This window comes from Microcaecilia unicolor, chromosome 5 (assembly GCF_901765095.1).
Source record: "Microcaecilia unicolor chromosome 5, aMicUni1.1, whole genome shotgun sequence".
In the NCBI taxonomy this organism is placed as follows: domain Eukaryota; kingdom Metazoa; phylum Chordata; class Amphibia; order Gymnophiona; family Siphonopidae; genus Microcaecilia; species Microcaecilia unicolor.
In genome coordinates, this window is record NC_044035.1 from 18519453 (window position 1) to 18755038 (window position 235586).

General features: G+C 44.7%; 1 protein-coding gene across 3 annotated transcripts; it reads right to left on the bottom strand.

Moving 5' to 3' along the window:
• Positions 1-19621: 19621 nt before the first annotated feature.
• Positions 19622-230763, bottom strand: NHLRC2 (NHL repeat containing 2). Of its 3 annotated transcripts, none has more exons than XM_030202702.1 (12): positions 230578-230763; positions 217775-217927; positions 166992-167447; positions 143859-143980; positions 136347-136476; positions 93728-93821; positions 91083-91314; positions 70064-70186; positions 66128-66337; positions 56519-56735; positions 24183-24290; positions 19622-20929 (listed from the first exon to the last, which is right to left on the bottom strand). In XM_030202702.1, the coding sequence occupies exons 1-12, from the start codon at positions 230741-230743 to the stop codon at positions 20673-20675; spliced, it is 2268 nt and encodes a 755-aa protein (XP_030058562.1). In that variant the 5' UTR covers positions 230744-230763; the 3' UTR covers positions 19622-20672. The 3 variants fall into 3 exon arrangements, with proteins under 3 accessions (XP_030058562.1, XP_030058563.1, XP_030058564.1); XM_030202704.1 differs by having other exon boundaries at positions 20772-20929; positions 24196-24290; XM_030202703.1 differs by lacking the exon at positions 24183-24290.
• Between the last annotated feature and the right edge of the window lie 4823 nt (positions 230764-235586).

Below are 235586 nucleotides of genomic sequence, written 5' to 3' on the forward strand. Positions count from 1 at the left end.
GTCGTCCCCCTTCTCCTCCACTGCTAACTCCAGACTTCGTTCCTTTTCCCTCGCGGCACCTTATGCCTGAAATAGACTTCCTGGACCTATACGTTTAGCTCCATCTCTACCTGTTTTCAAATGGTGAAAAATCATCTTTTCACCACTGCTTTTGGCTCCTAGCCACTACTCAATTGCCCTCCCCTTGTTCCTTCTCACCCAGTACTTCCCTCGCCCTTAATTGTCTTGTCTGTCTGTATTTTTTAGATTGTAAGCTCTATTGAGAAGGGACTGTCACTAACTCCCTCCCACCCTAAAAAAAAAAAAATTTTAATATTTTTTTCCAGCCTCTATGTCAGCCTCAAATATCATACCCAGCTCCATGACAGCAGTATGCAGGTCCCTGGAGCAGTTTTAGTGGGTACTGCAGTGCACTTTAGTCCCATCCCCTCCCTACCTATTAAACTTGTGGTGGTAAATGTGAGCCCTCCAAAACCCACCACAAACCCACTGTACCCACATCTAGGTGCCCCCCCCTCCCTTCATCCCTAAGGGCTATGGTAGTGGTGTACAGTTGTGGGGAGTGGGTTTTGGGGGGCTCAGCACACAAGGTAAGGGAGCTATGCACCTGGGAGTTTTTTCTGAAGTCCACTGCAGTGCCCCCTAGGGTGCCCGGTTGGTGTCCTGGCATGTCAGGGGGACCAGTGCACTACGAATGCTGGCTCCTCCCATGACCAAAGGGCTTGGATTTGGTCGTTTCTGAGATGGGTGTCCTTGTTTTCCATTATGGCCGAAATTCGGGGATGACCATCTCTAGGGACGACCATCTCTAAGGTCGACCTAAATGTGGAGATTTGGACGTCCCCGACCGTATTATCGAAACGAAAGATGGCCGCCCATCTTGTTTCGATAATACAGGTTTCCCTGCTCCTTCGTGGGATGTCCTGTGAGGACGCCCTCAGGAAAACTTGGGCGCCCTATTCGATTATGCACCTCCATGAGACCTTGCTACCAGAGGAAACACACAAACATGCACCTGGCTCTTCAGACACAATCATGTGAGCAGCTTTCTAACTCGTCACACTCACGTGACCATCTTCTTGTTCTTCTGGCGGTGCTCTGCTGTCTGCTACTCAAATGCTCACCGAGTGCCCCTCCTCCAACTAGCTCTGCTCATCATCATGTAAAGTTCATGCATTTCCTCAGCCTGTTGCAGCCCACTCACATGTCCCATTCCTACCCTTTCTCGGCACCTTCCCCTCTAGGCCACTCACCGACTCCACCTCTCCAAAGTCAGTCCAGTGTTCCTTGCAGAGCTCAGTCCACCTTCCTCATCCTTCATCCAGAAGCCTTATTAGCAACACACAGAAACATTGGGAGGCAGGGATAGTGCTGGGCAGACTTATACGGTCTGTGCCAGAGCCGGTGGTGGGAGGCGGGACTGGAGGTTGGGAGGCGGGGATAGTGCTGGGCAGACTTATACGGTCTGTGCCAGAGCCGGTGGTGGGAGGCGGGGATAGTGCTGGGCAGACTTATACGGTCTGTGCCAGAGCCGGTGGTGGGAGGCGGGACTGGTGGTTGGGAGGCGGGGATAGTGCTGGGCAGACTTATACGGTCTGTGCCCTGAAAAGGACAGATACAAATCAAGGTAAGGTATACACAAAAAGTAGCACATATGAGTTTATCTTGTTGGGCAGACTGTATGGACCGTGCAGGTCTTTTTCTGCCGTCATCTACTATGTTACTATGTATGTATGTTCCCCCCCCCCCCCCCCCCGGCCGGCTCATTCCCTCCCTTCCTGAGACTAGAGCTGCCTTCCAGTTCTCCCACTCCCCCATGATTTCCCATAAGTTGGATCCTACCCAAATCTCTTCTGTTAGTGACACTAAAATCAGGCAGAGAGGAGGATTCGAGAAATGCAGAGAGAGGTCGAACCTTTGAACACTTTTCAGACGTTGTAGCCGTGCATCCGACTTCCAGAGATTAGTGCAAAAATCTGTAAAGGCCTGAAAGTTTTCAGACAACCCTAGAATCCTGAATCCCGAGCACATCTGTCAGTGCCCCCCTAAATATATGGGCCCTAGGCACGCACCTAGTGTGCCTATGCATTAATCCGGCCCTGTTTGCAGCCAGACTGATTATGGTCTGAGCTCAAACAAAATAAGCAGCTTAAGTGAGTGCAGAAGTTCTGGTTATACAAAGAAAAAAAAATCCCTAAGAAAATAAACAAAATAACTTTTTTTGTACGAAGATAAATGATTGGTTTCACTTATTTATTTATGCAAACATCTGGGCAGAGTGCAATAAAAACATATATAAAAATCATTATCACAAATGCGCAATGCGCAAAGAGGTGAAAAAAACCTCTCAAATACAGAAAAGCTGAAGGATTTAAGGAACTGCCACATGCGGGAAATTGCACGCTCAGAACTTTACACTCAGATCCTATCTGAGCAAACCACACGAACTCTCGTCCATGCTCTCATTACCTCTCACCTTGACTACTGCAACCTACTCCTCACCGGCCTCCCACGTAGCCATCTACCCCCCCCTTCAATCCGTTCAGAACGCTGCCGCACGTCTTATATTCTGCCAGAACCGATATACTCACATCACTCCTCTCCTCAAGTCACTTCACTGGCTTCCGATCAGATACCGCATACAGTTCAAGCTTCTCCTCCTTACCTACAAATGCACCCGGTCTGCGGCTCCTCACTACCTCTCTACCCTCATCTCCCCCTATGTCCCCGCCCGTAACCTCCGCTCACAGGACAAATCCCTCCTGTCAGTTCCCTTCTCCGCCACTGCCAACTCCAGGCTCCGCTCATTCTGCCTTGCCTCACCCTTTGCCTGGAACAATCTTCCTCAACCCCTACGCCAAGCTCCCTCCCTACCCATTTTCAAATCTCTGCTTAAAACTCACCTCTTCAATGCCGCGTTCGGCACCTAACCTCTCATGAAATATAGTATTACCTACCAGACGGACTCTACACTTGTCTTTAGATTGTACACCTGTCTTTTTAGATTGTAAGCTCCTTGAGCAGGGACTGTCCTTCCATGTTAAATTGTACAGCGCTGCGTAACCCTAGTAGCGCTTTAGAAATGTTAAGTAGTAGTAGTAGTAGATCTGAGCCCTAGCGTCTCCCTCGATTTTTTTTGGAAGAACCTATCTACCCTACTCCTTGGATTCTGCCTTGCTGACGCACGTAGGGCCTAAGTGTTCCTCCACTTTGTGTGGTTGTCTCCCCTTTCAAAAAGTTTACATGTTAATATCTTTCAGAAGGAAATGCAAAACTCTCTATCGTTTGTTTGCAGCATGAGTGTAACCTCAGTAGTACACAGTGGTGCACTTGTACCACAGACTCAACACTCTTGTTCTCGGTTACCTGGCAGTAGAAAACAAATTTGGTGCACCAAGAACACGAACAGTCACCCTGTGCCCCAGTTTTGCTGGTATTCCTTCCTTAACAGCCAAATTCTGGGACTGGTTTAGTGAGAACAACCTCTTGACAGGCTGGACATTTTCAAGCATGCAGTGTTCCTTCCTCTGCATTTAACAATTCAATTAACACTGACTAATAGCTCTGGAAGCTCTTACTAAGCTCCGGGCAGTGCCTCCCCAAGCAACAGCATGAAGTCCTTTCCATAAATACCCAACAGCATGTAAAACTACTTCATAAAAGCAGACACTAGAATTTTATTGTTTGTCGGTAATGAATCACAGTTTTGTTTTGTTTTTTTTTGTTAACCTTTATTTCTTGACTGGCTTTCAGAAGCTGACCCGCCCTTCCTGAGGTCCAAACTGAATGGATAAAAGACCCAGGAAATAAGTGAATTCTAAAAAGAATTCCAATGATAAACTGAAGGGGAAAGGTGTGCTGATGTGGGGAGGAGAACGTTGATGTGTTAGTGATGAGAACATAGCAACATGGTTTAGTTGATGTACAGCCAGTCTGCCCAACAAGATAAACTCATAGTATAAGGTATGATGTGATACTACATACTTATACTTGATCTTGATTTGTCCTTGCCATTTTCAGGGCACAGACTGTAGAAGTCTGCCCAGCTCTGTTCTTGTACTAAAAGTTCTGAAGATTCTGGAATCCTAAAGAGTTACGAGATTCCGGAATCCCAATTAGTAGCAACATTCCATGTAGAACCCCAAAGAGTAACATAGTAACATAGCAAATGACAGCAGATAAAGACCTTACGGTCCATCCAGTCTGCCCAACAAGATAAACTCATTTTACATGGTATGCGATACTTTGTACCTGAGTTTGATTTGTCCCTGCCTTTCTCAGGGCACAGACTGTAGAAGTCTGCCTAGCACTCTTCTTGTACTAAGTTCTGAAGCTAATGTTGAAGCCCCTTAAAATTTAAACTTCAGCCCATCCATATCTATTCAGTCAGGATCAGGGCGTAGACCGTAGAAGTCTGCCCAGCTTCCGTTTTATTTCCCAATTACCGGCGTCGCCACCCAATCTCCACTAAGATTCCGCAGAACCATTCCTTCTAAACAGGATTCCTTTGCGTTTACCCCACGCATGTTTGAATTACTGTTTTCATCTCCACCACCTCCCGTGGGAGGGAATTCCACATATCCACCATCCTCTCCTTGCAAAAAATACTTCTTGACATTAGTCCTGAGTCTGCTCCCCTTCAACCTCAATTCATGTCCTTCCTCATAATTAAATACCTCCTTTAAGAATTTATAAAATCTCACTTTAGGAGTAGATGTAATCACTTGTGAAAAATTCAACCATCTCAAATTCAATACTTTAATATAGTCCTCAAAGTTCTTAACCTGACGATAAAGAACCATCTTATCCTGTAACACAGTGACTTGAGTAGTTTTAATCTGCTGTACCTGAAGCTCTAAATTCCCAACCTTAGTATCCAAAGCTGCAGTTTTCTCATCCAAAACCTGGATCTTACCCACACACTTTGTGAGGCCACTGGAAGAATCTTGGCAGAAACGTTGTAGAGGGCCTCCAGAACTAGCCAGAGCGATTCCAGGGTTATTGCTGCTGGCTTGATCAATGGTGGCAAAATCTCCTCTGGAGCTGCAACCTGATCCTCCAGCTTCTCCCCTGCTGACAGGGCATATGACAGTCCTCGTAATGACATTACACCAGGGGGAGTCTCAAAGCATGGCCACTCACGCCTGGAGAGGATGCAGACAACTGAAGCACCCCTCTAGGACCCAGCTGAGAGTCCTTCCCAGGAGGCAGGGGAGTAACAGGTCTCGCATGATTAAGCAAAACCTCGCTCCCATGGCTGGGGCTTTTCTCTTCCATCTGAGCAGCTGGTTCGCCCAAGACACTTGCATATTGTAAGGAGGTTGGAGGGTCTAAGCAGGTGAGGAGGAGATATGAGGCCAGACTACATCTCCCACAAGACCCTGAGAGAAGGAATTGGGATGGTAGGTTCCAAAACCCGTTAGGGACACCACGTGGAAGGGAGGGAGGTAAGGACTGGAAAGAGCAGCTGCTATGGCAGACAAGGGCCAGAAGGGGGAGCCGTGATGACAAAGCTCAATTCCCTTGGGTCAGAAATCAGTACAAGATTCCTCCCACCTGGGAGGACGGGGAAGGCTCTAACCAACAAACTAGCAGAGAGGCAGAGTTAATGGAGTGTTTGGAGGAAGGAGAGTCAGGAGGGCCCAGCACACCAGGTTTGGAGGAACCGATTGACATAGACTGTAATTGTACTCTGGGGCAGAGTTGCAGGGATTGAAGGCAGTGGGTGGTCACAGGAGTTAAGTAGCTGTGTTGTGGGTTGTGTACTGCCATTCTGCGACCCCTCAAGAGGGAAGACTTTTGAAACTGAAACCCAGGAGGCTGGAACTGGGAGAACTTGGATTTAAATGGAGAGTTTTTCTTTTTGCTATGTTTTGGAACTGAATGGGACATTAACCCTTTGAACTGAGTTTTGTGGAGGAGGGGGAATAAACTGGTTTGAACTAAAAGCTGTGTTGTCTGGAAGGACTTTGTTTTGAACTGCTGAAGGGAGCATACCACCGCCCCAGAGGGATTGCTACCGGGATATAGTTATTACAATATGTCGTGATTTCTGCCTGTCGCAACTGGGGAAATTGAGCAGGTGGCTTCCCACGACATTCCGTAACTTGGTATTGGTCTCTTTTTAAGTGAATGTGTCTGTTCTATAAATTTATTGGGGGTTCTTTTCATGAATTTTGATTATGTATTATCTATTTCATCCCAATATGGCCTGTGCCAGGAGTGGCGCTTCATTACGTTTGAAATAAATGTCTTACATTACGTGTTCACAATTTACTAGCCACAGACCCTGCATAACTGTGGCCAGAACACAAGTAACTTACAGTATTCTGTAAATTACACACATAAGGATTCCCGCCCATGCCCTTCATGTGCTATGTAAGTTTATGCACGTCATTGCAGAACAACACATAGGTTCCCCAGTGGCACTTTCACGGGTAAGTCCATAGTTAGAAGCCTAAGTGCTAGTAATTCTACATTTATGTGCAGTGGTGTGCTGGAGCGGGCTCGCGAGAGCCGTTTGTTAAGTTTTTAAGAATTTTGGGAGCCGGTTGTTAAAGTAGGCCTCCCCATGGCTACTTTAACAACTGACTCCCAAAATGTAGGCTTGGGCCCCCTCCTGAATTCTCTTTTACTTTGCTGGCAGTGATGCTGGCCCCACCAGCCAAGTAAATAGACTGCTGCTGCTCCCTGCTCCTTGTTTCTCTGAGCATCAGGCTGGGACTTTTCATGCAAGCGCAAGAAGGTTCCATCATGCAGCTCAGAGCCAGAAACAAGCAGCAGAGAATGGTGGCAATCCATTTATTGGCTGGTGGGGCTCGGCACAAGCGTGCCTGCACAAGGGAGGGGAGAGAGAGGCATGTATTCCCCCCCCCCCAAAAAAAAAAATTTCAGGGCTGGCTATGCCTGGAGAGAGAGAGCCCGTTGTTAAAAATTTACCAGCACACCCCTGTTTATGTGCCCCTTGAATGTGTAAATGTGGGTATCTAGATTACAGAATTGGAGTGGAGTAGCCGCCTAGTGGTTAGTGCAGCGGACTTTGATTCTGGGGAACTGGGTTCGATTCCCACTGCAGCTCCTTGTGACTCTGGGCAAGTCACTTAACCCTCCATTGCCCCAGGTACAAAATAAGTACCTATATATATGTAAACAGGTTTGAATGTAGTTGCAAAATACCACAGAAAGGCAAGTCCCATTTCCCTTTCCCTACAATTTATATACCCATCCCCCACCAAGCAAGGAGTAAATCACAAAAATACATAGATAAATACTGCAGACCAGAGTTTACAGAAGGAAAATACTGCCAACCGTCCATCCATCTGGAATTAGTTATTACACATAGAATCAGGCAGTTGTCTGGCTTAAGCAGAAACCCAGTTAGTCCCAGAGGATGGGGTCCCTCTCAATTTCCAGCAGCCTGTGTGTTCTAGCTACTCAGTGAATACTTGTTAGGGCTGTGTTCTTCAAAACAAAGCCTGTGGGAAATTGGTGGCCCCCCAGCATCGTTTTTTGGGGTTTTTTTGGCATTAGATGAGGCTGTTGGCCTTGCATTGAAGAACACTGCTTTAAGGTCAGGCAAGGCTTGCTCCCTCCCTCTCTCCCGAGTCTGGCATCTCTCTGTACCTTCTCCCTTCACCCCAGCTCATGGAGCTCTGAAATTGCTGTCTTCACTGGCAGCGATTAAACCAGGTTGCCTCTGGAAAGCCAAAGGCCCCCATGCCCAGCTGGAAGTGCCTGTTGGTGAAGACAGAAAGTGTAGAGCTCCATGGGCTGGGGTGGAAGGAGGAGGTATTAATAGATGTTGGAGCTGCAAAGTGGGGGGGGGGGGGGGGGAGACAGGATTGGATCAAACCAAACTGGGGAGTGGGGGATGGAAGAGAGGGGGAGATATGCTGGGTCCCAGGTTTGGTGAAAGGGAAGGGAGAAGGAAGAAGCAGGACACAGAGAGAGGGACAGAGACTCAACAGATATGCTGGATGGGGATAGAGCATAGGGCAGATACGGATGGGCAATGGTGGACAAGGAAGGGGGTACAGGGAGACAGAGGAGCAATGCTGCACATGGATAGAAGGGAAGACAGAGAGAGAGGAGAAGCTGTAAATGGATAGAAGGGAAGAGAGAGAGAGAGAGAGAGAAGATGTAAATGGATAGAAGGGAAGAGAGAGGGAGAAGATGCACATGGATAGAAGGGAAGAGAGAGAGAGAGAAGATGTAAATGGATAGAAGGGAAGAGAGAGGAGAAGATGTAAATGGATAGAAGGGAAGAGAGAGGGACAAGATGCACAAGGATGGAAGGAAAAGGAAGAGAAAAGAGGAGGTATGTGGCAACGCTAATAGGGTTTAGCTATGAGGTGAATATGTCACGTACTGCTATCTATAAACTGCTGCAAATCTTTTAGTATTTGCTTAGTTTATTTATTTTACAAGATCCCTTCTTCAATAGAAAGCAAATGTTGGTGTAGTTATCCTGTGAATGAGGATGCTACCACCAATCCTGTCCTGGAGGCACACCTAGCCAAGTGGATTTTCGGCATTACCACAATGAATATGCAGGAGAGACTGGAGACCTGGCCAGGACAGGGTTGAGAAGCACTATACTGTGAACAGTACTTCATTCAGCCTTTCCTTTGTTCTCTCCCCTCCTCCCTGTACTTTTCCTTTTTAGTATGGTGAGTGACATATTTTCCATGTTGATCACAGGGTGAGTTGGCAGTTTTGTTCAGTCTGTGTTAAGTACTTGAGTTGATGGATTGACCTTTCCTCCTGCCTTTCTGGCAGGAAATATCACATTACAGTGATGTGAAACTTTATATCCAGTGTCATCAGCACACTCCATGTCAGGTGATGACATTTTTGAAGGACACATCTTGCTGAGGTAACCTCCACTGCCCAAAGCAGTGCTTCAGTGCAGCTGGTAAACTGTCCATGCAATAGGTGCACTGCCAGAATCAGGGACGAATCTGAGTTGACAGTAAAAGTCAGCTCTGTTTTGCAGAAGAGTGAGGAAACCCAGGTCATGAGAGTCAGACCGATGGCTATGTGTGGCACCAAGCAGATCTACATTCCATTCCTGAGCCTTCTGCTTCTGGGCCTGTACGTCCTTGCTAGCCCCAGGCAGGCCAAATTCAGCAACAAGGGTAGAACAGACCCAGTGGCATAGTAAGGGAAGATGGTGGCCAGCCTCCCACACTCCAGTGATGAGGAAACTTTTAACTGCACCCATCAGCAAGAAGGGACTCCTACCTGCTGCTCACACCAGCTTCAGCCTTCCCTCTGACGTGACTTCCTGGTACTGCGAACAGGAAGTTACTTCAGAGGGAGGGCTTGGGACCAGCATGGGTAGGGCACTCTGATCTCATCCCATGGTTTTCAGTATCATGTTTATGCTGATGACTCCCAGATCTACCTCTACACACCAGAAAGCTCAGCAGGAATCCAGGCCAAAGTATCAGCCTGCCTGTCTGACATTGCCGCCTGGATGTCTCACCGCCATCTAAAACTAAACATGACCAAGACTGAGCTTCTTATCTTCCCCCATTCTCTATTTCTGTGGATAACACTCTCATCCTCTCTGTCTCATCAGCTCGTAACCTTGGAGTCACCTTTGACTCCTCTCTCTCCTTCTCTGCACACATTCAGTAGACTGCTAAAACCTGTCGTTTCTTTCTCTATAATAGCACCAAAATTCGCCCTTGCCTTTCTGAGCACACTACCAGCACCCTTATCACCTCTCGCTTAAGACTATTGCAACTTGCTTCTCACAGGTCTCCCACTTAGCCATCTCTCTCCTCTTCAATCTGTTCAAAATTCTGCTGCACGACTTATATTCCGCCAGTGTCGCTATGCTCATATTAGCCCTCTCCTCAAGTCACTTCACTGGCTCCCCATCCATTTCCACATACAGTTCAAACTCCTCTTATTGACCTATAAGTGCATTCACTCTGCAGCTCCTCAGTACCTCTCCACTCTCATCTCTCCCTACACTCCTCCTCGGGAACTCCGTTCACTGGGTAAATCTCTCTTATCTGCACCCTTCTCCTCCACCGCTAACTCCAGACTCCATTCCTTTTATCTTGCAGCACCATACGCCTGGAATAGACTTCCTGAGCTGGTACATCACGCTCCATCTCTGGCCATCTTCAAATCTAGGCTAAAAGCCCACCTTTTTGATGCTACTTGTAACTCCTAACCCTTACTCGCTTGTTCAGTACCCTTATTTTGTCATCCCCACTTTAGTAATTCCCTTATCTCTTATTTGTCCTGTTTGTCTGTCCTAATTAGATTGTAAGCTCTGACGAGCAGGGACTGTGTCTCTTCATGTTCAAGTGTACAGCGCTGCGTACGTCTAGTAGCACTATATAAATGATAAGTAGTAGTAGGAGCAAGGTTTGATAACAGGAGATGACATGTCACAAGGCTGAAGCCTGTCTCCACCTACAGAGGTTTTAATTCTCCCCTGTGCAGCTGTGGCCATATTAGTACACCCAAAACAATGACATTGATTGGGTGACAAGTTCCACTTACCGGCTTCAGCCCACATAATGGGCCAGATAGACTTATGCTGTTTCCTGTTATCAAACTTCCTTGGGTAGGAGTCCCTACTCACTGCCGACAAAGAATAGAAGAATTTTAAAAGGTACCAGGAGTGTTGGGGAAACAGATGCTAAGAGTCCTTAGCTGGCAGGGCTTGGGGATTCCCGCCAGCCACATTGCTACTGTGCTGCTGCTGGCACCATATATGGAAGTTAAATCCCACCCAGCGCAGCCCAGGCTATACCGGGTAGGGAGGGATGCCACCATTTTGGGAAGGTCCCAGAAGAGGAGGGAGGGAAGGAGTGCTAGTCCCTCCGTCTGCCAACTAATAGTACCACTACAGAGAGGTAGGCCGCCGGGGGTGGAGGGGGGCAGATAGATAGCGGTCCCATTGGACCATCAGGATGTTTTTGTGCGATGTGTGTGTGTGGGGAGGTGCGAGTGGAAAGCTATTGGTCCCACTGGGCCACCAGGGTTCTTGTGCTTTGGGGGAGGGACCTGGAAGTCCACCGGACCTCCAGGTCTTGTGTTTTGGGGGGGGGGGGGCAGGCTTAGGTTTGACAGGTCCCAGACCTGTCAAACCTCTTCTGCTGTTTGCCAGATCCACGTTTTTGACAGTCCAGACCTGTCAAACAACTTCTTTGGGAGGATTGTGCCTTGGGCACATGCCCAGGCACAATCCTCCCGCAGAAGTATCCCTATGATCAGAGCTAATAGCACACATAAATTTGCATGCTATAAACTTTGATCATAGGGGCATTATAGGCCTGCGCTGTTCCAGCGCTATTTTTAGAGCGCTGATTAAAAGTGTGGGACCTCTGATCATCGGCCCACAAGTGAGTGAGGGTCCAATGGAGTTGGCCCTTCATGGGGGCTCCAGCCAGCTCGGACCCCGGACCCAGAAGTGCCCAGGTAAAGGGGCGTTACAATACCAAGCTTATTTCTGACCCCATTTCCTAGTCTAGCAGCACTACACCATGTGGAGGGACATAATCAAACGGGGCGCCCAAGTTTTTCTGAGGACGTCCTGCGAGGACGAAGGGGCGAGGAAACCCGTATTATCGAAACAAGATGGGCGGCCATCTTTCGTTTCGATTATATGGTCGGGGACGCCCAAATCTCAACATTTAGGTTGACCTTAGAGATGGTCAACCCCGATTTTTGGCGATAATGGAAACCGATGATGCCCATCTCAGAAACAACCAAATCCAAGCCCTTTGGTCGTGGGAGGAGCCAGCATTCGTAGTGCACTGGTCCCCCTCACATGCCAGGACACCAACCGGGCACTCTAGGGGGCACTGCAGTGGACTTCAGAAAAAGCTCCCACATGCATAGCTCCCTTACCTTGTGTGCTGAGCCCCCCAACCCCCCCCCAACCCCCCCTAAAACCCACTCCCCACAACTGTACACCACTACCATAGCCCTTAGGGATGAAGGGGGGCACCTACATGTGGGTACAGTGGGTTTGTGGTGGGTTTTGGAGGGCTCACATTTACCACCACAAGTTTAACAGGTAGGGGGGAATGGGCCTGGGTCTCCCTGTCTGAAGTGCACTGCAGTACCCACTAAAACTGCTCCAGGGACCTGCATACTGCTGTCATGGAGCTGGGTATGATATTTGAGGCTGGCATAGAGGCTAGAAAAAATATTATTATTTTTTTTTTTAGTGTGGGAGGGGGTTAGTGACCACTGGGGGAGTAGGGGGAGGTCATCCCCGATTCACTCCGGTGGTCATCTGATCATTTAGGGAACATTTTTGTGGCTTGGTTGTAAAAAAAAAAAAAGGACCAAGTAAAGTTGGTCAACTGTTCGTCAGGGATGCCCTTCTTTTTTCCATTATCGACCGAGGACGCCCATGTGTTAAGCACGCCCCAGTCCCGCCTTTGCTATGCTTCCGACATGCCCCCGGGAACTTTGGTTCTCCCCACGATGGAAAGCAGTTGACGGCGCACAAAATTGACTTTCGATTATGCCGATTTGGGCGACCCTGGGAGAAGGACGCCCATCTCCTGATTTGTGTTGAAAGATGGGCGCCCTTCTCTTTCGAAAACGAGCCCAATAATGAGCCTTGACGCAGAGGTTTACAAAAGTCTGTTGTATCACATAAACCTTTTGATATGGCTGTTAGCATTTGCCAGCAACCTATTCACAGAAAATCTGAACTGCCAAGATGCGGTCATTCATGTGCCTGCTCCTCCAACCAACATAGCTGTCTGTGGAACCTGCACACTAAATAATAATATTCACTTGTTACAAAACACACATTTAATAGGAAGCAACATATGTAATCTGATTTATAGTGACAAAGCACGGACTCTGCAGGTTATTTTGTCTTGAAATATTAATGGCTTGAGGAAGAAAAGAATTATTTTTGATCTGGCATGAAATCATGTTAATTAAATCAGTGGTTCTCAACCCAAGTCCTCAGGACACATCCTGGATATCCACAATGAATATGCATGAGAGAGATCTGCATACCAAGGAAGCAGTGCATGCAAACCTCTCTCATGTATATTTATTGTGGATATCCTAAAGACCCAGCTGGCTGGTAGCGCCCTGCGGGATGGGTTAAGGATCACTGATTTCTAGAGGGATGTTAACTACCACATATAACAATCACATCTGTAGTCTCTACTTACCAATCAGTTTAAGTTCATAGTTCTTTTTCTTTTCTACTTAATTTCATATCAATGTATTTTAGAGCAAAGAGTTTGAAGAAATATTTATGACAGCTTTGTATTTTTTTTACTGACTCAGTAAGAATTGTGTCACTAAAAATGAAAATAAAGCATTGACCCTCTAGTGGGCAATAATTTTCTTTCTAGTGAAGTCATGATGACGACACCAGCACAGTTTCCCATGTCCTTCGAGCAGATAACCCCGGAGACTCTCCTGTTGTAAAAAAATACATTCCTTTCAGTCAACAGAAATGCAGCCGTCACTGTGCCGTCCCATGAGCAGGATGAACTTTTATGAAGCTCACTATTCGTTCAGATTTGGTTTAATGGACCGTAATTTGAGTGACTGGATGATGGTAGGGAGCGACTGTATTTCTTAAGGAGGCAGCTTCATGGATAATAGGTGTAATGGTACCTATTAAATGTTCTGCTTGACAGCAGAGAAATACACTTAATTGTATAGCAACATGTGGAGGGGCATAATCGAATGGGGCGCCCAAGTTTTCCTGGGGCCGTCCTCGCAGGACGGCTCTGTGAAGGGGCGGGGAAAACCATATTATCGAAACTAGATGGGCGTCCATCTTTCGTTTCGATAATACGGTCGGGGACACCCAAATCTCAACATTTAGGTCATCCTTAGGTCATCTTTAGAGATGGTTGTCCCCGGTTTTTGGCAAAAATGGAAACCGAGGATGCCCATCTCAAAAACGACCAAATCCAATGCATTTGGTTGTGGGAGGAGCCAGCATTCGTAGTGCACTGATCCCCCTCACATGCCAGAACACCAACTGGGCACCCTAGGGAGCACTGCAGTTGACTTCAGAAATTGCTCCCAGGTGCATAGCTCCCTTACCTTGTGTGCTGAGCCCCCCAACGACACTCCCCACAACTGTACACCACTACCATAGCCCTAAGGGGTGCAGGGGGGCACCTACATGTGGGTACAGTGGGTTTCTGGTGGGTTTTGAAGGGCTCACATTTACCACCACAAGTGTAACATGTAGGGGGGGATGGGCCTGGGTCCGCCTGCTTGAAGTGCACTGCACCCACTAAAACTGCTCCAGGGACCTGCATACTGCTGTCACGGAGCTGGGTATGACATTTGAGGCTGGTATAGAGGCTGGCAAAAAATATTTTAAAGTTTGTTTTTTTTTTTAGGGTGGGAGGGGGTTGGTGATCACTGGGGGAGAAAGGGGAGGTCATCCCTGATTCCCTCCAGTGGTCATATGGTCAGTTCAGGCACCTTTTTGAGGCTTGGTCGCAAGAAAAAAAATGGACCAAGTAAAGTCAGCCAAATGCTCGTCAGGGACGCCCTTCTTTTTTCCATTATCGGCCGAGGACGCCCATCTCTTAAGCACGCCCCAGTCCCGCCTTCGCTACGCTGCCAACACGCCCCCGTGAACTTTGGTCATCCCCGCGTCGGAAAGCAGTTGAGGGCGCCCAAAATCGGCTTTCGATTATGCCGATTTGGGCGACCCTGAGAGAAGGACGCCCATCTCCCGATTTGTGTCGGAAGATGGGCGCCCTTCTCTTTGGAAAATAAGCCTGATATTGATTCTGTCTTTTCTGATGAATGAATAGCACTGTAGCAAGAGTATGGATCTGATCACAGCACTTGCTGGATAATACTCTCTCATGTTTTAGCATTACTGGCGAGAGACACGCCAGTTCTAATTATCACATGTCCCTTCAGTTTGCGTTTATGCTCGCACATTGAGTGAACAGGAAAAAAAAAAAGTCACACACTTCCCTGTACTCTAGGATTGTAACCAGCTGGAACAGGCGCTTTCCTACCCTACAAAGTTCATCAGGAAACGTCACCACTTAACTCACCCATTCCTGGCAGGTGGAAGGAATTTGAAGGAGAGAAACATGCATGCATCAGCTACAGCCTTCCTCCAGCCCTGCCATACATAAATACGCCAAAAACCCAGAGCAGAAATAGAGTCAAGTTTATTTCACATGAGAGAGAAAAGACATAAACAACTTCTTTCTTTTTGGTATCAAACTGAAGGTCGGTTGTTACAAGATGTGAGGAGTGCATACAAGCATCAAAACGTGGCAGTGAAGCACTGCTAAAGCTTTTCATACTCCTGTTCTACAGTATTTATGTACGAATCTAAGTCAAAGGCACATTAGAGAAGCAGCACTAGGAATATAATTCATTTGAAACAAACCAAATCTTTACATCCCTCTTTCTGAGCCATGAAATAATTGCTTAAAAGCTTTCTGAAGCTAAACGAGGGCACTGCTAGGATGATTTGTGGCTGAATTCCACAGAATCACACTGATAGCATATGGGCCAACATTTCAAAGGGTCGTAAATGTTTGGCAGCAGCTCCTAAAACATGCAGTTCTACCTGAATTTTCAGGCAACACTATGGGGTAATTCCAGAACCTGGTGTGGATACACCTAACATTTAGATGTCCACAGTCACTCCACACGTAGACCTGCCATAACTGCAGACACCTAAATGTGGCAGGGACTCATATAACTTACATTATTCTGTAAATTACGTGCTTGAGAGCCTCACTCATTGCCTGCTCACGCTGGGCTCGGCCCATGTATATGGATTTATATGCTAAGCCACTTAGATATGCCGTTATAAAATAAGGCTTAACCATCCTGCTAGTACTTCATGGGTAAGTATACTCTAAAGTGTGTACATGCTAGTCTAATATAATAATTCGCACCTCCAACGTTCTTAAGCTGACTCCGTGGCAGCGTGGCAGTGAAGCCGTGTAGTGTTCGTAGGGTCCGTAATCGCACTCACGATCACTGCCCCGCCCACCGGAAGTTCGTTCCCTCCCTCTGAGTTCCAGGGTCGTCGTCCGTCCCCCCTCCCTTCCAATTCCAGGGTCCCCCCTCCCTCCCAGTTCCAGGGTCGTCGTCCCTCCCTCCCTCCCAGTTCCAGGCCCCTTCCCTCTGAATTTTAAAAGTCATCCTGACTTACCATGCGCGGTAAAAGCGTGCAGGCTCGGCACTTACTTCAGTTTTCTCTGTCCCCCTTGCGGAAACAGGAAATGAGGGCGGGACCAGAGCTGAGAGACAGAGAAGGGAAAACTGAAGTGCCAAGCCTGCACGCTTTTTACCGTTGCTGCCGGCCGCCATAACCCTGACGAGGTAAGTCAGGATGACTTTTAAAATTCGGAGGGAGGGGGCCTGGAACTGGGAGGGAGGGAGGGACGATGACCCTGGAACTGGGAGGGAGGGGGAACCCTGGAACTGGGAAGGAGGGAGACCCTGGAACTGGGAAGGAGGGAGGGAGGGAGGGAGGGGGGATGCTGGAACTTCCCTTAAAAACATTAATGGCAGAAGGTGATTACCTTGCTAGCACCCGTTTCATTTCAATGAGAACGGGCTTTTTTTTACTAGTATTCTATAAATTAATGCATGAAAGGGGTACGTTAATGTGGGTGGCTAGTTACAGAATTGCCCTTCACATGGACAGTACCACTGAAACTTCTCTGTACACTATTTGTACAGTGAGGGTACTTTGTCTAGTTTTATGTAGAATGGCAATATTCAGCCACTATCCTTATAGCTAGGACAGAAAGAAAGATGCCTGGAGTTGAATTGCTCAGCTATACGTATAATAACTGAATATCACAGCTGCTGCCATGGCCCCTGCTCACTGCTGGGTTTCAATAGTGATCCAATGGTTTCTCAAAGAAAGGCAGAGAACTCAAGGAATAAAAAAAAAAAAAATCTAAACTTTCAGCCTAAATATAACATGATGTAGCTTCCAAGTGAGGCGGGGAGAAATATTATTAAAGGAACATTTTTCCAAATAAACAATGAAAAACCTAGAAACAAGATCCAACAGCAGAAGCATCTGAACCGAGAAACACGAACGTATAGCATCTGCTACTACTGCTTTAATGGATACTGTTCCAGTTTAGGACATGGTGATGGTAGTAAGTCATATTCAAGCCAGTATTTTATGTTTCTGGTCACTGGGCAGCTTAAATGAAAAGAATTGACTGGAAAAATGAGCCAACCCGTTGCCAAGGGAAATACTATTCAACACCTCTCCCCTCATATGAAGGACTCCTCTTCCACTTCACACACACACAACCTGACTTCATTGGGGAGAGCCAGGGAGTCTTCCACCTGCGACCCAGACCCTCCACAGTCCATCATGTTCTCTGGCCTGCCTGCTGCAGGTACTGTGCAGCAAAGTGACTGGGACCAAGTCCTCTTCTGCCATCAAGGCTACATGTTCTCACTCATCCTCACTGCTTTGTGTAACAACGAAGGAAGATCCATTTTAAAAGGACAACAAAAGAAAGCCTGGAGCCTCTATCAACAACAGCGCTACCCTGGCTAGCTACGGAGCACCAGCAATACTAGCAGCAGGTGGACAGACTGGTCCCACAAAAAGCCCCCTGCTCAATGCTAGGTCACGTCCCTTTTCCATCAGTGCACTCTGGTAACTAGCCTATGCTCCAAGATGCCAGCCTTGCAGTACTGCGTATTCTGCCTGACCGGGCCAGCTGCCTCAGCTATTTTGGTGACCTGCATTGATTTGGTGAACCATATATATTTTGATAAGAACGCTAAATAAGTACTAGTCTGCTCTTGGGTTAAATACAGATTTGGCACTTTATAGCTAACCTTTTCTAGATGGGTCCTGCTGGTGATCGAAATTAGAAAATAATTCACTAGTGGCATACCAAAGTAGATGTGTACTAACATTACTAATTTGTGATTAAGGCACAAAGCTATAAAACCTGGAGACTGGGTTGGCCTTCATACAGGTGGTCCCTAGTGTGAGTCCCCAAGTCTGCTAGAGATGCTCTACAGGCAGTACTCACAGCCCTTGGGGGAGGGGGCAGGGTTCTAGAAAGAGCACTATATAGATAGTCTTTGACCCAGAACTGTACCTACAGTGATCAGACTAGATATACTGCGAAGCCCAAATAAAGGTTTATGGTACCAGTATCCTTGGCCTGGTAAGCAGCCTCAACAGTAACAAAACCCTAGAGACCCAATTCATTACTTCACAACTGATGAAGTTTAGACTGTAATCACTCTAGGGAGAAAGCATTTTTTCTACAGTGATTAATATATTAATGTTAAGAATAGTAAACATTATTATACATAAATGGCTGATAAACATTTCTACAATTTCTAGGAAATCACCATTTCTGGCTACTCCTACCTTGTTTGAATTTACCATGCTCTCTCTCTTTTTATTTTTTAAAGTAACAAAGTGTTAACATATCTGCAAAGAATTCAGAGAGCAAAATGACCTCGTCAGTAAGGCATGACATGGATTCACAGAAAATGTTAAAAATAAAATACAAAGGGGCCCTTTTACTACGCCGTGTAAGCGTCTATGCGCGCCCAACGCAAGCCAAAATGGATTTACTTCCCAACTACCGCATGGCTCTTGTGGTAATTTCATTTTTGGCATGCATCCGATAGGTGCACCTGAAAAATATTTGTTATTTTCGGGCATGCGTAAATGACGCGCGCCAAGTGGCATTTGACATGCATAGGTCATTACCGCCCGGATTCTTTACCACTAGGTCAATGGCTGGCGGTAAGGTCTCAGACCCAAAATGGACGCACGGCAATTTTGATTTTGCCAGACGTCCATTTTCGGCAAAAAAAAAAGGCCTTTATTTACAGGCACGCATAAAAATGGATCGGAATGCACCCCAAACTCTCGCCTACACTATCAAAAGCCATTTTCAGTGCACCTTTGTAAAAGGACCCCAAAGAATTTCTATAAAATTCATAACCTAGAGAAAAATGCCCCATCTTCATATTATGACAGAGGGAAGAAATAAGGATTGCATATACCGTAGTAGAGCTTCATTCACTCCTGCAAATGGAGGCATAGGTAGAAAGCAGCTGGCTGTTGGCGTAAGCAAATACATCAGACACTTAACAGAATGAAGTCCAACCCACTCAAAACGGTGTAAGTTGACTCTCTACTGCACTCTACATGAAGGGGATATAACACAGCTTGCTGACCAACTGTGCCACCCTTCTTGACATTATCCTGTAAAAAGCAGAACTCGATAACGTTCTTTTAAATATTGAATATATATATATATATACACACACACATACAGTGATACCTTTTGCCGATAATCCGTCCGAAAACAATCGGCGAAATCCGAAACCAACAAAAACCGAGGCAATTATTTCCATATGCATCAACACTGGAAAGCAATGGAATTGTTTGCCTAGACGCGCGGGGTGATGCTCACACAACGAGAAATGCCACGCTGAGCAGGAGAACGCGTGAGTCGCCCTTTGTTTTCGCAAAATTAGCAGCGAGGTCATGTGGGCACGCCGACGAAATCCGAGACAAATTTTTTGCAGAACACTGAGATACTACTGTGTATATATATATATATATATATATATATATATATATATATACACACACACACACACACACACAATCTGCCTGATGGTTAAGATGGCCTTGCATTGTTGCATCCTTTGGCATCTTATTATGGTCACTAAAAGGTCCATCCTCAAAAGGGTTGTTTTGACCAACTTTGGGAGACAGTCATACATATTTTTCATTGTTATAATCTGCCTCCCCTTACCAACCAGCTAAAATTTATGTAGACAGTTTGCGGTGCATATAAAGTTTAACATGGATAAAAAGAGGAGGCACTGATGTTTCCCAGGACACAATTTCGCTTTATCTGTTCAGTGTTTATATTTAGTGCAAGCTGGATAAAGTTGACATGGTAATTCCGAGTAGATAAACAGCTGTCCCCCAGTTACTTGGTTAACTGAACGCTGTTCAGGGTATATACAGTACAAATCATACCGACAGGGGTTGAACACCTCAGAAAGTTCATCAGACAAAGCTGTCTACTTAAGTTTCCTGTTCAGCGTCCCTCCACCCCCCAAAACTGACCTTAAATAGTCCAGGAGATGCCCACTGCATTAAATATTTTAATCTAATGAGAGCAGTGGAGAGAATGAGGCCCTGTAGGATCGATGTTGTTCTACGCTTATCGGATACACAGATTTCCCAGAGAGAAAGCTATTGCTATGGTCATTCTTTTCTGCTTAGAGTTGGATTTTCTGACTTGCAAAATGCATTAGAATTCAGTCAATCAATCAGATGACAGGATATCTTGACAGTCACTGCTGTTGACAAATAACCTGGCCATTCTATACTACTCTGCTAAAAGCAAATCTAAGCATTACTACTGTGGCCTCAAAAACGTTACCATCACTGATTCACACAGCAGAAGCAAGATGCTCTACAGACCGCTTCGGGCTGTGGTCACGGCAGTTCTTTTGCCAAAGCAGCACGAATGGAAAACACAGCCTTAAGATTGCTTTCCAACTTACACAGTAAGACGACTGCTTGAACACTGCAAGAGGCCGTGGATGAAGCTCCATCTGTGCCATTCTTTTTCTCCCTCAGTAAAATGCTAAGCAGCGGGTTTTATACAAAAAAAACTGGGCTCTGTGAATTAAAATGCATAGGTGAGCTGCACCTGAGCGGTGCATCGCTGGTTTGTGTGAGCTATCTGTAAAGGCTGGCTGAAGGAGATTCCCTTCATCGTGCAAACACTGCTGTCCTGAGCGCAGTAATAGAGACAGGCGCCCACAGATAGTATGGCTTCTGATGACTGGAAAGTAGATGGGATCACAAGTGCTATCAAGGGCGTTTCAGAGAGGCTCCCAATTCTGCCACACAGATTCTGACCTTGAAGCAGCCATTCATGCCCTGCAAAACAAAAAAAAATGCAGAACGTCACCTTAAAGCCATTGAGGAGGAGCAGATCATTTATTATTAGCATTTGTATAGCGCTACCAGACGCACGCAGCGCTGAACACCTGATACAAAGAGACAGTCCCTGCTCAATAGAGCTTACAATCTAAAAATATATACAGACAGACAAGACAATAAAGGGCAAGGGAAGTACTGGGTGAGAAGGAACAAGGGGAGGGCACTTGAGTAGTGGCTAGGAGCCAAAACATTCCATCTGGAATCTCCAATAGTAGCAACATTCCGTGTAGAATCTCCAACAGTAGCAACATTCCATGTTCCAGTGCACTAACCACTAGGCTACTCCTCCACTAGCAACATTCCATGTAAAAGCCTGCCCTTGCAGATCAGCAACGCGGCAGCGCAGGCTTCTGTTTCTGTGAGTCTGACGTCCTGCACGTATGTGCAGGACGTCAGACTCACAGAAACAGAAGCCTGCGCGGCCGCGTTGCTCATCTGCAAGGGCAGGCTTCTACATGGAATGTTATTATTATTAACATTTGTATAGCGCTACCAGACGCACGCAGCGCTGAACACCTGACACAGAGAGACAGTCCCTGCTCAATAGAGCTTACAATCTAAAAAAAAATACAGACGGACAAGACAATAAGGGCGAGGGAAGTACTGGGTGAGAAGGAACAAGGGGGAGGCAAATGAGTAGTGGCTAGGAGCCAAAAGCAGCAGTGAAAAGGTGGGTTTTCAGCATAGATTTGAAAACAGGTAGAGATGGAGCTAGACGTATAGGTCCAGGAAGTCTATTCCAGGCATAAGGTGCCGCGAGAGAAAAGGAGCGAAGCCTGGAGTTAGCAGTGGAGGAGAAGGAGGACGACAAAGGAGATTTGTCCAGTGAGCGGAGTTCACAGGGAGGAATGTAGGGAGAGATGAGAGCGGAAAGGTAATGGGGGGCTGCAGAGTGGATGCATTTACTCTTTAGGATTCTAGAATGTTGCTACCCTTTGAGATTCCGCATGGAATCTTGTTACTCTTTAGGATTCCAGAATGTTGCCGTTCTTTGAGATTCCACATGGGAATCTAGTTACTCTTTAGGATTCCAGAATGTTGCTACCCTTTGAGATTCCGTGTGGAAGCTTGTTATTATTATTAGCATTTGTATAGCGCTACCAGACGCACGCAGCGCTGAACACCTGATACAAAGAGATAGTCCCTGCTCAAAAGAGCTTACAATCTAAATAATACAGACAGACAAGACAGTTACGGGTGCGGGAAGTAATGGGAGCTAAAAAAACAGCAGTGAAAAGGTGGGTTTTCAGCATAGATTTGAAAACGGGTAGAGATGGAGCTAGACATATAGGCTCAGGAAGTTTATTCCAGGCATAAGGTGACGCGAGAGAAAAGGAACGAAGCCTGGACTTAGCAGTAGAGGAGAAGGGGGACGACAAGAGAGATTTGTCCAGCAAGCGGAGGTCACGGGGAGGAGTGTAGGGAGAGATGAGAGTGGAGAGGTAATGGGGGGGCTGCAGAATGGATGCATTTAAAGACATAATAGGAAAGGGATAGAGAAAGGGGATGGGATTTGATATACCACCTTTCTGTGGTTATAATCAAAGTGGTTTACATATTATATACAGGTACTTTATTTTGTACCTGGGGCAATGGAGGGTTAAGTGACTTGCCTAGAGTCAGAAGGAGCTGCAGTGGGAATTGAACCCAGTTTCCCAGGATCAAAGTCTGCTGCACTAACCACTAGGCTACTCCTCCACTAGCAACATTCCATGTAGACGCCTGCCCTTGCAGATCAGCAACGCGGCCGCGCAGGCTTCTGTTTCTGTGAGTCTGACGTCCTGCACGTACGTGCAGGACGTCAGACTCACAGAAGCAGAAGCCTGCGATGCCACATTGGTGGTCTGCAAGGGCCGACTTCTACATGGAATGTTGCTAGTGGAATAGCAACATTCCATGTAGAATCTCAAATAGTAGCAACAGTGGAGGAGTGGCCTAGTGGTTAGGGTGGTGGACTTTGGTCCTGAGGAACTGAGTTTGATTCCCACTTCAGGCACAGGCAGCTCCTTGTGACTCTGGGCAAGTCACTTAACCCTCCATTGCCCCATGTAAGCCGCATTGAGCCTGCCATGAGTGGGAAAGTGCGGGGTACAAATGTAACAAAAATAAAATAGATACTATTGGAGATTCTACATGGAATGTTGCTACTATTGGAGATTCTACGTGGAATGTTGCTATTCCAGTAGCAACATTCCATGTAGAAGGCTGCGCAGGCTTCTGTTTCTGTGAGTCTGACGTCAGACTCACAGAAGCAGGGTGATCTGCAAGGGCCGACTTCTACATGGAAGAATAGCAACATTCCATGTAGAATCTCAAATAGTAGCAACAGTGGAGGAGTGGCCTAGTGGTTAGGGTGGTGGACTTGGGTCCTGGGGAACTGAGTTCGATTCCCACTTCAGGCACAGGCAGCTCCTTTTGACTCTGGGCAAGTCACTTAACCCTCCATTGCCCCATGTAAGCCGCATTGAGCCTGCCATGAGTGGGAAAGCGCAGGGTACAAATGTAATAAAAAAAATAGATACTATTGGAGATTCTACATGGAATGTTGCTACTATTGGAGATTCTACATGGAATGTTGCTATTCCACTAGCAACATTCCATATAGAAGGCTGCGCAGGCTTCTGTTTCTGTGAGTCTGACGTCCTGCACGTATGTGCAGGACGTCAGACTCACAGAAGCAGAAGCCTGCGCGGCCACATTGGTGATCTGCAAGGGCCGACTTCTACATGGAATGTTGCCTATGGAATAGCAACATTCCATGTAGAATCTCAAATAGTAGCAACAGTGGAGGAGTGGCCTAGTGGTTAGGGTGGTGGACTTGGGTCCTGAGGAACTGAGTTCAATTCCCACTTCAGGCACAGGCAGCTCCTTGTGACTCTGGGCAAGTCACTTAACCCTCCATTGCCCCATGTAAGCCGCATTGAGCCTGCCATGAGTGGGAAAGAGCAGGGTACAAATGTAACAAAAATAAAACAAATGACTCACCCTAAATGAAAAGAAATAAGAATACAGCAGTATGAATAGCAACATTTCAGACTTCCACATCAGACAGAGTGTTTATATCACTTCAAGAATGATTATCTGCAGGCTTCAGCTTATCAGACACTACAAACTTAGCACGCTGTATAGGACCTAAAAAGATATATTTCATATTCTTAAACATAACTTTGCATTTGGCAGGATACTTTACTTCTAAAAGAGACCTCATTGACAAGAAAGATTTCCTCTTCACTTGCGCAGCTTTGGCCGTCCGGAAACAATCTAACTTTGCAGCCCAGAAACGTTTTTTGAAATAGTCCTTTAAAAAAAAAAAAAAGCTTCCATCATAATTCATTATTTATCTGGTTCAAGAACAAACGTGACCAGCAAAGTCCCTGTAGTACAGACCATTTCAAAAGATAATCCCTGCTCTTGTCTGCAAAACAATGCAGTTCTGTTCCAGAGGCAAATTTCTGGACACAGAAAGCTCTTGCAACAGGAGGCAGCTTATCACGAGGAACAGGCAAACACTGTTCCATATAATTAAAAAAAAAAAAAGAAAATTCAATACCAGACACAAGCGATGAGCAGGTAAAATTAACTGCTTGGTTATAAAGTTATTAAAGAGTTTTGGATAAGCTCCAATTTCCCGGCCATCACTGAATTATCTTTAGCCACATCAGCTTTAAAAGCTACACTAGGACACCCTTATTAAAGCTCCATATTTATTTATTTATTTATTGCATTTGTAGCCCACATTTTCCCACCTATTTGCAGGCTCAATGTGGCTTACATAGTATCGGAGAGGTGTTTGCAGACTCCAGTGTAAACAAATACAGATAGCAACATTCCATGCAGAACCTCAAATAGTAGCAACATTCCATGTAGAACCTCAAATAGTAGCAACATTCCATGTAGAATCTCAGATTTATTTATTTGTTACATTTGTATCCCACATTTTCCCACCTTTTTGCAGGCTCAATGTGGCTTACATAGGTCTGTTATGGCATTGCCATTCCAGGGTGTCAGATACAAGTAGTAGTGCAAGGGAATAAGGATGGGGAAGAGGTTCTAAGAGAATGGATATAGAAGGGTGACTTTCAGACTTGGGTGGATTGGTGGTATAGTTGAGCTATAGGTCTTCTTTGTGGGCTTTATTGAAGAGATACGTCTTCGGGGATTTGCGAAAGTTAGTTATTTCGTCGACTGGTAGTGCGTTCCGCAATTGCGTACTCATGTAAGAGAAGGAGGTCGCGTGTATAAGCTTGTATTTGAGTCCTTTACAGCTAGGGAAGCGTAGATTGAGAAATGTTCGGGATGATCTTTTGGCATTTCTGGGAGGCAGGTCTACGAAGTTTAGCATGTAGGTTGGGGCGTCTCCGTGGATGATTTTGTGTACAATCGTGCAGATCTTGAACGTGGTCCGTTCCTTAAGTGGGAGCCAGTGAAGTTTCTCTCTTAAGGGTTTTGCACTTTCGTATTTTGGTTTTCCAAATATGAGTCTGGCCCTAACCCTGCCTTTTGCATCAGAACTTGCACCTCGGTTATAATAACTAGTTTTTAAATCATTAATGGCAAATCATAACATTGGTTGGTGCTTTCATACCGGGAATCACAATTGTGGATGTATACTGGCCCTGAACTCTCAATCCATCTTTCCGCTCTGTGGTTGTATTTCTCTCCTATTGCTAATGGTGGTCACCAGATTCACAACATCCACATGCAGAGCCTTGGTTTCTGCAAGAAGTCGCTTCCATCGCTGTTGCTTGCTCTACACTCACTTGACAGGGGAGTGGAAGCATATGAGCTCTCCAACCCAACCAGCAGCAGCGAGTCCTCTGCTGCAGTGCTCCTCATTGGACTCTCAGCAGCAGGGGGCAGCATTCCTGATTACAAACTGGTATAAGACATACATACATGTCCCAGAGTTGTGAGCAGAATCCTCTGAAGGTGAGACCTTCATAGTAACATAGTAAATGACGGCAGATAAAGACCTGTACGGTCCATCCAGTCTGCCCAGCAAGATAAACTCATTTTACATGGTATGTGATACTTTATACCCGAGTTTCATTTGTCCTTGCCATTCTCAGGCACAGACCGTAGAAGTCTGCCCAGCACTGTTCTTGTACTAAGTTCTGAAGCTAACGTTGAAGCCCCTTAAAATTTACACTCCAGCCCATTCATATCTATTCAGTTACGATCAGGGTGTAGACTGTAGAAGTCTGCCCAGCACTGTTTCTGTACTAAAAGTTCTGAAGATTCTGGAATCCTAAAGAGTTACAAGATTCCGGAATCCCAATTAGTAGCAACATTCCATGTAGAACCCCAAAGAGTAACATAGTAACATTTAGTAACATAGTAAATGACGGCAGATAAAGACCTGAACGGTTCATCCAGTCTGCCCAACAAGATAAACTCATTTTACAATGTATGTGATACTTTATACTCGAGTTTGATTTGTCCTTGCCATTCTCAGGGCATAGACCGTAGAAGTCTGTCCAGCACTCTTCTTGCACTAAGTTCTGACGCTAACGTCGACACCCCTTAAAATTTACACTCCAGCCCATCCCTATTCAGTCACGATCAGGGCGTAGACCGTAGAAATCTTCCCAGCACCGGTTTTGCTTCCCAATTACCGGTGTTGCCACCTAATCTCCGCTAAGATTATGCGGATCCATTCCTTCTAAACAGGATTCCTTTGTGTTTATCCCACGCACATTTGAATTCCGTTACCGTTTTCATCTCCACCACCTCTCGTTGGAGGGCATTCCACATATCCACCACCTTCTCTGTGAAAAAATACTTCCTGACATTATTCCTGAGTCTGCCACCCTTCAACCTCAATTCATGTCCTCTAGTTATACCTCCTTCCCGTCTCCGAAAAAGGTTGTTTTGTGGATTCAGAAACATCTTGTGCTTCAGGGTCGCAGAAATTTAAAAGTGTACTGTGCTTCTATTTCCTCCAGGTGCAGGCATAGGAGGTGGCTCCATCCCCGAAGTGACATCATCAACCATTGTCCAATGGCTTTCCCTTCTACATATATAGCTGCTGCTTTGTCCAATGGTTGACTAGGACTATTTCCATCAACTAACCTGTCATTCTATCTCTTGGCAGTTTGAAGCCTACCAGACTATGTTTCTCCAGGTGCAGGGTAGGAATCAGGCTCCACCCCCAAAGTGACATCATTACCCGCTGCCCAACAGTTCTACTTTATATAGAAAGTTGCCCCCAGTCCTCAGGGCAAACCCAGCCAGTCGGTTTTTAGGATATCCATGATGGATATGTTTTAGATAGATTTGCATAACAAGAAGACAGTGCATGCAAAACTATCTGAAACATTTCCACCGTGGACATCCTGAAAACCCAACTGGTTGGGTATGCCCTGTAGACTAGGGTGAGAAGCACTGCACTAGAATGTTTGATAGACAATCTTGTATTTTATTTATTTAATTGATTTACAGATAGTCTTATTGACAAAACAACTCAAGGAAGTTTACAACGTCATTTAAAATAAAATTATCCCCATAAAATTCTTATAATTACAAATAATATAAAACTTTCCAGTAAAACAATTCCCTAGTCTACTGGTTCTTAACGCAGTCCTCAGGGCACATCCAGCCAGTGGAGTATCAAGAATATCCACAATGAATATGCACGAGTTAGATTGATGTACAAAGGAGGAAATGCATGAAAATTGATCACATGCATAGTCATTGTAGATGTCCTGAAAATTCAGCTACCTGGGTGTGCCCCGAGAACTACATAAGTACGTAAATATCACCATACTGGGACAGACCGAAGGTCCATCAAGCTTAGTATCCTGTTTCCAATAGTGGCCAATCCACGTCATAAACACAAGATCCAAAAAGAGTAAAACAGATTTTATGCTGCATATCCCAGAAATAAGAGTGGATTTTCCCAAATCCATCTTAATAATGGTTTGTGGACTTTTCTTTTAGGAACTTATCCAAACCTTTTTTTAAACCCTGCTACGCTAACCACTTTTACCACATTCTCTGGCAATGAATTCCAAAGCTTAATTACACATTGAGTGAATAAATATTTTCTCTGATTTGTTTAAAATGTACTATTCAGTAGCTTCAGCTTGTTGTGAACCTGGGAGGTGAGCCCTAGGACCTTAGCCAGACACCCAACCACAGAGACAGGTAACTTCCAGAGTAGAAGGCAAGGAGGCAAGACACAAGCTTGGCATAGCAGGAAGCTAGGAGACAAGGCTGAAGCTTGGCAAGGCAGGGACCAAGCTGGAACCAGGAGACAAGCTAACTTGGCCAGCAGGAACCAGTTGCGAAGGTACTTGAGGTGGGGCTGGGCTTGCCAAAAAGCACCCCAGCCCATGACGTTACTCCACCGTGCCCCTCCGTCGTCTCGCCACTAGCCCTATAACAATTGGGCTGCAGCATGCACGACAGCGGGTGTGGAGGATGCTGTCCACAAGCCGCTCTGTGGGTAAGTGCGGAAGGGATGGAGCCGTGACACAGCTAGGTTGGCAATCACTACCCTAACTCTGTAATACTCCCCACAAACACCAAAATGTGCCCCAGTCTTATATTTCTCATACACTTGCTGGAAAAAAAATCACTTCTCGCTTAAATTTGAGGTAATCCTTCACCCCTCTGTTTATCCTGCAAGCTGTTCCACAACAATGAGACCCATTCACAGGAAAATCTGTCTTCTTAATCAATGCCAAATGCACTTGAACATTCTTGTTAATATTTCATCTTTTATTTTTCTTGTGTGTAGGGAGTTATTTTACATATTTTAATTTTTATTTGCAGATATATGTGTTAGATACGCTGAGGTTTGGACGTTTCCTATTCTTGTTCTTACAGGTTATAGATGACATGGGATATGGAAACCTATCAAGAAAGTTGTCCCCATCTCTTCACTTTGTTATATAAGAACCTAAGAATAGCCAAAGTGGGTCAGACCAATGGTCCCTTTAGCCCAGTATCCTGCTTCCAACAGTGGCCAATGCAGGTCACAAGTACCTGGCAGAAATCCAAATAGCAGCAATATTCTGTGCTATCAATCCCAGGGCAAGCAGTGGCTTCCCCATGTCTGTCTCAAAAGCAGACTATAGACTTTTCTTTCAGGAACTTGTCCAAACCTTTTTAAAACCCAGATAGGCTAACTGCTGTTACCAAATCCTCCGGCAAAGAGTTCCAGAGCTTAACTATTCGTTGAGTGAAAAAATATTTCCTCCTATTTGTTTTAAAAGTATTTCCATGTAAGTTCCTCGAGTGTCTCCTAGTCTTTGTACTTTTTGAAAGAGTAAAAAATCAATTCACTTCTGCTCATTCTACAAAACTCAGCATTTTGTAGACCTCAATCATATCTCCCCTCATCCGTCTCTTTTCCATGCTGAACAGTCCTAACCTCTTTAGCCTTTCCTCTTATGAGAGGAGTTCCATCCCCGTTATCAATTTGGTCGCTCTTCTTTGAACCTTTTCTAATTCCGCTATATCTTTTTTGAGATATGGCGATAAGAACTGAACGCAATACTTAAGGTGAGGCAGCACCATGAAGCGATACAGAGGCATTATAATATTCTTGGTCTTATTTACCATCCCTTTCCTAATAATTCCTGTTTGCTTTTTTGGCAGCCATACACTGGGCAGAAGATTTCAGCATATTGTCTACAATGACACCTAGATCTTTTTCTTGAGAGCTGACCCCCAAGGTGGACCCTAGTATTAGGCTGGTGCTGTGACTGCTTTGATGGCATATTTAATTGTTATTTTGGTTAATATCTGGTCCATGCATAAGGGTCCTCTCACTTATGACTTGATTGTTGATCAACACATTGATGCATAGGCAGTGGAAAGGTTGGCCACAGCTCCGCCAACATTTTGCTCACTATAGCATCAGCAACTAGAAACTAGGGGCAGTTAAGTTTGGCCCCTCCAAGCAGCGAGATGTTCCACTGCCCCTGTCCTGATCTGTTATGTGTAACTGAGAGTTTTGGTTACTTTCAGTGACAGTTTTGATATGCGAATCATGTCCTTCCAATTATGACGTTTTTCATGATCCTCGGTATAAAAGCATGGGGGTGATATATTAGTTTTGGTAAAAGAAAAAATAAACATAGTTTTTTTGTTTTACTCAGGTCCACTAGGATGAGATAAGTGATGCTAATGTAATAGTGGATGAAAATCAAAACTTGGGTTTTTGTTTAGTCTCTAGGCCTCCAGATTTTTTGGCAACATTGATTTATCTCCACTGATTAGTGACATCTTGATGTTTACTGGATCTTTCTTAGTTATTATATTAGGTGAGTTTAATCTGCATATAGATCACAAGGTATTCATGATGGGCAGGAGAAATCCCATTCAGCGAGCCATCTCTGGATATTAAGTGGCGCTTAACCACATGGTACCGATAAATATCCCCTCCGACAGCCATAGCACTGAGCGGTAAAGTGCAGGGTGTGGTCTGTGGGTGAAGTCAGGAGCTGCCAGCAGTTATGTGGGCGCCAACCATATTCAGTGCTGGTGCCCGAATAGCTAAGCGGGCAGAAAGAAGCGCACAAAAGGCTGTCCTATCTTTTGCACACTTAGCTATTTATTTATTTGTTATATTTGTTGTACCCCACATTTTCCCACCTATTTGCAGGCTCAATGTGGCTTACATAGCGCCGTGGGGCGAAAGCCTCCTCCGGTGAAGAAACAAATATAGAGTGACTAGTAAAAAAGGCCTGTTTCTGACACAAGCGGGCGCTAGCAAGGTTTTCCTCGGAGTGTGTATGGTTGAGAGAGTGTATGTGAGAGTGACTGTGTGAGAGAGAGAGTGAATGTGCGAGTGTGTGTGTGTGTGTGAGAGAGAGTGAGTCTGGGTGCGAGTGTGTCTGTGAGAGAGAGTGTGTGTGTGTGAGAATGAGAGTGTGTGCAAGTGCGTATGTGAGACACAGTGTGAGAGAGAGTGTGTTTTACACAGATACAGTGTGTGCGAGAGAGAGAGTGTGTATGAGACACAGACTCTCTGTGAGACTGAGTGTATGAGACCAAGAGAGTGTGTGAGTGAATGTGATACAGTGTGAGACATAGAGTGTGTGAGAGACAGTTTGTGAGAGAGAGAAAGACATTGACTGTGAGAAAGAGAGAGTGTGTGTGTGACAGAGATATCTCCCCCCCCTCTCTGGTGTCAGGCCCCCCCTCTCTCTCTGGTGTCTGAGCATTACTGTGCAGAACACTGAGCTCTGGCTGTGCTTAATAGAATGCACTGCCAACATTCTGAAGCCGAGAAACCTCGTGTGGTTGGTCACTTCTGCTTGTGACGAACCCAGAAGTATGTGATGTCAATTCAGGAGATGGATACAGAGAGCAGGAATGCCTCAGCCATGCAGTCGGCTTCAGAATGTTGGAGGTGCGTTTTATTATATAGGATGTTATTTTAAATGAAATAGATATGTACAGACGCATTAGGGAAACATAGAGAGGGAAGTTATATAAAGTTCAAAACGAATTTGGGTTTCTTTGAGTTACTGGATTCAGTTAATTAAGTTGGGTCCTTAGGATATGCCTTTTCGAACAGGTAAGTCTTTAGTAATTTCCGGAAGTTGAGGTGGTCGTACGTATGCAAGTGCTGGCACCAAATACCAGCCAACACACACATAACATACATACAGGACAAAATTTTAAAAAAGGATTGGACCTCATGGAAGAATGGGCAACAACTTTCACACTCAAAGTGAACAGAGACAAAATCAAATTCTTAGTACTATCCAACCCACGCAACCCCACATCCTACCAAAAATTCACACTCAACCAACCAACAAACCACAGCGAAACACAACTTAAAATACTAGGAATCATTCTCGACAAACATCTAACACTGGACAATCAAATATCAACAGTAACATCAAAATGCTTCAAAACACTATGGTAACTGAGAAGACTATTTCCCTAGACAATCTTTCCGGATACTGGCCCAATCAATGATACTATCACAACTAGACTACTACAATGCAGCATACACAGGGTGCAAGGAAAACACACTAAAATCGCTGCAAACAGTCCAAAACATGGCAGCAAGACTGATTTTCAAGAAATCGAAATACGAAAGAGCAACCCCACTGCTTGAAACACTACATTGGCTACTAGTCGAGGCAAGAATATTTTTCAAAGCGAGCACCCTAATCTTCAGGATTCTATTTGGAATGGCACCCAAATATATGAATGCTTAACCAAAAATGCCAGCTCAGTAAACAGAAATTACCTACCCCTACAACTACCCAACTGCAAAAACACCATCTACAAAACTATCTACACAGAAGGGATTTAGCTACCCGGGTTCCAAATGGTGGAACTCGATACCAAAAACCATAAGAAGCATCACAAATCTCCTCCAATTCAGAAAAGAAATGAAAACCTACCTCTTCAAAAAATTCTACAGCTAATCACAAAGATATCGTTGCCTTCCTTTCAAATCTACCTCTTCAAAAACTATATGAAAAAACATCACCAAAACTCTACAATTGAACACAAAAGCTACCACACCTTTTCCTCTTCAAATCTATCGCTTCAAAAGCTCTGTGAATAACCACATGAACTATAGATGCCCTCTCCACATTGCACAACACTATTGTAACTCCACCAAAATGTAAATTGTAAGCCACTTTGAACTGAAATTTGTTTTTGGATAATAGTGGGATACAAGAATGCATCTAATAAATACATAGATAAATAACTGCCAGTGGCAACTGATCCAGATTTTCAAAGCTAATGCCTGGACATAGCCCCGACGATGAACATCTGGATTAGATTTTGCACATAGCAATCAGCGGCTTTAAAACCATTAAGCGCTGCAGGTTGAATATAAGGCAGTCAGAAAATGTTTTACTTTCTCCGTCATCATTGAAGGTATACGCAAGGAGTGGAGGAGTGGCCTAATGGTCAATGCAGCGGGTTGTGGACCTGGAGAACCGGGTTCTAGTCCAGCTGCTGCCTAACGGTCAGCAGTGGGTTGAGATCCTGAGGAGCCAAGTTCAATTCCCTCTGCAGCTCTGTGTGACCCTGGGCAAGTCACTTAGCACTCCATTGCCCCAGGTACAATATACTGCTTAGATTATGAGCCTACTAGGGACAGTGTACCTGCAAAGAAATTGTAAACCATTTAGGTGTAGGCAGTATATAAATACATAATAACTAGTTTTTGAACTATGTGTATGGAGGGTCAGACACTTGATTTGATTTCTGTACCAACAAAACTTATTGACTGGGGAGGTTTGTCTGCTTTGACTATTGTACCAGTTCTGATCACTATTTAGTGTCATTATGCATCAGTTGTGGCTGGGATATTCATCAGAGGAAGCGTAATTTTGTTTCTGGGTAGAGTTATATTGACTGTGATAAAGGGAAAGGGAAATGGGACTTGATATACTGCCTTTCTGTGGTTTTTGCAACTACATTCAAAGCAGTTTACATAGTATATACGGGTCCTTATTTGTACCTGGGGCAATGGGAGGGTTAAGTGACTTGCCCAGAGTCACAAGGAATTGAACCCTGTTCCCCAGGATCAAAGTCTGCTGCACTAACCACTAGGCTACTCCTCCACTAGCAACAGTCCATGTAGAATCTCAAATAGGGAAAGGGAAATGGGACTTGATATACTGCCTTTCTGTGGTTTTTGCAACTACATTCAAAGCGGTTTACATATATTCAGGTACTTATTTTGTACCTGGGGCAATGGAGGGTTAAGTGACTTTCCCACAGTCACAAGGAGCTGCAGTGGGAATCGAATCCAGTTCCCCAGAATCAGAGTCCGCTGCACTAACCACTAGGCTACTCCTCCACTAGCAACATTACATGTAGAAGCCTGCCCTTGCAGATCAGCAATGTGGCCATGCAGGCTTCTGTTTCTCACAGAAACAGAAGCCTGCGCGGCCGCGTTGCTGATCTGCAAGGGCAGGCTTCTACATGGAAAGTTGTAGTGGAATAGCAACATTAACATTCCATGTATAATCTCAAAAAGTAGCAACATTCTATGTAGAATCTCAAATAGGGAAATGGGACTTGATATACTGCCTTTCTGTGGTTTTTGCAACTACATTCAAAGCGGTTTACATAGTATATACAGGTCCTTATTTGTACCTGGGGCAATGGGAGGGTTAAGTGACTGGCCTAGAGTTACAAGGAGCTGCAGTGGGAATTGAACCCAGTTCCCCAGGTTCTCAGGTCACCGCACAAACCATTAGGCTATTCCTCCGCTCAATTGGAACAGACTGTACCTTCCACTGGTTATTTAGGAGAAAAAGCATGTATCACAGAGTTGAATGAAAATGGCAAAAATCACACAATGATCAACAGAAACAAGCTTTCAGAACACAGAGCTAGCTCATATTGGTGCGAAATAAATTGTTAATTTGGAGCCTCAACTTCTCTCTTTGTGAAACAGCCAGATTCTGTAAGACTGAGGCAGCTGATTTGCAAGTCCAAAAAAGGATGTGATGTTAGCTCCTGGTATTTTGCCAAGTTGCTATGATCAGAGCATTGTATTTCATTAGCCAATGTGTGTTTGGTTTGGACCTCTGGGTAGAGGCCTATTTTGTGGTCCAGTTTTCCCATTAATAGAAGAGGATGCAATCTGTAAAACTGTTTGTGCTATGAATATAACAAATGTCAATGCTGAATCTGTGTCCAATTGGCTGAATAAAAATGATTGTTCCAAACCTGCCAAATGTCTTATTCAAATTGTCTGTCTCTTTATTGACTAGGATTTTTTTTCCCTTTTCTTTAAAGTGAGCAAATGTTCATTCAGTACTGAAGATAACTTGAACCCTATGGATTCAAGTTATCGTCATCTGATCTGAACCCTTCAGAGCAAAAGTAGGCCATGTCCACTTTTTGCATTTCACCTGTGCACTCACTCATAGCTTCTTGGGCCTTAAGACTTAGAAGAAAAATTGGCCTATGTCCATACCTAACCAATTCTGCCATCTGGTGAATGATTTCTTATGCACTAGCTACTGTCTTCATAGTCTTTGGAACAAGAATGGGCCCTGTCTATGTGTTGTAAGTCTTGCGGAGTAACAAAGTGGGCTTGGCCTGATTTTATTCTCAGGGGCAGTCTTCCCTTCTTGGAAAAACTGGTTGAGTGTTGTTACAACTACAAGATTATGTTGACGAACACACATGCTTAGATGTACAGGAGTCTGGTTTTTATCAAGGTCATAGTGTAGAGACTCTTTTGGCATTGATATTTGATTGCATACTGCAAGATCTGGATAAATCCAGTATAGCTTATTTGATGAAATTCCTTGACATATCGTCAACATTTGATACCACTGTTCATACAACCATGACTATACTGGATTGGTTTAACTCATACCTGCTGGGTCTAAGAGAGCAGATTAAAACTGGGCAGAAAGAATCTGATTAGTTGCCAGTTCTACCTTATGTCCCGCAGGGTTCATTCCTTTCAGCATTATTATTTTATTTACCTGCAACTATTGTGTAAGGCAATAATGAATCCTGGTGTAGAAAGGCAGTCTAGTGGTTAGAGCAACGTGTTGACAATCGGGGAAGCCTGGCTCAAATCTTGCTGCTGCTGCTACTACTGCTCCTTGTGATCCTGGACACTTAGCCCTACATTGCTTTCGGTACAAACTTAGGGGCCCTCTTACTATAACTTAGCACGCGCTAATGGAAGTAGCTCACACTAAATGCTAAGAAGCCTATTTTATACCTATGCGCAGTTTTTACCCCTTCCACTACTTTTGTTGCTAATAATTTGGATCATAGTTTGGACTTCTGTCATCTCTTCTTTGGTCTGTTCGCATCGATTGTCTCTGTTGTTATGTCCTTTAGATTGTAAGCTCTTTTGAGCAGGGACTGTCTCTCCTCGTGTTTGACTATACAGCGCTGCATAAGTCTACTACTACTACTATTTATCATTTCTATAGCGCTACAAGGCATATTTTAAGAAGTTGTTAAAGACATTCCTCTTTGCTAAGACTTATCCCTCAATTTACCATGTTGATTAAAACATCCCTTGTCCCTTACCCTTAGTTCACTTTGTTAGTTTCTTCCCCCATGTTTACTTCTTTATGCTTGCCTAAGCTGTTAAGTTTGTACTCTTATGTAATTCTCTGTAAGCCACATTGCGCCTGCATGTGTGGGAAAATGTGGGATATAAGTAACAAATAAATAAATAAATAAATAAATAAATATGCAGCGCTGTACACCATACACAAAAAAGAGACAGTCCTTGTTCAAAGAGCTTACAATCTAGATAGTAGCACTTTAGAAATGTTGAGTAGTAGTAGTATCTAGACTGCTACTTTTTTAAAACTTTGGATATAATCCAGAGTGCTATTTATACAAGTGGGTTCCCAGAAGAAGCTACAGCAAAACATGGTCCACGTCGGGATCCTTGAAGACACTTACACAAGTCAAGTCTTTTAAAATATGTAGATGTACTCACTTCGCCAAAGCCACTCTTCTTTTATATGAGCTACATTGGTTACCAATAAAAGACAGAATATCTTTCAAATTATGCATTTTCATTCACCAAATCCTTTTTGGCCAAGCCCCATCATGTATGAATAATCTTACTGAATTACCCCCTCGTAATGCTGTTTCATCATCTTGTAAGAATGTGATATATAAAACAATTCACTCTGCTAATTTCTCCTATCATGGCACCAAAAATTTGGAATTCTCTTCCTAAATCAATCAAGTTTACAGATGATTACCTAAAAACACATATCTTGACATCAATTCTCAACAATCTTCCAAACTCTTATATATGCTAACAAAGTAGACCTTTTCTTAGAATGTAACAAGGTAGCTATCAATTTACTCAAATATTTTTTCTTCTTTAACTTCACCCTCTCAAGAGCCAAGCCATAAGACAAAGCTGAGACATGTCCAGTATGCTGATTGGACCTTGAACCTTGAGTGAGAGATAAAGGATCCTCTACTTTAAGACGCATCAGGTTCCTGTACTAGGGCCTTCTTGACCACTCAGATGCAATTACCCCCCAATGCTTCTCTATCCTTTTAATGACACTGTCTGTAAGTTGTCATGGTAGAGGAGTGGCCTAGTGGTTAGGGTAGTGGACTTTGGTCCTGGGGAACTGAGGAACTGAGTTCAATTCCCACTTCAGGCACAGGCAGCTCCTTGTGACTCTGGGCAAGTCACTTAACCCTCCATTGCCCCAGGCACAAATAAGTACCTGTATACAATATGTAAGCTGCATTGAGCCTGCCATGAGTGGGAAAGCGCGGGATACAAATGTAACAAAAAAATAAAAAATATATATAGAAGACCCAGCAATGGTTGAATTAAGGCATCTATTCCTTTTGACTTTCAATCTTTTCTCTGACTGAAAAAGGCTGGAAACTTTGCATTCTGGCCTGATGCCATCAGGTCCATGATTCAATAACTCTAATGGTGTACCACTTCCAAGAAAGCATCTTTCACTAGACTCTATTCTCCAGGATCCAAGAATTCCTGTTGAAGTAATCTGCCTGGATATTTTCAGTCTGTTACCTGAAGGATAGGGAACGCCTGGGAAGGCTTTCCAACACCAATCAAAAGGGGGTCCTGGAAACCAGAACATAATTTTTGTGCATCATGTGCAGTTAACTAATGCACAACAAATATGGGTAGCCCAACTTTTGTCTTGATTGCCAATTTTACATTCAAAATACAGTTCCATAGGTCCTCTTCACCACTGGAGTCATGATTCTTCTTTGAGCCTTCAGACAGAATTCACAGCAAATGTAGCAGAAGGCGTCAGCATGACTAACACATTTTTACAGCATTTTCAGTTTAATTAATCATCGGATCATGAAATTAACTAGCTATTTATCAACTTCTCCTAGAAGCAATACATAAAATAAGGCTGGAAAACCATACGTTATAGAAACATTTTAATGTCATTTATGTGATTAGCATCCAAAAAAATCTATAAAAAATATCCAATCTCGTTATGGAAACAAAAAGCATGTTGTCAAGTGAGAGCCAGCATCAAAGGCTCTTTGCTGCCTTGATGGTATAGACAGAGCAGAAAGATCACCTTATTTCTGATTAACCAATGTTTTGGGTTTTTCTTCCAAATAGAAAAAAAATCAACATTATTATTATTTATTGCACTTGTATCCCACATTTTCCCACCTGTTTGCAGGCTCAATGTGGCTTACAAATACCTGTAATGGCATTACCATTTCAGGGTACAAAATACAATTGGTGTTACAAAGATGTTAAGAATAACAAGGTTCACGTGTCAATATAATCATAGTTATAGAAAGGAGACAAGTCATAGTCAGGGAGTCGTGGTGGTGTGTTGTGGTTAGTTATGGATTCTCGTGGTAAGCTTTAGTGAAGAGATAGGTTTTTAACGATTTGCGAAAGTTGGTTATTTCATTAATTATTTTTAAGTATTTTGGTAGTGTATTCCACAACTGCGAGCTCATGTAAGAAAAGCTGGATGCATGTATTAGTTTGTATTTTAATCCCTTGCAACTGGGGAAGTGTAGCTGAAGAAAAGTACGGGCAGATCTTTTGGCATTCCTGGGTGGGAGGTCCACTAGGTCGTGCATGTATGACGGGGCGTCTCCGTAAATGATTTTATGAACTATCGTGCAAATCTTGAACGTGATACGTTCTTTAAGAGGTAGCCAATGTAACTTCTCTCTTAGGGGTTTTGCACTTTCATATTTTGTTTTTCCAAATATGAGTCTGGCTGCGGCGTTTTGGGCGGTTTGAAGTTTCTTGATAATCTGTTCTTTACATCCAGCGTAAAGTGCATTGCAGTAGTCCAGGTGACTTAGTACCATCGATTGTACCAGATTTCGGAAAATGGCCCTTGGGAAGAAAGGTTTTATTCTTTTGAGTTTCCACATGGAGTGGAACATTTTCTTAGTTGTATTCTTCACGTAGCTTTCAAGTGTCCTAATCTGCCATTGGCTTTCAGACTAGTACTCTATGATATGATTCTATGTGTACAGCGAAATATACATTTCAGCCAAAGCTTGTGTGATAGAAATATTGCAATGTTATAATCTGATTCAGGGTTGTAAATTTTATCAGTTTAACCCAAATGTATTGAAGAAACAAATATTTTCTGGATATTTCTTCTCTGGATAAACCTCAGCTTTCTCCTCACACTGTTGGCATTTTCCTACTACCTAGATAGATGACCTTTGCGCCCCACAAACAGAACAGCAATGGAGATAAAATCAAGAGCTGGCTCCCCCCCCCCCCCCCCCCCCCAGGACTGCACTGGGTAAATTAAGACCCAAGAAGCAATGTTACAGGCAACTGTTAGTCAAGCTGTCTTTTGAGCAGCAATTAAGTTTGGGTACTCAAGGTCTTCCACCAAGGAAAAGGTCCAAGGCACAAGAAAAACCTAACCCCTTAAGAAAAGGATTGTTCATACTCAGGAAATGAAAATAAAATCCTACCAGACCACAGGAAGATTACCACTTGCAGGAGACTGAGAAATTCTGATTGGCCATGGGGTTGCACAGGGTTCTTAAGTGATGACATCACAGCTCAGTAGTTCTCAGTCTTCACAGCACAAACTTAAACATCTAGACTGGTCTGGTGGGATGATAAGGAAATAATTCTTCCTTTTACATCTGAGGTCATCTATTTGGTTGATTCATATCTAAATGCTCATATTAGGAAAACTGTACAGTCCTGTTTTCAAACTTCATTTATTGGGTCACCTGACACTCTATTTACTATCAGATTTTCATACAATATCCTAGGCTATAATTTTACTATCCTAGACTACTGAAATACAATCTTTGCCGGTCTTCCATTATCATCACTTAAAGCAGTATAACTTTTACAAAATGTGGCTGCTTGAATTACTACAGAAAACAAAGTTGATGGCAGATAAAGGCCATATGACCTATCCAGTCTGCTCATCCATATCATCCCCGATCTCTTCCTCTCCCTCAAGGTACGATCAGTTCACTCCTTACCTGACAGAACTGTATTTTGGCATCCGATTCAGTTTTACATTACATTAAACTGCTGTTAATGTCATCTAAGGTTTTGCATGGCATGTCTTCCTTTTTGCAATCTCTTCTGCATGTTCACCATGCCAGTCAGCCTTTACGTGAATGCCTCCAAATGCTCTTTAGGTTCCTTACTACTGCTACTACTTGACATTTCTAAAGCGCTACTAGGGTTACGCAGCGCTGTACAATTTAACATAGAAGGACAGTCCCTGCTCAAAGGAGCTTACAATCTAAAGGACAAATGTACAGTCAGTCAAGTAGGGGCAGTCTAGATTTCCTGAAAGGTATAAGGTTAGGTGCCGAAAGCAACATTGAAGAGGTGGGCTTTGAGCAAGGATTTAAAGATGGGTAGGGAGGGGGCTTGGCGCAAGGGCTCAGGAAGTTGATTCCAAGCAATCTCCAATAGTAGCAACATTCCATGTAGAATCTCCAATAGAAGCAACATTCCATGTAGAATCTCCAATAGTAGCAACATTCCATGTAGAAGTCGGCCCTTGCAGATCACCAATGTGGCCGCGCAGGCTTCTGCTTCTGTGAGTCTGACGTCCTGCACGTACGTGCAGGACGTCAGACTCACAGAAGCAGAAGCCTGCGCAGCCTTCTACATGGAATGTTGCTAGTGGAATAGCAACATACTACTACTACTACTTGACATTTCTAAAGCGCTACTAGGGTTACGCAGCGCTGTACAATTTAACATAGAAGGACAGTCCCTGCTCAAAGGAGCTTACAATCTAAAGGACAAATGTACAGTCAGTCAAGTAGGGGCAGTCTAGATTTCCTGAAAGGTATAAAGGTTAGGTGCCGAAAGCAACATTGAAGAGGTGGGCTTTGAGCAAGGATTTGAAGATGGGTAGGGAGGGGGCTTGGCGCAAGGGCTCAGGAACTTGATTCCAAGCAATCTCCAGTAGTAGCAACATTCCATGTAGAAGTCGGCCCTTGCAGATCACCAATGTGGCCGCGCAGGCTTCTGCTTCTGTGAGTCTGACGTCCTGCACGTACGTGCAGGACGTCAGACTCACAGAAGCAGAAGCCTGCGCAGCCTTCTACATGGAATGTTGCTAGTGGAATAGCAACATACTACTACTACTACTTGACATTTCTAAAGCGCTACTAGGGTTACGCAGCGCTGTACAATTTAACATAGAAGGACAGTCCCTGCTCAAAGGAGCTCACAATCTAAAGGACAAATGTACAGTCAGTCAAATAGGGGCAGTCTAGATTTCCTGAAAGGTATAAAGGTTAGGTGCCGAAAGCAACAATGAAGAGGTGGGCTTTGAGCAAGGATTTGAAGATGGGTAGGGAGGGGGCTTGGCGCAAGGGCTCAGGAAGTTGATTCCAAGCAATCTCCAGTAGTAGCAACATTCCATGTAGAAGTCGGCCCTTGCAGATCACCAATGTGGCCGTGCAGGCTTCTGCTTCTGTGAGTCTGACGTCCTGCACGTACGTGCAGGACGTCAGACTCACAGAAGCAGAAGCCTGCGCAGCCTTCTACATGGAATGTTGCTAGTGGAATAGCAACATACTACTACTACTTGACATTTCTAAAGCGCTACTAGGGTTACGCAGCGCTGTACAATTTAACATAGAAGGACAGTCCCTGCTCAAAGAGCTTACAATCTAAAGGACAAGTGTACAGTCAGTCAAGTAGGGGCAGTCTAGATTTCCTGAAAGGTATAAGGTTAGGTGCCGAAAGCAACATTGAAGAGGTGGGCTTTGAGCAAGGATTTGAAGATGGGTAGGGAGGGGGCTTGGCGTAAGGGCTCAGGAAGTTGATTCCAAGCAATCTCCAATAGGAGCAACATTCCATGTAGAAGTCGGCCCTTGCAGATCACCAATGTGGCCGCGCAGGCTTCTGCTTCTGTGAGTCTGACGTCCTGCACTTACGTGCAGGACGTCAGACTCACAGAAACAGAAGCCTGCGCAGCCTTCTACATGGAATGTTGCTAGTGGAATAGCAACATACTACTACTACTACTTGACATTTCTAAAGCGCTACTAGGGTTACGCAGCGCTGTACAATTTAACATAGAAGGACAGTCCCTGCTCCAAGAGCTTACAATCTAAAGGACAAGTGTAGTCAGTCAAGTAGGGGCAGTCAAATTGGGCCAGTCTAGATTTCTTGAGAGGTATAAAGGTTAGGTGCCGAAAGCAACATTGAAGAGGTGGGCTTTGAGCAAGGATTTGAAGATGGGTAGGGAGGGGGCTTGGCGTAAGGGCTTAGGAAGTTGATTCCAAGCAATCTCCAGTAGTAGCAACATTCCATGTAGAAGTCGGCCCTTGCAGATCAGCAATGTGGCCGCGCAGGCTTCTGCTTCTGTGAGTCTGACGTCCTGCACGTACGTGCAGGACGTCAGACTCACAGAAACAGAAGCCTGCGCAGCCTTCTACATGGAATGTTGCTAGTGGAATAGCAACATACTACTACTACTACTTGACATTTCTAAAGCGCTACTAGGGTTACGCAGCGCTGTACAATTTAACATAGAAGGACAGTCCCTGCTCAAAGGAGCTTACAATCTAAAGGACAAATGTACAGTCAGTCAAATAGGGGCAGTCTAGATTTCCTGAAAGGTATAAAGGTTAGGTGCCGAAAGCAACATTGAAGAGGTGGGCTTTGAGCAAGGATTTGAAGATGGGTAGGGAGGGGGCTTGGCGCAAGGGCTCAGGAAGTTGATTCCAAGCAATCTCCAATAGTAGCAACATTCCATGTAGAAGTCGGCCCTTGCAGATCACCAATGTGGCCGTGCAGGCTTCTGCTTCTGTGAGTCTGACGTCCTGCACGTACGTGCAGGACGTCAGACTCACAGAAGCAGAAGCCTGCGCAGCCTTCTACATGGAATGTTGCTAGTGGAATAGCAACATACTACTACTACTACTTGACATTTCTAAAGCGCTACTAGGGTTACGCAGCGCTGTACAATTTAACATAGAAGGACAGTCCCTGCTCAAAGAGCTTACAATCTAAAGGACAAGTGTACAGTCAGTCAAGTAGGGGCAGTCTAGATTTCCTGAAAGGTATAAGGTTAGGTGCCGAAAGCAACATTGAAGAGGTGGGCTTTGAGCAAGGATTTGAAGATGGGTAGGGAGGGGGCTTGGCGTAAGGGCTCAGGAAGTTGATTCCAAGCAATCTCCAATAGTAGCAACATTCCATGTAGAAGTCGGCCCTTGCAGATCACCAATGTGGCCGTGCAGGCTTCTGCTTCTGTGAGTCTGACGTCCTGCACGTACGTGCAGGACGTCAGACTCACAGAAGCAGAAGCCTGCGCAGCCTTCTACATGGAATGTTGCTAGTGGAATAGCAACATACTACTACTACTACTTGACATTTCTAAAGCGCTACTAGGGTTACGCAGCGCTGTACAATTTAACATAGAAGGACAGTCCCTGCTCAAAGAGCTTACAATCTAAAGGACAAGTGTACAGTCAGTCAAGTAGGGGCAGTCTAGATTTCCTGAAAGGTATAAGGTTAGGTGCCGAAAGCAACATTGAAGAGGTGGGCTTTGAGCAAGGATTTGAAGATGGGTAGGGAGGGGGCTTGGCGTAAGGGCTTAGGAAGTTGATTCCAAGCAATCTCCAGTAGTAGCAACATTCCATGTAGAAGTCGGCCCTTGCAGATCACCAATGTGGCCGCGCAGGCTTCTGCTTCTGTGAGTCTGACGTCCTGTACGTGCAGGACGTCAGACTCACAGAAACAGAAGCCTGCGCAGCCTTCTACATGGAATGTTGCTAGTGGAATAGCAACATACTACTACTACTTGACATTTCTAAAGCGCTACTAGGGTTACGCAGCGCTGTACAATTTAACATAGAAGGACAGTCCCTGCTCCAAGAGCTTACAATCTAAAGGACAAGTGTAGTCAGTCAAGTAGGGGCAGTCAAATTGGGCCAGTCTAGATTTCTTGAGAGGTATAAAGGTTAGGTGCCGAAAGCAACATTGAAGAGGTGGGCTTTGAGCAAGGATTTGAAGATGGGTAGGGAGGGGGCTTGGCGTAAGGGCTTAGGAAGTTGATTCCAAGCAATCTCCAGTAGTAGCAACATTCCATGTAGAAGTCGGCCCTTGCAGATCAGCAATGTGGCCGCGCAGGCTTCTGCTTCTGTGAGTCTGACGTCCTGCACGTACGTGCAGGACGTCAGACTCACAGAAACAGAAGCCTGCGCAGCCTTCTACATGGAATGTTGCTAGTGGAATAGCAACATACTACTACTACTACTTGACATTTCTAAAGCGCTACTAGGGTTACGCAGCGCTGTACAATTTAACATAGAAGGACAGTCCCTGCTCCAAGAGATTACAATCTAAAGGACAAATGTACAGTCAGTCAAATAGGGGCAGTCTAGATTTCCTGAAAGGTATAAAGGTTAGGTGCCGAAAGCAACATTGAAGAGGTGGGCTTTGAGCAAGGATTTGAAGATGGGTAGGGAGGGGGCTTGGCGCAAGGGCTCAGGAAGTTGATTCCAAGCAATCTCCAGTAGTAGCAACATTCCATGTAGAAGTCGGCCCTTGCAGATCACCAATGTGGCCGCGCAGGCTTCTGCTTCTGTGAGTCTGACGTCCTGCACGTACGTGCAGGACGTCAGACTCACAGAAACAGAAGCCTGCGCAGCCTTCTACATGGAATGTTGCTAGTGGAATAGCAACATACTACTGCTACTACTTGACATTTCTAAAGCGCTACTAGGGTTACGCAGCGCTGTACAATTTAACATAGAAGGACAGTCCCTGCTCAAAGGAGCTTACAATCTAAAGGACAAATGTACAGTCAGTCAAGTAGGGGCAGTCTAGATTTCCTGAAAGGTATAAAGGTTAGGTGCCGAAAGCAACATTGAAGAGGTGGGCTTTGAGCAAGGATTTGAAGATGGGTAGGGAGGGGGCTTGGCGCAAGGGCTCAGGAAGTTGATTCCAAGCAATCTCCAATAGTAGCAACATTCCATGTAGAAGTCGGCCCTTGCAGATCACCAATGTGGCCGCGCAGGCTTCTGCTTCTGTGAGTCTGACGTCCTGCACGTACGTGCAGGACGTCAGACTCACAGAAACAGAAGCCTGCGCAGCCTTCTACATGGAATGTTGCTAGTGGAATAGCAACATACTACTACTACTACTTGACATTTCTAAAGCGCTACTAGGGTTACGCAGCGCTGTACAATTTAACAGAGAAGGACAGTCCCTGCTCAAAGGAGCTTACAATCTAAAGGACAAATGTACAGTCAGTCAAATTGGGGCAGTCTAGATTTCCTGAACGGTATAAAGGTTTGGTGCCGAAAGCAACATTGAAGAGATGGGCTTTGAGTAAGGATTTGAAGATGGGTAGGGAGGGGGCTTGGCGCAAGGGCTCAGGAAGTTGATTCCAAGCAATCTCCAGTAGTAGCAACATTCCATGTAGAAGTCGGCCCTTGCAGATCACCAATGTGGCCGCGCAGGCTTCTACTTCTGTGAGTCTGACGTCCTGCACGTACGTGCAGGACGTCAGACTCACAGAAGCAGAAGCCTGCGCAGCCTTCTACATGGAATGTTGCTAGTGGAATAGCAACATACTACTACTACTACTTGACATTTCTAAAGCGCTACTAGGGTTACGCAGCGCTGTACAATTTAACATAGAAGGACAGTCCCTGCTCCAAGAGCTTACAATCTAAAGGACAAATGTACAGTCAGTCAAATAGGGGCAGTCTAGATTTCCTGAAAGGTATAAAGGTTAGGTGCCGAAAGCAACATTGAAGAGGTGGGCTTTGAGCAAGGATTTGAAGATGGGTAGGGAGGGGGCTTGGCGTAAGGGCTCAGGAAGTTGATTCCAAGCAATCTCCAATAGGAGCAACATTCCATGTAGAAGTCGGCCCTTGCAGATCACCAATGTGGCCGCGCAGGCTTCTGCTTCTGTGAGTCTGACGTCCTGCACTTACGTGCAGGACGTCAGACTCACAGAAACAGAAGCCTGCGCAGCCTTCTACATGGAATGTTGCTAGTGGAATAGCAACATACTACTACTACTACTTGACATTTCTAAAGCGCTACTAGGGTTACGCAGCGCTGTACAATTTAACATAGAAGGACAGTCCCTGCTCAAAGAGCTTACAATCTAAAGGACAAGTGTACAGTCAGTCAAGTAGGGGCAGTCTAGATTTCCTGAAAGGTATAAGGTTAGGTGCCGAAAGCAACATTGAAGAGGTGGGCTTTGAGCAAGGATTTGAAGATGGGTAGGGAGGGGGCTTGGCGTAAGGGCTCAGGAAGTTGATTCCAAGCAATCTCCAATAGGAGCAACATTCCATGTAGAAGTCGGCCCTTGCAGATCACCAATGTGGCCGCGCAGGCTTCTGCTTCTGTGAGTCTGACGTCCTGCACTTACGTGCAGGACGTCAGACTCACAGAAACAGAAGCCTGCGCAGCCTTCTACATGGAATGTTGCTAGTGGAATAGCAACATACTACTACTACTACTTGACATTTCTAAAGCGCTACTAGGGTTACGCAGCGCTGTACAATTTAACATAGAAGGACAGTCCCTGCTCAAAGGAGCTTACAATCTAAAGGACAAATGTACAGTCAGTCAAATTGGGGCAGTCTAGATTTCCTGAAAGGTATAAAGGTTTGGTGCCGAAAGCAACATTGAAGAGATGGGCTTTGAGTAAGGATTTGAAGATGGGTAGGGAGGGGGCTTGGCGTAAGGGCTTAGGAAGTTGATTCCAAGCAATCTCCAGTAGTAGCAACATTCCATGTAGAAGTCGGCCCTTGCAGATCAGCAATGTGGCCGCGCAGGCTTCTGCTTCTGTGAGTCTGACGTCCTGCACGTACGTGCAGGACGTCAGACTCACAGAAACAGAAGCCTGCGCAGCCTTCTACATGGAATGTTGCTAGTGGAATAGCAACATACTACTACTACTACTTGACATTTCTAAAGCGCTACTAGGGTTACGCAGCGCTGTACAATTTAACATAGAAGGACAGTCCCTGCTCAAAGAGCTTACAATCTAAAGGACAAGTGTACAGTCAGTCAAATTGGGGCAGTCTAGATTTCCTGAAAGGTATAAGGTTAGGTGCCGAAAGCAACATTGAAGAGGTGGGCTTTGAGCAAGGATTTGAAGATGGGTAGGGAGGGGGCTTGGCCTAAGGGCTCAGGAAGTTTATTCCAAGCAATCTCCAATAGTAGCAACATTCCATGTAGAATCTCCAATAGAAGCAACATTCCATGTAGAATCTCCAATAGTAGCAACATTCCATGTAGAAGTCGGCCCTTGCAGATCACCAATGTGGCCGCGCAGGCTTCTGCTTCTGTGAGTCTGACGTCCTGCACGTACGTGCAGGACGTCAGACTCACAGAAGCAGAAGCCTGCGCAGCCTTCTACATGGAATGTTGCTAGTGGAATAGCAACATACTACTACTACTACTTGACATTTCTAAAGCGCTACTAGGGTTACGCAGCGCTGTACAATTTAACATAGAAGGACAGTCCCTGCTCAAAGGAGCTTACAATCTAAAGGACAAATGTACAGTCAGTCAAATAGGGGCAGTCTAGATTTCCTGAAAGGTATAAAGGTTAGGTGCCGAAAGCAACATTGAAGAGGTGGGCTTTGAGCAAGGATTTGAAGATGGGTAGGGAGGGGGCTTGGCGCAAGGGCTCAGGAAGTTGATTCCAAGCAATCTCCAGTAGTAGCAACATTCCATGTAGAAGTCGGCCCTTGCAGATCACCAATGTGGCCGCGCAGGCTTCTGCTTCTGTGAGTCTGACGTCCTGCACGTATGTGCAGGACGTCAGACTCACAGAAGCAGAAGCCTGCGCAGCCTTCTACATGGAATGTTGCTAGTGGAATAGCAACATACTACTACTACTACTTGACATTTCTAAAGCGCTACTAGGGTTACGCAGCGCTGTACAATTTAACATAGAAGGACAGTCCCTGCTCAAAGAGCTTACAATCTAAAGGACAAGTGTACAGTCAGTCAAATAGGGGCAGTCTAGATTTCCTGAAAGGTATAAAGGTTAGGTGCCGAAAGCAACATTGAAGAGGTGGGCTTTGAGCAAGGATTTGAAGATGGGTAGGGAGGGGGCTTGGCGCAAGGGCTCAGGAAGTTGATTCCAAGCAATCTCCAGTAGTAGCAACATTCCATGTAGAAGTCGGCCCTTGTAGATCACCAATGTGGCCGCGCAGGCTTCTGCTTCTGTGAGTCTGACGTCCTGCACGTACGTGCAGGACGTCAGACTCACAGAAGCAGAAGCCTGCGCAGCCTTCTACATGGAATGTTGCTAGTGGAATAGCAACATACTACTACTACTACTTGACATTTCTAAAGCGCTACTAGGGTTACGCAGCGCTGTACAATTTAACATAGAAGGACAGTCCCTGCTCAAAGGAGCTTACAATCTAAAGGACAAATGTACAGTCAGTCAAATAGGGGCAGTCTAGATTTCCTGAAAGGTATAAAGGTTAGGTGCCGAAAGCAACATTGAAGAGGTGGGCTTTGAGCAAGGATTTGAAGATGGGTAGGGAGGGGGCTTGGCGCAAGGGCTCAGGAAGTTGATTCCAAGCAATCTCCAGTAGTAGCAACATTCCATGTAGAAGTCGGCCCTTGCAGATCACCAATGTGGCCGCGCAGGCTTCTGCTTCTGTGAGTCTGACGTCCTGCACGTATGTGCAGGACGTCAGACTCACAGAAGCAGAAGCCTGCGCAGCCTTCTACATGGAATGTTGCTAGTGGAATAGCAACATACTACTACTACTACTTGACATTTCTAAAGCGCTACTAGGGTTACGCAGCGCTGTACAATTTAACATAGAAGGACAGTCCCTGCTCAAAGAGCTTACAATCTAAAGGACAAGTGTACAGTCAGTCAAATAGGGGCAGTCTAGATTTCCTGAAAGGTATAAAGGTTAGGTGCCGAAAGCAACATTGAAGAGGTGGGCTTTGAGCAAGGATTTGAAGATGGGTAGGGAGGGGGCTTGGCGCAAGGGCTCAGGAAGTTGATTCCAAGCAATCTCCAGTAGTAGCAACATTCCATGTAGAAGTCGGCCCTTGTAGATCACCAATGTGGCCGCGCAGGCTTCTGCTTCTGTGAGTCTGACGTCCTGCACGTACGTGCAGGACGTCAGACTCACAGAAGCAGAAGCCTGCGCAGCCTTCTACATGGAATGTTGCTAGTGGAATAGCAACATACTACTACTACTACTTGACATTTCTAAAGCGCTACTAGGGTTACGCAGCGCTGTACAATTTAACATAGAAGGACAGTCCCTGCTCAAAGGAGCTTACAATCTAAAGGACAAATGTACAGTCAGTCAAGTAGGGGCAGTCTAGATTTCCTGAAAGGTATAAAGGTTTGGTGCCGAAAGCAACATTGAAGAGGTGGGCTTTGAGTAAGGATTTGAAGATGGGTAGGGAGGGGGCTTGGCGTAAGGGCTTAGGAAGTTGATTCCAAGCATAGGGTGAGGCGAGGCAGAATGAGCTTAGCCTTCTATTAAGTGTTTTTGAAGAGCTACTATACAAGCTAGAATGTTTTCAATAATTGCTCCAAGTCTTTGGAACCAATTGTTAAGTGATTTGCATTAGAATAACCAAAATGATTTCATCAATCTGGTTACTTTATTTCACATCATTGTTATTGAACGTTTTTATCTTGTTCTATTCTTACGCACCTGTTACGAATTATTCACTTTATCCCTCCTATTCATTCGTTACTTAATTTTTGCACCTAATTTCTGTGATAGTTTCATTTATTGTCATTGTAGTACCTATCTGTATTATTACTCTGTTAATGGTGATCACCATTGTGGCATAATGTAAGCCACATTGAGCCTGCAAATAGGTGGGAAAAAGTGGGCTACAAATGCAGCAAATAAATAAATAAATATTAGTTCAGGCTCTTAGAGGGTATTTTTATAACAGAGTATCTAAGTTGAGAGAGTAAGAAGGCACCTATTGCTAACCTATTTCATAAAAAAAAACATATGCCCCTACGTGTCTTTATAAAATATTAAGCACAGACTGGTGGAAATCGCAGCTACGTTAAAGTTGTAAATTTACACTTGTTCAGGAGGAAGTGTAAATATTGGCATGAAAGGAACATGTGTAAACTGCGACTCCGCCACTGAACATACCTAAATGCAAGTCACAAAGGTGCATGCCTTCTTCGCACTGCATATATTTTTATACTCATAACCTGTAGGCTGCTTTTATAAAAGTGGTTTTATGTGCAAAAATTTGTCTCTCTTTTAATCCTAATTTATATTTTAATTGTGGTTGTTTCTTGTAAACCCACTTAGAATTTTAGAAGATTAGGTGGGATAAAAAACAAAGTAAAGTAAGAGAGATATCTAGAGGAAAAGGAAGAGCAACAATCCAGCACTAAATTACTGTGAGAAAAGATCAGCAATATATATATATATATACCGTGTTTCCCCGAAAATAAGACCTACTCCGAAAATAAGGCCTACCGGGGTTTTGCTGCAAATTTGTATTATAAGGCCTCCCCCGAAAGTAAGACCTACCTGAAGCAGTGCCGCCGAGAGCCGGACAAAGGCCGCCGCCGCCCCCCCCCCCTCCACCGCTCCCGGAACTACCAGTACCTGAAACGCCTCCTTTCACCTTCCTTCGCAAGTTCAGAGCAAGCAGCAGCAGGGCAGGCCACTCCTTCCTTCCGTGTTCCGCCCTCGCCTGATGTAACGTAACGTCAGGCAAAGGCGAGGCACAGAAGGAAGGAGTGGCCTGCCCTGCTGCTGCTTGCTCCGAATTTGCGAAGGAAGGTGAAAGGAGGTGTTTCAGGTTGGGAGCAACGGAGGGCGGGTGGAGGGGGGGCCCGGCGACCTTGGTTGGGGGGGGCGACCTTGGGTGGGGGTGGCGACCCCGATGTTTCCCCGAAAAAAAATAAGACCTCCCCTGAAAATAAGACCTAGCGGGTCTTGGGGAGGAAAAATTAATATAAGACAGTGTCTTATATTCGGGGAAACACGGTATATATATATATATATTACAGATGATTAAAACTGAGACTGAGAAGTGTTTTAACGGAACAAATAAAGTACAAGTCATTAATCAGCTAGCAGTTCTCCTGCTTTACTACAGTTTTGGAATTGTTGACTGGTTGGCCTCATAAAAGATCTTGAAAAACTGGATGTACCAACAAAAGTACTTCTCCATGATCACAGGGTAATTTAAAAGAATCAGTGTATGCCAAGGAGGAATGGGTTTCGTAGAAAGAGAGCTACAATCAGAGGCATCCAGGATTGCCTAGCAGCATCAACAGACCCAAATACGCAAAACTATTTGAAGCATGAAGGTAAATGTCCAGAATGGGTCTCCATCCTTAAACTTGGACAACCATTCCAATAAATTGAAGGAATGAGTACGAATAGCCTAGAAAAGTTAGAGAACTCTCTTTGGCACAACGTAAGCCAGGCTTATCTATGAAAAATCTAAATTTTGAAAGCGCAAAACCCCTCCGGGAAAAATTACACTGGCAACCAATCAAAGAACGTATCGCTTTCAAGATTTGTACCTTTGTTCACAAAATAATACATGGTCTAGCTCTGAGCTATATGACTGAACTAATCGACTTACCAATTAGAAACTACTACTACTACTTAGCATTTCTATAGCGCTGCCAGGGTTACGCAGCGCTGTACAAGTTTAAACATGGGGAAGGACAGTCCCTGCTCAAGAGAGCTTACAATCTAAAGGTAATAAGCTATGTAGTCAGTGTAGGTATCATGAATGGGGAAGGTGGTTAGGCGCCAAAAGCAAGGGAGAAGAGATGGGCCTTGAGTAAGGACAATTGAATCAGCCAGAACGTACTTAACTGTTCACTTCCCAAGTTGTAAGGGCCTGAATTATAAATCAACATACAAGTCAAGTTTCTCCTACATATGCACCCAGCTCTGGAATACACTACCAAAATGCCTGAAAACCACAAATAATCATCTAAAATTCCAAAAAAGCCTAAAGACTCACCTTTTCAAAAAGGCATACCCCACAGAACTGACATAAATACCGAATAATGAAACATGGCAATTTAACCAGGAAACGGACAGTACTCAACCCTACACATGTTCCCACCCTAGCATTCTGCTTGGGATGAACCACCCCAACCTATTTACCGATACTTCTTTACTGTATTTGTCAGCACCCCTACACTGTATTTGTTCACACCGGAGTCTGTAACCACCTCTCCGGAACTATGTAAGCCACTTTGAGCCTACTAATAAGTGGGGAAAGGTGGGATACAAATGTAACAAATAAACATTATGGCAAGCCTTAAATGCAAATATGGAGGTTTGGGATTATTATTCCATATATCCTGGCTTAGGAGTCACTGTTCCCTCTAAACTGAGTGGGAATCCTCCAACTGCATTACTGCCAGTAGGGGGTGGAGCTTCAATATTGTGTTTTCAATTGCTAGGGACAGGAAGATTCCCTGCAGTCCTGCAAAGCTTGCCTGACCCTCACTATTGAAAATGATAGTGAAACAGCACCTCCAGATGGCAGGGTCGCAGCTTACAGGGAACATTGTTACGAGTGAGGCTGATTACTTCATGGTATACACAAAACTGACCTGACTGGAGACACTGCCCTACCTTATAGATACTAAATTTCTTCAGCAAGGGTAAGACCCGTGCAAATCAGGTGGCAGCTATCTTGATTTATTTATTAATTAGGATTTATTTACCGCCTTTATGAAGGACTTCACTCAAGGAGGTGTACAGTAAGAATAGAATTTATCTCAACTAAGTCACTGATCCCTTTCTCAGAAGTGAGACCCCTCCATCACGAATGAGCACTGATTAACAAACCCCTTAACTAGTGGGGGGGGGGGGGGGGGGGGGAAGGGTAATTTCAAAGATGCAAAGTTAAGTTACCCAGTTCTAGGCTGGAGATTTTGAGATAGTCCTCGATTTCTGACCATACCATCCTGGTGCATTATGGGACTTACAACACTGATTTCAATGAGCAGGATTAGGATAAAACCAAGACTGACCCAAAACCTCCAGCCCGGAACTGGATAACTTGGCATCTCTGTAACTCTCTATATAAGGTTATAACATTTATGTGCCCAATTTTTTATTTATTTATTTGTTGCATTTCCCACCTATTTGCAGGCTCAATGTGGCTTACGCAGTACCGTCAAAGGCATTTGCCCAGTCGGTTGATAACAAGTTCAAGGTTGAAATGTGATCGTATGAGGTATATGTGGAGGGTTGGGAAGGATGAAGATTGCGTGTTGTCCAGTATGATCAAAGTTATGCTGTGCTGCTGAGTGAAGATGTTTATGTGGGGTCGTTAGGGTAGGCCTTTTTGAAGAGGATGGTTTTTAGTGATTTCCTGAAGTTCTGGTGGTCGTGGATTGTTTTGAGGGCTTTTGGGACACCATTCCATAGTTGTGCGCTTATGTAGGAGAAGCCGAATGCATAAGTTGTTTTGTATTTCAGTCCTTTGCTATTTGGGTAGTGTAGGTTTAAGTAGGATCTTGACAGTCTGACTTTGTTTCTTTTTGGTAGATCAATAAGATCTGTCATGTATCCTGGGACAACGCCGTATATGATTTTGTGGACTAAGGTGCAGATTTTGAAGATGATCCGTTCTTTGATTGGGAGCCAATGCAACTTTTATATACATATAAATGCCAAAAATCTGCTTAAGTGCTCTTCTGTAAATAGCGTATTTAATAGGTGGACATACACATGGGTGGATTCTAGGCAGAGCATGGGCTGGAATCACACTAAGTGCATAACTCACAGAATACTAAGGTACATATCTCCAATATTGAGGTGTGAGCATGTACACCACCTGTGTGGCTGGTATAAGTGCTTATATATAAATTACAGGCACATATTTTACCTGGTACTCTATAAAGGAAATAGGTATAAGCCCATTATTATAGAACTGCACTCCATGTGCATATATTTTTACGTATATTTATCTTGGTTTCAATTTTTGCAGACACATAACTCCATGCTAATAATGCCACACCTTTTAGGAGGCATGAATATGTCTGCACACGCTCAAACACACACACATGTTCTTGGTGAAACGTCTTTGTGGTATCTCAAACCATCTTATCAGCCTGACCTTGTAAAATGAGCCTCATAAGTACTGTCATACTGGGACAGACCAAAGGTCCATCAAGCCCCAGCATCCTGTTTCCAACAGTGGCCAACTCAGGTCACAAGTACCTGGCAAAACAGTACAATACATTTTATACTGCTTAACCTAGAAATAAGCAGTGGATTTTCCCCAAGTCCATTTTAATAATGGTCTATGGACTTTTCCTTTAGGAAGCCATCCAAACCTTTTGTAAACCCCACTGAGCTAGCTACATTCTCTGGCAACAAATTCCAGAGCTTTGAATTCCAGAACAACGAATTCCAATTACACGTTGAGCGAAGAAATATTTTCTCCAATTTGTTTTAAATTTACTACTTTGTAGCTTCATCGCATGGCCCCTAGTCCTAGTATTTTTGGAAAGCGTAAACAGACGCTTCACATCTACCCGTTCAACTCCACTCATTATTTTATAGGCCTCTATCATACCTCCTCTCAAATGCCTTTTCTCCAAGCTGAAGAGCCCTAGCTGCTTTAGCCTTTACTCATATGGAAGTTGTCCCAACCCCTTTATCATTTTCGTCACCCTTCTCTGCAACTTTTCTAATTCCACTATATCTTTTTTGAGATGCGGAGACCAGAATTGAACACAATATTCGAGGTGCGGTCGCACCACGGAGTGATATAACGACATTAAAACGTCCTCATTTTTGTTTTCCATTCCTTTCCTAATAATACCTAACATTCTACTTGCTTTCTTAGCCTCTGCCACACACTGAGCAGAGGGTTTCAATGTATCATCAACGATGACACCTAGATCCCTTGCTGTTGGTACGTGGGAACTCCATCCTTCTTGTATAGATCCACTTCTCCATCTTTACAACAATGTTTTGAACAATGGTCATACTTTTGAAGGACCACTAAAAATACTGAACAAGCTGATATTGGCTTGGAAGGTAAGAGGGCTTTTTATTTTTCAGAGTAACTGATGGCTGCAGTTAGGAGTGATGTATAACCATCAGTGGTCTCAGTTGCAGGTTAAGGATTGGTCTTACATGACATCAGTGGACAGAGAAATCGACAGGAAGCTCCATCCAAACCAATTTTGTTATCACATTACTTTTCCCATGTAAATTACTAGTGGTTGATAGCTAAAAATCAATCTGGTGTAGATTAACCGAACAATTGCTATAGTCTGAAGTTCAAAAACCCTCTTATCGGACTCTGTACACTGCAGTCAGTCCGGGCCATTGCGACATTCTTCAGTTTGTTTGTTTTTTTGAACTCTTAGGGCTATATTTTCAAAAGATTGCACTGAGATTAGATATCTAAAATCTACACTTAAGATGGCTAACGGCAAACGTTAGAGTATTGTTTTTGACTTGACAATTTCTGCTGTTCCTTCATGCTTCTCAGAATTGGCTTCTATCAGGCTGTTCTGCCATGAACCTTCATCTACAACTACAATGGAGATAATTTCCTCCCTTATTTTTAGATCCACCACCCAGCTCAGCCCAGCCATTAAATGATGGTCCAAGGCCGAAGGCCACGAACTATGGCTTCTTCTTGGAAGGTGGCCAACAATAAATAAGAGTAAGTCCCAGTGCTCTCAAGACAAAGGAGTTTCGGGATTTGCTCCCTCCTTGCAGCATCTACTATCATTCATACTTTTCAAAGAGGCCAAAATTATTAATTTCCTTTATGTTGTCCTCTATGGATTATACACAGAATTTTCAACCATATTATGCTTTTTATAAACCTTTGCTTTGTATTACTTTATATGCTAACATATTGGTGCGGGTGGAATCTTCCAGCTCGGCAATTCCTGATAAGCTAGAAAACTTCAGAAAACAAACTGATGCTGATAACGCGCACTTATTGTAAGAAACAAGCAGCATCTATACAAATTATTACTGATGACTTGGTGTTTCGTAAATGTTTGAAAACTTGGTTGTTTAATAAGTGTTTGTCTTAGGTTATTCGCTTGGATTCAATGTAATTATAATTCTTGGATTTATTGTATTCAGGGGTCCTTTTACTAAGGTGCGCTGAAAAATGGCCTGCGGTAGTGTAGACGCGTGTTTTGGGTGCGCTTTGGGCGCGCGCAGTATTATTTTTTAGCACACCTACAAAAAATGCCTTTTTTTTTTTTGGCGAAAACGGACGTGCAGCAAAATGAAAACTGCCGTGCGTTCATTTTGGGTCTGAGGCCTTACCACAAGCCATTGACCTAGCAGTAAGTTCTCACGCCGTAACCGGGCAGTAATGGTCTATGCGCGTCAAATGCCACTTGACGTGTGTAGCTGCTGCGCGCCAGAAAATAAAAAATATTTTTCAGACGCGCGTAGCGGCCACACGCCAAAATTGAAATTACCCCACCGGCCACGTGGTAACCGGGCGGTAACTCCAATTTGGCGCGCGTAGGCGCCTACGCGGCTTAGTAAAAGGGCCCCTCAATCTTTTAAAGGTAGCTACAGAATAACATAACAAGAGCAAATTTAAGCTGAACAAGCCAAAACATTTACCTTCTGCTTGGAGACACCAGAAACTAGAAGCCCCCTCAGTCAGCTTCGATCCCGCAGGAAGAACCAGGCTCAATGAGAACTGCAGATCCTGCCCGGGGCACACACTCAATGAAGGCAGCTGAACACATGGGGTAGATTTAGGCAGCACCGGTACCTTGACTGTCGGTGGCATCCGGTGATCTACTGTATCATACACTTCTGGCTCCAAGATAGGCAACTAAAAAAAAAAGAATTCAAAGCAGAATACAGGTATCTGCTCTTTTACACATGAAAGTCTGTTTGAAGATATTGTGATTTATGATATGTTATGGACATCCATTTGTTGACATGTCTTGCTTTAACCCTCTTTTATGATCTTATCCCTAGATCGTAACTTTATCCTTAAATTGCAATGTAGATGAATGTAACAAATATTATTGCCTGGTTTTCAATACTCAGATTTTCTGGCATTAAAGCTATGAAAACAGTATATGCCAACCCCGATTTTTTTTCTTTCTGCTCTAACACAGAAAAATCTGAGGATTAATATTTAAAGGGATTTATGATGGAGTCAGTCCAGAGGGTGGCTACAATTATAGGGACAGGCTTATGAACCTCAACATGTATAAGCTGGAAGAGAGGAGGGAGAGAGGAGACATGATAGAGACGTTTAAATATCTCAAGGGCATTTATGTACAGGAAGAGAGCCTTTTTCAAATGAAGGAGAGCTCTGGAATGAGGGGGCATATGACAAAGCTAAGAGGAAATAGGCTTAGGAGTAACCTACGGAAGTATTATTTCACAGAAAGGGTGGTGGAAGCGTGGAATGGCCTCCCGGTGGAGGTGGTGGAGTCGAGGACTGTTCCAGAATTTAAAAAGGCATGGGATAAGCACGAGGGATCGCTTAGGAACAGGAAGAATTAGGGGCTACAGAGGATGGGCAGACTGGATGGGTCATATGGCCTTTATCTGCAGTCATGTTTCTATTCCACCGATGCCTAAGAGCCAACCTCATCAGTGATGTCACAATGGCTCAATTGTCCTATTCTTGGCTTACTTTCCCCCCTTAGTGTGAAGAGTTTTAGTCTCTGGTAACCAGAGCTCATATTGTGATGTCATAATGGGAATAGGCTTAGGAGTAACCTAAGGAAGTATTATTTCACAGAAAGGTGGTGGAGGCGTGGAATGGCCTCCCGGTGGAGGTGGTGGAGTCGAGGACTGTTCCAGAATTTTAAAAGGCATGGGATAAGCATGTGGGATCGCTTAGGAACTGGAAGAATTAGGGGTTACAGAGGATGGGCAGACTGGATGGGTCATATGGCCTTTATCTGCAGTCATGTTTCTATTCCACCAATGCCTAAGAGCCAACCTCATCAGTGATGTCACAATGGCTCAATTGTCCTATTCTTGGCTTTACTTTCCCCCCTTAGTGTGTTTCAGTCTCTGTTAACCAGAGCTGATATTGTGATGTCATAATGCCTCATTCCACCAATGCCTAAGAGCCAACCTCATCAGTGATGTCACAATGGCTCAATTGTCCTATTCTTGGCTTACTTTCCCCCCTTAGTGTGAAGAGTTTCAGTCTCTGGTAACCAGAGCTCATATTGTGATGTCATAATGGGAATAGGCTTAGGAGTAACCTAAGAAAGTATTTCACAGAAAGGGTGGTGGAGGTGTGGAATGGCCTCCCGGTGGAGGTGGTGGAGTCGAGGACTGTTTCAGAATTTAAAAGGCATGGGATAAGCATGTGGGTTCGCTTAGGAACAGGAAGAATTAGGGGTTACAGAGGATGGGCAGACTGGATGGGTCATTTGGCCTTTATCTGCCGTCATGTTTCTGAGTTTCTATGTTTGGCAGCAGCCGCTAAGGAGGTAATTCTACACAGGCTGTCCATAGCAGTTTGGGCGCTACGCGCAAATTCTATAACAACAATTTTGTGCATAATTGCCATTATAGAAAAAGTCTGCAGTTATGCACGCAACTTTACGTGCAACCACTTACGCCATTGCTTTATGCCACTGACCATAGTCTAAAAGGTTAGCCTGTAATTGCTGGATATGTCCATGACCCTCTCATGTTCATGCCCTCTTGCAGTTCTGCACTAGAACACCTTAGGTGTGAAGTTATACAATAACACATAAGCGCGGTTAGGTGCGTTAACTGCCGTCTTCCCACCACTTAGTCCTGTAACTACTGTTTTAGTGTGGAAGTTAAGTTGACTAATTGGCGCTGAACATCGGGAGCACTATATAGAATGGGGGAGGGGGAAAATATACAACTCATGAAGTTTCTTCAGCTTGAAGAAAAGACGGCTGCGGGGAGATAAGATAGCAGTTTATAAAATACTCAGTGGAGTGGAACGGGTAGACGTGAATCGCTTGTTTACTCTTTCCAAAAATACTGTGACTAGGGGGCACGCAGTGAAGCTACAAAGCAGTAAATTTAAAATGAATCTGAGAAAATATTTCATCACTCAACATGTAATTAAACTCTGGAATTCATTGCCAGAAAACGTGATAAAAGCAGTTAGCTTAGAAGGTCTAAAAAAGATTTGGACAGCTTCTTAAAAGAAAAGTCTACAGTATAAGCCATTATTAAAATGGACTTGGGGAAAATCCACTGCTTATTCTAGGATAAGCAGCATAAAATGTATTGTTCTGTTTTGGGATCTTGCCAGGTACTTGTAACCTGGACTGGCCACTGTTGGAAATAGGATGCTGGGCTCGATGGACCTTCGGTCTGTCCCAATATGGCAACACTTATATACTTATATAGTGTCACAAAAAATTCTCTGTAAACACTCTGGGGTGAAGTGAGGGTTGGACCATCTAGCTGTATGGATATGGATGATATTCAGCCACTATCCGTATAGTTAAGGGGTATAATTTAGGCTAGAAAAAAAAGAATGTCCTTAACTGTTCAGCTATACTTATACCCCTTAAGTCTAGAAAAGTCACCAAAAACTGTGCATGCAAATCTGAGCACGCACCCAATTTAATTAATGAGCTAATTAGCACCAATCATTGGTTTAACAAGCAATTATTGGCACTAATTAGAATTTTGCACATGAGTTCAAAAAGGAGGTGAGGAAATGGGAGGGTCATGGGCAGAACGGGGGCGTTCCTATCATTTACACACCTTGTTATAAAATAAGGGGGAGGGGACACTCACCCAATTTAGGCGTGCACATTTACACCACGTTTCAGTTGGTTCAAATGGCAGCACCTAAAGTTCAGCGTGACTCCCGGGCATAAGTGCTATTCTATAAGCCGTACCTAACTTTAAGCGCAGCTTAGAGAATGCGCTTTTGTCAGTGTCATATATAGAATTCACCCCATAACGGAAATTCTATAACACGGTGCCGAACTTAGGTGCCCTATTAGAAGGTCTATTTCATAATGGAATATAGGCATCTACTTTCCTTTATACAACACTAGACTAACAGGTCTGAACTGCTTGTATAATTTAGGAACGACTGCTTACATCAGCCATAGAGCTGCTGTAACTGCTCACCCCTAAATGCAGGAGATATATTAGGGTTACCATACGTCCTCTTTTAAAAGGACATGTCCTCCTTTTGGACTTCTTCAGATATGTCCTCCAGGTTTCTTAATTTTTAGGAAAACGTCCTCTTTTTCTCTTATGTGCCTATGACCCACACAATGAGAGAAACCACCTCTGGCCTATTAGTCAGCCTGGACACATGAGGGTACTAAAGAGAGAGAGAGGCATGATCATCTCTTTTTCTCTGCAGGTTGAATCTGTCAAAGGAATTTTGTTCATACAGCACAACTTTAACCATATGTTATGCAAAGATTTTCACACGTGTCTCAGACAGGGCCACCAAGAGACTGGGCCGGGCCTGCCGCCCCCCCCCCCCCCCCCCCCCCGAGGTCGCCGCCACCGCTCCCCCCCTCCATCCGCCACCGAGCCGGGCCCCCTGCATTGAAATCGCAGTCTCACCTCCGTGAAAGCAGCGCTGCAGGCAGCAGAACACCTCCCTTCAGCCCTCCTTCCCTGTTTGTGTCCCGCCCTCGTGGAAGTTACATCAGACGAGGGCGGGACACAGGGAGGGAAGGAGGGCCGAAGTGAGGCGTTCTGCTGCCTGCAGCGCTGTTTTCACGGAGGTGAGACTGCGATTTCAATGCAGGGGGCAGATGGTCGATGACGGAGGGCAGGTAGGACTGCGGCGCCGGGCCCCCCTTGGAGGACCGGGCCTGGGGAATTTTGTCCCCCCTGCCCCCCCCTCTCTCGGCGGCTATGGTCTCAAAAGTCAGTCAAAGTTGTTGAGGTGATACCCGCTCTTCTGATAAGTACACTTGGGCTCAAACTCAAATCTGTAAGTTTTTGAAAAAAATTTTTTTTGTTGTTACATTTGTACCCCCGCGCTTTCCCACTCATGGCAGGCTCAATGCGGCTTACATGGGGCAATGGAGGGTTAAGTGACTTGCCCAGAGTCACAAGGAGCTGCCTGTGCCTGAAGTGGGAATCGAACTCAGTTCCTCAGGACCAAAGTCCACCACCCTAACCACTAGGCCACTCCTCCACTAAAATAGATTATTGTCTACTGCTGACCTGTAAGGCAGTCACTGTTTGATGTGTGCTCATTAACTAAAAGCCATTTACACATTTGCTACAATTATAAAAGCTATTTACACATTTGCTATGATTAAATATTTCTATAGCAAAGGTAGCAACAATTTTAATTTTTTGTGTTCTCTTTTTTGTCTTCGCAAATATAGTAACCCTACCTTATAAGCTGGGCATGAGTGTGAACCATGCCCATGCTCCGCCCACCTGTAAAATATGACATTATTCTAAACCACTTCTACATTTACATGGTGTATCAGTAATTACCCCCATAGGGCCTTATTCTATAAAATTTATGCTCCTAAATTATGCACATACTCTACGCTCCAAAACAAAATATTTTCCAGTCAATATTCAAAAGTATTTTTGCGAGTACTGCGTTTTTTAAAAATCCAGAGCATTTCTGTGTATACTTTTAGCAATTTAAGGCCCTGTTTTCTAAGCCGCGTTATGGGCGCATTAGCATTTTTATATATAACAAAAGAGAGGGAACGAAGTACAAACTAAAGTCCAAACAAAAAAAACAGCACCACGGGCCTTTAAAAATGGAACACAGTTCTTTAATGAATGAGCCTTGACAAAAAGACCCGACACGGGCTGTGTTTCGGTGACTAGCACCTGCGTCAGGGGTCACAGTGATGACGTGGAAAACTCGGGGAATAACTCGAATATATTCCTCTACAATATATTATTCCTTACCCCACGTCTCATATAAGTACATAAGTACATAAGTACATAAGTAGTGCCATACTGGGAAAGACCAAAGGTCCATCTAGCCCAGCATCCTGTCACCGACAGTGGCCAATCCAGGTCAAGGGCACCTGGCACGCTCCCCAAACGTAAAAACATTCCAGACAAGTTATACCTAAAAATGCGGAATTTTTCCAAGTCCATTTAATAGCGGTCTATGGACTTGTCCTTTAGGAATCTATCTAACCCCTTTTTAAACTCCGTCAAGCTAACCGCCCGTACCACGTTCTCCGGCAATGAATTCCAGAGTCTAATTACACGTTGGGTGAAGAAAAATTTTCTCCGATTCGTTTTAAATTTACCACACTGTAGCTTCAACTCATGCCCTCTAGTCCTAGTATTTTTAGATAGCGTGAACAGTCGCTTCACATCCACCCGATCCATTCCACTCATTATTTTATACACTTCTATCATATCTCCCCTCAGCCGTCTCTTCTCCAAGCTGAAAAGCCCTAGCCTTCTCAGCCTCTCTTCATAGGAAAGTCGTCCCATCCCCACTATCATTTTCGTCGCCCTTCGCTGTACCTTTTCCAATTCTACTATATCTTTTTTGAGATACGGAGACCAGTACTGAACACAATACTCCAGGTGCGGTCGCACCATGGAGCGATACAACGGCATTATAACATCCGCACACCTGGACTCCATACCCTTCCTAATAACACCCAACATTCTATTCGCTTTCCTAGCCGAAGCAGCACACTGAGCAGAAGGTTTCAGCGTATCATCGACGACGACACCCAGATCCCTTTCTTGATCCGTAACTCCTAACGCGGAACCTTGCAAGACGTAGCTATAATTCGGGTTCCTCTTACCCACATGCATCACTTTGCACTTGTCAACATTGAACTTCATCTGCCACTTGCACGCCCATTCTCCCAGTCTCGCAAGGTCCTCCTGTAATCGTTCACATTCCTCCTGCGACTTGACGACCCTGAATAATTTTGTGTCATCGGCACCAAGGCACTTTCACTTTCTGTATCCAAGTGGAATAGCAACATTCCATGTAGAATCTCCAATAGTAGCAACATTCCATGTAGAATGTCAAATAGTAGCAACAAAATCTCAATAGTAGCAACATTCCACCTAGAATCTCCAATATTTATTTTTCTTACATTTGTGTCCCGCGCTTTCCCACTCATGGCAGGCTCAATGCAGCTTACATGGGGCAATGGAGGGTTAAGTGACTTGCCCAGAGTCACAAGGAGCTGCCTGTGCCTGAAGTGGGAATTGAACTCAGTTCCTCAGGACCAAAGTCCACCACCCTAACCACTCTAGGCCACTCCTCCACTGTTGCTACTATTTGAGATTCTATTCCACTAGCAACATTCCATGTAGAAGTCGGCCCTTGCAGATCACCAATGTGGCTGCGCAGGCTTCTGCTTCTGTGAGTCTGACGTCCTGCACGTACGTGCAGGACGTCAGACTCACAGAAACAGAAGCCTGCGCAGCCTTCTACATGGAATGTTGCTAGTGGAATAGCAAACAAAAAACACAGCACCACGGGCCTTTAAAAATGGAACACAGTTCTTTAATGAATGAGCCTTGACAAAAAGACCCGACACGGGCCGTGTTTCGGTGACTAGCACCTGCGTCAGGGGTCACAGTGATGACGTGGAAAACTCGGGGAATAACTCGAATATATTCCTCTACAATATATTATTCCTTTCCCCACGTCTCATATAGTAAAAGCTACAAAGCACCAAGGCACTTTCACTTTCTGTACCCCTGACGCAGGTGCTAGTCACCGAAACACGGCCCGTGTCGGGTCTTTTTGTCAAGGCTCATTCATTAAAGAACTGTGTTCCATTTTTAAAGGCCCGAGGTGCTGTTTTTTTTGTTTGCGCATTAGCATTTTTAACATGTGTTAACCACGTATGCGCGGTAACCGTGTATGTGCCTACAGTATCCCTATAGGTGCCTACATGGTTAGCGCACGCGCTAATTGTAGGCGTGTTAAAAACACTAACGCACCTTAGTAAACAGGGCCCTTAATTTGCAAATCAGTCAGTTATATGTTTAAAAGAAGAGGCATGATAAGAGACACGGCAGCAGAGCTGAACTATGTACAACTGGCTCGGGCCTGGTCAGTAGATCCAGGCATCACTATACCCATAGAAAGACTTACAAACCATATACAAAAAATGAGGAGATCCACCAACTTTACTTGGTGCTGGGAAATACAATATAAGGTGGCGTTGAGAATGCATATAGCACCACGGAGAGCTTTCCACAAGGGGTTGTCCCCGGCGGGGGAATGCCCAAAATGTAATGTGGTGGGGGCAACACTAGGACATATGTTTTGGACATGTCCGCGCATAACCCAGTTCTGGAGGATACTGACACGAAGAATTTCCCAGATGTGGTGGTGGTGGGGGGGGGGGGGGGGGGGGTACAGTGGAACCTGGACTGCATGATATTATTTGACCATATAATCACTCCAACACGGTCGCCCAGAGGGTTTAAAGATTTTGCGAGAAGGGCTATAATAGTAGCAAAAAAAGGTGATTTTGTTGGAGTGGCTGTCAAGTCAGGCACCCACGATACCTCAGTGAAGAGCCCAGATGATACACTTAATGCGAAGATTAGAAACAACTAACATGGAAACGACAAGAGGACAACAATTTCAACAGAGATGGTCTGCATTTTGGCAGACTTTAACACCAGCAGCAAGAGGAAATTTACTGAATATTTAAGGTCACAGATGAGGAAAAGGAAAAGTGCTCTTGGAAGGACTGGAATAAGGGCCAAAAGTAAAGGGGGGGGGGGTTGGGGGGGAAGATTATAATACAAAATGACAACTGTACACTGTGAATATACTGCATTGTTATTTGAATTTGAGGAAGCAACATGTTAGATTTAGGATATAAGTTGTGTTCTTGTTATGGTTGTCAATAAAAATGATTGAACGTTAAAAAAGAAGAGGCATGGCTTTGGGCAGTACAGGAGGGAGGAGGGAAAGGCAAAAATCTTATATGGTTAGAACCAAAATTCAGCTGCAGAATGTATGTTATACAGTACCTTCAGGTGGCGACAGGGAAACAGCAGATGGATTTTTTTTCCCAGTTCTACTACTTATATGTTTTATAGTACATAATTATTGCCATACTGGGACAGATCAAAGGTCCATCAAACCCAGCATCCTGTTTCCAACAGTGGTCAATCCAGGTCACAAGTACCTGGCAGAAACCCAAATAGTAGCAACATTCCACGTAGAACCCCAAAGAGTAGCAAGATTCTAGAATTCTAAAGAATAACAAGATTCCATGCAGAATTTCAAAAGTGTAGGAACATTCCATTCAGAATCCCAAGTACATAAGTACATAAGAATTGCCATACTGGGAGAGACCAAAGGTCCAGCAAGCCCAGCATCCTGTTTCCAACAGTGGCCAATCCAGGACACAGATACCCGGCAAGATCCCAAAAATGTACAAAACATTTTATACTGCTTATCCCAGAAATAGTGGATTTTCCCCAAGTCCTTAAAATATGTATAAGACATCTTATCCCTTTTTGATTTTCATAAGATCCTTTCTGATAGTGCAATGGGTATTGGGTTGCAGTGTGGTGTGTGTTATATGTAGGATCTGTTATAATCTGTTGAAGTACTTAGATGGCTGAAGGGTAGCCTGATTGGGTGCATTAGAAGGGGTGTGAAGTGTTTAATGTATTAATTTTGTTTTTTTTTGTCAGCTGCTTTCGATGGCCCTGGAAGCCATAAATGTCCAAATAAATTACATTAATTTCAAATGGATTATCCATATAAAATGATAAAGGCTTTGACAGGATGAGAATCTTTTGCATTCATTTCAAATTAAGCACATAGTCCAGTGGCGTAGCTACTTGGGGCCACGGGGGGGCTGGGCTGCCGTAGATTTGGCCCTGGACCCCCCTGCTGATGACCCTCTCGACCCCCCCTCCCGCCGCCAACCCGCCGTCGCCTACCTTTGCTGGCGGGGAACCCCCAACTGCCGCCAGCCGAGGTCCTCTTCTTCCGGCGCATGGCTTCGTTCTGTTTCTGTGAGTCTGACGTCCTGTTTCTGTGAGGACGTCAGAAACAGAACGAAGCCTTGCGCCGGAAGAAGAGGACCTCGGCTGGCGGCAGTTGGGGGTCCCCCACCAGCAAAGGTAGGTGACAGCGGCGGCGGGGTCGGCAATGGCGGGGGGGTCGACGGTGCCAGGGTGGGGGCTAAAATGTGCCCCTTCACCTCAGGCTCTGGACCCCCCCCTCCCACCGAAGTCTGGCTACACCCATCATTCTGCTCTCTCAAGCACATGATTTTTCCTTACCACGGATACTGTTCTGGAACCCAAATCCAGCACTTTAATTTGATGATTATTTGTATCTGCCACATATAGCAGGTGCCCACCATATCCAACACATAAGCCTCCTGGTTCGTTAAAAGTTGATTGTGAAAATCTTGGCCCAGAGAGGTCACCTGCTTCTCCAGTGCCTGCCAAAGTAGTGCAGCTTTTGGTTTTGGGGTCTATAACTTTAATCTAGGGGCGAGGGAGAGAGAAAAGAGAAATAAAAAGGGAAAAAAATCAATAAAAGATGAAGACAAAAGCCACACATTATATTCAACATTCTTCTACACCAGTGGAAGTGAGGTGATATTTAAGCCAGAGGTATCACCATCATTCCTATTGTAAACCCCCTGGTGGCAGAGCAAGGTATTACAATGATGGTACCAAATATGTCACAGTGTTTCCCCGAAATGACTCGACACCAACCAGGGAGTTTAACAATAAAAAGAAAATATTTTTTTTTATTAGAGAATTATATTTAAATACTAATGAAATCTTATCAACTTGCAAATTCAACATATGTATTTCAATTACAGGTTTGCAACACAAATCAGTTTAGAAACATTGGGAGCATTTAAGTATAAATATTAGGTACATAAATCATTTAAGCACATTCAATTTTACAAAACACTAGATTCTTTAACATTTCTTTTCTCCTGTCTTTCAGACCCCCAGAGACCCCCAAGGATCCCAACATGTAAGTTTTCCTCTACTTTTTTTTTCTTCTTTTAGTTATCTCTCACTTATTGTTCAGGTTTCCTTTACTATTTTCTCTTATGTGCACTTTTTTAAATAGTTTCAGTCACTTAGCTGCTCTCTTTGTTTTCTCTCTCTGGCTCTCTTGAACAGTGGGCGCCTTTTCTTTCAGGTGATGATCTCCAGCATCAACTTTCTTCCAGTCTTATCCTAGTAACATGTTCTCACCAATCGAGCTCTCTCCCAAGTGCCAGCCTGAGCTGTTTGTCACTCTCCTGAGAGTTCCATCAGCATGCGGACCACTCAGCGCATGCACACAGACCACTCAGTTTCACTGCACTGCTCACTGCCTCTACACCCAGTGCATTTTTCCTAGCAAGAAAGGTGCCGGTACTCAAATGCTAGGCCACCCTTCAGGGGTGAGATGATACTGAGGGACCCACCCCACAATAGCCAGGCCCCCTGGAACCAGTCACAGAATCTATGACAAGGCAGAATTTGTGAGCTCTTTCATTAAAACTTGGGGCCCCTGGGTCAATTTTAGCAGACAATGGAAAAGGTGCCGGTACTCAGTACCCCCAAGTACCCCCTCAAAAAAAAGCCCTGTCTACACCAGATCTAGAAGGAGCCAGGTAATCTTTTAACATTTAACCCATAGGGTTACACTAATGACCTTAAACTAACAATTTCCAGTGGCCTTTGCTAGTGAAGTTTCCGGTTGGAGGGGGCTGCCGTGGACGTCACCCATCAGTGAGAAAAAGCAGCCTGCTTGTCCTCGGAGAATTGTAGATATACCATCAGCACTAACATTGTACAGCACCAGAATTCAGAGAATTTCCTATTATTCTTGCTCATGAAGATCAAGGACTTCCAGTCAACAAATATGCTAAACGTTGCTGTCACATGTTATATTCATAGTCAAAATAATACTCATGAATTGATGATTTCTACTGAGTTCACGTGGATTCTCTTTAGATTCCTCCTGGGGGGGGGGGGGGGGGGAACATACCAGTGCAGGTCATTTTTCGGCGCGCCTTAGTAAAAGAGCCCTTTAACCAAGCTAAGTGTTAGTTGGCTACTCAAACCCAGAAACTCAATGCCAGTGCCTGGACATGGCCAGGCATCGAATTTCTGGGTTTAACGCCAGCGGCAGTCAGCAAAATGCTGATCACCACCGGCTGAATATCGGGCCCATTGTTCCTTTTCCATTTTGGACGGTTTTATAATAATAATAATTATTATAAGCAATAATCCAGAGTCAAAACTGTTAACAACCTTTCACGCAAGGTTCTGAACTACTATACATTTTAAAGCATCTTATTGGGATGAGAAGTATATATTCCCCAAATGATTATTTTTATAGTAGCATACTGCAGTGTAGTAAATTTAAAACGAATCGGAGGAAATTTTTCTTCACTCAACGCGTAGTTAGACTCTGGAATTCGTTGCCGGAAAAAGTGGTTAAGGCGGCTGACTTAGTGGACTTTAAAAAATGGTTGGACGGCTTCCTGGACGTGGGAATAATCAACTATTTCTGGGATAGGCGGGACGAAATGCTTGTTCTTTTGGCTGCTGTCGGAGACAGGGTGCTGGGCTCGATGGACCCTTGGTCTGTCCCAGCATGGCGATGCTTATGTACTTATCACTGGTCAGCGCTCACACCAGTGCTATCAGGTGAACTAGAAATAGAGCTTTGTTTAAAAACGGTCACTTTTGAAAAACACAGAAAATGGTTTGTAGCAGATGAACTTAAAGTTCAGGTTAAGGTTTATTGATTTGTATTCTGCCTAGACCTAGGTGTCAGTGTAATTATACAATAAGAACTGAGTGCCGATTTCAGCACCAGGAGTTACGCCTGCTGAAACTAGGTATAATTCCTGGCAACCAATTTGCAGCGCACATCCCCAGTATTCTATAATTCTGTGCACAAATTTTAGAAACAGCCATGACCCACCCATGGACCTCCCATGGCTACACCCTGTTCTCAGTTGTGCGCTATGGGATTTGGGTGCACATTGTTATAGAATAGTGCCTGGCAAGATGTGTGGCCAAATCCAAATTGGTGACAATTAGTGCCATTTAGCACTCAATTATTGGCACCGATTGGCATTTTCGCCAATTAAGTTGGGCACACATCTTGGATCAGCGCTTAATTTTGGGCGCTATATATAGAATCCAGGGGATTAAGTATTTATCTACGGCGAAGTCCCAGGCTACATGACAGACCTCATAGATCTACCAACTAGAAACACAACCGACCATACCTAAACCTCCACTAACCAAACTGCAAAGGACTCCAATACAAAGCAACCTACGCATCCAGCTTACATAAGTAAGTACATAAGTATTGCCATACTAGGAAAGACCAAAAGGTCCATCGAGCCCAGCATCCTGTTTCCAACAGTGGCCAATCCAGGTCACAAATACCTGGCAAGATCCCAAATAAGTACAAAAACCTTTATACTGCTTATCCCAGAAATAGTGGATTTTCCCCAGTCTATAATGGTCTATGGACTTTTCCTTTAGGAAGCCGTCCAAACCTTTTTTTAAACTCCGCTAAGCTAACCACCTTTACCACATTCTCTGGCAATGAATTCTAGAGTTTAATTACATGTTGAGTAAAGAAAACTTTTCTCCGATTCCTTTTAAATTTACTACATTGTAGCTTCATCGCATGCCCCCTAGTCCTAGTATTTTTTGAAAGCTTCTCTTATATAACCACACAACTATGGAACTCACTGCCAAAAGCTGTGAAAACAACCTACGACCATCTAAACTTCAGGAAATCACTAAAAACCAACCTGGTCAAAAAGGCATACCCTACCGACCCAACATAAATGCCTACACTCTGCAACACAGCAAAACCAAAGCTCGTAATAGACACTATTGGGCTCATTTTCAAAGCACTTAGACTTACAAAGTTCCATAGGTTACTATGGAACTTTGTAAGTCTAAGTGCTTTGAAAATGTTCCTCTATATAACCTATCCTCTCTTCGATCCCCATTGTGCCCCATTTCTTTCTCTACCGGATTTGGTGAACGCCTTTACGGTACTATGTAAGCCACATTGAGACTGCAAATAGGTGGGAAAATGTGGGATACAAATGAAACATAAATAAATACAATAAAAACATAGAAATAACATAACCAAATGAATAAAACACAAATTAAAATAACAAGGCTCAAAAATACTTAAGCCGTCATGCTATATTCATAACCTACCTTGTGGTTATAAGAATCTGCCACATACAGTAAGCTTCTTTTCTTGTCCCATGTCACCCCTAGGGGGTGCTGCAGTTTGGCATTTACTCCAGTGCCATCAACATCACCAAAAGCAAATAAGTTCTAAAGAAAAGAGATGATGGTATTCAGCATTTGGAGTGCTACGGCTGACAAACAAACAAACTTTCTCATTTGTTAGCATACAATTCAAATGAGCTTCCCTATAAGTTTTAGACTGTAGGTTGGCTTCATATCCATCTTTATTTGGTCAACTACCAACACAAAAATGGGCTACCGTTAAGACATGTTAATTTTACCATTAGCCCCATTTATTGGTAACTACAATAGGCCTCACTGCATAAAACAGCACAAATTAGTGGTCACACGTGTTGATAGTAGCACCAGTGGCGTAGCCACGTGGGGCCACGGGGGCCTAGGCCCCCGTAGATTTGGCCCTGGACCCTCCTGCCGACAACCCTCTCGACCCCTCCCCCGCTGCCAACCCGCTGCGCAAGGCTTTGTTCTGACTGTTTCTGACGTCCTGCACACATCAGACTCACAGAAGCTTGCTTCGTTCTGTTTCTGTGAGTCTGATGTGCACGTCAGAAACAGTCAGAATGAAGCCTTGCGCGGGAAGAAAAGGACCTCGGCTGGCGGGGGTTGGGGTCCCCCGCCAGCAAAGGTAGGCGGGGGGAGGGGGGGTCAAGAGTGGAGGAGTGGCCTAGTGGTTAAGGTGGTGGACTTTGGTCCTGGGAAACTGAGGAACTGAGTTCGATTCCTGGCACAGGCAGCTCCTTGTGACTCTGGGCAAGTCACTTAACCCTTCATTGCCCGCCACATTGAGCCTGCCATGAGTGGGAAAAAGCACAGGGTACAAAATGTAACAATAAAAAAAAAAAAAAAAAAAGAGGGTCGTCAGCAGGGAGGCGGGTCAAAGTTGTTGTTGGTGGTGGTGGTGGCGGCGGCAATGGCAGGGGATGTCGGCATAGGCGGGGGGAGGGGTCGGTGGTGCTGGGGGGGGGGGCTAAAATTTGCCCCCTCACGTCGGGCTGTGGACCCCCCTACCGCCGAAGTCTGGCTACGCCCCTGAGTAGCACATGGTAATATCTACATCACTTAATTGGTAGGCTTCTTTGTACGCTAAGGGGCCCTTTTACAAAGGCGCGTTAAGGGCCTACATGTTTCCAGTGTGCACCAAATTCAGCTGAAAACACACGGTAGAAAATATTTTCTATTTTCTACCATTGGGCGCCTACCCAGCGGTAAACAGCAGTAGGAACACGCTGCATACTTACCGACCGGGTAGCGCGTGAGACCTTACTGATAAGTCAATGGGTGGCAGTAAGGTCTCAGGCCAAAAATGGACTCGCGCTTGTTTTCAGTTTGCCGCACATCCATTTTCCGGCCCAGTACAAAAATCCCTTTTTTCCCCAGACACAGTACAATAAGGGTTTGGTGCGCACCAAAAATACACACCCACGCTGCCGTAGGCCGGTTTTTGGCACGCCTTTGTAAAAGGGCCACTAAATGTTACACTGTTCATTTCTGGTGTTTATAAATAAATGGTGCAACTACACAGATTTCACTTATGCAGGATTACGTATTGTGCTTGTACGTATTTTATATTTTTATTTATTTAAAACATTTCTGACCTGAACTCTTACAGTTTAAGCTGGGGTACAATACAGATATATAATGTTTTAAAACAATGTCAACATAATACAGTACAATGAGAATCACACAAAATCGTCATTTCATCAGTAACATCAGGACAAAATTTACAAACACCAGAATTGTTTTCAAAATCATCAACAGAACACAAATTCAAAATTTGCATCCATCAATGATATCATTATATTATGATGTTCAGTGTTCAGTTTTGGAGGCCGTATCTTGTTAAGGATGTAAAAAGAATTGAAGCGGTGCAAAGAAAAGCTACGAGAATGGTATGGGATTTGCGTTACAAGACGTACGAGGAGAGACTTGCTGACTTGAACATGTATACCCTGGAGGAAAGGAGGAACAGGGGTGATATGATACAGACGTTCAAATATTTGAAAGGTATTAATCCGCAAACGAACCTTTTCCGGAGATGGGAAGGTGGTAGAACGAGAGGACATGATATGAGAATGAAGGGGGGCAGACTCAAGAAAAATGTCAGGAAGTATTTTTTCACGGAGAGAGTAGTGGATGCTTGGAATGCCCTCCCGCGGGAGGTGGTGGAAATGAAAACGGTAACGGAATTCAAACATGCGTGGGATAAGCATAAAGGAATCCTGTGCCGAAGGAATGGATCCTCAGGAGCTTAGTCAGGATCGGGAGGCAGGGCTGGTGGTTGGGAGGCAGGGATAGTGCTGGACAGACTTGTACGGTCTGTACCAGAGCCGGTGGTTGGGAGGCAGGGCTGATGGTTGGGAGGTGAGGATAGTGCGGGGCAGACTTATAGGGTCTGTGCCCTGAAGAGGACAGGTACAAATCAAAGTAGGGTATACACAAAAAGTAGCACATATGAGTTTTATCTTGTTGGGCAGACTGGATGGACCGTGCAGGTCTTTTTCTGCCGTCATCTACTATGTTACTATGTTATCTACTTAATCACTTCTTCATCAACATAATTTTCGTATGAACCTTAATAGCAATAATTCTGAAATTCTTCTCCGTTAATATGATTGCCATAACCTCACTAAGCCCACTCAATTATTAACACACACCGTCTATAACTACCCTACCAACTCTCTTCCTTCTTCCCTCTCCCCTTCCTTAATCGCTACACACTACTAACTATATCAGATATCCAGTTATGACTATGCTACCAAATCTATGTAAGCCACATTGAGCCTGCAAATAGGTGGGGGAATGTGGGATACAAATGCAATAAAATAAAAAAATAATATTCCTATGCACCTTCTCTGTTATATATACTCTGATTCTTTATTCCATCAATGCAGTGGTGTAGGACGGGGGGGGGGGGGGGGGGGGCGGTGGGGCGGTCCGCCCCGGGTGCACGCCGCTGGGGGGGTGTCGGCTCTGCTGGATCACTGCTCTCTCTGCCCTGGAACAGGTTACTTCCTGTTCCGGGGCAGAGAGAGCGGGGAACCAGCGGAGCCGACGCAGCTCCCAGCAACGTGCAGTCAGGGTGGATCAGCCCTCCCGCCCGTCCCTCGCCACTTTCCAAGGTAAAGGTGTGCTCCCGGGGGGGGGGGGGGGAGGTGTGCCCCGAGGGGGGGGGGTGCCGTGCTGCACCCGGGGGGGGGGGAGGTGCGCAGCGGCAACCCGCCCCGGGTGTCAGCTGCCCTCGCTACGGCACTGCATCAATGTGATTGTAGTTGTATTATATTGTAAGCCACATTGAGCCTCCAAATAGGTGGGAAAATGTGGGATATAAATGCAGCAAAATAAAATAAATAAAAGCCTGAAAAAAACCTTGTCTTTAGATTTTCCTAAATGCACAAAAATTTCCTGCAAGTCTTAGAACAGCAGAATATTCTATTCGAATGGACCACGCAATATAAATAAGTAATGAAAGACATTCTCTACTTTTTACTGATGTTTTGACTGATTTTAGTATTTTTTGGAATACTGGTGGGTTATCAAATACCTAATAAATATAAACACATACATATAAAATTTAAAATGTATGTTTAGAGAAAAACTGAAATCAGGCTACTAAGTTGAACAGCTCCCCCAAATAGGATGAGAGAGTAACCACCACAGAAAGCCAAGCCCCATTTACATGTTTGTTGACATAACTTCCACGCTCACCTTATCCAAAAATCCTATCATATTTATAAATCTAAAAGTTATAAATACTGTAGAAGTTCTCTATTTATAAACCAGTCCATTCAACTTCTATATTGAACCCCTTAGGTATAACTGTGTTCCATGAAAAAATGTAGAGATGTTCTTTCCATATCAACCGTCTGCTTACATCACATCCACACTGTAATTCAAACTATTTCCGATATCGAAAGCTGAAGCTCTGCCAGTTGATGGCATGCTGACATCTACTGCTGCAAGAGTTGGGCATCTATCCACAATGTACAAATAATGTTTAGATATTCTGCAATTCTATGTTTAACTTTCCTCCTAGTATGTCCCGTATAATAATATGCATTCTCTCTATTCCAACGCTCTAAATTAATTTCCTTGTGAAGACACGAATAAACTAATTCATTCAATGATAATGGGATATGCATAAAGGAATCCTATGCAGTAGGAATGGATCCTCAGAAGCTTAGCCAAAATTGGGTGGCGGAGCAGGTGGGGGAAGAGAGGTTGGTGGTTGGGAGGCGAGGATAGTGGAGGGCAGACTTATACGGTCTGTGCCAGAGCCAGTGATGGGAGGTGGGACTGGTGGTTGGGAGGCGGGGAATAGTGCTGGGCAGACTTATACGGTCTGTGCCAGAGCCAGTGATGGGAGGCGGGACTGGTGGTTGGGAGGCGGGGAATAGTGCTGGGCAGACTTATACGGTCTGTGCCAGAGCCAGTGGTGGGAGGCGGGGCTGGTGGTTGGGAGACAGGGATACTGCTGGGCAGACTTGTACAGTCTGTGCCCTGAAAAAGGCAGGTACAAATCAAGGTAAGGTATACACATATGAGTTTATCTTGTTGGGCAGACTGGATGGACCAAGCAGGTCTTTTTCTGCCGTCATCTACTATGTTACTATGTTATATACATTCAAACCCCAGAAGCGACTCTTTTCACATGAGGTACTCTGCCTTGTGATTCGCTTGAATCATCATCGGTCTAATTTTTTTAATTTACCAATATAAGAACATAAGCGTTGCATTAATGGGACCGACCAAAGATCCACCAAGTCCAGTATCCTGTTTCCAACAGTGGCCAATCCAGGTCACAAGTACCTGGCAAGATCCCAAAACAGTGAAACAGATTTTATGCTGCTTATCCTAGAAATAAGCAGTGAATTTTCCCTAGTCTATCTTAATAATGCCTTCTGGACTTTTCTGTTAGAAGACATCCAACCCTAACTGCTTTTACCACATTGTCTAGCAAAGAATTCCAGAGTTTAATTACACGTTGAGTGAAGAAATATTTTCTCTGATTTGTTTTAAATTTACTACTTTGTAGCTTCATTGCGTGCCCCCTATTCCTAGTATTTTTGGAAATAGTAAACAAGCAATTTCACGTTTCCCCTCCACTCATTATTAGACCTCTATCATATCTCCCCTCAGTCATCTTTTCTCCAAGCTGAAGAGCCCTAGCCACTTTAGCCTTTCCTCATAGGGAAGTCATCCCATTCCCTTTATCATTTTTATTGCCCTTCTCTGTACCTTTCCTAATTTCACTATCAGGTTTATTTTCAAAAGAGAAGGGCGCCCATCTTTCAACACAAATCGCAAGATGGGCGTCCTTCTACCAGGGTCGCCCAAATCGGCCTAATCGAAAGCTGATTTTGGGCGTCCTCAACTGCTTTCCGATGACCAAAGTTCACGGGGGCGTGTCAGAAACATAGCAAAGGCGGGACTGGGGCGTGCTTAACACATGGGCGTCCTCGGCCAATAATGGAAAAAGGGCGTCCCTGACGAGCACTTGGCCGACTTTACTTGGTCCATTTTTTCTTGCGATCAAGCTTCAAAAAGGTGCCCGAACTGACCAGATGACCACCGGAGGGAATCGGGGATGACCTCCCCTTACTCCCCCAGTGGTCACCAAACCCCTCCCACCCTCAAAAAAAAACCTTTTAAAATATTTTTTTACAGGCTCTATGCCAGCCTCAAATGTCATACCCAGCTCCTTGACAGCATTATGTAGGTCCCTGGAGCAGTTTTAGTGGGTGCAGTGCACTTCAGGCAGGCGGACCCAGGCCCATCCCCCCTACCTCTTACACTTGTGGTGGTTAATGTTGAGCCCTCCAGAACCCCCCAAAACCCACTGTACCTACATGTAGGTGCCCCCCTTCACCCCTTAGGGCTATGGTAGTGGTGTACAGTTGTGGGGAGTGGGGGGGGGGGGGTTGGGGGCTCTCAACACACAAGGTAAGGGAGCTATGCACCTGGGAGCAATTTCTGAAGTCCACTGCAGTGCCCCCTAGGGTGTCTGGTTGGTGTCCTGGCATGTGAGGGGGACCAGTGCACTACGAATGCTGGCTCCTCCCACGACCAAATGGCTTGGATTTGGTCATTTCTGAGATGGGCGACCTTGGTTTCCATTATCTCTGAAAAACGGGGACGACCATCTCTAAGGACATCCATCTCTAAAGTTGACCTAAATGTTGAGATTTGGGCGTCCCCAACGGTATTACCGAAACAAAAGATGGACACCCATCTTATTTCGATAATACGGGTTTCCCCACCCCTTAGTGAGGATGCTCTCAGGAAAACTTGGGCATTCGATTATGCCCCTCCAAATCTTTTTTGAGATGCGGTGACCAGAACTGCAAACAGTATTCAAGGTGCAGTTGCACCATGGAGCGATACAAAAGCATTATAACATCCTCATTTTTGTTTTCCATTCCTTTCCTAATAATACCCAACATTCTATTTGCTTTCTTAGCTGCCATTGCACACTGAGCATAGGGTTTCAACGTATCGTCAATGATGACACCTAGGTCCTTTTCCTGGTCGGTGACTCCTAATGCGGAACCTTGCATCACGTAACTATAGTTCAGGTTCCACTTTCCCATATACATCACTCTGTACTTGCTCACATTAAACATCATTAATCATTTGGACGCCCAGTCTCGTAAGGTCCTCTTGCAATTTTTCACAATCCTCTTGCGGTTTAACAACTTTGAATAACTTTATGTCATCAGCAAATTTAATTACCTCACTAGTTATTCTAATATGTAGATCACTGACCCCAATATCAACCCTTCTACTACTACTACTACTACTATTTAGCATTTCTATAGCGCTACAAGGCGTTCGCAGCGCTGCACAAACATAGAAGAAAGACAGTCCCTGCTCAAACAGCTTACAATCTAATAGACAAAAAATAAAGTAGCAAATCAAATCAATTAATGTGTACAGGAAGGAGGAGAGGAGGGTAGGTGGAGGCAAGTGGTTACAAGTGGTTATGAGTCAAATTATTAATAATTAATAAATTATTATTAATACATTATAAAAACCTAAACTGCCCAGGGGCTAATCCCAATCAACCCCAAGCTCCCCACAAAAGGCCTCAATCACTGTCTTCCGACTCCATTGAGAATACTGACTATTTAATCCTACTCTCTGTTTTCTATCCTTTAACCAGTTTTTAATCCACAATAGAACATTACCTCCTATCCCATGACTCTCCAATTTCCTCTGGAGTCTTTCATGAGGTACTTTGTCAAATGCCTTTTGAAAATCCAGATATCGACCAGCTCGCCTTAATCCACATGTTTGTTCCCTTGACTAAATCCATGTTGGCTTTGTCTCATTAATCCATTCTTATGTATATGATCTGCAATTTTCTACCATTTTGGCCAGCACCAACATCAGGCTTACCGCTCTGTAATTTCCCGGATCACCTCTGAAATCTTTTTTTTTAATTGGCGTTACATTGGCCACCCTCCAATCTTCTAGTACCATGCTTGATTTTAAAGATAAATTACATATTACTAACAATATTTCTGCAAGTTCATTTTTCACTTCTATCAATATTCTGGGCTGTATACCACCCGGTCCAGGTGATTTGCTACTCTTCAATTTGTCAAATTGCTCCATTACATCTCCCAGGTTTAAAGACATTTGATTCAGTTTCTCTGACTCTTTCATTCCTAAATCTCACATTAAACATTTATTAGGAACTTATCTGCATAATACCAGGCCGACATGGGCCATGTTTCGCATTGTTGTATCAAGGCTGGTCCTCACAACTTTGCTATAACATATCTTTTACTGCTGCATTTTAAAGATTATCATATAATAATATGAACACAGGCATTTAATACAGTTATATAAATTATGAGGTGTTGCCATTAGAAGTATGACTCAATTTTAAAAAATTTACCACTTTCTTATTTTTGTTTATTATGTTGATTTTGGTCCTGGGGAACTGAGGAACTGAGTTTGATTCCCACTTCAGGCACAGGCAGCTCCTTGTGACTCTGGGCAAGTCACTTAACCCTCCATTGTCCCATGTAAGCCGCATTGAGCCTGCCATGAGTGGGAAAGAGTGGGGTACAAATGTAACAAAAATAAAATAGATACTATTGGAGATTCTACATGGAATGTTACTACTATAGGAGATTCTACATGGAATGTTGCTATTCCACTAGCAACATTCCATGTAGAAGGCTGCGCAGGCTTCTGTTTCTGTGAGTCTGACGTCCTGCACGTACGTGCAGGACGTCAGACTCACAGAAGCAGAAGCCTGCGCGGCCACATTGGTGATCTGCAAGGGCCGACTTCTACATGGAATGTTGGAATAGCAACATTCCATGTAGAATCTCAAATAGTAGCAACAGTGGAGGCGTGACCTAGTGGTTAGGGTGGTGGACTTTGGTCCTGAGGAACTGAGCTCGATTCCCACTTCAGGCACAGGCAGCTCCTTGTGACTCTGGGCAAGTCACTTAACCCTCCATTGCCCCATGTAAGCCGCATTGAGCCTGCCATGAGTGGGAAAGCACAGGGTACAAATGTAACAAAAATAAAATAGATACTATTGGAGATTCTACATGGAATGTTGCTACTATTGGAGATTCTACATGGAATGTTACTACTATAGGAGATTCTACATGGAATGTTGCTATTCCACTAGCAACATTCCATGTAGAAGGCTGCGCAGGCTTCTGTTTCTGTGAGTCTGACGTCCTGCACATACGTGCAGGACGTCAGACTCACAGAAGCAGAAGCCTGCGCGGCCACATTGGTGATCTGCAAGGGCCGACTTCTACATGGAATGTTGGAATAGCAACATTCCATGTAGAATCTCAAATAGTAGCAACAGTGGAGGCGTGACCTAGTGGTTAGGGTGGTGGACTTTGGTCCTGGGGAACTGAGGAACTAAGTTCGATTCCCACTTCAGGCACAGGCAGCTCCTTGTGACTCTGGGCAAGTCACTTAACCCTCCATTGCCCCATGTAAGCCACATTGAGCCTTCCATGAGTGGGAAAGTGCGGGGTACAAATGTAATAAAAAAAAAAAAAAAATCATTTTTTAGCAATTTTCTTTGCTTGATCTTCCTTCTTTGTAAGATTCCACCCCCTCCCCCCTTTTCTTTAACTGCCCTTATAGGGGCTACTGGTCAAATATGTTTGAACCCATTCATGCTTGTATTTATGGCTGTACTTTGTAATCATGTGATAAAACATGGCCATATTGTACTTTTGAATTTGCTTTTATGTTTGCTACTTTGCTTGTACAGCTTTTTAAAATTATGTATGCTTATTTGCCAATAGCTTATATTTTTTTTATACATTTACTATTTATTGGCTGTGGCTTTCATACTGTTAGCACTTTTTCTTACTGTAATTCTAGGTACATTTTTGTTAAAAGCATTAATGGATGTGTGTAACATAGTAACATAGTAGATGACGGCAGAAAAAGACCTGCACGGTCCATCCAGTCTGCCCAACAAGATAAACTCACATGTGCCATTTTTTGTGTATACCTTACCTTGATTTGTACCTGTCCTTTTCAGGGCACAGACCGTATAAGTCTGCCCAGCATTATCCTCACCTCCCAACCACCAGCCCCGCCTCCCACCACCGGCTCTGGCATAGACCGTATAAGTCTGCCCAGCACTATCCCCGCCTCCCAACCACCAGCCCCGCCTCCCACCACCGGCTCTGGCACAGACCGTATAAGTCTGCCCAGCACTATCCCCACCTCCCAACCACCAGCCCTGTGATAATGAGTTGCACTAAAAGGTGCCTGACCCTAATGAAAATCCATGTGAATCAGCATCCCCTATAAATTTCCATTCATCTACTCTACAGTACAGTTTGCTTTCATTGAAGTTATATACAGGTTACGTTGTAAGCAATCGACTGGCCACCTTGCCATTCCTAAGACTGCCAGCCTAGAGAAGTGATTTTCAACCTTTTTCATATTGAAGCACACTTACAAGGTGCAAAAATTGTCAAGGCACAACACTGGAATCTAACCCGTCCCCGCTAAGATCCATTCCATTCCTGCAAGTAATCTCCTTCATCCCCACCCATAGATATAATCTTCAGAAGCAGTTATTTCATTTAATTATTCTACTCAAATACATAAGAGAACCAATATACCTGCTACTGGGAAATGGGAGCAGGACAGACTGTTACAGATTCCTACACAGACACCACAGAATCCTTCACCTCAGTCGCAGATGCAAACATGACTCTCACCTGATACAAAATAGGAGGAGTGGCCTAGTGGTTAGGGTGGTGGACTTTGGTCCTGGGGAACTGAGGAACTAACTTCGATTCCCACTTCAGGCACAGGCAGCTCCTTGTGACTCTGGGCAAGTCACTTAACCCTCCATTGCTCCATGTAAGCTGCATTGAGCCTGCCATGAGTGGGAAAGCGCGGGGTACAAATGTAACAAAAATAAAATAGATACTATTGGAGATTCTACATGGAATGTTGCTACTATTGGAGATTCTACATGGAATGTTGCTATTCCACTAGCAACATTCCATGTAGAAGGCTGCGCAGGCTTCTGTTTCTGTGAGTCTGACGTCCTGCACGTGCGTGCAGGACGTCAGACTCACAGAAGCAGAAGCCTGCGCGGCCACATTGGTGATCTGCACATGGAATGTTGCTAGTGGAATAGCAACATTCCATGTAGAATCTCAAATAGTAGCAACAGTGGAGGAGTGGCCTAGTGGTTAGGGTGGTGGACTTTGGTCCTGGGGAACTGAGGAACTAACTTCGATTCCCACTTCAGGCACAGGCAGCTCCTTGTGACTCTGGGCAAGTCACTTAACCCTCCATTGCTCCATGTAAGCCACATTGAGCCTGCCATGAGTGGGAAAGCGCGGGGTACAAATGTAACAAAAAACATGCAGACAAAACTGAAAGCAGAGATACCGGATTCTAAATGTCATGCCACACCAGAAAAATAGAAAGAAAGGAATGTCCTTCTGTACCGTACAAAATAAAGCCGACAGATGTAAATTCTTAACACCCGCATAATTCAATCACTAAACAGAAAATAAAATTATTTTTCCTACCTTTGTAGTCTGGTAATTTTATTATTCCAATCATTTTGTTCCCAGTCTTTGGTTCTACTTTCCTCTTGCCCTATGTCTTTTTGGCACTGAGCTTTCATCAATTTCTCGGTCTCCTTCTCAAATCTATGTTGTTTTTCCTTTCTCTTCCCTTCATATGCAGCCTGTCTCCCCTCTTCCCTTCCTTTCCCTTATGTGCAGCCTGTCTCCCTTCTTCTCTTCCCTTTATGTGCAACACTTCACTCATTTTCCACTGTGGTATTGTCTCTTCACCCAACCCATTGGATCTCTCTCTTCTCTAACTGACCTCCCTGTACTACACCTCTCACTCTCCTTGACCCCGATGAAGCACTGCCCCCCCCCCCTTCCCCTCATGCTGAACCTCTCTCCCTCCTTGACCTCTTGTGTCAGTCTTCAAAATTATTTCCCAGGTTTGCTTTTCTATTTCTTCTCCCCTCAGCATAACTCTCACTCTCTCTCTCTCTCTCCTTCCCCCCATTACTCCAGCCTCTCTCCCATTCTCTTTCTTACTACTTTATCCAATCTCCCTCTTATCTCCAGATCACCTCCCTCTCTCCAGCACCTCTCTCCCTCCCTGCCTCATGCTCAGGCATCTTTGCTTCTTCCCTGACCACCCTCTATACTGCTCTACTCAGCTGATGGACAACATTCTCCTCCTCTCTACCTCCTAAGTTTAGGCATCTTCCAACCGTGCAGACCCCCCCCCCCCCCCCGAACCAGCATCATCTAATCCTTGCCTTTCCCCTCTACTACTACTACTTAACATTTCTAGAGCGTTACCAGGGTTACGCAGCGCTGTACAAATTAACAAAGAAGGACAGTCCCTGCTCCAAGGAGCTTACAATCTAAAGGACGAAATGTCAAGTTGGGGCAGTCTAGATTTCTTGAGTAGAGGTGTAGTGGTTAGGTACCGAAGGCGACATTGAAGAGGTGGGCTTTGAGCAATGATTTGAAGATGGGCAAAGGAGGGGGCCTGGCGTATGGGCTCAGGGAGTTTGTTCCAAGCATGGAGTGAGGCGAGGCAGAAAGGGCGGAGCCTGGAGTTGGCGGTGGTGGAGAAGGGTACTGAAAGGAGGGATTTGTCTTGAGAGCGGAGGTTACGGGTAGGAACGTAAGGGGAGATGAGGGTAGAGAGGTAAGGAGGACATCTCCCCGGTATCTTCCACTCATACAGCACCCCCTCCCAGAACTGGAATCTTCCACCCAAACTCCCCATGAGCCAGCATCTTCCACCCATGCCATGCACCCCCAGAACCAGCATCTTCCACCAGCACTCCCCACCTCCACCCCAAGGTCCAGCAACTATTTTTATGCCTTTCCTCCTCTCCCTGACGCTCTTCCAACCTTTTCATTCAATGCCCGAATTTCATTCAGGAACCCGAATTATAGCTACGTCTTGCAAGGTTCCGTGTTAGGAGTTACGGATCAAGAAAGGGATCTGGGTGTCGTCGTCGATGATACGCTGAAACCTTCTGCTCAGTGTACTGCTGCAGCTAGGAAAGCGAATAGAATGTTGGGTGTTATTAGGAAGGGTATGGAGTCCAGGTGTGCGGATGTTATAATGCCGTTGTATCGCTCCATGGTGCGACCGCACCTGGAGTATTGTGTTCAGTACTGGTCTCCGTATCTCAAAAAAGATATAGTAGAATTGGAAAAGGTACAGCGAAGGGCGACGAAAATGATAGTGGAGATGGGACGACTTTCCTATGAAGAGAGGCTGAGAAGGCTAGGGCTTTTCAGCTTGGAGAAGAGACGGCTGAGGGGAGATATGATAGAAGTGTATAAAATAATGAGTGGAATGGATCGGGTGGATGTGAAGCGACTGTTCACGCTATCCAAAAATACTAGGACTAGAGGGCATGAGTTGAAGCTACAGTGTGGTAAATTTAAAACGAATCGGAGAAAATTTTTCTTCACCCAACGTGTAATTAGACTCTGGAATTCGTTGCCGGAGAACGTGGTACGGGCGGTTAGCTTGACGGAGTTTAAAAAGGGGTTAGATAGATTCCTAAAGGACAAGTCCATAGACCGCTATTAAATGGACTTGGAAAAATTCCGCATTTTTAGGTATAACTTGTCTGGAATGTTTTTACGTTTGGGGAGCGTGCCAGGTGCCCTTGACCTGGATTGGCCACTGTCGGTGACAGGATGCTGGGCTAGATGGACCTTTGGTCTTTCCCAGTATGGCACTACTTATGTACTTATGTACTTATGCCACCAGCACTGGCGATCCAGGCAGGCTGCTCCCTGAAGCTTTTTTCTGCAGCTCCCGCCTATTTGGGGACAGGAAGTTGCATCAGAGGAGGTGGGAGCTGCAGAAAGAAAGCTTCATGATCAGTCTGCCTTGATCGCTGAAATTGCTGGTACTAAACGAGAAGGTTGGAAGAGCATTGGAGGAGGAGGAAAGGAATAAAAAGCTGGCAGACCTCGCTGGGAGGGGAGTGGCAGTTCGGGCAGGCGGCACAGGTGGAATATTTCTGTAGAGGGAATTCTCAAGGGACATCTGTGGCACCCCGTGGCACACCTGGGAAGCAGCCATGGCACATTGGTTGAAAAACACTGGCCTAGAGTACGGAAAGTGGAACCTTAAAGTTCTGTGTCCTTTTTTATTTTTTTGATAACTCAGAATCGTTATGCAGTTAGGACTAGAATCTATATATGGCGCCTGAAAAATCCCCGTGGAAAAAAATACGCGTATTCTTTTAAATTTCCATGTGGTATACAGAATTACGTTGAGAGTCGCTCTCCATGCGACCAAATTTGGTCGCATACATTTACTTGGTGTCAATCCCGAAGCTTAAATTAGGCACAGAGCGGGTGTATTCTATAATAATGTGCACAGACTTTAGAAATGCCCATGCCCCGCCCACAGCCACACACCATTTTCAACTATGCAACTTAGAATTTAAGTGCACCACGTTACAGAATACACTTAGTGAGTTGTGCATGTAAATCTTAATTAATGCCGATTAGTGTTAATTGCTTAACATCCAATTGACAGTGCTGATTAGCTAGTTAACCAATTAAGTTACATGCATTGTTATAGAATACGCTTCGATTTCCGTGCGGAAATTAAGGCACGATATATAGAATTTGGGGGTTACCTTTGGTGTAATATTGTATGTCCACTCTTTAGATCTTGCTTTACTATAATATTTCACTACTAGTAAAAGAGGCCCGTTTCAGAGCAAATGAAACGGGCGCTAGCAAGGGTTTCGTCGCCAACACCCCCCCCCCCCCTCCTTCCCTCCCTGGCCAACCCCTTCGTTGTTCTGCCATTGCTCCGCCCCCAACGTCATGATGTTTGACGCGAGGGCGGGGCCCGGAGCGATTTCCCCCCCCCCCCCCGCCTCCCTCCCTGCCAACCCCTTCGTTGTTCTGCCATTGCTCCGCCCTCAAGGGCGGGGCCCGAAGCGATTTTGGTGGCTTCACCACCACGAACCTTTGAACCTTTTTGAAGGAAGTCAGGGCTTGGCTTCACTGACGTCAGTGTCCTCAGAACGTTGAGGGTGAGTTTTATTATAGTAGATATTACCATAAGCTCTGTTCTGGGAAACCAACTAACTATCACAAGTTATTCCGGAGAAACAGAAATCCCCTTTGATGTTGGAGTTATAAATCCTATCAACACAGAAACCGCACAGTGTATAGATAGAGGCCCATTTTAGGCCAATGTCCATCATCAAGTGCTATCTCACGTCATCTAGAGAATGAATGATTTTAAAAACACACGCTGTGTACATAATAATGAAAGAACTGGCAAGGCAGTTCCCATACTTAAGGTTAAATCATGACTGCCTTTGAGCTGGAGCCAGCTTCTTATCTAACAGAATGGCTTCAATGATTTCCTCTGGGTAACAGCAGTGCTACTTTAAAGAAACGTGGGTGGAAATAGGATTCTGAAGAAAATGAAAGTGACTTCCAGCTAGGAAGGAAAACCATTGTGCCAAGACCTACAGCATGGCTTTGATTTTCTTAAGGGTAATGAAAAATCAGCGCATTCCATATTTTATTTTAGATCATAATGCACATTGGAGAAGTGTACCATAAAAACAGGACGTAATTTTACAGGTACACAGATGATGGCAAATAAAGACAAAGGTGGCTATTCTATAAATTATCGACACAATTTGAGGCACCACAAAGGGTCGCACTTGGTGTCCAGTTCTATAGTGTGTCTAAACCAGTGCTTTTTTTGTGCCGCTACGCGCTGGTACAGCGTACCGGCACCTTTCTTCTGAGGTCCGTTCACCTGCCCGCTCCCTTCCGTTCATGCACCCGTGCTCCCTGCGTTGAAATCTTTTGTTTACCAGAATTCGCGGCAAAACAACAGTGAAAGCAGCAGGCAGGCAGGCTCGCCTCCTCGTCGCTCCCCTTCCCTCTCTCAGCGTCCCGCCTTCCTCTGATGTAATTTCCTTTCCGCGAGGGCGGGACGCGCTGAGAGGGAAGGGAAGCGAAGAGGAGGCAAGCCTGCCTGCCTGCTGCTTCACCCCGACTCGGGTAAACAGAAGATTAATAGACCAATTAAAAATCTCAAGTGCGATTGATTGCGCAACCCAGAAATCCAATCGCGATTAATCGCACGCTTAAACCTTTTAATCGATGTACGGCCTTACTTTATACAAATAATTGAGGCCAGCATGTAAAGCCCTTCGTTCTCGTGGCTACGAATGGTCCAGAAAGGAAGAAATAAGACCTAGAATGAATGACTGGCCCTATTTATTTAGGAGATTCTACATACATTTGTTTTATTTTTCAAATTTAAAAATCACCTTTCCTCAAAGGGCTGCAACGCAGTACACAACAAAAATGAAGCTCTACCAACATCCTACAGCTCAGCCATGACACCGGCCTAAAACATACAAAATTTGTGTACTTTTACTAATGATCAGTGCAAAAAAATAGCATTTTATGCAACGAGCTTTACAGCAGTTACATAAGTACATAAGTAGTGCCATACTGGGAAAGACCAAAGGTCCATCTAGCCCAGCATCCTGTCACCGACAGTGGCCAATCCAGGTCAAGGGCACCTGGCACGCTCCCCAAACGTAAAAACATTCCAGACAAGTTATACCTAAAAATGCGGAATTTTTCCAAGTCCATTTAATAGCGGTCTATGGACTTGTCCTTTAGGAATCTATCTAACCCCTTTTTAAACTCCGTCAAGCTAACCGCCCGTACCACGTTCTCCGGCAACGAATTCCAGAGTCTAATTACACGTTGGGTGAAGAAAAATTTTCTCCGATTCGTTTTAAATTTACCACACTGTAGCTTCAACTCATGCCCTCTAGTCCTAGTATTTTTGGATAGCGTGAACAGTCGCTTCACATCCACCCGATCCATTCCACTCATTATTTTATACACTTCTATCATATCTCCCCTCAGCCGTCTCTTCTCCAAGCTGAAAAGCCCTAGCCTTCTCAGCCTCTCTTCATAGGAAAGTCGTCCCATCCCCACTATCATTTTCGTCGCCCTTCATAAGTACATAAGTACATAAGTAGTGCCATACTGGGAAAGACCAAAGGTCCATCTAGCCCAGCATCCTGTCACCGACAGTGGCCAATCCAGGTCAAGGGCACCTGGCACGCTCCCCAAACGTAAAAACATTCCAGACAAGTTATACCTAAAAATGCGGAATTTTTCCAAGTCCATTTAATAGCGGTCTATGGACTTGTCCTTTAGGAATCTATCTAACCCCTTTTTAAACTCCGTCAAGCTAACCGCCCGTACCACGTTCTCCGGCAACGAATTCCAGAGTCTAATTACACGTTGGGTGAAGAAAAATTTTCTCCGATTCGTTTTAAATTTACCACACTGTAGCTTCAACTCATGCCCTCTAGTCCTAGTATTTTTGGATAGCGTGAACAGTCGCTTCACATCCACCCGATCCATTCCACTCATTATTTTATACACTTCTATCATATCTCCCCTCAGCCGTCTCTTCTCCAAGCTGAAAAGCCCTAGCCTTCTCAGCCTCTCTTCATAGGAAAGTCGTCCCATCCCCACTATCATTTTCGTCGCCCTTCATAAGTACATAAGTACATAAGTAGTGCCATACTGGGAAAGACCAAAGGTCCATCTAGCCCAGCATCCTGTCACCGACAGTGGCCAATCCAGGTCAAGGGCACCTGGCACGCTCCCCAAACGTAAAAACATTCCAGACAAGTTATACCTAAAAATGCGGAATTTTTCCAAGTCCATTTAATAGCGGTCTATGGACTTGTCCTTTAGGAATCTATCTAACCCCTTTTTAAACTCCGTCAAGCTAACCGCCCGTACCACGTTCTCCGGCAACGAATTCCAGAGTCTAATTACACGTTGGGTGAAGAAACATTTTCTCCGATTCGTTTTAAATTTACCACACTGTAGCTTCAACTCATGCCCTCTAGTCCTAGTATTTTTGGATAGCGTGAACAGTCGCTTCACATCCACCCGATCCATTCCACTCATTATTTTATACACTTCTATCATATCTCCCCTCAGCCGTCTCTTCTCCAAGCTGAAAAGCCCTAGCCTTCTCAGCCTCTCTTCATAGGAAAGTCGTCCCATCCCCACTATCATTTTCGTTGCCCTTCATAAGTACATAAGTACATAAGTAGTGCCATACTGGGAAAGACCAAAGGTCCATCTAGCCCAGCATCCTGTCACCGACAGTGGCCAATCCAGGTCAAGGGCACCTGGCACGCTCCCCAAACGTAAAAACATTCCAGACAAGTTATACCTAAAAATGCGGAATTTTTCCAAGTCCATTTAATAGCGGTCTATGGACTTGTCCTTTAGGAATCTATCTAACCCCTTTTTAAACTCCGTCAAGCTAACCGCCCGTACCACGTTCTCCGGCAACGAATTCCAGAGTCTAATTACACGTTGGGTGAAGAAAAATTTTCTCCGATTCGTTTTAAATTTACCACACTGTAGCTTCAACTCATGCCCTCTAGTCCTAGTATTTTTGGATAGCGTGAACAGTCGCTTCACATCCACCCGATCCATTCCACTCATTATTTTATACACTTCTATCATATCTCCCCTCAGCCGTCTCTTCTCCAAGCTGAAAAGCCCTAGCCTTCTCAGCCTCTCTTCATAGGAAAGTCGTCCCATCCCCACTATCATTTTCGTCGCCCTTCATAAGTACATAAGTACATAAGTAGTGCCATACTGGGAAAGACCAAAGGTCCATCTAGCCCAGCATCCTGTCACCGACAGTGGCCAATCCAGGTCAAGGGCACCTGGCACGCTCCCCAAACGTAAAAACATTCCAGACAAGTTATACCTAAAAATGCGGAATTTTTCCAAGTCCATTTAATAGCGGTCTATGGACTTGTCCTTTAGGAATCTATCTAACCCCTTTTTAAACTCCGTCAAGCTAACCGCCCGTACCACGTTCTCCGGCAACGAATTCCAGAGTCTAATTACACGTTGGGTGAAGAAAAATTTTCTCCGATTCGTTTTAAATTTACCACACTGTAGCTTCAACTCATGCCCTCTAGTCCTAGTTGACATATTTATTTTTATTTTAGATCATTTATACCCCGCTTTTTGCCACCTAAAGCAGCCCTAGAGCGGTAAAATATGGTAAAATATCAGAATTGTCCATTAAGCATTAGTACATAGGAACCTTAGGGCCCCTTTTCCCAAACTGCGGTAAAGGGGGCCCTGCAGTGGCGTCAGCGTGTGGATTAGCGGAGATCGGGTGGCAGAGCCGGCGGGGGGCGGGGCTAGTGCTGGGCGGACCTCTACGGTCTGTGCCGTGAAAATGGCGAATACTAATCAAGACACTCTAAATTAAAACAGGGATATTCAAACCGTATTTATATAAATTCCAAATCTTTGAAAAAGGTTTGAAAATAAGGTTTTTCAGATGTCACAGCTTGTACCTCCAGGATCAAACATATACGATCCTTGTCATTATATTTAACAAACAAAGAACCTCAAACACTCCAGATAGGGAAAGCACTGCAAATATTGCTAGATTGTTAAAAGCATTCTGTGGCGTAAAGAACAACACTGGATTCATTTATTACAAACAGTAGAACCGAAGGGTCTAAATCGCAACATTGAATGGAATGCGTATTATTGAATCAACTCAGGCCACTCCCAGGGGTGGGTTCGAATGAACTCATTGGAGCAGTATTATGCCACAGGGTGTGGCTTCTGTAAGAAGTCAGTGACGTGGTCAGGTTTATAAACCCTGGCGGTGTGTAGTTCACTGGCGCCATCTTTTGTGTATTGGGTGAGGATTTTCGGACTGTTTGGCTATTCTTCAAGGTCCGCGAAAGGACTTATCAAAGTGCCCTTCCTGAGGCAGCCTACAATTTGGCGAAACAAGGCGCACTTGTCGAGGGGCGCCACGGATGGTGTTATCAACTATATGCTAAACAGTTTAAGTATTTCCCCGACCAAACTACCAGCAGCCCGATCTTCACAGCTTGCACTGCCTGGAACTTTAAATCTAAACAGGAGATAAGTGAAAAAAGTTTCTGTACATTATTGGACTGGGGTGTTTTCTTTAAAGACTAGCCATTGAGCCCGTTAAAACGGGCTGGTGGGTCGCCGCCCCCCCCCCCCCCCGCCCGTCTCTTCGCTATTCAACTTACATCTCCACAGCAAGCAGAGATCAGCTGAGCTCCTGTCGGCCTTCCTTCTCTGCCTGTGTCCCGCTCTCTTGTGAAGTAACATCAGCGAGGGCGGGACACAGGCAGGGAAGGAAGGCCAACGGCAGCTCAGCTGATCTGCCTGCTGCGGAGATGTAAGTTGAATAGCGAAGAGACGGCCGGGTGGAGGGGTGGCGGCAGTGGCGACTCCGGGGGGGGGGGGGGGTACCAGTGGCAGCGACCTCGGGGGGGGGGGGGGGGGGGGGTAGCGGTGGCGACCTCGGCGGTTCCCTCCCCTTCATGCAGTTTCCCTCTCTGTCCCGCTCCCCCCCCATCATCACGTATTGAAGCGGGGGCGGGACAGACAGGGAAGTCTCTACTGCGCATTTGCGAGTGAGTACGGTCACTCGCCATTTATATGTTTGATTTTGATGTACATAATATTTGGATGTGGGGCAGAAATGTTAGAAATGTTCAAGATTGAGGTTTGACGTAGGTTTATAGGTATGAGGGATTTTTGAGTTGTTCCGGGTTTATTTCCGGTATGGTGGTTTTGAGGTAAGGTGTTTGCAACCTGTATACTCCATTTCAATAGTGAAGGAGAAGGGGAGTTTTTTTATACCACTCGGTTTTCTCATATACTTATGAGTTTTTTTGTATGGTTTTTTCTCTCTTCCTCCTCACTGGAACCTATGATATTATTCTACTCCTTAATGTAATAGCGGATCTAGCAGTATTTGCAGTGTTTCCTCTACTGGAGTGTTTGAGGTTCCTTGTTTGTTAAATATAATGACAAGGATCGTATATGTTTGATCCTGGAGGTACAAGGTGTGACATCTGAAAAACCTTATTTTCAAGATTTGGAATTTAGATACTAATCAAGGTCAGGTATACACAAAAGGTAGCACATATGAGTTACCTTGTTGGGCAGACTGGATGGACCGTGCAGGTCTTTCTCTGCCGTCATCTACTATGTTACAATGCTGCGTTCTGAGGCCACTGTGGTAAGTTAAACACTTGCCATGTGGCCAGTTCCTGAGGGAGCCCTTACTGCCACCTACTTAGGAGGCAGTGAGAGCTCTCACGTTAACCCGGTGGTAAGCTCCCGGCACTAAAAATATAAAAATGTTTTTCAAGCGCCGGAAATGGCGTACGGTTGGGGCAGGAACTATCACCAGGTTCCTGCAATAGCCCGGTGGTAGTGCTGAATTGGCTGGCGGTAGGCTTGCTGCGCCTTTGCAAAAGGGCACCTTAGTGAATTACGAACCAAAGCTTAAAAACGAAACGTTCAATAGTTCTTACCAAAGGATCTCTCTCTCCTCCTACAAGAAGTTTCACTGCTCCATCTTTCAACGAGATGGTCCTCACGGTGCTGCTCTCGCTGTCTGCTACAAACAAACAGTTCCAAGGTTCTTCCAAGGACACAGAGAGACCAGAGGGCTGAGCAAAGCCTGCTTTGTGGGGATACGCATTATTCCGGCTCTCTTCATTCCCGCTACCAGCAAACCGGACACAGGTTCCCTTCAGTAGAGCGCTAGGAGGAAAATAGGAATTCAAAATAAGGAACTACATCTTCTGTTTCACCAACAAAGAAAAGACAATGCATCACTTTCCACTAATTACTGGGAATATGTCACAAGCTACAACAAGATGTCCAGTAATAACCAAACACTGAACAAGTCAAACTAAAAGTACCGAGGAACATACACTGTTTGGAAAAATGTCTCAAACGGAATGGTGGCAATTCTATAACTGGGTGCCTCCAATCAGGCAACTGGAGGGTGTGCGGTTGGACCCTAATCTATCACATTTGTACCCCGCGCTTTCCCACACATGGCAGGCTCAATGCGGCTTACATAGTAACAATATAAAGAATTACAAAGTTGTAATAAGAATATACAGTTTGTAGTAAATGCGAAATTAATGGGGTTAACGGAAGTAAATTAATCACGGGAGAAATTGGGAGCAGAAGGAATTGAGCGTTGGGAGGTAGGTGTAAGAAGATGGAAAGGAAGGGATATGGGGGTAGCAAAAAGGACACTAGTGTAACTGGCTATCCTTGAGTCTAACAATTAGGCTTTCGCATATATGCCAGCCATAGAGCTGGTGTGAGTAAGTATGCCTAAGTATGACAGGGCTGCGTATAACTTACAGTACTCTGTAACAGTGGTGTAGCTACGAGTGGGCCTGGGTGGGAACAGGCCCACCCATTCTTGGCTCAGGCCTACCCAGCAGTGGCACTCCACATCAACATCTCTCTTCCTCTGCAGCGTCCCAGCATCTGCCCACCCGTCGTTGAACCCCATCCCTCTCTGGTGTACCTTACAGGTGATTTAATTACTGCTGTCTGCACCAGCTCCGCAGGCTTCCATCGGCCGGGTCCCGCCCTTGCTTTCATCATTTCCTGTCTGGCGGGACCCGGCCGATGGAAGCCTGCGGAGCTGGCGCAGGCAGCAATAATTAAATTAATGCAGGCACCGGGGACGCTTGTAAGGTACATCAGGGAGAGACGGGGTTCAGCGACGGGCAGGTAGATTCCAGGACGTCGTGGAGGAGGAGAGATGTTGATGTGGGGTAGGTGAAAAAAAAAATCTATTTTTTAATATCTCCGGGGGGGGGGGGGGGAGCTGTGGAGTGCCGTGTCATACGTGCCGTGGAAGGGGCCATCTAAGTTAGCTCTGGGCCCATGAAAATACTGGGTCAGGCTACGTCACTGCTCTGTAAGTCAGTGGCATAGCTACAGGGGCCATGGGGGCCTGGGCCCCCCAAAATTGGCTCTGGGGCCCCCAACTCCCACCAGCTAAAGCGTTTGTCCTGCACTGGTCTCACATTGCCTGGCACCCTGTCCTGTTTTCAATCGCTGTGCACACTCGCAGTGGAGGGGGGGGAGCAGCGGCTGGGGGGGGGGGGCGGAAGCGGCGGCAGGAGGCCAGCGGCAGGGAGCAGTGTTGCCAGGTGGGCAGTTTTACCGCCCAATTGGGCGGTTTTCCGCGACCCGCCGCGGGTAATTTTTGCCCGCGGCGGGTTGCGGTTTTTTGGGCTGCTTTTTGGGCTTCAGGGCGGTTTTTTGGGCGGCTTTTTCGGCCGCGGGGGGCGGGGTTAGTGACGTTTTTGGGCGGGGTTAGTGACGTTTTGGGCGGGGCCGATGACGTGGGAGGCGGGGCCGATGACGGGGGAGGCGGGGCCGGTGACGGGGGAGGCGGGGCCGGTGACGGCGGGGGCGGGGTTGATGACGGCGGGGGCGGGGGTGATGACGCGGGGGTGGGGGTGTCAGGGGCGGGGTTTGAGTTTGGGCGGGTTTTGGGCGGTTTTTATGCTGGATTGGGTGGGAAAAAAATTTTCCACCTGGCAACACTGGGTTGCCAGGTGGGCGGTTTTCCCGCCCAATTGGGCGGGTTTCCGTGAGCGGCTGCGGGAAAATTTTGGCGGCTGCTGGGTGCGGTTTTTTGGGCTGTTTCCCCGCGGCCGCTGTGCAGTTTGGGCGCTTTTTTTCGGGCTTCTATTGGTCCAATAGAAGCTTTTCAGGGGCGGGGTTGATGTTGGGGGTGGGGTTAATGACATCAGGGGCGGGGGGTTGGTGACATCAGGGGCAGGGCCAGTGATGTAAGAGGCGGGCTAGTGATGTGGAGGCGGAGTTAGTGACGTGGAGGCAGAGTTAGTGACATGGGAGGCTGGGTTTGGTGACATGGGAGGCGGAGTTTGACTTTGGGCGGGTTTAGGGCTGGGAAAAATTTTCCCATGTGGCAACTCTGAAGAAGAATCTGTGGACGGCAGAGTTAACATGATAGCACAATAACTCTGCTCTGCACAGGAGCTGGGCGGCCCCCCCCCCCCCCCCCCCCCCGTTGGAGGCCAGGCCCACGGGAATTTTGCCCCCCCTCCCCTCGGCGGCCCTGGTACAACTGCAATACAGCTTCTGAATGAAAATAAACAGAATGACTGCTTACCTTCCTTTCGGCAACTTGGCGTCTTCTAATAGTAGTGCCCAGATTTGATGTGTGCCAGCCATGGCTATCCAGAGAACATCATTCTCATTTGCCCCTGAAAGAGAGACACTAAACATTTAGAATCACAATCCAGCAGCCATTCTAGTTCACTGAAAACTTTTCTTGCTCAATAAAAAAAAGATGAAGGGGACATTGATTTACAAAGTTAGAAAATGTAATGTGGTAAAAACACTGAATTTAGCTTCCTAAAATCTGGGACTCTTTAATTTCCCCAAGATTACTCATATTTTTTCAAGATGTTCCTTCTCTTCAGCATCCTCCCATAACCAATTCTGAGAAATTGTGAAATGCTTAACCTGTAAGTAACTGAAAAGGTTACTAGAAGGGAGTTGATGAGTCCCGAAGTTCAATAAAAGTGCTTAAGTACCCTACATCCAGGAACTGCCGGAAGTGGGTTCAGCCTCCAGCCTTCCACCTAGAGAAAACCCCATTCCCCTCTCCCCACTACAAATGATGGTTCATAGCGAATGGAAGCCAAGAAAGACACAGTGCCAGCTTTCCCAAATTTAGCTCTGACTGTTAACCATATCCTCATCTAGTGTCTCAGGAATGAATTAGAGCTCTTCTTTTACATAGTAACATAGTAAATGACGGCAGATAAAGACCTGTATGGTCCATTCTGCCTGCCCAACAAGATAAACTCATTTTACATGGTATGGGATACTTTATACCCGAGTTTGATTTGTCCTTGCCATTCTCAGGGCACAGACCATAGAAGTCTGCCCAGCACTCTTCTTGTACTAAAAGTTCTGAAGTTAATGTCAAAACTTTTTAAAATTTACACTCCAGTCTATCCATATCTATTCAGTCACGATCAGGGCACAGACCGTAGAAGTCTGCCAAGCACTGGTTTTGCTTCCCAATTTCTGGTGTTGCCACCCAATCTCTGCTAAGATTCTGTGAATCCATTCCTTCTAAACAGGATTCCTTTGTGTTTATCCCAAGCATGTTTGAATTCCGTTACCGTTTTCATCTCCACCACCTCCTGCGGGAGGGCATTCCATGTATCCACCACCCTCTCCATGATAAAATACTTCCTGACATTATTCCTGAGTCTGCCCCCCTTCAACCTCAATTCACGTGCTCTAGTTCTACTGCCTTCCCATCTCCGGAAAAGGTTTATTTGTGGATTAATATCTTTCAAATATTTGAATGTCTGTATCATGTCACCCCTGTTTCTCCTTTTCTCCAAGGTATACATGTTCAGGTCGGCAAGTCTCTCCTCGTACGGTTTGCAACACAAATCCCATACCATTTTTGTAGCTTTTCTTTGCACCACTTCCAGTCTTTTTACATCGTTAGCAAGATAAAGCCTCCAAAACTGAATACAATACTCCAAGTGGGGACTCACCAACAACTTGTAGGCATCAACACCTCCTTTCTGTTGCTGGTTATACCCCTCTCTATGCATCCTTCTGGCCACTGCCTTGTCACATTGTTTCTTCACCTTGAGATCCTCGGACACCATCACCCCAAGGTCTGTCTCCTGAGTCGAGCTTACTAATCTCTCCCCTCCTAACCAGTATCTCTCTTTTGGGTTTCTGCACCCCAAGTGCAACACTCTGCACTTCTTGGCATTAAATCTTAACAGCCGGACCCTCGACCATTCTTCTAGTGTTTGGAGATCCCATCTCATTGTTTCTACTCCCTCCAGGGTAGCCACTCTACTGGCTACCTTAGTGTCATCTGCAAAAAGGCATGCCTTTCCTTCCAACCCTTCTGCAATCTCTCTCACAAATACATTAAACAGAACTGGCCTCAGCACCGACCCCTGAGGAACTCCACTGCTCCATTTACCACCACCCTCTGCCGCCTGCTGCGTGGCAAGTAAGGTGATGGTAAGGGCTCTCGAATTAACCCGGTGATATCCGGACAGTGCGCAGCACTGCCCGATTACCACCGGGTACACTCCAGCACTACAAAAATAAATACATTTTTGTAGCGCTGAAAATGACAGCGCGCTAGGGTGGGAAGTACTGCCGGGCTGCTGCTGTAGCCCAGAAGTACTTCCTGTACAGTGACCGGTAAGGCCGCGTTGGGCTTACCGCTGCTTAGTAAAAGGAGCCCTTAGAGGCTAAAGTTAACTCCTGAACTGTTAGAGTTGACACACTGGATAAATCTGTGGCGGAGATAAAATCTTCTCAATCACTCTTAGTACAAAATAAGTCACATGATGTGGAAAATTGAAAATTTGGAGAACTCTCAAAGAAGTTTGAATTTAAGGCTCTTAAATTTTCCACAATCAAGGCTGACTCCGGCGAGAGATCTTTTTCATAATTTTCTTGCAAACTGTTGAAATTTCCAGAGGCAGCTTTTCCACCTCTTCAGAAAATATTTTATGCGACTTCGCATAATAAAAGAATGACTGAATTCCCGGCTGACTTGACTATCTTTGATATTCTGGAATCTTCGGAATTTGAAATAGCAGCGAGAGCCACTTTATTAGTTTCCCTTGTTTTTCATCAAGACGGAGATTCAGTATGGAGACTGTATTATAAGACTACAGATACCTCTTTTATGGAAGAGAAGGTACAGGTGCTTCCCAATGTGTCTTAGTGGATGCAGTCTAGACAAAAGACGTTTTTGGAATCGTGTTCTGCAGTAAGTTCATTAGGAGCTTCGTTTCATAAGTACATAAGTATTGCCATACTGGGAAAGACCAAAGGTCCATCAAGCCCAGCATCCTGTTTCCAACAGTGGCCAATCCAGGTCACAAATACCCGGCAAGATCCCCAAAAAGTACAAAACATTTTATACACTTAATGCATGGAAACAAACACAAAGAAAATACAAATATGCTATAAGACAAACCAAAAGATCCTACTACAAAACTAAAATAGGACCAGACTACAAAGACCTGAAGAAAATATTTCAACTCGTAAACAAGCTCCTAGATATCACTCCTATCACTACAACCAACACTGATACCCCGTCTGCAGATGATCTTGCCAACCATTTCAAGGAAAAAATAATAAAACTACGCAATACACTTCCTCAACACAACACCGACCTCGAACAATTCTCCAATTTACTGGACTCAAACCATGGAGAATACCCCTCAGACCGAATCTGGTCAAAATTTAGTCTTCTCTCCATCGAATCAGTTACCCAAGCGATTCATAGATTCTCTAATACTCATTGTAAACTGGACACCTGCCCCAGTTACTTACTTAAATCAGCACCAAATCGCTTCATCGAAGACCTTACATCCTACCTAAACTACATGCTCCAACAATGTCTCTTCCCCAAAGAATATGGCAACATACTACTCACCCCACTACCAAAAGACTCAAAGAAAAAAATGAACGACCTTACCAATTACCGCCCAGTCGCATCCATCCCACTGGTAGTCAAATTGATGGAGAGTATGGTGACAAAACAGCTTATGAAATACATGGACAAGTTTCATTATTACATGAATCACAATCAGGATTCCGCCCCTCTCATAGCACAGAAACTGTACTAGTCACTCTCCTGGCCAAATTCAAGCATGAAATTGCCACAGGTAAAAGCATACTCCTCCTCCAATTCAACATGGTAAACCACAACATACTTCTACACCTCCTAGACCATTTCGGGATTGGAGGAAATATTCTTAATTAGATCGAGGAATATTATAGGCGCATACACTGTTAATGCACGTACATGGTTAACACGTGTTTAAAACGCTAATGCGCCTATAACGTGACTTAGTAAACAAGGCCCAAAGAGTGGTAGATAAATGGAATAGACTCCAAGTGGAGATGGTGGAGACAAGGTTATCTGAATTCAAGACAGCTTGGGACAAGCACGTGGGATCTCTTAGGAAGAGGAGGAGATAGTGGATGGTGTGGATGTGCAGACTGGACGGGCCATTTGGCCTTTATCTGCCATCATGTTTCTATAAACTCCGTAAACTTTGTGATTACTTGAAAATGGTACTTTTATAGTACATAGAAGTATGACATAGAGATGGGGGTCTAGAGGGTCCACTTGGGGAGGGTGTTAAATTAAAGTAATTAGTTAATTTTTAATTAGAGGGACTAGGTGGGTGGGGTAGGGAATGTTATTTGTTACTGTCATCTCTTCTTTTCTTTTTTTATATATTTTATATTTTAAAAAACTCCCTTCCAGTGTGACATGGTGATATTTTGGTAGTATGTTCTGTACTAGTTCCTTTTATGTTACCCATGATGTTGGTTTTAACATATTAAGCAAGTGTTCCTACTGTATGAACTGAGAACTGCTCCTACTGTATGAACTGTATGAACATCCTCAATAAATCATTCCTCAAATCACTCAGGTGCATCAAAAACGCCTCTCACAACACCTTTCTAGCACTTTGCATCTAATTCATCTACTTTCAGCTTATGTATTTAAGATCATGTAATGACTGCATCATAACAACACTCTATAAGCCACATTGAGCCTGCAAAAAGGTGGGATAATGTGGGGTACAAATGCAATAAATAAATAAATAATGACAGGAGTGGGTCAGTTTAATGTGGTTATAGATCTTTGTATCATGTTATGTAATGGAACATGTGTTATTTTACTGGTTATGTCATACTAATAAAGTTATTTTAAAAAAAGGAAAGACAAAAGGGGTGCAAGGGGTGAAGGTCATGTGATGCTTGCTAAAAAAAAAAAAAGCAGTGTTGTTGCAGAGCTGCCACTAGCCCTCTTCAATTTTACTATTTTACACTTAACTTTTATTGCACAACCTTTATGCAAACAGTCTTAAGGGTCCTTTTACTATGGTGAGCAGAAAAATGACTTGCGGTAGTGTACGCGTGGGTTTTGGGTGCGTGCCAATCCATTTTCAGTGTGCCTGTAAAAAAGGCCTTTTTTAGAAGTTTTTGCCGAAAATGGACGTGCGGCAAAATCAAAATAGCCACGCATCCATTTTGGTTCTGCGACCTTACCACCAGCCATTGATCTAGCAGTACAGTTTCACGCGGTAACCGGGTGGTAAAGACCTATGCGGGTCAAGTGCCACTTGGCGTGTGTCCGAAAATAAATTTTTCAGCTGCGCGTCAAAAATGAAATTACCGCAAGAGCCACGTGGTAACCAGGCGGTAACTCCATTTTGGCTCACGATGGATGTGCGTAGACACTTACGCAGCTTAGTAAAAGGGCCCCTAAAAAAATTGATAGACAGTCAAATCATAAAATGTGGGCAGATAAAGCTCTTGGAAACAAGAATACGAAGGACCATGCCACTCGAACTGAATGCAGCCCAAAAACTCTTTTATAGGCCCATTGAAGGCACCGCTACCCGATGGAGAGCTCTGGGACTTTGCGATTCATCTGCTGCAGCTACAGTGACTACCTAGCAAATCTTGCGACAGGTCTCAACATATCCAAATGCATTGCGTTAGCACACTGGAAGATTCCCTTACCACATATGTCTGGAAAATCAACCTGTTAGAGCACAAAATGTAAAGCGCTGGATCAGCGGCAAGATCTTTAAAACTGGAACTGCTGGTACAGTCTGTGTGTGGTGGGATTACTGAAACAGGCCAAAGGGAAAAACAAAATAGCACCTGTACCCTTAGACATGGACGAGGAGAAAAATCAATTGAAAACTGATAAAGAGCACTGGGTGCTTGCTCCGACTCCCTGAGCTGAACGGGAAACCTTGAGCGCTCATTATCAGGACAAAAAAATTGGGGGAATAAGAGTAATCAATAGAAATCAAACAAAATATAACATGGAAAAGAAAATAAGATGATACCTTTTTTATTGGGCATAACTTAATACATTTCTTGATTAGCTTTCGAAGGTTGCCCTTCTTCATCAGATCGGAAATAAGCAAATGTGGTAGCTGATAGTATATATATGAGTGAAACATCAAAGCATTTCAGTGACAGTCTAACAGGGTGAGGATGGGTAGGAGGTATGCATGGGAACATCAAAGCATTTCAGAGATAGTCTAATAGGATGGGGGTGGATAGGTGAGAGGAGGGTGATAAACAGAGCAATACAACTTTATGGTTTATAACGGGCTAGAAAACCCAGATCTTTCTTAAGTCCTGTCTGTTGGGTGTCAAATAAGAGTAAACTAAAGTGGGTTGGCATAGAGCAGAACTTTGTTTATAAAAACAGCGAATTTTTATTTCAAGATTCTTCTGTGGCAGTGCAGAAAGCATCAGGGCTTTGCTGAATTAAAACGACTGCTCTGAAAGAAGGGGGTTTTCTAACGCAATGTTTACCCTGCCCACGTGAAACTTCTAAACGCTGGTAAGCTGCACTGTTTGACACCCCAGATGACAGTGTGTTGGTTTATGGAGTTGAGTCCTGCTCCTCCTTCCATGGTGACCTGGATATTTTTTTGTTGCTGTTGTCAGTACATTGATTCTGGAGTTTGACTCGCACCTCATTTTTCTCTTTTTCTTTTCATTGGTTTTGGCTCTGATGTTTACCTCCAGTTTCCATTTCTTTTCTGACTGCTTATTTTTTTTCTTTTTGGACTGGTTAAATCTATTTTGTTTCTCCCTTGGTATTTTCTGCATTGCTTTCCTGCGTCCTATTCTTTGGTCATTATGGTATTCTTTGTATATTTTTTTCTGAGGGAGGAGGGCAACGTACAGCCCGTCATGACTTGGGCTGAGCACCAGTCATCCTATACTCAAGCCATGGATTCCACCGCCACTGGCACGAGACCCAGAACTAGTAGCAACCGTATTTTCCTGGCCATCATTACGCCCAGCTGTGTGCTATAATAGCTGACACATGTTAAACGTTTATTTCCTTTTTGCTTTTTTGTTCTAACTTCCAAGCTGGACTCTAGTCAGCAGGTGTTTCCCACTTGGTCTGGGCACATGCTGTTCTGTAGAAAGATGCTTTGTGCTGATGGGCATTAAGTATGAAAGATATTTCCCTTTGGGATCTTTATTGGCATTTGGGATTTGGGAGGTGTGGGGGGGGGGGGGGGGGGGGGGGAGAGAAGGAAGATTTGGAGAATCCATTTCTATTCCGATGTTGGGAGTTTATTGAAGGTTTTTTTTTGGTGCTGTGATGGGGTTTAGAATCATAAAAATCATTTGGCAGAAAAGGCCATACGTCATCATAGCTGGGTAATTCAGCAGTGGCATTATGCAGTAGCTTACTCAGGGGCCCTTTTACTAAGCAGCTTAGAGGGGCATAATCGAACGGCGACAGCCATCTATATGGGTGACCATCTACATGGCCGGCGCCGCAAAGAGCGGTCCCGAACCGTATTATCGAAAAAGATGGCCGGCCATCTTTCGTTTCGATAATACGATTGGAGCCGGCCAAATGTCAGAGATGGCCGGCATCGGTTTTCGCTGATAATGGAAACCGATGCCGGCCACTTCGAACCCGGCCAAATCCAAGGCATTTGGTCATGGGAGGAGCTAGCATTTGTAGTGCACTGGTCCCCCTCACATGCCAGGACACCAACCGGGCACCCTAGGGGGCACTGCAGTGGACTTCAAAAATTGCTCCCAGGTGCATACCTCCTTTACCTTCTGTGCTGAGCCCCCCAAATCCCCCCCCCCCAAAACCCACTACCCACAACTGTACAACACTACCATAGCCCTAAGGGGTAAAGGGGGGCACCTACATGTGTGTACAGTGAGGTTTTTTTTTTTGGGGGGGGGTGGTTTGGAGGGCTCCCATTTACCACCACAAGTGTAACAGGTAGGGGGAGATGGGCCACCTGCCTGAAGTGCACTGCACCCACTAAAAACTGCTCCAGGGACCTGCATACTGCTGGCATGGAGCTGGGTATGACATTTCAGGCTGGCATAGAGGCTGGCAAAAAAATGATTTTTTTTTGGGTGGGAGGGGGTTGGTGACCACTGGGGGAGTAAGGGGAGATCATCCCCGATTCCCTCCGGTGGTCATCTGCTCAGTTGGGGCACTTTTTTTGAGGCTTGATCCTAAAAATAAATGGACCAAGTGAAGCTGGCGAAGTGCTCATCAGAGCCGGCCTTCTTTTTTCCATTATAGGCTGAAGCCGGCCATCTTATTACCACGCCCCCTTCCCGCCTTCCAAACCCTGCAGAAATGCCCCCTTTAACTTTGGCTGGCTCTGCGATGGAAAGCAATTGGAGCCGGCCAAAATCGGCTTTCGATTATACCAATTAGGCTGGGTTCAGGAGATGGCCGGCCATCTCCCGATTTGTGTCAGAAGATGGCCGGCAATCTCCTTCAAAAATAAGCAGGTAAGGCACCTACGCACACCCAACACGCATCAATTTGGAATTACCACCCGGCTACTGCATGGCCCTGGCAGTAATTTCATATTTTATGCACGTGCACTACATGCGCTAGAAAATAATTTCATTTTTTACACAGGCGGTAATTGGCATTTGAACGTGCGTTGACCATTACCGCCTGGTTAATGTGCGAGACCTTACCACTAAGTGAACGGGCAGCGGTAAGGTCTCGGATCCAAAATGGGCGCATGCCAATTTTGATTTTGCCGCACGTCCATTTTCGATCACCCCCCCCCCCCCCCAAAAGGAATTTTTTACAGGTGAACTGAAAAAATATCATTTTGTGTTTTCTTATTTACATTTTATTTCACTGAACTGTATTTGTCTTTTTTTTTTTTTGACAAAAGCAGAAACAGTCCTTGTGAGGTATATCCACAGCTCATGAACGTCAACCTCATAACTTCTCATAAATATAATGCTCAAAACAAGTGATGTTGGACGATAAGTACTTGATTTGAGTACTATATTTATGAGGAGTTGAGTAAATTCTTGAACTGTGGATATACTGCATTAAGACTTTTTGATATGGACGTTTGTATTTTTGATATATTGAATATCTTGGAGATGTTTGGACCAATGATGATATTTAATTGAAGCATAAGAATAAGCTGGATTGACAGCTATTAAGCTTCTTCAATTTGATGATCTAAACTCTTTGTACAAACATTTTCTTTGCAAACCTGAATTGCTTGTAGGTATTTTGTTTAGTTTTTGTGTTTATAAATATATATTTTTAAATGCCCTGTTCTAAAATTAGCCCCAGAATGTTTACTAATATCTAAACTTATTTCCGAAGAGGGCAGAATTTTCAAAAGCTACCTTGAGAGGGAAGGAACCTTTTGGGCTCATCATCTCTGATAGACACAAGGGACACCCCACATCAGGATACTTTGAGAATTACACAGCCAGCCACCTCCGTTACCTAGTTTCTCTCGCTCGTTCTCTCTGGCTGTTGTCACTCAGTTTCTCTCTCGTCCCCTACCCTGTCATCACCCACTCTCTCTCTCTACCATCCCATAATCTTTCCTCTCCCAATCCAATCAAGTCTTCATCTAGCCAGCCAACTTTATCCTGCCCAGTCAACTGGCCATCTAGCCAGTCACCTCCTTCCAAGAAATCCGGCCACCCTCCAAAGGTAACGGAATTCAAACATGCGTGGGATATGCATAAAGGAATCCTGTGCAGAAGGAATGGATCCTCAAAAGCTTAGCTAAAATTGGGTGGCGGAGCAGGTGGGGGGAAGAGGGGTTGGTGGTTTGGAGGCGAGAATAGGGGAGGGCAGACTTATATGGTCTGTGCCAGAGCCGGTGATGGGAGGCGGGACAGGTGGTTGGGAGGTGGGAAAAACTGCTGGGCAGACTTATACGGTCTGTGCCCTGAGAAAGACAGCTACAAATCAAGGTAAGGTATACACATGAGTTTATCTTGTTGGGCAGACTGGATGGACCATGCAGGTCTTTTTCTGCTGTCATCTACTATGTTAATCCCCTTCTTAGCTAGCCAACCGGCCCCCAAGTCTCCCCATCTAGTCAGTTATACCTCCCAACGAGCCCTATTAACCATATAGTCCCAATATCACATTTAAAATGAAATAGATTTTATTGTTTGCATTTGTATCCCACATTTTCCCACCTCTTTGCGGGCTCAGTGTGGCTTACAATAAGATAAGAATAATGAAAATACATTTGTTACAACTTGGTTATGGGTTATATTGTACAAGTTATGCGAGATAATCGAATTATCATTAGGAAAATCACAATGGGACGTCAACATGAAGCTTAAGGGCAGTGTTAAGACACAAAGGCATATGGTGTACATATTTCTGTGAGTAAGTGTATGAGTAGTGTTGAATTATGGGGGATGGGAGATCATAAGTGGATGTATGATGCATTGATGAACAGTGAGTGTGGACTCTATGTGTTTTGGTTCTTTCTGTAAATTGTTTCAAATAGATGGGTCTTCAGTGATCTGCGGAAGGATGCTTGTTCGTGGGTCGCTCTTAAGTTGCGCGGCAATGTGTTCCAAAGCTGCGTGCTCATGTGAGAAAAGGTTGACGCGTGTAGCGTCTTGTATTTCACGCCCTTGCAAGTAGGGAAATGGAGGTTGAGGTATGTTCGGGAAGATCTCCTAGCATTTCTGGGTGGTAAGTCAATCAACTCGGACATGTAGGCTGGGGCTTCGCCGTGAATGATCTTGTGGACTAGTGTGCATACCTTAAAAGTGATGCGTTCCTTAAGTGGAAGCCAGTGTAGTTTTTCTCGTAGTGGTGTTGCCCTTTCATACTTTGGTTTTCCAAAGATGAGTCTGGCTGCTGTGTTCTGGGCTGTTTGAAGTTTCCTCAGTGTTTGCTCTTTGCAGCCTGCGTATAATGAGTTGCAGTAATCCAGATGGCTGAGGACGAGGGATTGCACTAGGTTACGAAAGACGAATCTTGGGAAGAATGGTCTTATCCTTTTCAGTTTCCACATGCAGTAGAACATCTTCTTAGTTGTGTTGTTTGCATGGGTTTCAAGTGTTATGTGGCAGTCAATAGAGACTCCAAGGATTTTTAGCGTTTTTGAGATTGGAAGGTTTAGGTTTGGTGTATTTATCACTTTGAATTCGTTAGTGTTGTATTGGGAGGTGAGTACCAGGCATTGAGTTTTTTCAGTATTTAATTTCAGATGTGCACAGTGGCCATTTAAGATCTTAACTTTTTCATGGAAAGACAATGTGGAAGCCAGATGATAAATGCAAGCCCCATCTAGTTTGGCTATTCTCCTTTCTTACTGCAATAATGCAGGTGCTACCTGTCCTATGGCTTACACTCACTTCCCTACTGCCTGAGGAGCCTTTGTTCTCATCGCTTGCATTCTTGAATTCTGGTTATTTCTTCTGTCCTTTATTATCCCACTAGGAGGCTATTATATGCAATCACCCCCTTTCTCTGTGAAGAAAATCTTTCACCTGTTACTTCCGAGTTTACGTCTTCTGGATTCGTACCTTGACTCTTCTTGTTAAAGAACTTTTTCTCCTATTAAAAAAACAAAGTTTCTTATGCTTTATACCTTTGAAGTGTTTGAAAATCTCTAGCAAATTCCTTCTCAACTTTCTGTCTTCCAGAGTATAATGCGGGATCCCATCACTTTTGACAAGCACACTGTTAAACCAATCACTGCACTGGGCAGTCCAAGGGAAGTAAATGGTGGGGGGGGGGGCACAGATGGGAGGGTACTCCAAGAAAGTTGCTGTGGCAACATGAAAACAGGTGCTCTTCTCCCTTGACAAGATGTGTTGGCATGCCTCGGACAGTTGCCTCTCTCTCCTGTCCTTCCCAATGGCTTTTAGTAAAAACTTTGCACATCCCAAGAATTACTTCTCTCTTCTCTGCGACTGTTCAGAGATGTGGCTTTTTCCATTGCTTTCTTCAAGAAAAGGCTCGTATCTTGAAGCGGTGGAGATGGACTTATTTGGGACTTTTACAGTGGATTTAAGGAGAGAAAAAAATGCATGTTTACAAAATGGCACGTCTTGCTAAAATGTTTATTTTCATGTTCAGCTCTGTCCCCTCAAAGTAACACAGTGTAATGATGAGATTAATCCTCAGTCCATTAAGTGGTAAATTAACCTATTACAGAAACCAAGTAATTCTTTTAAATTCACCCAAATAAACATCACATACCAATCTATATAGGGAGAATCGTAATCCATTGCAGGCTGTCCATATTTGGCTAAATTTATTCTCATTTCTAATGTTGTTTATGGAATGGCAGCAAGTGCTTTGCTTTGCAAATGAGATCTACTTGTAGAATCATAAATATGCAGTAATAATAAAATACTGTTGCTGATGTGTCAGTATGAAAGCAATCGTCTGCAGAGAGAAAAAAATTACACTATTTTTAAAGTAGTCTAGGATTTGTTTTTTTTAAACCGGATTCCATTACTATGAATTCTAAAAAAGAACAAAGTGTATCTGCTAATGAGGGCTTTCATTTTCTTTCACACTCGTTATCATAATGAACGAACAGAAAAACAAAAATCCCACTTATGCAGGTCCAAACTGCTAAAGAATATGTGAAAAAAGCTGCACAACCTTCCTGGAAATGACATCTTTTTATTCAAGATTGCTTATCCCCCCCACCCCCGGAGTCGCCGCCACCACCACCCCTCCACCCGGCACAGGCCCTCTCTTCGCTACTGAACTTACATCCATTCGCCGGAACGCAGCACGCACATCAGCTGAGCTGCCGTCGGCCTTCCTTCTCTGCCTGTGACCCGCCCTCATGTGACGTAACGTAGCGAGGGCGGGACACAGGAAGGGAAGGAAGGCCGACGGCAGCTCAGCTGATATGCGTGCTGCGTTCCGGCGAATGGATGTAAGTTCAGTAGCGAAGAGCGGGCCCGGGCCGGGTGGAGGGGTGGCGGCGGCGACTCTGGGTGGGGGGAGTGGTAGCGGCAACCTCGGGGGGGGGGGGGGAGCGGTAGCGACCTCGGCGGCTTCGCACAGTTTCCCTCTCTGTCCCGCCCCCGTCATCACGTATTGACGCGGGGGCGGGACAGAGTGGGAAGTCTCTACTGCACATTTGCGAGTGAGTACGGTCACTCGCCGTTTATATGTTTGATAATGCGGGGTATAAATGTACCAAAACAAATAAATAAATAAATGACTTTGTTTAGCATCCACCATAATTCACAGATAAAAAACAGTGGGGCACTTTCACAAAGGTGCACTGAAAAATGGCCTGTGGAAGCATAGACGCGTGTTTTGGGCGCGCGCAGAATCGTTTTTCATCACATCTGTAACAGCCTTTGTAAAATTTCTGCCAAAAATGGATGTGCTGCAAAATGAAAATTGATGCACGTCCATTTTGGGTCTGAGACCTTACCGCCAGCGGTAAAGTCTCACACGGTAATCAGGTGGTAATGGTTTACGCGCAAAAATGCTGATTGCCGCCTGCATGCCAGAAAATAAAAATGTTTTCCAACACACATAGCGGACGTGTGTCAACAATGAAATTACCACAAGGGCCACGAGGTAGCCGGGCAGTAACTCAAAATTGACGTGCATAGGCGCCTACATGGTTTAGTAAAAGGGCCCCAGAACCATTTGACAAAATATTTAAAAAACAGACCTTTATGTGACGTATGGCAAGGCTAACAGTGAAATAAGAGGGTGAAACGTGGCTGCCATTAAGTACACTCCTCCCCGGGAACTCCGCTCACTGGGCAAATCACTCTTATCTGCACCCTTCTCCTCCACTGCTAACTCCAGACTCTGTTCCTTCTATCTTGCTGCACCGTATGCCTGGAATAAACTTCCTGAGCCGGTACGCCAAGCCTCATCTCTGGCCATCTTCAAATCTAGACTAAAAACCCACCTCTTCGATGCTGCTTTTAACTCCTAAACCTAAACCTTCAACTGTCCCCTATCCCTGATATGTCCTGTCTGTCCTAACTCTTATCCCTTACTTGTCCTGTCTGTCATAATTAGATTGTAAGCTCTATTGAGCAGGGACTGTCTCTCCATGTTCAAGTGTGAAGCGCAGCGTACGTCCGGTGGCGCTATAGAAATGATAAGTAGTAGTAGTGTAACCGAAAACAGAATACAAACAAAACTGTTTGCTCTTCTTTAATTAAATGAAACAGGAAATAATGTTCATATTACCTAATTCATTTTAAACACAGCAACAACTCAACTTTGTATCTGCTGCAATTTCAAAGCGAAGGTGCGTGCGTATTTCCACAACAAGAACGTGTGCAAAGCCCATTTATTTTATTTATTAGGATTTATTTACCGCCTTTTTGAAGGAATTCACTCAAGGCGGTGTACAGTAAGAATAGATCAAACATGAGCAGGAGGCAATTACAGCAGTAAAAATATTCGAACAACAATACAAAGTATGGCATGGTCTACTACTTGCAATGACAACACAATATGTACTAGAACATTATAATTGGTAGTGACCACAACCTTTGACTAGATACGGGAGGTATGAGAACTGTCCCTGTTCTCTCATGGACTAGAAAAAAATATCTGTTTACAGGACTTCACAGGAATGGAAGGTGCAAACCCTTGCCAATGGATTCTCCACTTTATACTACCATTGAAACAGCTGGCAGTGTGACACACTGGCTCTGTGCAACTACTGAACATCCTGCTAAGCATTAGAAACTCACACTGAATTCATGGCTGACGTCAGAAGAAAAATAAAACAAATAGAGGCATATTTTCAAAGCACTTAGCCTTCCAAAGTTCCACAGAAACCTATGGAATTTTGGAAGGCTAAGTGCTTTGAAAATATGCCTCATAGCGTGCTTCCTGACACCTATTTGCCATTTATACAGGTTGTGTATTTTAGAAATTACACAGTTTTGTTTTCCAATTTTAAGTATGCGGTTAGCTTGATGGAGTTTAAAAAGGGGTTAGATAGATTCCTAAAGGACAAGTCCATAGACCGCTATTAAATGGACTTGGAAAAATTCCGCATTTTTAGGTATAACTTGTCTGGAATGTTTTTACGTTTGGGGAGCGTGCCAGGTGCCCTTGACCTGGATTGGCCACTGTCGGTGACAGGATGCTGGGCTAGATGGACCTTTGGTCTTTCCCAGTATGGCACTACTTATGTACTTATGTACTTATGAAGGGCGACGAAAATGATAGTGGGGATGGGACGACTTTCCTATGAAGAGAGGCTGAGAAGGCTAGGGCTTTTCAGCTTGGAGAAGAGACGGCTGAGGGGAGATATGATAGAAGTGTATAAAATAATGAGTGGAATGGATCGGGTGGATGTGAAGCGACTGTTCACGCTATCCAAAAATACTAGGACTAGAGGGCATGAGTTGTGTATACAGTTGAAGCTACAGTGTGGTAAATTTAAAACGAATCGGAGAAAATTTTTCTTCACCCAACGTGTAATTAGACTCTGGAATTCGTTGCCCGAGAACGTGGTACGGGCGGTTAGCTTGACGGAGTTTAAAAAGGGGTTAGATAGATTCCTAAAGGACAAGTCCATAGACCGCTATTAAATGGACTTGGAAAAATTCCGCATTTTTAGGTATAACTTGTCTGGAATGTTTTTACGTTTGGGGAGCGTGCCAGGTGCCCTTGACCTGGATTGGCCACTGTCGGTGACAGGATGCTGGGCTAGATGGACCTTTGGTCTTTCCCAGTATGGCACTACTTATGTACTTATGTACTTATGTACTAACTCAAAGACTTATTTTTCCTTAAAAAAAAAATAGAACTATTACATTTTGAGAAAGTATTCTTTTACATGTTAAGTCAAAATCTAAACATATTCTTTTTGTAGTTTGAAAAGGATTTGGAGGTACTGGAATGTAGGGTGAAGGAAGCTACCTACAGGTATTCTCAAGGACTACAATGGGATTTAGGGGAACTTTTAACAAGCTGCGGTAACACTAGCATCATAACTTGTATCCCGCTACCACCTTTCAGTTCTAAGCAGGTCACAACCACCAAGAAAACCAGAATAATCCTCTGGGAATTATATGAAACAGAGAATAACATCAGATCTATAATACATATTTCTTAAATAAAAATGTTTTGACCCTCCTTCTAAATAAAAGATAGGGTTGAGAAAATGAAAATATTCCAGCAATATCCTTCCATAATCTAGCAACTTGAACAGCCAAAGATTTGTCAAAAAGCAATAGTCTCCTTTTACCCTTGACTGAAGGAAAGGTGAAAAAATTAGCAGTATCACATCTTCTTCATAACAATCATGAATTATTCCTCCTAATATGAGCAAGTGAAAGATCCCTTTATGTTGAATATCTTTCCTTTGTGGGTAACTGTGGGGTCCTGTGAAATATTTTGGCATAGTTTGCAACTGGATAAATTACAGGGAAGTGTACCCTTCTGTTCCTTTTCAGTCTGTGATGGAAGTTTACTTCTGATTAGCTTGTGTTTTAAGTTGGGTGGCTGTCGGAAGGCCAGTACTGGTGGGGATGGGAATATCTCTTTCAGTAATTCATCCTCCTGGAGTATAGGTTGTAGATCTCTTATGATTTTCCTCAGTTTTTCCAGCTCTGGATTGTATGTCACTACAAGGGGGATTCTGTCTGTGGATTTTTTCTCCTTGTACTGTAGCAGATTCTCCCTGGGTGTTTTGAGGGAGGAGGCAATATTCTTGGAGATTATTTTGGGGTTGTAGCCTTTCTGTTTGAAGGATGCAGTCAGGCTTTTAAGGTGTCTGTCTCTGTCCCCTGGGTCAGAGCAGATACGGTGGTATCTTGTGGCTTGGCTGTAAATGATGGATCTTTTTGTATGTGAAGGATGCTGCATCTGTCTGTGGGTTTCTTGTATATAGATGTTTGTATACAGCCATCACTGATTGAGACCGTGGTGTCCAAAAAATTGACTTTTTCTGGGGAGTAGTCAATTTTGAATCTGATTGTAGGATGGTATGTATTGAAGGCAGAATAAAATTGTTTCAGAGTTTCTTCACCCTCCGTCCAAATCATAAAAATGTCATCGATGTACCGGTAGTATTTTAGAGGTTTGGTCTGGTGTGTATTCAGAAATGTCTCTTCCAGCTCAGCCATAAAAAGGTTGGCATATTGGGGTGCTGTCCTGGTGCCCATCGCAGTGCCCATTATTTGCAGATAGATATCATTGTTAAAGTGGAAGCAGTTGTGAGTTAAAATGAATTTGATTAATTTTGTAATAGTTTCTGGTGAGTATTGATGGTCCAGTGTGGATTTTTTTTAGGAGTCTTAAACATGCAGCTATGCCATCCGCATGTGGAATGTTGCTGTATAGTGATTCTACATCCATCGTGACCAGAAGGGTGTTAGGTGGTAGTTGCTTGATATTTTTCATCCACAAAGGAAAGATATTCAACATAAAGGGATCTTTCACTTGCTCATCTTCCAATGTGGTATATATCATTCAGTGTAAAAAATGTAACGAAGGTTGCTATATTGGAGAAACAGGCCAGATGCTTAAGACAAGATTTAATTTACATAGACATCATATGAACAATACTGGTGCCAGCAGGGTTCCCACGCCTGTCGGTCAACATTTTACAGGACCAGGACACTGTACCTGTGACTTCACAGTGAGAATCCTGAAAGGTAACTTTAAAACCATACAAGAACGTAAGACCTTTGAAGTCAGAATGATTGAATATTTTAACACCCAACAGAAAGGACTTAACAAGGATCTGGGGTTCCTAGCCCATTATAAACCATAAAGGTGTATGTCTCTGTTGATCACCCTCCCCTCACCTATCCACACCCATCCTGTTAGAATATCAATGATATGCTTTGATGTCCCCATGCATACCTCCGACCCACCCCCATCCTCCCACCCTGTCATAGTAATGCTTGAATGTTTTCACTTATATACACTGTCAGCTAGCACATTTGCTTATTTCCGATCTGAGGAAGAAGGGCAACCTTTGAAAGCTAATCAAGAAATGTATTAAGTTATGTCCAATAAAAAAGGTATCATCTTATTTTCTTTTCCATGTTTTATTTTGTTTGATTTCTATTGATAACCTTAAGAGTGGACTAACACGGCTACCACACTCCTCTACTTAAGGTATTATTAGGAAAGGAATGGAAAACAAAAATGAGGATGTTATAATGCCTTTGTATCACTCCATGGTGTGGACCGCACCTCGAATATTGTGTTCAATTCTGGTTGCCGCATCTCAAAAAAGATATAGTGGAATTAGAAAAGGTGTAGAGAAGGGCGGCGAAAATGATAAAGGGGATGGGACGACTTCCCTATGAGGAAACGCTAAAGCGGCTAGGGCTCTTCAGCTTGGAGAAAAGGAGGCTGAGGGGAGATATGATAGAGGTCTATAAAATAATGAGTGGAGTTGAATGGGTAGATGTGAAGCGTGTGTTCACGCTTTCCAAAAATACTAGGACTAGGGGGCATGCGATGAAGCTACAATGTAGTAAATTTAAAACGAATCAGAGAAAAATTTTCTTCACTCAACATGTAATTAAACTTTGGAATTCGTTGCAAGAGAATGTGGTAAAGGCAGTTAGCTTAGCGGAGTTTTAAAAAGGTTTGGACGGCTTCCTAAAGGAAAAGTCCATAGACCGTCATTGAATGGACTTGGGGAAAATCCACTATATCTGGGATAAGTAGTATAAAATGTTTTGTACTTTTTTGGGATCTTGCCAGGTATATTGTGACCTGGATTGGCCACTGTTGGAAACAGGATGCTGGGCTTAATGGACCTTTGGTCTTTCCCAGTTTGGCAATACTGATGTACTTAAGTAGATTCTATATATGGTGCTTGAAAATTCCACGTGGGGGAGAAAAAAATACGCCTAGGCGTATTCTCTAAAGTACGCCTAAATATTATAGAACAGGCTTAAATTTCCGTGCGGTATATACAATATGCCGAGTGCCAGTCCACGTGACCAAATTTAGTCATGGTCAATTACGCCAATTAAAACCTGGTGTAAATCCCAATGCCTAAATTAGGCATGGAGCGGGTGTATTCTATAACACTACGTTACAGAATACGCTTAGACAATTAATGCCAATTAGTGCTGATAACTGCTTGTTAACATTCAATTATCAGCGCAGATTAGCTTGTTAACTAAGTTATGCGCACTGTTATGGAATATGCTTTGATTTCTGCATGTTAAGCGCAATATATAGAGTCCAGGGGTATGCGACTTAGGCACACTTTTTATAGAATAGTACCTTGCTTTATGCACATAAAGGCCAATTTGTGATGTCATTCACGCGTGTAAGTGCCTCTATTTTATAAATTAGTGTATCGAATTGACACACAAATTTAGGTGTCCTTTATGAGTATATGTATGTGCTGGACAAATCTCTCTTGTCGTCCCCCTCCACTGCCTATTCCAGGCTTCGTTCCTTTTCCCTCGGAGCACCTTATGCTTGGAATAGACTTCCTGAGCCTGTAGTCTAGCTCCACCTCTACCTGTTTCAAATCTATGCTGAAAACCCACCTTTTCACCACTGCTTTTGGCTCCTAACCACTACTCAATTCCCCTATCCTTGCTCCTTCTCACGCAGTACTTTCCTCGCCCTTAATTGTCTTGTCTGTCTGTATTTTTAGATTGTAAGCTCTATCGAGCAGGGACTGTCTCTCTGTGTCAGGTGGTCAGTGCTGAGTGCGTCTGGTAGCGCTATACAAATGTTAATAATAATAACATTCCATGTAGAAGCCTGCCCTTGCAGATGAGCAACGCAGCCGCGCCGGCTTCTGTTTCTGTGAGTCTGACATCCTGCACGTACGAGCAGGACATCAGGCTCACAGAAACAGAAGCCTGCGCGGCCGCGTTGCTGATCTGCAAGGGCAGGCTTCTACATGGAATGTTGCTAGTGGAGGAGTAGCCTAGTGGTTAGTGCAGTGGAACATGGAATGTTGCTACTATTGGAGATTCTACATGGAATGTTGCTACTACTGGAGATTCTAGATGGAATGTTGCTACTATTGGAGATTCTAGATGGAATGTTGCTACTATTGGAGATTCTACACGGAATGTTGCTACTATTGGAGATTCTACACGGAATGTTGCTACTATTGGAGATTCTAGATGGAATGTTTTGGCTCCTAACCACTACTCAATTCCCCTTGTTCCTTTTCACCCATCCTTGTTCCTTCTCACCCAGTACTTTCCTCGCCCTTAATTGTCTTGTCTGTCTGTATTTTTAGATTATAAGCTCTATTGAGCAGGGACTGTCTCTCTGAGTCAAGTATTCAGCACTGTGTGCGTCTGGTAGAGCTATACAAATGTTAATAATAATAATAATAATGTTTCCAAACCCTGCCCTCTTGTAATGCCTCCCGAATATGCAGGTAAAGCTTCATGCATACAGTTTTGTATGCCAGTCATTTTACTCGCACATAGGAAAGCCCACTTTGTCCTCATAAAAGAATGCTTTCATAAAATTGCCCACCCTACTTGCAGAAATGCTATTGATCCCTAAATAGAAAGAGGATGGAATCAAAACATGGAAGTGTTACAATAGGCAGGAGAAGTGCCTTATTTGGCAACTCTAGTCGTTCCGAAGAACGGCCTGTGCCGGACAGACTTCTATGGTTTTTGTCCCATAAATGGCAAAGGACAGACCAGAAAGGCCTAGAATAGGCTAGAAGGCAGCTCCACAAGTTAGCAAGGGCGTAGCCAGACTTCGGCAGGAGGGGGGGGGGGACTGTTTAGCCGTCCCCCCTGCCCGCTGCCGCATCAGGTACCTTGTTTGCTGGCGGGGGTCCCCAATCCCCGCCAGCCGAAGAGTCTTCTTCAGCGCCGGTCGACTCCGGAGCCTTCGTGGTGTGATCATCTGTTCCTGACGCCTTACGTCCTGCACCGTGCATGCAGCCCCACCAGCAAACAAGGTACCTGATGCGGCGGCGGGGCAGGGGGCGGCGGGGGTCAAATGTAGAGGGGGCCAGGGCGTAATCTGTGGGGGCCCATGCCCCCGTGGCCCCACATAGCTACGCCCCTGGTTAGGAAGTAAGGCCGGTGCTGGGCAGACTTCTACGGTCTGTGTCCCCAAAATGGCACAAGACAGATCAAGTCTGCGTATTTTATGTCAGATTAATAATCATGTGCTATGAAGGGCAAGTGCTGTGTACCTCAAGGAGGAAGGGGAAGACGTCTTAAGTTTTAACTTAGCAAGTTAAATGTTCTGAGCAATATTATCTGTTTAAGTGTACCCTGTTTCCCCGAAAGTAAGACATCCTCCGAAAATAAGACCTAGTAGAGGTTTTCCTGAATTGGTAGATATAAGGCCTCCCCCAAAAGTAAGACCTAGCAAATTTTTGTTTGAAAGCAGGGCCGCTGAGAGCCGGACAAGGCCACCCCCGGGCCGCCCCCCCCTCCACCCACCCTCCGTCGCTCCCGGAACTAACCTTAAACGTCTCCTTTCACCTTCGCAGCAAGCAGCAGCAGTGCAGATCTCTCCTTCCTTCCATGCCCCGCCCTCGCGGACGTTACGTCAAGGAGGGCGGGACATGGAAGCAAGGAGTGGCCTGCCCTGCTGCTGCTTGCTGCGAAGGTGAAAGGAGGCATTTAAGGTTAGTTCCGGGAGCGACGGAGGGCGGGCGGGCCAACCCCGATCCAACCCTGATGTTTCCCCGAAAAATAAGACAGCCCCTGAAAATAAGACCTAACGCATTTGGGGGGCAAAAATTAATATAAGACAGTGTCTTATTTTCGGGGAAACACGGTATATTGATAACGAATAAGACTATGCTCAAGCCACTCTTTGGACTTGTGACATACCGTTGTGGTATTGGATGGATCATATGTAACTGCCTATATGTGGTTGGTATGGAGGCAAATTGCCAGCTGCTCTGTTTGCAAAACCAGTGCTTAATCATTAAGGACTATAACCTGGACGGAGTTGGTGGGTGCAGATCTGGCCACCTTCTTGGACAGATTGGATAGATCATGCAGATCTTTTTACTGTTGTCATTCACTATGTTACTAGGAGCCAACGTTTCAAAATTATTGGGGGTGCTAAGCCCAGTGGAAATAACCCCTCCCTGGACACATTCAATGAATATTTTCTACTAGTAAAAAAGCCCCGTTTCTGATGCAAATGAAACGGGGGCTAGCAATGTTTTCTTCTGTGTGCATGTGGGAGTGTGTGTGTCCCTGCCCTCTGGCCTCTCTCCCCTCCCCCCTCTGAGTCCTTCACTGTTACAGAGCCAGCGATTTGATTTCGTGCTCTGCTGTTTTCCTTCACTGACTGTGTTACAGAGAGGGCGGGGCAGACACTCATAGGGAAACCGGATATCTCGCCCCCTTCACACTTCCGGCTGGAGGCTTCATAGAACGTTGGTGTTGCCTTTTATATAGAGAGATATTGGGGGTGCTCAAGCACCCACAGCACCCACAGAGTCGGCTCCTATGGTTACTATGATGAGGAAAAAGCAGAAATACAAAACAAGATGCTTCTGTTCAGTATTCACTGAAGAAAGCACTGGAGAGGAATCACAGTTAAACTAGTAAAAGTACATTATCAAAATCAAGTGGATACCGTACCATTCATGGAAGAGAATGTTTGCGAAGAACTTGTAAAACCGAAAATGGTTCAAAGGCATGGAATGGAATGGATAATAAAGGAAATCAAAGAGGTTCTAGCAGATCCATTGAAGGATCCCTGGAGATGGGAGAGCTTCCAAGTGATTGAAGACAGGTAGATGTGGTCCTTCACAAAAGTCGTAAGAAGTGGGGGAAAGTACAGGCTGATAAGCCTCACTCTGGTGGTGGGAAAAGTAACCGAGATGCTGCTCTATAGTCCAGTGGGTTACAAAGTCCAAAGCAATAGTTTTACTAGAGTCAGGTTGTGTCAAATGAATCTGATGTTTTGACTGGCTGACTAGAAATCTAGTTAGAAGGCTAGATGTGATCTACTTAGGAAAGCCTTTAATATAGTTTATTTATTTATTTATTGCATCTGTATCCCACATTTTCCCACCTCTTTGCAGGCTCAATGTGGCTTACAATACATCATGGATAGTGGACATAATTAGAAGATAGACAATTAGTGATACCGAAGGATCTTGGGTAACATGATAATGATAAAACATGATAGTTGCGGAATCAACAGTGAGAATGGCATATAGTAGAGGGAATAACTTAAAAGAGCTTCTGTATATGCCAAGACCTGAGCCGCAGAGAGACATCAGCTTTAATGGACACAGCAAATGTGGAGAATGTCTGATGTGTTCAATCATGATGGAGGAAAAAGAATTTGTAAACCCTATGTCAGGAAGAAAATATACTTTATATGTGAATACTACTTGTAAATCTAAAGGCGTTGTCTACTGTATTCAGTGCCCATGTAAGACGATTTATGTGGGTCAAACTAGTAGAAAACTGTATGTCCGCCTTATAGAACATAAAAGTGTTATCTCCACTAAGAAGACTACATCGCCGCTGGCAGTACATTGTAATGAAATGTCTCATGATTTTACCACACTTAGATGTGTAGTTTTACAACAAGCAGATTGGCACATGCAGGGGGAAGAAGCCAGTTTATGGCTTTTACGAAAAGAACAACAGTGGATCTTTCGATTAAATTCAATGAGTCCAGGAGGTTTAAATGGAAAGATAGAATGGATGCATTTTCTATGATAAAGCAATGAATGTAAAGAGGTGTTCTCCCTTAAGAAAGTGGGCAGGTTCTTTGTAACCGAAATGCCTAGGATTGGATAGTGATGGGAGCGTGTGACGTCAGAGTGAATACTCATAAGACCGCCATGTTTAGAAAATCTCTGCCCTTCATGCTACCGTCGGCAAGAATGAACGGAGAGTAAGCCAAGGTAGAAGTAAAAAGATTATTTTACTAGAAAGGATTTAAGGATTAACAATGTTTTCTCCTTTTGCATAGGAAATGCCATTAAAGAACCGGGTGAATATTATACGGCTGTGGTCCTGAAGCAGCGAAATGTGAAACGGGACCGTTTACCACAGTTAAACCACGGTCAGAAAGGAGAAAGCCTGTAATTCGCCAAAGTTAAGTTGAACTGTTATATACAGCATATTTGGCACAGTGGCTTTTTTTGAACATTTAGAAAAACTATTTTCAAATAATTTTTTTCATAATAATAAGAGGAGTTGGCTTGATTGAAACGCCCATGATGATGAAGTATAGCCTTTGCCCCATATATAAAAAATTGTTGGGAGGGGCTTTTTCTTGAGGCGATTTCCTCCTCATATTAGATAAACTTTGACTTTTTGGAGAGCTGAGTTCTATATTTATAAGATTTATTGCAAAGATTTGGAACCAGTACCCCTGTGTTTATATGTTTAGTTTGTAAGCATATATTATAAGACATTTCTAACTACGTGTGGAGGATTTATGTATATTCACATTGGTTGATCTTTGTGGTAAGCCTTGCTGAAGAGATGGGTCTTCAGCAGTTTGCGGAAGTTCGTTAGTTCGTAGGTCATTTTTAAGTTGCGCGGCAGTGCGTTCCATAACTGTGTGCTTAAGTAGGTGAAGTTTGATGCGTGCATTACTTTGTATTTTAGACCTTTGCAGTTAGGGAAGTGCAGATCAAGGAATATGCGGGATGATCTTTTGGCATTCCTGGGTGATAAGTCTATCAGGTCTGACATGTAGGCTGGTGCATCTCCATGAATGATTTTGTGAACTTGGGAGCAAATTTTGAATGTGATGCGTTCTTTGAGTGGGAGCCAGTGTAGTTTTTCTCGTAGGGGCTTGGCACTTTCATATTTTGTTTTGCTGAATATGAGTCTAGCTGCAGTGTTCTGGGCTGTCTGAAGTTTCTTGATTATTTGCTCTTTACAGCCAGCGTAGAGTGCGTTGCAGTAATCTAGATGACTGAGCACCATTGATTGTACCAGATTACGGAAAACATTCCTTGGGAAGAAAGGTCTTACTCTTTTTAATTTCCACATTGAGTGGAACATCTTCTTGGTTGTGTTTTTCGCATGGCTTTCGAGTGTTAGGTGTCGATCAATGGTAACTCCAAGAATTTTTAGGGTGTCCGAAATAGGAAGGTTCAGATTTGGTGTGTTAATGGCTGTGAATTTGTTTTTGTTATGTTGAGATGTGTGTATTAGGCATTGGGTTTTTTCTGCATTAAGTTTCAATCTAAAAGCATCCGCCCATGAATGCATGATATGGAGACTTTGGTTGATGTCGTTGGAAATTTCCTTTAAATCTTGTTTAAATGGGATGTAAATCGTTACGTCATCTGCGTATATGTATGGGTTAAGATTTTGGTTTGATAGTAGTTTGGCTAAGGGTATCATCATTAAGTTGAATAGGGTCGGCAATAGAAGTCCTATAAATAAATTATGCAGCCTGGAGGTAGGTCACAGGGTAAAACAACTGGATTAACAATTGGTTGACCAACAGAATGTAGTGGTAAATGGAATTCATTCGGAACAAAGGTAGGTGAGTAGTGGAGTGTTTCAGGAGTCAGTGCTGAGGCTGATTCTGTTCAATCTTTGTGAGTGACATCACTGAAGGATTAAAAAGGAAAATTTGCCTTTTGCTGGTGACATGAAGATCTGCAACAAACATGCCAGAGTGGGCACTGGAGGGAGAAAAAAAAATTAGAAGTGATCTGCAAAAACTAGAAGACTGGTTGCATCTTGGAAGTTAACCTTTAATGCAAATACAATGCATTTCTTATGCAGAAATCCAAAGGTGGTGCACACAATAGGAGGAGAAGAGCTGATGTGCATAGATGAGGACAGACACTTTGAGGTGTCAGTGTCTGAGGATCTCAAGGTAGCAAACAATGTGAAAAAGTGATGCTAGGCTGAATACAGCAGAAAGGAGATGATCATAATGCCCTTGTATCGGTCATTGGTGAGGCCTCACTTGGAGTATTATATAAGTTTTGCAGGTAATATCTCATTAAGGATATATATATAGTCAATCTAGAGAAAAGCAAACAAAATGTTAAGAGGTCTCCATTAGAAAACAGAAGAGACCAAAATATGTGTAATATAGAGGAGAGGACACACAGTGAAGATATAATACAGATAATTAAATATTAGAAAGGTATTACTGAACTAACAAGCTTTTTTCCAAATGGGAGGAAGTTCTAGAACTAGAGAGCATGTTATGAAGCTACAAGGAGATTGAAATCAAAAGCAACATCAGGAAATACTTTTTCACAGAAAGAGTAGTGGATACCTGGAATGCCCTTCCAAAAGGCATGGTGGAAGCAAAAACAGTGCTGGAATTCAGAAAGGAGTGGGATACGCATACTGGATCCTTAAAGAGGAAACAGATGGAAACCAAACACAGAATACTTCAGCATGTCCTCGAGAAATCATGGAGGTAGTAATCTGCACTGCACAACAGGTACAATCCAAATCATCTTACTGGGCAGTCTGGATAGGCCATGTTGGTCTTCACCTGATGTCATCCACTATGTTATCACATAGTAGATGACGGCATAAAAAGACCTGCACGGTCCATCCAGTCTGCCCAACAAGACAACTCATATGTGCTACTTTTTGTGTATACCCTACTTTGATTTGTACCTGTGCTCTTCAGGGCACAGACCGTATAAGTCTGCCCAGCACTGACCCCGCCTCCCAACCACCAGCCCCGCCTCCCAACCACCGGCTCTGGCACAGACCGTATAAGTCTGCCCAGCACTATCCCTGCCTCCCAACCACCAGTCCCACTTCCCACCACCGGCTCTGGCACAGACTGTATAAGTCTGCCCAGCACTATCCCCGCCTCCCAACCACCAGCCCCGCCTCCCACCTCCAACTCTGGCACAGACCGTATAAGTCTGCCCAGCACTATTCCCACCTCCCAACCACCAGCCCCGCCTCCCAACCACCGGCTCTGGCACAGACCGTATAAGTCTGCCCAGCACTATCCCCGCCTCCCAACCACCAGCCCTGCCTCCCACCTCCAACTCTGGCACAGACCGTATAAGTCTGCCCAGCACTATCCCCGCCTCCCAACCACCAGCCCCGCCTCCCACCTCCAACTCTGACACAGACCGTATAAGTCTGCCCAGCACTATTCCCGCCTCCCAACCACCAGCCCCGCCTCCCAACCACCGGCTCTGGCACAGACCGTATAAGTCTGCCCAGCACTATCCCCGCCTCCCAACCACCAGCCCTGCCTCCCACCTCCAACTCTGGCACAGACCGTATAAGTCTGCCCAGCACTATCCCCGCCTCCCAACCACCAGCCCCGCCTCCCACCTCCAACTCTGGCACAGACCGTATAAGTCTGCCCAGCACTATTCCCGCCTCCCAACCACCAGCCCCGCCTCCCAACCACCGGCTCTGGCACAGACCGTATAAGTCTGCCCAGCACTATCCCCGCCTCCCAACCACCAGCCCTGCCTCCCATCTCCAACTCTGGCACAGACCGTATAAGTCTGCCCAGCACTATCCCCACCTCCCAACATATTTTAGCAGGCTGTAGAAATACTGTATTAAGGTTGGATATGAATGTACTGCAGCATCTGCTCATATTTGGTTAATTAAATTGCCAAATAAAACTATGCCACAGCCTCTCCATTTTAACACTCAGTTGAAACTGGAATGTAAAATGCTAACAACATTAAAAATGAGGCCCATTTAGAAGGAAGAGCTCTAACACAAGGAAAAGCAGTATGGGAGAAACTGAATTCACTGGCACCATCCTCAATCCCCTACGCATAAATTTCCTTCCGAGATATAATAAAACAAGGCAGTTTTACGATAGTGTTGCTGTAATAACTGAAAGATAATGTGCCCAAAACATAAATTTTACTGGTGTACTAAATCCTAAGCAACATGGTCATCATTCAGCAGCAGTGACAAAACTGGAACAGGTTTATAGAGCGCTGAATTCTACCTCTAGAAAGCCATAAAACAGTCTAGAGGTGTTCATGTTTTAAGGGGTCAATTAATTTGGTTTAATGGAAAATTATCCAAATGATATTTATTTATTTATTATTTTGGTTACATTTGTACCCTGCGCTTTCCCACTCACGGCAGGCTCAATGCGGCTTACATGGGGCAATGGAGGGTTAAGTGACTTGCCCAGAGTCACAAGGAGCTGCCTGTGCCTGAAGTGGGAATCGAACTCAGTTCCTCAGGACCAAAGTCCACCACCCTAACCACTAGGCCACTCCTCCACTGTTGCTACTATTTGAAGTCGGCCCTTGCAGATCACCAATGTGGCCGTGCAGGCTTCTGCTTCTGTGAGTCTGATGTCCTGCACATACGTGCAGGACGTCAGACTCACAGAAACAGAAGCCTGCACAGCCTTGTACATGGAATGTTGCTAGTGGAATAGCAACATTCCATGTAGAATCTCCAACAGTAGCAACATTCCATGTAGAATCTCCAATAGTATCTATTTATTTTTGTTACATTTGTACCCTGCGCTTTCTCACTCATGGCAGGCTCAATGCGGCTTACATGGGGCAATGGAAGGTTAAGTGACTTGCCCAGAGTCACAAGGAGCTGCCTGTGCCTGAAGTGGGAATCGAACTCAGTTCCTCAGGACCAAAGTCCACCACCCTAACCACTAGGCCACTCCTCCACTGTTGCTACTATTTGAGATTCGACATGGAATGTTGCTATTCCACTAGAAGTCGGCCCTTGCAGATCACCAATGTGGCCGCGCAGGCTTCTGCTTCTGTGAGTCTGACGTCCTGCACGTACGTGCAGGACGTCAGACTCACAGAAACAGAAGCCTCCGCAGCCTTCTACATGGAATGTTGCTAGTGGAATAGCAATATTCCATGTAGAATCTCCAATAGTATCTATTTTATTTTTGTTACATTTGTACCCTGCGCTTTCCCACTCATGGCAGGCTCAATGCGGCTTACATGGGGCAATGGAGGGTTAAGTGACTTGCCCAGAGTCACAAGGAGCTGCCTGTGCCTGAAGTGGGAATCGAACTCGGTTCCTCAGTTCCCCAGGACCAGAGTCCACCACCCTAATCACTAGGCCACTCCTCCACTGTTGCTACTATTTGAAGTCGGCCCTTGCAGATCACCAATGTGGCCGCGCAGGCTTCTGCTTCTGTGAGTCTGATGTCCTGCAGGACGTCAGACTCACAGAAACAGAAGCCTGCACAGCCTTGTACATGGAATGTTGCTAGTGGAATAGCAACATTCCATGTAGAATCTCCAACAGTAGCAACATTCCATGTAGAATCTCCAATAGTATCTATTTTATTTTTGTTACATTTGTACCCTGCGCTTTCTCACTCATGGCAGGCTCAATGCGGCTTACATGGGGCAATGGAAGGTTAAGTGACTTGCCCAGAGTCACAAGGAGCTGCCTGTGCCTGAAGTGGGAATCGAACTCAGTTCCTCAGGACCAAAGTCCACCACCCTAACCACTAGGCCACTCCTCCACTGTTGCTACTATTTGAGATTCGACATGGAATGTTGCTATTCCACTAGAAGTCGGCCCTTGCAGATCACCAATGTGGCCGCGCAGGCTTCTGCTTCTGTGAGTCTGACGTCCTGCACGTACGTGCAGGACGTCAGACTCACAGAAACAGAAGCCTCCGCAGCCTTCTACATGGAATGTTGCTAGTGGAATAGCAATATTCCATGTAGAATCTCCAATAGTATCTATTTTATTTTTGTTACATTTGTACCCTGCGCTTTCCCACTCATGGCAGGCTCAATGCGGCTTACATGGGGCAATGGAGGGTTAATTGCCAACTTAAAAATTACAGCCTTACAAAGAGCGATCCAAGATCTCACAAGAACGAGAAGAAGACCAAAGAAGAATACAACTAGCTCAGTGGTTCCCAAACCTGGTCCCAGCCAGTCAGGTTTTCATGATATAGTCAACGAATATGCATGAGAAAGATTTGAATGCACTGTCTCTACTGTATGCAAATCTCTCTCATGAATATTCTGGGAGCGGATGCAAAATCAAAAGGCAGGACATAATACTGGTCGTGGTGTTTCCCCACCCAAAATCTGAGATACTTGCTGTGACTGGGACATATCTGGATGTAGGTATAAGTATCCTTTAAGTCCAGAGAGCGTAGCCAATCATTTTTTGAATCAAGGGAAGAAAGGTGTTCAGGGAAATCATCCTAAACTTTCCATATATTAATTCAGGTCCCTTAGGTTAAGGATGGGGTAAAATCCCCCTGTTGTTTTTTTTTTTTTGGTTGGGGGGGGGGGGGGGGGGCTCGAGGAAGTACTTCCTCAAGCCCAAGTACTTGGAATAGAATCCCTTCCCTTCTTCCCTAGGTGGAACAGGTCTGACCACATGACTCTTTAGAAGGGAGGAGTTTTCCTCTGCGAGCACTTCCTGGTGCCAAGAGCTGGAAGTTGACACTTTCAGTAGGTAATTTGGAGGAAACTGAAGGAAACTGATGCCAAATGAGGGTGTAACCCACCTAGACTCTTGCCAAACCCACCAACCTGAGATTACAAGGAGCCACCTTTCCTGGAAAAAATTCAGCCTTCCCCCTACCGATAGGTCATCCGGGATGGATACTTTTACTTCAGCTATGCTCTGCTGGAACCAGTCAATATCTTGTCCCTTGCTTAGACTGGGGAGCTGGCTGGGGTTTCTGAGTCCACTGCTGCTGAAGATGGGAGCGCTGTGGCAGGGCCTGCTGCGGAGGATGGGACAAAGGAGTGAACCTACGCCATCAAAGAGTACTCTTTTGACTTCCACCCGAAAATCTCTGAGAAACGGCGGACTGAGACAGGGACTTTGTCAAGGACCTACCATGACTGCTCCTGGTCTACCACACTCCTCTCCTTCTGGGGTCGCTGGTCATGGACCTGACAGGACGCTGAACCCAACCCTGTGGACTCTCATAAGTGGCTTCCTTCTGCACCCATACATGTCCTTCCGCCAATGAGGCACACGTCATGGTTCACTAGATTGGAGCTGACACCAAGAACACTGGAGGAGGGGCGTGCCTGGGTATCAAAGGGGCTGAGCACTATTTAGGGAAGTTCAGCCCCACTTACAGTGCCTTTGCAATGAGCTAACCTTGTTCCTGAAAGCCTTGCTCTCGGTTCCTGCAAAAGCCGAGCCTTGTTCCTGGTTCCTGCGACAGACGAGTATTGTTCCTGGCTCCTGCTCAAGCACAATCCTGTTCCTGGCATGCCAGAGCTGTGTTCCTGGCTCCTACCAGAGCCCCACTCCTGAGTTCCTCACTACCACTCTGCGACCGTGGTCTAAGAGCTCATCACCCTGAAACACAACAGACTTGATGGTATCAGTTCATTTCTGCCACCTCTTCCACCTTGTCTCCAAAAAGATTATCACCTCAGCAAGTGATGTCCACCAACTTTTCCTGAACTGTTAGTTCAAGATCTGAGACATACAGCCATAAGAGTCTGTGCAAGATGATACTTATAGCGGAAAGTCTGGATGCCATATCAAAAGTGGTCTTATACAGGTGTTTTCTGCACTCCTTCTGCTTAATGGCTATCTAGCAAAGGTGTGCGGCCTGCTCCAGCACACTCGCGCAAACTCAAGCACACTGTTCACCAAGTAAATGCTCATGCAGAGCTGATAAGACTGGATGCAGGGGATACGCATCCAGCCCTGAAAAACGTTATTCCTAAAATATTCCAGAGTGTGAGCATCCCTGCCTCGGGGAGCCGAGGCATGGATCCTCAAGCTTTTTGGCTCTTTTCAGAGCAGATTCAACCACCATGGAATGGTGAAAAAGCTGTGGTTTCTTGAACCCGGGAGCCTTCTAGAGTTCAGCTTCTAAGAACAACCTGCACAGAGTGGGGTCTTCCCATTCTTCATCTATGCATCCTTAAGAATGTCGTGAACAGGCTCTGTCACAGCTTCTTTAGGAGGGGAGTCATAGTCAAGGACATCTAATATCCTTGACCTCCATTTCCTTCAAAATATCTACAAAGGAGAGCTACTCCGGCTGAGATTTCCTTCTTTCCTGAGGTGGAGAAGGGGTCTGAAAGTAGGTAAAGGGATCTCTCCTCTGAGTAGTCCTATGGTCTATCTTAGATCTCCAGAAGTGGTCTGACTCAGCCTAAGCAAAATATTTATAGGAGATTTTATTCTGCGCCTGCCTCGGTCTACTGGACGGACAGCCAGGCTCAGGGCGAGAGCACCAAAGGTGCAGGTCCTCTCCTGAATACTGGGGGTAGTTTCTTCCCCGATGGGCTGGAAAGAAGCACCACATCTGTCGGTGCTGGCTCCGATGCCTGGCGAGGAACCAGAATCGATGAACGGCTGACAGGCAGGGCACAGGTCTCCAAGATGAACACCATAATCTGTGCTAGCGCACACGATGTCTCGGCATTGCGCCGATGCAGGATGCACCACAGCTCCTCTTGTAACATGACCTAGAGCTGCTCCTTGAGGGCAGACATTAGTAAAGGTGGGGCCAGGGCTGGTATGGAAAATGCTCAAGACCTGGTTGTTTCTTCAGGCATTGGGGAATTGAAATTGGGAGAAGAGGTTAACTTGATAGTTTGGCAGGTGTGGGGAGGGTGGGAGGAAGGTGAGGAAAAAAGTGCTTGTCATGGAATAGAATTAGCAAGATAACCCTCTATTGCATCTGAGGGTTTTTTTTTTTTTTTGGGGGGGGGGGGGGGGTCAATTTTTGTATTGTTCAAGTTGACATCCTTCTTCATACATCTATACTCAAACCTATTGATTTTACTTTGACATTTTGGTGCAAAAGGTTTATTTCTGACATTTTAATTTATTTATTTATTTTGTTACATTACTACCCCGCACTTTCCCACTCATGGCAGGCTCAATGCGGCAGGCAATGGAGGGTTAAGTGACTTGCCCAGAGTCACAAGGAGCTGCCTGTGCCGGGAATTGAACTCAGTTCCCCAGGACCAAAGTCCACCACCCTAACCACTAGGCCACTCCTCCACTCCATGTATGTGACACTGCTTCATTGTAATCTATGCAGCTGTATGGCACAGGAGAAATACTACCTAAGAGTGCAAAAGAGGTTTCTTGCATTTGTCAGACTGCCGTTCACCCATTTCTTCCTCCTGTTCCTAATTTTAGAAGTTCAATAAATGCTCCCACATGCTGAAGCTCCAAATACCAACAAGTTCAAAGCAGTCTTTTCAAATCCGAGTCACCCAGTTCACAATTAGAAAAAGACTGGAAAGGCAGATCTAATGGAACACACAAAATTTCCAAAGGCATCGAGTTCGGGTTCAATGTGGCTTACATCAAACTTTTAAAGCAAATTAGAATAAGAGAATTATAGATGCAAAATGTGTCCTTCATTGTAAAGAACATCTTAAAGCCAGAGTCCAATGCATGGATATTCTCTGTTGAAATCATTTTTATTGATGATATGGAACAACATGAAATACCAATCAAACAGTAACAGTCATCAAAGTTTTCAAGAAATATCCCACCCCCCACCCCCTTTTCCTGAACAGCTGAAAAGTTGAGTCAGAGTATCTGGGCTCTTATGACCGTCTGAAATTTTAAATCGTTTGGATTGAACAGTGCAATAAAACATCAAATCCGATGCATGGATATTTTTAAGACATCAGACTATGTTCTAATACAGTAAGAAAAAAAAAATTACAGTGATGGAATGTTTAATAATTTGAGGCCTAGGAAGACTTTACCTGGAATCAAGTGGTGAGAAGAGAGAGATTCAAGTCCAAAAACTGAGTTTACGTTGCTTTCACCTTCTATTATATGGAGCAGCCTGATGACAGTAATGTATGCTACAGTATACAAGATGGGCTTATAATTCCCTGGCATGGCTCCCTGGGATGACCATTAGGCCACCTTAGGCGGGGGCCTCAGGTGGCACTCTTCTTCCCTCTATTTAAGCTGCTTATGAAACCCTGAGCTATATTTGCAATTGGGGCAGTTTGTGTTCTTTGTCAACTTGAAACATTTTCTGTCCAATAAATACAATGAAGAGAAATACGATAAAGAATGGATTTGAACATTTCCCACAGCCTCTGTGGTTTTTGGTTCACTTTTTAATCCAAAAATTAGGATATGTCTTAGGATGCATAGAAAGATGTAATCTTTCTAGGTTTTGATTTGTGTAGGAAAGTGGCATCTCCCCTCTTCTGTTCTTTCCCCAACTGCTTTCCTCAAACTTACCTTTTTTGTTTGTTTGTTTTTTAAAAGGTGGTGGCAACAGCGGCAGCAACGATTCCCATAGGCTCCCTTGCCACCAGTCCCAGCCCCTTCTCTCTACTATGGTCCGCCTCCAAGGAAACAGGAAGTTACTTCAGAGAGGCGGGCTGCAGTAGAGAGAAGGGGCCGGGATGGGCGGAAAGGGCAGCCTATGGGATTTGCTGCTGCCGCTGTTGCAGTCGCTGCCTCCTTTAAAAATAAAAAGTTAAGTTCGAGGAATGGGGTTGGAGAAGGAGCAGAAGGGGGCGATGTCAGATCATGGTGGGGGGCGGAAGAGGAGGAGCCGGGGCAGCAGCTCATTGCTCGCCTCAGACAGCAGATTGTCTTGGCCCGCTCCTGACCAGGGCTAGGCATGCTGCACAGGCAATGATCTCAACACTTAAGGAAGACCCAGAATAAGAAGTAAGACTGAAAGATGAAACAGACTAATAAACACGAGAATATTCCAGAGACTCTGGCAGCACTGCTACTTTAAACTGTTCTTCCTCGTCCTGTAACTCCATTGGCACCATGACGTAGGCAGCTCCTGCATCGACCCAGCAGGCAAAGTTGTTTTCAAGTCAGACTTCTGCTACTGAACCCAAGTTGAGCCATTTTACTGCAGCAACTTCAATTGCTACTGATTGCTCATTTGACAAAATATACAGGCTGAAAAAGAATACTGGTAAATTCTTTGATGGCATTATGTAGAAATGACCACAGGAGACAAGATCATCTTCATGCAGCTCTTGTCTAAACTTCCATTCAGACTCCTGTTTTCCTAATGTAGTTCTTCTGAAAGCAGAAACCCTCTAAAATAATGGTCTATGCACTTTTCCTTTAGGAAGGAGTCCAAACCTTTTTTAAACTCCACTAAGCTAACCACTTTCACCACATTCTCTGGCAACAAATTCCAGAGTTTAATTACACATTGAGTGAAGAAAACATTTCTCCGATTCGTTTTAAATTTACTACATTGTAGCTTCATCGCATGCCCCCTAGTCCTAGTATTTTTGGAAAGCATAAACAGATGCTTCACATCTACCCATTCCACTCCACTCATTATTTTATACACCTCTATCATATCTCCCCTCAGCCGCCTTTTCTCCAAGCTGAAGAGTTCTAGCCACTTTAGCCTTTCCTCATATGGAAGTCATCCCATCCCCTTTATCATTTTCGTCGCCCTTCTCTGCACCTTTTCTAATTCCACTATATCTTTTTTGAGATGCGGCAACCAGAATTGAACACAATATTCGAGGTGCGGTCACACCATGGAGCGATACAAAGGCATTATAACATCCTCATTTTTGTTTTCCATTCCTTTCCTAATAATGCCTAACATTCTATTTGCTTTCTTAGCCGCAGCAGCACACTGAGCAGAAGGTTTCAACGTATCATCAACGATGACACCTAGATCCCTTTCTTGGTCCGTGACTCCTAACGTGGAACCTTGCATGACGTAGCTATAATTTGGGTTCCTCTTTCCCACATTAATCACTTTGCACTTGCTCACATTAAATGTCATCTGCCATTTAGACGCCCAGTATTCACTCTGCTGCTCCCCAGTATCTCTCCACACTCGTCCTTCCCTACACCCCTTCCCGTGCACTCCGCTCCATGGATAAATCCTTCTTATCTGTTCCCTTCTCCACTACTGCCAACTCCATACTTCGCGCCTTCTGTCTCGCTGCACCCTACGCCTGGAATAAACTTCCTGAGCCCCTACGTCTTGCCCCATCCTTGGCCACCTTTAAATCTAGACTGAAAGCCCACCTCTTTAACATTGCTTTTGACTCGTAACCACTTGTAACCACTCGCCTCCACCTACCCTCCTCTCTTCCTTCCCGTTCACATTAATTGATTTGATTTGCTTACTTTATTTATTTTTTGTCTATTAGATTGTAAGCTCTTTGAGCAGGGACTGCCTTTCTTCTGTGTTTGTGCAGCGCTGCGTATGCCTTGTAGCGCTATAGAAGTGATAAGTAGTAGTAGTAGTCTCTTGTAACCAGAGCTAATGTTGTGATGTCATAATGCCTCAGGCCACCAATAAGAGCCAACCTCATCAGTGATGTCACAATGGCTTGATTGTCCTATACTTGGCTCACTTTTATTACATAGCTCTTTGAGCAGGGACTGTCTTTCTTCTATGTTTGTGCAGCGCTGCGTATGCCTTGTAGCGCTATAGAAATGCTAAATAGTAGTAGTAGTAGTAATAATGTCCTAAAAAAAGAACAGTAAGCATCCTATGTATTTTGATTTATAATCCACCTGAAATCTTTGTTCTTCTCTCACTCATCTATCATCAATAAGCTCTCCAATCCTCAGCTGGATGCTTTTTGCTCTAAGGCAGAGCTTTCCGAACTGTGGGTCGGTCACAAAATCTACATTTGGGGTCACGACCTGGGTGGGCTCTCCATAGGTACATCATTATTCTGACCCTCCCAGGGGTCACACAATTTTATCAGCCCATTATCACGGGGTCTCGACCACAAAAAGATTGACAAACACTGCTCTAAGGCATGCCGTGTGCCATAGAGGGGCATAATCGAACGGGGCGCCCAAGTTTTCCTGAGGACGTCCTCGCAGGACGTCCCGCAAAGGGGCGGGGAAACCCGTATTATCGAAACAAGATGGGCGTCCATCTCTCGTTTTGATAATATGGTTGGGGACGCCCAAATCTCAACATTTAGGTCAATCTTAGAGATGGTCGTCCTTAGAGATGGTCGTCCCCGATTTTCGGCGATAATGGAAACCGAGGACGCCCATCTCAGAAACGACCAAATCCCCAAGCCCTTTGGTCGTGGGAGGAGCCAGCATTTGTAGTGCACTGGTCCCCCTCACATGCCAGGACACCAACTGGGCATGCTAGGGGACACTGCAGTGGACTTCACAAATTGCTCCCAGGTGCATAGCTCCCTTACCTTGTGTGCTGAGCCCTCCCAGAACCCACTACCCACAACTGTACTCCACTACCATAGCCCTTACAGATGAAGGGAGGCACCTACATGTGGGTACAGTGGGTTTGTGTTGGGTTTTGGAAGGCTCACATTTACCACCACAAGTGTAACGGGGGGGGGGGGGGGGGGGGGGGGGGGAGAAAGCTTGGTCCGCCTGCCTGAAGTGCACTTCACCCAGTAAAACTGCTCCAGGGACCTGCATACTGCTGCGATGGAGCTGGGTATGACATTTGAGGCTGGCAAAAAAATATTTAAAAAGTTTTTTTTTAGGGTGGGAGGGGGTTGGTGACCACTGGGGGAGTAAGGGGAGGTCATCTGGTCAGTTTGGGCACCTTTTTGAGGCTTGGTCGTAACAAAAAATGGACCAAGTAAAGTCGTCCAAGTGCTCATCAGGGACGCCCTTCTTTTTTGCATTATCGGTCGAGGATGCCCATGTGTTAGGCACGCCCCAGTCCCACTTTCGCTACGCTTCCGACACGCCCCCATGAACTTTGGTCGTCCCCGCGACGGAAAGCAGTTGAGGACCCCCAAAATTGGCTTTCGAGTATGCCGATTTGGGCGACCCTGGGAGAAGGACACCCATCTCTTTCAAAAATAAGTCTGATAGTGTCCAGCAATGAAACTGATGTTGTATCTTTTTTTTTCCTTTTAGTATTATTTTATTTGTAAACTGCACAGTAATATTAAGTGCATCGTATATTGAGCCCTTGTAAATAAATAAATAAAACTCTTGGATATTCAGTACCTGATTCTGAAAGACTAAGGCGGTATTAATAGCTATATGGGTTTGAAAAGAACGAGCAATTAAGTGAAATCTCAGTAATCATTTTAACAAGCAAAGCAAAATTGCTTTTCAATATCACATTTCCTGCAAGAAAGATATTAAGGGGTCCTTTTACTAAGGTGCATTTGAAAATGGCCTGCGCTGATGTAGGTGCATGTATTGGACACGCGCAGGTCCATTTTTCAGTGCTCCGGCAAAAAATGCCTTTTTGGCCGAAATTGGATGTGCGGCAAAATTAAAACTGGCTTGCATCCATTTTGGGCCTGAGAACTTACCGCCACCCAATGACTTAGCGGTAAGGTCTTGCGCGTTAACCGGGCGGTAATCGTCAGTGCTTGTACACTGCCGATTACCACCCGGTTAGCACCACGCGGTAGAAAATAAAAAATATTTTCTGCCATGCGTATCGGGCACGCGTAAAAAATGGAATTAGCGCCCGGGGCATGTGGTAGCCAAGCGGTAGTTCGAAGTTGACACGCATTGGCGCCTAAGCGCCTTAGTAAAAGGGCCCCTAAATCCCAAAAGTTGGTAGCTTTGACCTTTTGTTAGAGGCAACATTCTATAAGGTTATGAGCCAATATTAAGACAGACCCAACATGGGCCGTATCGGGTCCTTCTTTACTTATATCAATAAAGACTGTTGGATTCAAGTCTCCAGTGGTGAATCGTCTTTGGTCCTGCTGTGATTCATCATCGTAGAGGATTTCTCTATTTTGTACTTCCCAATATTAAGACAGCCACGTTTGGATAAGTTATTTGGACAATGTTGTTGGGTGAACTTTACCTAGATATTCCACCTAAATATATTTGGGCTGAATATTCCTTCTAAAGATAACCTTAAAAAGATCTATCGTTAATTTTAGGAAAGTTCTTTGGCTGGCCTGAGCTACTCTGGCAACTCTGGCTAGCAAGCACTACATAATAGCACTGACCAGCAGAAGTGACACTATGCCTAGAAAAGGCCCCAGTACCACCTTTTTTCATCAGATACATTTTTGCTGGGCAATAGTTGCCCAGCAAACACAGTTTGCCTGGAGAAAATGTATCCATCAAGCAGGAGAAACATTTTCAGATATTAGGGTCTGTCTGGTTAACTCCAAAAGCTACCTGAACAAACCTTTTGAATTTAGCAGTCAACCTTCTCTTCATTTGAGGAAATCGCTACTTCCAGGTTAGGTCAGAAACACATTGGCAGTCCAGGCTTCCCCAACTGCCCTGCCAGAGCCTGCACTGTAATTGTTCTACGGATAAATGAAAGACTGGGGATTTCCAACATTCTTTAGACAGCACCCTTTACAAACATTACAAAGACTTGACTAAATTGAAAAGTTACAGAAAAAAAAAAAACATTAGGCAAAAGAGAGAGACCAGTCTGCAGTGACGAACATAGTCACACATATCTGTTCAAAATTCTGCTGCAGAACTTATCTTCCACCAATGTCCTTACGCTGAGATCACCCCTCTCCTCAAGTCACTTCATTGGCTTTTTGAAGGAATTCATTCAAGGCAGTGTACAACAAGAATAAGACAAACATAGGAAATGGACAATTACAGCAGTAAAAATATTCAAACAACAATACATTACGATTTCTGAATACAAAAAATGCGGTCTCAAATTATCTAAACCACAGAAACTCCATCAATCTTCAAAAAAAAGTTCCCTATATAATGCTAATGTTTTTGAGAAGGTGGATAGAGTCCAACTCTTAGTTGTATCCAGACTCTTTCTTATCACACCCGTTATCTTCATCACAGTGGCGTTCCTAGGGGGGCTGACACCCGGGGCGGATCGCCAATGCGCCCCGCCCCCCGGGTTCAGCACCTCCCCCCCGGAACAGCGCGACCCCCCCCCCCCCCCCACGGTGAAAGAACCCCCGATCCCCTGGCGAAAGAACCCCCCCCCCCACCGGGTACACGCCGCTGGGTGGGGGGGGGGGGGGGCCACGCGCCTGCCGGCTCTTCGTTTTCATGCTCCCTCTGCCCCGGAACAGGAAGTAACCTGTTCCGGAGCAAAGGGAGCATGAAAACGAAGAGCCGACAGGCGCGCGGCACCCCCCCCCCCCCCAGCGGCGTGCACCTGGGGCGGACCGCCCCCCCCCCCCTTGGTACGCTACTGCTTCATCAGTCCATTTTTCAAAGTACATATAAAATTCTTTACAAATATACTCTCTTGATCTGAAATATACATTCAAGTCATATATTATAATCAAATTTTAACTTATCTTAAAGCTTCTCTTCAGATATTTCTTGCACAGTCTATGGCAAACCGAAATAGATTGAGTTTCTGTCAGACAACGCAAGAAATATCTGAAGAGAAGCATTAAGATAAGATAGAATTTGATTATAATATATGACTTGATCTGAAATATACAAGCAAGAGAGTATATTAGTAAAGAATTTTATATGTACTTTGAAAAATGGACTGATGAAGCAGTAGCGTACCGGGGGGGGGGGGGGGGCGGTGGGGGCAGAGGGAGCATGAAAACGAAGAGCCGGCAGGCGCGCGGCACTCCCCCCCCCCCCAGCGGCGTGTACCCGGGGGGGGTCTTTCGCCAGGGGATCGGGGGTTCTTTCGCCGGGGGGGGGGTATCGCGCTGTTCTGGGGGGGTGCTGCACCCAGGGGGCGGGGCGCATTGGCGATCCGCCCTGGGTGTCAGCCCCCCTAGGAACGCCAATGTGATGAAGATAACGGGTGTGATAAGAAAGAGTCTGGATACAACTAAGAGTTGGACTCTATCCACCTTCTCAAAAACATTAGTATTATAGAAAATAGGGAATATTTTTTTTGAAGATGACATCATAATGTCAACTATCTAATCAGTGCAAGTTATATCAAAACTAAGCTGGATCAATTTAAACATGAAGATATTACAAAATGGAAGGAAAAAAAAGACTTCAGAAGCTCAGAGATCTGTTCTGCTTACAACTCGCTGGACTAGTGGCTGAGCAGGTCCTCAAGAGTATTTAACACCACCTTCTTTCTCTCTTTTAACCATTTTTTAGTTTACAATAAAATTGTTTCGATAATACGGGTTTCCCCCGCCCCTTTGCCGGGACGTCCTGCGAGGACGTCCTCAGGAAAACTTGGGCGCCCCTTTCGATTATGAGTCATTCCGTGTCAAGTGGACCAGGGGTCCCCACCTCACCATCTCAGATTTTGATGAAATTTGGTACATAGTTTCTTTATGATAAAAAAAACTAAGCTGTGCAAAACTTTAGTTCAAAAGACTAAAAATTGGAGGTTCTAGGCATCAAAGATAGCCCAAAATGGGCAAAAATGCTTTTTATACCAACTTTGAACGCTTATAACTTTTCAACCACTTGAAGGAAAGTGCTGCAAATTGGAATGCCTCATTACAGCCGTGCAGTTAGTACACCTACCAAAAATCAACCTGAAAGGCCAACTAGTTTAGAAACTACAGCAGCCTCAACATCGCTGTAAATTGATTTTTGCCGTTTTTTTGGCAAAGGTTGAGCCTAAACCATTCAAAAAGTAAGAGGACTAGGAACATGGGGTTTTGCCAGTTCAATAAGCCCTAAAAGTAGTGCAGGTTCTCCAAATATCCCCCTTGTACTACTAAAACTTCCAGTTTTACAGCTTCTGGAAGTTGGCCCAAAATGTCATTTTTGCTCAGGCGACATTTTGCAACCCTTTACTTGAGGTCCCCTAGAACCTCCAATTTTTAGTCTTTTGAACTAAAATTTTGCACAGCTTAGTTTTTTTTATCATAAAGAAACTATGTACCAAATTTCATCAAAATCTGAGATGGTGAGGTGGGGATGACCTTTAAAATTGGTCCACTTGACACGGAATGACTCTTATGCCCCTCTATGTGTCTACAGTTCAAACTCCTCTTACTGACTTACAAGTCCATTCATTCTGCAGCTCCTCAGTATTTCTCCCTACAGCCTTCCCCAGGAATTCTGATCATCTGGTCCTCCACTGCTAACTCCAGACAGAATCCATCCCTTCCATCATGATGAACTGTATGCCTAGAATAGGCCCCCAGAATCAGTACATCATGCTCCATCTCTGGTCCTATTCAAATCCAGGCTAAAAACTCCTTATTCACCTGTTCAAAACCAATGTTGTTTCGATCATTCCTATAAGCGAAGCTCTCTGATCCCTCATTTGTCCTGTTTGTCTGTCCTGAATAGAATAGTTTTCCGTTTACCGCAAACTGTATAGTCTTCTTATGACTCTGTAATTCTTTATATTGTTACTATGTAAGCCGCACTGAGCCTGCCATGTGTGGGAAAGCGCGGGGTACAAATGTAATCAAACATATAAACGGCGAGTGACCGTACTCACTCGCAAATGCGCAGTAGAGACCTTCTCTGCCCCGCCCCCACGTCAATACGTGATGACGGGGGGGGGGGGGGAGGCGGAACACAGAGGGTCTGTACTGCGCATTGCTGAGGGAGGGACACCCCCACCCGAGTCGCCGCCGCCACCCACCTTCTACCCGGTCGGGCCCTCGCTCCACTATTGAAACAGCGAGGGTCCGGGAACGCAGCACTGAGCTCTGCTGAGCTGCCGACATCGCCCTTCCTTCTTCTTCTCTGCCTCTGTCCCGCCCTCGACGACGTTACGTCACACGAGGGCGGGACAGGCAGAGAAGAAGAACGAAGGCCGACGTCGACAGCTCAGCAGAGCTCAGTGCTGCGTTCCCGGACCCTCGCTGTTTCAATAGCGGAGCGAGGGCCCGGCCGGGTGGAAGGTGGGTGGTGACGGCTCGGTGGGGGGGGGGGGGCGCGAACTCGGAGGGGGAGGGGCAGCGGCGAACTCGGCGGTGGGGGCGGGCCTTTCAACCCCCCCTTCCTATAATAGCCCGTTTTTACGGGCTCAAAGTCTAGTAAATAAATAAATAAATAGGGGCAGTTTCTTACACCTTTGTGTACAGTGCTGTGTATGTCTAGTAGTGCTACAGAAATAAGTAGTAGTAGTAGTAGCAGCGAGTAGTATGGTCCCATCTTCTTTATAGCTCTGTGCAAATAAGAAAAACATAATTGAACTGTGTGTGTGTCTGTAGCATGTTCAAACTTGCTTCTGTTACCTGAACTTCCAAAGACCACATCCCAAGGGGAGCTGATTGGTTGATGATCTCCTATTGCCCCGCCCTCCTTATCGGTGCCTTGCATCCCAATGCCTGCCACAGTGCTCACTTCCTCCGTCTTAAGGTCAATCTAGGACAAGAAAAAAAACAAACAAACAAGAAAAATAACCAGCATATGGTGGTTTCTCTCAGTAAACAGGATGATGGATCCCATCTGTTAGGCACATGGCTAATCAGACACAAGCGCCTTACTATATTAGCAGATTTAAAAAAATCTGTTAAAGGGTGTAATTATCAATGTGGACCACTGTTAAGACGTGCAATTTTACTGTTAACCTCAATTATTAGTAACTAGGTCTCATTGCATAAAATAGCACAAGTTAGTGGTAAAATAACACGCCTGAATGTTAGCCTACACCGATAACGTCCCCTCTAAATGTAATAAACTTGAACTTGAATAACGTTGAAACTATATATCTATAGTCTACTTTCCTACTCACCTGATTAGAAGAGTCTACTATAAAAGCTTTAAATTTTAAAAGAAATGAAAAATGATTAATTAGGGCCTTATTTACTAAGGCGTGCTAGCGTTTTTAGCGTGCGCTAATATTTAGGGTGCATTAAACGTTAGCAATGTCCATATGAATACAGCACAGCACGTAAAAAGCCCCTTAAAAAAATGGCCATGCGGAACGATTACTCGTACCGCATGGCCGTGCAGGGGAGCACATACCGCCACCCACTGAGGTGGCGGTAAGGGCTCTGGCAGTAACCGGGCAGCACGCAGCCATGCCCGTATACCGCCGGCTCAGCGTCACACTATAAAAAATTGTTATTCGGGTGCGCCTGAAATGGAGTGTGATTGAAGTGGAACTACTGCCAGCACCTGTGTTGGGCCAGTGGTAGTTCCAAGAACATGCGGTGAGCCCATACTGGGCTTACCAATGATTTGTAAAAGGGCCCCTTAACCCTTAAGCTATACATCCAAGCACTGTCGCCAAGAGGTCCTTTTACTAAGGAGTGCTGAAAAATGGCTTGCAGTAGTGTAGGCGCGCACCAATCCATTTTTCAGCACGCCTGTAAAAAAGGCAAAAAGGGACTTGCAGCAAAGTCAAAATTGGCGCACGTCCATTTTGGGTCTGCAAACTCACTGCCAGCCATTGACCTTGCGGTAAAGTTTCACGGGGTAACTGGGCGGTAATGACCTACGCGCGTCAAATGCCACTTGGTGCATGTCCGATACGCACGGCCGAAAATAAAAATCATTTTTCGGCCACGCACCATAAATGAAATTACCGCAAGAGCCATGCGGTAACTCCATTTTGGTGTGCATTCGGTGCGCATAGACGCTTACGCAGCTTAGTAAAAAGACCCCTAAGTCTCTGCACTGGGGGGGGGGGGGGGGGCTCCATTACCAAAGCAAAAAGCAGAGGCAACAATGGGCACCCCTGCCTCATTCCTCCGCTTAATTCAAAAGTATCTAATATCCCCCATCCTACAGCAGTTTTACCTTTCCAAATATTCTGCAAATAAGCTATCATCAAAAAGTCAATGTAATGTCAAGAACGTATCTTGAGACCATTCTCTCAGCCATAATACTTTTCGAGCTGCTACTGATACAGAAATTAGATTCATAGGGTCATCAAGGTATCAGCTACCTATATCAGAATACCTTAAACTTTGAATAAATCAGATCTGTGAGTTCTCGCAGAAATTTCAGATTGTAAGAGACTAATGCACTACAGTTCTAGCAATGCAAACTGAGAAAATAGACGCATACAATGCACTAAGAAAGGTAATTAAATCTAAAACCCAAATCCAAAAGCTTTCCAAAATCTCTGACATATTGCAGAAGACCTTAGGAAATTGGAAGACTGGGCATCCAAATGGCAAGTTAAATTTAATGTAGACAAATGCAAAGTGATGCACATTGGAAAGAATAATCCAAATCATAGTTACCTGATGCTGTCAGCAACCAAGAAAAAGATCTAGGTGTCGTCGTAAATAATACGCTGAAATCTACAGCCGTGCGGCTACGGCCAAAAAAATCAAACAGGATGCTAGGAATTATTAGGAAAGGGATGGTGAATAAAACTGAAAATACTATAATGCCTCTGTATCGCTCCATGGTGCGACCTCACCTTGAGTACTGCATTGAGTTCTAGTCACCTTCGAAAAGGCGGTAAATAAATCCTAATAAATAAATAATAAATAAAAAAAGATATAGAGGAATTAGAAAAGGTTCAAAGAAGAGCAACCAAAATGATAAAGGGGATGGAACTCCTCTCATATGAAGAAAGGCTAAAGAGGTTAGGGCTCTTCAGCTTGGAAAAGAGATGCATGAGGGGAGATATGATTGAGGTCAACAAAATCCAGATTGGTGTAGAACGAGTAGAAGTAAATCGATTCTTACTCTTTCGAAAAGTACAAAGACTTGGGGACACTCGAGGAAGTTACATGGAAATACTTTCAAAACAAATAGGAGGAAATATTTTTTCACTCTGGAATAATTACACTCTGGAACTCTTTGGTGGAGGATGCAGTAACAGCGGTTAGCATACCTGGGTTTAAAAAATGTATGGACAAGTTCTTGGAGGAAAAGTCCATAGTCTGCTATTGAGAGACTTGGGGAAGCAACTGCTTGCCTTGTGATTGGTAGCATGGAGTGTTGCTAAGATTTGGGTTTCTGCCAGGTACTTGTGACCTGGATTGGCCACTGTTGGAAACAGGATACTGGGCTACATGGACCATTGATCTGACCCAATATGGCTACTCATGTTCATGGCTTATTCTGTGTTTGAGTAAGATGACAAGAAAGCAATCAGTCTACTAGATCCAACATGGAACAAAAAAGGGAAACAGACCTTTTGAAGAAAAACAGTCTTTTACTGGTTGTTCAAATCTCCCAGGATTCACAAACAAGTGCTCAGCCTGGCCATGTTTCACGAGAAGTACAGGCTGCATCAGGGGCAATGAAAACCAGCTGGCGTAAAACTACAAACCAATGTTGATTACAGATGTGTCTACAGAGGTTTCAAATGGACCCCAAGAAGAGAAACACCTGTAATCAGAGGTGGTGAAGTTTGTAGCTTTACACCAGGTGGTTTTCATTGCCTCTAAACACAGCCTGTACTTTTGGCGAAACATGGCCATGTCGGGTACTTGTTCGTTACTCTGTGTTTATACAGCACTACATACATCTTGTATGTGTTATGTAAATGATTAATGTAAGAATTCTGCTCATTTATCTAGGCTTAAAGTGTCCAGTAGAATATTTGTTCAATTACTCCATAGAAAAATATCTTCTTGATGTATGACATACAACATTGCAAAACTTTTAGTAATAAAGAAACTTGTGCTGAATCTTTCCGTTCATTAAATAAACATTTTTATTAAAAAGAGCGTAAAGGGAAAGCAGCCACTGAACTCTGGGAAAAAAAATACAACTCTTTTGTTGTACGATGTTTAATGTGAGCAAGTGCAAAGTGATGCATATGGAAAAGAGGATCCCGCATTATAACTAAGTCATGCAAGCCTCCATGTTAGGAGTCACAGGCCAAGAAAGGGATCTAGGTGTCGTCGTTGATGATAGGTTGAAACCTTCTGCTCAGTGTGCTGCTGCAGCTAAGAAAGCAAACAGAATGTTACGTATTATTAGGAAAGGAATGGAAAACAAAAATGAGGACGTTATAATGCCTCTGTATCCCTCCATGGTGCGACCGCACCTCGAATATTGTGTTCAATTCTGGGTGGTCGCCGCATCTCAAAAAAGATATAGTGGAATTAGAAAAGGTGCAGAGAAGGGCGATGAAAATGATAAAGGGGATGGGACGACTTCCCTATGAGGAAAGGCTAAAGTGGCTAGGGCTCTTCAACTTGGAGAAAAGGCGGCTGAGGGGAGACATGATAGAGGTCTATAAAATAATGAGTGGAGTTGAACGGGTAGATGTGAAGCGTCTGTTTACGCTTTCCAAAAATACTAGGACTAGGGGGCATGCGATGAAGCTACAATGTAGTAAATTTAAAACGAATCAGAGAAAATGTTTCTTCTCTCAACGTGTAATTAAACTCTGGAATTCATTGCCAGAGAATGTGGTAAAGGCGGTTAGATTAGCAGAGTTTAAAAAAGGTTTGGACGGTTTCCTAAAGGAAAAGTCCACAGACCATTACTAAATTGGACTTGGGGAAAATCCACTATTTCTGGGATAAACAGTATAAAAAGTTTTGTACTTTTTGGGGATCTTGCCAGGTATTTGTGACCTGAATTGGCCACTGTTGGAAACAGGATGCTGGGCTTCATGGACCTTTGGTCTGTCCCAGTATGGCAATACTTATGTAGGGAATCTTTTCTTTTGACTGATTCAAAAGACAAAGATGTTAAATCATCCAAACATGAATTGCTACAAAATAATCTGGATTTCTTGGAGCTATTAAATTCTGTATCAAAGTCTAGAACACCTATAGATTTTGAACCAGGTATACTAAAGGTTTTCTCCCATTCTGTACCTAACGACATAACCTAAATATGATGTTCTTGATTGAGAGAGAGCTTTTTTTCAACCTAGTTCTCAGTGAAATGCAAGATTTGGTATGACAGATGACAGCGTTGAAGCCATTTGATAGTAAGTGATCATAACATGATCTACTCTGACCTAATAACCGGAGGGAGGACAGTACTAGCATTTAACTTTCAAAAGAGAGGAAAATGGTTTAAAAAAATGAAAGGAGAAGCTGCAAAGATTCATAGATTACATCAGACATGTGTATTCTTTATACATCTTGGAAGCCCAGACCAGATGTATTCCACATATTCAAAAGCAGAAAGCAAACCAAATGACAACCAGCATGATTAAAAGGTGAGGTGAAAGAAGCTATTATAACCAAAAGAACATTTTTAAAAAATGGAAAAAAGATCGAAATGAAGAGCACAGGAGATAGTATAAGCACTGGAAAATTAGATGTAAAACATTGATAAGGCAGGAAAAAAGAGAATTTGAAAAGAACCTTACCAGAAAGACAAAAATTTACAATAAAAGCTTTTTCAGATATCGTCAAAGCAAGAAATCTGTGAAGGAAATCAGATCATTAGATGATCATGAGGTAAAGGGGAACTCAGGGAAGATAAGGCCTTAGCTATGAGACTAAGAGGCGTATGTTCAAAGCACTTAGACTTACAAAGTTACATATGGAACTTTGTAAGTCAAAGTGCTCTGAAAATGAGTCAATAAGTGAATTCTTTTCTTTAGTCTCTACTGAGGAAGATATATAGGGGAGATATCCATGCTAGAAATGGTATCTGAAGGTGACGATTTGGAGGAACTGAAACAAGTCTCTGTGAACTGGAAGATGTAATAGGCTAAATTGACAAGCTATTGAGAAGCAAATCACCTAAACTGGAGGATATACACCCCAAAGTACTGAAAGAAGTAAAACATGAAACTAAAGATCTACTATAATTATTAAAATCGTCTATGGTACCTGAAGATTGGAGGATGGCCAATGCTTTAACAATTTTTCATATTTATTTTCTTTTATTTTAAAAATCTTATATCTCACCCCACTGTAAATTGCACCTTTGAAACTACCCTCCTCTCTTACCAATACTCCTACAGGCAGATGATCAAAAGCCCCGCGCTGTTCCAAACAGCGCTCTAAACTAGCACTGGAACAGCGCGGGACTTTACCGCGCTGATGATCAGAGATAATGCAGCAAATTTAAGCAGTGCAATTATCTCTGATCATGGGGTAGAAGTGCGGGCGAATTGTGCCAAGCATGCGCTCAGCACAATCCTCCCGCACTTGTTTGACAGGTCTGGGCTGTCAAAATTCCAAACCTGTCAAACACAGGGGCTAGAGGTCCATGGGACTACCAGGCCCTGACTACCCCTGCCCCGAGCAAAAGAATAATATTGCAGAAATACATTCAACACTAATGACATATTTTCACTACTTTCAGCTTGTGCAACATATATCATCCCAAAACCATCCTCATTTTAAACCCCTTTATCCCCACTACCCCCCCTGACCCTCCCTTTACCTCTATGTATGTAGCTTGAGCATTAGAACAGTTGCTAACCACGTTCATAGTTTATTAAGAATTAAACTCCTTCCCTTCTGTGTTAATTTAGCCCACCCCAACTCCCAGAGTTGTCTGCCACCGAATCTCTGGTAAAAATAACCCCTAACCCCCTCCCAGCCCCCCTACCTTGTGGAAGAGTGGCCTAGTGGTTAGGGTGGTGGACTTTGGTCCTGGGGAACTGAGGAACTGAGTTCCATTCCCACTTCAGGCACAGGCAGCTCCTTGTGACTCTGGGCAAGTCACTTAACCCTCCATTGCCCCATGTAAGCCGCATTGAGCCTGCCTTGAGTGGGAAAGCGCGGGGTACAAATGTAACAAAAATACCTTAGTTGGAGGAGGGACGCAGCCTACCCCCCTCCTCCAACTAAGGTAGGGGGGCCGGGAGGGGGTTCGGGGTTATTTTTACCAGGGATTAGGCGGCAGACAACTATGGGAGTTGGGGTGGGCTGGAGGTCCGCCCACCCTGTCGCTCGCTGGGAGGGAGGGGGTTGACCGGTGGCCACTGGACCACCAGGGAGTCTTGTTCTGGGGGTTTGGGGGGGGGGGGCTGGAGACCCACTGGATCTCCAGCCCTCCCTGAACCTGGGGGGGTGGGATCGTTGGGGGGAAGTGGAGGTCAGCCGGACCTCCAGTCCCCTGTCATTGGGGGGGTGCTTTGCATCGTTGGGGGGAATGAGGGCCTGCCAGCCTGCAAATGCATGCTGGAGAGGGCTCACCATTCCTCCCCAACGATCTGCAAACCTTAACGCCAGCTCGGAGCTGGCCAGCGACCCAATCTTTGGTGTGCTGGTCGCTGATAATTGGGGATGAATGCGTTAAGCCCTGTTTAGCATGCATTTGCATGCTACTTGCGGTAAGAGCCCTCAAGCGCGTTGTTTCACGTGCTCGAGGGCTCTAATCATGGGGCGGTAGCAAATGCCGGTGCTAGTATGGCGCTAACAGCCTCTAGCGCTGGTGTTTGCTTTTGATCATGAGGGTGCTAGTCATAGACACACAGACAGCCAACACAATATAAGCGTACATCTATACACAGACATACCCATACACACACACAAGGGACAGGAAATAATTCCATGAAGTATGTGCCATATGCTTTCCCCACCAAGCATTGCTACCACGCCCCTATTCCTAATGGGCTGCTTCCTAGTGATTCAGATGTTCCTTTCATTTTCTTTGTTGTAAATTCTACTTTGACACCTAATAGTATTGCTTTAATGCTTCTCATGCAGTGACCCCCTAGACGACTAAACCATATAGTTTGCTAGTGACTGCTATGCACTAGCAGTGGAGAAGAATGGCAACGCCTACTGCCTTGGTAGTGAAATCAACATCTTACACATAGAGTGATTAAAAATGCTCCACTGGCCAGAGCACTTACATGAATACAAATTTTAAAATGGGGGGGGGGGGGGGGGGATATTTACAAATGTTACCTTTCGGATCAAATGGTTTTCTGTGTCTGCTACGTAAATGATATCCTTTTTTATGGCCACACCCTGTGGTGAATTGAAAGCAGATTCTGAAAATCTTCCATCTTTCCATCCACTTGCAGGTCCTACAAATAAAACAGATCACAGTTCAAGCTTCTCCTACTCACCTACAAATGCACTCGATCCGCAGCCCCTCCTTACCTCTCTACCCTCATCTCCCCTTACGTTCCTACCCGTAACCTCCGCTCTCTAGACAAATCCCTCCTTTCAGTACCTTTCTCCACCACCGCCAACTCCAGGCTCCGCCCTTTCTGCCTCGCCTCACCTCAAGCGTGGAACAAACTCCCCGAGCACATACGCCAAGCCCCCTCCCTGCCCATCTTCAAATCACTGCTCAAAGCCCACCTCTTCAATGTCGCCTTTGGCACCTAACCACCACACCTATACTCAGAAATCTAGACTACACCAACTTGACATTTTGTCCTTTAGATTGTAAGCTCACCTGAGCAGGGAAACGTCCTTCTTTGTTAAATTGTACAGCGCTGCGTAACCCTAGTAGCGCTCTAGAAATGTTAAGTAGTAGTAGTAGTATTACATATAGCAGTGATTTAACCAGAGCTGAGATTGTGATGTCATAATGCCTCATTCCACCAATGCCTAAGAGCCAACCTCATCAGTGATGTCACAATGGCTCGACTGTCCTATACTTGGCCCACTTCCCCCCTTAGTGTGAAGAGTTTCAGTCTCTGGTATCCAGAGCTGAGATTGTGATGTCATAATGCCTCATTCCACCAATGCCCAAGAGCCAACCTCATCAGTGATGTCACAATGGCTCGACTGTCCTATACTTGGCCCACTTCCCCCCTTAGTGTGAAGAGTTTCAGTCTCTGGTATCCAGAGCTGAGATTGTGATGTCATAATGCCTCATTCCACCAATGCCTAAGAGCCAACCTCATCAGTGATGTCACAATGGCTTGATTGTCCTATATTTCTCTCACTCTTGTCTATTAGATTGTAAGCTCTTTGAGCAGGGACTGTCTCTCTTTGTTAAATTGTACAGCGCTGCATAACCCTAGTAGCGCTCTAGAAATGTTAAGTAGTAGTAGTAGATCACTATTTTCAGATTGCAGAGTACCAAAAAAAAAAAAAAAAAAAAGATGGCAAAGAAGAAAACCCACTTAAAAATAATCAGCGGAGAGAAGTTCTGGGATGGAACTCCTTCCTTGCCTGTTTATTTCTTTTTTTTTTTTCTTAATTGAAACTGGTGGTCATTTTTTCTCCCTGTGATTTTTGTGTTTGGCATTTCTGCCTAAGACCTTGGCTTATCCTTACCCTAGCTGTTTAGCATATTTTTTGCAAACTATGAACAGAGAGGGAAATTATATAAACTGGCCCTTCGATTTAGGCACCCCAATGCCGTGAGTTTAGCACCAATTCTATAATTTACTTATTTATTACATTTGTATCCCACATTTTCCCACCTGTTTGCAGGCTCAATGTGACTTACATAGTACCGTAAAGGCGTTCACCAATTCCGGTAGGAACAAATAGAAAGTGATGTTGTGGTAGAATAAGGTTCATGTGTAACAGACACATTAAGAAAGCTTAGGCATATTAGAGCTTGTTCGCATTCCGGATCATTTAAGCTGATTGTACAAACTATGATATTACCCCATCTCGATTATTGCAACATCATTTACGTGGCATCTTGGGGCCAAGATTTCGTTACCGAATACTAGAATAAAGTTGGCATTGGTGCGTTCATGTATAGGTGTGCCCTCTTACGCCATGTGAATGGCAGGCATAAGTTGGGGCACCTAAGGGTGCCAAATTATGGGTGTAGTTTATAGCATTCCGTAAACTATGGGGTCCTTTTACTAAGCAGAAGTAGAGCTAACATGTGGGTAGAGAGCACCAAATCGGCACTACCGCAGGGGTATAACGGACACCTTGCAGTGGTTTTGAAGTTGGCACACGCTGTTTCCTGCGGTAGAAAATTTTTCTATTTTCTACTGCGGGGGGGGGGGGGGGGGGGTGAACGTTCTCGGCAGTAATCGGCAACATAGCCATCTTTTAGCTGAAGTGACCGACAGAGTGGATCTACTAGTTATCACGTCTTGAGCATCCTCCAAGAAAGATGTCAAATCAATTTCAGATGAGACCAACTGGTCCCCCCTCCTGGTGGTCACCTTGAAGTTTCTTCTTTACAGGTAAATAATGACAATTTAGAATTGGAAGAGTATCAGCAGTAACGAATTCCAAAGTCTCCCTAAGAGGCTTCCTTAGGAGAATCTCATGTGATAAACGTATACATTGAAAATATAGGAGACACAAGTTTCATGCTCTGTTTGCATTCTCAATCATTTCCAATTTCATATGTACAGTGTAAAAACCTTTAATAGCTGAAGTTGAGATAGCTTGAAGAGAAAAGGCCTGTCTCTATTGTTTTATACCTTTTTATACAGAACCAAAATATTGGGAGTAAACATTAGTCAATTTTTCAACTACCTCCTGAGAGAAATTAACAATCTGAGAAACAGCAGTTTTTAAGCAATCCCTCTACCTGTTGATTATATTCCCACATATCTCTTAACGTAATCTCCTGCTTCAACTCACTTGAGTCACCCAAGAAATGCTAACCGCCTGCATAAGAGTCGGTAATTTAGTAAACGGTAATTCCTGTGCAGCTAGCCCATTCTGAGCCTCAGCTGGAGGGGGGAGGGGGTGACCACTTGAGATTCCCCAACGCTGCAGGATGACGGAGGGAGAGGAGGAATACATTCTGGCGAACTTAGAGAAGCTTCGAGGGAGAGAGTATCTGATTCACAGATGATCCAGACGACACCAGGTGCTTGTCCATAGGACCAGAAACATTTGGAGCAGAAGTTTTTGGCTTAACTTTACACTTCCCCATTAGTAAAATAATTAATTACAAACAAAATCTTCAGCACACCTTGGTGCTCCCAAGGGGCCAGATATGCCCCTTTGACATACCCCTTCAGTCACACCCTGCAGTTGTGCCTGCACCTCTCCCTCCGCACCTTTAGTGTTCACTCTGGTGGATCCTCTTCTACTTCTATCCCTCTGCCTGTCGGAGTACCTCAGGGTTCTGTTCTTGGTCCCCTCCTCTTTTCTATCTACACTTCTTCCCTTGGCTCATTAATCTCATCCCATGGCTTTTCCTACCATCTCTATGCTGATGACTCCCAAATCTACCTTTCTACCCCTGATATCTCACCTTGCATCCAAACCAAAGTTTCAGCGTGCTTGTCTGACATTGCTGCCTGGATGTCTCAACGCCACCTGAAATTAAATATGACCAAAACCGAGCTTCTCATTTTCCCCCCCAAACCCACCTCCCCGCTCCCCCCGTTTTCTATTTCTGTTGATGGCTCTCTCATTCTCCCTGTCTCCTCAGCTCGAAACCTTGGGGTCATCTTTGACTCTTCTCTCTCCTTCTCTGCTCATATCCAGCAGACCGCCAAGACCTGTCGTTTCCTTCTTTACAACATCCGTAAAATCCGCCCCTTTCTTTCCGAGCACTCTACCAAAACCCTCATCCACACCCTTGTCACCTCTCGTTTAGACTACTGCAATCTGCTTCTTGCTGGCCTCCCACTTAGTCACCTCTCCCCTCTCCAGTCGGTTCAAAACTCTGCTGCCCGTCTCATCTTCCGCCAGGGTCGCTTTACTCATACTACCCCTCTCCTCAAGACCCTTCACTGGCTCCCTATCCGTTTTCGCATCCTGTTCAAACTTCTTCTACTAACCTATAAATGTATTCACTCTGCTGCTCCCCAGTATCTCTCCACACTCGTCCTTCCCTACACCCCTTCCCGTGCACTCTGCTCCATGGATAAATCCTTCTTATCTGTTCCCTTCTCCACTACTGCCAACTCCAGACTTCGCGCCTTCTGTCTCGCTGCACCCTACGCCTGGAATAAACTTCCTGAGCCCCTACGTCTTGCCCCATCCTTGGCCACCTTTAAATCTAGACTGAAAACCCATCTCTTTAACATTGCTTTTGACTCGTAACCACTCGCCTCCACCTACCCTCCTCTCTTCCTTCCCGTTCACATTAATTGATTTGATTACTTTATTTATTTTTTGTCTATTAGATTGTAAGCTCTTTGAGCAGGGACTGTCTTTCTTCTATGTTTGTGCAGCGCTGCGTATGCCTTGTAGCGCTATAGAAATGCTAAATAGTAGTAGTAGTAGTAGTAGTGGCCATGTGCCACAATGGCGCTGGATTCTTATGAAAAATAAAGCCCCCAATGATGTCAGCAGGCGTCCTCCATGGTGCCCGTCGACTTTAACACTGACACTCTGAAACGGGAGTGCTATTAGCCTTCTGCAAGATGGAATCAGCAAAGGGGAAGGTCCACCAATTACTTAGACGCCCCAGGTAAACCACCTCCCTGGTGGATAAAAGTTAGGACTGAATATCACTGCTCTGGCTTCACCCTGACACTATACGGACAGTGCCTGGGTGGTCACAGGCAATATTCTGCAGCACAAATACCCACTGAAAACTGCTGGATGGTCAGGAATATATTTTGTTGCATAAAAATTATTAAAATTAATACACTATCTTCCTGATCAAAAGTTAGGATGCCTAACAGTGCACAATACAATACAAGGTGTATATTTTCCACATCTTACCAAAGGTCTAGAGCAGATTACAAAAGATAAAGGGACAGAAAACAGCTCCCGAAAAAAAAACAATAATGATTAATACTGAATAATCATACAATCAAAAAAATTTTAAGAAAGTTTTTAGTAGTTTCCTAAATCTGAAATAAGACAATTTCAATCTAATATCAGATGGTAAAAAGAGTTCCAGAGTTTGACAACCTGATATAAAATGAAACTGTGTGCAAGGGGACATAAATAGAACACATAAAATAGTTATGTGTTCTCACTGTTTCAAAGCAAATAAAGCATCAACACAAAAACAAAATGCAGGCAGCAATGTCTTCAAAAATTACCACCTTTTTCCTTTATTAGTTTTTGTTAAAAGAAAAACAAAGATGAGCGGAAGCTGTCCAGAAAGACCAGACTAAATCCACAAATGTAAAAGCCAAAATAGTTTATTGTGACCCAACACGGTCCATGTTTCGGCCAAAGGCCTTCCTCAGGGGTCTTCATGTATGGACAGACAGCACTGACCAACCCACTTCGATTGCATTAGCGATTACCTCACTTTTTTTGTGAGCTTCATTCGGATGAATACCAGTATAAGCCAGTTTGAAGACCCCTGAGGAAGGCCTTTGGCCGAAACATGGACCGTGTTGGGTCACAATAAACTATTTTGGCTTTTACATTTGTGGATTTAGTCTGGTCTTTCTGGACAGCTTCCGCTCATCTTTGTTTTTCTTTTGTCGTTTTGCGGGAGACCTTGGACTCTCCTTTGTGTTAGTTTTTGTTAAGCCAGGAAGCTTTTATGTATATGTGTTGGGCTTCAGAGTCGTTGTTATTGTCTGAATGTACGGGAGAACTACACATCACATTTTGTTTTTTTAATTGGCTTCTATCTATAGTGTGATTTTTTTCAGTAGATTTTTGGGGTTTTTTTCCAGACATTTTTATTAGTGTTATGATGTTTTATTATATCATTAGAATGCTATTTTTATCTTTCTTGCTACCTGCCTTGAATTGAAAATAAATGGTTTAAATCTAAAAGAATATCTCTCTATATAAAAGGCAACACCAACGTTCTATGAAGCCTCCAGCCGGAAGTGTGAAGGGGGCGAGATATCCGGTTTCCCTATGAGTGTCTGCCCCGCCCTCTCTGTAACACAGTCAGTGAAGGAAAACAGCAGAGCACGAAATCAAATCGCTGGCTCTGTAACAGTGAAGGACTCAGAGGGGGGAGGGGAGAGAGGCCAGAGGGCAGGGACACACACACTCCCACATGCACACAGAAGAAAACATTGCTAGCCCCCGTTTCATTTGCATCAGAAACGGGGCTTTTTAGAGCACGAAATCAAATCGCTGGCTCTGTAACAGTGAAGGACTCAGAGGGGGGAGGGGAGAGAGGCCAGAGGGCAGGGACACACACACTCCCACATGCACACAAAAGAAAACATTGCTAGCCCCCGTTTCATTTGCATCAGAAACAGGGCTTTTTTACTATCTCTCTCTATATAAAAAGCAACACCAACGTTCTATGAAGCCTCCAGCCGGAAGTGTGAAGGGGGCGAGATATCCGGTTTCCCTATGAGTGTCTGCCCCGCCCTCTCTGTAACACAGTCAGTGAAGGAAAACAGCAGAGCACAAAATCAAATCGCTGGCTTTGTAACAGTGAAGGACTCAGAGGGGGGAGGGGAGAGAGGGCAGAGGGCAGGGACACACACACTCCCACATGCACACAGAAGAAAACATTGCTAGCCCCCGTTTCATTTGCATCAGAAACGGGGCTTTTTTACTAGTAAAACTATAAAAACAGTCATACTGGGTCAGACTAATGGTCCATCTAGCCCAGTATCCTGCTTCCAACAGTGGCCAATTCAGGTCAGAAGTACCTGGCAGAATCTAAAACAGTAGCACTAGAGAGGTCAAGGCAGCCAAAGGTCAGGAGCCCCATTGACACTGCTGAACCACCAGAAATAAAGAGGTAGACCCTGAATGGGGGGGCCTACCTAGACTGGAGGGGCGTTGGGGTTTGTGGTCTGTTCCGGGGGGAGGGGGGGTAAGGTTGGTTAGTTCTGCATAGCAGCAGGGGGAAGGGAAGGAGAGGGGGGAGGGTTTGCAGGGGCCAGGAGGGGGCTTCCAGGGCTCCACAGAGCCTTTCAATAGTTATGTGGGTCCCTGGCTGATATATTCAGCAAGGAACCACATAACTTATGCGGACATTGGATGAATACTGGCCAGGATCCGCATAAACTCCGGCAGCCAGACCGGGCAAGCTAGCCCTGGATATTCAATGCTGCGGCCGACACTGAATATCTGGGGCTAATTTAACCAGTCACCATCAGCATTTTAAAAAAACGCTGCCGACTGAATATCAGGGGGATAGTAAATGATGGCAGATCAAGTCCTAAACAGTACATCCAGTCTTAAATGAAACAAGTCATGGATTTGGGGGCCTTCTATTAAGATACTCATGTAAATGTTTCATTCAGTATTTGGCTTTGGGGGGTTCTTTTGCCTTTTTGGTTTGTTTGTTTGTTTGTTTGTTTTTCTTACTGCTGAACAATTCAGGTTCTTCTTGTTTTCTAAGAAGGTTTCATCTCCAGTTTCATCTAGCTGAGTGGCACTGGATTGCTTTAAGAGTATTTTTAGGGGGGGGGGAGGTTCTGCTAGGGCCTTTTGGCTATATAGTATTCTTCATGATTTCTCCCATTACAATTTGATCTCCTCCCTTCTAATATGTTATTTATGGTCTAATTTTAACAGGCACTAGCTTTCATGTTTATTATTGAGATTTGTCCTTCTTTTATTGCATTTCTAGCTGATTCCGTTATTTGTTTTCTTTTGTTATATTGTATGAATCTAGAGGAGTGGCCTAGTGGTTAGGGTGGTGGACTTTGGTCCTGAGGAACTGAGTTGGATTCCCACTTCAGGCACAGGCAGCTCCTTGTGACTCTGGGCAAGTCACTTAACCCTCCATTGCCCCATGTAAGCCGCATTGAGCCTGTCATGAGTGGGAAAGCGCGGGGTACAAATGTAACAAAAATAAAATAGATACTATTGGAGATTCTACATGGAATGTTGCTATTCCACTAGCAACATTCCACGTAGAAGGCTGCGCAGGCTTCTGTTTCTGTGAGTCTGACGTCCTGCAGGACATCAGACTCACAGAAGCAGAAGCCTGCGCGGCCACATTGGTGATCTGCAAGAGCCGACTTCTACATGGAATGTTGCTAGTGGAACAGCAACATTCCATGTAGAATCTCAAATAGTAGCAACAGTGGAGGAGTGGCCTAGTGGTTAGGGTGGTGGACTTTGGTCCTGAGGAACTGAGTTCGATTCCCAGCACAGGCAGCTCCTTGTGACTCTGAGCAAGTCACTTAACCCTTCATTGCCCCATGTATGCCGCATTGAGCCTGCCATGAGTGGGAAAGCGCGGGGTACAAATGTAACAAAAATAAAATAGATACTATTGGAGATTCTACATGGAATGTTGCTATTCCACTAGCAACATTCCATGTAGAAGCCTGCGCGGCCACATTGGTGATCTGCAAGGGCCGACTTCTACATGGAATGTTGCTAGTGGAATAGCAACATTCCATGTAGAATCTCAAATAGTAGCAACAGTGGAGGAGTGGCCTAGTGGTTAGGGTGGTGGACTTTGGTCCTGAGGAACTGAGGGACTGAGTTTGATTCCCACTTCAGGCACAGGCAGCTCCTTGTGACTGGGCAAATCACTTAACCCTCCATTGCCCCATGTAAGCCACATTGAGCCTGCCATAAGTGGGAAAGCGCAGGGTACAAATGTAACAAAAATAAAATAGATACTATTGGAGATTCTACATGGAATGTTGCTACTATTGGAGATTCTACATGGAATGTTGCTATTCCACTAGCAACATTCCACGTAGAAGGCTGCGCAGGCTTCTGTTTCTGTGAGTCTGACGTCCTGCACATACGTGCAGGACGTCAGACTCACAGAAGCAGAAGCCTGCGCGGCCACATTGGTGATCTGCAAGAGCCGACTTCTACATGGAATGTTGCTAGTGGAATAGCAACATTCCATGTAGAATCTCAAATAGTAGCAACAGTGGAGGAGTGGCCTAGTGGTTAGGGTGGTGGACTTTGGTCCTGAGGAACTGAGTTCGATTCCCAGCAGAGGCAGCTCCTTGTGACTCTGGGCAAGTCACTTAACCCTCCATTGCCTGCCACATTGAGCCTGCCATGAGTGGGAAAGCGTGGGGTACAAATGTTAAAAAAAAAAAATAAATAAAAAATATTGAACTTAGAACTTAAAAGAAAAAAAATTAATATCAAATGAAAGGTACGGGCGGTTAGCTTGACGGAGTTTAAAAAGGGGTTAGATAGATTCCTAAAGGACAAGTCCATAGACCGCTATTAAATGGACTTGGAAAAATTCCGCATTTTTAGGTATAACTTGTCTGGAATGTTTTTACGTTTAGGGAGCGTGCCAGGTGCCCTTGACCTGGATTGGCCACTGTCGGTGACAGGATGCTGGGCTAGATGGACCTTTGGTCTTTCCCAGTATGGCACTACTTATGTACTTATGTCATTAAAAACCTGTGGCAACATTCCAACGTAAACTTAAAATCATTAACCAGTTCAGTGGCTTCTGTTTGCCCTTATTTATTTATTTATTGCATTTGTATCCCACCTCTTTGCAGGCTCAATGTGGCTTACAACACATCATGAATGGTGGAAATATGATTAGAAAATCTACATTTTGTGGTACAGAAGAATATTGGGTAATATAATAATTAAAAAAAACATGATAGTAATATAACAAGCAGATATAATAGGACAGTTCAGATTATATAAGGAGGAATTGTGTATGTTCATATTTGTTAATCTTTATAAATAATTTTAGACTATGTTAAATATGGCGAACCACATTAAAGTTGATGAAGATCATTTGTGGCCTACGAATTTCTGGTTCCTGTGAACAATTTCTTGTCTTTTTTGCAGATAAGCTTGAAAATCAAGTGCTCTATATTAACAGACGGCAAGCTATTTTTGTTGTACATTACTTCTATAGAATAGATGTTACATATTTTCAGGGAAAGACGCAGAAAGTTCTTAATTACTCTAGGCAAGGTTGGACAAGCACTTTGGCCAAAGGCCTCTTTGGGAACCATGACTAGGGTGGGGGGGATAGATGTGAAGGGCAGGGAGGGGTGTTTCCTTCCAATACTCCATATCCTTGCAGCCAGATCCCAGTGTACACTTCTTGTCTCCAGCTCCAGCCTAGCCAGAACCAGCATCCGCCCATCCCTCTCTCCAGCCCAACTGTCGGCGTCTCTTCTTCCTGACAGGTGAATAATGAGGCACCTATAATTCACATATGTTCCAACGTCACAACTTGTCATTTTTAAGGAGAAAAGGAGACCTTGGACATCCTTAGGGAACAACCCATGGACATGGCCAGCCTCACATGTATCATGCTGGTTCATGAATTTCTTTCATCGGTCTCCATAAAACGCCTTTTGTTTTCCAAAAAATATCCATTGATTCAGCACTTAACATAAGTTTGATGGGGCCACCATTTCACCTGATGTGGCGCCATCTTAAAAGGAGAACTTTTTTGAATCTGAAAAAAAACCTGCTATCTCGAATGAATCTTCATTAAAACAGCACGAGTTCCTGAAGAAGCCACATTGGGTGAAACAGTGGCCCCGTCGAACTTATGTTAAGTGCCGTATCAATGGACACTGTTAAATGTTTTTGGTCATTATTATATTTTCTTGAATATCTTAGTTAAATCACCAGATTGAAGCACAATTAAAAGTTTTTGCACATATCTTTTTTTAAAAAAAAGGAGTTTTATGGAGACAGATGAAAGAAATTCATGAACCAGCACGATACATGTGAGGCTGGTCATGTCCATGGGTTGTTCCCCAAGGATGTCCGAGGTCTCCTTTTCTCCTTAAAAATTACATGTTTTGATGTCGGAACATATGTGAATTATAGGTGCCTCATATTTAGCCTGGTATTTGTTTACTTTAATTGGACACCATTTTGGATACTGCATTATCTAAACCCACATATATACGCCAATGATGTAACGATCTTTATCCCATTTAAACAAGATCTAAGAGAAATCTCCAATGAAATCAACCGAAGCCTACATATTATGAATTCCTGGGCAGATGCATTTCAACTGAAACTTAATGCAGAAAAAACCCAATGCCTAGTACTCACCTCACAATACAATAAGAATAAATTTACCACCATCAACACACCTAAACTAAGTCCACCAATTTCGGATACCCTAAAAATTCTTGGAGTCACCATGGACCGACACCTAACACTTGAGAATCATGAGAAAAACATAACTAAAAAGATGTTCCATTCAATGTGGAAACTAAAACGAGTCAAACCATTTTTTCCAAGGAATGTGTTCCGCAACCTGATGCAATCATTGGTACTCAGTCATCTGGACTATTGTAACTCACTCTACGCCGGCTGCAAAGAGCAAATACTTACAAAACTCCAAACAGCCCAGAACACGGCAGCCAGACTAATATTCGGCAAATCAAAATACAAAAGTGCAAAACCCCTACGAGAAAAACTACACTGGCTCCCACTCAAAGAACGCATCACGTTCAAACTTTGTACCCTAGTCCATAAAATCATCCATGGTGACGCCCCAGCCTACATGTCAGACCTAATAGACCTACCACCCAGGAACGCAAAAAATTCTTCTTGCACATTCCTCAATCTTCATCCCCCCAAGTGTAAAGGACTGAAATACAAATTAATGCACTCATCTACCTTTTCCTTTATGAGCACGCAGCTCTGGAACGCGCTACCACGTAACCTGAAATCGGTCCATGAATTGACTAATTTCCGCAAACTATTGAAAACCTATCTCTTTGACAAGATATATCACAAAGATCAACATGTGTAACTGTACAATCTTTAACATATCCAGAAATGTTCTATAATGTCTTTTGCTCTAACACTATCATGTATTTCACTACCATGTAACCCAAAACCCTCTGTAAAACCTAATGTATATTCTCTTCTATTTCCATCATCCATAATGAACTGTAAGCCACACTGAGCCTGCAAAGAGGAGGGATAATGTGGGATACAAATGCAATAAATAAATAAAATACATTTGAGTGTCACACATGGTGAATAAAAGCCTCTGGCGGCAGCTCCCACCCATGTGCAGCTAGACAAAGGTGGCTTTTTTTTTTTTTTTTAACCTCTTGTCCTGGTGATGCCCTCACTGAATGGAGGTCACACACACTCGTCTCCAGTAAACCTTTTGAAACTTTTATTTCTGGTATGTTTTGAAATGCTCCAATTTGAAGACCTTCTGACGATGCTCAAATTCACAGCAACAGCAGGTAAGGAATTACATTTTTTTCCCCTGTTAATCTCTATCTGGAATTTTCTTTTTCTTTTTTTTTTTTCAACATACTAGTTCAATTACGATACAAATGCCAAAGGCTCCAGCCAGATGGATTTCATTCAGAAACAGTTCATTTTTTAATGTGATCCTAACCTTGCTGGGAGAACAGGTTGTAAAGTCAGCATTCCACAAATAGCAAGTGGTTGAATTAATTTAGAAGTCAATGTTTCCCCTGAGGGCTAACTCTTATCAGTTAACAGTGCTGTGCGGTGAGTGAGTCAAGCTGAGTGCTCCTGGCTTTAGAACCAACAGTGACTGGATATAATTAATAGATAATACGCAACCTTTACGATATCTATCAACTTATTGCAACAAATATGACCTTTAAATATGGTTCCTAATTTTTTTTAACTTTTTTTTTTTTTTTAAAACATGCCCCTTATATCAGCCTAAAGAAACAGCGGCTGCCGGAAATTCATAACTATAGCCACCTGTAGAAGTGGAAGTAGAATGGATTTCTTTTTTCAGATGATAAAAAAGGAAGCTGGTTAGAGAAATATATGCCATTCTTGCAGTGGTACTATCTTCAGAGGTAACGAGGATTGTAATGGTAAATCGGTTTTCTATCCCGCTATTACCTCGCAGTTCTAAGTGGGTTACAATTTTAAAGAAGCCAGTTTCATTTAACTGGGAAGAATGGGTATAAATAATAATAAATTCAATAATTAAGAAAAAAATAGCAAGATCAGCAATTAGCGTGAGATACATATTTCTGAAACAAGGTTACGAACCCTTTCCTCTCCTCGTTCCCCATCATCCCTGAAACACATGTACCTTGAATCGACCACAAGAGCACCTTTTATTTGTGTCTTTACTGGAGATGGCGAACGGCATTATGGTACTACGTAAGCCACATTGAGCCTGCAAATACAGTGGTGGAAATAAGTATTTGATCCCTTGCTGATTTTGTAAGTTTGCCCACTGACAAAGACATGAGCAGCCCATAATTGAAGGGTAGGTTATTGGTAACAGTGAGAGATAGCACATCACAAATTAAATCCGGAAAATCACATTGTGGAAAGTATATGAATTTATTTGCATTCTGCAGAGGGAAATAAGTATTTAATCCCTCTGGCAAACAAGACCTAATACTTGGTGGCAAAACCCTTGTTGGCAAGCACAGCGGTCAGACGTCTTCTGTAGTTGATGATGAGGTTTGCACACATGTCAGGAGGAATTTTGGTCCACTCCTCTTTGCAGATCATCTCTAAATCATTAAGAGTTCTGGGCTGTCGCTTGGCAACTCGCAGCTTCAGCTCCCTCCATAAGTTTTCAATGGGATTAAGGTCTGGTGACTGGCTAGGCCACTCCATGACCCTAATGTGCTTCTTCCTGAGCCACTCCTTTGTTGCCTTGGCTGTATGTTTTGGGTCATTGTCGTGCTGGAAGACCCAGCCACGACCCATTTTTAAGGCCCTGGCGGAGGGAAGGAGGTTGTCACTCAGAATTGTACGGTACATGGCCCCATCCATTCTCCCATTGATGCGGTGAAGTAGTCCTGTGCCCTTAGCAGAGAAACACCCCCAAAACATAACATTTCCACCTCCATGCTTGACAGTGGGGACGGTGTTCTTTGGGTCATAGGCAGCATTTCTCTTCCTCCAAACACGGCGAGTTGAGTTCATGCCAAAGAGCTCAATTTTTGTCTCATCTGACCACAGCACCTTCTCCCAATCACTCTCGGCATCATCCAGGTGTTCACTGGCAAACTTCAGACGGGCCGTCACATGTGCCTTCCAGAGCAGGGGGACCTTGCGGGCACTGCAGGATTGCAATCCGTTATGTCGTAATGTGTTACCAATGGTTTTCGTGGTGACAGTGGTCCCAGCTGCCTTGAGATCATTGACAAGTTCCCCCCTTGTAGTTGTAGGCTGATTTCTAACCTTCCTCATGATCAAGGATACCCCACGAGGTGAGATTTTGCGTGGAGCCCCAGATCTTTGTCGATTGACAGTCATTTTGTACTTCTTCCATTTTCTTACTATGGCACCAACAGTTGTCTCCTTCTCGCCCAGCGTCTTACTGATGGTTTTGTAGCCCATTCCAGCCTTGTGCAGGTGTATGATCTTGTCCCTGACATCCTTAGACAGCTCCTTGCTCTTGGCCATTTTGTAGAGGTTAGAGTCTGACTGATTCACTGAGTCTGTGGACAGGTGTCTTTCATACAGGTGACCATTGCCGACAGCTGTCTGTCATGCAGGTAACGAGTTGATTTGGAGCATCTACCTGGTCTGTAGGGGCCAGATCTCTTACTGGTTGGTGGGGGATCAAATACTTATTTCCCTCTGCAGAATGCAAATAAATTCATATACTTTCCACAATGTGATTTTCCGGATTTAATTTGTGATGTGCTATCTCTCACTGTTACCAATAACCTACCCTTCAATTATGGGCTGCTCATGTCTTTGTCAGTGGGCAAACTTACAAAATCAGCAAGGGATCAAATACTTATTTCCACCACTGTAGGTGGGAAAATGTGGGATACAAATGCGACAAATAATAATATAATCAGTGATCAGCATAAAAAGGTAACAGTTGGTCTAGAATGTAGATGTGAAATGGGAAAACGTGAATATGATCATGTAATCCCTTTATTATGGCAGAATTATTATGGTAGAATTAGTTTTAAAATCGTGCGCTTACTACATAAATGTTGCTATAGGAGTATTCTTCAATACCTGGCTAAACGTCTGGTTCTTTATCAACAAATCCACACCCCTGTCACCTCTCGTTTAGACTACTGCAATCTGCTTCTTGCTGGCCTCCCACTTAGTCACCTCTCCCCTCTCCAGTCGGTTCAAAACTCTGCTGCCCGTCTCATCTTCCGCCAGGGTCGCTTTACTCATACTACCCCTCTCCTCAAGACCCTTCACTGGCTCCCTATCCATTTTCACATCCTGTTCAAACTTCTTCTACTAACCTATAAATGTACTCACTCTGCTGCTCCCCAGTATCTCTCCACACTCGTCCTTCCCTACACCCCTTCCCGTGCACTCCGCTCCATGGATAAATCCTTCTTATCTGTTCCCTTCTCCACTACTGCCAACTCCAGACTTCGCGCCTTCTGTCTCGCTGCACCCTACGCCTGGAATAAACTTCCTGAGCCCCTACGTCTTGCCCCATCCTTGGCCACCTTTAAATCTAGACTGAAAGCCCACCTCTTTAACATTGCTTTTTGACTCGTAACCACTTGTAACCACTCGCCTCCACCTACCCTCCTCTCTTCCTTCCCGTTCACATTAATTGATTTGATTTGCTTACTTTATTTATTTTTTGTCTATTAGATTGTAAGCTCTTTGAGCAGGGACTGTCTTTCTTCTATGTTTGTACAGTGCTGCGTATGCCTTGTAGCGCTATAGAAATGCTAAATAGTAGTAGTAGTAGTAGTAAATGCGCATCTTTCACATATCCCAGGTGGGATTGTTCAAGATCGGTTAAACTTCAGCTAGATAATGCTTTTCATTAAATTGATCCCTCATCTATTGAACACTTTCCCATTGGTGATTAGTGAAGAATCAAATGACCTTCATTTATTACTGAAATTTATGCCTGAAAAGTGGTTTTTATTTTTCATTTTATTGTATATTTTTGATGCAACTTGTTTGCTAAAGGTGGACTATCAAATTATAATAAAATCAAATATCTACCTCAAAAAGGAAGAACGCTCTCATTCTCTCTCTGGCGGGGAACACACTGAACATATATCATATGACTGAAATACCATACTGTGATTTATATCCTTTTTTTTTCCTTTTACTTTAGAAAATCTTTTTATGATAAAATGCAAATTCCTTCTGCATCCCTTAGATGTAAAATTTACTCATCAGAGAGAGAAATGCACTTCCCCTCCTTACCTTCCAATCAATAATTTTTTTATGGAAGAGGGTGGTGGTTTTTTTTTTACTTGGCAAGTTCAACTCTGTCTTTATACCCTCTTCTTCCCAGTTAAATGAAACTGGCTTCCTTAAAATTGTAACCCGCTTAGAACTGCGAGATAATAGCGGGATAGAAAACCGATTTACCATTACCATCTTCGTTACCTCTGAAGATAGTACCACTGCAAGAATGGCATATATTTCTCTAACCAGCTTCCTTTATCATCTGAAAAAAAAAAAATCCATTCTACTTCCACTTCTACAGGTGGCTGTAGTTATGAATTTCCGGCAGCCGCTGTTTCTTTAGGCTGATATAAGGGGCATGTTTAAAAAAAAAAAAAAAAGTTAAAAAAAATTAGGAACCATATTTAAAGGTCATATTTGTTGCAATAAGTTGATAGATATCGTAAAGGTTGCGTATTATCTATTAATTATATCCAGTCACTGTTGGTTCGAAAGCCAGGAGCACTCAGCTTGACTCACTCACCACAAAACCACCACCCTCTTCCATAAAAAAATTATTGATTGGAAGGTAAGGAGGGGAAGTGCATTTCTCCCTCTGATGAGTAAATTTTACATCTAAGGGATGGAGAAGGAATTTGCATTTTATCATAAAAAGATTTTCTAAAGTAAAAGGAAAAAAAAAAGGATATAAATCACAGTATGGTATTTCAGTCACATGATATATGTTCAGTGTGTTCCCCGCCAGAGAGAGAATGAGAGCGTTCTTCCTTTTTGAGGTAGATATTTGATTTTATTATAATTTGATAGTCCACCTTTAGCAAACAAGTTGCATCAAAAATATACAATAAAATGAAAAATAAAAACCACTTTTCAGGCATAAATTTCAGTAATAAATGAAGGTCATTTGATTCTTCACTAATCACCAATGGGAAAGTGTTCAATAGATGAGGGATCAATTTAATGAAAAGCATTATCTAGCTGAAGTTTAACCGATCTTGAACAATCCCACCTGGGATATGTGAAAGATGCGCATTTGTTGATAAAGAACCAGACGTTTAGCCAGGTATTGAAGAATACTCCTATAGCAACATTTATGTAGTAAGCGCACGATTTTAAAACTAATTCTACCATAATAATTCTGCCATAATAAAGGGATTACATGATCATATTCACGTTTTCCCATTTCACATCTACATTCTAGACCAACTGTTACCTTTTTATGCTGATCACTGATTATATTATTATTTGTCGCATTTGTATCCCACATTTTCCCACCTATTTGCAGGCTCAATGTGGCTTACATAGTACCATAATGGCGTTCACCATCTCCGGTAAAGACACAAATAAAAGGTGCTATTGTGGTCGATTCAAGGTACATTCGCCTAGTCCGGTAGAGAACCATATGCAAGATGATATTGTGGTCGATTAAAGGTACAAGTGTTTCAGGGATGATGGGGAACGAGGAGAGGAAAGGGTTCGTAACCTTGTTTCAGAAATATGTATCTCACGCTAATTGCTGATCTTGCTATTTTTTTCTTAATTATTGAATTTATTATTTTCTCCTCTACCTTATCCTCTCATCTTCTGTGCCCTCTCTTGTTTTGCCAGGCCCTGATTAGGGCCAAAGATATAGTCTAAAAAAAGCACCGAGAGCCTTCAAACTAGGGACACAGATCCTTTTCATCACGTAGCTTGAACACCAATCTTATATTGATGATCTGACACGGGCCGTGTTTCGACGCACAGCGCCTGCGTCAGGAGTCAATGAGTTATTCTTGAACAATTCTGAATGAAAAGATCTGATGTAAAAAATGGAGATACCTCCCCACATGATGCACACTGAATGTAATTCCCTACTCCTCACAGTCAGATGCGAAACAGTCCGTCATAAGTTTGGTGTTCAAGCTACATAATTAAAAGAATCACTTTGCTAAGGCTCTATGAACAATTATATGTCCTGATGTCCCCAGGTACTGCTTAGGCAGTATGCAAATGTTTTATTTATTTATTTTTGTTACATTTGTACCCCGCGCTTTCCCACTCATGGCAGGCTCAATGCGGCTTACATATTGTATACAGGTACTTATTTGTACCTGGGGCAATGGAGGGTTAAGTGACTTGCCCAGAGTCACGAGGAGCTGCCTGTGCCTGAAGTGGGAATCAAACTCAGTTCCCCAGGACCAAAGTCCACCACCCTAACCACTAGGCCACTCCTCCACTGTTGCTACTATTGGAGATTCTACATGGAATGTTGCTATTCCACTAGCAACATTCCATGTAGAAGTCGGCCCTTGCAGATCACCAATGTGGCTGGCCGCGCAGGCTTCTGCTTCTGTGAGTCTGACGTCCTGCACGTACGTGCAGGACGTCAGACTCACAGAAACAGAAGCCTGCGCAGCCTTCTACGTCGAATGTTGCTAGTGGAATAGCAACATTCCATGTAGAATCTCCAATAGTAGCAACATTCCATGTAGAATCTCCAATAGTATCTATTTTATTTTTGTTACATTTGTACCCTGCGCTTTCCCACTCATGGCAGGCTCAATGCGGCTTACATGGGGCAATGGAGGGTTAAGTGACTTGCCCAGAGTCACAAGGAGCTGCCTGTGTCTGAAGTGGGAATCGAACTCAGTTCCTCAGGACCAAAGTAGGCTTCTGCTTCTGTGAGTCTGACGTCCTGCACGTACGTGCAGGACGTCAGACTCACAGAAACAGAAGCCTGCGCAGCCTTCTACATGGAATGTTGCTAGTGGAATAGCAACATTCCATGTAGAATCTCCAATAGTATCTATTTTATTTTTGTTACATTTGTACCCCGCGCTTTCCCACCCATGGCAGGCTCAATGTGGCTTACATGGGGCAATGGAGGGTTAAGTGACTTGCCCAGAGTCACAAGGAGCTGCCTGTGCCTGAAGTGGGAATCAGTTCCTTAGTTCCCCAGGACCAAAGTCCACCACCCTAACCACTAGGCCACTCCTCCACTCCTAACTGTTTTAGTTAGTTTTCTAATTGATCCATTTTTCAGGTACTTGCTACTGCTTGCCAAGTTCGTTCTGCCTGTCTGGACTAATAAAGAATCCAGGTGGTTTGTGTGTTGGGTATGAGAGTGCTTTCTGGGAACTGTGGGACCGCTGGGAGTGTGGCCCCTGTAACCTAGAAATCACTGGTTACAGAGGTGGTTGTGACCTAGTTTGTGGGAGGAGGGTGTTAGAGTAGAGCACAAGTGGCAGATGCAGGCGGACCTGGGCCGTGCTGGGGATAGACCCTCTAAGTGGCCACGGGATAACCCCAGGCAGGTGGCTAGGCATTTTGCGGCACCTAGCTCAAATCCCACTGTGGCTCCTTGTGACCTAGGCAAGTCGCTTAACCCCCCATTGCCTCAGGTACAAACGTATCCCCCCCCCCAGTATACAAAGCCACACGGCAATGCCGACACAGCCCATTCAACGTGAATGGGCTGTGTCGGCATTAGCGCACCAGCAGTTGCTAGTGCGGCTCTGTAAACAAAGGGGGAGGTTAGATTGTAAACCTTCCAGGGATAGGGAAATACCTAAATGTATATAAATATAACTTGCATTGAACTACAGCTGGAAAAATGGAATGAGCCAAATCCAAATAACTTTATTTTATTTATTGTCCGTCTTTAAAATAGTAGATCTCTCAGGTCAGAAAGGACTCAGCATCTTATCATTACCACTTTATTACAGATGTCTCTGGTTAGTCCATATCTGTCGGATGCTATATAGCGCACCCAGAGATCCGCGCAGAAATCCACGCATATAACAACGCATGTAACTTAATTGGCTTAACAAGCCAATCAGCATATTTAATAGCCCTTAACAAGCAATTGGGAAGAATTTACGCACATAACTCATTAAGCGGATTCTAAAGCGTGCAGTTCAAAAAATGTGTGGCTATGGGAAGGCACATGGGCATTTCGTGGGCATTCCGAAATTTACACGCGTTATAGAATATGGCCCAGTGCGCGTAAATCTACACGCAGGGATTTACACCATGTTTTCGTTGGTGTAAATGGACGTGTGCAGTTTTAAGCACTGGGATATCAACTAAGCGTATTCTATATACTGTGCCTAAACCTAGGCGTCGCTTATAGAATACGCTTAGGCAGAAATGTTTACCGTGTAGATTTTTTAGGCATTATCGGCATATGTAGAATCTGGCCCTATATGTGGAAGAGGCTCCCTAGCAAGTTGAGACTTCTCTTGGATATTTGGGACGTCGAGCGAAAAAAATGCAAGGCTTTGCTGCTTACCCGGCCCTTTTGATGTTCTAGCTACTGTTGGCGATTTAATTTCCCACTTTGCATGTTGTGCAATGTGCCACCTTTTATCTATATATATAAAAGGCACCACCAACGTTCTAATGAAGCCTCACTTCTGTTTTGCAGGGTGGTAGATATCCGGTTTCACGAATCACAGGCAGGACTAAGGAGTAGGGAAACACGCTCCTCTCCTGCTGACTCTGCTGCCCGGGTTGCTCCCCTCCTCCCCCCCCCCTCCCCAGCTGTATCCTCAGAGCATGGCTGTGTCAGAGAAAATGAGTGCAGGGAAAGTCAACCGCTCCCTCCCTCCCTTTACATTTAAAGCAACACCAGGGACTTGCATCTCTGCCTCTCTCAGCTTATTCTCTCCCTTCCCCGGAGAACTAGCATTAAATAGCCCTTGCCAGTGGAAATCGTAAAACTGGTGTACAGAGAAATGGGAGTTACTTGATGCTTTTCTTGACAACTGACCTCTTCTGTATCACCTATTTTCCAGACTGCTGCTGCCAGTTAAAAATAAAGTGCAGGACTCAGACAGGCTTGCCACTTTCAGAAGCCAACAACACTCTTTCTACACGTTCACTCTGCAGGGGACAGGAGAATCGATGGATGGCAAAAGGGGGGGCAGGGGACAGAGGAGAATCACTGGGCAGCTGGAGGGGGTGCAGGGGAGACAGGAGAATAGCTGGGTGGATGGAGGGGGGCAGGGGACAGATAACAAACACACACACATTCACTCTCACAGACACACTCACACCCAGACTCAATCTCTCTCTCACACACACACACACCAACACACACGGTGCTGCCAACCACGCAGAGGGGAGGAGAGGCAGGGGGGTCCTGAGACCACAAGGGAGGGGAGGGGAACACAGAGGGGGAGGGGGTCCTGAGACCTGAGAGGGGGGAGGGGGTCCTGAGGGGATAGGTATCTGTCACACACACACTCTCACAGTGTCTTCCTCTCTCACACTATCAGGCTCATTTTCAAAGCACTTAGCCTCCCAAAGTTCCATAGAAACCTATGGAACTTAGCCTCCCAAAGTGCTTTGAAAATATGCCTCTATGTCTCACACTGTATCACATTCACTCTCTATGTGTCACACAGTCACTCAAACACACTCGCAGACATGGGGGGGGGGGGGGGGGGAAGCGGTGCTAGCGCCCGTTTCATTCCTCTCTGAAACGGGCCTTTCACACTAGTAATATTAGAATTGATCCCTACTGCCGGGCAATATATGCCTGCGGAAAGCTTTTGTAGCTATAATCATTGTATGGTGTTTTTGCTTTATGTAACTTTGCTGCTGTTATTAATGTTTTGATGTGATCTGCACAAGGTTGAAGGCAGAATATAAATATATAAAATAAAATTTAAAAAAATGCCAATAGCCCTCATACAAGTATGCACTGCCAACATAAATCTCTTCCTGTTTTCTTCTTGCCTAGCAAGTGACAAAAGCAGCATCAATGCCAATAGGAACATTTCTGGAATTACTGTACTGTACGTTATAAAATGATAAGTGAATCCTCCCAGTAAATGTCAGAATAAGCAAGCTAAATATATATCTGATCATATTTTACTCAAAGCCATGAAGTTCTTACCCGAGTATTAAACTGCATAATGCCACCATCTGTTCATAAAGAGCTGCAATGGATGGCTTAAAGGGGGTGCAAGTTGGAAGCTTTAATTCTACTTCCTAACCATACACGAGACACAGAGCCCAGTTCCGCTGCACATTATGCAAACAGTTTGAAGCAGAGCTTCAAAACATGACCAAGACTGAGCTTCTTATCTTTCCACCTAAACCAACCTCTCCTCTTCCCCCATTCTCTATTTCTGTGGATAACACTCGCATCCTTCCTGTCTCATCAGCTCGTAACCTTGGGGTCATCATTGATTCCTCCCTCTCTGCACATATTCAGCAGACTGCTAAAACCTGTCATTTCTTTCTCTATAATATCACCAAAGTTCACCCTTTCCTTTCTGAGCACATACCAGAACCCTCATCCACACTCTTATCACCTCTCGCTTAGACTATTGCAACTTGCTTCTCACAGGTCTCCCACTTATCCATCTCTCTCCTCTTCAATCTGTTCAAAATTCTGCTGCACGACTAATATTCCACCAATGTTGTTATGCTCATATTAACCCTCTCCTCAAGTCACTTCACTGGCTTCCTATCCGTTTCGGTATACAGTTCAAACTCCGCTTATTGACCTATAAGTGCATTCACTCTGCAGCTCCTCAGTACTTCTCCACTCTCATCTCTCCCTACCTTCCTCCCCGGGAACTCCGTTCACTGGGTAAATCTCTCTTATCTGCACCCTTCTCCTCCACCGCTAACTCCAGACTCCGTTCCTTTTACCTTGCTGCACCATATGCCTAGAATAGACTTCCTGAGCAGGTACGTCAAGCTCCATCTCTGGCTGTCTTCAAATCTAAGCTAAAAGCCCACCTTTTTGATGCTGCTTTTAACTCCTAACCCTTATTCACTTTGTTCAGAACCCTTATTTTATCATCCTCACTTTAATATTCCCTTATCTCTTGTTTGTTTTGTCTGTCTGTCCTAATTAGATTGTAAGCTCTGTCGAGCAGGGACTGTCTCCTCATGTTCAAGTGTACAGTGCTGCGTACGTCTAGTAGCGCTATAGAAATGATAAGTAGTAGTAGTAGTGTTTGGGATTCTGGAATCTTGCTACTCTTTGGGATTCTGCACAGAATGTTGCTACTCTTTGGGATTCCGGAATCTTGCTACTTTTTGTCCTTATACCTTATTTGTCCTGTTTGTCTGTCCTGATTAGATTGTAAGCTCTGTTGAGCAGGGATTGTCCCTTCATGTTCAAGTGTACAGCGCTGCGTACGTCTAGTAGCGCTATAGAAGTAGTAGCTTTTACCAGACCATGCCATTAGTTTATACTGCAGAAAAACATACAGCTCTTACCACCAATAATATGCATGATTTGTCCACTCTTCCTGACAACCAAAATCCGGTGATGTCCTGTATCTGCTATCACCAATCTGTCGCCAGAACAATCCACTGTCACTTTACCAGGAAAGAGCAAAGGAGAAGGTGGCAGCGAGTCTCTGTATAGCTTCAGTGCAAGACGACTGTCTGCGATGTCTCCTTTTTGCTTGTAATACTTCAAAGCTACGGAGGTGAATAAAAACAACTTGTCTTTGTTTCCCTCTCCAACTAGAGAGAAAAGCAGGTTTCCATGTGGACCCAGGATAACCAGTGTGGGCCAGCAGGACACTTCCAGTTCTTGCCACAGTGTTGCATCGGCATCATTCACCACAGGATGGGAGATGTTATATCGAAGAACTGCACTTCTAATATTATCCAGAACTTTTTCGTTTGGAAACTTGGCTGAATGGACGCCAATAATGACAAGGCCATCTGAAAGCAAATGAAAACCAAATTATACGGGAGTTAAATCTGTAAAATGCTTTCCTTGTTTTGCTTAGGAACTATGGTATGGGGTCCTTTTACAAAGGCGCGCTAGCGTTTTTAGAGCGTGCTAAAAATAAGCATGCACCAAACATTACACACCTACATATTTCTATGGGCATTTCCAATGTTTAATATGCGCTAATCAATAGCATGCACTAAAAACGCTAGTGTGCCTTTGTAAAACCAACTTGGCGAACGCCATTACAGTATTATGTAAGCCACATTGAGCCTGCAAAAAGGTGGGAAAATGTGGGATACAAATGCAACAAATAAATAAATAAAAGGAAGCCTATTTGCTTATTGGAAAATCTGCCATGCTTTTTACCATCCTTAAGTGAAGGGGGAAATGGGACTTGATATACCGCCTTTCTGAGATTTTTGCAACTACATTCAAAGCGGTTTACATATATTCAGGTACTTATTTTGTACCAGGGGCAATGGAGGGTTAAGTGACTTGCCCAGAGTCACAAGGAGCTGCACTGGGAATCGAAAACAGAATCCGCTGCACTAACCACTAGGCTACTCCTCCACTAGCAACATTCCATGTAGAATCTCCAATAGTAGCAACATTCCATGTAGAATCTCCAATAGTATCTATTTTATTTTTGTTACATTTGTACCCTGCGCTTTCCCACTCATGGCAGGCTCAATGCGGCTTACATGGGGCAATGGAGGGTTAAGTGACTTGCCCAGAGTCACAAGGAGCTGCCTGTGCCTGAAGTGGGAATTGACCTCAGTTCCCCAGGACCAGAGTCCACCACCCTAACCACTAGGCCACTCCTCCTCCACTGTTGTTACTATTTAAGATTCTACATGGAATGTTGCTATTCCACTACCAACATTCCATGTAGAAGTCAGCCCTTGCAGATCACAAATGTGGCCACGCAGGCTTCTGCTTCTGTGAGCCTGCGCAGCCTTCTACATGGAATGTTGCTAGTGGAATAACATTCCATGTAGAATCTCCATTAGTAGCAACATTCCATGTAGAATCTCCAATAGTATCTATTTTATTTTTGTTACATTTGTACCCCGCGCTTTCCCACTCATGGCAGGCTCAATGCGGCTTACATGGGGCAATGGAGGGTTAAGTGACTTGCCCAGAGTCACAAGGAGCTGCCTGTGCCTGAAGTGGGAATCCAACTCAGTTCCTCAGTTCCCCAGGACCAAAGTCCACCACCCTAACCACTAGGCCACTCCTCCACTGGTGCTCTGAAGCAACCGGCAGGCGAAACATGTTTCATGGGAGGACCTGTACTTAGATATGTGCAATGATTAAAGCTCATGAGAGGAGTTCCCTGTTGGGATTAATGAATTTTTTTTTAGGATTCATGATGGTCCCTCTATTATCTATGAGCACATATCTGTATGCAAAGGTTTTGATACTTTTTTTTGTGACATTTTTTACAGTATTTTGATTCATGAGTTACTACATTGTGGGTTTTGAGGTAGAAGTTATATGACTGTTTCCCCCAGTGATCAATGCAGTAACCCTATGATTTAATTCAGCTAATTCTACACTTGAGCTGGCATAAAGATTCAGCAGTGCTAGAAAATGGATTGGAAAAAAAAAAAACTGTGCTAAATTTTTACTGCAGGGCTTTTTTTTTTTTTTTTTTTAATTGGTTGGGAGCAATTTCATATCAAACATATAAATGACAAGAGGCGTACTCACTCGCAAATGCGCAGTATAGACCCTCTCTGTCTCGCCCCCGCATTAATACGTGATGACGGGGGCGTGACAGAGAGGGAACCTGCGCACCTGCGAGTGAGGGAACCACCGTCGCCACCGCTCCCCCCCAGGGTTGCCGCTACCGCTCCCCCCACCCACCCGGAGTCGCCGCCGCCACCCACCCTCCACCCAGCCCAGGTACCTGGCTTCACTAATCAAACCGCCGGAACGCAGCGCACAGCTCATCTGAGCTGCCGTTGGCCTTCCTTACCTGCCTGTGTCCCGCCCTCGCCGACGTTACGTCACACGAGGGCGGAACACACGCAGAGAAGGAAGGCCGACGGCAGCTCAGATGAGCTGTGTGCTGCGTTCCGGCGGTTTGAATAGTGAAGCCAGGTACCCGGCCCGGGTGGAGGGATGGCGGCGACCTATTCGGGGGGGGGGGGGGGGGCCTTTCAAAACCCCCCCTTCCTTTACTAGCCCGTTTTTACGGGCTCAACGGCTAGTAAATAAATAAATATTCACTGGTTTGCATGCCCACTGTGCTATAGTGCAGAAGATTTATGCTGATTTTCCCGCACTAAATTTTCTTCCAGCATAAAGAGTTTAAGATTAGTGCGGGAAAATCAAGTGCAGACTGATGTGCTAACAGGTGGCACCGCTTACTGACTTGTAAACTCTCCAGAGCCAGAGACAAGATAATTTATGGAGAAGCCCCTGAATATATGCTCAACCTCATTGATCTACCTTCTAGGAATGCGCTAATATCTGCAAGGACCTACCCTCAATCTCCATTATCCCAACTGTAGAAATGTTAAGTACAAAGACCCTTTTTGCTTCGTCCTTCCCTTACATCAGTCCAAAATTCTGGAATATGCTGCCGGGACAGCTAAAGGAACTAGTCGACCATCAGCTGGTCAAAAAGTCTTTAAAAACATTCTTATTCGCCAGAGCTTATTCCACTGGCAACTCCTATGTTTAACCTCTCTCCCTTGCTGACTGTACATGGCTATCTGCCGGTTGCTTTGCCCCTATCTTTCACCCCGTGTTGTCCCCTGTTCCTTTCCCAGCCTGTCACTGAGTCATCTTTGCATTGTATCATTACCTCTTGACTTCATGTAAGCCACATTGCGCCTGCTCTTGTGGGAAAACGTGGGGTAAAAATGCACCAAATAAATAAATAAATAAATATCTACTGTACATGAATGAAGCTTGTCTTGAGCTGCAACTGAAAAAGGCAGGAGTTAAAATCCAAAAGCCCTTCCCCCTTCCTAGCTTTCCTCTGTGGCATCATACAAACTGCTGCGTTTTGTAGTGGTAGTAAAGAAGAAAAAAAAGGGGGGGCAGGGGAGGAGGAGGAAGAAGAAAGAAGAGGGGAAGATGTGTTGGCAGACCGTCAGAGCAGTGGCGTAGCCAGAAGGCAAATTTTGGGTGGGCCAACAGCTTGGATGGATGGGCACCATGCTGTGCTCTGCCCTTCCCTGCCTCTCTCTCTCCACCACCCCTGCAAAAAAAAAAAAAAAAATGAAAAATGTGCGGGGGGTGGGGGCTGTAACCCTGCATGGAACCTTCGGTCCCTGCAGCATTCTTTTCTTCACCCGTCGCCGGCAGCGCTGCCATTCAATCACACAGGCAGATCCGCTCCTCTCTGATGCACTTCCTGTTTACGTAGGGCCAGATGGACGCGGCAGAGGGGAGCGGAGCTGCCTGTGTAAATGAATGGCAGCGCTACCGGCGACGGGCGAAGAAAAGAATGCTGCAGGGACCAAGGCAGCGCCGGCAGGGAGGACATGCAAGGGGATGTTGGGTGGGCGGGCCTGGAGGGAAAGTGGCTGGGCCTGGGCCCATCCAGGCCCGCCCGTGGCTACGCCCCTGCGTCAGAGAGACAGCAAGATTTATTTGACACTGGGTGAGGCAATCCAAGGCCACCACACTATTTTATCTACGTGCAAATGATAATTTAACAAAGCAGAACAACAAATCAAAATGTCCTAGCAAAAACACAGATTGGAGTGTGGGGGGGGGGGGGGGGGGTGGAATAGGGTACGACTACCGATTAGGAAACTATGTTCAGCAAGCAAAACTAGGACTCCTCCTAGGTCTTTCACCCTGGTAACCTTAGGTAAGGACAGAACAAATGGTTTCGTTTATATAAGCAGCCAGAACTGGATGCTAAAATGGTAGTTTATAATAAAAAGAAAAAGATAACATCTTTATTTGCAAGGAATCAACACTTGATTTAGCAGACTATTAATTACATATTATATACACACACACAGCAGCTAACGACAGGCAGATAAGTCTGTTTCTATCAAGTGCTGTCTGTGTCCCTGTCCTCCAACTCGCCCTTCCTGTTAATGTTTTCAATTTTGGCTCATGTCACCAGCATTTAGTGCATGGTATCAGCTCATTGCATATTATTGGCATGTCGTATGCACTGTCTTCTTCCATACCCATGTTAAGTAGAGGAGTTTGGTAGCCGTGTTAGTCCACTCTTAAGGTTATCAATAGAAATCAAACAAAATAAAACATGGAAAAGAAAATAAGATGATACCTTTTTTATTGGACATAACTTAATACATTTCTTGATTAGCTTTCGAAGGTTGCCCTTCTTCCTCAGATCGGAAATAAGCAAATGTGCTAGCTGACAGTGTATATAAGTGAAAACATTCAAGCATTACTATGACAGTAAAATAGATACCATTGGAGATTCTACATGGAATGTTGCTACTATTGGAGATTCTACATGGAATGTTGCTATTCCACTAGCAACATTCCATGTAGAAGGCTGCGCAGGCTTCTGTTTCTGTGAGTCTGACGTCCTGCACGTACGTGCAGGACGTCAGACTCACAGAAGCAGAACCCTGCGCGGCCACATTGCTGATCTACGAGGGCCGACTTCTACATGGAATGTTGCTAGTGGAATAGCAACATTCCATGTAGAATCTATAGAAATCAAAGAAAATAAAACATGGAAAAGAAAATAAGATGATACCTTTTTTATTGGACATAACTTAATACATTTCTTGATTAGCTTTCGAAGGTTGCCCTTCTTCCTCAGATCGGAAATAAGCAAATGTGCTAGCTGACAGTGTATATAAGTGAAAACATTCAAGCATTACTATGACAGTCTGACAGGGTGGGAGGATGGGGGTGGGGTTTTTTTTTTGTCATTTATTGAGGCATTTGTACAATATATAATTATCTAACATTTGTGTGACGGCTACCTGGGTCAATCACACTGATACTGAGTAATTCGTTGGGCATTTGGAGAGGGTAGATGATGGATTCTGTGTCCCTTGGCTGTCCTCACCCCCATCCTCCCACCCTGTCAAACTGTCATAGTAATGCTTGAATGTTTTCACTTATATACACTGTCAGCTAGCACATTTGCTTATTTCCGATCTGACGAAGAAGGGCAACCTTCGAAAGCTAATCAAGAAATGTATTAAGTTATGTCCAATAAAAAAGGTATCATCTTATTTTCTTTTCCATGTTTTATTTTGTTTGATTTCTATCCATACCCATGTGAAATACACTACAGCATAAATCTTTAAACATTAATTTTGGGTTAAATATTCACTCCTATGGTCAATGTTTTTGTACAAAATAGTGAGGACAGCCAAGGGACACAGAATCCATCATCTACCCTCTCCAAATGCCCAATGAAGTACTCAGTATCAGTGTGATTGACCCAGGTAGCCGTCACACAAATGTTAGATAATTATATATTGTACAAATGCCTCAATAAATGACAAAAATGGAGATACTAATTTTCAGTTCAGTTGGGTACACCAGTCAAAAAACCTCTGCATCGGCTCTTCACAATTCTACAGCACTTGACAACAAAAGCTTTACTTGCTGCTGGGACCTAGGTATCAAGAAGGCAAAAATGAATTCATGTCCAAGCAATATTTGGCCTCTGCCAAGTGCTGTAGTAAATTGTGAATCTGGAGGTTCATAGTCAGTTACAAACAGCTACATAAGTCATTTCCCTATCCAAGTAGGCTTACAATGTAAGGGCCCGATATTCAAAATGATTTAAACAGACTGCTAAAACCTGTCGTTTCTCTCTCTATAATATCAGCAAAATTCGCCCTTTCCTTTCTGAGCAAACTACCAGAACCCTCATCCACGCTCTTATCACCTCTCGCTGAGACTATTGCAACTTGCTTCTCACAGGTCTCCCACTTAGCCATCTCTCTCCTCTTCAAATTCTGCTGCACGACTAATATTCCGCCAGTGTCGTTATGCTCATATTAGCCCTCTCCTCAAGTCACTTCACTGGCTTCCTATCCGTTTCCGCATACAGTTCAAACTCCTCTTATTGATCTATAAGTGCATTCACTCTGCAGCTCCTCAGTACCTCTCCACTCTCATCTCTCCCTACATTCCTCCCTGGGAACTCTGTTCACTGGGTAAATCTCTCTTATTTGCACCCTTCTCCTCCACTGCTAACTCCAGACTCCGTTCCTTTTATCTTGCTGCACCATATGCCTGGAATAGACTTCCTGAGCCGGTACGTCAAGCTCCATCTCTGGCCGTCTTCAAATCTAAGTTAAAAGCCTACCTTTTTGATGCTGCTTTTAACTCGTAACCCTTATTCACTTGTTCAGAACCCTTATTTTATCATCCTTATCTCTTGTTTGTCCTGTTTGTCAGTCCTAATTAGATTGTAAGCTCTGTTGAGCAGGGACTGTCTTCATGTTCAAGTGTACAGCGCTGTGTATGTCTAGTAGCGCTTTAGAAATGATAAGTAGTAGTACTACTACTATTATTTAACATTTCTATAGCGCTACAAGGCATATGCAGCGCTGTACACCATACACAAAAAAGACAGTCCCTGCTCAAAGAGCTTACAATCTAGATAAGACAGGTAAACAGACAGAACAATTAAGGGTAAGGGAATAAATAGGTGAGGATAAAGGACAGGGCAAATGAGTAGAGGGTTAGGAGTTAAAAGCAATGGCAAAGAGGTGGGCCTTAAGTCTGGACTGAAAACGGCCAAAGACAGGTCTAGCAGTAAGTAGTAAATAGCCAGTAGAGACTCATGGCCGTTTTAAATCACCTTAACGTAGTATAACAAAGTACTCTGGTTCACTGCGGTCTATTTATTACAAAAAACAAACAAATAAATAAATTAAAATAGAAGTAATTCACAAAAGTGGAGAACTTGCCCATAGTGACCCATCAGATTTCATGTTTCATTTGCTGCAGAGAAAATATGAAACTGGATTGGTCAGTACTGGGCAACTCTTGTGGAGAGCTTTCTTTTCTTCTTCTCTTTATAAATAGGCACCGTCTAAGGGTCATTGTTCATTTTTACTCAGTTTGTAAGAATAACACACCACCTGTCAAGGGACCAGTTTATACAAGACTGAAATATAACAGATCATGCCGTGGCTTGGTCCGTATGCCAGCTGCAGTGACCTGTATTTGTTATGTATGTTGCCTAGTTGGTTACTGTTTAACAATAAACATAGTAAACATAGTAGATGACGGCAGAAAAAGACCTGCACAGTCCATCCAGTCTGCCCAAGAAGATAAATTCATATGTGCTACTTTTTTATTTGTACTGTCCTCTTCAGTGCACAGACCGTATAAGTCTGCCCAGCACTATCCCCGCCTCCCAACTACCAGTCCCGCCTTCCACCACCAGCCCCGGCACAGACCGTATAAGTCTGCCCAGCACTACCCCGCCTCCCAACCACCAGCTCTGCCACCCATTCTAGGCTAAGCTCCTGAGGATCCCTTCCTTCTGCACAGGATTCCTTTATGTTTATCCCACGCATGTTTGAATTCCGTTACCTTTTCATCTCCACCACCTCCCGCGGGAGGGCATTCCAAGCATCCACCACCCTCTCCGTGAAAAAATACTTCCTGACATTCTTCTTGAGTCTGTCCCCCTTCAATCTCATTTCATGCCCTCTCGTTCTACCGCCTTCCCATCTCCGGAAAAGGTTCGTTTGCCGATTAATACCTTTCAAATATTTGAACGTCTGTATCATATCACCCCTGTTTCTTCTTTCCTCCAGGGTATACATGTTCAGGTCCGCAAGTCTCTCCTCATACGTCTTGTAACGCAAATCCCATACCATCCTCGTAGCTTTTCTTTGCACCGCTTCAACTCTTTTTACATCCTTAGCAAGATACGGCCTCCAAAACTGAACACAATACTCCAGGTGGGGCCTCACCAATGACTTGTACAGGGGCATCAACACCTCTTTTCTAATGCCCAATTTAAAATCTCTGCTGCTCGGAGCTCAGGGGTACTCAGTTGAAATTCGGTGGACTTGGGAATAACAAGTATAGAATGTTTGTACGTTTGGGAAGCTTGCCAGGTGCCCTTGGCCTGGATTGGCCGCTGTCGTGGACAGGATGCTGGGCTCGATGGACCCTTGGTCTTTTCCCAGTGTGGCATTACTTATGTACTTATGAAGCTTGAAGAAGCTAAGATACCATGCTCTTCTAGGCTGAGCCCTGCAGCACATTGTAGGTCCTTTCAAATAACAATTAAATAGCAAGGGGGTGTCATGGTTTGTTGATTAAGAGATCACTTGCAAATGCAACATGGATAGGCCAAAGAGTTGTAAGGGGACATTATAGCTCAATACTGCTTTCATTTAAAAAGATACAGTTAGAAGGAAAACCAGGCAGCAGATCCCATCTTTATCCAACTTGCGCTGTAGGCTTTTATTTTTGCTGGAAGAACTTACAAATCTTTCAGTTCAGGGCAGGGCGAAAATGAATATTTACAAACAGATGTGATGAAAGTGCTTCAAAGGGACTGAGAATGTTTAAACTGGCACATTGAAAAGTACGTTCCAGTAAGACCTTAAGTACTGTACCATTCCCAAAGTCCAGTAATAAGCAGGAAGTTTACTCTCTTCATTTTACTCTTAAAAACGCACTTGGCACAAGGGAAGAGGACAGTCAAAATATTAAGGACCAGATTTATGGATGGAACAAATTCAGAGCAAAAGGATGCAGAAAGCATGCAAATGCATCTGCTCACACAATTCTTATCAAAGTACATATTCTGCTAAAGCTCTCAATGCTTGGGATTTCTGAAAAGAAAAACAATTTCCAAAACAAAGGAACTCTGCAAAAACCAAAAGGGAGGGAAGCTGAGAGACCTTAGCCTAATGGGCAAAGGTGCAGAAAGCAACACAGGACAAGTTGACCAGTTTCTGTTTTACACAGCTTCGGCATGTTTCAGTTCAGAGACAGGGCACATGCCAAGGCTGTGTTAATTGGCTTCTTTGTTGGGTGTCTGCACCCACCTTAGCCAAACCCCAACTGATTACTGCTACAACACCCACGTTCTTGGATTTGATTCTTACAGTAACAAAACAAATAATACTTACTCACTCAGAAGTGAAATAAAAAGAAAAGTTTATTCTGGAAACAAGTAAATAGTAGCTCAAGCAGAGGCTTACAGCAAGTCTGAAATACATAAAAGAAATTATTAGATAGATTGAGAAGTTCTGAGAGAAGAGGACATGTCTCTGGTAAGTGAACACTATTTTACTTTGTGCTTTGGAAACTTAAAGATTGGAGTTTAAAGAAGGAATTGTAGATTAATGATAGGCAGAATAAAAATATAAAAAAGCAAACTTTACTTCTCCATACTCTTTCCCCCTAGTTTTAAAACTTGAACTTTGTACCACAGCATTAACAGATAGCCTCTAGCAGGCACTGCAGGACCTAGTTTAGTATTAAGGGGGGTGGAGAGAGAGAGAGAGAAAGAAAGAGAAAAGCAAGCATTAACTAGTTTCCATAGTGTATAACCCTTTTCCCATAGTTTTAAACTGAAATTTTCTCTAGAAGTAGACATTTTTCCCATCGTTTTAAACTGAAACGTTTTCAAGAGTTAGAAACTTAACAGCCAAAAAAAAATTTAAAGGATAGAGGGAAGGCCCAAATCTTGTTCTAAAAGACAGTTATTTTCTGTTCTTTGGTTGCTAGAGAGGTAGCACTGCCACTGACCTCAATTAGTTGTTAATTACGGTGTGAGGAAGCAGAATATTTGCATAGGTTACTAAGGGCAACCTGATTACTGAATTAGATTCAAAGACCCTGCTTTGAACAAGTCCTCTTAAATTCAAAACTATATAAAGAAGAAAGGGCCCATGAACTTTCTTTCTGAGATGTTCTGAGAGAAGAGGACATTTCATTTATTTATTTATTTATTTATTTATTTATTTATTGCATTTGTACCCCACATTATCCCACCCTTTTGCAGGCTCAATGTGGCTTACAGGATGTGAATTTGGTATGATCGTTACATAGAGTTGGGTACAGTTGGTAGTGAATTGTAGTAAAAGAGGAATTAATTAGAAGGTAATGGGTAAGGTCATGTCGAAGTGTTTTAGGGCGTTTGGGTGATGTACGGAGTAGTATGATTCATCAGGATTGCTTTGTAGGCTATGTTGAGGGGAAGTGTCTTCAAAGGTTTGTAGTTTGATTCATCAAGGATTATTTTTGTAGGCTTTGTTGAAGAGAAATGTCTTCAAAGTTTTGCGAAAGTTGGTTAAGTTGTCCGTGGTTTTCAGGGTCTTGGGTAGTGCGTTCCATAGCTGTGTGCTTTTGTACGCAAAGGTAGTAGCGTATGCCTGTTTGTATTTGGTTCCTTTACAGCTGGGGAAGTTCAAGTTGAGGAACTTACGGGCTGATCTTCTGGCATTTCTGGGTGGTAAGTCTATTAGGTTCAGCATGTAGATTGGGGCCTCTGCGTGAATGATTTTGTATACGGTCGTGCAGATCTTGAACTCAATTCGTTCCTTGAGCGGGAGCCAGTGTAGTTTCTCTCTTAGGTGTTTTGCACTTTCGTATTTGAGTTTTCCAAAAATAAGACGGGCTGCGGTGTTCTGGGCTGTTTGGAGTTTCTTAATGGTCTGTTCTTTACATCCTACATACAGAGCATTGCAATAGTCCAGGTGACTTATCACTAGTGATTGTACCAGGGTGCGGAAGACGTATCTAGGGAAAAAAGGTTTTATTCTTTTGAGTTTCCACATTGAGTAGAACATTTTTTTTCGTTGTGTTCTTCACATGGGTATCGAGTGTGAGGTTTCGATCAATAGTGACTCCCAGAATTTTCAGATTTTCTGAGATAGGAAGTGTGCATTAAGGTGTGGTTATGGTAGGATAGTTGCTTGTGTTGTATTGGGATGTGAGGACCAGACATTGAGTTTTTTCTGCGTTCAGTTTTAACTTGAATGAGTCCGCCCAAGAGTGCATGATGTGGAGGCTCTGATTGATTTCGTTGGTTATTTAGTTTAGGTTATTTTTGAACGGGATATAGATCGTCACGTCGTCCGCATATATATAGGGGTTTAGGTTCTGATTTGCTAGTAGTTTGGCCAGTGGTGTCATCATCAGGTTGAAAATAGTTGGCGAGAGGGGAGATCCCTGAGGAACTCCACACTCCGGCGTCCAGGTTGGTGATCTGTCATTGTTCGTTACTACTTGGTAGGACCTGGTGGTGAGGAAGCCTTTGATCCAGTTTTAGTGCACTATCCAGTGGTAAGTGAACACTATTTTGATTTGTGCTTTGGGAACTTAAAGATTGGGGTTTAAAGGAGGAATTGTAGGTTAGTGACAGGCAGAATAAAAATATTAAAAAGCAAACTTACCAACTAATCTCCTCTTTCCCCCTAGTTTTAAAACTTGAACTTTGTACCACAGCATTAACAGATAGCCTCTAGCAGGCACTGCAGGACCTAGTTTACTATTAAGTGGGGGAGGGGGGGGGAGACAGAGAGACAGAAAAGCAAGCATAGTTTGAAATGTCTATATGTGAATGCCAGAAGCCTAAGAAATAAGACGGAAGAGTTAGAATATATTGCACTAAATTAAAAATCAGATATAATAGGCATCTCTGAGACCTGGTGGAAGGAGGATAACCAGTGGGACACTGTCATACCAGGGTACAAATTATATCGTTGGGACAGGGTGGATTGAATTGGTGGAAGGGTAGCATTGTATGTTAAGGAGGACCTTGAACCAAATAGATTGAAAATTCTGCAGGAAATAAAACACATCTTGGAATTCCTATGGATGGAAATTCCATGTATAAAGGGGAAAAAGATATTGATAGAAGTGTACTACCGTCCGCCTGGCCAGGATGAAAAGACGGATGTAGAAATGTTACAGGAAATTAGGGATGCTAACAAACTGTGCAACAAAATAATAATGAGTGATTTCAATTACCAACAACACACAAACAATTCTACCTCGTGCACAATTAGTTTGGGGGCAACTATGGCAGGCACACCTATGGCAGGTGTGCCTGCCACAGTTGCCCCCAAACTAATTGTGCACGAGGTAGAATTGTTTGTGTGTTGTTGATATTTTATTCTACCCATTCCGGATGATTTCAATTACCCCAATACTGACTGAGTAAATGTAACATCAGGGCATGCTAGGGAGGTAAAATTCCTTGACTAAATCAAGGACTGTTTTATGGCGCAGCTGGTACAGGAGCAGACAACAGAAGAAAAAATTCTAGACCTAGTCCTTAGTGGAGCGCATGATCTGGTGTGGGAGATAATGGTGATGGGGCCGCTTGATAACAGTGATCATAATATGATCAGATTTGGTATTAGCTTTGGAGTAAGTATACGTAGGAAATCCAATATGTTAGTGTTTAACTTTCAAAAAGGAGACTATGATAAAATGAGAAGAGCGGTGAAAAAAAAAAAACTTAGAGGAGCGGCTTCGAGGGTCAAAAATTTACATCAGGTGTGGATGCTGTTCAAAAACACCATCCTGGAAGCCCAGGCCAAATATATTCCATGTATTAAAAAAGGAGGACGGAAGACCAAACAACAACCAGCATGGTTAAAAAGTGAGGTGAAGGAAGCTATTAGAGCTAAAAGAAAATCTTTCAGAAAATAGAAGGAACCAACTGAAAATAATAAGAAACAGCTTAAGGAATGGCAAGTGAAATGCAAAGAGCTGATAAGCAAGGCAAAGAGGGACTTTGAAAAAAAGATTGCACTGGAGGCAAAAACACATAGAGGCATATTTTCAAAGCACTTAGCCTTCCAAAGTTCCATAGGTTTCTATGGAACTTTGGAAGGCTAAGTGCCTTGAAAATATGCCTAATAGTAAAAAATTTTTTAGGTATATTAAAAGATGCCGGCAAAAGAATCAGTTGGACCGCTAGATGACCGAGGGGTAAAAGGGGCAATCAGGGAAGACAAAGACAAAGCCATAGCGGAGAGATTAAATGAATTCTTTGTTCGGTCTTCACCGAGGAAGATTTGGGAGAGATACTGGTGCCAGAAATGGTATTCAAAGCTGACGAGTCGGAAAAACTGAATGAAATCCATATAGACCTAGAGGATGTAATGGGGCCATTTGACAAATTGAAGAGTAGCAAATCTCCTGGACCGGATGGTATTCATCCCAGAATACTGATAGAATTGAAAAATGAACTTGCGGAACTATTGTTAGTAATATGTAATTTATCTTTAAAATCGAGCATGGTACCGGAAGATTGGAAGGTGGCCAATGTAACATCGATTATTTTAAAAAGCGTTTGACAAAGTACCTCATGAAAGACTCCAGAGGAAATTGGAGAGTCATGGGATGGGAGGTAATGTCCTATTGTGGATTAAAAACTGGTTAAAAGATAGAAACAGAGAGTAGGGATAAATGGTCAGTTTTCTCAATGGAGAAGGGTAGTTAGTGGGGTTCCCCAGGGGTCTGTGCTGGGACCACTGCTTTTTAACATATTTATAAATGACCTAGAGATGGGAGTAACTGGTGAAATAATTAAATTTGATGACAACACAAAATTATTTCAAAGTTGTTAAATCGCAAGAGGATTGTGAAAAATTACAAGAGGACCATACGAGACTGGGAGACTGGGCATCTAAATGGCAGATGACGTTTAATGTGAACAAGTGCAAAGTGATGCTTGTGGGAAAGAGGAACCCAAATTATAGCTATGTAATGCAAGGTTCCACGTTAGGAGTCATCGACCAAGAAAGGGATCTAGGTGTCGTCGTTGATGATATGTTGAAACCTTCTACTCAGTGTGCTGAGGCGGCTAAGAAAGCAAATTGAATTTTAGGTATTATTAGGAAAGGAATGGAAAACAAAAATGAGGACGTTATAATGCCTTTGAATCACTCCATGGTGCGACTTCACCTCAAATATTTTCAATTCTGGTCACCGCATCTCAAAAAAGATATAGTGGAATTAGAAAAGGTACAGAAAGGGTGACGAAAATTATAAAGGGGATGGGACGACTTCGCTAAGAGGAAAGGCTAAAGCGGCTAGGGCTCTTCAGCTTGGAGAAGAGACGGCCGAGGGGAGATATGATAGAGGTCTATAAAATGAGTGGAATGGAACAGGTAGATGTGAAGCATCTGTTTACTCTTTCCAAAAATACTAGGGCTAGGAGGCATGCAATGAAGCTACGAAGTAGTAAATTTAAAACAAATCAGAGAAACTTTTTCTTCACTCAACGTGTAATTAAACTCTAGAATTCGTTGCCAGAGAATGTGGTAAAGGCGGTTAACTTAGCCTGGTTTAAAAAAGGTTTGGACGGATTCGTAAAGGAATAGTCCATAGACCATTATTAAAATGGACTTGTGGAAAATCCACTGCTTATTTCTGGGATAAGCAGCATAAAATGTTTTGTACTTTTTTGGGGATCTTGCCAGGTATTTGTGACCTGGATTGGCCACTGTTGGAAACAGGATGCTGGGCTTGATAGACCTTTGGTCTGTCTCAGTATGGCACTACTTATGTACTTATGGACTTCTTTGGGTCCATGTCAGTTCACTGCCCTGGAAACAAGGAAGCCCAACCTACATACATTTCCCTCTTTTTTTTTATTTTTTTTTACGTTTCAACATTTTTTATTGAAGACATTACATAAGCAGGCTTAATCATTGATATCACAACAACCAAACAAAACTGTTCAATAACAATCTATTGTAACTAACTGTCTCCACGAGTTTATTATTATCCCCCCCCCCCGCCTCCCAAATCCCATTACCGCCCCTCCCCTCCCTCCCTCCCCACCTCCCCATCCCATCCCCTCCCCTCCCGCCATATTGGTTGGTACCTATGTATTGTTTATTGACCTAGAGTATTGAAGACCAAACTTTTCCCCCTATGGGACAAAGAGTCTACATAAGCGCCCCAAATTTTCATAAATGTTTTCTTTCATTTAATGAACATTTAGCCTCTTTAACGTCCCACATCATTAACTGGTGGACAAGGTTTTGCCAATGCCAATATTCTGGTCCTACATCATTTGTCCAGTTTTGCAAGATACATTTCTTTGCTAGCAAGGTAAGTTTGCGGAGGAACAAAGTGTGCTCTGGTATTTTACCCTTAAATGATCCTGGCAGATTCAGCAGCATTTGCACTGGTGTACCTGCTAACTTTTGACCTAATAATTGTGACATATAGTGAATGATTTTCCCCAAAACCTTCTAATCTTCCAACAACTCCAGAAACTATGGTAAAATGTGTTATCCGCCCTCCCACATCTCGTACACAAGGGCGTCTGCAACCCCCCGAATATTGCTAGTTGTGCTGGTGCCATGTAGGCTCTATGTATAAAACGGAATGCACATTCCCTATATTGAGCTCCACTTATCAATTTCGGTATCCCCCTCACATTTCCCCTATTTTTATAAAATTGATTTAGTACATGTTATACAATAATCCAGAAGCGAATTACCATTTTAGCACATCCCACTAACCAATCATCTACTTTCCTAATCCAACACATCCGACTTCTATCCTATCAATTATCAGTCCATACCCTAATTCCTTGAATAGCAGTTACGCCACCTGAGTCACAAAGCCATGCTATCTTCACCCACCATACCTTCTGTCACAAATTTCAAGCCCACCCCCTCATACTACTTCAGCAGTTTATATCACTTATCCAAACCATATACCAGCTGACCTTGTGGTTAAGCTAGCAGACTGCTCCCATATTCCCCTTTTCACTATCCAGACACAATGTGGTTTCAAACTGTATGAAACACAGGAAGTCTTGACCCAAAGAATTAATACAAACCCAAATATCCATTAAAGTTATCTTAATTACACTGGACCATTCTATACACATGTACTTATCTTCTAAAAGCTTGTAACAAAGTTCACAATTAATAAATTAAGTTGTCTTAAACTTAATTCTGAAAAATATGGAGACCATAAAAGTTCTTTCAGAGACAGCATTAAATCAGATACAAACTAATACACTCCAAGCCTCTGAGGTTAAAAAGTTGGCAGAAAAAACTGAAAAATTTGAACTTTTGGGTCAATCCTTAGTTAAAGACAAAAATTATACCTCACGACGCCTGGAGTTTTTGGAAAATCAATCTAAAAGACTGACTTTGCGCTTTATAAATTTTCCTCGGTCTCCTTTGGTGGTACCAATTCAAATGGCTAGAAAATACTTTATGGAAACCCTGGGAATGCCGGAGACTTCGTTGCCACCTATAACACGTGCTTATTATATTCAAACTGGTGGGAATCCACCAGAAAATTTACAACAAGATGCAATGAACCTTACGGCATTCCTAGAATCCTCTCTAGAGGTCATCACTCAACGAACCACATTATTGGTAACTTTTGCGATGGCAATGGATAGGGACGCTGTCCTTAAGCTTTCTTTGAGGCATTTAGACTCCCTGTTTTTGGGTTCAAAAATTAGAGTTTTCCCTGATTTAGCTAGAGATACTCAACAGAGACGTAAGATTTTTTTATCTTTACGCCCTAGAGTTAATGCTATAGGCGCAGATTTTCTTTTAAGATTTCCATGTGTATGTAGGATAAAATTTCAGTCTAAGCAATATAAATTTTTTGACCCAAAACAGCTGGAAGATTTCTTATTAAGCAGAGAAGAGGTTAATGTATAAGTTTAGTCACATATGCAACACTGTATGGCAGAGCTGAGTTAGCCACTTGGGAATCAAGCTGTTCTTTTAGATATAAAATGTTTGGTATTATATTGTATTTCCTAAAGTCTTGGATCGATTACCTAAATTGTGGGCGTTAGAATAGAATATCATTTCGCAATGTTAATTTGCAGACTGTATTTGATTTTTTGTAATTTTCATATTTGTGTATTATCACTCATAAGTAAATATTATGAATGTTAAAATTGATAAATAAAGAAATTAAAAAAAAATAAATTAAGTTGTCTTGTAAAATGCTACTACTACTAATAATAATAATACAAGCTCTAGATCCAGTTATTGGATCTATCGGACCAGGGCCCCCACCAGAAAGGGAGCGAAGTTGCATAAGGCATTCTGCACTGCCCTGAGCTCCAAGCGATTTATCAACCACCGAGACTCTTGTTCTATATAGGTGTCCTGTGCCAGATGGGACGTGTAATGAGCTCCCAAATCCGACTTGCTGGCATCCGTTGTCACAGTCTCCCACTGTGTTATCCGATGGTCAAATTTATAGGCGACAACCACCACTATATACGACCAAAGGCTTTCGGCTTATCCTCCGGCAACCGCTGTGGCCTAGTTTCCCCCAGTACTTTCAACAAGTTACCGAGATCTTCTCCACACAGCCACTTGCTCCAAAAGGGCAGTTTAACTGGACGTAACTGTGACGCTGCATCAGCTACCGACATGCCATAACAGCCTAAGACATACTTTGGGTCATAACCCGTAACATGTCATAAATAGGATCCACCAAGTAGGCCAACCCCGCATCCAGTTATAATTTGAAGAATTTTTAATACAGTTGTCTTATTTACAGATTTTATTTTATTTAATAGTTACCCCTGACGCAGCCCAGTTCTGGGCAAAATGTGGCCACATTGGGTCTTTGTATCCCCCTCAATAAACATATGATTTATCTACTATATCTGATCTCCTGTTTTTCCTGCACTGTCACCCTTTTGTGTACATGGAGGGGCATAATCGAGCTCGAATGACTATCTCCATGGGCGTCTATGTCCGAGAATGGGTACGTGAAGGGGCGGGACAGACCGTATTTTTGAAAAAAAATGGGTGCCCATCTTTTTTTCGATAATATGGTTTGTGCCGGGCAAATGCATAGGATTTTTGCGGATTTGAGCTGGGCGGTATCGTTTTTCAGCGATAATGGAAACCGAAGGTGCCTAGCTCAAAAACGAACAAATCCAAGGCATTTGGTTGTGGGAGGGGCCAGGATTCGTAGTGCACTGGTCCCCCTCACATGCCAGGACACCAACCGGGCACCCTAGGGGGCACTTGTAACAATTTTAAAAAAATAGTAAAATACCTCAAGTCCATAGCTCCCTTCCTTTGGGTGCTGAGCCCCTCAAATCCCCCCCAAAACCCACTGCCCACAACTCTACACCATTACCATAGCCCTTATGGCTGAAGGGGGGCACCTAGATGTGGGTACAGTGGGTTTTGGGGGCGTTTGGAGGGCTCCCATTTAGCACCACAAGTGTAACAGGTAGGGGGGGATGGGCCTGGGTCCACCTGGCTGACGTCCACTGCACCCACTAACAACTGCTCCAGGGACCTGCATACTGCTGTGATGGAGCTGGGTATGGCATTTGAGGCTGGAATACAGGCTGGAAAAAAAAGTTGTTAAAGTTGTTTTTTTTTTTGGTGAGAGGGGGTTAGTGACCACTGGGGGAGTCAGGGGTGGTCATCCCCGATTCCCTCCGGTGGTCATCTGGTCATTTAGGGCACTTTTTTGGGACTTGTTCGTGAAAAAAAAAAGGGTAGAAAAAAAGTGACCTAAATTCGCGCTAAAAACGCCTTTTTTTCGATTATCGGCCGAGAACGCCCATCTCTCCTCGGCCGATAAACACGCCCCAGTCTCGCCTTCACCACACCTCCAACACGCCCCCGTCAACTTTGCCCGTTTCCGCGACAGATTGCAGTTAAAGACGCCCAAAATCAGCTTTCGATTATATCGATTTGGGCGCCTTTGCAAGATGGGTGCCCATCTCCCGATTTGGGTCGAAATATGGGGGCCTATCACTTTCAAAAATAAGGCCGATAGTCTTTTTTCTAAAATGGTTCCTCTGCTATATGTGCTGCCCAATAGATGTCTTTTTTGAGACATTATAACGTTTTATAGTAAAGTTCTGCATTTAGTTCTTTTATGAAAGATTGCTCACATGGATTTTTGGGCTTCAAATCTCAGCCAAATTTAGGAACATAACTTTAGACTTGCATTTTATTCACCTAGATTTAGGCTCCTAAGTTAAAAACCTAGTACTACAATTCAGCATCAGACACCTTTCTGAAGACCCCCTAACTCTGCCCCTTGAGCTGCCTGCTTCTTAGGAACTTAAATTTAAGTACTAAGTGAAAATAGGCACATAAATTTAGGAACTCTGTCAATTTTTGAAGGACATGTTTTACTAAGGCGTTCCCCCCCCCACGCCCAGTTCTGTCTACAGCAGCTACGACCAACCCAATCCTCAGGGCACACCTAGGTCTATCAGGTTTTCAGGATATCCACAATGAATATTCACGAATTATATTTGCATGCATGTGAGGCATATTCATTATGGATATCCTGAAAACCCAATGAGATTGTTTGTGCCCCGAGGAATGGGTTGGGAATAGCTGGTCTACAGAGTAAAAGTTTAACAAATCAGGCCTTAAGTTAGTTATCTAGGCCCTCATGATCAAAAGCAAACTCCGGCGCTAGAGGCTGTTAACGCCATACTAGCGCCGGAGTTTGCAAACCACCCATGATCAGAGTCCTCGAGCGCCTGCAACAACGCACTCGAGGGCTCTTAGCGCAAGTAGCATGCAAATGTATGCTAAACAGGGCTTCCAGCATTCATCCCCAATGATCAGCGGCCAGCGCGCCAAAGATTGGGTCGCTGGCCGCGGCAAAATCAATGCCAGCTCTGAGCTGGCGTTAGACTTTGCGGATCATTGGGGAGGAATGGTGAGCCCTGTCCAGCATGCAGTTGCATGCTGGCAGGCCCCCGTTCCCCCCCAAGGCAAAAGCACAGGGGACTGGAGGTCCGGTGGACCTCCGGTCCCCCCCGACGATCCAAGCCCCTCCATGCCCAGGGAGGGCTGGAGATCCGGTGGGTCTCCAGCCCCCCCCCCCGAACCCCCATAACTCGTGGTGGCCGCCTCTGGCCAAACGCTATCCCACCCTCCTTCCCACTCAGCGATGGGGGGGGGGGGGGGCGGGGCTAGAGGTTCGGTGGGTCTCCATCCCACCCCAACTCCTCCCCCCCTCAAGCGTTCTGAATCCATGGTCCCCCCAGCGTTCTGATGATTCCCTGGTGGTCCGTGGTCACCCACCCTCCCTGCCGGCCCCCCCGGCTGGCCCCCCCTACCTTTTGTTGGAGGAGGGATACAGCCTGCCTGCAGGCTACAGACCATGTAAGGGAGCGATTCCCTTACATGGTCTGTAGCCCCGCCCAGTGCATCCCAGGATGCAATAGGCGGGGCTGGGCGCCACCATTTTGCAGCGGCGTCGACAGAAAGAGGAGGGAGGCAGGCAGGCTGCGTCCCTCCTCCAACAAAAGGTAGGGGGGGCCAGCCGGGGGGCCGGCAGGGAGGGTGGGTGACCACGGACCACCAGGGAATCAGAACGCTGGGGGAACCATGGATTCAGAACGCTTGGAGGGGGGGAGGAGTTGGGGTGGGCTGGAGACCCACCGAACCTCCAGCCCCCCCCCCCCCCCCTCCGTCGCTGAGTGGGAAGGAGGGTGGGATAGCGTTTGGCCGGAGGCGGCCACCACGAGTTATGGGGGTTCGGGCTTCGGCAGGCCGTTTGACAGGTTTGGGCTTTTGACAGCCCAGACCTGTCAAACAAGTGCGGGAGGATTGTGCTGAGCGCATGCTCGGCACAATTCTCCCGCACTTTAAACATGATGATCAAAGGTAATAGTGCTGCTTAGATTTGCATGCATTATCTTTGATCATCAATGCAAAAAAGCCCTGCGCTGTCCCGGCGCTATTTTTAGGGCGCTGTTTGGAACAGCGCAGGGCTTTTGATCATCTGGGCCCTAGAGCCTTTGAAAATGGAAAGCTTGGTGGATCAGGCCCTTGACACCATAAATAATATGCATTTTCAAGCAAGAGCATTAAGTCCTTTCTCCAAACCTTGCTGAAGTTTCCTGAGAATGAGGCTAGAGTCCTGGGATTGCTCAGAGCCCAACTGTCAGCTGGGACCTTTCAATTTTCAGTCTTGCAACACTGCTAGCAGCTCTTGCAGCATGTACTCTCTGATGTTTATTCTACCATGTTATGAATCAGGTCATTTTAAATGCCAAAAATCTTCTGATACCATAATATGGAGAGCACAAAGCTCTGGCTCTTTTCCTGTCTTCCTCGGTCCTTTAGTTTTAAGCCAGTGAAGCCTGGCAGCCCCCTCGGTGGCTTTGACTGTGATGCCTCATTCTTTCAGCAGCTCTGCTAACTCAGATTACTATTACATAATCAGCAAATCAAGCCAAGAAGTACAAGGCAGGAAACCACCAGAATCTGTGTTATGTAGGACACAATCAAAAAAAATCATATAGCTCTTTTCATTGTTTGTGTTACTTAACTTTTTTTTTTTTAATAAAAAAGTTATAAAATCTATTTTCCTGGAAATATTTTTTTTTTACTGCATAATAGATCCAACCTTAATTGATTTTGTGTGAACTGATGTACAACTCGATTTGTGTTTGCATTACCAAAGTTACATATGATTCAACAAAGCAATATTGGGTCTAACCCAACAAAAATCTTTTTTTTTTTTTTTAAATATAAAGAAACTAGGAAAAAATGCCCGTTTCTGAGCGGAATGAAACGGGCGCTAGCAAGGGGCCCCTCCCTCCGTCCCTCGAAGCTACTTGCCTTGTTCGCTGTGGGCTGTTTCGGCCCTCGAGTGTCAATAGCCCCGCCCTCGACGTCATGACGTTTTGACGCGTCATGACGTTTTGACGCGAGGGTGGTGCAGACACTCCAGGGCACACCGGATATCTCGGGCGCCTCAACTTCCGTGGAGGCTTCAGAACGTTGGGGTTGCCTTTTATATATATATAGAAGATGTGGCTTCAGCTTATGCATAGTAAACAGAGTTTGTTTCACTGTACACTACACTTTCAAAGTAAAAGAATAATTATATAAATACACGCAAGTAATTAAGAATAAGAAACCAAAAATGTATGCAGTACTGTATATCAGCACCACCACAGAGTTTAACAGGCTGCAGACCAACCCAAATTGTGGAAGCACAGAAAGACAAGTACTTAACTGAAATGACAGGTCACCATAATCACCGTAAACATAATCTACACATTTATCAGCTATCAGTACATAAAATGCAAACCTGAAGGCAAAATAAGTTTAATCTGCGCTATAATGAAAGACTGCTAAGGTTTCAGGGGCCCTTTTACTAAGCCACGGTAAAAAGTGGCAGTGTAGGCGCGTGTTCTGGGCGTGCGCTGGGCCGGTTTTTACCGTGCCTTCAAAAAAAGGGCTTTTTTTAAAAATATGGGATGGGAAAAGGGAAAACTGAAACCAGCGTGCATCTAAATCAACCTAAGCCCTTAACACCACACATTGATCTAGTGGTAAGGGCTCACACGCTGACCGGGCGGCATGCATCAACTGCTGATTACCGCCAGAAAGAGCATGCATGGGAGGAAATAAATAAATCGAAGCGTTATAGGCGCATGCCAAATCTGAAATTACCGCCAAAGGGGTGCGCTGGCATGGCGGTAGTCTCATTTGGGCATGTGCTGCACGTGCGTAGAGCCTACGGCAGCTTAGTAAAAGGGCCCCTCAATACTTTGAATGGAAAATCTTACACAGACAATGCGGTATTTCCCTTCTAAGCTGACCCATTATTTAATGGCGAGACAAACTAACGTAGCTGAATCAAAAAGGCCTACCCCAACGACCCTACGTAAACCCTTCACCCAAAGCATAGCATGCCTAATGAGTGCACTGGACAACACACAACCTTCATCCCTTCCGACCCTACTACTACTTAACATTTCTAAAGCGCTACTAGGGTTACGCAGCGCTGTACAGTTTAACAAAGAAGGACGGTCCCTGCTCAAAGGAGCTTACAATCTAATGGACAACATGTGCAGACAGTCAAATTGGGGCAGTCCAGATTTTCTGGATAGAGGTGAAATGGTTAGGTGCCGAAGGTGACATTGAAGAGATGGGCTTTGAGCAAGGATTTGAAGATGGGCAGGGAGGGAGCTTGGCGTATGGGCTCAGGAAGTTTGTTCCAAGCATAGGGAGAGGCAAGGCAGAAAGGGCGGAGCCTGGAGTTGGCGATGGTGGAGAAGGGAACAGAGAGGAGAGATTTGTCCTGTGAGCGGAGGTTTCGAGTAGGAGCGTACGGGGAGATAAGGGTAGAGAGGTATTGAGGGGCTGCAGATTGAGTGCATTTGTAGGTTAGTTGGAGAAGCTTGAGCTGTATGCGGTACCTGATCGGAAGCCAGTGAAGTGACTTAAGGAGGGGGGTGATATGAGTATATCGGTCCAGGCGGAAGATAAGATGTGCAGCAGAGTTCTGAACGGACTGAAGGGGGGATAGATGGCTAAGTGGGAGGCCAGTGAGGAGTAGGTTGCAATAGTCAAGGCGAGAGGTAATGAGAGAGTGGACGAGAGTGGACCCTCCACACATACCTCAGTCGACCACTATACAACCTTGTATTTGTTATCAACTGACTGGGCAAACGCCCAACGGTACTATGTAAGCCTCTTGAGCCTGCAAATAGGTGGGAAAATGTGGGATACAAATGCAACAAACAAATAAATAAATATTGAATTTGAGGGCCCAGAAGAATCATATGATCCACCAACTCTGCACAATTTACATCTTACTACAATGTCATCATAAACCCTAGCTGTTCTCTGGCTTTCCCTTCAAATAGGGATCATTCATGCTTATGCTGTTATTCCTCCATCTGTCTTGGAAGACCATGCCAGGAATGAAAGAAGCATTTTCTAATGTTGTTTCTGATTCTACCCTCTCTTCATATAATGTTACAAGAGGTCATGGAGTATTTCCCAAACCTGTCCTGGTGGACCCCCTCCCCTCTTTCCAGCAAATTGGGTTTCCAGGATATCTGGAATGAATATAAGTTTGCATGGAATAAGTACATAAGTAATGCCATACTGGGAAAAGACCAAGGGTCCATCGAGCCCAGCATCGTGTCCACGACAGCGGCCAATCCAGGCCAAGGGCACCTGGCGAGCTTCCCAAACTTACAAACATTCTATACATGTCATTCCTGGAATTGTGGAATGGTGACAGTGCATGCAAATCTCTCTCGTTATGAATATCCTGGGGACCACTGTTCTAGTATTGTTCCTTGTACATTTATCACTGGGCATATGAATGTCCTAATCCCTTTCTTCTCCTCTCTTCTAGACTATACATAGTTAGGTATTAAGCCTCATCTCATATGGCTTTTGGTAGCCTCTCTTTGAACTGCCTTATTCTTGTCTATACTGCATTAGAACTGCAGCCTCAAAAACTGAATACAAGATTCTGCTCAAGGTCTCACCAATAATCTGCAGAGACATTACAACCTCAATGCAGGTGTGGAATGAAATGGAGCAGCAGCATAATGAGGACCAGGAAAGCCAGGGTTCAAATCCTACTGATGTTCCTGGTTATCCTGGTCAAGTCTCTTAAATATTCATTGCCCCAGATTCACAACTTTGGGCCCGGTTTACTAAGGTAAGCTAGTGTTTTTAGCACACCTACACTTAGTGCGTGCACTAACCATGTAGGCGCCTATAGGGATATTGTAGGCATACACATGGATAACACACGTGCATGGTTAACACTCGATTGGCTATCTTTGTGCCAGCCACAAAAAGGCAAACTTTTCCTTCTAAACCTTCAGCGATGTCTCTCAAAAACGTATTAAATCAGCCCTAGCTCTGACCCCTGAGGCACTCCACAACTCAACTTCCTTTTCTCCGAGTGGATTCCACTTACCACCACACTCTGTCACCTGATATAAGGTAGTTCTTATATTTATTTTTTTGTTTATTGAAATTTGTTCCTGCACATTCAGATGAACTAACACAGCAAGAACACTCTTAAGCCTAAAGTAAATCTTATATTTTGAATAAACAACACTTCCACTTATAGAAAGTTTGCTTTACCCATCTGGATGTCAGACACTTACTAAAAAAAAAAAAAAAAAATACACAAAGGGCCTTATGCTATAAAGGTTATGCTCCTAAATTTCAAACATGATCTATTTAGGAGCATAACCTTTATAGACTAAAGCCCAAAATGCGCTGTGCCTTTAGAGGATAAGCTCCTAGAATAATCTCTAGTAATGGAAGTGACAGAGAGCACAGGAAATAAAAAGTGGTCTAAGAAGCCATTCCAAAGTTTATTAACACAAAATATGCCCACCATGGCCACATTTTGCCTAATAAGGGGTCAGCGAATGTTTTTAAAGCACAAGAACAATATGACAATACTGTTCCAACACAGAGAAATTAACCAACCACTCTATGAATGTGTCTCTCAAAATGAGGGCAGGGAACACCGCAACTGAAATATGCCCACATGGGGCACATTATCTACTATAATAATTTGCACCTCCAACGTTCTGAAGCTGACTGCCAGGAAGCTGAAGCCTTCCGGTGATGTCACCGTGTTGCCTGGGAAACCCCGATGTGTCTCAAGCACGGGCGCTACGAGTTCATACCACCATCTCCATCCCCTCCCAGTTCAGCAGTCCGCCCCCCCCCCCGTACGTCACTCCCCTCCCTCCGTGGCCTCCGAGTGCAAGGAGGACGTGTGTGAGTGCCCCAGCCCTTCCTACGTGGCAGCTGCTTTTTAAAAAGTTTTACCTCCTGCTCGGCCGGCAACACTCAAGTTCACCAAGTACAGACGCCGCTTCAGACAGGCTGTGGTTCGCTGCTCCTCTGGTCCCGCCCTCATTTCCAGCGAACCACAGCCTGTCTGAAGCGGCGTCTGTACTTGGTGAACTTGAGTGTTGCCGGCCGAGCAGGAGGTAAAACTTTTTAAACAGCAGCTGCCACGTACGAAGGGCTGGGGCACTCGTACACGTCCTCCTTGCACTCGGAGGCGACAGAGGGAGGGAGGCGCTGGGTGGCGGAAATCGGAGAGGGGAGTCCTAAGACGAGAGGGGGGAGGGGGTGGGGGTCCTCAGATGAGAGAGAGTAGGGGATTCCTGGGGGGTGGAGGAGGAGTGGGGAGGGGGCCCTGGAACCTTGCTAGCGCCTGTTTCCTTTCTGCTGGAAACAGGCCTCTTTTACTAGTTTTATTAATAAAACTGTTGAACTCCTTTTGCACTACTCTGTTTCCTGGAGGTACCTGTTTCCTTTAGTTTGTTTGGTTAGCCTCTGCCAACTTATTTGTTTGATGTAATCTCTAATAAGGTGCGAATGCATAAACTTTACTACTGTATATAATCTGTGCAGGTATGTGTGTATTTTATGAAGTATCCACGTACCTTGCAGCTCCACCCATTGCTACTTTGAGGACTGCAGAACAGTATGCATGTTAGAACATAAGAACATAAGCATTGCCATACTGGGACAGACCGAAGGTCCATCAAGCCCAGTATCCTGTTTCCAGCAGTGGCCAATCCAGGTCACAAGTACCTGGCAGAAACCTAAATAGTAGCAACATTCCACTAGAACCCCAAAGAGTAGCAAGATTCTAGAATTTTAAAGAACAAGATTCCATGCAGAATTTCAAAGTGTAGCAACATTCCATGTAGAACCCCAAAGAGTCGCAAGATTCCATTCAGAATCCCAAGCACATAAGTACATAAGTGTTGCCATACTGGGACAGACCGAAGGTCCATCAAGCCCAGTATCCTGTTTTCAGCAGTGGCCAATCCAGGTCACAAGTACCTGGCAGAAACCTAAATAGTAGCAACATTCCACTAGAACCCCAAAGAGTAGCAAGATTCTAGAATTTTAAAGAATAACAAGATTCCATGCAGAATTTCAAAGTGTAGCAACATTCCATGTAGAACCCCAAAGAGTCGCAAGATTCCATTCAGAATCCCAAGTACATAAGTGCATAAGTGTTGCCATACTGGGACAGACCGAAGGTCCATCAAGCCCAGTATCCTGTTTCCAGCAATGGCCAATCCAGGTCATAAATACCTGGCAGAAACCCAAATAGTACCAACATTCCACTAGAACCCCAAAGAGTAGCGAGATTCTAGAATTCTAAAGAATAACAAGATTCCATGCAGAATTTCAAAGTGTAGCAGCATTCCATGTAGAACCCCAAAGACTTGCAAGATTCCATTCAGAATCCCAAGTACTTAAGTGCATAAGTGTTGCCATACTGGGACAGACCGAAGGTCCATCAAGCCCAGTATCCTGTTTCCAGCAGTGGCCAATCCAGGTCATAAATACCTGGCAGAAACCCAAATAGTAGCAACATTCCACTAGAACCCCAAAGAGTAGCGAGATTCTAGAATTCTAAAGAATAACAAGATTCCATGCAGAATTTCAAAGTGTAGCAACATTCAATGTAGAACCCCACAGAGTCGCAAGATTACATTCAGAATCCCAAGTACATAAGTGCATAAGTGTTGCCATACTGGGACAGACCGAAGGTCCATCAAGTCCAGTATCCTGTTTCCAGCAGTGACCAATCCAGGTCATAAATACCTGGCAGAAACCCAAATAGTAGCAACATTCCACTAGAACCCCAAAGAGTAGCGAGATTCTAGAATTCTAAAGAATAACAAGATTCCATGCAGAATTTCAAAGTGTAGCAACATTCAATGTAGAACCCCACAGAGTCGCAAGATTACATTCAGAATCCCAAGTACATAAGTGCATAAGTGTTGCCATACTGGGACAGACCGAAGGTCCATCAAGTCCAGTATCCTGTTTCCAGCAGTGACCAATCCAGGTCATAAATACCTGGCAGAAACCCAAATAGTAGCAACATTCCACTAGAACCCCAAAGAGTAGCGAGATTCTAGAATTCTAAAGAATAGCAAGATTCCATGCAGAATTTCAAAGTGTAGCAACATTCCATGTAGAACCCCAAAGACTTGCAAGATTCCATTCAGAATCCCAAGTACATAAGTGCATAAGTGTTGCCATACTGGGACAGACCGAAGGTCCATCAAGCCCAGTATCCTGTTTCCAGCAGTGGCCAATCCAGGTCACCAGTACCTGGCAGAAACCTAAATAGTAGCAACATTCCACTAGAACCCCAAAGAGTAGCAAGATTCTAGAATTCTAAAGAATAACAAGATTCCATGCAGAATTTCAAAGTGTAGCAACATTCCATGTAGAACCCCAAAGAGTCGCAAGATTCCATTCAGAATCCCAAGTACATAAGTGTTGCCATACTGGGACAGACCGAAGGTCCATCATGCCCAGTATCCTGTTTCCAGCAGTGGCCAATCCAGGTCATAAATACCTGGCAGAAACCCAAATAGTAGCAACATTCCACTAGAACCCCAAAGAGTAGCGAGATTCTAGAATTCTAAAGAATAACAAGATTCCATGCAGAATTTCAAAGTGTAGCAACATTCAATGTAGAACCCCACAGAGTCGCAAGATTACATTCAGAATCCCAAGTACATAAGTGCATAAGTGTTGCCATACTGGGACAGACCGAAGGTCCATCAAGTCCAGTATCCTGTTTCCAGCAGTGACCAATCCAGGTCATAAATACCTGGCAGAAACCCAAATAGTAGCAACATTCCACTAGAACCCCAAAGAGTAGCGAGATTCTAGAATTCTAAAGAATAGCAAGATTCCATGCAGAATTTCAAAGTGTAGCAACATTCCATGTAGAACCCCAAAGAGTCGCAAGATTCCATTCAGAATCCCAAGCACATAAGTACATAAGTGTTGCCATACTGGGACAGACCGAAGGTCCATCAAGCCCAGTATCCTGTTTTCAGCAGTGGCCAATCCAGGTCACAAGTACCTGGCAGAAACCTAAATAGTAGCAACATTCCACTAGAACCCCAAAGAGTAGCAAGATTCTAGAATTCTAAAGAATAACAAGATTCCATGCAGAATTTCAAAGTGTAGCAACATTCCATGTAGAACCCCAAAGAGTCGCAAGATTCCATTCAGAATCCCAAGTACATAAGTGTTGCCATACTGGGACAGACCGAAGGTCCATCATGCCCAGTATCCTGTTTCCAGCAGTGGCCAATCCATGTCACAAGTACCTGGCAAGATCCCAAAACAGTGAAACAGATTTTATGCTGCTTATCCTAGAAATAAGCAGTGGATTTTCCCAAGTGCTATGCTATGCTATGCTATATCATGTCTTGCTGTTCACCGCCACCTCTTCTGTTCAAGGCGGGTAACATTATCAAGAAGTCTGATTAAATTACAATTTTTAAACAGCAAATCAGCAATTTAACCAAATCTACAATAAAAGGTCTAATTGATGTACTATCTATCTACATCTAAATATCTTCCTGTGTAAAAAGAAAAGCTTTTAATAACTTCCTAAAGAGTAAATAGTGTTGACATTGTCGTAAAGATAAAGGTAATAAGTTCCATAACTTTGGCATTTGATACTGAAGAGAGTGAGACAAATGTTTAATAGATTTTTCATTTACTAATAGATGGAAATCGCAAAAGATATTGATTTCTAGTGCTTGAACTACGTAATAAGGAGTGGAGGAGTGGCCTAGTGGTTAGGGTGGTGGACTTTGGTCCTGGGAAACTGAGGAACTGAGTTCGATTCCCATTTCAGGCACAGGCAGCTCCTTGTGACTCTGGGCAAGTCACTTAACCCTCCATTGCCCCATGTAAGCCACATTGAGCCTGCCATGAGTGGGAAAGCGCGGGGTACAAACATAACAAAAATAAAATAGATACTATTGGAGATTCTATATGGAATGTTGCTACTATTGGAGATTCTACATGGAATGTTGCTATTCCACTAGCCTGAAACCACTAATATCTCCAATACCATAAATCTTTGGAAACTGCAATCACGCTCTTCACTGATCCAAAGACAAGAACTAAGCGTATGCACACAGCAATTGAATAAATACCACTGGTAATATATGTATATATATATGCAAATTTCACATATTTATGTACATATTATGTATTTTATGTAAAATATGTGAAATATGTAAAATATGTGAAATTTGCATATATATATACATATATTACCAGTGGTATTTATTCAATTGCTGTGTGCATACGCTTAGTTCTTGTCTTTGGATCAGTGAAGAGCGCTATTCCACTAGCAACATTCCATGTAGAAGGCTGCGCAGGCTTCTGTTTCTGTGAGTCTGACGTCCTAGATGTCAGACTCACAGAAGCAGAAACCTGCGCGGCCACATTGGTGATCTGCAAGGCCGACTTCTACATGGGCCGACTTCTACATGGAATGTTGCTTAACCCTCCATTGCCCCATGTAAGCCGCATTGAGCCTGCCATGAGTGGGAAAGCGCGGGGTACAAATGTAACAAAAATAAAATAAAAATAAATTAAATCATGTAAAGCAGAGAATTCCCAGATAAAATTTTAACCACAATCACACTCGCTTTAAAGCAAATGCGTTTCACCACAGGCAACCAATGTAATTTATAATACTAACTTTTAACTGAATCGTAATGTTTCAGACCAAAAGTAAGTGCAACAGCCATATTTTGCATAATCTGTAATCAGTTAAGAGAAGTTTTGGAACATCCAATAAGATTACAGTAATCAAATCTGGATAGAATAAGTGACTGGACAAGAATTCTGAATGGTTCCATAAAGAAATATTACTTAACAGCTCTTAATTTCTGAAGAGCAAAATAAGACTTCTTAAGAACAGAGGATCCCTGTTGCTCCATAGTCAGCAGACCATCGAATTTTTGATTGTAAGTCAATAGTAAACCTATTCCCTTCAAGAACAAAGGCAGAAATATATCTTGGATCATTAACTGATCCGATCCAAAGGTTTAAAAAAGGTCTGGACGGCTTCCTAAAGGAAAAGTCCATAAACCATTATTAAAATGGATTTGGGGAAAATCCACTGCTTATTTCTGGGATAAGCAGCATAAAATGTTTTGTACTTTTTGGGATCTTGCCAGGTACTTGTGACCTGGATTGGCCACTGCTGGAAACTGGATGCTGGCCTCGATTGACCTTTTGTCCCGTTCCCCGGTCCTACCTGCGCTCCTGTTGTGGGGGGCGATGGTCGGCGGCCCTCGCGGCGCCCGGGGCTGCGGGGATGGACCTCCAGAGAGGCCGGCACTGCCGCGGTTCGGGCCGGGACCGGCGACCCGCTGGAGCGAGCGCCGGCCTCGGAGAGCGGAGCGTTGCGCCGGCCAAGATGGCGGCGCCGGCGTCGACGCCTCCCAGGGCGGACCAGCGCAGAGGCTCCACCTCCCTCACGCCAGATTGGCACGCCGGGCCTAAAACTCCGCCTGGAGGGCGGGCCGGCCAATCCTGAGGCTCCATCGCCTTCTGGGGCCGGGTTGGTTGGTTCCTCTCCCGGGGAGGGGGCGGGGCGGCGCGACATTTAAACCGGAGGACAGGAGAACTCAACTGCTTCCGTTTCGTGTATGCTGAAGCCGGCACAGTGGTTTTTTCGGAGTGCTAGCCGCCCTTGCTAGCCACCATTCAGAGACTGTGCTGCTTGTCCTTTCGGAGTGCTAGCCGCCCTTGCTAGCCACCATTCAGAGACTGTGCTGCTTGTCCTTTCGGAGTGCTAGCCGCCCTTGCTAGTCACCATTCAGAGACTGTGCTGCTTGTCCTTTCGGAGTGCTAGCCGCCCTTGCTAGTCACCATTCAGAGACTGTGCTGCTTGTCCTTTCGGAGTGCTAGCCGCCCTTGCTAGCCACCATTCAGAGACTGTGCTGCTTGTCCTTTCGGAGTGCTAGCCGCCCTTGCTAGCTACCCTTTAGAGACTGCGTTACTGACTACCAGCCAGGTCAGCCGTCACCCCGCGGTTCCAGCAGTCCTGCTGGCCGCCTGCAGCTGGGGGCTCAACCCTTGGTGAACGGCGGCCGCCGCGGGTGAAGATTCGGGGTGCTCGGCTGTCCTCTGAGGTCTCGTGGGGCCTTAGGGAACCTAAGGGCTCACCACTAGAAACAGGACACCTTTGGTCTGTCCCTGTGTGGCAATACTTATGTACTTATAAAAATTTCCCCCCCCCCCCCCCCCCCCCCCCGCTGTTTACTAAGCCACGTTAATGCTGTACAATCAGTTTATGTTTAAATATTTTTATTGAAAGTGCAACTGTACAATGCTACATCAACAGGGTATTCATAATATTCATAACATCTCGTATTGTACACGTAATAATAACAGAGCTCAATATCCAATAATCTGTTTCCAACATTTTCTCCCCAATTCCCTAATACCCCCCCCCCTCCCGTTATCCTCTGTCCTTCTCCCATTCATTCTCCTATTATGCTTGACCCTTCACTACCGTTTATCTCTCATTTCCACCTAAAACTATCCCCCCCTCCTCCGTATCCCCTGGAGCCTGGGCTCTTATGGCCCCAAGGGCCCCGTAGGGTAGGGTCCTATAGTGTGTCTGTAACGGTAGAAGGGAGAAGTAAATGGACAAGAACGTTCCAAGCCTTTTATAAAATTAAAAATTAGTACCAAATCCCACCCCACCCCATCCCCCCACCTCTCTTCTCTTCGGCTCTGTGTTCTCCAAGTGGGAGTATTCTCAATCCTCTACAATCCCCTCTGGATCCTCCACCCCCCTTCCGTTCCCTATTCCACATGCTCTAAATGATGTTCATGAGAACGTGTTCAGTACCAGACTACGGGCTCTGTGAGACAAGGACTGGATATAATTATTCCAAACTGACAAAAATTGTTGTTTCCGCTTAAACGTCACTCGAGCATATTGTAACTCAAGCAGCATTAGACTATGCAGTCTATTCCTCCAATGCCAATATGAGGGTGTCTGATCGCTGGTCCATGTTCCCAATATCACTCTCTTACCCAGCATTGCTGCCCTCCTAATTAACAATTTATAATTTTTATTATTTACCCCAAAATCCTCATACTGGTCTAACAACCATCCTCTAGGTGATAACCTAACTGGCCCAACCCCCAGGCTGTCCATGTAATGAACAAGTTTCTTCCAAAAAGCTTGAATCCGGTCGCATTTCCAAAAAGCATGTATAAAGGAATTAATTTCTGTCTTACATTTCTTGCAAATCGGCGAATCAATGCCTCCCGCTTTAAAGAGACGTTCCTGAGTAAAATAAGCTCGGTGCAAAACACGAAAATTGCATTCTCTGAGTTCCGCACTCACCGACCCTGATGGGATCCTCCCTACCAGTTGAGTCACGTCTATTGTTGCGACCGGTATATCCAAATCCGTACTCCATTTTCGCTGCAAATTCCCCCTCTCTGGTGGTCGTTGAATGGCCTCTAATGCCTTTTTAAGATTGGACACCGAAACACCTCTATCTTGAATAGGTTCAAAAAAATTGGTTAGTCTCTGTCTCAAAGAAAATCGTTCACCTGCCAATTCCAAACTATTAATATAATGACAGACCTGTCTATACGCAAATAGATCGCTTCTTTCCACCTTCCCAGAAATCACCAGCGATTCCCACGTCATTAGTAATCCTTCCGTATCTAAAAGATCACCTACATACTGAAGTCCCCTAGAGGCCCACCGTCGAAAACTAATATTATCGCTCCCCGGTGTAAACTCTGCATTGCCCACCAAGGGTAACATATCGGATTGATGTATTTTCCCTCCCAACAGGGGTACCAGATAATTCCATGTCAGCCTCATCGACTTCAAAAGTAAGCTGGAGCGCATCTCCTCGGGAAGTCTGGTGGTAGGACACTGGACTAAGTGAAAAAAATTCCACTTACCATATGTGGCCTGTTCCAGCATCCTAGGTGTATACAAGTGACTATCCAGTACCCAGTCCCCCAAATGACGTAACAAACTTGCCCAGTTGTAGCTTTGCAAGTCCGGCATTCCAAGTCCCCCCTGACGCCATGACCCGATCAAGTATTTAAAGAGTGTTCTTGGCTTCTTACCCTGCCAGCAAAATTTTGATACCAGTTTGTGTAGTGCACCAATTTCCTTTTTTCTGAGTTTAAGTGGTAGGACCTGAAGCATATACAACCACTTAGGAAATAAGATCATGTGGAACAACTGGAGGCATCCATGAACCGAGATGGGTAACATCAACCAATGCGACAAGGACTGATCTGTCTGTTCCATTAAATGCGCGACATTCAAGTCGTGTATGAGAAACGATTTATATGGGAGTTTTATGCCCAGATATTTAAAGTAGCGCGTTGCCCATTTCAAAGGAAAGGGTCCCTCCCACTGTCTCTTCACTAAACTACTTGTTGGCAAGGCCAAAGATTTATCCAAATTTAACTTAAACCCGGAGAAATCTCCAAATTCAGCGAAGCTTTCCATCAGTGCAGGCAGAGATTTCCTGGGATCAGTCAGATGTACTAACAAATCGTCGGCAAAGGCCGATATCTTAAATTCCTGCCTTCCCATTATTACTCCTGCAATCTCTGGGTGCGACACTATCTCTCTGATCAACGGGTCTATACTCAAGACAAACAGCAGTGGCGATAACGGGCAACCTTGTCTGGTCCCCCGTTGTATATCTATAAATTCTGAAACGATCCCATTGACCCATATCGCTGCCCGTGGTGTTTGATACAGTGCCCGTACTGCCCGTACCCAATTGCCCTCAAAGCCATATATCTCTAAAGTCGTGAATAAAAATTCCCATCGTACTCTATCGAACGCCTTCTCCGCGTCAAAACTGATCAACAGAGAAGGCGTCCCATGTCTTTCCACCCATTCCATAGAGGACAAAATTTTCCTCATATTTTTTACTATTGTCCTCCCCCTCACAAACCCGACCTGACTCTCTTCTATCAGTGATGGCAGTATCACCGCAAGTCTGTTAGCCAAGATCTTAGCAAATATTTTGGCTTCCACATTGATCAGCGAGATGGGTCTATACGAGGATGCTCGCTCCGGATCTCGGCCTGGTTTCAGCAGAACCACCATCCTGACCTCCTTCAAAGAGTTTGATATATCACCAGTCTCCATAAATGTATTAAATAAATCTGTCAGGGGTGTTACAATCTGGTGGTTTAACACTTTGTAAAACTCATACCGAAAACCGTCTGGGCCCGGTGCTTTAAATAGAGCTCCCTGTCGTATCGCTAGTAGCACCTCATCTTCCGTGATCTGGTGATTCAGTGCAGTCCACTGTGAGTCCCGCAAGGTTGGTAGGTCTTTCCCCTCCAAATAGGCCCTACTGTCCAAGTCGTCTGTGTTCGGACAGGTATATAACTCTTGGTAATATTGCTGAAAAGTTGCAGCTATTTCTGTATCTGTTCTTGCGAACCCTCCTCCTGGCCTTAAAACTTGTAGTACCTTCTGTTTTCCAGTTTTTCGCCTTACCATTCCAGCTAATAGTTTCCCTTGTTTGTTACCATGGAGGTATAACTGGAATGTATAATACTGCATTGATTTAACTGCCCTAGCGTGCAGCAGAGTATTAAGGGTAGTCTGTACGGCCAAAAGATGCGATTTATTCTGTGTCGTGGGCCTAGATGCCCATTGCCTCCTGGCCTCTCCCACCTGATTGCTGAGCCGAATAATATCTTTATCTCTCATCTTCTTTTTATAGCTCGTATAAGCCAGTATTACCCCCCGCAGTACCGCCTTAGCAGTTTCCCAGTATAGTATCGGGTCCTCTCGGTGAGCGGCATTATGTGTCTGATAGTCTACCCATTGCTTCGTTAAGTATTCCCGGAATTCATTATCCTGCAACAGATAACATGGGAATTGCCAGTGGAACTGTTGACTCTGCCCGGACGTGTCCCTCATGGTCCACCAGACATAAGCATGATCCGATATCCCATATGGACCGATACCCGCGTCCTGGACCCCAGAGAATAGGGTCCTAGATAGAAGCCAGTAATCAATTCTAGATTGCGAGGAGTGGGCTCTAGAAATATGCGTATAATCTCTATCACTTGGGTACAGCAGTCTCCACACGTCCACCAGATCTAGGGCCGTACAAAGTAATGGAATCCCTTCCTTCGGAGACCCTCTTTCCGCCCTTTGACCTCTTGAGGAGTCCAAACTAGGGTCATTCACTGTGTTCAGATCCCCGCCCATAATTATTGGAATACCCTCATGCTTGGCAAGAATATGGACCATCGACCTGAAAAATTTATGATTAGGAACATTGGGGGCATAGATGTTCACCAGCAAAAATGTTTGTTTGTTGATCCTGACTTTTGCAATCACATATCTACCATCCCTGTCCCGCCAGCAACCCCGCATCTGGACATCAAGCGTCCTCCTGAACAATATCATCACCCCAGCTTTACGAGTCTGTGTCGAGGCTTCCAGCAGAGAACCCACCCACCATTTTTTGAATTTAGCGTGTTCCATTGAGGACAGGTGGGTCTCTTGTAAGAATACTACATCTGCTTTCTGCCTATTCAAAAGCTGTAAAACTTTTTGACGCTTAATTGGAGACGTAATCCCCCCCACATTCCATGACACAAACTTCAGCGTCTTCATCCTTCTCCCTTTGAAAGCCCTTTAATCATTGGATCAATCTTTCTTTTCAAAAGGAGGGTCAGCCCAGCCTCTAACCCCCCTCGTTCCTCCTGAAATTTAAGAGGGTCCAGCATGTTAGCCGCTTCTCCCTCTTGAGATTTCCTAGATTCCTCCTCCCCTGGTCCCCACAGAGCTGATCCTCCCTTCCCCCTACCCTGTCCCTCCCGTCCCCCGATCCTTGTCCTATTTTTATTTCCCCCCCCATTCCCCCCTACATTACTAAACAACCTCCTGTGAGGTTTTCCCGCCCACAGCATATCTGTGTCAGGCGGAGCCTATTAGGTCACTTTCAAAGAGATGCTCCCTCCCTCCCTCCAGAACAGCTTATCCACCTATAACCCTCTTCTTGTCATATTCCAGCCAAACTTCTATTTCTAGATTATATATCTATCCCCTTGAATACCGCACAGTTCTCTCTTCCCCCCCTCCTCCCTCCCCCCCACCTCCCCACTCATATATTTCAATATATCATCACAATACATGAATATGCAATCGGCATTTATACAGGAGGCAAAACTAAAAAGAATAAAAAGAAATATCATTAACAGCCTTGCTATCCACCAGTTTAGTAGATTAGGAATCCAAAAATTAACAATTTAAAGATTACAACATATTTTTAAGTTTAGAGAGGATATCAAAAAGATTAACTCCTGCATTTAATTTTTGCTGTATACATCTTTCCCACTACACTGCAGACCAGCATAGTACTGCTTGTCCCCCCTAAACAGTGATAACTATTCCCATGTCCTTTTAACATAAACAATTCAGTAACTAACAACGAAATTGAACTTGTACTTCAAATTAACAGTGTTATCCCCTCTCTCCAACCCATTTCAATGTCCCTCCCCCCTCTCTCACACCTCCGTAACTCCAGCATTTTATCCTTTCTAACAGCTTTGCATTTGAATAACAGGAGAAGAAGAGAGAAAGGAAAAGAGAAAAACAAAAATAAACAAACAACAGCAAAAACCTTTTTTAAGTAGCTGAGGATCTTTAACGTTTATTCATCTTATTCCTCATCTCCTGGCCATATAATATCCTCTTTGGAGTCGCTGGGTGTCTTTTATAATGCCAAAACAAGGGTTTATGAGTTTGTTTTTGGTTACTTATCTCAGCATGAGGTGATTTGCGTCTGTAGTCCCAAATCCCGGGGTCGCTCTCCTCCACTTTCACAATCCTTTAAAGTTCTAGTCTCCTTGGGCTTTCTGAATCCCCTCTCACGTTTTATTGTCGCTGGTCACAAACCCTTGTAGCTCCATTGCAAAGTCTCTTGTTGATTTTCATTGTAGTTCCTTACCCGCACCTGTACTTCTCATCCAGTCTGTCTCAAGCATACATAATCCTGTGAATTGTCCTGTCAAGTCGGCTCCTCCATTCCGTGCGACCTGACTCTTCTATCCTACGTTCATTCAGCAGCCACCCGTTGCACTGCATCTGGTATGTTGAAAAACGCTCGCGCTGCTTCAGGGGTATCGAAGAAGGTCGCTTTGCCATCTGAGAAGACTTTCAGGCGTGCCGGGTATAGCAATGCGAATTGCACGTGGCGCTGATGCAATGTGGAACATATTGGTGAGTACGCTTTCCTCAGCTGTGAAACTCTTGTCGAGAAATCCTGAAAACATAATACCGGCTTGTTGTCATATCTTAACTGGCCTTTCGCCCTAATTTCTTTGAGGATTTCCAGTTTATGAACATAGTTCAATAACTTGAATATAACAATCCTCGGTTTGGCGTCTCCCTGTCGCTTTGGCCCCAATCGGTGCGCTCGTTCGATTCGAAGTGGGCCCGCTTTCGATTGCAATTTTAGCGTACCGGTGAGCCATTCCTCCAAAAAGGACCTCAGATCCAAATCTGTGATGGTTTCAGGCAAGCCCACCAATCGAAGATTGGCCCTTCTAGATCGATTTTCTAAATCGTCCAATTTAGTTTCCAGCGCGGTGACTCTCAATTGTAGTTTTTCTTGGCCTGTCTGTGTTTCCTCCACTCGATCCTCTAGATCCGAGATTCTTTGACACGATGCCGCAAACTCGCCTGTGAGTGATTCTATTTTTCCATCCATCGTGTCAAGCTTATCCGCCATTCGTTGAAATTTCTGTTCTAGAGATTGATTTATGGCCTGCGTGACTTCCGTTACGATTTCGGACACCCATGCAGAGCAAATGGAGTTCGGACCTCCTTCTTCAGCTGCCGCCATTTTGTGGATTTCAGCCGCTTTCGGCTTCTCACTTTGTTTTCGCAGCGTTTTTGAGGCCATTAATGTCCGAGTCCTACACCCTCTGCGATGTGATATCTCCACTTTAATTTCCACTATCGGTATTTCTCTGGTATTAAGTTGTTTAGCTAGCGGGAGCTGTTCTTTCGGTTGGGGCCCGGGAGCTCTCCTCGTCCACGTCCGCTATTCAGCGTGGCATCACGTGACCCTCTGTACAATCAGTTTAAATTATCCAGCCTCAAAGCAATACCCAATAGTTCTCAACCTTCTCAAAGAGGAAAACAAAATTAAGGCACATGTTTCTCAAAAGAAAGCTTAGGGGCTCTTCTACTAAGCCGTGAAGCCAATCTGGAGTTACCGTTCGGCTACCGCATGCCCTTGCGGGAATTTCATTTTTGACGCGCGTCCGCTACGTGTGCCAGAAAATATTTTTAATTTCCAGGGCGTGGGCGGTAAATCGGCATTTTACGCACGTAGACCATTACCACCTGGTTACCGCGGTAAGGTCTCAGACCCAAAATGGACATGCGGCAATTTTCATGTTGCCGCACATCCATTTTTGGCAAAAATCAAAAAAAAAAAAGGCATTTTTTACAGGTGCGCTGAAAAATGATTCTGCACGCGCCCAAAACACGCGTCTACACTACCACAGGCCATTCTTCAGAGCGCCTTTGTAAAAGGGCCCCTTAGTATCTAACACCACTCCCAAAAATTTTAGATCTGTCTCCACGTTAATAGTTAAGGTCTGGCAGAATGCTACTTGTTTTGGGTCAAATGACAGAAAAAATTTAGTTTTTCCTAAATTCAGCATCAGTTTATGTGCATCTACCCATTTCTCCACTATATTCACATAGGATTCAGCCTTAAAGTTAATATCAACCGAACAGTCTTCTATAGGTAACAATCCTGCTTATTTTCGAAGGAGAAGGCCAGCTATCTTCCGACACAAATCGGGAGATGGCCGGCCATCTCCTAAACCCGGCCAAATCGGCTTCAACTGCTTTCCATCGCAGGGCCGGCCAAAGTTAAAGGGGGCGTTTCGGCAGGGTACGGAAGGCGGGACGTGGGCGTGGTTATGAGATGGCTGGCTTCGACCGATAATGAAAAAAAGAAGGCCGGCTCTGACGAGCACTTGGCCAGCTTCACTTGGTCCATTTATTTTTAAGACCAAGCCTCCACAAAGTGCCCCAACTGACCATATGACCACCGGAGGGAATCGGGGATGACCTCTCCCCTTACTCCCCCAGTGGTCACCAACCCCCTCCCACCCTAAACAAAAAATTAAAAATCATATTTTTGCCAGCCTCAAATGTCATACCCAGCTCCATGACAGCAGTATGCAGGTCCCTGAAGCAGTTTTTAGTGGGTGCAGTGCACTTCAGGCAGGTGGACCCAGGCCCATCCCCCCCCCCACCTGTTACACTTGTGGTGGTAAATAGAAGCCCTCCAACCCCCCCCCCCCCCAACCCACTGTACCCACACGTAGGTGCCCTCCTTCATCTCTTAGGGCTATGGTAGTGGAGTACAGTTGTGGGGAGTGGGTTTTGGGGGGGATTTTTGGGGGGGGGGCTCAGCACCGAAGGTAAGGGAGCTATGCACCTGGGAGCAATTTGTGAAGTCCACTGCAGTGCCCCCTAGGGTGCCTGGTTGGTGTCCTGGCATGTGAGGGGGACCAGTGCACTACAAATGCTGGCTCCTCCCATGACCAATGCCAGCCATCTCTAAAGCTGGCCCAAATGTTGAGATTTGGCCGGCTCCGGCCGTATTATCGAAACAAAAGATGGCCGGCCATCTTGTTTCGATAATACGGTCGGAACGCCGCTTTAAGGGGCCGGCCTTCTTGAAGATGGCCGCTCATATAGATGGCTGACCCCGTTCAATTATGCCCCTCCACGTAATATCATCCGCATATATGCCAGATGGTGGGATTAGCGAAGGTCAGATAATCGAGACTATACTGTACTGCAGTCCAATCACTCTGTGGAGCCTGCAAGTTCTTGCTGCATAAGACTGGAGCAGCAAAACTTGCTTTTTGTCCTGCCACCAAATCTGCAGTACACTACAGATTACATGCCATATGTCTTCCAGCTAGTAGGTTCCTATCCTCTGGAATTAACTACCCTACGCTCAGAGAAGATGACTTTCTATCCATATTCAAAAAAGGAGTAAAAATATGGCCGTTCACAAAGACCTATTACAGTCAGTAGAATCAATTCCCCTAATGAAGTAACGAAAACTCCATTATTCCTGCCCCCCTCACCACCTTCCCTTAACTTCTTCCAAACTTACACTTTTTTCTTCTTCCTGTTTCACTACTACTACTACTTAACATTTCTAAAGCGCTACTAGGGTTACGCAGCGCTGTACAGTTTAACAAAGAAGGACAGTCCCTGCTCGAAGGAGCTTCCAATCTAAAGGACGAAATGTCAAGGTGGGCAGTCTAGATTTCCTGAATAGAGGTGAAATGGTTAGGTGCCGAAGGCGACATTGAAGAGGTGGGCTTTGAGCAAGGATTTGAAAATGGGCAGGGAGGGGGCTTGGTGTATGGGCTCAGGGAGTTTATTCCAAGCATAGGGTGAGGCGAGGCAGAAAGGGCGGAGCCTGGAGTTGGCGATGGTGGAGAAGGGAACAGAGAGGAGAGATTTGTCCTGTAAGCGGAGGTTTCGGGTAGGAATGTAAGGGGAGATGAGGGTAGAGAGGTAATGAGGAGCTGCAGATCGAGTGCATTTGTAGGCTAGTAGAAGCTTGAACTGTATGCGGTACCTGATCGGAAGCCAGTGAAGTAACTTGAGGAGAGGGGTGTTTATTTCCTTTTTAAACTGCTTTGTGACTTGACGAGAGGGGTGCTTATTTCCTTGTAAGCTGCTTTGTTTTTTTACAGGGCTTTTTTTTTAAGGGGGTACTGAGTACTGGAACCTTTTCCATTGTCTGCTAAAATTGACCCATGGTCCCCATGTTTTAATGAAAGAGCTCAGGCCCTACACACAAATTCTGCCTTGCCATAGATTCTGTGACTGGTTGCAGGGGGCCTGGCTATTGTGGGATGGGTCCCTCAGTGATCACCCCACCCCTGAAGGGTGGCCTGGCATTTGAGTACCGGCACCTTTTTCACTAGAAAAAAAATGCACTGTTCTTTAAATCTTTAAAAGGCAGTCTATCAAGGCACCGGATAAAGTACAGCCCCCTGCAACACAGCATGCAGTGTCACAGTTGTCTTTAGTAAACCCTTTTGGAAAAAGATTTGCCTTCTCTTCCCTTTCTAGAGACCAAATGCAAAACAAAGGCGCGATTTCTGTTAACAGTCCACTATTACAGGTCCCATTTCAGTTCTACAAATAAAACCACTAAGGCATTCCAGAAATACACAAGGAAATTATCAGATCATCTTCAAAATCTGCACCTTAGTTCACAAAATCATGTACGGCGTAGTTCCAGGATACATGACAGACCTCATAGACTTACCAATAAGAAACAAAGTCAGATCATCAAGATCCTACCTAAACCTACACTACCCAAATTGCAAAGGACTGAAATACAAAACAACTTATGCAGCCGGCTTCTCCTACATAAGCGCACAACTATGGAATGGGCTCTCAAAAGCTGTGAAAACAATCCACTACCATTTGAACTTCAGGAAATCACTAAAAACCTACCTCTTCAAAAAGGCCTACCCCAACGACCCCACGTAACCCTCTTCACCTACCAACACAGCACGACTATGATTGAACAGGACAACACGCAATCTTCATCCATTCTGACCCCAACGACCCCACGTAACCCTCTTCACCTACCAACACATCATGACTATGATCGAACAGGATATCACGCAATCTTCATCCATTCCAACCCTCCACTTATACCTCATACGATCACTATACAACTTTGTATTTGTTATCCACCGACTGGGCAAACGCCTTTGACGGTACTATGTAAGCCACATTGAGCCTGCAAATAGGTGGGAAAATGTGGGGTACAAATGCAATAAATAAATAAATAAATAAAACTGCTCCATGAAGCGACAACATAAGCACTGCTTCTTTAAACTGGCAAGCTGCTGAAACCCCTGGCAGCCGGCTGTCCCAAACTTCTTAAATAACATTCCCTACCGCTACATTGATCAGTGGCGTAGACATCGTGGGGCCCACCTAGCAGCGATGTACATCGTTGGTGTTGCTGGCGGGGATCCCCAAGACCCACCAGCAGATGATGTTTGGAATCATTTGGCGCACATAGGCACTGCCATCCAGATACCATGCGAGTCTTTACCGCTGGGTCAGTGGCTGGTGGTAAAGTCTCAGACCCAAAATGGACGCGCGGCAATTTTTCATTTTGCCGCATGTGCGTTTTCGGCAAATGTTTTTTAAAAAACTTTAGAGGCGCGCTGAAAAATGGATCAGCGCACTCCCAAAACCCTGGCCTACACTACCACAAGCTATTTTTCAGCGAGCCTTTGCAAAAGGACCCTCAGTGCTGACCCAGACTATATCCCCCACCTTACTCCCCTCTCCATTACCTATCTTTACCTACTCATCTCTTCTATTATTCTGGTATATTTAACTTTTACTATCTCCAACAATATTCTGTATTCCCTATTACTACGTAAGCCGCATTGAACCTGCTTTAAGTGGGAAAGCGCGGGATACAAATGTAATAATACTAATAATAATACTTCAGGGAGATGTTACCTATCACTAAGGCAGATAATAAAACAATATATATATTTTTTTTAATGTTTCTTCTAAATCTCGTGTAGAGAATGTGATTGAAAGAGTTTTTTTGATGCCCTTCAAGGAGAGAACTTGATTGTACTGGACATTATATATTCTTTCCTATTTACTATCCCTATGTACCTGAAAGATACTATCCTTACCCGACCCTAATACCAAATTGTATTTGTTTCCATACCGGACTTGGCGATCGCCTGTACGGTATTATGTAAGCCACATTGAGCCTGCAAATAGGTGGGAAAATGTGGGATAGAAATGTTCTCTGTGAAAACCCCTGGGCCATCTGAGCAGCAGGGAAGTCAGTGCTCTCAGTGGAGACATCGGCACTCTCCAATCATGCATAGGGGTTGCTGGTGTTGGCAGCTGGAAGCTTGCTGTCGGCTTCCCTGCTGTTCAGACAGCCCTGGAGGTTCTGGCAGAGGACATCGTCAGTAGGCAGGGCTTGGGGATCGCCACTAGCCAGTGTATTGCCCACCCAAAAATCCATTTCTAACTAAGCGACAAGGCCGGAGTTTTGACTTCATCATCCTGATATCAGTCCACTTTCCTCTGGCTGCTTCTTTCTGTGAAACTACAGGCTCCCAGCAAGATTTAACAACACTGAAGTACAAAGCACTGAAGCCTGAGTCACGATAGCCTGTATTTCTATCATCTGATTTAGAACTGGCAGGGTACGAAACAATTTATATAGATAAAACATACAAGGAAGGTCTTAACTTGAAAAGTATCCAAGTTTAACTCATCCTATATAATAATTCTCACCTGGAACATTCTGAAGCTCACTCTGTGGGAGGGAAACACTGAAGGCTAGGCTGCCAGGTACACTCACTCTCACTCATGCACCACTCACTGTCACTCAGGACCCGCCCTCAGCCACACCCCTTCCGGACATAATTCGCAACCCCAACGTTCGAAATGAAGCCTCAAAAGCCCCTCTAAACCGGAACAGTGAGGCGCCAGAGATATCCTGTTTGCCCATGCCTGCAAATCGGAAGTCTGAACTCTGAAGCGCCGTATGCCCCGCCCTCGCGTCACAACGTCATGACGACGAGGGCGGACCACACTGCAGGAAACAAACGCGATCTGCGGCGGCCCACACTACACGAAAGTAACGCGCGATCTCGACGGAAACACCATCACGGAGCTCGCAGGTGCCTCGAGGGGGTTAGGGGACAGCTGCCTCGCTGACGGCCGGGGGGGGGGGGGTTGGGGGACAACTGCCTCGCTGACGGCCGGTCACGAGGCTCCAAACGCTATCTCCCTGTGCCTGCAGGGTGCTTCGGGGACAGCTGGCTCGCTGAACATGCCTCTACAGCCTGCAAACCCCATCTCCCCCTGCCCCTAAACCTTGCTAGCGCCCGTTTCATCTCTCCCAGAAACGGGCCTTTCTTACTAGTGTGAGTAATAATACTTGAAGGACATTAGGAGGGTGAGAATTTGGATTTTGTATTATTATTTAATTCTCAAAACTTGTTGTTGCACTAGAAGTGTGAACATGAACCTCGTACTGTTTGTATTATTAATTGTATACCTCTTGAAATGATTATCTTGGAAGTTAGCTTAATTTTCATTACATCACCTGGGAGAAAAATGATGGGGAACTGTTCCCTTATATAAAATGCAGATTTTGACCAAGGTCCCTATGCATGAACAGTACCCAGACTGCCACCTGATGGCCTGCAGAGTGAAACGTATAGCATCTGCCAAGCATCCTTGTATGTTACAACCTCCTCAAGCTAGAAATCATGGATTAGCTATAACTCAAGAACGTGTTCTGGAAGATGTGTCACAATAACTTGCAAACCTATAAAGCAGCAGAACTTCACCTTAGGCTTGGATTTGTTTTTGCTACGGAATGAGTCTCTAATAAAAGGGCTCGTGAAGTCATCTCAATTCCAAACTCTTAGAAACATTTTAAGCTGCTTCTTTTCTAAATTGATGTATTACTAGAAGATCTGAACAGACTAATTAATTAAGACACAGGTTATTTTAGAAGGTACTTCACTTACATTTAAAAAATCAACCCCCCTCCCTCCCCCAATATTCAGCCAGTGGCGGGTAGCACTTTGCCCACTGCCGGTGTTCAACCGGATATTTAATGCTGGGCTCTTTCTGGCGACCGGCATTGAATATCCGATTTCATTTTCGATTGCGGCAACTTAAACCGGTTTAGCCGATGTTCAGCGCTAACCGGTTAAGTGTTTAGCAGTTAAAGATAGGTTGCATAAATAGCGGGCCTATTTTAACCACTAAACATAGCCAGTTTGGCGCTGCATATCCGTGCATAATCAGCTATGGCACGCGATATAGGCAGTTAGCGGCAAAGCGCTCTGCGGATATTCAGTGGGTTATTTCCCGCTCAATATCTGCGGTTAGGCACTAAAATGCTATCTAAATCGGCCAGGAGCTTGTTCCTGGCTGGTTAAATAGTTTTGAATATTGGCCAGCGAATGAATGTCTACAAATTGTAAGCTGCTGCTGCAAAAGTTCTGAAACTTATTTGGAAGTTTTATAGCGACAGTAATTTGAATTTTAGATTACTATTCTTTTCTAGATCCAAAGTTCAAGATGAGTTGCAGTCAGGTACGTTAACTGTGAGACAACCTGGGCAAGGAAATAATCTTGAGTTGTACCTGAGGCAAGGGTGGGTTAAGTACAGGGGTGTGCTGGTAAATTTTTAACAACGGGCTCTCTCTCTGGGTATAGCCAGCCCTGCAATTTTGGTGGGGGGGGGGGGCATAGGTGGACTAGGGGGACAATGCATGCCCCTCTCTCTCCACCTCATATAGGCATGCTATGAACTGCCACCACACCCCACTGCTTGTTTCTGGCTCTGAGCATCAAGCTGGGACTTCTTGCACATGCAGGAGAAGTCCCAGCCTGCTGCTCAGAGCTGGAAATCAGGAGCGGGGAGCAGTAGCAGTCTATTCACTTGGCTGGCGAAGCTCAGCATCCCCACCAGCAAAGTAAAAGAGAATTGAGGTGGGGGCCCGAGCCCACATTTTGGGAGCCAGTGGTAAAAGTAGCCATGGAGGGCCTACTTTAACAACCGGCTCCCAAAATTCTTCAAAACTTAACAAACGGCTCTCGCGAGCCCGTGAGAGCCTGCTTCAGCACACCACTAGTTAAGTAACTTACCCAAGGTCATAAAAAGTATCATTGGGAGAAACAGAATTTGAACCCTACCTTCCCTGGTTTGCAACCTGCATATCTAACCTCTTACTTATAATTTACTCTCTTTTGCACTAAGTACAGCTACTTGCCATGAAATTAACTGATACAATGACAGTACTTATCTCATGATAATCTTTTAAGAGGGTTTAGATCAATATTTCTCCAATGTGGTCATGAGTGGCTTTTTCTGCTACTGTGGAGGCTCTCACCGATTGCCAATGTCTGGCTCTTGGCTCAGCTACCGACACCTCAATGTCTGCAAGTTTAAGCTATATTGTGCTTTTCTCTCTCGGGGGAAACCAGAACGAAGTGAACTATGGGCACCATGCAGCTTAAGACTCACAAATCTGCACAAAGTCACAAAAGGGGCACAGGCTGGGTAGGAAGCATGACCACGATGGCAAGAAAAACAGAGGATCCAAAGAGAAAAATCAGGAATAAAAGAAAACCCCTACACACAGAATACAATACAACGTAAAAAAGTAGAGGTGGACTTCCAGCAGCAGATGATAGCATGAACTTATTTATTGATAAAAGCACCTCACAAGGGAGCAGGGGGGGCAGCACTGGCAAATGTGTAGCAACACAACTGCACCAATGAGGGTGACGATGCACCATCCTCCACTATTCCTGTTCCACTTCCATGCATCTCCCCCATTATAAGGGGAGGTCAGTTCTGTTCTTTTCCCTTTTGCCCCTCTCTCCAGCAAAAGAGATTGTGGGGGGAGATACGGGGAAGTGGCGAAACACGTGCTGGAAAAGGTCTGAAGGTAGTGAATGTGTTGCAGATCACATTCTGAAGCCACCAGAAATATTTTTGTAATAATCCCCAATTTAGTTATATTGCACCTTCTATAGGTAGTAGGGAGCTAATATTGGAGTATAACACGGAGGTGCTACTATAAAATGGGTAATGCCAATGGGATTTCACAGTCAATGACCATCTACCTTTCCGGAAGCTGCTAAAAACTTACCTCTTCAAGCAAGCCTACACAAATGACCTGACTTAGACTATGAGTTCATCTACGCTACCTGGATCAGATTATGAAGACTGAACCTGAATATGCGTACGCCTTGTAGCGCTATAGAAATGCTAAATAGTAGTAGTAGTAGTAATTTAACCCTTTCTAACACATCCCTCTTCCTACCCTCCCTATACATTCTACCATACTTAACAACACGCTAATCCCAATATTTATTTATTGCATTTTGTATCCCACATTATCCCACCTCTTTGCAGGCTCAATGTGGCTTACAATATATCGTGGATAGTGGAAATGAAGGAGAGTAGACATTTAGTGTTACAGAAGTATATTGGGTTGCATGGTAATGGAGAGCATGATAGTGATGTAGTGTAAGTCGTTCTTAGCATATACATCCTCCTCCCATTCCTCTACCTTTACCATCCTTCTTCCTGCCCATCTTATCTATCCACATCTAAACGACCACCTCATTACTTACTATATTACAGCTGCATCCGCTCTATGTTACTTCATTAACCTGATATATTATGTAAGCTGCATTGAACCTGCTAGTGAGTGGGAAAGCGCGGGGTATAAGTATTACAAATAAATAATTGGGAGCCACAGCAAAACACTATGGGGTCCTTTTACTAAGGTGCGCTGAAAAATGGACTGTGGTAGCGTAGGCGCAGGTTTTGGGCACGCGCAGATCCATTTTTCAGCGTGCCTGTAAAAAAAAAATGCCTTTTTAAAATTTTTGCTGAAAATGGACTTGCGGCAAAATTAAAAATTGGCGCGTGTCCATTTCGGGTCGGAGACCTTACCGCCAGCCATTGATTTAGCGGTAAGGTCTCACGTGTTAACCGTGCAGTAATCGCCTACGCACGTCAAAATCAGAGTTACCGCCCGATTTTTGCCGCGCGCCAGAAAATAAAATATATTTTCTGGCATGCGTAAAAAATGAAATTACCGCACGGGCCACGCGGTACTTGGGCGGTAACTCCAAACTGATGCACATAGGTGCCCAGGCGGCTTAGTAAAAGGGCCCCTATATAACATGGCATGAAAATGGAGCACAGGAAAAGTGATGGCAGTGGAAAAGGTGATAGAGAAAGATGTTCCTGCAGCTATAAGTCACAACACTTAGAACCACTTTTCAGGTTCAAGATCCTGCTGGGAAACTTACACATGGAGTTATAAAAAGGGCTAGCCTTTAATGGAACAAACAAATTTAAACGTATCTGAACTGTTGGAAGCTACAATATCGGATCAATCAGAAAGAATGACTTTAATGGTTCAATTTGTTTTCTTGCAAGATGTTGAAGCTATAAAAAGATTATACGTTCGTCGAATAAATGACTTGTTTTATGGCAAAACAGTTCGTATATTTCAGGACGTAACGAAACAAACGCAGGATATTAGGAAATCTTTTTTGAGCATGAGGAAAGAGACCCAGGAATTGGGAGCCTCTTTCTTCTTGAACTACCCAAGTAAATGTGTGGTGAAACATCAAGGTTTAAAATATATATTTTTCCAGCCAGAGCAGTTAAGAGTATTCATTGACTCTAGGAAGTTATGATTTTTCTACATTCTAACTAATGTTTAAAGCTGTAAGAAATTAAGGAAGAATGTTACGTGCAAAGTCTGTTCTTTGTTATATTTACTTATATTTTTCCCCATTTATTCTTAGTAACGCCTTGCTCTCATTTTGTGATATAAAAAGGGCATTAATGTATCTTCGTAATGATGAATGTGATAATTTTATAATATTATGTCTGATTTTCTTAGCAAGTTTGTCTTGTATTGTAAAGTTTGAAAAGTATAAATAAATAAAAAAATAAAAAGGGCTAGCCTTATTTAAATATTTACTTCAGGTACACGGTAAACTGGCCAAAACATTGATTTTGTATCAGGGTCCAGTTTTAAAACGTTATTATCATGGTAATATATAAAAATTAACTGAAACCGGTTCCAAACATTTTTTTTTTCATTACTTAGAAGTACTTGCCCCCTGCACAAGTTCATCGACAGGCCATTTTTGGAACACTGATAGTACGAAATGGATAACCACTGGAATTTAAAATAGTCTACTGAGCGTCACTTTGAAAGCAAAAATAGCAACAGCTGAAGAGAAGAACAAGAAAAGCAGCAGATAACGTTGCAAGGTTGAACGCGATGGCAGAGAGGCTGAACCTCGCTATAAACCAGCTCCCCCCCCCCCCCCCCCGATCATTCTGCACACTAAATGGACATTATAAGACGGTTTCACTTTGATAGCTCCTCTCCACAATGGCTCTTATATTAACTCTTACTGTTTAATGGTCACTGGTGTGCAGCTGGGGACCCGCTAAGCCACTTGAAGCACTTTCACTGCATTTAAAGTACCGGATTTGGTATACTATATGGGGAAGCCCCGGACTATATGCTAGATTTGATTCATCTACCATCCAGAAATGCTTCAGTGTCTGCTCGATCCTTCCTCAATTTACACTATCCAAGTTGCAAGAATGTTAAATATAAATTAGTCTTTGCATCAACCTTCTCCTACGTCAGCACGAAGTCCTGGTATGTTCTACCACGGCAGCTGAAAGAAACTGATGACCACCAGCTCTTCAAGAAATCCTTAAAGACATTTTTATTCCAGAAAGCTTACCCCACTGCCAATACTAAGTCCTAACCTTCCTCATACCGACTGAACCCGCCTGACCGCCGATTGCACCAACCTCGTCATGCACCCTTGTCTTATCCTCATGTTCTTACCCCTCCCTTTGATTTCTTGGATCTGTACCCACCCTAAATTGTATCCTTTTGTAATATTGTAAGCCACATTGAGCCCGCTCTTGTGGGATAATGTGGGGTATAAATGTACCAAAAATAAATAAATAAATTACTATCACTATTAAAAGGAGGCAACAATCCATCTACTTCTAAGTAAACCTTCACTCTATATCTAGTGGGTTAAATCTCCTACAGGTGGAAAATCCATATAACGCCAATACCTTTATCAGAGAATTTGTGCTCCAGCTCGTGGAGGTCAGGCAGCAGATGCATACAGTTGATGCAACAGTAGGTGAAAAAATCCAGCACCACCACTTTTCCATGAAGGTCTTCATAGAGAGATATGGGACCCTCTGTGTTTAGCCACTCCAGACCTGGAATTCACAAAACAACGATTGTTCGTTAAAGATTAAACAAGAAACAGAAGGGAGGGGGGAAAAAAACTCCCCCAGAGCTGTTAAACAATTCACAAAAACTGATCAGTAAAAACTCTTTTATGACATGCAATGTCTCATTTATCACTTTGGAGACATTACTACTACTACTTATCATTTCTATAGTGCTACAAGGCATACGCAGCGCTGTACACCATACACGAAAAGACAGTCCCTGCTCAAAGAGCTTACAATCTAGATAAGAACAGGTAAACAGACAGAACAATTAAGGGTAAGGGAATAATAGATGAGGTTGAAGGACAGGGCAAGTGAGTAGTGGTTAGGAGTCAAAAGCAGTGGTAAAGAGGTGGGCTTTAAGTTTGGACTTGAAAACAGCCAGAGACGGGGCTAGACGTACAGGTTCAGGTAGTCTATTCCAGGCATGAGGTGCAACAAGATAAAAGGAACGGAGTCTGGAATTAGCAGTGGAGGAGATAATTCCATTCCCACACACTTCATTTTCCTCCTTACCAAGACATCTCCCTTGGAAGAATCTGAGGGGCAGAAATGGAGGACCCCCAGACACAGAACCCCTCTTGTGCCTCTACAACAGTGGTCAACTTCCTTCTCTTCAGCACACCTTGTGACCCTGAGCAAGTCACTTAACCCTCCATCACCCCAGATACCAAACGTAGATTGTGAGACCATTAGGAAGAGAGAAAGTGCTTACATGTATTATGGAAACCACTTTGGTTATACCTTAGAAAGGCAGTATATTTATTTATTTATTGCATTTGTATCCCACATTTTCCCACCTATTTGCAGGCTCAATGTGACTTATAAGGTCCCGTTATGGCAATCACCATTCCACGGTGAAAGATACAACTGGTCATCTGTAGAGACCAGTTGTAAAAAGAAAATAGACAGAAGCTAGGTGGAGCGTTGATGTGTTGTAAGTGACTATTACTCCATTTGGTATGCCTTGGTGAAGAGATAGGTCTTCAAAGATTTACGAAAGTTAGTTATTTCGTAAATTGTTTTTAAGTTACGTGGCAAAGCATTCCATATCTGCGTGCTCATAAAGGAAAAGCTGGCTGCGTGTGTTAGTTTATACTTTAAGCCTTTACAGCTGGGGAAGTGTAGGTTAAGAAATGTGCGTGCGGATCTTTTGGCATTTCTGGGTGGCAGGTCGATGAGGTCTAGCACTTAGGCCGGGGCATCTCCGTGAATGATTTTATGAACTAGAGTGCAGATTTCGAACGTGATTCGTTCTTTAAGTGGAAGCCAGTGTAGTTTTTCTCTTAGGGGTTTTGCACTTTCATATTTTGTTTTTCCGAATAGGAGTCTGGCTGCGGTGTTCTGAGCTGTTTGACGTTTCTTAATGATTTGCTCTTTGCAGCCAGCGTAGAGTGCATTGCAGTAGTCTAGGTGACTCAGCACCATTGATTGCACCAGGCTGCGAAAAATGATCCTTGGGAAGAAAGGTTTTACTCTTTTGAGTTTCCACATTGCGTGAAACATCTTAGTGGTGTTCTTCACATGACTTTCAAGTGTGAGATTTCGATCTATGGTAAGTCCGAGAATTTTCAGTGTGTTTGAAACGGGCAGGGAAAAGTTTGGTGTGGTTATAGTAGTGAACTTATTTGTGTTATGTTGTGAAGTAAGTATGAGACTATGAGGCATATTTTCAAAGCACTTTGGGAGGCTAAGTTCCATAGGTTTCTATGGAACTTTGGGAGGCTAAGTGCTTTGAAAATGAGCCTCATTGTGTTTTTTCTGCATTAAGTTTTAGCTCAAATGCATCCGCCCATGAATGCACGATTTGGAAGCTTTGGTTTATGACCCTTACCCTTAACTATCCCCAAAGTTGAGTTTTTCAGACACTAGCATGTGGAAGTCATTCATAAGGAAGTCATTCCATGGTCTTCATTATTTTTGTTTTCTGACTTTGTACCTTTTCTAGGCCAGCCACATCTTTTTGATGTGGGAGAACCAGAACTGAAACACTCAAGGTCTATACAGTGGATATTATTTTTTGTTTTATTCTCTAATCCTTTCTGAATAACTCCTAACATGCTATTTGATGATTTCTATGCATCATCCATATTATGGTCTTCGTTATCAGAGTCAGATGATCATGTTTTTACGAATAATTTTGCTCACATTCACTCTGTATTTTACCAGACCTCAGCGGTACCACTCCAGGAGCTCAAGTTTTACGCACCAAATCATCATTGGTCTATTATTTACTGAAAACGGTCTAAGAGTTATTCGATATTTTATTACCTCCAAATTACTGCTCATCTTATTCATTAGATTAAAAAAGTACTTTCACTTAGTTTATTCTTGTCCAAAACTTCACAATCCAAGTCAGCAAGAGGATTTAGCCAACATGAATCATGTTTCAACCGAGCCTTCCTCAAGGACTGTCCCCTTTAAAAATGGTCACCTTCTCTCCAGGTTTTTGCTTTGGGGGCTCCTTTCTTTTTGAGATACCCCTGTAAATGTTTGGTTAGCTGTCAAGGGAAAGAATATTTTTATTTTTTTAAGCCACTCAACTGAAGAATTTTCTTTGTAGTAGAAAGTTGTTTCTTTATATTAGTAAGCTTGGGTGAATGTGGGGATTCAGTTCTTAACAACGGATACTGCCTCTATAGTTTAGAAGGCTGGATCCTATTAGATTCAGTTATATTCTATTTTAACATTCTTTAGTTAACAATAGTGCCTATGTCCTCCTAGCTGTGGGCTATATAACTGTTTCTTTATTGTTAATTATTTTGCTCTCTTTTTTTCTTGTTGATTGGTAAAGTTACCTTTTTTATTATGATTTGTAAAAAAATCTTGAAATCCCCCCCCCCCCCCCTGCAAAAAAAAAGACACCTAGGTCTGGGAGTTGCAGGGGAGTCAAAGAAGGGATGGGGACCTGCATCCCTCAGGTAAAGTCTTGTAGGACCAAGCCATAAGCCTCACACAGTGAGCACTAAAAAAACTCAGCATTTGACCAGATCCAGTCCAGGGCCTGGATAACCTGGAAGAAGCCTTTAGGCTCAACCAAGCTGACCAGCCGCAGCCAGCAGAGCGGGGAGCTAGGCCAGGGACCAGGAGCACCAGACAGCATGACCTACCATCTGCTGAGGTAGAGAAAATACTGGATCTTTCCATGGAGTACCACTAGCTAATACTGGTGAGGTCACTGGTAAAACTCAGTCTTTTTCTCTACCACCATCTGCTGGTAGGAGGGGATAACACTCATTTGTGCAGAACAGTGTAGCTAGATGCTAAGGAAAAACATTTAAATACCTCTGGGTTAATGCACAGTTGGCAGGTCTCTTTCAATTGAACGGAAGCTCTGGAACAAGGGGTCATGGGATAAAGGTGAAAGTGGATAGATTCAGGAGTAATCATTTCTCTATGGAAAGTGTGGTGGATGCAGGAACAGCCCCCCAGTGGAGGTAATTGAGATGAGGACAGTATCTAAATTTAAAAAACATGGGACAACTACAGAGAATTTCTAAGGGAGAAGAAGAGATTGTACAGCTTAGTAAGCAGTATGTATGGACAGACTGGACCAAATATATGATCTCCAACTGCCATCATTATCTAACCAACTGAAATTCAGAGAGGCTTCTGCCCAGTTTAACAGCTCTGCCCATTCGAGTCACTGATAGTCAGTGGCACTTAAACTGAGAGTGACAGGGAATATCAGCACAGACCACTGGAGGCACTCTCCACTTAGACAGACTCGGACGTTATCCAGGCACTGCTGATATTGATTGCTCGTGCACATATAAATTATCCGGCAAGTGGGATCACACAAATAGCTGTCCTAACTACAGCGGGATATTATCCAGATGCCAGAATTTAATATTGTCGGCACACAGATAACACTAACCCAGACATTCAGTGCTGGTGTACAGATATGGCTCGGTACAGAACATCTGGGATTAATTCAGCAGACGATGGTCAGTGTCCCCATCCTCTTGGGCTCTGTCCCCATCCCTGTAGTTACTGCAGGTCCCCATCCCTGTGTCATTCTCTAGGTGTCGTCTTCCGCCAGGGTCGCTTTACTCATACTACCCCTCTCCTCAAATCGCTTCACTGGCTCCCTATCCGTTTTCGCATCCTGTTCAAACTTCTTCTACTAACCTATAAATGTACTCACTCTGCTGCTCCCCAGTATCTCTCCACACTCATCCTTCCCTACACCCCTTCCCGTGCACTCCGCTCCATGGATAAAGCGAATGCTACATACCTGTAGAAGGTATTCTCCGAGGACAGCAGGCTGATTGTTCTCACTGATGGGTGACGTCCACGGCAGCCCCTCCAATCGGAAACTTCTCTAGCAAAGTCCTTTGCTAGTCCTCGCGCACCGCGCATGCGCGGCCGTCTTCCCGCCCGAAACCGGCTTGAGCCGGCCAGTCCAGTATGTAGCAAGACAATACACTTCAAGGGAAGACACAACTCCAAAGGGGAGGCGGGCGGGTTTGTGAGAACAATCAGCCTGCTGTCCTCGGAGAATACCTTCTACAGGTATGTAGCATTCGCTTTCTCCGAGGACAAGCAGGCTGCTTGTTCTCACTGATGGGGTATCCCTAGCCCCCAGGCTCACTCAAAACAACAACCATGGTCAATTGGGCCTCGCAACGGCGAGGACATAACTGAGATTGACCTAAAAAATTTACCAACTAACTGAGAGTGCAGCCTGGAACAGAACAAACAGGGCCCTCGGGGGGTGGAGTTGGATCCTAAAGCCCAAACAGGTTCTGAAGAACTGACTGCCCGAACCGACTGTCGCGTCGGGTATCCTGCTGCAGGCAGTAATGAGATGTGAATGTGTGGACAGATGACCACGTCGCAGCTTTGCAAATTTCTTCAATGGAGGCTGACTTCAAGTGGGCTACCGACGCAGCCATGGCTCTAACATTATGAGCCGTGACATGACCCTCAAGAGCCAGCCCCGCCTGGGCGTAAGTGAAGGAAATGCAATCTGCTAGCCAATTGGATATGGTGCGTTTCCCTACAGCCACTCCCCTCCTATTGGGATCAAAAGAAACAAACAATTGGGCGGACTGTCTGTGGGGCTGTGTCCGCTCCAGATAGAAGGCCAATGCTCTCTTGCAGTCCAATGTGTGCAGCTGACGTTCAGCAGGGCAGGAATGAGGACGGGGAAAGAATGTTGGCAAGACAATTGACTGGTTCAGATGGAACTCCGACACGACCTTTGGCAAGAACTTAGGGTGAGTGTGGAGGACTACTCTGTTATGATGAAATTTGGTGTAAGGGGCCTGGGCTACCAGGGCCTGAAGCTCACTGACTCTACGAGCTGAAGTAACTGCCACCAAGAAAATGACCTTCCAGGTCAAGTACTTCAGATGGCAGGAATTCAGTGGCTCAAAAGGAGGTTTCATCAGCTGGGTGAGAACGACATTGAGATCCCATGACACTGTAGGAGGCTTGACAGGGGGCTTTGACAAAAGCAAACCTCTCATGAAGCGAACAACTAAAGGCTGTCCTGAGATCGGCTTACCTTCCACATGGTAATGGTATGCACTGATTGCGCTAAGGTGAACTCTTACAGAGTTGGTCTTGAGACCAGACTCAGATAAGTGCAGAAGGTATTCAAGCAGGGTCTGTGTAGGACAAGAGCGAGGAGCTAGGGCCTTGCTGTCACACCAGACGGCAAACCTCCTCCACAGAAAGAAGTAACTCCTCTTAGTGGAATCTTTCCTGGAAGCAAGCAAGACGCGGGAGACACCCTCTGACAGACCCAAAGAGGCAAAGTCTACGCTCTCAACATCCAGGCCGTGAGAGCCAGGGACCGGAGGCTGGGATGCAGAAGAGCCCCTTCGTCCTGCGTGATGAGGGTCGGAAAACACTCCAATCTCCACGGTTCTTCGGAGGATAACTCCAGAAGAAGAGGGAACCAGATCTGACGCGGCCAAAAAGGAGCAATCAGAATCATGGTGCCTCGGTCTTGTTTGAGTTTCAACAAAGTCTTCCCCACCAGAGGAATGGGAGGATAAGCATACAGCAGGCCCTCCCCCCAATCCAGGAGGAAGGCATCCGATGCCAGTCTGCCGGGGGCCTGAAGCCTGGAACAGAACTGAGGGACTTTGTGGTTCACTCGAGATGCGAAGAGATCCACCAAGGGGGTGCCCCACGCTTGGAAGATCTGGCGCACCACTCTGGAGTTGAGCGACCACTCGTGAGGTTGCATAATCCGGCTCAGTCTGTCGGCCAGACTGTTGTTTACGCCTGCCAGATATGTGGCTTGGAGCACCATGCCGAGACGGCGAGCCCAGAGCCACATGCTGACGGCTTCCTGACACAGGGGGCGAGATCCGGTGCCCCCCTGCTTGTTGACATAGTACATGGCAACCTGGTTGTCTGTCTGAATTTGGATAATTTGATGGGACAGCCGATCTCTGAAAGCCTTCAGAGCGTTCCAGATCGCTCGCAACTCCAGGAGATTGATCTGTAGACCGCGTTCCTGGAGGGACCAGCTTCCTTGGGTGTGAAGCCCATCGACATGAGCTCCCCATCCCAGGAGAGACGCATCCGTTGTCAGCACTTTTTGTGGCTGAGGAATTTGGAAAGGACGTCCCAGAGTCAAATTGGACCAGATTGTCCACCAATACAGGGATTCGAGAAAACTCGTGGACAGGTGGATCACGTCTTCTAGACCCCCAGCAGCCTGATACCACTGAGAGGCTAGGGTCCATTGAGCAGATCTCATGTGAAGACAGGCCATGGGAGTCACATGAACTGTGGAGGCCATGTGGCCCAGCAATCTCAACATCTGCCGAGCTGGGATCTGCTGGGACGCTTGCACCCGCGAGACGAGGGACAACAAGTTGTTGGCCCTCGTCTCTGGGAGATAGGCGCGAGCCGTCCGAGAATCCAGCAGAGCTCCTATGAATTCGAGTTTCTGCACTGGGAGAAGATGGGACTTTGGATAATTTATCACAAACCCCAGTAGCTCCAGGAGGCGAATAGTCATCTGCATGGACTGCAGGGCTCCTGCCTCGGATGTGTTCTTCACCAGCCAATCGTCGAGATATGGGAACACGTGCACCCCCAGCCTGCGAAGTGCCGCTGCTACCACAGCTAGGCACTTTGTGAACACCCTGGGCGCAGAGGCGAGCCCAAAGGGTAGCACACAGTACTGGAAGTGGCGTGTGCCCAACTGAAATCGCAGATACTGTCTGTGAGCTGGCAGTATCGGGATGTGTGTGTAGGCATCCTTCAAGTCCAGAGAGCATAGCCAATCGTTTTGCTGAATCATGGGGAGAAGGGTGCCCAGGGAAAGCATCCTGAACTTTTCTTTTACGAGATATTTGTTCAGGGCCCTTAGGTCTAGGATGGGACGCATCCCCCCTGTTTTCTTTTCCACAAGGAAGTACCTGGAATAGAATCCCAGCCCTTCTTGCCCGGATGGCACGGGCTCGACCGCATTGGCGCTGAGAAGGGCGGAGAGTTCCTCTGCAAGTACCTGCTTGTGCTGGAAGCTGTAAGACTGAGCTCCCGGTGGGCAATTTGGAGGTTTTGAGGCCAAATTGAGGATGTATCCCTGCCGGACTATTTGAAGAACCCACTGGTCGGAGGTTATGAGGCCACCTTTGGTGAAAAACTTTCAACCTCCCCCCGACTGGTAGGTCGCCCGGCACTGACACTTGGATGCCGGCTATGCTCTGCTGGAGCCAGTCAAAAGCTCGCCCCTTGCTTTTGCTGGGGAGCCGAGGGGCCTGGCTGAGGCGCACGCTGCTGACGAGAGCGAGCGCGCTGGGGCTTAGCCTGGGCCGCAGGCTGTCGAGAAGGAGGATTGTACCTACGCTTACCAGAAGAGTAGGGAACAGTCTTCCTTCCCCCGAAAAATCTTCTACCTGTAGAGGTAGATGCTGAAGGCTGCCAGCGGGAGAACTTGTCGAATGCGGTGTCCCGCTGGTGGAGAGACTCTACCACCTGTTCGACTTTCTCTCCAAAAATGTTGTCCGCACGGCAAGGCGAGTCCGCAATCCGCTGCTGGAGTCTATTCTCCAGGTCGGCGGCACGCAGCCATGAGAGCCTGCGCATCACCACACCTTGAGCAGCGGCCCTGGACGCAACATCAAAGGTGTCATACACCCCTCTGGCCAGGAATTTTCTGCACGCCTTCAGCTGCCTGACCACCTCCTGAAAAGGCTTGGCCTGCTCGGGGGGGGAGAGCATCAACCAAGCCCGCCAACTGCCGCACATTGTTCCGCATGTGTATGCTCGTGTAGAACTGGTAAGACTGAATTTTGGCCACGAGCATAGAGGAATGGTAGGCCTTCCTCCCAAAGGAGTCTAAGGTTCTAGAGTCTTTGCCCGGGGGCGCCGAAGCATGCTCCCTAGAACTCTTAGCCTTCTTTAGGGCCAGATCCACAACTCCAGAATCATGAGGCAACTGGGTGCGCATCAGATCTGGGTCCCCATGGATCCGGAACTGGGACTCGATCTTCTTGGGGATGTGGGGATTAGTTAGAGGTTTTGTCCAGTTCGCAAGCAATGTCTTTTTGAGGACATGGTGCAAGGGAACAGTGGACGCTTCCTAAGGTGGAGAAGGATAGTCCAGGAGCTCAAACATTTCAGCCCTGGGCTCGTCCTCCACAACCACCGGGAAGGGGATGGCCGTAGACATCTCCCGGACAAAGGAAGCGAAAGACAGACTCTCAGGAGGAGAAAGCTGTCTTTCAGGAGAGGGAGTGGGATCAGAAGAAAGACCCTCAGACTCCTCGTCAGAGAAATATCTGGGGTCTTCCTCTTCCTCCCACGAGGCCTCACCCTCGGTGTCAGACACAAGTTCACGAACCTGTGTCTGCAACCTCGCCCGGCTCGACTCGGTGGAGCCACGTCCACGATGGGGGCGTCGAGAGGTAGACTCCCTCGCCCGCATCGGCGAAGCTCCCTCCGCCGACGTAGTCGGGGAGCCCTCCTGGGAGGTGGCCGCAGTCGGCACTGCACGCGGTACCGACGTCGGGGACCTCACCCCGGGCGATGGGCCAGCCGGCGCCACGCTCGACGGTACCGGAGGCGCAAGCACCGCCGGTACCGGAGGGGTAGGGCGCAACAGCTCTCCCAGAATCTCTGGGAGAACGGCCCGGAGGCTCTCGTTCAGAGCGGCTGCAGAGAAAGGCAAAGAGGTCGATGCAGGCGTCGACGTCAGAACCTGTTCCGGGCGAGGAGGCTGTTCCGGGCTGTCCAGAGTGGAGCGCATCGACACCTCCTGAACAGAGGGTGAGCGGTCCTCTCGGTGCCGATGCCTGCTGGGTGCCGACTCCCTCGGCGACCCAGAGCTCTCGGTGCCGACGCGGGGAGGCGACCGGTGTCGATGCTTCTTCGATTTCTTCCGAAGCATGTCACCGGAGCTCCCCGGCACCGACGAGGAGGACGTAGAATCCAGCCGTCTCTTCCTCGGGGCCGAGGCCGAAGGAGGTCGGTCTCGGGGGGGCTGTACCGCAGGAGCCCTCAGGGTAGGAGGAGACCCACCCGAAGGCTCACCGCCACCAGCAGGGGAATGGACAGCCCTCACCTGCACTCCTGACGATGCACCACCGTCCGACGACATCAGCAGACGAGGTCCCGGTACCACCGACGTCGATGCAGCTATCCGATGTCTCGGCGCCGATGCAGAGGCCCGATGCCTCGATGCACTCGATGCAGGGGCGGCCGAGGAAGATGGTCTGGACGCTGACGACGTCGATGCACTCGAAGATCCCGGTGCCGATGCCGACGAAGAGCCCGAGAACAACACGTTCCACTGAGCTAATCTCGCTACCTGAGTCCGCCTTTGAAGCAGGGAACACAGACTACAGTTCTGAGGGCGGTGCTCGGCCCCCAGACACTGAAGACACGACGAGTGTCGATCAGTGAGCGAGATAACCCGGGTGCACTTCTTGAAGCCGCTGGAAGGCTTCGATGTCATGGGCGGAAAAATCACGCCGGCGAAATCAAAGTCCGAAATGACGGAAAAAGAGCACCAAAAGATTTAAAGGGAGAAAATCTCGACCGAGGCCAAAAGAGGCCTACCCCGACGACGAAAGAAAACTTATCGGGGCAAAAAGCTGGAAGTACGGGAAGGGTAACACGAAAACCGGAGCACTTCCCGACACTTTAAAAGACTTTTCCGAAGAAAAAACACGTCAAAAATAACTTTGGACGCGCGAGGTCGACTTTCCGGGGCTCGACACGGCGAAACACGACCGTACCGAGTGCGGACAAAAGAAGACTGGCCGGCTCAAGCCGGTTTCGGGCGGGAAGACGGCCACGCATGCGCGGTGCGCGCGAGGACTAGCAAAGGACTTTGCTAGAGAAGTTTCCGATTGGAGGGGCTGCCGTGGACGTCACCCATCAGTGAGAACAAGCAGCCTGCTTGTCCTCGGAGAAATCCTTCTTATCTGTTCCCTTCTCCACTACTGCCAACTCCAGACTTCGCGCCTTCTGTCTCGCTGCACCCTACGCCTGGAATAAACTTCCTGAGCCCCTACGTCTTGCCCCATCCTTGGCCACCTTTAAATCTAGACTGAAAGCCCACCTCTTTAACATTGCTTTTGACTCGTAACCACTTGTAACCACTCGCCTCCACCTACCCTCCTCTCTTCCTTCCCGTTCACATTAATTGATTTGATTTGCTTACTTTATTTATTTTTTGTCTATTAGATTGTAAGCTCTTTGAGCAGGGACTGTCTTTCTTCTATGTTTGTGCAGCGCTGCGTACGCCTTGTAGCGCTATAGAAATGCTAAATAGTAGTAGTAGGTGTCATATCAAGCAAGCTCCTTCACTGTGTCCAGTGAGGAGTAATTTGTATTGTGTTTGGCACTCCAATCACGTCTGAAATGGTGGCTCCTATGATGACAACTCATCCTAAATGACATGTTACCATATGCTCACGGGCATCCATCTTTCGTTTCAATAATACAGTTGGGGATGCCCAAATCTCAACATTTAGGTCGTCCTACTACTACTACTACTATAAATCATTTCTATAGCGCTACCAGTCGTATGCAGCGTTTTACAATTGAACATGAAGAAAGACAGTCCATGCTCAAAAGAGCTTACAATCTAAATCAGGACAAACAGACAGGATCAATAAGGATAAGGGAAGGACAGACGGAAGAACACAAGGATAAGATAAAAGTGACAAGTCAGGAGTCGAAAGCAGCATCGTCCTTAGAGATGGTCGTCCCCGGTTTTTGGCGATAATGGAAACAGAGAACGTCCATCTCAGAAACGACCAAATCCAAGCCATTTGGTCGTTAGGGAGGAGCCAGCATTCGTAGTACACTGGTCTCCCTGACATGCCAGAACACCAACCGGGCACCCTATGAGGCACTGCAGTGGACTTCAAAAATTGCTCCCTAAGGGGTGATTTACCACCACAAGTGTAACAGGTAGGGGGGGATGGGCCTGGGTCCGCCTGCCTAAAGTGCACTGCATCCACTAAAACTGCTCCAGGGACCTGCATATTGCTGTCATGGAGTTGGGTATGACATTTGAGGATGGCAAAAAAAAAATTACGTTTTTTTTTTTAGCGTGGGAGGGGGTTGGTGACCACTGGGGGAGTAAGGGGAGGTCATCCCTGATTCCCTCCGGTGGTCATCTGGTCAGTTCGGGCACCTTTTTGAGGCTTAGTCACAAGAAAAAATGGACCAAATAAAGTCGCCCAAGTGTTCATAGGAATGGTCCATCCAGTCTGCCCAACAAGACAAACTCATATGTGCTACTTTTTGTGTATACCCTACCTTGATTTGTACATGTCCTCTTCAGGGCACAGACCGTATAAGTCTGTCCAGCACTATCCCCGCCTCCCAACCACCAGCCCCGCCTCCCACCACCGGCTCTGGCACAGACCGTATAAGTCTGCCCAGCACTATCCCTGCCTCCCAACCACCAGCCTCGCCTCCCATCACCGGCTCTGCCACCCAATCTCGGCTAAGCTCCTGAGGATCCATTCCTTCTGAACAGGATTCCTTTATGTTTATCCCACGCATGTTTGAATTCCGTTACCGTTTTCTTTTCCACCACCTCCCGCGGGAGGGCATTCCAAGCATCCACTACTCTCTCCATGAAACAATCCTTCCTGACATTTTTCTTGAGTCTGCCCCCCTTCAATCTCATTTCATGCCCTCTAGTTCTACTGCCTTCCCCTCTCCGGAAAAGGACCGCCCTTCTTTTTTCCATTATCGGCTGAGAACGCCCATCTCTTAAGCACGCCCCAGTCCCACCTTCGCTACCGACACGGCCCCCGTGAACTTTGGTCGTACCCGCGATGGAAAGCAGTTGAGTGCGCCCAAAATCGGCTTTCGATTATGCTGATTTGGGCGACCCTGCGAGTAGGACGCCCATCTCCCGATTTGTGTCTCTTTCGAAAATATGCCTGTGTTAGTCTCAATGTGCCTCATTTCAGACCTCCACCTCCCTTAAACTTAAGTCATAAAAGAAAAAGAAGAAAAACACACTTGTTCTCTGCCACACTTCAAAAGTTATCCCCAATGCACCAAGCTGCATTTCCTTCCACAGGTATTTATTGTATTTATTTATTGCATTTGTACCCCACATTTTCCCACCTTCTTGCAGGCTCAGGTACAGTCACCCCGCCCTCCCCTTCCTCAGGCTCCTCCACTCCACCTACCCTCAGCAAAGTCAGGCACGCGCAGCTGCTGCTGCCGACTGTCCGCCTCCAGCAGGTAACTAAGCACCAGCTCCTCACTCTCTGCCTGCGAGGCAGCGACGGGCAAGGCGGAATCCAGCTGGGTCTGCAGGGGCAGCAGGTCTGGGAGGCTGCACGAGGCCGCCATGTTCAGAGAGACCCCGCCTCTTTCACGTTTGGGCGAGAGGGATCAGCAAATAAGAACAGGAAAGCTTTGAGACATTCAGTCGGTCCCGGACAAGGAGGTTTAAGATCACGTCCACTGTAAGAGCAAGGAAGTAGGAAGCCAATTAGGGTGGTCGAGGTTTCCCCGTCCCGGCGCAGCCGTCATCCCCGTACACTCAAAACAAAGCAGTGGAACCTATGAGCCAATCTACGTTTCCCCGTCCCGGCGTAGCCGTCATCCCCGTACACTCAAAACAAAGCAGTGGAACCTATGAGACAATCTAAGTTTCCCCGTCCCGGCATAGCCGTCATCCCCGTACACTCAAAACAAAGCAGTGGAACCTATGAGACAATCTAAGTTTCCCCGTCCCGGCGCAGCCGTCATCCCCGTTCACTCAAAACAAAGCAGTGGAACCTATGAGACGATCTAAGTTTCCCCGTCATCCCCGTACACTCAAAACAAAGCAGTGGAACCTATGAGCCAATCTAAGTTTCCCCGTCCCGGCGCAGCCGTCATCCCCGTACACTCAAAACAAAGCAGTGGAACCTATGAGCCAATCTAAGTTTCCCCGTCCCGGCGTAGCCGTCATCCCCGTACACTCAAAACAAAGCAGTGGGACCTATGAGCCAATCTAACTTTCCCCGTCCAGACGCAGCCGTCATCCCCGTACACTCAAAACCAAGCAGTGGAACCTATGAGCCAATCTAAGTTTCCCCGTCCCGGCGCAGCCGTCATCCCCGTACACTCAAAACAAAGCAGTGGAACCTATGAGCCAATCTAAGTTTCCCCGTCCCGGCGCAGCCGTCATCCCCGTACACTCAAAACAAAGCAGTGGAACCTATGAGCCAATCTAAGTTTCCCCGTCCCGGCGCAGCCGTCATCCCCGTACACTCAAAACAAAGCAGTCGAACCTATGAGCCAATCTAACTTTCCCCATCCAGGCGCAGCCGTCATCCCCGTACACTCAAAACAAAGCAGTCGAACCTATGAGCCTCATTCACATTGTCAGGTTTGTTTTTTAATTGTTGGTCCATCACACTATTCACCATCATGTAACCAAAACTTCTGCTAAAACAAATGTATACTCTTTTCTACTCCCAATATTATGTATTTCACCATCATGTACCCAAAACTTGCTGTAAAACCAAATGTACATTCTTTTCTATTTCCAGTATCCACGATGAATTGTAAGCCACATTGAGCCTGCAAAGAGGTGGGATAATATGGGATACAAACGTAATAATAATAATCTGTAACTATTCTAAAGCTGTTTCAGTTGGATAGGCAGTGCATTAAAAGGTGGAGGACAAAAGTTTGTTTGTTTTTTTTACTTGTTGGACAACTTTTTAATTTTTTTGAAAGCCTCCCACATGTACATCATGAAATAACAATTGAATATCACTAAAACAGCTTTAACAAATTATTATAGCTGGTAGAAACAGCAATTTTAAACTCTGTTTATAGTGCTCATTTTTCTACACTAAAAACTAAATAAATACACAGTATACAATGCAGATGGCCAAATTTCAGTGAGGATATCCTGTTTCCTGATGGGTTCATTTTAAAAAGTTGTTGTAATCTGCCTTGGGAAACGTGGTGTTATAAAGATGATGGAATATATTGAAATTAAATGGAAGTAGAATTAAACTCTCCTTTCATCAGGGCACATGGAATCCCATTTTCATCTGTTTTGTAGAAGTTTACCTTTTAGATACACAAATGGATTATTCTATTGTTTGAACATGTGGTGGTGGTGTATAAGTCAAAATAATACAAATATTTTCTGTCAAACAGATCTCTCATTTGTTAAAACATAACTAAATGGGCTAAAAGCCCCAAATGCAGTCCATTGGTTTTCTTATATTTTGTTCTTGTGATGGCTTATACTGTGCCAAAACTGGAAATACAATGAGACAGAATAATAGAATTCAGTAACATTCAAAACTTTTTTTTATGTTTTAATCATCTTTATTCAAAGCAAAACATGGTTGTTGATAAGCTTCATACAGAACAAGAAAAAAAAATCAGTAAACCATCCAATATAGCACAATAAAAACTTTTACAGAAAACATACCCCAGGAACCCAACCCAACCCTACCCTTCCCTTCCTATAAGCCCACCTAACTATTCTTATAAATAGTAAGTGTTTATTGTTAAGCACCTGATCCTCATAACACGATGTCAATTTTGGTGGCCCTTTACTAGGTTAAAACGTCTCTGCAGAATACTGGGAGTCCCTATAACCAGCCCCTCCAAATGACACCATAATTTCCAATTTAGAACTAATTACTACTCTAACCGATGAAACCAATCCTTCCTCTGTGTACATCCGTATGTTACACAAGCCGGCATGTACGAAAATATAAGCGAAACGAAAATAGAAATGCTACCAAGAATAGAGCAGCTTTACTTTTGGGTGAACAGGGATGACGGTTGCGCGGAGGCGAGGGAAGGGAGCCCCCCTAATTGGCTTCAGTTGTTTTGACGTCATGCCTCCTCCCGTCCTGTTCTCTCAGTGAGTCGAACGTCCTGGCTCTCGCCCAGGATAAAACAAACTGGGAACGCCGCGCGCGCAAAAAAAAACCCAAAAAAGGTTGTGTTTCTCAGATTCGACGCGGAAACAACGGTGTGGGGAAATTTGAGGGGAAAATGTCAGGAAAACATTTCTCGCGCCCCGTGTTCCCGAAAACTGAGGAAAAACTGAATTATGCTGGCCGTCGATTTTTTTGTAATTGAGGGAAATGTCGAAAGTGCCGTGGCGAACGTGCAGTGAATGAAAGTCGGCGCCGGCAGGGCAGTCCGAATCCGAAAGACTGGGGTGCGGCGGGGCTTTTGGACTAGCGAGACCCTAAAATCACGAATGGAATATTAATTCTTTGCTGCTTTGCGTTTTTGCTGTTGTAAGTGCTTTGTTTTCGTCTGTGTGGTACAGGCAGGGCTTTTTTTGAGGGGGTACTTGGGGGTACTGAGTACCGGCACCTTTTGCTCAGGCTCTACACACCATTTCTGCCTTGTCATAGATTCTGTGACTGGTTGCAGGGGACCTGGCTATTCTGGGGTGGGTCCCTGAGTGATCACCCCATCCCTGAAGGGTGGCCTGGCATTTGGAGTACCAGCACCTCTTTCGCTAGAAAATATGCACTGTACTAAATGGAAGAATGACATTGGAGCCGACTCTATGGGTGCTTGAGCACCCCCAATATTAAGAAAGTACCTTGTATGTGTCCAGGGAGGGATTGTTTTCATTGGGGGGTTACCATATGGCTCCAGAAAAAGGAGGACGGATTGAGCCAGCCGGGTTTTACTTCCATTGCTTAAAGCAATGGAAGTAAAACCCGGCTGGCTCAATCCGACCTCCTTTTTCTGGAGCCATATGGTAACCCGATTAGCACCCCCAATCATTTTGAAAAGGTGGCTCCGAGGAAGAATGATGCAGGCTGAGGCCACAGAGCCGGCACTCAACTTGCCTGATTATCATTGAGGCGCCTGTCTCAGGTTGAGCCAGCGAAAGTTTTTCTTTTAGGGGGTTGGGGGGGGTGGCAGTCCCATCTGGGGTGAGGCAGAAGGACAGAAAGTAGCGGTAGGGAGAGGCAGGTGAGTATGAGAGAAAAAAGAGAGAAGGAAAATAAAGTGACAGAGAGAAACAGAGAACATTTGAACGCACAAAATTAAGTAAGTCTAATGACTAATGGTTCACTCAAGCTAAAGTAGTAATAGAAAATCTCAACTCAGCCTCGCGCTGTGAACCTTCACTGTGACACTCACACTGTTATGGATATTATCACTCCTACTCATAGTAGGAGCCAACTTTTCAAAATTATTGGGGGGTGCTAAGCCTAATGGAAATAATCCCTCCCTGGACACATACAAGGAATTTGCTCAACACTGGGGGTGCTCAAACACCCACAGAGTCGGCTCCTACTAGATCAGTGTCGCCACCCAGCCAGCCCAACGCAGCAGGCTATAAGGCGTAGGCTCGGTGTGCCATCATGTAGCTTAAAAAAACCCCCTCCAATTAAGCTACATGATGGCACGCCGAGCCTACGCCTTATAGCCTGCTGAATTGGGCTGGTTGGGTGGCACTGAAGCTTTTTTTCTCCATCTAGTAGGAGTGATAATATCCATAACAGAGTGAAGGTCCACAGCCGGTGTGAGGTTGTGTTGAGATTTTCTAGTATATTTACAAGACCTATAAAATATATTAAAAATTAATACACAGGGAAGAGCCTACTACTACTTATTTCTATAGTGCTACCAGGCATACGCAGCGCTGTTCACTAGACATAGAGACAGTCCCTGCTCGACAGAGCTTACAGTCTAATCAGGACAGAGAGCAGGACAAATAAGGAAATTATTAAGGTGGGAATGATAAAACAGAGATACTGAACAAGCGAGTAAGGGTTAAAAGCAGCATCAAACAGGTGAGCTTTTAGCTTAGAGTTGAAGACGGCCAGAGATGGAGCTTGATGTACGGGCTCAGGAGGTCTATTCCAGACATATGGGGCAGTAAGATAAAAGGAATAGAATCTGGCGGTGGAGGAGAAGGGTGCACATAAGAGAAATTTACCCAGTGAACGGAGTTCCCAGAGAGGAGTGTAGGGAGAGGTTCTGAGGAGCTGCAGAATGCACTTGTAAGTCAATAAGAGGAGTTTGAACTGTTTGCGGAAACGGATAGGGAGCCAATGAAGTGACTTGAGGAGAGGGCTGATATGAACATAGTGACACTGGACTTTATCTTATCACAACATCACCTTGTATTTGTTCTAACCAGAGTCTGCAAACGCCTCTCCAGGACTATGTAAGCCACATTGAGCCTAATAATAGG

Bases quoted from the DNA above. Each gene is read 5' to 3' on its own strand.
- NHLRC2 (XM_030202702.1), bottom strand. From the start codon at position 230,743: ATGGCGGCCTCGTGCAGCCTCCCAGACCTGCTGCCCCTGCAGACCCAG. The intron at 167,448-217,774 runs GTATTGGCGTTA...ATTTGCTTTCAG, and splicing joins GCACAAATTCTCTGATAAAG to ATGGCCTTGTCATTATTGGC. The intron at 24,291-56,518 runs GTAAATGTTTTG...TTTTTTTTAAAG, and splicing joins CTGGTGTCTCCAAGCAGAAG to GACTATTTCAAAAAACGTTT.